Source organism: Cervus canadensis, chromosome 15 (genome assembly GCF_019320065.1).
Source record: "Cervus canadensis isolate Bull #8, Minnesota chromosome 15, ASM1932006v1, whole genome shotgun sequence".
Classification (NCBI taxonomy): domain Eukaryota; kingdom Metazoa; phylum Chordata; class Mammalia; order Artiodactyla; family Cervidae; genus Cervus; species Cervus canadensis.
Window position 1 is genome coordinate 61,064,984 of NC_057400.1, and position 288,358 is coordinate 61,353,341.

The window sequence follows — 288,358 nt, forward strand, 5'->3', positions numbered from 1 at the left end:
CACCACCCTTATGGCAGAAAGTGAAGAGGAACTAAAAAGCCTCTTGATGAAAGTGAAAGAGGAGAGTGAAAAAGTTGGCTTAAAGCTCAACATTCAGAAAACTAAGATCATGGCATCTGGTCCCATCCACTTCATGGCAAATAGATGGGGAAACAGTGGAAACAGTGTCAGACTTCATTTTTGGGGGCTCCAAAATCACTGCAGATGGTGATTGCAGCCATGAAATTAAAAGACATTTACTCCTTGGAAGGAAAGTTATGACCAACCTAAATAGCATATTAAAAAGCAGAGACATTATTTTGCCAACAGTCTGTCTAGTCAAGGCTATGGTTTTTCCAGTGGTCATGTATGGATGTGAGAGTTGGACTGTGAAGAAAGCTGAGCGCCGAAGAATTGATGCTTTTGAACTGCGGTGTTGGTGAAGACTCTTGAGAGTCCCTTGGACTGCAGGGAGATCCAACGAGTCCATCCTAAAGGAGATCAGTCCTGGGTGTTCATTGGAGGGACTGATGCTGAAGCTGAAACTCCAATACTTTGGCCACCTGATGCGAAGAGTTGATTCATTGGAAAGACTCTGATGCTGGGAGGGACTCAGGGCAGGAGGAGAAGGGGACGAGATGTTTGGATGGCATCACCGCCTCGATGGACATGAGTTTGAGTAAACTCCGGGAGTTGGTGACAGACAGGGAGGCCTGGCGTGCTGCGATTCATGAGGTCACAAAGAATCAGACACGATTGAGCGACTGAACTGACTGACTGACTGACATTATAAGCAGAACCACAAACATCACTGTTTTCTTCAGATGGGCCCCAAACTTGAAGAGGAAGGAGGAGGCCTGGGAGGTGATGCTTTGATAGAAATGGCAGGTGGAAAATGAGTTAAATTGGCATTTTTTATAGTATCTGTAAACTTCTCTTGAAAAACTACTTACATTTACCTAACTTATTTTCTGCTTGGTATATGATCATGGGTGACCTTGGCCTGCAATGGCTTGGAGCGGTGCTTGGGTTCCCAGTCAAAGACTGAAGCTGAGTGGTGTTGGTGGGAGCACCAGATCCTAGCCACTAGACCAGTGGTCCATGACAAGGGCTCTGGCCCTTTGGCTTTGCAGAAAAGAATTCCCATAAGATGGAAAGTACTGAAACAAGTAAAGTATTTATTAAGAGGAAAAATAATACAATATGTGTGGATAGACAGGCAGACTCAGAGGGAGAGTCCCCAAGTTGTACCCTCGTGGAAGTCTGAGTTACTTTTATGAGGTATTTCTTCCAAGTTTCCTTTAGACAATCATTTTGATTTGCCTGTTTTATAGTCCATAGTTGCTACATCTCAGGGTCTTCCCATGTATGCGCACACAACTCTTAGTCAACATGGATTTTACTGAAAAGGTTTATGGGTAGAACATCCCTGACATCAACCCCCTTTGGCCTCCAAGGAGCCTTTCTGTGCATGTGTGGTCGGGAAGGTCTCCCGACTTGGAGAATGAGAAATACATGGTCTAGGCAGGGCCCAGCCTCCTCTCTTAATTGTCCTGCTATTCTAGTCTTCTAGTTTCAGTCCACAGGGAATATCTAATCGCTTTATCCTGGAGGGGGTCGGGCATCTACCTCCTACCTCAGTATGTATTTATTTAGTCACTTTTTATATAATAAGAACCTAAGTATGTACATTTGAAATAATTCTTGGTCATGTAGGTGACGTTTCATTTTACCAAATTATAGATCCCTGTTGTTTTCCCTTCTTTTCCCACATCATTCATGGATATTCTTTTTGCAGAAGATTGCATTTCCTCTTCTTGGTATAAAAAATTTTAACTAGAAGTATCTGTCAGACCATAATTGCCAGGGTGGTACACGCCTCAGGGGACTCTGTCACGCAGCACCACATCAGTCACACAGTGGGAGCTGCTTAGTGTTAAAAATATCATTTATGGTGAAAGGTTAGGTGGGGAACTTTGCATGCTTTACATCTGCTACGCGTTTTGTTTGAGAGCTCATTTTTTCTCTGAAGAATGTGGTCAAGCCAACAGCAGGCTAAGATTTTCCCTAAAGTATTTAAGAAGAACCAAAGAAAACCATAAAATTGTAACACTTGATTTATAGTAAGACTATGACTAAGGCAATCAAAAAACTACTTTAAAAGTTCAATCACATTTAGAAAGAGAAAAGTATCCAAATAGACAGTCAGTCCCTTGTTTCTATCTAGCTATTGCTGCCTCCAGGGAAATACAATTTGTAGGTTTTCTTTATGAATGAACTTTTTCTACATTTTAGGATGTAGGTATTCACACATTCCATGTTTTCAACTTCAGTACAAATTTACATTTTCTTTCCTAACTATAGAGAACTAAGATTTGTGTCATTTCATATATAGATCTCAAAATATACAAAGTGTATGTTGCATTTATAAATGGGGCTTTCCTGGTGGCTTGGTGGTAAGGAATCTACCTGCCAATGCAGGAGACGTGGGTTGGGAAGATTCCCTGGAGAAGGAAATGGCAACCCACTCCAGCCTGGGAAATCCCATGGACAGAGGAGCCTGGAGGGGTTCAGTTCGGGGGCCACAAAGAGTTGGACATGACTTAGGGACTAAACAACAACATAACAAATAGTATATATCCCTAAGGCCATGCTACGTGATTGAAATAAATTATTAGGCCAAAAAAATATTTGATAGCTGCCCCTGGAGTGCCCCCCTCCATCCCAGGCAAGGAAGAAGAACAAAGGAAATGAAAAGAGGTGCAGCAAAGACAGGTTAGAAGGATACTAGGGATCCACTTCATGCTGGTGGGGAAACAAAAGATAATTCCTCAGAGAGGAGGAACTGTCCTCCTCCCCAGGACCAAAAACACAGGAAGAACCTGACCCGAAGAGCCACTTTCCTGGTGACCTTGAGTGCAGAAAGCTTCTGGGCTTTTCTTTCTCCTTTGGAAATCTTCAAACCCTCTGATGACCAATCTGGTCACTTCTAGAGTCATACAGCCACTGCAGGAAAGGCCTACAATGGCCCAGCACTCCTGTGACTGGGGATTTAATCCTTATTAGTCCTGTGATCAAAAGTTATAAATAAAGCCATGTTCTCCAATCACCTTTGTCGGTAATCATATCCATCAGTTTCTCTTCTGATGCTCTATTATAAGTTTTGGTTTTTTTTTTTCCTAATTGAAATCCTAATTTGGATTGGTAAGAGAGGGCTTTGTGTACTAAACCCCTTCAAGATTTCCCTGGTGTCTAATTTCATCCCACTAGTTCCTCCATAATAGGGACAGTAATGACACCTCTGGGCAGTGCCTCAGCAGTACATCCCCATGAAGGATACGATCCCAAAAAGATGACTCCATGTCAAAGTCCTACTCTTACTAACAACATTGTTTATTTTTATAAAAATGATTACAAAGAACAAATAGGTCACAGATGATGAGTATAAAGCACTATTTCCCAGAACTTCAACTCTCACCATTCTAATTTTTCTCATGTGTGCCATGACCCCCAGCCAACCTTCCTCTTCTATTGCCTGTGCTTTGCCTATCTATAAACAAAAACGCCCTGGAGATTAAGTACTACAGAAATATAAGATGGAACAGATGGTGTGCTGAGTAACCCTTTCCCTACCCCTGGAAAAAGCCTAGGACTAAAAGTGCTTTTGACATACTGTATGTTTTTATAAGGCCAAAATTGTGTTACACCTTTTTTATGATATGAGGACTATTCAGGAATCCGACCTATATTGTGGCTAAAGCCATAAAATATTATCAGATTCTGGGGTAAGATCCGTGAAAACCGCTGAGCTTCTGTGTAAATCTGCTTGTAATTCAGCATATATCCCACCAGGTTTATCATTTACTGTCACTAAGACTCTCCTGCTTCTTTTATTTGCAACTCCCCACTGATAAAAGTAATGAATTCCAAGCATGATCATATGGGCCTGTGAACTAAGGCTCAACTCAAGACATAATGGTCACAAGATATTAATGCCTGAGGGGTAACAGTTCCTATACATTTTCACTATTGTTAGTTTATAAATTGTTTATAAAAAATGCACATCTGTTGAATCCTTAGCTCCCCCAAATCTTTTTTTTTAGAGAATGTCCACCCATAGATACTTATTTACTAGTTAACAATAGAGTGTAATTCCAAAGGAAATGGTAAGCCGTGCTAAGATATTCCAAAACCCTTTATCATGTGGCCTGATACTTTGGTTTTCTAATCATTAATATTAGACTGTGTTAGGTTAAATGTATCCTTTAAAAAAATTTCAGGTGACCACTACAAAAACAGCACAAGAACATATAACTTACAAACTAATGAAGGAGAAAACACAAGAGAAGCAGAGATGAAAAGGAAACTAAAAACTTCAAAATGTATCTCTGTACTTGAAAGCAGACATGGTCAGAAATTATTTACACTTGCAAATATTCCAGAGGACACATAACTCTTCCACATGGTGACCCTCAAGCGCCACTTTCTTGCCAGACCCAGGGTTCTTCTCTCTCTCCCCTTCTCTTTTTTTTTTTTCCCCTTCTCTCTTTTCTTTGACCAAGTATATGTAAGTAAACACACACAAATATAGGTATGTCTTTCTATTTCTCTTTATGTTCTGTATTTATTTTAGATCAATTTTATGTATACATTTTAAGCCCTTAGATGGAATCTACATGTTAATAAACAAATTTGACTAATTAAGATAAAAAATAATATAATTGAATTTCTATTTGTCTGGCTGTCCGGGGGGGTGGTGTTAGGGCTTTTTAAATCTATTTTTCAATGATAAACCAACTCTCAACTAAATTTATATAGCTTAAATCGTTCCAGTAGCTCCAAAGTATATATTAATTGTTTCACTGACAATGATAATTTAGGGGAGAAGGAAGAAGTGGAAAAAACAGGTCATTGAGACCTACAGAGAAACTATCCAGGGTTGCAATCAGTTGCACTAACAGAGTGTAAGAACCTTCCATGCCAACTTCATCAGCCATTTATCAACACCACCTCTTTCCCTCTTTCTAGTCCTGATGAGATGTCTCTGATTTGACAAGTGAAGCATCATAAATTTAGAAGTAGATTCCGTGACTCATTATTGTGGCCTCTAGAGAAGACGAGACAGTGTCTACTTGTGAATAATGCCATCAACTGTGGCTAAGAGCTGCCTAGAGCCTTTATCTTGGCAGCAAGACAGGAGGCTTGCAATTGGATTAAATATGAACAAAATACAACTCTTTAGAAAGGCATTCCATTCTATTTTTAAAAACAGGATTTTTAACATGTAATTTATACAGCTCTTCAAATCAACAACAAATTTTAAGTCCATTTGGTTTAAAGTAAACTAATTAGAAAAATATTAAAGAGTTAGACTTTCCATTACAGTTTGATTAATATGCCAACCTAAAATTAAAGCCTTTAAAATAACTTATTCACATTAAACATTTTACAGAAACCCATAAAATGTTACATTGACGTGAGAATTCTCCTGGACTGACATTTTGCTTTAAGATGGCATAATGAACTACAAATTTAAGTTACTTTGTGTATTTGATGATATTTGGTAGACCCATATTAGGGAGTCTTTTTCAGACAAACATGAACTATCAAATGACTAAGCTTAAACAAGACACTTTTATTGCTACCATTTAAAGGTTCCTTAGTGTAATGTTTTGAAAATGACCCAGAAATCTCAATTTAAAAAAAAGAAAGAATGAGCTTTTGCTAAAGTCAGTGTGGCTGCACTTACCTAGTCCTAAATGGACAACACAGGAGTTATGGCCCTAAGTGTTAAGAAAGCGAACAAAAAACATTTTAGATGAAATATGCTGAAAGTTCTAGAGCTCACTTATTTCCTTTTGGCTTTGTTGGGTGGCAAAGAAATAATGTGAACACTGAAACTTACGAAATGGTCACAGTGTTTATCTTTTTTTATTAGAACAATTACAGCACTAAAAATACATTCTGAAGTTCAACATGCTCTTCCCAAAATAAGGCTTTCAGAAGAAAATCTGATGTTGTTAATCATGGAATCAAAATGCTTTGACCAGACCGCCTATCCCACCAAATAAATGTCTTATGCCTCTTTCCCACTCAACGGAAAACATCCCTTGTTATGGGAATAAAATTATAAAACTAAGCAAGTTTAGCACTAGATTTTTCTGTAGGCCGGTAACTTTCAGCGTGAGCACAAGGGCAGTTTCAGCCCTGAGACTGACTGCAACAAAAAGAACAACTTGGCTTTATTCAACAGAATATCTGGCCATACTTTCTCCTTTGAGGCACACAGGTGGCTGATTTAAACTGAACCCCTGTTTAAGGTTAGGAGAGTGGATGTGATGGGGCACACGCTCAGACGAGGTTCTTTTCTACCAGAAAATATTGCAACTATAAGATAAATGATGTGAGCACAACACAGGGACCTGCAGAGAAATAAGGGAATTATGCTCCATCCATTGTGTGTCCTCAGCTCGATATCTCCCAAAGTAGATGCTCAATAAAGGTAGGTTGTGAGGGTGAGTACATAAAATAAATAAGTAAAGCAAAGAATATGTGTCATTTTATCTAGTTTAACAACCTTTTTTTCTTCAAAACTGTTTCAATATAAAAAAGAAAGCTTTTTTTTTTTTTTAAATTAAGAACACATTTTCCTACTGAGGTTAAACTTAACACTAGTAGCGAGTGAGGAGATGAAATAAAACAGTCCTTCAACATCACCTTCTGTGCCTCTCATCCTGAACGGAAGGGAGGACCCAGGAGTTCAGTGGTGCTACTCAGCTTCCACATCCACCGTGAGAAGCTTCCCAGAGTCGCAGTGTCCAATTCCCCCCAAATCCCTCTGTAAAGTGGCATAAGAGGTGGGCTGGAACTGAGGCTTACCCTTGGAGGTTTTTGTCAAAATGCTTTTAGTCTGGGGTAGCCAGACCCTGACATTCTCCCATCAGTCAAGCCGTGCTCCCACCACCAACCACCACCACCACCCCAAGACTCCCTTGATCCTGGTCCCTTCATGTCCCTTACACAGACCTTTTCCCACTGCTTCACCCAAGCCAACACACAGCTCTTTCTCAATACATATTCTCTGCTCCAGGAAGGCAGTTGGATAAGGATGACCTTCATGAACTTTTCCCCATCTTGGCAACCAGTGACCATACTTACTTACGACGCTATCACTTAATCAGATTATCCCTTGTTATAGAGGCATGCAATAATTTCTGAAGCCTCAAGGTTGAGGGCCATATAGTAACTCTTCATGTACCCCATTATACTTTGTATTGTGCTGGTCCCATAGTAGATGATTAGTATTCATAACCTAAATAAGAACAGATTTTTTTTTCTACTAGCTTCTCTATTTGAGGCATGCTAATCCAGAGCAAAGCCCCTTTCTGGACCAACCTGTGATAGTAGTACAATCAGAGGTGTTCCTTGTTATGTGAATGTCAGTTAAGAAATTTCTCCACTCAGCAAATTTTCCACTCTCCTGGACAGGAGCACTGCCATGGCAGATCCAGTTCACACGATCAACATCATAGAAGAGTTATATGGTCACGGAAGTGATGAGAGTGGTTAGGAGTGAGGTGATGGTGACAGACTATCTGGACACCCAGGAGAGTCTTGGTGTATTTTCTATTTAAGAGATGATCCTTGAAATCCTCATCTCCTTCATTTCCTAATGTTGGAGGACCTCAGGACTCAGTCCTTGATCCTCGTATTTCCTCCGTATTTACTCCCTTGGCAGTTTCATGCAATCTCACAATGTCTATCTTCCATCTAGAAATTGATGACTCTCAGATTTATGTCTCTTAGCTCAGACTTTGACCCTGAAATGTACTCAACATTTTACTTCGATATCTAGTAAACACCTCAAATTTGGCATGCCCCAAATTGTGCTCTGATGTTTTGCCACTACCATGCCAAAAAAGAAAGGAAAGAATAAAAAGTTTAAAACCTGGCCTAAACTTGCAATCTTTTCAATTTCAGTTAATGATAGCTCCATCCTACCACGGGTTCAGGACAAAATCCTAGGGGTCATTCTACCTTGTGTCTTTACAGTCAAAATAACATACAAAGAACCAGACCACGTCTCATCACCTCAACTGTTAGAACAGTGGAACAAGTCTATTATCACAACAGCCTGGTGACCAGTCCCATTGCTTCCACTCTGTCCCTTCCGGTCTAATCACAACACAGCAGTGAGAGTGACCCTTTATAAATATAAGTTGGATTAAGTTACACTTCCTTCATTTTTACTTAAAGTAAACATCAAAGTCTTTCCAGCAGTCCACAAGACCAGCTGAATCTACTTTCCCCTTTCCTCTCTGACTCCATCTCCTACTGTTTTTTCTCTCCTTCACTCCACTACACCACATACATTCCCTTGCTGGTTCTTGAACATATTGGGAACGGAAATGCTCCTGACTCATGGATTTTGCCCTTGCTGATTCCTTGGTCTGGAGTACTCTTTCTCCAGATGTCTATGTGACTCAGTCCTGCACCTCCTTCAAGCTTTTTCTTACATGTGAACTTCTCAAGGAAGACTTCCCTGATGACCCTATTTAAAAAGGTAAATGCCCAATCCTGTGTCTCTCTTTATCCCCCCTCTTCCACTGCTTTAATCTTCTCCCTAACTCAGCACCTTGTTAATATTCTCTATAATATATGTATTTATATTATTATCTATCTTCTTCCCCTAGCTTAATTAAGCTTAATTAAGCTTCCCTAAGCTTAATGCAGGTAGTGATCTGACCATTTGTTGTAGTGCTTATAATGGGCACGTAGAAGGCACTCAAAAAATATTTGTTGCATGAATTAGTGAATGAGTGACTGTGAAGAAGTCTTTATTGGTTGTTATAGAAAGGAATGGCAACACTGAGAAGTTATTCACTATGGTAACCTCACCAAATATGAAGACTAGCAAGGCACACTGGTTTGAGTAATGGTTCCATCTCATACTAACATAATGACCTTGTGTGAGTCATTCAACTTCTCTAAGCCTGAATATCCTGATCTGTAAAATGGTCATAATAGTTCCTTCTCATCTGACATCAAAAGGCAGTTTTAGGTTAAAATAACATCTACAAAAACATCCAAGTCTCTGTAGGAACAAGTTGGAAAAGGATAAAATGAGGATAAAAGGATAAAATGGAAAGGATAAAATATTTTCCCCTAGAGAGCAGAATTAAATGTGTGTGCAAGCAGGAGGAGGAATTTAGCCACTTACCTTATATCATGATGATACAAAGATGGGACAATAGTGTTTACATTATATTCCCATCATTTTTCAAATAAAATTTTTAATAAGCAAAGTACTTGTTTCTACAGCTCTTTAAGCACTCTTAGCAATGCTTCAGAAGAGAGCCTAGGGGAAGCAGTCGCCTACGTCTGAGTAGTTGGCGTGGGTGTGGGGACAGAATATTTCAGATGCTGTGGCCAGGACACATGAAACCACATGTACTTTTCAGTGATAATATAAAAACAGAGCTCTAGGAAATAAGCCCAAGTCTAAACACCTTCAGAAAAGAATATTCCACAACCTCTCTCAAAGATGCCTGAGTCTGCTTCCACGATTTACATAATCTCGTATCCTGGAATTATCTGCTCATCTCCACAGTCTCTTTACATGCCTGTGCCTGTGATTTTCTTTTTCCAACAGACTCCAGGGACCCAGCCACCATCCCTGACCTGTCTCTTGGACCCAAGCTCAATTTTCCTTACTGCTCCTAGGTATAAGCTGTTCAGTTCATTTCACTTAAAATTGTAAAATGAATTTTTGACAAGGACTGAGAGGAATAACCAAGATAGCCAACATCAGAGGTTACAAAGTTGGCAACTGCTAAGAGTCATGCTCCCAGGTTTATGCTTACCAACTTACTTCAGGAACAGAAGCGTAAGCGCCTAGAATCTTAGCCCTTCATTTTAATTTTTCGGGGGTTGGAGCTTACCAAATTGCCTATTTCCCCGACTCATCAATAGAGGAGGCCACCAATACACTGTGTAACCTTGAGTAAGTGTCTAAACCCTTCTCAGCCTCACTCTCCCTCTTATCAACAGGAATGTTAACAGTATTTGGCTTCATGAGGTTGTTGTGAGGTTTAAATGAGATAATATGTGTAAACAATTAGAACAGTGCCTGGTCTGATCAACGTTAGCTGTTATGATGATTACTAGTTTTGCTTGAGAAAGTATCTCTCCTCATCCTAAAAATGCCCCATGCCTTTGTTAGGTGGGCACATTACCTGTCCAAGTATCTCTCTTTTAATGATACCTGCTCTTCCCAGATATAACATGGACATTTCCCCCACCTATCCCATTCTGAACTCAATACTGGTATTTTCTCATCAAAGGAAATAAGTAATTAATAACTGCCCATTCTTCTCTGTGTAAGAGATAATCTTCATAGAAACGTATGGAACTAACAACGGATTTTTCTGTGTAATAATAGTTCTAGTGCTTGTCAATGAGGTGATTTCTGGCTTTGGATGAGTCACCTCAGCCAGCGGTACCTTCATGACCAAGGAGACCACCTCCACGGTTCCTACAAAGGGTGTGTGGAGGGATTGGCAAGCTAAATTGGAAATTCTCACTCCGAGACTTTCTGCTGTTTGTTTCTCCTGGACTAGAAAGGGTAAATGGGTCTGTGATCTGTGCCTCTTCTAGGTGGAGCCCAGGGATTCCTATTATCCTCCCTGGTTTGGGATTCCAGAAAAGGGAGGTCAGCTCAGCCCTTTCTGTGAGTCTTTCAGCCACAAGTTAGCATGCTGGATGAAGAGAACTGTTTATTTTAAACATGGGAAACACAGATAAAATGATGTCTTTATGAAAAAAGTGAATGCGTTCATTCGACAAATATTCACAAAGTATCTACTCTATTCTAGGCACTGTTCTAGTCCAGGAGTTTACAGTGGTGAACAGATCAGACAGGACAGCTGGATTCTGTGGCCCTTGGAATCCAATGAAGTAATGCCATAATTAGAAAGTGTCCGGCAAAAATACAAACTTTAAGTTACAAAATGAGTAAATCACAGGGCTATAATGTACAACACGGTACTACAGTTAGTGATAATGTATCACATATTTGAAAGTTTCTAGGAGAACGTTTCTCATTACAAGAAAAAGAATCTTGACTATATTTGGTGACAGATGTTAACTACACATTATGGTGATCACTATGCAATATATACAAATATCAAATTGCTATGTTGTACACCTGAAACTCATATCTTGTATGTCAATTACATCTCAAAAAACAAAAGAAAGTAACCAGAAATCTGATCCCCTTCCGTTCCCAGACACTACTCCCACCACAATGAATACTGAGTAAATTCATAGCAGGCCTCAGAATCGCCCCCCACAACATACCTCTTTCTCTTCCTTCTTCCTTGTTTCCTTCCTTTTCTTTCTTCCCTTCTTTCCTTCCTTCCATACTTTCTCCTTGACTTTCCTCCTCACCAGTGCCGTTACTCCATCATACTAAACACCACACTAATAACTCACTCCTCATTCTACATTTTTTTTCCCAGTTCAGTCGCTCAGTCATGTCTGACTCTTTGTGACCCCATGGACTGCAGCATGCCAGGCTTCCCTGTCCATCACCAACTCCCGGAGTTTACTCAAAAACTCATGTCTATTTAGTCGGTGATGCCATTCAACCACCTCATCCTCTGTCCTTCTCCTCCTGCCTTCAATCTTTCCCAGCATCAGGGTCTTTTCCAATGAGTCAGTTCTTCACATCAGGTGGCCAAAGTATTGGAGTTTCAGCTTCAGCATCAGTCCTTCCAATGAATATTCAGGACTGATTTCCTTTAAGATTGACTGGTTTGATCTCATGACAGTCCAAGGGACTCTCAAGAGTCTTCTCCTATACCACAGTTCAAAAGCATCAATTCTTCAGTACTCAACTTTCTTTCTGATCCAATTCTCACATCCCTACATGACTACTGGAAAAACCAGTAGTCAAAGTAGTCAGCTTTGACTAGACGGACGTTTGTTGGCAAAGTAATGTTTCTGTTTTTTAATATGCTGTCTAGGTTGGACATAGCTTTTCATCCAAGGAGCAAATGTCTTTTAATTTCATGGCTAAAGTCACCATCTGCAGTGATTTTGTAGGCCAAGAAAATAAAGTCTGTCACTGTTTCAATTATTTCCCCATCTATTTGCCACGAAGTGATGGGACTGGATGCCATGATCTCAGTTTTTTGAATGCTGAGCTTTAAGCCAGTTTTTCCACTCTCCTCTTTCACCTTCATCAAGAGACTCTTTAGTTCTTCACTTTCTGCCATAAGGGTATTGTCATCTGCGTATCTGAGGTTATTGACATTTATTCTGGAAATCTTGATTCCAGCTTGTGCTTCATCCAGCCCAGCATTTCACATGATGTACTCTGCATATAAATTAAATAAGCAGGGTGACAGCATACAATGTCGACATACTCTTCTCCCAATTTTGAACCAGTCTGTTGTTCCATGTCTAGTTCTAACTATTGCTTCTTGACCTGCATACAGGTTTCTCAGGAGGCAGGTAAAGCAGTGTGGTATTCCCATCTCTTCAAGAATTTTCTACAGTTTGTTGTGATCCACATAGTCAAAGGCTTTAGCATAGTCAACAAAGCAGATGTTTTTCTGGAATTCTCTTGGTTTTTCAGTGATCCAACGGACGTTGGTAATTTGATCTCTGCTTCCTTTGCCTTTGCTAAATCCAGCTTGAACATCTGGAAGTTCTCAGTTCACGTATTGTTGAAGCCTAGGTTGGAGAATTTTGAGCATTACTTTGCTAGCATGTGAGATGAGTGCAACTGTGCGGTAATTTGAACATTCTTTGGCAATATCTCAGGCAATATCATGGATATCTCAGGAAATATCAGGAAAAGCAGAATATGTGTTAAATCCCTGGTTTTTGCAGATGATAAAGATTAATCCTTGAATTCTAAGAATTATGTAAATGTCCTCTTTCAAATAAAATGCTCTAAACTGTATTAGGCCTGAGGCTGGTAGGATACTTACAAGATTTTTAAAAGGCCAGATGCATCCAAAGCCATCCAAAGGAGGCTCAGCTAGACACAAGGATGAAAAGAGTACCACCCTCACCCCACCTCCTCAACACCCCCCCGCCCCGCTGCTGCACATCACATACTCATCCACACAGACCTGCACCACCGGACATGTGCACACACACTGCAGACCTTGCAGACCACTTGCTCCCACGCAGGTCTCTTCAGCTCCTGTACGGCTGGGAATTGAGCTGCAGCAAGGTGTCTGCAGAACGCCCTCTGCAGATGGGCTCAGCTGGTGCAGACTGGTGGGCTCTGCATCATCATCATCACCTCTTCCTCTCCTTCTATGAGAGAACCATTAAATTAAAACCTCCATGCTACCTTAAAAAAAAAATTGCTGGGTCTTCTTAAAAATACTTTTCTTCCTTAGAACTGAATATATTCAATATTGTTCCATCTATTCATATTTTTTTAAACAAAAGGTCTCACATATTTATTGCTGAATCAACCTATTAGTGCAGAAGCATACATTAAAAAAAATATTTTCCCAATAAAATATGTCCAACCATATTGGTAGTGGCAGTTTTTTAGCTTGACAGGGTAAAATGCTAGTGACCTTGATACAGCATAAATGTGAGTCTTGGATGTGCAATTCCTTACAAATGCAGCCTGGTTCTTCATCAGTTTCTCCTCTTGGAGATACACCTGATTGTGTTATGAATTTTCATTTACAGTTTAAGGAGAATGAAATGATTCTGCTTTTGTTTCTTGGCCAGAAATCACCTGAAAGTTTTATAAAAGAGACAGCAAGGAAAAGAGTCAATCACGATGGTGGAGAAAGGAGTCAATCAGTTGTTATTTATTACATCCACTACACGAAAGTTTCTGTGTCAGATCAGAATGTGTCAGACGCAATCTTGCCATCAAAGAGTATACACTCTCGTACAAAGATAGGAAACACACTATTGGGTCAACAAATAAACTGAGAACTTAGTAGGTATAAGAAACAGGGATGAATTTGACCTTGATTTAAGATATATCTGGAGCCTACCTTATTAAATAAACTTATTCTATATGCTTAAAATATATAAGCTATAGGCGAAAAAACTGCCAGCACATTTATCTTAACAGCTAGCTGCAGAATTCTCCTCAGAAAGGAAACTATCTCAGTTTAGGAAGTGTTTTCCAAGCCACCTTGGATGAATGCCAGAGCTAAAGGTCAGCAGCTGCCAAGACAACAAACATAAATGGGGGTGCAGAAGAAAGAGAGAAGATAAAGAAGGGAGAGAGGGGCCAGGCCACACGGCAGCGGGGCAGATAACAACGACCGTGATGATAATACTAAGAGTAGGAGCAGTAGCTGACCACTTCCCGCCAGGCATTGTTCTAAGTGTTTTTCATGGTTTATCTCATTCAGCCCTCACCACAATCCTATGATTTAGGTCTTACTATTTATCATCATTTCACAGAAACCAGAGCCTACTTTTCAAAAATGACCAAGGAACTTTCAAAATCAAGAGTATCCAACATTTCATTTGTAAGTTAAGCTTGTCTATAATATAAATCCCTTTACCAGAAACTTCAGTCAAGCTTTCTACATACAAATAAATATCTTTTGTAATTTTTGTGTATGCATGAAAGTAAAGAAAATCACTGGGTGACAGGATGGAAGTGTCACAAAACATGGACACTTTCACAGGATGGTGAGTCCCTTAACATATCATTTGACAGAAGCAGAAGACTGGAGCCATAAGTAACCATGACCACAAGCTCCTTGGGAATTTATGGAAATTTGTGGGGAAACACTGGATTTTCTGCAGTCAGTGGAATGGTGTTTAACTGTAAAAGGGCAAAGTAACTCCCAGTAACACCTGTGGAGTCAACATACTTAATAAGAGTCCCAAGTGATCGTTTATCTCACCTCCTGAAAAACGTTTTTCTGTATGCCAAAGTCTGGGCTAAATGCCGGAGCTACATTATCTTATCTATTTCAAAGACACTGAGTTTTAAGTCAGTCCCTTAGCAAGGAATTGCTGAATAGTAGGTTTGGATTTGGATGCAGGGCTTTCAGACCCCTGACCCAGTCCATTTAATATCACTAATTCCAGGACAGTATTCTTCTTTCACACCTACAGCTGAAGGATGATGCTGCAGGCAAAATGGTACTAAGGATTCCTTCCATTATACATTTTGTTGTTCAGCTGTTAAGTCGTGTCCGACTCTTTATGACCCCATGGGCTGCAGCATGCCAGGCTTCCCCGTCCTTCACTGTCTCTGAGTTTGCTCAGATTCATGTCCACTGAGTTAGTGATACTATCTATTCATTTATTATATTTATTATACTTTTACCTGTTTGAGAGAAACACACAGGAATGTTCCATTGGAGATAAAGTGAGTTAGTATAAGGAATCACAATTAGAAGCATATTCCCTCTTTCTCCTCCACTGGAAAAGACTATGGAAACCTCGATAACCTAAAATAAAGAATGACATGAAAAGAGCAAGAAAAGATTAAAGTATATAGAAAAGGGGAAATAAAAGAAGGAAGTCAGAGATGAGTATCAAAGAAGACAAACTGAACAGAGGTAAGCACATATGCAAAAATGGCAGGTGGTCACCAGGCGACACCTACCTCCACCCAGACTGTGCCTACCCCTATCATTACATGCTTTCTTCCCATATTGAATTTTTATGTGTTTTGTTGAGATTCTATATCAATCAAATGCACCTTACTCCATTTTACAGTAACTCCTAGAGTAAATCTATCCTTCAGCACACAGCATTTATACCATATATTTTATATAGCAGCCCTTTAGAGATAGTTCCTCTTGGTTTGTGAAGATACTCTTAAATACCAAAGGTTAATATTTGAAAATGCAACAAAATTAGGATTGAGTAAATTCTGATACATTGTAGACTTCACAAAACTTTCAAGCTATTTTTCAAATATTTTGTGTTCAGTACAATGCATTTTCTAACCAGTATAATTTTCTTAACTCAACGGGTATTGTCAGAAATTTAATCTATTTTTTAATTAATTTATACTTACCAATTTGACTTAAAGGATATTTAGATATATAGGAATTTATTTTAGTTTCTTTTTACAGGTCTCTTAAAGGCCTATTTTGTCCTGAAGTTGCCCTGAACTAAATTAGAATCCATTTTGAATCCATTTTGAAACTCTGAACTGAAAAAATGTATTACTATTACAAAATGAACCATGACACTCAACTAAAATAACAGTTCTTTGAATATACAGTTAAATGAAATTCTGGCAATATAGCTAAAATGAAAGAAATATAACTGGGAAGTCAGCTGATCAGGAGTCAATTCATGGTCTTCGCTTGACCTAACCTTAGTTCCTACTTCAGTCAAATGTTGAATGTTTTTCACTAAAATAAGTATAACAACCCTTTCCACTCCCTTGTCTAAGTAGACGACATTGTTAAATGGATGTCTGTGATACTTTGAGCTGTTCAGACAAGAACACCTTGTAAGGGTTTTAGAGCAATGTTCAGTAATGAGGCGTGGAAGCAGGCCCTTTCAAATCCTGCAGGTGGAAGTAGAAACAGGAAGAGACCATTTGAGGAGAATGTTGCTGAATAGCAGAAGCCTTACAATTATGGCTCATAATTCCACTTCTGCATATGGGCCTTAATAAAACAACAGGGGATTGGTAAAAGTATGGCACATGGAATACTATGAAATTGAACCATTAAAAATGATTTAGTAGACTATATAGTAGTGGGAGAAAATGACATGGAAAAATGTTCATGATATGTTAAGTTTTAAAAAGTTATCGAACTTTTAAGTTTTAAAAAGTTATGATACGAAGTAAGCATATATTGATACTGAAATAATTAGATCAAGAGATCAATGGATCAACAGATGTATGGGGTAGACGTAGATATAAATATAGATACAGAAATGCATATAGCTCTAAAACATATACATGTGTGTATGTATATTATATATATAGATATCTTTTTTATCTATATATAGATAAAATATTAATGATAAAAATGTAAAATGATAAACTGTTAATAAACATGGAATTTAGGGTGATTTCACATTTGTGTTTTTTCCTTGTCTGTATTTTTCCTGAATAAATATGGATTTTCTTCAGTAAATATATGTTTCCTTCAATAAACAAGTATTACTTTGTAACATGGAAAAATTATTTAAGTGGAATACACTAGAAGAAAAATCATATATTAACCAATTAACAGACTGTACCATACTTATTCTAAAAGAAAGAAAATTGTGCATATTTTTGTGTTTACACTTTCCAAGCCCAACTTGCATTAACGTAGTCTCATGCCCTTTTGGCTTTGCTGCAGAGTTGATCTCCTGTGCCTTAGGGCCTGGAGACATGGGAACCAAGTCACAGCCACCGTCCCAGGCCTTGGATAGGGAATACTTGCCCTGGTAGCTTTTGATCTCCTAGGGCCTCCCGAGGAATCGGACTTTTCATACAAACTTGCACCTCCCATGAGCTGAAAGATGATAAAAGGGCATTTAGTGGTTGTTTTATGTACTCTAAATTCACCTGGGAAACATCTTTAGATTTTTGAAATGAAGATGACCCTAATTCTACCCTGTACCTTTACATGGCAAGCAAAATGGAGTCAAGCTGTCAACCTAAGTACTGATGACTGGGGAGCACAGGGAAAACTTGTTTTAGCATCCAATTCCTTCTTGTTTTGTCCACCTAAGACTGCCTCCTCAGTTTGGAGGAAAAGTGGTTACCTCCACCAGGAAATAATACTTTAAGAGTCGAGCTTTCCTAGTATAATATCCTCTCTGTAGAATGCTGGCTCTTAAGAAAGCTGTAAAGAAATAAATAGGAAACTGTTATTTTTCAGCTGTAGAAGATTGGGATTCAACCTGATAATGACAGAAGGCCTAGGTGTTATGCACAAAATAATACAGGAATCATTACTGAATTTTTGCATTATCATTTAAGCTACAATATACTCTAGACAACAGCACATAAGAAATGCAGATATCCTAAAAGGGTCAGTGTAAAGGTCTCAGGCAAGGAGTTCTTTATTATTTTTTAATTTTCTTGAATATGATTTGTAGGTTTCCCCCCTATTTTTACGGGGCCCTCCCTAATTTATTCATAATGCATACAGTCATGAGGTAGCATTCCTTCAATACTCAGCAGAAATGCATTTCACTTAAGTCTGAACCCATCAGCTGACAGTCCTGTAGCTTCTGGGCTTTGTAGTCTGTTCTTGGATTCACAAAATGCCTTGCTAGAATTGTACAACACTCAGAGCAAGGATCATGAATGAAAACAGATGCAGATTATTAAAACGTTGAATTTGTGTTTCAACACATTTGATACTGAAATTCTGATTTTCCACTTGCACATCTCATTCCAACTACATCCACCCTTGTTTAGGTCTCAAATCACTGGGGACAGTGATTGCAGCCATGAAATTAAAAGACACTTGCTCCTTGGAAGAAAAACTATGACAAACCTAGACAGCATTTTAATAAGCAGAGACAGCATTTTGCTGACAAAGGTCCATACAGTCAAAGCTATGGTCTTGCCACTAGTCATGTACGGATGTGAGAATTGCACCATAAAGAAGGCTGAATGCCAAAGAATTGATGCTTTCTAACTGTGGTGCTAGAGAAGACTCTTGAGAGTCCCTTGGACTGCAAGGAGATCAAACCAGTCAGTCCTAAAGGAAATCAGTCTTGAACATTCATTGGAAGGACTGATGCTGAAGTTGAGGCTCCAATACTTTGGCTGCCTGATGCAGTGAGCTGACTCATTGGAAAAGACCCTGGGAAAGATTGAGGGCAGGAGGAGAAGGGGGCAATGGAGAATAAGATGATTGGATGGCATCATCCACTCAATGGACATGAATTTGAGCAAACTCCAGGAGATAGTGAAGGACAGGGAAGCCTGATGTGCTGCAGTCCATGTGGTCATAAAGAGTCAGACACGACTTAGCAACTGGACAGCAACAACAACTTGCTTAGGTCATAGGCTGGAGACACAAAGTCAGGTGGGACTGGCACTACAGGCATCCTGAATCTGAACTGCATAGACGACTTGAACAAAAAGAGTTTGGTTCAAACCCACATATATGGTAGCTCCAACACAGGGTTTTCAAATGGATTGGACTCAAAAAAATATAATAGTTTATTTTTTCCTTTCTTTTTTCAAGGTTAGTTTTCCAGGGATAGTAATTAAAAAATAACTATTGAAATTCTTGAATTTCAACTGTTGAAATTCTTTTGAATGAGCTAAAAGAAAGACAAGGCATAGTAATCCTTCAGGTTCATAAATAATAATTCCTTGAAAAAATATATTGAGCCAATAAACCATATTCTTGGCATAGTCCCTAGTTTTTAAGTCACCTAACTTTTTTCTATTCAAACTAAGAAAATGTAGTATGTCTTTTTTGGTATAATTTGCTCATGGGAAATCCCATTACATATAAACTTTCACAAACTCAGTGTTAAATGCCTCTTTTCTCTTCATTTCAATATCTCACAGTTGATTGTGTGTTAACTACAGTGCAGACACAGGCTGCTAATACAAAGAGGTGACAAATATACAAAACAGGTTATCATTCAGCAGAGGCTATTTGGTAATATGTAATTTACAATGTAATTTACTTGCTCCCCCCAACAAAGTTACATGACTATTGCAAACATCATAAACTACACTAAATTCCAGTCATACAAGGGGGATTTATAGGATGTTTCCTGTTTCAGCTGAGATCTTATTATAGCTCCCACAGGTAGTCAAAATGCCAGAGAATTATAACTTCCTTCAGTAATTGCTCAAACTTGAATGTAGTCAATATGGAAGGAAATACGAACAGGCTGTAAGTCTATTGTATCCTCTGGGTGTTTGAGAATCTCTGGTTTGTATTTCTAAATTGATACATAATCATTTTGTTTTTTTTAAAGATTAATTTTAAGTTTTTTCCCTAAGAAATTAAATGAACTAGCTTAATAAATTTTACATGGTATACTGGACTATATCATCAAAGCTAGATTTAGGCCCTGTCCTCAGCAGTCTACATTTGTTTCTTAAAAAATAATAAATAATAATAAGAATCATTTTCCCAAGCACTTCAGTCTAAAGTTACAGCTGTATCTGGTTACTCTTTGGATGGGAAATAGGCTGGTTGCTCTTCTTCTTGGCCTTCAAGTCTTGCTCCTGAATCCTTTCCACACACTCGACTCTTATTTCAAAGAGAAACCCCACTGGGAGGCTGGAAGACCTGACTGAGAGAAAAGGAAGTTATGCTAATTTCCCACCCCAAAGACAGCAGTGAGCATTTCAAACACTTGCAGCTTAGGAGGAAAAAAAGGTTTCATTCTAGATCAATTCAAAGTTAGGTTATCAACTGGAAGTTTTCAGGCTATGCCACCTCCTCTCCCCTCCACCCCGTTCCCTCCCCTCCTCTAGCTTCCCTTCCTCACCAGTTCCTTCCTTGGACCAAGAGACAGAGTTGCTTGCTGGCTGCGGAGCAGAGCCAGGCAGAATGAAGCTGAGGCGCTCAGAGTGGGCATGGGAAGATGCAGAAAAGAGGAACCAGCTGCTGCAGAGAGAAATGGAGGAGTTTTTTTTTCAACCATGGGAAGCTTGACTGTTGGGGCAAAAGGTGCCAGAGCACCGAAGTAAAGGAGTGGGCAGAGTTCGCTTCTGCTGCGCGCTTGCCCTCCCCAGCCTCCCACGGCCTCAGGAGGAGCCAGCGCCTCTGCAGCTGAACCTGGGCCTCAGTGGGGCTGCAGATCCAGCACAGGCTGGAGGGAGCAGTCCTCACACCCCATCAGGAGCCCGAGCCCCATCTGGAGGCTGCTCCCACCGTGCAGGGTGTGGCAGGCATCAGAGCGGACAGTCCCATGGCCGCCAAAATAGATGGCACCTGGGATACAAGTAGCCCACCAGGAATTTTCTGTATTCTTTATTAAGTTTGCTCTCAAAGCACTAAAAAGAAGATAGAGTGAGCCCCACGAAAGTTGGGCCTTGTGTGGACTGAAGACCTAGACGGCTGTGTTCCTGACTACAGCAAGCCAGGGCTTCATGTCTGGAGGGACAAATGGCCCTGAAGTGTTGGGGCCATAACTTGTCTGTGTAGCTCCTGAGACATTCAGGAGTACTTTGCTTCTCAGATGTGAAAGATTCCAGAACAGGGGAGCAGGGAGCTCTGGGAAAGAAAACAGTTTTTTTTAATGTTCATTCATTTGCTGATAGTGAAATAACAGACTCTCAGCTTTGTTAGCTGAGGAGTTTCTAAAGGAGACACCTTTCCAGAAGAAATGGTGCATATTAAATCTTTCAAGAAGAAATAGAGTCCAATGCAAGTATTCATTTAAGAAATATTTTATACGTCATATGGTGTAATCATTCTTAACCTTTTCCCCAGCCTTTTTGAAAATCTGATGAACAATACGAATTAATTCTCTAGGAAAAAGCATACACACATGTAAGTGCAGGGCCTTTGTCACAAACTCCCTGAAGTGATGGCAGAAGAGATATTACCAAAACAGTGATGCAGAAAGCCCCACCCTCCATCCCCCAATAAAGATCAGCAGTTAGCCAGCTCTCTGGGAACAGAAACAGCTCTGGAGAGCTCTGGAGTCCATTCAGCAAGGTAGGAGAGCAAAAATCCAAGAATAACCTCACAAGGGAAAGAAAGGAGCTTCATTTGCCTGCATTGTCCCATTCTTCAAGATAACATTACTCAGGGCCAGAAGAGAACTTCTAGAAAGAAAAGAGGACAACCAGAAACAGTTCCCCTCACCAGGAAAGGAAGACTGGAGAGAGTGAGCAGCCACCTCCCCCAGCCTTCGGGGTACCTTACGAAGGTCCCATTTCAGTTTCACCCCCACCCAGAGACTGACAAAGCTGAGACACACACATACAGTTAGGAACGAGGAAGAAAAGCAGTCATGGTTTAAAGTGACTGTACTGGTGGCCAGCCCAGGCCTCTGGCTACATGAGTGCAAGATGCCAGCCTAGACCCCACAGCTTACATCCTCTTCCTAGAGTGTACTGCATATAGCCACTCCAGCTTTGTATTTGAACACCACTAGCCTGACGCCTGTCACCAGTGTCCACCACAGTGTCCACATCCGATGGGGGACAATACAGCCACTGACGGGCATGCTGACACCCAAGGTCCCCATAACTGCTGGTGGTCTTAGATCAGGCCCTGCCCTCTGCCCCTGGCCTGCACACCGCACCACACTACCTGTAGCTATTCCCTCTAGCTGTGCATCTGCATACTCCTGGCCTGACCTCCAGTGCTGTCCTCCCCTGCAGTGGGGAGACTATGTAGTCACAATAGAGCGTACCAGCAGCCAGGGTCTCCTCCGGCCCTTGCTGCCCATTCTGGCCCCCGCCACTAGATGTGTGTCTGCAGCTGAATCAAGCTTTTCCACAGGCACCTGCAGCAGGCAGGTGTATGCACACTACTGGCTCTAGCCACCATCACCGTCTGGCCTGGTCACTAGCTGCTGGACCTGGAGGCACGACTGAGGACCCCAAGAGCTTGTGCAGCCACTGCAGCCTCCCACAGTGTTCCCAAGGACCACAGAGTTGTTCATGTTGTGGACCTCAGGAGCATGAGCCGAAGAGACATCATGCACCCCTGAACCCACTGCCACCATGTGTCCCCACACTCGGTACCACTAGACCGAGGGACACAGTGCACCCCAACCCACAGGTGAAAGTCTTCCCCTGCTGAGATCAGTCCATGAAGTCTGGAAGAGGTGACTAGTTATTTAAATGTAGAGACATCTATGAAAGGCTACATGGGACCATAAAGAACCAGGGAATCATGACTCCATCAAAGGAACACAGTAGGCCATCAGTAACAAACCCCAAAGTAATGGAGATGCAAGAACTGCCCAATAAACAACTCAAAATAATTGTTCTAAAGATGCTCAGAGAACTATAAGAGAACACAGATATGTAATTCATCAGTATTAGGAAAACGACAGAAAAATAAAATGGGAAGTTCAACAGAAAGATAGAAAACATAAAAATGAACCAAACAGAAATTTTGGAGCTGGAGAATACACTGAGGAAACTGAAGAATCCAATAGACAAATACACAGAAAGGAAATTCCATGAGACGAAGAGATTTCTCAGTACAGCCCTGACAGACCAGGAGAGAATGAAACCGTGTATACGAAGTGCTGAAAGAAGCTGCCAATCAAGAATAACTGACCCAGCAAAACTGCCCTTCAGAAATGACGTTTCTTCGCCACCACACCTACTTTACGAGATATGCTGAAAGGACCTCTTCAAGCTGAAATGAAAGGGTGATAATTAGTAACATGAAACATATGAAAATATGTATATGCCACATTGGTTCAATTACACATATAGTCAAATTCAGAATACTCTAATACTATAACAGTATGTTAACTACTTAACTCTAATAGAAAAGATACTGGAAAAAATATTCTTAAAAAGCTATACTTACAGTAATTTCTTACAGAAATTACAGTAATTTCTTACTGGATATACAATATAAAAAGATGTAAGCTGTGACATCAAAAACATAAAAGGGGGAGTAAAAGAGTTTTTGTAGGTGCTTGAAGCTAAACTGGTGTCTATGTAGACTATTATATGTACAAGATGTTCTATGTCAGCCTCATGGTAGCCACAAAGCAAAAACCTACAGCATATTCATAAAAGATAAAGGGGGGATTTTTCCTGATGGCCTAGTGGTTAGGATACTCAGCTTTCACTGCCATGGCCCAACTTCAATCCCTAGTTGGGGAACTGAGATACTTGAGCCATATGGCATGAGAGGTGCATGACTACCGGTTCAATCTTCTTAGCCATTATGGATCTGTTTAGTTTATTTTTTATAAGTCAGTCTTGATAGGCATTTCTTCTAGGTTAGCCAATTTGTTGGCATATAACTATTCACAGTAATCTCTGGTTTACATGTATAAAGGAATATTATTCAGTCACAAGAAGGAAGAAAGTCCTGCCATTTGTGACAACATGGATGAAGCTTGAGAGCATTATGCTAAGCAAAACACATCAGAAAAAGAAAGACAAATACTGTATGATATCACTTACATGTGGAATTTAAAAAAGCTAAAGGCATAGACACGGAGATTAAAATAGTGATTACCAGGCAATGATGGGGACAGGGCAAAGGGGAGATGTTGATCAAAAGGTACAAACTTCCACTTATAAGATGAATAAATTCTGGGAATCTAATGATTAATTATATTGTATTATGTAGTTGAAAGCTGCTAAGAGAGTAGATCTTAAATGTTCTCACCACAAAAAAGAAATGATAATTATAGGACATGATGGAGATGATAGCTAATATTCCAGTGGTAATCATTTTGCATATATTTGCAACATTTAAGTGTATCAAACCAATACTTCTTACACCTAAAACTTACATCACTATACTCCATAAAGCTGGGGGGAAAAGACTTTATTGAATTAAAAAAACGTATTTCAGGGGAAACCTTCCCTCATGTACTCTTTTATAACTGCCTGGATAAATTTGAGACAGTTATACTTTTTTCAGTTTAAGTTTTCATAATTGTATTAGCAATAATTTATACCCTTTCTGACAACCCACTTGAAGATGACTCTTGCATTATTTATGCATTTTTCACAAGACTTTTCATGTCTTTGAATTCTTATAACTGGAATAGGAAATGCAAACAAATCAGCAAATGTACTCAGCCCTTGAAAGCTTGAGACATCTGAGTAGTTACAGTATCACCTATATCATGAACAATTCCTTTTATTCAAAAAAACTGGTAAAACTCAGAGGGTTGCAATATTCTCAACACAGAATCAACTGGAAAAGAAAATGTAGACCACTTTTAAATATCTTTGATGTTCACAAACCAGAGGGATTTTTTGATATGAGAAAAATACACATTTGCCTTTAAGGCAACATATTGCCTATTATTCATTAATGAATTGACTTCAACAAAGACTATCTTATCTGCTTAAAACTGACCACTATAAACAGCACTAGAGTGCTGTCTTTGCTAATGCCAAAAAAGATGTCCAAATATTGTCAGCTAAAATGCCAGCAAAGATCAAAGAGGATTCACACTAGTTCTCCACATGCCCATGAGATACAAATGCCATCTTTTAGCACATTATAACAATTCTGCTGTATTCTTTTCCAATGACCTGTAAAAAATTATGCATTTTTGTTGTTGTTTAGTTGCTAAGTTGTTTCCGACTTTGTGACGCCATGAACTGCAGCCTGCCAGACTTCCCTGTCCTTCAGTATCTCCCAGAATTTGCTCAACTCATGTCCATTGAGTTGGTGATGCCATCCAACCATCTCATCCTCTGTTGCCCACTTCTGCTCCTGCCCTCAATCTTTCCCAGCATCAGGGTATTTTCCAATGAGTCAGCTCTTTGCATCATATGGCCAAAGTACTGGAGTTTCAGCTTCAGCATCAGTCCTTCGAATGAATATTCAGGACTGATTTCCTTTAGGATTGACTGGTTTGATCTCCGTGCAGTCCAAGGGACTCTCAAGAGTCTTCTCCAACACCACAGTGCAAAAGCATCAATTCTTTAGCATTCAGCATTGTTTATGGTTCAACTCTTACATCCATACATGACTACTAGAAAAACCATAGGTTTGACCATATAGAACTTTGTCAGCAAAGTGTTGTCTCTGCTTTTTAAAATACTATATAGGTTTCACAGCTTTTCTTCCAAAGAGCAAGCATATTTTAATTTTGTGGATGCAGTCATCATACCCAGTGATTTTGGAGCCCAAGGAAATAAAATCAGTCACTGTTTCTACTTTTTACCCCATCTATTTCCCATGAAGTGATAGGACTGGATGCCATGAGCTGAGTTTCTTGAATGTTGAGTTTTAAGCCAGCTTTTTCATGCTCCTCTTTCACCTTCATCAAGAGATTCCTCTTCAGTTGCTCTTCACTTTCTGCCATAAGGGTGGTATCATTTGAGTACTGAGGTTGTTGATATTGCTCCTGGCAATTTTGATTCCAACTTGAGCTTCATCCAGCCTGGCATTTCACATGATGTACTTGGCACAGGAGTTAAATAAGCAAGGTGACAATATATAGCTTTCCATGTTCCTTTCCCAAGTTTGAACCAGCCCATTGTTCCATGTATGATTCTAACTGGTGCTTCTTGACCTGCATACAGATTTCTCAGGAGGCAGGTGAGATGGTCTGGTATTTCCATCTCTTTAAGAATTTTTCACAGATTGTTGTGATCCACAAAGCTTTAGTGTAGTCAATGAAGCAGAAGTAGATGCTTTTTTCTGGAATTCCCTCACTTTCTTCATGATCCAATGAATGATGGCAATTTGATCTCTGGTTCCTCTGCCTTTTCTAAATCCAGCGTGTACATCTAGTAGTTCTCAGTTCACATATGGTTGAAGCCTAGCTTGAAGGATTTTGAGCATTATCTTCCTTGCATGTGAATTGAGCACAATTGTGCAGTACTTTGAACATTCTTTGGCATTGCCCTTCTGTGAGATTGGAAAGAAAACTGACCTTTTCCAGTCCTGTGGCCATTGCTGAGTTTTCCAAATATTGAGTACAGCACTTTAACAGAACCATCTTTTAGGATTTGAAATAGCTCAGCTGGAATTCCATCACCTCCACTAGCTTTGTTTGTAGTAATTCTTTCTAAGGCCCATTTCACTTCACACTCCAGGATGTCAGGCTCTAGGTGAGTGACCACAACATATTGGTTATCTTGGTCATTAAGACCTTTTTTGCGTAGTTCTTCCGTGTATTCTTGCCACCTCTTCTTAACCTTTTCTGCTTCTGTTAGGTCCTTGCAGTTTCTGTCCTATATTGTGCTCATTTTTGCATGAAATGTTCCCTTAGTATCTCAATCTTCTTGAAGAGATCGCTATTCTTTTCCATTCTATTGCTTTCCTCTATTTCTTTGCACTGATCACTTATGAAGGCTTTCTTATCTCTCCTTGCTATTCTCTGGAACTCTGCATTCAGTAGGGTATATCTTTCCCTTTGTCCTTTGCCTTTCTCTTCTCTCCTTTTCTCGGCTATTTAGAAGGTCTCCTCAGACAATCACTCTGCCTTCCTGCTTTCTTTTTCTTGGGGATGGTTTTGGTCACCATCTCCTGTACAATGTTATGAACCTCCATCCATAGTTCTTTAGGCACTCTATCAGATCTAGTCCCTTGAATCTATTCATCACCCCCCACTGTATAGGTTTGATTTAGGTTATACCTGTACCTGAATGACCTAGTGGTTTTCCCTATTTTTTTTTTTTTCAATTTAAGCCTGAATTTGGCAATAAGGAGCTCATGATCTGAGCCACAGTTAGCTTCAGGTCTTGTTTTTGCTGACTGTATAGAGTTTCTCCATCTTCAGCTGCAAAGAATATAACCAACCTGATTTTGGTACTGACCAGCTGGTGATGTCCATGTGCAGAGTTGTTTCTTGTGTTGTTGAGAGAGGATGTTTGTTATGACCAGTGTGTTCTCTTGGCAAAACGGTTAGCCTTTGCCCTGCTTCATTTTATGCTCCAGGCCAAACTTGCCTGTTATTCCAGATATCTCTTGACTTTTACATTCCAATCCTAAAATGTTCACTCTTGCCATCTCCTGTTTAACCATGTCCAGTTTACCTTGATTCATGGACTTAATATTCCAGGTTCCTATGCTATAAATTTCTTTACAACATTGGTCTTTTAATTTCACCACCAGACACATCCACAATTGGGCGTTGTTTCCGCTTTGGCCCAGTCTCTTCCCTCTTTCTGGAGCTATTTCTCTGTTCTTCCCCAGTAGCATATTGGACACCTACCGACCTGAGGGGCTCATCTTTCGGTGTCATATCTCTTTGCCTTTTCTACTGTTCATAGAGTTCTTGAGGCAAGAATACTGGGATGGTTTGTCATTCCCTTCTCCATTTGTCAGAACTCTCCGCTATGATCTGTCCATCTTGGGTGGCCCTGCATGGCATGGCTCATGTATTTGAGGGAGGTACTATTTTTTTGGCATAAGACAGAAGATATGAATTGGGAAAGGTACATTTAGTAAGTTCAGTGATCTATTGTTACAAGTTAATACACTTTTTTCCCATTCTATGGAGTTAGAAATTCTTGGCCAATTAGCCAGAATACCGATGAAACTTGAATGTTACAGTGCAATTTGATAAAATACTTATCACTCCTTAGTCACTTGAATAAATAATATATATGCTAACAGTTACAGTTTTTCACTTTTGTTATGCATGCCTTCCACCAAATTAAAATATGTGCACTAGAACAATATTGTAGCCAGATCTCAAAAAGAAAGGGAGGAAAGAAAAGAAAGAAGGAAGGAATGGAGGAGGGAGGAAGGAAGGGAAGTCCAGCCCAGGTTGAATTCTATTTAAGTGTAATTTATTTTCTTTGCTTATCTCACACTCATTTTCTAATGCATTCGCATATCTATAATCACAGAAGAAGGGAGCCCTCATTAGGAGTATCTCTCCAAGATGAAGCTGTTAGTAGGGCAGGTCACCAGACCAGTTAAACTGTATTTTTAGTTTGGCTTTTATGATTCTACCTCTAGTATTTGGTATATAGTAGGTATTTTTAAAGAATATTGATTGAACCACTGCTAGGATATGACATAATAAATTGTTTCTTTTAATTTTAGAATTATGTGGGATGGAGAAGGAAAATAGAGGGAGATGAAATAATAGTTGCTGAGGTTTGGGACTCTGGAAAAGATATAATTCTCCAGGGAGGAGTAGAATCAAAGCTGGAAATTTGTTTAATTTCCCTACTCAAGCATTACTTTGAACATTTATCAATCTTTGAAAGATTTTTCAGCTAAAACAGAAAATGAGTATATAATTTCTCAGAAACCCACTGTCCCCCATAATCACTGTTGGGGATACTGTGCATTTAAAAAGTGCCACAGGGCTTCCCTGGTGGTCCAGGGGTTAGGAATTCGCCTGCCAATGCAGGGGACATGAGTTTGATCCCCAGTCTGGGAGGATTCCACACGCCACGGGGCAACTAAACCTGTGCACTGCAACTGCTAAGCCTGCGCTCCCACAGCCCAAGTCCCACAAGAGAAGCCACTGCATGAGAAGCCCGCACACCGCAACCAGAGTAGCCCCACTGCCACAACCATAGACCACCTGTGAACAGCGGCCAAGAGCCAATGCAGTCACATAATAAATAACATTAAAATAAAAAGTAAAACGTGCCACAGTGCCTTCTCCTTTTCTGATTTTCTGTAGAACTTAAGCTATTTAGAACTACATGAAGGGCTCTATTAATTTCAAGATTGAATATGTAAGGATACACACTCCTTTGTAATACATTTCTCCCTCAGAAAATACACTGTAAGGAGGAAATGGCTGATGGCTAGACGTTACAGAAAGCTTGTGGTAGAGATGGCCTTTGTTTCTTGTTGGCAGCAAGTAATTATGTTAGAGGACTTCTCTGGTGGCTCAGCTGGTAAAGAATCCACCTGCAATGCTGCAGACAGGGGTTCAATAGCTGAGTTGGGAAGATCCCCTGGAGCAGTGAATGGCTACCCACTCCAGTATTCTGGCCTGGAGAAGTCCATGGATTGTATAGTCCATGGGGTCGCAAAGAGTCAAGTGAACATGTCTACCTGGGTGTTCCCCGCCCCACCCCATAGGAATACAGGTACTTCCTAAGGTGTCCTCCTTCTCACTGCAGAGAGAATTAAACTCATTATGAGGGTTCACCCTGTGTAAACTTTTCATGAACTTTCACCTCAATGGAACAACGAGGTTAATATACGAAGCAAAGCATAGCATAGCCCGAGGGACTCAGCAGCTGTTCTTAAACCACCACAACTATCTTCTCACTGTCACATTCTGCAGAATCAATGTGCAGACTGTTTTTCCAGAAGACAATATATTGAGTTGTGCGGGCTTTCAGATGGAAGTCATGGTATTGCCAGCAACCGTTGGACTTAGGCTTTGATATGACAAGAATAGCAGCACTCACTGGAGAGGTCATCAGCTGCTTCCTCTAAACACTTTCTGGGTGCTGTGACCTCCGGCAGCAGAGGCATTTATTCTTCAAGGGTATTTGGCTGTCTTGGAAGCAAATGAGCCTGGTCGGTCCTCACTGTGTGATCAGGTGCCAAGGGAATTAATTGCCAGTGCAATCTTGAGACTAGATGTGAAGTTATACTGATAGGATAACATTTCAAGGTCTACTAATCCTTGTGCATAGTGACATGAGAAGACCATCAGACCAGCTTGAGTATGGGAGGTATTTCTGAAAAGGGATAAGGTTACAATTAAGTGTCTCAAAGCTCCGGCCTCTTTTATGAAGTACCGACTCTAGCTAGAGGTCACTCACCACACTGAAAGGATCATTTCTCTATTTCAGGACAGTGACCTGAGCAGTCACTCTGTAATTTCTCTGATGGTCCCTCTTCTTTGTCCTTGGTGTGTGCGTGCTAAGTCACTTCAGTCATGTCCGACTCTGTACAGGACTATACTCTACAGGACTATAGCCCACCAGACTCCTCTGTCCATGGGATTCTCCAGGCAAGAATACTGGAGTGGGTTGCCATCCCCTCCTCCGGGGGATCATCTGACCCAGGGATTGAACCCCTGTGTCTTACGTCTCCTGAGTTGGCAGGCAGGTTCTTTACCACAAGCGCCACCTGGATAACTCCTTCGTCCTTGGAATTTTACTTAATTTCTAAATAAAAAGAACATTTTTTTCCCTATAACATGGAACACCTTTTTGATATTCTGCCAGTGCTCCCACTCTTATGCCTATTTATAGGAGAAGCTCAGACTCCTCACCTTCTCCCCCAAATACACTGGACACATGAGTCACCTCATTAGGAGAAAAAACAGAAACCCCTTTTTTGTGTCACCATTGAGCTACCTCTGTTCTGGGTGTGAGAAACCCCCACCTACTGTAACTAATAATGCTGTGCTCCTCCATAAGAATAAAGATTAAAAAAACTACTTGCGCCCATCATAAAGCAAAGAGCATCATTAGCAATGGAGGTCTGTAGTATCTGTCTAGCCATCAGTCTTTTCTACCTGACAGCATATTTTCTGAAGGCTAGGCAGGGTTGGGGGTATAACTAAACTGAAAGATGAAATAAACATGGACCCTGACCTTAAGGCTTTCCCGGAATTGAAGAAGACACAGGCATGTAACAAATACATGGTGATTCAGTAAATAATAAAGTAAGTAAATAATAAAGGTACCTACAAGGTTAAAAAGAGAGGATGATGTGCTCAGGAAAGGGAGGTGATGAATATAAGAGACAGACATAAGAAAAAAACAGGCTTTCAATGAGCAGTTGTTGAAATTGTTCTAGATGTTGCAATGATATTTGAAAATACAAGCTTTACATCTGTTGTGTGAAGTATACAAAAACACAGTATAAAGTATTACAGTATAGAGCAGATTAAGAAAATTTTTTTTCCTGTTTAAGACAATGTAATGACTTTCAAACCGGAGCTGTAATTTAGCCTGACACAAAAACATCTATTCTCATGAACGTAAATTGTGACATTATACTATTCCTAAAAAAGTGATGGACTCTCAGAAGGCAATTTTATAAGAAGCGAAACCAAATAGCCTAATAATATCAGAGAAATAACCACGATTAACTGAATTCCTGTGTGGCAGGCTCCAATCTCATTGATTTATATACATAATCTTGTTTAATTCTCACAACAGCTCTTACAATAGTTACTAACCTCGTTCTACATTTAAGGATACAAAATCAGAAGAGTCGAAGCAATTGATCTATAAGTGAGAGTTAGATTCAAATTTGATTAATTTGACAACATGGTATCATACCTCACACATCAACCCCTAAAATCCTACCAAGAACCAGTGAATGCCCATGATGATTAAGACCATCTGAAGCAGTATCACTCAGCACAAAGAGCACTGTACCAGGAATCACGAAGACAGCATTCTAGCTCCAGGCTTTTTCTGTGCAACTTTGGTATAATTACTTAACCCTTGAGTAGTTTGAAGTAGCTAATTTCTAAGGCTCTGTCTAGGTAAAAAGACTAAAATGCTCCTTTATTATAACCACTGCTACATAATGGATTTTTCACTCAAGTACTATATTAGCTATTATTTTGAAGATAAGGTCATCTTTCATACATGCAGAACCATTTAATGAGTCACGTTTACAGAGTTCCCTACACTAAGTGTAATGCTAGATTAAATGCTGAATATTCCAAGGTAGGATCTCACTTCAATAGTTGGGTTAGCGTCACAAAGTCACTAAAATATAATTTTTCTTAACATAGAAAGTATAAATACTATGTGAGTTTGAGCCTCAAAATGAAAATGAGTATTTTCAAAATTGGTAAATGTGACATACTATCTATTACATATTGGAGAGGCAGGGGAGCAGGAAGACAGACTAGGAAAGAAATTAGGGTTGGGAGAGTTTAAACTATGAAGGATCAGAGAGAAAGTGTAGAGGTAAACTCTGCCATGAAGGACAGAAAGTGGGCATGTATCCTCAAGCTCACTGTTCTTTACACAAAAAAATGTTTTTCACTGTTTTGGGAAAGTGCACAATATAGCAGAAGTAGAGGCAATAACTGATGCCTTTGCACTGTGGTGCTGGAGAAGACTCTGGAGAGTCCCTTGGACAGCAAGGAGATCAAACCAGTTAATCTTAAAGGAAATCAACCCTGAATATTCATTCGAAGCACTGATGCTGAAGCTGGAGCGCCAATACTTTGGCCACCTGATGTGAAGAGCTGACTCATTGGAAAAGACCCTGATGCTGAGAAAGACTGAAGGCAGGAAGAGAAGGGGACGACAAAGGACGAGATGGTTGGATGGCATCACTGATTCAATGGGCATGAGTTTGAGCAAACTCTGGGAGATGATGAAGGACAGGGAAGCCTGGCATGCTGCAGTCCATGGGGTTGCAGAGTCAGACAAGACTGAGCGACAGAACAACAAATAGGCGAGAAATCCAACAGCCACCACTGAAAAATTTTAATTATTAGTACTGTCACCCAAATAATTTTGTGACACCTGGGCCAGGGATTTAAAGCTGTGAGACAGCTTTCCATTTGTTTATGAAAATTCAGAAAATAATCCCTACTAAGTAATTTGGTTTTAGAGATCAAATGAGATAACTAAAGAACATGAAGATGCCTAGCATTGAGTGACACAATGTAAGCACTGAGTAAGGGTTATTCTTCTGCTCCTTGAGCTGCAGTTAAATTAGTGTAGCTTTAAATACTTTTGGATTTTAAAAAGAAAAAAAGCCCACTCATATATGAGAGATAATGCAAAGATGAGAGTACAGCTCTGGGCCAGATTTAAATCCTGGCCCTGCCACTTCCTTGCAGCTTGAGTGCCAGGTTACTCACCTTGCCTGAGCTTCTGTTTCTGGTAAATGAGAATCATCATCATGTAGGGTTACTGTGAGAGCAAAATGAGTGACATAGAGAATTAAATTAGATAAAACTTATATACTGCAGTATCTGGGAAATGGGGATCTCTCAGGAAACATTAGCTCTCAATTACCCTAGCCCAAATTTTCAGTTTGGACAAAGCCCCTATTAACAGTTAAGGTCAAATTTTCTCTTGGCTCCCACCTCAAGTTTTGCCAGCTGGGCCTTGCTTCAGCTGCACACAAGGGCCCTTGTACATTTATGATTGAAGGTAAGAACTAGGAATGAACTAAAGTCCAGCTTCTGCCTCAGAACTTGTACATGATCTGCTCCACCTTCGGCCCTGGCAAGGTTTAACAGTTGAACGCCTATTCCAGTGTGCTTTCTGGCACCCAGAGCTTGCGTAGAATCAATCACTATGTGATTACACAAGGTTATGGTCATACTTAATTAGCATGGCATCTCTATTTATAATTAATCTTTGAATGTTCTCTTTCAAATAAACATTTTAGATGTAACTTGGAGTGAAAATTTCCCCATGTGCTTTACATGTTGAATTCTATCCATCAGTTTAAGCATGAATTTGCCTTTAGAATACAAGTATTTCCTACATGATACTTGCTGTAAAGATCCTCTTTCTGCTGCAGAGAAGATGCTGAAATTGGAGTGAATGTGCATGCAACTAAAAACAATATGTAACTTGAAATTCAGAAGCCATATTTTTATCTTGACAGCCAGTCACATCACTTCATTGCCACATTTCTAGAACCTACATTTACTGATAATTGTTTTCTCAATCAAATGTGTGATGCAATAAATCCATGCAAAAAACACTAGAAAAAATAAACATGGCATCATATTTTAGGTTTGTTTTTGAAAACGTTATCCAATAGTGCAGTTTCAGTCTGTGAGAATAACAAAATTTTATCACCACTCACCCCCAAAACTTTAAATCCAGGAGTTAAAGAGGAACTGCTGTTAACTTACTAATGGAGTTAATGATGTGATAGCAGATTAATCATGAGTTGGTCTCTGCTGGATAGTTGACAGTGACTATTTAATACCTTAAATAAGTAGTTTAACTTGAGGGTGGGGGCAATTGGGCAGTTGACAAAACTGAGAAATTAACGATTCTGAACTACAATTTTTAAATGCAATTGATGTAACAAAATATAATTGTGGAGTAAAAATTAGTCATGTATTTTAGAACTTGTATCCTATGCTGGAACTTTTTAACTTTGGTCTTTGCCAAATATTAATTTCAAGACTCAATCACTGACCTTTTGGTCAATATGTGCACTATGAATGTGACTCAGCCATATACCACAGTTAAGACATGGCAGTCATCAAGGTTGCATGCCCCACACAGTCCCATCTCCAGCTCACTTGCTTTCCAGGTTTGTGAATCTCATGTGAGAGGCTGACCAGAACCTACACCAAGAACTTGTCTATCCATCTTACTTCCGAAAAGAAAGAAGTAGAAAGGTAAGGGTCAAGGTGTGTGCACTTACTCAGAAATGACATATGGCCCTTTATGGCTAGGTTCCTGACTAGATTGCTAATTTATCCTATTTTGTTATTTTCAGGTTAGAATGACAGGGTGAAAACTTTTCTTGGAAATGCAACATTTCAGTTAGGCATGCTTGAAATGTTAACTACAGCAATGGGTACAGAAAGTTCAGCTCATACAAGAAAGAATGCAATTTAATATACTTAAAGCAACTTTCCACTCTGAAAATAACACAAGAGCAGAGTCAATAAATATTTTTCAATAGGACCAAATAACTCGATTAAAACATTTAAGATTTCAAACTGATTCTTTTCCCAAAGGGGGAGAAAGAGGTCATAGTGTACCTTTAGAAAAAAGAGAGCAAGGTGTCTATTTTGAAATTCAGGCCAAGACAATCAAATGAAATGATGGTTCATGCCAAAGTGACTGTAAAAAAGGGATGAAGAACATATATGAGTTACACTACTTTAAGGATTATTCATTCACAATTCTTTACAAATAACACAGCTGAAATATCCCAGAGCCAAGTCATTATAATAGAAAGGTGGACATGATTTCATGCACATTAACTAGTAGATTATGGTTCACTGTCTGATAGAACTTGAGCTTGCTTTAGAAAACCTGATGGTATATAATAGACTTTTATCACTCGTATCAATGACACAGCATCAATAAGTTCAGTTCATTTCCTTCTTCATAACCTACTTGTCTTGATTAGATCTGTAAACTCTTAATATACAATCAAAGAACAAAGCAAGACAGGCAGACCAGAGAAAAGAAAAGCTCTAGCTAGCCAAGTTAGGCTCTGTCAAGCTCTCCTTGTGACAGAAATACTAATTTGTATACTTCTACTTCTCACGTATGCAAAGTTTGTTTTTGCCTTCTGGGGCTTTACCTTCACTGTTCTGTCCATTTCTGGTTTCTTTTCATCCTTTTATAGAGGCCTTCCCAGATGACACTTTCTAAAGCGGTGCCTGCAAGCAACTCTTTCACTCCACTGCTCATCATCCCATATATTTCCCAATCACCGTCAGAAGTTTCCTCCTTTTCTATCCATCATCGTTAAGATGAGAATTTAACTGGAAACTGCAAACTTCTTTATTTTGCTCACTATTATACCCAGGAATCTATATATATTTGCTGGATGAATTAATTAGCAGAAAAGAAGTAAATGATTAGGAAGAGTGCCAATGACTAACTGGAGAATCCAAGATGGAAGTCATGGGAAGCCTGTGTGTCAAGTTCCATGGTTACCTCTTGTAAAGAAAAGGAAGGGAAAATTAAGAGATAAATTGAATAAACTAAAGGAACAGGAGTCTAACAGAAAAGAAGGAACACCTTATTTTAACTCTAACGTACTGTTTTAATGTGAAAAGTGTCGCTCAGTCATATCCAACTTTCTGCAACCTGTGCCTGCCAAGCCCCTCTTTCCAGGTCACAAAGGGTCAGACATGACTGAGCCACCAATTTCACTTTTCACTGTTCTAATAACTGAGGAAACACAAAGACTTCGTAAGGGTATTGCTACTTTAAACTACATTATCTCATCTGGCCAATACTTGGGCTTCCCTGGTAGCTCAGCTGGTAAAGAATCCGCCTGCAGCACAGGAGACCTTGGTTTGATTCCTGGGGCGAGAAGATCCCAAGGAGAGGGGATAGACTACCCACTCCAGTATTCTTGGGCTTCCCTGGTGGTTCAGATGGTAAAGAATCCAACCTGCAATGCAGGAGACCCTGGTTTGATCCCTGGGTTGGGAACACCCCCTAGAGGAGGGCATGGCAATCCACTCCAGTATTCTTGCTTGGAGAATCCCCATGGACAGAGGAGCCTAGTGGGCTACAGTCCATGGGGTCGTAGAGTCAGACATAACTGAGCGACTAAGCACAGCACAGCATCAGCCAGTACTTACTCAGCTGCGTCAGACTCACAACTATCACCATAGCACTGTGCCAGTTACAACCCATAAAGCCAGGTTCTGACTTAATTTTCTGGACTCAATCTTTCCTTAACTCTAAGTTTCCAACTGTCTTTTCTCCTGAATAAATACCAGAGCCCTAGTCCTATGGTGGTGAGCATCCAATATTTTACTATTTGGGGCAGGGGGGCGGTGGTTTAAGAAACTGGCAACACTAGCATGAGAGAACCAACAGTTGATTAAATTATGACTTAAACCAGTACAAAGTTCACTTTAAGAGCCTGGAAGGCAGGGGCAATCTCTTTCATCCTCGACAGTTCAGACATGTGCTCTCAAACTGACTGAACAGAGGACACTCTGTGATCAGAAATCCTGCATTAGCTCTATCTAAAAAATAGGCAGTGACTACAGTACATACAGATAAGATGGATTAATGACAGCTAAGGAGTGATTTCCTTTAATGACACTTAATATACGATTTAATTTCTATTTCCTCTGAATATTTAATAATAAAATGGCCACTTTATCTAGGTTCCAAAGTATTCTGTAAAAAGGGAACTTTCCAACAAATGAAGTCTGTGCTGGAATGAATGATAGAAACACAAATTCAGCAAGCACATTAAAATATAAAGAGCTTTACAAGTTAACTTTACAGGATGTGATTTAATTGGCAATTTTATTGGTAATTTAAAAGGTTAGTATTAATTACACCAATTTAGAGGGAAAGTGATTTTTTTTTAAAGTATGTATACCAGGCTATCAGTACGAAAGGCAAGGAAAGCCTTACAGCTTTGATAGGTAAGATTTTTAAAAAATTAATTAATTGGAGGCTAATCACTTTACAATAGTGTAGTGGTTTTTGCCATACATTGACATGAATCAGCCATTGATTGGTAGATGTTTTTACTTGAGAACATAAAGTTTTCACAATGACGTATCTGAGAAATGAGGTTAAAATTTTTAGATAGTTTCCTACATATAGAGTACCTTTTGGAATTAGCTTAGTGTGTAACTTCCAATACACCTGTTTGACAGTTTAAATTTAGAATTAAGGAATTAGTGTACTGGCATAATTTCAATCTACTCTGTAGTTTATATACTTAAATTGGATATCTTTTCATTTTTTTTAAATTTATTTTTATTTGGCTGTGCCAGGTCTGATCTTCAATCTTCACTGCAACATATGGTAGTTGCATCATGTGGGATCTAGTTCTCCGACCAGGGTTTGCATCCCAGGCCTTCTGCATTGCAGCCTGGAGTCTTAAACCACTGGACCACCAGGGAAGTTCCTTCATTCTTTAACAGGTATATACCCTTTTATACCAATGCTGTTCTTAACTTGGATTTGGAAATAAATGCTTTATACTCCTAAAGTCAATTAAAATTCAGTAATCAAAGTAGCTATATACTAACATGAATTGCTATGAAGTATATTTTAATAGTCATATCACTATACTTAACATTGTTTGGGGGTGTTGTCAATTCTAAATACATGCACAAAAATAACATGCAAATGTGTCCCATTAGCATTTAAAAAAAATCTTTGGACCATTCCACTTGAAAATGAGTAATTCATTAAATAAAAACAACAAATAAACTTAAAAAAGATATTCCACTTTACTAATAAGCAAAGATATGCAAATTAAAACATTTATGTTTCATCTTTTAAAGAGGCAAAGCTGCATAAACAATAGTAAAATTGGTATATATCAACAGTTTACCATAGGAGGAAATTATACTGAAATACACAAGTGTAAGAGTAAAACTGATATAATCTCACTGGAGGGAAATTTAATATGTTTAAAATGTATACACCCTTCCACCAAGCAATTTTACTTGTAAAAAATTATGCTAAGGAGATAAAAGCCCAAGTTCACCAGGATATTATTTATAATACAGGAATACTTCCTTTTATTGCGCTTTCCTTTATTGCACTTTGCAGATACTGCATTTTTTATAAATTGAATGTTGGTAGTAACTCTGCATTATCAGATGATGGCTAGCATTATTTTAACAATGAAACATTTTAAATTAACATATGTGTTTTTTTAGACATACTATTATTTCACAGTTAACACAATGCACTGTAGTGTAAACATAACTTTTATATGCACTGGAAAATAAAAAAATTCATGTGACTTGTTTTATTGTGATATGCACTTTACTATAGGGGCCTGGAGCTGAATCCACAATATCTCCCAGGTATGCCTGTAATGAAAAAGAAATCTGCCTAAATGTTCATCCAAAAGAAACTTTTAAACTAGTTATGGTATACAAAGAGGCATTAAAAAGAATATCAAATATCGAAGACTTTTTCTACTTGAGTGAAATAGATTACAGTTAAGTATATATGTTATGATTACATTACTGTAGAGAAAACAACAGTATGCTGCAGTATAAATTCAGAAGAAAATAAGAAAAGTTAAGACAAACAAGATGTTAAAAATAGTAGTTGTCAATTTACTTTTAACTTTATTTAAAAATTTGTTTGGGGGGAGGGGTAGAAAGGCTCTCTGCAAAGAACAATCCCATAGTACACCAGTCAGTCAGTTTAGGAATATGAGAAAAAAAAAACTGGGGCAAGATAAACTTGACAGGACTATGAAAGAGTGATTTTTTTTCTTCACCTGAAGAGGGGTATATAACGTCTTAACCCTTCCACATACTGGCCCAATGGAAGTATATATACTCAAAATGCCTATTTTACCTTTGAGGATATTACTGCTGACAAGTTATTACCGCTCTAGGATCCTAGTATTTCAGAGCAAACAGCATTTAATCTTACTTTCAACTGCTTACTGTGTATTTAGGTTATTTCAAGTCTAAAACTATTTCATTAAAAAATTCCTTACCATTGGAAATTTTCAACAGATAGTGACAACTATTCCCTGTTTTAAATATAAACTGGAGAAACCATTAACAAAATATTGTCTTGTGGCACTTCAATTTCATTCCAGTATCTGAACTACAAAAAAATTATAACTAAGTTCACAGTAGCTTTCTTTTATCTTAACACAAGTTACCAGTGTATATATAAGAAGCTGTGAACAACAGAAGCTCTATGATATCCAGATACGCAGCTCATGAGAAAAAGTCTTTATAACACTAATCAAAGAGCAAAATATCCACTTAGTTTTGAAATTAAATGAGGTGCTCTGCTTTCCCTGTCAACTGCCAAGCAATAGGCTCTTTATGTCTTTCCCATTCATTGCTGACTGATACAGCAGTTTTCAACATTTTCACTTGTTCTGTGATCACCCCATGTTTTTCCCCTAATCTTTCAAATAAATCTGTCCATTTTCTCACTGATAAAAATTAATAAGCTGATGGCACATCAGTTTCCTTTTAGCTCTTAATTTTTAAAAAATGTTATGCAACTTTATTTTCTGATTTTAATATTTTTTCTAGTGGAATATTTTTCAAAACATTTGAGCAAATCTTATAGTAGGTGACCTAGTATCAATGTGCTACTTAGATATATCTAAAATAAACTAAAGTTTATTTTAAACTAAGTTTAAACAAAAAAACTTCCATTTTACTTAATAAATTTCTGAGGATCCCAAAAAGAAATCATTCAAAATGTGATAGTCTAGTGTTTATTTTGTTATGGCAGGTACACTTGAATTTCAAAAATTTAAAACATATAAAAAGTGGTTAGGGACTAACATTTGTATCAACAGTTGATAAATGTCTAAGATTGTTTATTATACAGCAGGGTGCAATGGTGCTAATGCCAACAGGGCACTGTGGAAATTAGTCTAAAAATTACTATTAGGCTTTATACAGGCAACAACATTTGCTGCTGTTTTAGAATCTGGGGACACAGTCTGCTTCTAATGCTAAGCAGTCCATGAACACTTTTAATGTTATACAGTGTTATAGTAATTAGTTTGGCAAATGTTTCAAAATAAAGTAGAAATGTATTCGTAACATCACAGAAATGCACATCCAGTTTTGTTTTCAATAAGAACCATAGTAGGTACAGGTCAGAACTCTTCCCTATATGAAATAATTTACACACAATGAATGCTATGATATCACTATCTAAAATAATCACTAAATACAGTTCTTTTTCAGAAATAAACAAGCAAAGATTTTTTTTTCATTATCAAATATCAAAAACATAGAGAATGTATGTCTTTCAAACAAATGATATTCTAAAATTATTGGAATAATTTCAGTGAATTCCATAAATGTGCAACCTAAATCAACCAAGTATATTGAAGTACAACCATATTAAGAAACTGATGATCAGAAAATACAACCATATGAAAGAAATTTATAATCCACAAAACTGTTTTTCAGGTCTAACAGTTCCACAGTTTACAGGTAAAACAGAGGCAACAAAAATGCGTGCTTGTCTTCAATAAGTAGGTATTTTATGCAGAGGATGTAACACTTTGCTTGTAGACAGCATGGTATGCATTTCTCAGCAAGACATAAGGAAAACAAGATTCCAAAAGATCCATTGTCAGGAATGGGGATTCCTGCACAATCTGAAAAATTCCAAGAATGTATTAATTCAAGTTATGTATAATGGGAACATTTACTGACAACGAGTAAAGCATAATTTTATACTGCTCTTACTGGGAACACATGCAAATTTTTACTTTTACTTTAAAAGTACTTTACTTTTACTTTAAAATCTGAAATGTAAATGTGCCATAGTGTATGCATCAAAACATTTTAAATCACTACTTCTCAATTAAATCAGTTAATCAACAGGAAATACGAGGCACTTGCATTGCCCTCAACAATATACTATTTATTTAAAATGTGGTCCATATCATCAAGTCTAACTGGGAACACAACACTAAGCTAAAAAGCCAAATCAAACCTCAGACCATCTATGATTAAGTGGAAAGCTGTTAAATTCTATAATTTTCAAAAGAGAAGAAAAATCAATGTAAGCTAAAGTCATCAAAGTCTATCTAAAAAAAAGGATCTGAGCTACAAAGTACGCTGCATCATTATTAGGCTAGACATAGACCTCTGCAGATAAAGGAAATTATTCTAAGTGAGGAAACAATCACTACAGAAACAAGCACAGCTGGCTTCAGGCAGTGAAGAGAAGGAACTGACTAGGCACAGAAGTTACAGGAAATCTTATCAGATGGGTGAGATGGAGTCAAAAAATAGAACATTCAGAATACTGGAAGAGATGAAACTAGGAAGACTAGGAAACATAAAGCCTGGGTGTTTCCCAATAGGGTGAAAAACTATTTATAAAAGAACACTCTACAGGTAATGGTGATTCATTCTGTTGTTTTCTGATATCCTTACCATATGGCAGTCTTTTCAGCAATTATTAGAAAGTGTGTGGCTTGGGTGGAGTGAATATAAGTGGTCAAAAAAGTACATCAGCTCTTATTTCCATTTAATGACTAAAATACCAAGAAAATACTATCAGGAATGACTGGCAACTTCTTGTGATTAACAAATATTACAATAAGACTTACCATATCTAGCAGTAAATAAACAGATTCTCTATTTCGTGTAGTTGTTTTATCTGTCTCCTGGCCAATTTTCAGTAGACTGGAGGATGCAAGCTTAAAAGTATACATATGTTTTAAGTAAATAAGTTTTTTAAAATAAAACTTTCACCAGATATTTGTTTCTTTTCAGTATGCCTCAACTTGCAACACATTTCAATCACAAGGGGAGCTTAGGTTCTATACTTTTAAGCAACAATTTAAGAGCTATTAAGGTATAAGCAGACACAAAGATAATAAATGATACTGTAAAATTGTTAGAATGATTTCCAATAATAATTATTGGAAAAATAAATATTTGGTTAAGGTAATCAAATATTCTTACTGGTCTTTAAAACTGATTTTTTTTTTTAGAACAAGTTAAAAAAAAAACACAACAATTTAAATTCCTTTTTCTCTTCCCAACATCTGTATTAACTGTATTTCTTAATTTCCAAATAAGAAAATTTCACACTGAGTTTGAGTTAATATTACTACAGTGAGATTAAGACATTAAGTCTTAAATGAAGGAAGTAAAATAAAAAGAAAAATTTTAACTCAATACTGTTTTCTTTGAAATAGATGTTATTTTATTCTCCAATTAGTACTACATTTGCTTGAAAAATTAAAAAAAGAATTTTAAAAAGCTAACAGGATTTATAACTTGAAAAGACACAAATATTCTAGTGTTCTTTATATCACAAGTGCGTCTTTTAAGTAAAATGTGAAAAAGGTACGCTGATAAAGGAAAGAAAGAGCTACACTACCACAGAAACTAACCGCAGTACTTCATGGGACTAGAGTTAGCATTACTACCTCCTTTTGGCAGTGACTAGTATTCTTATTTTTGAGTTTGTCTCCATTCAGACTTTCTCCAAATAAATGGAAATAAATAAAATACATCCTTTTAGAGGGAACATTCACCCTTTGTATCAATTTTGCTTTGTTTTTTTTTTCTCTTTCAAACACTAGGTAAAATTCTAGAGCAGTCCAAACATCAGCGCAGGAAAAAATGTCATACTGCAGAGCTCTAGAAACAAGAGAGTGCTAGCCAAAGGGGAAAAACGCTAACCTAACTGCTCCTGGATTTTAATACCGTCTTTACCTGTCTCTTCTTCCAAAAATAAAGAAAGAGAATTTACTTTGTTACACCCCACAGTTGTGATTTTTAGTTTTCTCTGAAAAAATGTCATGAATTTTGCTTGATTATACATACCGCCAAAAATTCTTTAAGCCGATCTTCAATGCTTCCTTTGTGAATTGTAAACAAAGCTGCAGCGATCTGGTTGATGGCTTTGGCCAAGCAATGTATGTTGTTGCAGTGCCCTGAGAAAGTGCATATAGGGTGTGTGGTTTCTGTGCGACGCCAAAATATCAAATCTTTAATAACTTTATAATCTACATAAATAGCGGTGTGATTAAAAACAGAGCTGAGGCATGACCTGCCTTGCCCTCTCTTCACTTTCATGAGAACTAGTGCTTTTAAAAATAGTGTAGACGAGAGCAACAACCATAGCTGTATTAAATAGGCACATTTTCAAAAACCCCTAAAAGAAACCATACATCAGTTTTACACTGTCTTGGAAACTTATTAGCTGCTTAGCCGCTTTACGAACATTTCCCCATTCAATCCTTACAGTAACCCTAAGAGTTGGATAGTCCCCTCACTGTCCCCTGCCACATACACATGCAGGCACCCACAGGCTCACATGTACACACTCCACATGCATATGTGAAACTGGGGCTTGGAAAAACAAAAATTCAGTCTTGTAAGATTACACATCTAGTAAGGAGCAAAACTTAATCCACTTATTGTGTTAAAAAAAAAAAAAGCACAATTACTTGAAAAGTACCTACTATATCAAAACATAACTTTCCAAGTGCCAAAACAATTTTAAACTACTGTTACCTTCTATAGCAGGGCTATACTGAGACATCACGTTACTGGCCAGTGTGGGCAAAGAAACGGCCACAAAGACCATGAGGAGGCAGGCAATTTTATATTCCTCTTCTGGACTTATGTTTTCTAAGGAAGAAAAATTACAAATAACATCAAGGTATTTCTTTCAAGATTAGTTAAGAGTTGATCTAAATCAGAAAAAGCACATTTTAATTTTTATGTATTTTACTGAGTCTCTATAGAGCTGATTACACTTTTGTTACAAGAAATATAGAATGCATAGAAATAATACACAATAGTATCAGCCGTTATCAAGCCGTTAAGCATATTTCAAGGACATCTAAAAAAACAGTAAGGCAAAATGTCCTTTTTCTTTTTTAAATTGTAAGGTTACAGGACTAAAAATATATTTAGAATAACTAGAATCCTAAAATCTTCTACTTGATAACTAATAATAAATTATTTAATAGGAAAATTCAGTATAGAAAATTATCTAACTTACTCTGCCAAATCATCCAAAAACTCTTCAATTTTTTTCTAAAATAGATATACATGTGATCTGATATTTACTATTAAAAGATATAAATGTGTAAACTGGATTTCTAATCTCTTCATTTTAGAAGACAAGAGGAACCAGTCATAAATGAATTAAGTAACACTGTCCTAAGGTTTTAAATATTTATTTTAAAATGATTTATCTAAAATATTTATTGTATCCATATACTAAAATTGTGTGTTATCTAGGTACTTCACTTATCTGGTACCTGTGTTATCTAGGTACTTCACTTATCTGGTACCTGAGAACTTCGAGTCACTCCACTAACTATATATAATTAAGAATTTAAGACAAGAGTCAATATATTTGAAAAATCTAGCTGTTTATGACTATTAATAACAGTCAAAACATGATAACAATCCAAATGTCCATCAACATATGAGTGGATAAAGATATCCATCAATAGATGAAGCCATAAAAAAGAACAAAACAATGCCAACTGCAGCAACATGGATGCAACTAGAAATTATCATACTAAATGAAGTAAGTCAGAAAGAGAAAGACAACCACCATATGATATCATGTGGAATATATACCATATATGTGGAATCTAAAATATGGCATGGGCTTCCTTCGTGGCTAAATGGTAAAGAATCTGCCTGCAATGCAGGAGACCCAGGTTCAATCCCGGGGTCAGGAAGATCCCCTGGAGAAGGAAATGGCAACCCACTCCAGTATTCTTGCTGGAGAATTCCTGACGGGAATTCTCCCGTCAGGAGCCTGACGGGCTACATTTCATGCGGTCTCAAAGAATCAGACATGACTGAGCAACTAACATTTTCATTTTCAAACAACAAGGTCTTACTACAGCACAGGGAATTCTATTCAATATGCTGTGATAAATCACAACTGAAAAGAATACTTATGTGTGTAGCTGAGTCACTCTGCTGTACAGCAGACTGGCACAAATCATCAATCAATTATACACACTTCAATGAAATGTTCTTAAACCTAGCTGATTATAAAAAATGCAGCCCTGGCAAATCAAGCTAGTCGCGATAATTATCCATGTGACTATAATTAACATATTGCATATATGATGAAACAAAACCAATGTCAAATCAAAAAAGAACTAATGAACTCAGTCAAACACCATGTTACATCCCAGGAAGCAGGGGAAGGCATTTTAGTACCAGAAACAGATGAAACATTTTACTTTGTGGAAAAAACTAGAATTCTGAGAAATACATTTTAAAGGGCTGATCTTAAAATATTTCAAATATTTAATATTACATAACAATGCACAGACTTTCTATGCTAAGTAGCTCTAGTCCAATTAAAATAGAACACACTTTCCTATTTTTTATACATTTAAAAAATTTATGTTTTAGGGGTGTGTTTTTTTTTTATTTTTTGGCTATGCCACAGCTTGTGGAATCTTAGTTCCTAACCACTGGACTGTGAGGGAACTCTCAAGACACCTTTTTCTAGATAACAATGTTTCTATCTATTAGATGATTTCCATCAGCAGACAAACACTGTTATTTTCCCATCTGAAAAATATTCTTCTCTTGATTTTACTTGTGCCTCTAGCTACTACAGTTTTATTTCTTTGCTCCCCTTTATACAGTAAACTCTGCAAGAGAGTTGTTTTATACTCATTATCTCTAATTTATTTCTTTTCTCCTATTTTTTCTTCAGCCCTCTTTAATGAGCTTTTTGTCTTTAGGACTCCACTGACATTGCTCTTGTCACACCTATTAATTCTACACAGCTGACCACTCCTTTCCACTCAAAGGGAAGGGATTCTCTCCTGGTTTTCTTCTCCTGCACAGATCCTTCCTTCCTTCCTTCCCAGTTTCTCTCCTGGTAGCTCCTCCTCTTCTCCCTGAACTCTTAGACTTGAGAGTGGCCCAGGACTCAGAGCCTGATCCTCCTCACCTCTGCACACTAAATGGGCTTATTAACCTTATCCAGTCTTAAGACTTAAATATCTAATCTCTATGACGACTGTGCTATAACGTAAGCTCTAGAAGAAAAGGATCTTGGTATTTTCTGCACTGATATACTCCAACTACCAAAAAAATAAAACAAACAAAAAAACCCTCTGATATAAAGCAGGCACTTGAACAGACAAGTATTACATCTATATTTGTGTTACCCTGGTCATTTAATAAGACTACTACATAATTACTAATGTATTTTACCTGATTTTTGTGAGGAAAGAGCTACCACCAAGGCAGGATCAATCTCACAAGGTAATCCAGCAGCTGATGATAATTCATACACATTCATTGCAACCTAAAAAATATAAAAACTAGAGTAAGAAATATACTAACAAATTTCTGAGAAATCTCACTTTAGTAAGAAAAAATACATAATGTTTAAATTCGAGTTGCTTATAAGAACACTAGAGAATTTACAAAACTTGGCTTAAGAAGGAACTATATAGTACAACTAACTGTACTGAAAAGCTGACTTAGTACTGTGTGTGTGTTGCTGACTATAACTTTATACTATCAGGCCAAACAAAGCTTGTGTATTTACAGTGACAAACTCCAACAGAATCATTCTAAACCTACTATTTTTCTTGGAAACATAGGTGTAAGAGCAAGATCAAGCCAAAAGATATGGGGGGAAAAAAGGTGACTCAAAATTAATGACCTTATGTTTATGTCCATACTTTAAAAATTACAGTAGTTTCAGTGCCTAATCATGTTGTATATCTAAATACAGTAAATTCTTTGTTAAAATAGATTTTTAAAGAAGTACTAACTTAAAACCTGATAAGGCAAGTTCTAATGATTAGTGTTTTTTGGTATCACATATGGATTTCAAGGATATTCTGACTGCTCAACATTTCAGTTTAGAAACTACCTAAACAGGATAGCTCTTGATATTACAAGTTTACAATCTAGTATAAATTTAACTGTAAAAACCCAACCATAATACAAGGCTGAATATATTTAATTTTACAATGAACCAAAACAAAAAATTCTCTGATAAAAGGAAGAAAAGGAAGAAACTAAAAGGAAGAGACTAAAGGAAGATACTAAAAGGAAGAAAAGGAAGAAATGATCACTTGGGGATTCAGGAATATTTCTTAGAAGATGGCAACTGAATCAGGCATTTAGATAAACAGGATTTCAAAAGGCAGAAATATAAAATGCCAGGATTTTCAAGAAGAATAATTACAGAGCAAAACAGAAAATGTGAGAATGCACACAGCAAAATTTGGTCCTCAGAGGATCCGAATGAAAAGAGGGGTACAGTAACAAAGTGAGGAGAGCAAGAGAATGATGGAACAAGTGATGAAAACCTCAAAAATAAATTTGAGAAGACAGCTGAACACCAGACAAAAAGTTTAGAAACAACTTTTTAAAGTCAAGGCTTTTCAAACTACACAAAACAGAAAATAATCTTTCTGAAACATGAAAATTTTAAAAATATGGATAAAATAGCTCACTTACTAGATGTGTGTGTGTGCACGCATGCATCCTAACTCCCCTCAGTTGTGTCTGACTCTTTGTGACCCTATGGACCATAGCCCACCAGGCCCCTCTGTCCATGGGCTTCTCCAAGCAAGAAGACTGGAGTGGGTTCTTATGCCCTAGTCCAGGGGATCTTCCCAACCCAGGGACTGAACCTGCGTTTCTTACCTCTCCTGCATTGGTAGGTGGCTTCTTTACCACTAGCGCCACCTGGGGAGCCTGTACTAGATGTGTAACCACTAGTAAATATTTGCTGTGATTCAATCAGTGGCTGTATTTCGCTGCCCATAAATTTTCAAAATGAAACCTATGGATGCTCATAAGGTTACTAACCTTTCTATTTAAAACAGAATATTAATTTAAAAAACTATAACTCATAACTAACATCCTTTTATAAGACTTTTTAACATTAATTTTTAAAAGCTGAATTTAGCTTTATTTAAAACAAAACAACTCTCATTTCATTGGCTTTTTCATTCTGCTTATGACCATGTATAAACAGCTATCAGTTTAAGGAAAAGGTGGCTGACCCGCATCACCAAGCGCGGCCTGGAGAGCATCAGCCTGGGCCTCTGGCATGACGGACAGGGAGAAGGTCAGGTGGGGGCAGCAGCACCCGTCTGTCCCGCCCGCCCAGTTCGCCCTCCCGGCGCGGACGCGGCGGGGGCGATGAGCGGAAGCCGCTGGCTCCCTTCCCGTCTCCCCTTCTTGCGTGCGCGCGCGTGTGTTGGGGGGGGTTGGTGGCGTCCGCCTCCGCCACCCCCGCCCCGCTCCTGGACGTGCTGCCTGCCACCCAGTCCTCCCGGCCGGGTCTGCAGGAGGCGCTGAGCCACCGTGCGCCTGGAGGTGGGGGTGGAGGTGAGCAATCCCTCCAGCCCTGGGCAGCTGAGGAAAATGTCCGCCTTCACTTAAGCTTTCATTTGAATACTGTGATCTGGTTTTTATTTAGAAATAATAAAAAAGCAAACCCAACTACAACGGCCTTTTCACCCTTCTTCCACTTTGTAACTTATCCTAGCCTCGCCTCATCGCTCCTCTTGACAGCACTGTTCCTCAGGCTCATTTCATTCCTATTGTCTGTTTTTTTGTTTTGTTTTTGTTTTTTTTAAGAAACTTGACATCAACTTGTCTTTTTTTCCTTTTCTGCTGAGTATATATATTATATATATATAAATTATACACACACACACACATACATGTCTGGCTACCTTGTTTTAGTTTACTTTTTTCTCTTTAGCCCTGGAGTTCTACAAGAGAGATGTTTTGAAACTGAAACACTTTTGTGCCTGGACTGGAAAGATGCAGATTGGGTTTGTATGTCTTTTTCGTTCTGGCTTCTTCCCAAACCCCATCCATCCGGTGTTTCCCACTTCACATTTCTGGCTCTTATTTTTCTTTTTCTCCTTGTCCCTAAGCATTTGAAGAGCCAACCATGCTCCTAAATCTTGACTTAATTTATAGCACAAATGTGTGGGAGACATGAAAGTTGGACTGTTTTTTTGTCTAAGATGCAGATTGTGTCTTGAAAATGATGATTATATATGCAAAGTCTGCCCTGCCCTCCCTCTCTTCCACATTTCCCCATGAAAAAGTCACAGTGAGGCTTCCTGTAGGGAGCAGAGGAGCTGGAGCTGGGTTAGGAGGCGCGGGGGGCCCTCCTGTGAAGGGGAGGAGACTGAAATTCATGTCTTATGGCTATTCTGTTAATAAAACAGGTGTTGGTTTTAAAAATTCTGTTTCTAAATGGAGAAGTAGATGCCTTTCTTTATTTTGGTGGGGGTTGGGACTTGTGGCCTTAAAAAAAAAAAATCACTTCTGAGTAGGATGTATATTTTTCTGTTGGCATTTTTTGTGTTGTTTTTTTTAGAATCCTTCACAGCAACATGTGAGACCATGGAGTTAAAGAAACCCAGAGACCTTAATTAATTGTACTGTTTGTGAATCTGTATAAATAATAACAAAGATCCTCTTAAAACATCTATATTCTTATAGTAAAAGGTTAAACTGATATTTATATAATAAAAGAGGAAATATGAAGTATGGTTTTTGAAAAAAAAAAAAAAAAAAGAGGTGACTGACTGATATTAACCCATTTTACATTGCTATAGGTGATCAAGGAAGACTGACTTTCATAATGCCTATATAGTATTTTGGTGTTGAGCTTTCAAAGATGTATTTTCAAAGGCAAAAATGTTAACACATTATTCTAAACTTTATAATAGCTTAGAATTTACTAAATTTTACTTCATATATAAGTTAAACATTTCGTTTTAGAAACAGCAAAATACAAATAGAAGTTTTACTACCTTCATATCAGTTTCCCTTGGAATGTGATCCTTGAAATCTTCAATTGAACTGACAAGAAAAGGAATGTGGTAGGACAAGACCTAGGCAGGAAAACAAGTAATTATTTTTTAAAGGCAATCTCTAAATTTATGAAATGTTACCACTCAACTACTTTCAGCTTTCATAAAATTATTTTACTATGTCTATTTTCATATGATTTTCTAATGTAGCCATTAACGGAATGCATTTGATGGTAAACTGAGTATAGTCAAAATGGAAAATGCTTTAATGAAGAAAAAGTTGAAAAAGTAGCACAATATCCAGGCAAATTATATCTCTTGAATTTCATCACCAAAACAAAAAATAGTAACCATGATTTCTATATGCTTTATTTCATATAAAATATGAAAACTGGAATTTTAGTTACATTACTGCCAACTACAAATGGTAAAAGTTACTTTTAGTTTCTGGGAAATTAAAAAGGACTATTTGGCTATAGAATATGTACTTAAAATGGCTTCTTACATCTCTGAGTGCTTCCTGTGCCAATGATCGGAAGGATAAAATTACACCAATTATTGTCATCCTCTTCAAGACACTGTCAACAGCTAAGTTTGAAGGAAGGAGAAAAGAGGAGAGAGTGAATTGGATTCTTCTTAACCTTGGAAAAACTCTTTGTCATAAACCCCCGTGATAAAAGGCACAATTAAAAACAATTTGATTACAACAGATGACTAAAGAGGCAAAAGTATTGAAAGTTGATACTAAAATTAAGGAAATTATAGTTTACTTCCAGTAGAGTACAATGTTCTTTAAAATGGCTTAGATGGTTCATCAGAATCTTGAAACAATCATATAAGTAGCCTCCTGTATAACCTATCACAGCAACGGCAGAGGCAGGAGGAAGGAGAAGACAGACCAGGGGAAGAAGCAGCTGCTGATCAAAGTGGATCCTTAAACTCAAATGGCCCTGGAACTTGGAGATGCTAGATGTTGAGGTCCAGAGAGTCCAGAAACAATGAAGATCATAAGCAATAAGACCAGGTTTATGAAGACTATGGATGGATTTGATCATTTACATTTTGGTTAGAGAACATTATTCTGAAATTTATTACTATTATATTCAAAGTTAAAATTTGGTTAAATAAAACCAAGGGAAATTAGGATTAGAAGGATAAATATCTTCATTTTTAAAAAGCCAACATTTATTGAATTACTCCTAATACACAGGCACTGTACTATGTAATAAGAAAGCAGATACACGTAGAACAATAACCTAGACCTTAAGCAACAATCTAAAGGCACTGTCAAGAAAACTAAGAAAACAGAATCCTATTTATATGAAACATACACACACACACACTTATTTGTATATATATAACAAATTGCTAGACAGATGTATAGAAAAACTGTTAACTGCAGTTATACTTTTGAGCAGTAGGAATGAATTATTGTTTTGACTTTCTACCTCCTGTGTGGTTTGTTTAAATCTTTACCATAAACACCTTTTATTACTACACATGAAAAAGCATAAAATAAGCCAAAATGTGATGAGAATCAAAATAGTAGTGTTAACAAAACAATGTAAGGCACAAATACAAATTCCACAAATACAGATTCCAAGTCCTATTAATCTTTTACCTATAGGACTAAGCAGAGTGCCTAAGACCCAGAAAACTAGAGAATGTTTAATGAAATGATTAGTTAAGAAATGAGACTTCCTAGGAAGTTGTTACTATCTAGAAAAGATGAAAGAGAATAAAAGCAAAGATTTCTCCAAGAATATGTTATCCAATTTATGGACATTAAGGAGGAGTGAGAACAAAGGGGCATGCCAGTCTAAAAAAACAGGACAGGAAACCCAGAAAAAAGAATCCAGAGAATAAGGTGAACGAGCAATCAGAAAATAAATATGTGATACAATCATATACTTCCCAAAGGATGTTACCCAGAATTTAACAAAGTTTGCAAAGACTGTTATCTATAAATTCCCCTTAAATATGCACAATAACAACATATTAAAAGTTCTGAGAAACTTCACAGTAAGAAATCTTGTTTAATTTACAGCTTCAATAAATAAAATGAATTTGTTCAAGTCACATAGAAATTCTGAAAAACTCAAAAGTTAATTGCAGATTGCCTCCCAATTCAGAGCTTTTTTTTGGGGCGGGGGGGAGCGGGCACACTGTGTGATTGTGAGATCTTAGTTCCTCCACCAAGAACTGAACCAGGGCTACAGTGGTGAAAGTACCTAACCACTAGACCACCAGGGAATTCCCCAGAGCTACTTTTATTTATTTATTTATTTCTAAAATTTATTGTCCTGAATGACCTACTCGTGCCATTCATCTGGTTTTCAGAATCAAGGTTTTTGACTCACCTTTGGACTGATGCCTTAAGCTTTTCAGGGCAAAGACCCAAAGCATGGCCACAATCTGCACCACTTGCCCCTGGATTTCCCCAGCACAGGTATCCCACCCATATCTGCATCTCCATACTGGTTCTTGGCCTCTGCAAGCCACTTCTCAAAAGCCTTATTCTTGCATGTTAAGACCCCACCAATGGAACATTTCTGGTGGCCTCTGAAAACGTTGTCAGTTCTAATAAAGGTCTCTGGTTGTACCTGAGAGATGGTAAGTACAATGGGAACTGTCTTTTCCTGAAATGTTGCAGATCAGTTACAGCAAACAGAACGGCGACCGTCAAGGAAAACTGTCACTTTGGGCTCCTTTTTGACCACAGCGGCTATATGGAAGCAGCTGCAGCTTCGATAAGGGCCACCCCAGAGCTACTTTTAATAAATTACATAGCTTTCTCTTTTTAAGGGTATTTAAAGGAATGTGTTAGTTGACTATGAAAATCAAACTGCTACAAAAGTACATCAATTTAGCACAAAGGTAAAAACGAGATTAGAGACAGTATTCTGGAAAACAGTTCAACTCAAACAGTAGCTTTCTCTATCCCCTAAGTAGGTAACTCTTGAGCAGACCTTTTCTTTTTCCAAATCACAAAAAATATTTTGTTTCATTTCAACAGATAGGAGAGTTAAAAGTAATAGTAAACATGCACTGGACACGGCAGTGGGTCAGCTGCCTCTAACTGGATGATATAGTCAGAATGCTGTTTATTAGCATGAAATTCAGGCCAGTAAGGCCAGCTGGGTGGTCAGATGAGTATTTAAAAAAGAAAGAAACATGAAAAATAAAAATAATAAGAATAAAGTAAAGCATACTAGAAAATATAAGTATACAGTATACCAATGAAGAAAAGAGATCGGATAGGGATTTAAATAATAGTACTATTTATTCACACTCCTCTTCTGCATGATGCTACCGAGTCAATCTCTTTCATTTTAAAAATTTCATTTCCTAAAGTTCCCAAGAGTAAACCTGACTTTTTCCCCTTTCAGTGTACAGTTCTAGGAAAAACTTTTAACATGAGTAGATCTACTTATCATCACCATAGTGGCAAAGGTTCATCACCTCTAAAACATCTTTTGCTGCTTTCCCTTTATAGCTACGGCAAACACTGATCTGCTGTAAAAGGCAACCTCAACTGTAGTTCAGTGGGACCTTTTTTGCTTTTATTTACTTTTGGCTGCTCTGGGTTTTCATTATTGTGCATGGGCTTTATATCTAGTTGCGAAGAATGGTAGCAACTCTTTGTTGAGGTGCTTGGGCTTCTCGCTGCCGTGGTCTCTTTCACTGGGAAGCACTTGCTCCGGGCGTGTGGGCTCAGAAGTGCGGCTCACAGGCCCTAGAACCCTGGCTCAGTAGCTGCAGCGTATGGGCTTAGCTGCTCCATGGCGCATGGGACCTTCCTCCCAGACCAGAGATCAAACCCATGTCCCTGCATTGGCAGGCAGACTCTTAAATCACTGGACCACCAGGGAAGTTCCTGTAGTTTAGTTTTATATTAATTTTTATTAAACAAGTTTGTATTTTTAAAAGCAAGATAAGATAGCCTAAAAAAGTGATTCTCTAAGTCATTTTATAGTTTTATAAAATTTGATATAGCTGCAAAACATTTAAAAGAAAAATATCAAAGGGGAAGTACATAAACACTATGCATGTCTTTAATTTACTTCAGGATTATCTTTTATTTGGGAAAATAAACTCTCTGGTTTTCTCAAATATAGAAAGTATTTTATTCAGGATTTCACTAAGTCTTTAAAGTTGGAAAGGCTTTTAAATTGAATCAATAGGAAGTGTGACTTTTAGTTTTTAATTATAACTCTGAGTTCAAGGACAAAAAGCAGATGAAATTAACTCAAGTGGATCTAAAACAGTTGCCTGGATAAACATACTTTAATAAACACACTTTAATAAATACTTGAGATTCACTGTTATTTCACAATATATCTTGCATAAAGAATCAGTATCAAGAAGATATGTAAAAAAAATTTTTAAGTTGGAGGCTCAGGTTTTCATGCAATAATCCTAGGTTAGCAATACAAAGGAACAAGTTACTGATTCACTTCACAAAGAGAGGTGAATCTCAACAATATATACAAAAGAGTATACACTGTTTCTGCAACAGAATAGGCAAACTTCTCATTTCTATAGTGATAGAATGAGGGGTATGAAACTGACTACAAGGAATCATGAGTTTTCTGAGGTGAAGAGACTGCTCCTCCATGGGGTTGCAAAGAGCTGGACATGACTGAGCGACTGAGCTGACTGACTGACAGGCTGCTCCGCATTCTGACTGCGGTAACGGTTATGTGGACGTATGGCGGTGGTGGTTTAGTTGCTAAGTTGTGTGCGACTCTTGCAACCCTGTGGACTGTGGTCTGCCAGGCTCCTCTGTCTATGGGGATTCTCTAGACAAGAATACTGGAGTGGGTCGCCAGCTCCTTCTCCAGGGGATCTTCTCGACCCAGGAATTGAACCCAGGTCTCCTGCATTGCAGGCAGATTATTTACCAACTGAGCTCTAAGGGAAGCCCATGTGGATGTATACATCTGTTAAAAACCATCACACTGTTCAGTAAAATGCATTTTACTTATATAAGCTATACCTCAATAATGCTGATTTTTAGAAAGTTACAGACTCAGAAGTTAAATCTCCTTTGGTCTAAATTAATGTAGGTTAACTTATTTAATGGACTCATGAGTTAACTGATAATGATATCAAATATTTAATACGTGATACTAAGAGTATGGCAAGGAAAAAAATTATGAAACAGATAAGCCATTCACTTAAAAGATCCTTTCACTGCAAAAATATTCTAGTGAAGAATGCTTTTCATAACTTACTACTTGTATTTACATTTGTGCAAAAGCTAATAAAGACTGAGTTTCAGGGTCTTGTTAATTCTTATAAAAAGCATGAGTTACCCACACGATAATCTTTTAAAGAGGGCAGCCATCTGGTCGGGTTTGTCAAAGCTGGTCCGCATTTGTGTTAGCACATCAACATTCTCCACCACAAGTTTCTAAAAAAAAGAAAGATCTTAGGTCAGGCACAGACTTCCTTATGGTTGATGAGATAAGAACATGCTTGGCAATTACAACTGGTAAGTAGAAAAAATAATACAGAAAATCCAGATGCTCTATGCTATGTTTTTGTTATTTTCATTAAAAGAATCTTAAAATTAGTTAGATAAAATTAATGTTTTCCTTCAGCTTGCAAATTCAAGAAGGGAGAAGTTCAGGAAAAAGCAATAAAGATAAGGAGTAGGATAAAGGATTATCTTATGCTTAGACACAGTACAGCACCTACAATAAAAAGCAGAAACTGAAGTGGATATAGAAAGCAATAAATTCCAACCAAAACAAAAAGAACTTGCTAAAGTTAAAGCTGGCTAAAGATAGCCTAGAGCTCATCGCTGGATTATATACATAAAAACAGAGGAAGAAAAACATAGGGGTATGGTACCACTTCATAAAAATTGTAAACAGTAAAGTTTCCCAGCACTAAAGAGAAATGTCAACTATCTACCTCCTCTTCCAAGACCACTGAGAAAAGGGAAGAGAAGAGAGGGAAGGGGGTGAAGGATAGTTAATTAAGAAAAGTACAACTCATTAAAAATTCTTTTCTTAAAAACAGTACTGGAAAAAGTAATTTCATTTAAAAAATATAATTAAAACAAATTTATAATTAACTTTATTCTGGCAGAGATAATGGATATATATATTTGGAAAGCCTGGCTATCTCAATTCAGCAGGTCTGGGTTTGGAAGATGTTGCAAGCATAATGTTAAAATGCCACAGGGACTGTGTTAAAAACCAATGGCTGATGACAAGAGATTTAAGGGAAGCATAAAAAGACTATATGGAAAATCTATAAAAATAATTTTTCCTATACCAGTATGAATTTTATGTTACACTTTGGATTATTTTTGCTTTTACTCACATTGAGATGATCAGTTCCAGTCACAATTATTTGCTAAATTCAACCTCTACAATGTCTAATTAGAGAGACTGCCTGCTCTCTCTGAGGCCAATTCAATACTTGTCTCATCAGTCAATACACACTCAAATATATGCCCAACCTTGATAGTGTTCATGCATCTTGAACATAATATCATGTATCAGTGAATCACAGACAACACTGAGTTTTAAATGCACCATTATTTCATGTGCCATTAAGAAAAAAACTCTAATAATTAAACTGACACTATTTTCTAATCATATAAGACACACATAATTTCAGAAATACTAATATAGGGTAATTTTGTTTCAGAATCAATAAAACAAAATAGTATATATTTAAATAGTAAGATACAGTGATCATTTTTAAGTTCCTCTACTAGGCAACTTACAAACAATCCCATTTACCCTGATCCAAATGAGGGAGGTGACAGCCCACAATTTCACAACTGAGAAAACTAAGGCTCAGAGAGGTTAGGTAACTGGCCCAAAGTTACAGATATTAAACAGTGGAATCTGAATTCAGGTATGTCAAATTTAATATCCATGTTCTTAAACTCTGAAGAAATGGCTGTTGATCTTCAGCGTGCATCAGAATGATCTGGAGGACTTGCTGGGCTCCAACCCCACAGGTCTTAATTTAGGAGGTCTTAGGAAGGACCAAAAATTGTGCATTTTTAATTAAGATTCAAAGCAAGCCTGCCTCTGCTGATATGGATACCATACTTTAAAAACAATCACCCTAAAGTATTTAGCTGCACATTACTCTTGAAAAGCTAATGATGTCTCTTCTTGGAAGTATAGTTTATATAAATTTCTTTTCTCCCTCAATTGCATCCTGAAACAGAGTTTTCTATATATTTAAGGCCATGATGAATGATTATCTCTGACAAATGGCCCCAAAGCTGGAAAACTAATACTAGGAATTATAACTAAATGATCTGGAACAACCTCAGATTAATCAAGTGAAACAAATCAAGACTACTACTAAGAAAAAAAATGTTGGTTTTCTGTTCTAAAGTGTTGAATTCTTGGCATAATTCGTATTTTTTAAATTTCTTACTTCATTTGAAAAAAACACCTTCTAGGACTCTGAAGAACTACAGAAGAAATGATCTGTAAAATGCCAAAACAATTCTTCTAGCAGGACTGGAAGAAGAAATTGACTTGATGGGCACTACTCCAGACACCCCAAGAATTTTAGTAGGAATGCAGACTGGTTGTTTTCTTCTACAGAAAGTAATAAACATGTTTTATCATTAGCACACATGCTTAGTGTTGACTATGTCTCCGACATGATTTATTCACAACCATTAAATATAAAGGGGCTTCCCTGGTGGCTCAGCTGGTAAAGAATCTGCCTGCAATGTGGGAGCCCTGGGTTGCAAAGATCCCCTGGAGAAGGGAACGGCTACCCAGTTTAGTATTCTGGCCTGGAGAATTCCATGGACTGTATAGTCCATGGGATCGCAAAGACTCAAACACGACTGAGTGACTTCCACATTAAATATAAAGAAACTTTTCCTTTTATTTTATTGGCCCACAAACTTATTCTGAAACAAAAAGGTCCTCAGCTAAAACAGAAATTAAAATGGTCAATTAAGGTAACCTTTAAGATAAAAAGAAGATGGAGCCACATAATATTCATGTCAATTTAAATATAAAAAAACAGAAAATTAAAAGCTAAGAAGTTACAGAACTATCTTAAAAATATAATCCCCCAAAACAATGTATTCATTAATTTCAAAATGGATTAAATTGCTATATTGGCACCATTATGCTTTAACGTGCAGAGTGTGAGTTAACAATCTTTTCTGAGTATCAGAGTACTTACTGATATCAGTAAGTAATGCAAATATTCATACTTTGATTCACTATCTGAAATTTCTCCTATAAAAATGTTCAAACAAGTATGTAAACCTCATGAAATGCTGACTAAATGTAGAAAAATCTATATATATGTCTAAACTCTGCTTCTTCCAGAAATCCACTGAAGTGAGGAAAAAAATTTAAAAGGCATAAATCTACAATAACAAAGGAAACAATAGAGGAAACAAGACCTAATGAGACAGGCCAATGAATTTCTAGAAGATGAAAACTGGAGCAAAGAATAAGTAGAGGTGAGAAATTTGAGTAGTTAAGTTCTTTTAAGGGAGATAAAGTACAGAAGGCAAGTTAATGGAAGCCTTGGAACCTAGGCAGGGCTCAGAAATTGTAGGCAGTGGCACAGAAAGGAAGACTTGGGTTTGATAACAAGAGGGTTATTATATGCCTGTCTGGAGCATCTTCCACACCCAACTTCTCAAGTGATGCTGACAAGAGGATGCTACATTCAGGAACATCAGGTAAAGAAGGTAAAGGCAATATAAGCAGAATTCCTTTCCACTCCCACTTTGGGTAGGCTTTGTCTTGGGTTTTGATTATGGAGCTCCTTGCCCCACAAGACCACTAAGACTACAGCTGGATCTTACAAATCTTACTTCTGAATTAGCAAATGTCTTCACATCAAAAGTGGCTTCCAGGGGGACTTCCCTGGTGGTGCAGTGGTTAAGGATCCATGCTTCTACTTCAGGGGGCACAAGTTGGCTCCCTAGTTGGGGAACTAAGATCTAGAAATAAACACCTCACTGTCTTTATAGCTCTTCTTTCTTTATAAGATGTCTGTCTTCTTTCCTTTCTTGCTATCTCTTTATTTAGCTTCATTTTTTTAAAAAAGAGTTGTCCTTAAGGTAAGAACTGATCTAAATAATCTAGCCTACCCATACTGAAAGCAAAAATCTGCGTTATTTCTAATATAATTTTATAAACTCAGTATTCTAAGCAAAGTAATTTTATAGGACATTGAAAATGCAAAATAAAATTAGAATCAGCACTGATAAACAAGTACTAGGAGATTTATCTCAATAAAATACAACAGTGTAAAACAAACTGAACTTGTCTATATGAAACACCATTATATTATGACCATAACATTTCTTATGGAATAAAATATAAGGATACACACTAAAGTAGGCCTCAGTACACTGAGGCTGAGAAAACAAAGTTATGAGTAATACCTCCAGTTCTTAATAATACAAAAGTAGTTAAATTCATAGAAATCTACATTACAACTTGGGATTGTTAAGAATGATCTCTAAGAAAACCACTGTAAAGCACTGTGCGATTTCAGATAACTAAATCCTTAGGACTAGCTCTGTTTTGCAGAAATCTAAATGATAATGGGCACAATGCTAGAAATGTAAAGCTTTCATATTTATCGTTGACCACATTAAGAAGCCTTCTGAAAAATGCTCAACTAAATCATGATTTAGTGCTGAGAAGCACAAAATAAAAATATAAAGCTCCTAAACAGCAAAACATAACCATGTGGTTTTTCTAAAAGTCTTACAACTAATAAAATATGCAAGGTTTTATGAAGGTAAACTGAAACCTCATGTCAAGTAAGGAAAATCACAAATAAGATTACTAAAATCAAAAGTTTTAAAGAAAAAAAGTTTTAGTATTATAAAACATCCTGATTTTGGGGTATATTACATTTAATGAGAAACCCAAGTTAACTCACACTGATATATCTCCAAAGATAATAAATCTAAACTCTTAGCCAAAAAGTTTCTTTTGACTAGCTTTTAAACTCAGGTTTAATACTATTAAATGTCTGAAAAAGAACCCAGCCAAGAAATAACACTCGAGTCAGAAAACCCATAGTATTAAAAAAGAAGTCAACATTATTTATATTACATCAACTTTAAATTTTAATATCTAAGAAAATACAGTCACTCCAAGACATAAAAGAAAAATGTTAAAACATCAACTTTCACCATTTATTTTAAGAATAAGAATATACTTGATAACATTAAGGACATAGCTAAGACAGTTAAGTTAATAAAAGGATTACTAAGAGACTATGAGAAAACTCTGAACTAAAAAAAGATCCAAAAATAATGAATAACAGAGCCATCACAAGCAAGGAAATCGAAACTGTAATCAGAAATCTTCCAGCAAACAAAAGCCCAGGACCAGATGGCTTCACAGCTGAATTCTACCAAAAATTTAGAGAAGAGCTAACACCTATCTTACTCAAACTCTTCCAGAAAATTGCAGAAGAAAGTAAACTTCCAAACTCATTCTATGAGGCCACCATCACCCTAATTCCAAAACCAGACAAAGATGCCACAAAAAAGAAAACTACAGGCCAATATCACTGATGAACATAGATGCAAAAATCCTTAACAAAATTCTAGCAAACAGAATCCAACAACATATTAAAAAAATCATACACCATGACCAAGTGGGCTTTATCCCAGGAATGCAAGGATTCTTTAATATCCACAAATCAATCAATGTAATACACCACATTAACAAATTGAAAGATAAAAACCATATGATTATCTCAATAGATGCAGAGAAAGCCTTTGACAAAATTCAACACTCATTTATGATTAAAACTCTCCAAAAAGCAGGAATAGAAGGAACATACCTCAACATAATAACAGCTATATATGACAAACCCACAGCAAGCATCACCCTCAATGGTGAAAAATTGAAAGCATTTCCCCTGAAATCAGGAACAAGACAAGGGTGCCCACTCTCACCACTACTATTCAACATAGTGTTGGAAGTTTTGGCCACAGCAATCAGAGCAGAAAAAGAAGTAAAAGGAATCCAGATAGGAAAAGAAGAAGTGAAACTCTCACTGTTTGCAGATGACATGATCCTCTACATAGAAAACCCTAAAGACTCTACCAGAAAATTACTAGAGCTAATCAATGAATATAGTAAAGTTGCAGGATATAAAATTAACACACAGAAATCCCTTGCATTCCTATACACTAACAATGAGAAAACAGAAAGAGAAATTAAGGAAACAATACCATTCACCACTGCAACAAAAAGAATAAAATACTTAGGAGTATATCTACCTAAAGAAACAAAAGACCTATACATAGAAAACTATAAAACACTGATGAAAGAAATCAAAGAGGACACAAACAGATGGAGAAACATACCGTGTTCATGGATTGGAAGAATCAATATTGTCAAAATGGCTATTCTACCCAAAGCAATCTATAGATTCAATGCAATCCCTATCAAGTTACCAACGGTATTTTTCACAGAACTAGAACAAATAATTTCACAATTTCTATGGAAGTACAAAAAACCTCGAATAGCCAAAGTAATCTTGAGAAAGAAAAATGGAACTGGAGGAAATCAACCTGCCTGACTTCAGACTCTACTACAAAGCCACAGTCATCAAGACAGTATGGTACTGGCACAAAGACAGAAATATAGATCAATGGAACAGAATAGAAAGCCCAGAGATAAATCCACGAACCTATGGACACCTTATCTTTGACAAAGGAGGCAAGGATATACAATGGAAAAAAGACAACCTCTTTAACAAGTGGTGCTGGGAAAACTGGTCAACCACTTGTTAAAGAATGAAACTAGAACACTTTCTAACACCATACACAAAAATAAACTCAAAATGGATTAAAGATCTAAATGTAAGACCAGAAACTATAAAACTCCTAGAGGAGAACATAGGCAAAACACTCTCTGACATAAATCACAGCAAGATCCTCTATGACCCACCTCCCAGAATATTGGAAATAAAAGCAAAACTAAACAAATGGGACCTAATGAAACTTAAAAGCTTTTGCACAAGAAAGGAAACTATAAGTAAGGTGAAAAGACAGCCCTCAGATTGGGAGAAAATAATAGCAAATGAAGAAACAGACAAAGGATTAATCTCAAAAATATACAAGCAACTCCTGCAGCTCAATTCCAGAAAAATAAATGACCCAATCAAAAAATGGGCCAAAGAACTAAACAGACATTTCTGCAAAGAAGACATACAGATGGCTAACAAACACATGAAAAGATGCTCAACATCACTCAGCATCAGAGAAATGCAAATCAAAACCACAATGAGGTACCATTACACGCCAGTCAGGATGGCTGCTATCCAAAAGTCTCCAAGCAATAAATGCTGGAGAGGGTGTGGAGGAAAGGGAACCCTCTTACACTGTTGGTGGGAATGCAAACTAGTACAGCTACTATGGAAAACAGTGTGGAGATTTCTGAAAAAACTGGGAATAGAACTGCCATGTGACCCTGCAATACCACCTCTGGGCATACACACTGAGGAAACCAGATCTGAAAGAGACACGTGCACCCCAATGTTCATCGCAGCACTGTTTGTAATAGCCAGGACATGGAAGCAACCTAGATGCCCATCAGCAGATGAATGGATAAGGAAGCTGTGGTACATATACACCACGGAATATTACTCAGCCGTTAAAAAGAATTCATTTGAATCAGTTCTAATGAGATGGATGAAACTGGAGCCCATTATACAGAGTGAAGTAAGCCAGAAAGATAAAGAACATTACAGCATACTAACACATATATATGGAATTTAGAAAGATGGTAATGATAACCCTATATGCAAAACAGAAAAAGAGACACAGATGTACAGAACAGACTTTTGGACTCTGTGGGAGAAGGCGAGGGTGGGATGTTTCGAGAGAACAGCATGTATATTATCTATAGTGAAACAGATCACCAGCCCAGGTGGGATGCATGAGACAAGTGCTCAGGCCTGGTGCACTGGGAAGACCCAGAGGAATCAGGTGGAGAGGGAGGTGGGAGGGGGGATAGGGATGGGGAATACATGTAACTCCATGGCTGATTCATGTCAATGTATGACAAAACCCATTGCAATGCTGTGAAGTAATTAGCCTCCACCTAATAAAAATAAATGAAAAAAAAAATGAACAATAACAAGAAAAATTATGAAAATAATAAAGGTCTAAAAAACAATATCATACAAAATATAAGATGTGGAAAACCAAATAAACGAATGGGACCTAATTAAACTTAAAAGCTTTTGCAGAGCAAAGGAAACTATTAATAAACAAGATTAAAACACAACCCTCAAAATGGGAGGAAATGGGAGAAAAAACCCTGCAAATGAAATAAGTGACAAAAGATTAATCTCCAAAATATATAAGCAGCTCATACAGCTCAATATCAGAAATACAAACAGCCCAATCAAAAAATGGGCAGAAGACCTTAACAGACTTTTCTCTAAGGAAGACATACAGATGGCCAATAAACCATCTGTATGTCTGTACGTACTGTGATGAAAAGATGCTTAACATTACTCATTATTAGTGAACACAAATCAAAACTACAATGAGGTATCACCTCACACCAGTCAGAATAGCCACCATCAAAAAATCTACAAATAATAAATGCTGGAGAGGATGTGGAGAAAAGGAAACCCTCCTACACAGTTGGTGGGAATGTTAAACTGATACAGCTATTATGGAGAATGGTATGGAGATTCCTTAAAAAAAAAAAAAAGGAGTAAATCTACTATATGACCCAGCAATCCCACCACTGGGCACATACCCTGAGAAAATCACAATTATAAAAGACACATGTACTCCAATGTTCACTGCAGCACTATTTACACAACAGCCAGGACATAGAAGCAACCTAGATGTCCATCAACAGATGAATAGATAACAAGGCAGTACATATATACAATGGAATATTACTCAGCCATAAGAAAGAATGCATTTGAGTCATATCTAGTGAGCCAGATGAACCTAGCATCTATTATACAGAGTAAAGTCATAAAGAGAAAAATAAATACTGTATATTAATGCACAAATAGGGAATCTAGAAAAGTGATTTTGATGAACCTATTTGCAGGTAAGGAATGGAGACTCAGATGTAGAGAAGGGACTTGTGGATACAGTGAAAGAAGGAGAGAGTAGGATGAATGGAGAAAGTAGCGACATATATACACTATCATGTACTAAACAGATAGCTGGTGAGAAGTTGCTAAGACCACAGGGAGTCCAGCCTGGCGCTTTGTGATGACCTAGAGGATGGGATGGCAGGAGAAGAGGAAGGCTTAAAAGAGGGGGTGTATGTATAATTAAGTCTGATTTGTATCATTGTACTGCAGAAACCAACACAACATTATAAAGCAATTTTCCTTCAAAAAAAAAAAAGTCAATCTGAAAGGCCAACATGCATTTGTTATGGCTTCCCTGGTAGCTCAGCTGGTAAAGAATCTGCCTGGAATGCAGGAGACCCCAGTTTGATTCCTGGGTCAGGAAGATCCCCTGGAGAAGGGATAAGCTACCCACTCCAGTATTCCTGGGCTTTCCTGGTGGCTCAGATGGTCCCCTGCAAAGCGGGGGCCTGGGTTTGATCCTTGGGTCGGGAAGATCCCCTGGAGAAGGGAACAGCTACCCACTCCAGTATTCTTGCCTAGAGAATCCCATGGACAGAGGAGCCTGGTGGGCTACAGTCCATGGGGTCGCAAAGAGTTGGACACCACTGAGTGACTTTCACTTCACTTAACTTCATACATTTGTTAAAACCCACAAGATGCACAAACCAAGAAAGAACCCTATGTAAATTAGGGACTTCAGGTGTTAATAGTATGTCAATGTAGGTTCACTGATTATGATGATATGTACCCACTCTGATAGAGGATGTTGATAATGGGGAAGGTTATGCACATGTGAAGCAGGGCATGTATGGAAAATCTCTGCACCTTCTGTTCAATTTTGCTGTGAAATAGAAATGTTCTAAAAATAAAGTCTATCTTAAAAAAAGGTCCATCTAGTCAAAGCTATGGTTTTTCCAGTAGTCATGTATGGATGTGAGAGTTGGACCATAAAGAAGGCTGAGCACCAAAGAATTGATAATTTCAAACTGTGGTGTTAGAGAAGACTCGAGAGTCCCATGGACTATAAGGAGATCAAACAGTCAATCCTAAAGGAAATCACCCTGAATATACACTGGAAGGACGGGTGCTGAAGCTGAAGCTCCAAACTTTGGCCACCTGATGTGAAGAGTCGACTCATTGGAAAAGACCCTGATGCTGGGAAAGACTGAAGGCAGGAGAAGAAGGGGATGACAGAGGATGAGATGTTGAGATGGCATCACTGACTCAATGGACATGAGTTTGAGTAAACTCTGGGAGATAGTGAAGGACAGTGAAGCCTGGCATGCTGCAGTTCATGGGGTCGCAAAGAGACAGACAAAATTTAGTGACTTAACAACAACCTTGTTTAAAAAAAAAAAAAAAGATGTGGAAGCCATGGTTCAAGTTAGTGTAAGAAAATAAAAGAGGGGAGTGAAGGGGAGGGGGTAGGAGGAAGGAGGAAGAAGGGTTAAAAGAAAAGGAAAAAAAAAGTACCTGATTCCAAGTTGAAAACAGCATGGTATAGCTACATAAAGTGCTGACGCTATGTTAAATTGTATTATATAATAAGTACTGTGTCCAGGGCAAGTAAGTGCACTCTCACTAATCAGATCTCTGCTGCTGCTGCTGCTGCTAAGATCTCTAGCTGATGTTTATTCTCAGGTGTGGGCACTATTCTCTATAAGCAACACCAACAAGAGAATTTGTGACAGAAGAGAGTGAGACTACATATGAATATATTTCACCTAGGGAAGAGAAAGGCAATATATTAAAAATTGCTTTAAATATGTGAAGGGTCATCTTATTACAGGCAGTCTCTACTTCTTGAGGTAACAGTAAGGGCCAATCAAACATTACTATTTAGATATGAAAGTGAAAGTGAAGTCGCTCAGTCATGTCCGACTCTTTGCAACCCCATAGACAGTAGCCTACCAGGCTCCTCCATCCATGGGATTTTCCAGGCAAGAATTCTGCAGTGGGTTGCCATTTCCTTCTCCAGGGATCTTCCCGACCCAGGGATCGAACCCAGGTCTCCCTCATTGTAGGCAGACACTTTACCCCCTGGGCCACCAGGGAAGTTTAGATATAAACATAAGTAAGAAATATACAGTAATTGATGAGACTGCCTCATTTTCAAGAAGATCAACTCATCCACCTAGAAAAATGTATGTTTCTGCATTAGCTAAGGGTAGGTTAGGTGACTGCTAAGATCTCTTTCATGTTCTGAGACAGTGTAGCACAGTACTAGTATAAGCTCTGGAGTCAGGGCAACTGTACATATAGACTCAAATTTACTTAGTTATTATTAAGCATGTCAGCCTGGACAAGTTACTTAATCTTTGTTGGTTTTACTTTTCTAATATGTAAAACAGGGACAATACCAGTTTTAAGGATTTAAAGGAGTTAATAAAATACATTTTAAGAGCTTAGAAAAGTCCTAGAATAAAGTAAAAATTCAGGAAAGCTACCTGTTTTTATTTTTGAACCCAACAAAATTTACCAAGCACCTCTATCTGCTGGACATCAATTTAACACCAAGGTTTTTTTTTTTTTTTTTAACACCAAGGTTTTAAGAGAGTTTATAATTAAGTTTTTATTCTAGTTAAAGTGACATGAGATGCATGACATGAAAGGTCACAAATAACATACAAATAAAGCTGGATAAAAAGAACTGAAAGTAATGGTTGCTATTTTTAAAAGTGTGGTCAAGAAAGGATATTCTGATAACTGAAAAATATATGAATGTTACCAGAAAAAAAGCTAAGACAGTATCTCAGTGAACAGTACTTTGAGATGACACAACAGCAAGTAGGCCAGTGGGATGGAAGAGTAAAAAATGTGAGAGAAAGTGGAAGGCCAGATCCTCCTGGAACCTTACAATACTGTTAAGGACATCAGATGCCTTAAACTCTCACAGATATGTATAGGCTAATTTTTATTATCACATCATAATGCTTAACCTGCCACATTAAATGACAGAGAAGCAATAAAAATACTAACAGTTCTAGAAGTATCTGCTTTATCCAGTCTTCAAACAAACAACAGTTAGCAAAAGCTAAATAACTGGACCATAATTCTTTTAATTATCTCATACTGAAAGGAACACAGGAAAGTAAATTGGGATGACAAATTTGCTACCAGAGAACAGGAGGATAGAAAAGAGATCATGAATTTACAGAGGAATTAGTCTAATAAGTAAGAATTATATTGCTTGTAAAGCAAACAAAGCACCAAAACTAGAATTGCAATGTTTGTGTATTTAAAACTATGTAAAGTATAATATCTGTGCATTTAAAATCCACATTATAAAGTATCTAAAGGCTGATTTCTAACCAAGAATTGCAGATCTTTCTTTTAAAGAAGAAGTGAGAGGTTAATGACATGATGAATACTAAAATATTTACTCAGCTCTTATTGTATGTCAGGGACTATGCTGAGTACCTAAGCAGCTGAAACATATCACCTAAAGTGATTCTCAACCCGAAGTCAAAGCTCTTAAGTGACAGGACCAAAATCCATGATAGCCTGACTTGAAAGATTGAGTTCTTAACCACTGGGTAATACCGCCTCTCCTTTTAGTTACACTGAGATTTGCTCTCTATTCACTCAGCAAAATATTAATCTTGCAGGAATTGACTTCACCTGTCTATTTGCTCGATTTTCAGTAAATCAAATTACCACATTTAGACTTCTCAAGTGCTACACCTGAAATGCATGCTACTTATTAATGTTATATACCATATTCTTAAGTAATCTAAGATGGAAGGTACAAGTAACCACCAAAAAATTTTCACAAAGAAAAAGTCGTATTTTTAAACATGTCTTTCCTATTTTGTTTGTAAATTCAAAAATTTTGGTGGCATAAATTTAAATTCTTTCAAAAACTAGATAGCTGTTATATACAGACTCATTCAGTATAAATCACTTTAGCCCTGAGATCTTTCTACAAGGCTTCTAGAGTTACTCAAAACGTTGCTTCAGCTCTTTCACATCTTTATTAAAATGCTAAGCACATTTTTCATCCAGTTTAAAAGGCACAAGATAATTTAAAAGAATGCCTAAGGAAAAAAAAAAACAAACAGTGGGAGGTGGGAGGGAAGTTCAAGAGGGAGGGGACAAAGGTATACCCATGTCTGATTCATGTTGATGTGTGGCAGAAACCAACACAATATTGTAGAGCAATTATCCTCCAATTAAAAATAAATAAATTTTTAAAAAGAAAAAAAAAATAAACCTAACAAGTTTGTATTGTAATCTGTGGAAAGTAATACATTCAAACCACAAATTTAAACAGATGACTGGCTGGAACTTTGAACATGGTCATTGGAAGAAAAGCATCACAATACAACAGAATGAAGATGACTAAAAGTCAAGAAATTTGAGTTTCAGTCTCCTTTAGCTAGTCAATTCACCTCTCTAGGCTTTCTGCTTTATCATTTGTAAAAGAGAAGCAAATGAAGATGCTACTTGCTAGTAGCAAGTAAGAACTAGCAAGAAAGAACTTGCTAGCTCTGTAATTTTGTATAATTTATAAATTTCATATAAATTCATATAGTTTATATGAATTTATAAATTTCATATAAACTCATATAATTTCATTTCATGACAACTTTATGTCAGGTTGAAATAACACTCTAGGCTTGTTTGTTCACATTTTTGAAATATTTTAAAGCTCAAAATCAATAAAAACTTATTACCTTAAGTTCAGCAACTTGTGATGAAATATGCCACATAAGGCTTTCACTTAGGAACTTCATACCATATGGGCCAAGCAGCTCTGATAATGACCTCATTTCTGAAAGGAAATGGAATTAATTTTATACTTTGACAAAAAAAATTTAAGAAGCAAATTATTAATTGAAAACTCTAAGAAAAAGTCTCTAGAATAAGAAAGAACATAAAGGCCTACATAAGTCTAAAATTAATGTTTGATTATTCACATAATTGAATGAAAATCATCATAATAGAATAAAAAACCAAAAGAATCAAGGTTTCTTCATTCTCTAAAATATGCCAGAGTATTAGTCACCTGATATGTCAGAATATTCCTCTGCATTAAATGTTAATTCATTTTCCGTAGGTAAATTCACAAATGCTTTCATTGCAGGGAAATAAGCTATATGACCATTGCTGACTTGTCTTAACAAAGTTTCCAAATACCTAAGGAGAAGAGTAAATTTGCAACTGGAGAAATTAATTTAAAATTTACTAAGGTATACATTTCTGAATATAATTTTAAAATTGACTAATAACACGAACAAGCATTAATCCATTTTAAAAACTTTTGTAAGTCATTCATTACAAAGAAATTTTTTATCATTCCAAATTTCTAAATATGTTTCTTACCAATTTGTGTACAGACTTGTAATGGTTGGTTCTCCATGACTGTCTAAATGTTGTGTTTGTTGAAGAAGAACATTATTAAATACTCTTGTAATATCAATTTGCACATAGTTTTCTATTGACTGGAGCACAGTCATGTATGCTCTTACACTTGTTAGAAGTTCTGATGGTTTTGCAATTTCCTGTGTGGCTTGATTATACATAGTCATTCCAACAATTGACCTGGAGTGGGGATGGTAGAAAAAATTAAAAAGCTCTAATTTTTGTATTTCTGTAAATAGGCCATTCAATCTACAATTCATGATATTACTACTATCATTATCTTCCAAAGCAACAACTTTAAAAAAAAGAACATACTTAGATATACAGGAATGAAATGGGGATGCAAGTGATTAAAAAAATACTAAGGGCATCAGCAATAAAAATGATTTAAGAATAAAGAGGGTTTTAAAAATTCCTTTAACATGATATGTTGTCTCCAGCAAGTAAATGGACTATTCAAGTCTATAGCTTGAATTCCTTTAGCACTGTTACGCACCAGTAGTTTTTTAGGCCTTATATATATTACCTACAGTCTTCATATTTAATAACCCTACTGTGCCGTTATCACCATCATTTCATAGAGGAAAGAACAAATCTAAGGTACAGAACTCAAGTAAACTGATTAAGGTCACTCTGGAAGTGCATGCATGCGTGCATGCTAAGTCACTTCAGTTGTGTCTGCCTCTTTGCGACCCTATGGACAATGGCCCGCCAGGCTCCTCTGTCCATGGGATTCTCCAGGCAAGAATACTGGAAGTGGGTTGCCATGCTCTCCTCCAGGGGACCTTCCTGACCCCAGGGTTCAAACCTGTGTTTCCTGTGGTTCTTTCATCACAGGTGGATTCTTTACTGCTGAGCTACCAGGGAAACCCAAAAATTCCCTAATCATTAGATTTATAAAGATCTTAGACTTGTATCTGTAAGGATAAATTCATAAAGACAACGAACCCCATCACCAGTAACAGTCCCAGAAGAACAACTCAAGATGAAAACTGCTTGTACTTGTACGAAACTGTCCTTGTACACGGCCACCAAGTCTTTATGATTGTGTGCAAGTAATCAGCAAAAATCAATCAACTAATACTCACAAGCTATCTGTCCTGGCATAAAAATACTTCCCAGGTAAACAAGTAAACAGCCTTGCCTTAAACCTGATCACTAAGTAGATGTTTGATAAAAAGAACATCTGCTTCTCCGTGGATTAACGGACCGGACTGTTTACAGAAGGAAAACAAGGGAGCTGTACACTGAACCCTACCTTCCACACAACACTGCACCAATCCACCAAGTTGTGAGTGACAAGTATCACAAGGCGTAACGTCCTATGGTCTAAATACTGAAGCAGTTTCGGCTTCACTGTCAGGATGCCTTAGAGCAAGAGACTCTTTGCTCAACACCAGACTCTTCGCAACTGATGACTTGACACTCAATTTACTGCAATTTACATATTCTACTTTCTTCTATAGTTGCTGCAGCTCTAAGCTTTATACAGTTTTATTATTACTCACATTTCTTAACACAATGTTACACACAAGGCACAAATATTTGTTAGCGACCACAACCTTTAGCCAAACCTTCTGAAAATCCTTTGGCAAAATTTCTTTCATAAATTGCTCAAAGGCCTTTAAGAAAAATGTATTGAATCAATCAATATTTTCTTTAATAAATAAATGTGTAACTTTAGAAAAAGGCTGAAGCAACATTTACAAAATTTCTGATTTGTTATATATAATATCATTTCAAGAAACATAACTTATAAGACTAATTAGAAATGAGTGCCTCAAGGGTCTAGAATTCTATCGGCATAACAGCATACTTTGGAGTTCACAAGACTTTAGGGTTCATCCAACCCTGAGGTTTTCACACATTTGACTGTGACCCACTATAAGATATGTATCTAATATCACCAACTCAGTACACACAAATATATGCATAACTGAAAAGTTCCATGAAACAATATTTCTACTTACTACGTGCAATGCACTGAGTTTTTCCCCCTATTTCTTCTTCCTTCTTTCCTTTCCTTTCTCTCTTTCCTTTCTTTGAATGTTCACTACAACTTTCTAAACTGATTCCATGATCCTACGGGGCTGCCACCTGCCAGCTGAAGCACACCAATTTGCTCCAATCGTCTCCTTTCTCTTAGACAGCACATTAAAAAGCAGAGACATTACTCTGCCAACAAAGGTCTGCCTAGTCAAAGATATGGTTTTTCCAGTAGTCATGTACGGATGTGAGTGCTGGACCATAAAGAGGCTGAAAGTAAAAGTCGCTCAGTCATGTCCTACTGCACCCCATAGACTATACAGTCCATGGAATTCTCCAGGCCAGAATACTGGAGTTAGTAGCAGTTCCCTTCTTCAGGGGATCTTCCCAACCCAGGGATCGAACCCACATCTCCCACACTGCAGGTGGATTCTTTACCAGCTGAGCCACAAGGGAAGCAAAGAAGGCTGAGCGCCAAAGAATTGATGTTTTTGAACTGCAGTGCTGGAGAAGACTCTTCAGAGTCCTTGGACTGCAAGGAGATCAAAACCAGTCAATTCTAAAGGAAATCAACCCTGAATATCCACTGGAAGGACTGATGCTAGAGCTGAAGCTCAAGAAGCTCTAATACTTTGGCCACCTAATGCGAAGAGCTGACTCATTAGAAGAGACCCTGACGCTTGGAAAGAGTGAAGGCAGGAGGAGAAGGGGACAACAGAGGATGAGATGGTTGGATGACATCACCGTCTCGATGGACGGGAGTTTGAGCTCAGGGAGTTGGTGATGGACAGGGAAGCCTGGTGTGCTACACTCCATGGGGTTGCAAAGAGTTGGACACGACTGAGTGACTGAACTGAACTGTCCTTTTTCTTATAAGGAAGTTAAGGCTCACAGAGATTAACTAGCCTCTCCGGTATTACAGTGAGTTAACAAGTGTGAGGTAAGACTGGGTAATTTAAGTAATTCCCAGTTCACCATTCTTCATACTTCCCAGTTATTTTTCTATACTACAATTTTACTAATTTATATACCATTTCTACTAATGCTTTCCCTCATAAAAGTAAAGACTGCATAGATATGAAGAATAAATATAACAAACTCATTAACTTAATCAACAAACAAAAACGGCTTATATTCTTTCTTACTTAGTAAAGCGGATTTCCAGATGAGAAGTCAAATATTCTCGTGGGGTAAAAGTATGTTCCCAAACCACCATGTTTGGTACATAATTTATAGAGAAACACAACTCGGAAAGTGCAGTGTGCAACTTATCAAGGCTGAAAAAATATTAATAAACAGTAAAGAAAAAATTTAACATTTCATAATAGCAATATGAAATTAATTTCATAAGTATATCAGAATAGTAATGGCAAAATTCAACTCTTCCTCTCTCTTAAACTGACATGTTCAATATATAATATATAACAAGATGCCAAAATAGTGTCAGACATCTAATTTCAAATAAACTGAAAATTACAGATTGCTTATAGTATACCCCCTCCAAATTTTTAGACAGGTTCTTGGCCTTCAATATTCAACATATAAAAACAAATGACATCTATTACATGTACTTTCTTCAAAAATCCAAAGTAAGTACTTTTGGATTAAATAAGCACTAACTGGCTAATCAAGTTCACAAATGTCAAAAAACATTAACAACTGGGAAATGAAGAATTTACAATTACTAGCATTTCCTCAGTACTAATGCCATACAAAAAATGGGAAAAACAACAACAACAACAACTCTTCTACCTATAACAAAAAGATACAGTAATAGCGGATGACTTACTTGGTCACGACCAGCCTGTTTTTCCTCATGCTTTCAACTCCTGGTTTTTCCCTTTCAGGTTCCCCCTTCTTACCAGTCTGTTTTTTTGACTTCTTATTCACTGCTTGACTGATGGTTTTGGCACAATGCTTGGGCAACAACTAAATTTATAAATAAATGAAATCATACATAACAATTACTCTGAAAACACTGACTACTGAAGCAAACCTCAGCTAAACCCAGACTATGCAGCAAATATGCTATCACTAAGAACAGAGGTGATAAGTGAGATGTAGCGTTTACCTAGCCAGCTTGGAGAGCCCACTCAGCTTGGAAAACACAGAAACAGGTAAATCTCGTGTGAAGAGACATTTCATAGAGGTAGTTACAGCAAAGCTACAGTTCAAGGACAAATTAAAAAATACCAGGCAAGTGAGGAATAAGAAAGAATATTTTACTGAAAGGAAAATGGCCTATGAAGACCAAAACTATGATAGAACACAATGTGCTCGAATCTAATTAGAAGGACTCAGCAGTGGAGCATAAAATGCGGGGGAGAGATGTTCGAGCTACCTTGGGAAGGGATTTGAATGCCAAGCTAGAGGTTGGATTTTAAACCATAACCCTAAAGACAGTGGCAATTTCTTAAAGACCTAACAACAGAGCTTCATAATAAGAGGTAATGAGATTTACTGAGAGTTTGAGGATAAAATTAAAAATGGAAAAAAAAAAAAACTAGCTAAGAGATGATTTTCTTGCCTTCAACACTATTTTCCTATCTGTAAGGAAACATTTAAATTATTACCTGGTCACTAAGAGTACACTGTTCTGTGCAAATATCAGTGATGAGATTTCGAGCTTGTTTGGCCATTTCATCAAGGAACATATTACATAAGGAAAGACTGCGATCTCCAATATGATGTCTCTGTTAAAGAAAAATATTAACAAAAACAGTAAAAATTATAACAAAGTAATTTGAATTAACAAATCTAGACAAACCTAGAAAGCATATTAAAAAGCAGAGACATTACTTTGCCGACAAATGTCCATCTAGTCAAAGCTATGGTTTTTTCCAGCAGTCACGTATGGATATGAGAGTTGGACCATAAAAAAAGCTGAGCGCCGAAGAATTGATGCTTTTGAACTGTGGTGTTGGAAAACACTCTTGGGAGTCCAGTCAATCCTAAAGGAAATAAGTCCTGAATATTCATTGGAAGGACTGATGCTGAAGCTCCAATATTTTGGCCACCTGATGCAAAGAACTGACTCATTGGAAAAGACCCTGATGCTGGGCAAGAGTGAAGGCAGGAGGAGAAGGGGACGACAGAGGATGAGATGGTTGGATGGCATCATGGACTCGATGGACATGAGTTTGAGTAGGCTCCAGGAGTTGGTGATGGATAGGGAAGCCTGGCGTGCTGCAGTCCATGGGGTCACAAAGAACTGGACACGACTGAGCGATTGAACTAATTTGAATTAAAAGAGTTTTTAAATAAACATAGAAAATAGGTTCAAGTCTATCCTGTATAAGGAGTGAAGATGGGAGATGTTATGGATCTCTTTTATCTCTTATAAAAACTAACCTACCATATCGTATTTGCACACATTTGACACAAAGTAAGTACTTGGTGACTATACAAGTATGACTGGAAGGAATCTGAAAGGACCACTATTTTCCTTAACATGAAAAATGTTCAAATTCCACAATGTCCTGTATCCGGTTCTTAAATACTAAAATATCAAACATATGATATGAAAGAACAGATTTAGAGTAACATTTGCTGATCTCACTTGATTATATACGTGTGTGTGTGTGTATATATATCTTAGCAAAGAATTTTGTAGTGTATAAACAGAAAACAAGTGTTCAAATATTTAAATAATATCATTAAAAATCGAGTCAGTAAAACAAATTCACAAGTCATTCAATTCTCTAAAATCAAACTCCATATCCCAGAAGAGAAAAAAAGCTGACTATGCATGCATTTTCTGAACTCCATAGGGGAAAAAAGAACATCATCCCTAACTCTTAGGAGGTTATGTATGTACATGTAGACACGCGCGCTGTGCTGTGTTGAGTGCTGTCGTGTCCGGCCCTTTGTGACCCCACGGGCTGCAGCCCGCCAGGCTCCTCTGTCCCTGGGGGTTCTCCAGGCAAGAATATTGGAGTGGGTTGCCATGCTCTCCTCCAGGGAATCTTCCCAATCCAGGGATCGAACCCAGATCTCCTGCACTGCAGGCAGATTCTTTACCTTCTGAGCCACCAGGGAAGCCCATGTAGATACATACACTCATTCAAATCCATCTATTTCTAGCTACAGAATTCTGTATCCTTTAATTTTGGTGAATGCTGTAATAGTTTAACAGGTTTTTCTTGTTAATGGTAATTGGAATGTTCAATATATAATACTGTATAATTTTGCCCTATACAATTTGCAATACTTTACAAAGAGACAGATTTTTACTTTTCTATTTTTATTTTAAAAATTTTTACTGAAGTACAGTTGATTTAAAATGTGTGTTAGTTTCTGGAGACAGATTTTTATAAGTTTTCCTTCCCTGACCTTCCATAATTATATAAAAAAAACATGTAGACATTACAAACATTATTTCTATGCTGAAATAAATGTAAGATAATATAGAAGAATATAAAAATACTTGAACATGTAAAACAACTGTTCTTAGATGTACCATATTACCTTGTAACATATTTGATTTAAATGCCCTTTAAAACTTGAACAGGCAGCAAAACCAAAAGGGATCTACAGACCAGATACAATTAAATAATGGTTCACTTTACTTAAAAAAATTTCAAATTATAGACATTTGGATTTTGTTTAACCAAATTCTGACTCCTGAAAGAAAATACATCCCTTGCCATCCCTTCTTCCTGAAAAAAAGGACTTGAACTAGCATTGCTTCAAATTTACTAAACTAACTTATTTAAAATACAGATCTGACTTCACTACTTCTCTTCAATGGCTCAAAAATGCTGAGACTGGAAAACAAAACAACTAGAGTATAACTCTGGCTCCGTGCTGAGAACAGGTTAATGGAGGAGGCAGAGACCATGTGGGAAACAGTAACAGTCATCCAGGCAGAAGATGCTGGGGCTTGTTCACAGGTGAGAAGAGGCAGGAGTCTGAACACTTAGGTAACAGGAGAGCCAAAAGCAGAAAAGGCTTCAAGTTGGGGTAGATGGGGAAAAATCAATGATTCTATGCTGGACATGTTACACTTCAGATGGCTAAAAATACCTAGGGTGCAGTAGGATATAGAGAAAATCTAACTTGAAGGGAAAGATCTGGGCTGCAGATATAGACTGGGGAGCCATTAGCATAAACAAGATTTTTAAATAATGAGACTGAAAAAGATAAATGGCCTACTATACTGGATGGTATAGCTGCAGCAACTCAATACTTAGGTTCCCATTTGTACTGGCTACCATTATCTAGGAATCCTGCTGACCCAAGATGGTGTGAATTTCAAATCTAATTCAAAAGGTACTATCTTTCTGCAAATTTACTGTAAGTACTCTGGCTTAAAATAAGGGCTGCATCAAAAAGTTATTTTACAGGCCTTTTCTATAATCCTTCTGATCTAAATGAGAAGAAAGGCTAAAACTAAAACTATAAATTAAGACTGCACTGAGAACTATTAACTCTACACACCAGCTTACTGTATTCTCACCCAAAGGTGAATTCCCTCAGTGTTCCAAGAGTGCCCCATGTATATTTCTACCACAACACAGGTCATCAAATCATGGATTTGTCTAGGGTAAAGACTGTGTCTTTGCAGCCTTTCAGTTACAGGTTTAAGAAAACTGGCTGGAATGTAACAGGCTTTAACAAATTAGCCAAATGAAAAACAGAATAGTACCAGTCATGTCCAACTTGGTGACCTCAAGGACTGTAGCCTGCCAGGCTCCTCTGTCCATGGGATTCTCCAGGAAAGAATACTGGAGTGGGTTGCCATTCCCTCCTCCAGGCGATCTTCCCGACCCAGGGATTGAACCCATGTCTTCTGCTTGGCAGGTGAATTCTTTACCACTGAGTCACCTGAGAAGTGTATATATACGTGTATATGCATGCACACAAAATTGTCCAGTTTTGTCCAACTCTTTGCGACCCTATGGACTGTAACCCACCATGCTCTGCTGTCCATGGGATTCTCTAGGCAAGAACATTGGAGTGGGTTGCCATGCCCTTCTCCAGAGGATGTTCCCAATCCAGGGATCAAACGCTCGTCTTTTACATCTCCTACACTGGCAGGTGGGTTCTTTACCACTAGCACCACATTGGAAGCATGTGTGTGTGTGTGTGTGTGTGCGCGTGTGTTTGTGTCTCCTCCCTCATAGCACAATGGGTAAAGAATCTGCCTGCAATGCAGGAGACCTGGGTTTGATCCCCCGGTCAGGAAGATCCCCTGGAGAAGGAAATGGCAACCCACTCCAGTATTCTTGCCTGGAGAATCCCATGGACAGAGGAGCATGGCAGGCTACACAGTCCATGGGGTTACAAGAGTCGGACATGACTTAGCAAATAAACCACCACCATACATATACATATATATATATTTTTTTCTTTCTCCCTTAAAAGACAAAGGAAAAAAGGAAAGGGGGAAAAAAAAAACAACAGGATGCAGATTTGTTGAGGATTTTCAATGCCTGAGAAGTTTCTACCTTCTCCATATGCAATGGAGAACTCTAACGGTATTTTAAGAAAGAAAGATGCACTCTAGTGGCACTGTGTTTGTCTTTAAAGCAAAAATATTGAAGAAAGAAAAATTATTTAGGAGTAGATATGAAAACCTTTGAAAAGCTGAACTACAATAGTGCCAACAGCAATGGAAAGTAAAGGATGGATTCAAGAAATTATATTACACAAATAAAATTAAGAGGACATGATGAGTAATTGATGTGAAGGATGACAGTGAGAAAGAAACCGACATCTTACATCACACATTACATGACAGTACATCCTAGGTATCACGATTAGGAGGAAAAATCTTTCATTCTAAAAAATCCATAGTGCTATTAAAATTGGTGGTGCCATATAATCTCACAGGTATTAATTAATCCTAAAAGCACTCCCTAATAAATTTCCTGTAGGATTACTGGAAAACAACGTGCAACAGAGAGTACCTAACGCTTAAAGGTAACAATGCTACTGCTCTTCTTACGTGTCTTCTCTACAAGTTCTGTAGTTCTAAGTGAAAGGATTCAACACTGAGCTATGTTTTAAAATACTATCTAATTTTAATATATACTTACCATACGCACTAAGTTATTCTTCTTGGACGATTAGAAGAAATACTGAAAGTACACTTTTGACAGATATTTGGTATGTGTAAAACTGCAGAGTACTTTAATTACTCAGTAACTCTGTGTGCCAGTATGCGAGTTCTTACAAACACTGGCAAATCTCAATTTTGCTTACTGTATCTATTAACAAGTCAGTGAAATTCTTCTTTGAAAGGCTTATATTTAGTCAGTAATGTCTCCATTCAGCTTGCAAGTATTTTCAATGAGCGTTTCAGAGGAAAACTAAGCATATAAATATCACTCATTATATATAACTTTACCATAAATATTAATGCCTGACTCACTATTTTAACAAAGGCTAATTCCAAGTGGTTTTATGCCTGGGAAATCCCATGGACAGAGAAGCCTTACGGGCCACAGTCAATGGGGTATCAAAAGAATCAGACACAACTGAGTGACTAAACAAGTGATTTTATGATGTGTTCTTAGAAACATGCATCTGCATTTATCCAATCATTTAAATAAATATTACATCATATGCCTAATCAAGCATTCTTCTGACTGCACAGAGATACATTAGGTGGGCAGGTAGGTTAGGTAATTATGACTTTGTGAGTCTTTATCTGTGTGAACATTTGGTCAGCTATATGCTTGGAGTAGCTTATTCTGCATACTATATTAATCACAATACTACTCTGAAATTACCTCTTCTGGACACAGTTCATGTGTGCAACTCATAAAATGAGTGCAAAGTAGTGGAAATGCAATTGAGTATCTTGACTGAGAGGGTAACTCCAAACATTGTTGAAACATCTTCTCAAAAGCACGACTATAAAAACTATAAGGAAACAAATTAAAAATCAGAATCACAATTTTTATAGTTAAAGTTAGTTTAATTTGATTCAAGTAAATGAAAATTACCAACTGTAGCATTTATTCTTGTAGGAAAAGTTATTTTTCCAAAGAGTTCTCTTTCATACCAGTAATCATTTCAGGGTTATAAAAATATTATTTATATAACATTAACAAATTTTAAAGTAAAAGTTAAAGAGAAAATAAACCATATCTATGGCATTTGAATATATACCATTCAAACCTTACAGCATCAAAAGTCATCAAAGCTAAGACACTATCAATTGTAAGAAACACCATTATTTTATGTACCACTAAAAAAGAAAAATACTGTCAATTAAATAATACACCATCAACTTTAAAACAAACGGAAGTAGTGAACATGTCTTTATTTTGGATGTGACAAAGTAAGAATGTGGTTAAGAGAAAGTATGAATATAAATTAATTAAATGACTGAAATTTGTAAATTTTAAACATTATTCAAAGTACCTTATTTCCAGGAAAGAGAAGAGGAATTTATTTTCTTTTTGAAATTAATTTATTTGGCTGTACTGGTTCTTAGCTGCAGCACGCAGGATCTCTGGTCATCACTGCCGTATGTGGGATCTAGTTCCCTGACCAGGAATAGAACCTGGGTCCCCTGCATTTGGAGTATGCAGTCCTAGCCAATGGACCACCAAAGAGTACCCAGAAGAGGAATTTCTAATTGCTGTATCCTTCTTTTACAATATATAGCTCAAAAATAGCTAAACATAAAACGTTACATTTTCTTTTCAAGGTAGCCTCTGGGTCAGACAATAGGACAGGGTTCCAAATCTTTAAACTCTTATAAACTCGTTACATAATAACTGTATTTCCTCAGTTCCTTTAAGAGATCCCTTATGTCTTCCCTGCTGAGTAATTTGGATTTCTTCTGCAAAACTGCTAATTAAAGCCCCACTACAAACTGCAAAAATCAGGGTAGACTGGTTCTCTCCCCAAAACAAAATTAATCACAAGCTTTTCATAATGATCTCTACTCAATACAGAGAAACTACTATCATGATCCACACTGAGGCTATTTCAGCATTTTAGAATTGAAGGAACCTACCAGGCTATTCTCATCAGCTTCCCTAAAGGAAAAAAAGATCAAGAAGATCTTTTGATCAAGTGATCAAAAAGATCACTTACTCATTTAAATATTTATTAAGTACTTGCTCTGTTAAGACACTAAGGAAACATAAACTTGGCCTCCTTCAAGAACCACATAATGTGGGGAGCGAAGGGGGAGCTGCAAACTACTGAGAGTAACAGAAGAGCTTCAAACAGAAGCAAAGCCGAGGGGAGCACAGTGAGAGAACGTCATCACATTACCATAATGTTACTAGCTAACTTAATACCACAGAGTGAAACCAGGTGCTACTGAATTTCCAACATTTGCTCTATTTGACCCCAATCCAAATTTTTTTTTCCTTTAATGACACAATCTGAAGTGACTGTTCTTCACTTCTTCAAAGAAAGTGTAAAAAAACAAATTCACATCAGTAAGAGGTGCTCTTATAGAGAATTAAAAACAGACATAAAATCCCAACATAGTAAACTTCACTACTGGCAGGTTGTTCTCTATTCCCTTTTATTCTTAGAATCTCTAATTAAAACTGTCTTGTGTAACACAAGACAGTTACTTTACATTACTAATGTAAAGTAATCAAGAAACATATCTTTGGATAATAAAAATTTCAAATTCTAATTTAAAGAAAATTACAACATACCAAAATATGGAGAGATCTGATGTTTCCACCAACATTTCCACCAAGGAATCTACCATTTTTGTGTGAAAAATTATTGTATTCATCATCTTTCCAAGTTCTCTGTGATCTGAAAGGCTAAGTGAAGCCTTAGAGACACTAGTATATGCCTGAAAAAGTAAAGAAAGAAACAAAAGTAGTTTAGGCGATGACTTCCGGTATAGACCAAGTCTATAGAAAAAAAAGAAAAAATACGCACTATTGAAAAATACTTAAAGTTTATTAAGAACATCATCTTTTAAAAATTGTCTCCAGTGACTCAAACTTAAAATTCCTATCAAGAATTTAAGTAAACTGAAACACTATCCAGAAAACAGAATCTAATACATAGGTCATTCAGCTTGAACTCCTAAAGTAAGTGAAGCTACATATCAAAGATATAAAACAATGAATTGTCACATGGTGTCTGTACCAAAAGAAGTTTTCAACTTAGTTCAAGAGAAAACACATATTCAAAACAGTAAGATGAAACTTAAGTACTGCACATGTTGACTCAGGATTTTTGATTATACTGAATCACTAAAAACTGGAGAGCATAACACACTATACTAATTCATGAATTCTAGAGAAGCATTCTGAAGGTGGTAAAATTAGTGTTAAGTTGATAAAAAAAGGTGACAGGTCTTAACCAAAACCATCAGGACAGGTTGTGAGGGAAAGAAATTCCACTAAAGAGGTACCAACTCACTGAAAGCAAAACCTGCCCTTGGGTGGTGGACATTTCACAAGCAAGGAGAACAACAGGAGGGATGCCTACAGAATAAACACCATATATCATGCTGAAGAATTTAAACTTTTTGATACATCATCGAAGATTCTGTGTGATGGATAATTACTGCTTAGAAAGATTGTTCTATGCTTAGGTGGAAACACAGAGGAGTGGAACGGGAACAGGAGGCAGAGATTCTTAGGAGGCAGTAGTGGTAACAATCCAGACAGGATTATGAGATGGTCTAGGGTGGTAAGGTTTAAAAGTGTTTAATCAGGGAATGACTAGATGTGGTAGGCAACAGAAGAACTGTGGTTGATGGCTACGGTCCTGGCTTTTGGGAGACATTCCTTCATGAATTTCACGTGTGCGTACACAACTTGCTGGCTATGCCAAGAAAGCACAGCCCAGACCACTCACTATCTCAGCCATTTCTCCAGGCCTCACAGCTACCAAACTTGAGAAATAATGTGTCCCTCCAGAACAGAGAGCAAACATGCTTACTGTTGATGCTAAAACAGAGGGTTCCTCAAGCTCAGTCCTCCTTAGCTTAAGACACGCTCAATGCATACACAGCATCCATCCGGGTCTCTCTGCACTACCCCCAAAAGACACGAAAGCAAGGGAAAAACAATGTATATATCTGGATGCTCATGGCACTTCCTGTGCAGTGAATTAAGTTCTCTGTCTCTAATCTAGGAGCCCCATGTCCTCTCCTAGTATCCATGAAACAGTAAGAGACTAAATAATTATTGCCTTTTAAGTAAGAGAAAGATCAAATTTCAGTCTCTCCAGTGGGAAAAGGTCACTACATAGATGAAGTTACCATTCACTAAGGTAGGCACATCACAAAGCAGAGTTCTATAATTTGGTGCTTGTGTCTTCTACCAGAAAAAGGGAGAGAATGTAGAATATGATGGCAATACACTAGTGGCAAGATGTATTCTGGACATTCATCACAAACTAAGTCTAACTGAAGTATAATTTACCTTTCATCAGTTTTAAAGTACAAAGAGAAACCAGTAGTGGTCATGAGTTCAATAAAGACTTCCACTAACTGAGAATAATTTTTAAAATTCTGAATTAAAGTATCACTGTGAAAATAAAATTCAGATGAAATGGACAGTGACAAAATGAGACAATTTAATTTAAAACTCTTGACAACAGTGGAGGAAGAAACATACTTCATTAAAAAAAAAAAAAAGTGGCTTAAATAAAAGTCTAAAACATGAACTACCCAAGTAAATTAGAAGGCAGAAGAGAATGAGTGACTGAAGATGCTTAAGGGACTAATGGAACAAACAGCAGAATGAGATCCTAATTTAGGAAAAGAAAAAATGGCAGAGAATACATGTAGAGAGGGAGAACTCTTCTTTTAAGACTACGAAGACCCCAGTGAAGGTAGCAAAGCATACTATCACATTCCCCTAAAGGCGTATTCTTCTAGCCCTGCCCTACTCAAGAAGTGATATATACAGAGCTCTACATCTCTCTCTGACCATATACTTACACCTAGTAACTCTTATCCTTCTACCAGATCACTGATCAAATTCAGATCATTCATATCTTTTGTGAAGATATTTTTCTTCCTATAGTAATATCTTACATTAAGAAGGCTCTTTTCTTGCCCTTTCCTGTGTAAGCGATTCTCCTACTCCAACTTGACCCATCATTCAGTGTGTGGATAACAAGCTGTTTTCTCTATAAAGCCATTACTAGTAATTCCACTTGAAAAAAACTTTCTCCTTCCTAAGAAAACTATAATTAATTGATAAACACAGTCTGTCAGTGTACTGATAATCATACTGTCATTTTAACTTAAGCTTTTAAACTATTTAAATTTTCCTATCTTTTATGCCTTGTCTCCAAAGCCAGATGTATAAAATATCCAAATGAGGATTGTACTCAACTGTATAAGTTGTCAGTATTTTATCTCCCACATCCTGTAGCCTAGTCTGTGATCTTGAAAGCCTCACAGTTGACTTGCTCTTAGTCATCTATGCAAACATCCTAGGTTCTGGACATTGCCTTCTACGTTGCATTTTTGTCCTCTTGTCCTAGGTAAGGCTTAGTTTTATGTCCCATTACTTTCATCCTGGGTGTGTTTTGACCTATTATCACTATAAAATAAGAGTCTAATACACCACAGAAAGGAGCTGAAGTGACTGTCCTAATCATGGTTAAGAGCAATGTTACGGGTTGAACTGTCTCTCCCAAAAGATATGTTGAAAGTACAATCCTTAATACTTCAGAATATAACTTTATTTGGAAATAGGGTCTTTATAGACATAAGTTAAAATTAGATCACTAAAATGGACTCTAATCCAGTATGACCAGTGTCTTTATAAAGAGAAGAAGTTTGGACAAAGAGATAAACAAAGAAGGAAGATGATGTGAAGAGAGATAGCGATGTCATTAGTGTTCTAAGGGAAAATAAAACATTCTCACACAGGGATATATCAATTCTATACCCCTAATGCTCACTCTAAAGCTTCATACATTGCTGTATGACTGCAATAGACAAAGGTAAAATTCTCAAGTGAGTTTTTCAAATGAGTAAGTTGAATAATTCTGGAAGTATTCAAATAGGGGTTAATTTGAAAGGCATCTAAATCTGTAAAATTCTCTGAATATAAATGTTGGCTTAGGAAAACTCCCATAAACTGAGAGTAAGAGATTGAAAACAGTTCAAACTTTGTGACGATGACTTTCAAATTTTTTAACGTGTATATATCCTTTGGCACAGTAATTCTATTTTCAGTCATTTAATAAGCATGACTTACACACTGTTTCATAAGGTTTTTTAGCACAAGAAAATGTTAACTTCTAAACTTTATTTTTAACTGGAAGAAAATAACGTATAATATATACTATTAAATATTTGGAGGTGGTAGTATCTCAAGTATTCTTCCCTGATCTCCCACTAATCAGTTCTGCGATTTCAGGGAAGTTACTTAAAACATTACTAATCATCAACTCACATCTGTCCCAATGGCTATTATAAAAAAGGTAATATATAAAGAGAGTTCGTGAGGATGTGGAGAAAAGGAAATCTTGTTTATCAATGGTGGGAATGGAAATGGGTGCAGCCACTATGGAAAACAGTACAGAGGTTCCTCAAAAACTATAAACAGAACTACCATATGCTCCAGCAATTCCACATCTGGTATTTATCTGAAGAAAATGAAAACACTAATGCAAAAAGATATCTCTATCCCTTTGTTCACTGCAGCATTATTTACAATAGTTACAACATGGAAATAACCCAAGTGTCTACTGATGGATGAATGGACAAAAATATTGTGGGACACACACACACACTGGGAATATTATTACACACACACACACACACACACACACACACACACCCCGGGAATATTATTCAGCCATGAAAAGAGAAAGGAAATCCTGCTATTTGTGACAATATAGATGGGCCTTGAAGGTACTGTGCTAAATGAAAGAAGTCAGAGAAAGGCAAATATCATATGATCTCTCACTTATATGTGGTATATAAAATGACAAAAACAAACCAAAATGAACAAAAGAAAAAACCAAACTCACAGATACAGACAACAGATTGGTGTTGCCTAGAGGCAGAGAGGGAGTCAGGGGTAGGTGAAATGGGTACAGTAGTCATAAGATACAAACTTCCGGTTACAAAATAAACAAACATGTATCCTGAAGAGCAAAGTCAAGTGGGCCTTAGGAAGCATTACTATGAATAAAGCTAGTGGACTTGATGGAATTCCAGCTGAGCTATTTCAAATCCTAAAAGATGATGCTGTTAAAGTGCTATACTCAACATGCCAGCAAATTTGGAAAACTCAGCAAAGGCCACTGAACTGAAAAAGGTCAGTTTTCATTTCAATCCCAAAGAAAGGCAATTCCAAAGACTGTTCAAACTACTGCACAATTGTACTCATCTCACACACTAGCAAAGTCATGCTCAAAATCCTCCAAGCTAGGCTTCAACAGTACTTGAATCGATGCACAAATTGGATTTAGAAAAGGTGGAGGAGCCAGAGATCAAAGTGCCAACATCTGTTAGATCACAGAAAAAGCGAGAGAATTCCAGAAAAACATCTACTTCTGCTTTATTGACTATGCCAAAGCCTTTGACTGTGTGGATCACAACAAACTGTGGAAAATTCTTCAAGATATGGGAATACCAGACCACCTGACCTGCCTCCTGAGAAACCTGTATGTAGGTCAAGAAGCAACAGAACCAGACATGGAACAACAGATTGGTTTCAAACTGGGAAAGGAGTAAGTCAAGGCTATACATTGTCACCCTGCTTATTTAGCTTATATGCAGAGTACATCATGTGAAATGCTAGGCTGGATGAAGCACAAGCTAGAATCAAGATTGTGGAGAGAAATATCAATAACCTCAGATATGCATATGACACCACCCTTATGGCAAAAAGCGAAGATGAGCTAAACAGCTTCTTCGTGAACGTGAATGAGCAGAGTGAAAAAGCTGGCTTAAAACTCAACATTCAATAAACTAAGATCATGGCATCTGGTCCCATCACTTCATGGCAAATAGATAGGGAAAAAAATGGAAGCAGTGAGAGACTTTATTAGCTTGGGCTCTAAAATCACTGCGGATGGTGACTGAAGCCATGAAATTAAAAGATGCTTCCTTCTTGGAAGAAAAGCTAGACAGCCTATTGAAAAGAAGAGACATTACTTTGTTGACAAAAATCCATCTAGTCAAAGCTATGGTTTTTCCAGTAGTCATGTACAGATGTGATGAGTTGGACCATAAAGAAGGCTGAGCACTGAAGAATTGATGCTTTCAATTTGTGCTATTGGAGAAGGTTCTTGAGAGTCCCTTGGACTGCAAGGAGATCAAACCCAGTCAATGCTAAAGGAAATCAACCCTGCATATTCATTCGAAGGACTTATGCTGAAATTTCAGTACTCTGGCCACCAGATGCAAAGAGCTGACACACTGGAAAAGATCCTGATTCTGGGAAAGACTGAAGGCGGGAGGAAAGGGGACGACAGGATGAGATGGTTGGATGGCATCACCGATTCAATGGAGGTGAGTTTGAGCAAGCTCTAGGAGATGGTGAAGGACAGGGAAGCCCAGCTTGCTGCAACAGCAAAGTGTTGGACACAACTGAGCAACTGAACAACATGGGCTTCCCTGTTACTCAGACGGTAAAGACACTACCTGCACTGTAGGAGACTGGGGTTCAATTCTTGGGTCGGGAAAACCCCTCGGAAAAGACAATGGCTATCCATTCCAATATTCTTGCCTGGAAAATCCCATGGACAGAGGAGCTAGTCAGACTGCAGTCCATGGGGCTGCAAAGAGTTGGGCATGACTGAGTGACTAACACTTTCACTGTCTTTCATGCAATATATAGGATGGTGACTATAATTAATAAAACTGTATTAATATCTGAAAGTTGCTAAGCAAGTAAATCTTAAAAATTCTCATCACAAGAAAAAATAAATTTGTAACTACATATGGTGATGAATATTTACTAGATTTATTGTTGATCATTTCAAAATACACATATACACTGAAATCACTGCTGCATACCTGAATCTAATATAATGTGAAGTTCAGTTCAGTTCAGTCGCTCAGTCGTGTCCAACTCTTTGCGACCCCATGAATCGCAGCATGCCAGGCCTCCCTGTCCATCACCAACTCCCGGAGTTTACTCAAACTCATGTCCATCGAGTCGGTGATGCCATCCACCCATTTCATCCTCTGTCGTCCCCTTCTCCTCCTGACCCCAATCCCTCCCAGCATCAGGGCTTTTCCAATGAGTCAACTCTTCACATGAGGTGGCCATGTTGCATGTCAATTATATCTCCATTAAAAAAAGTTTTTTCCATGAGGTAAAGACTATGTTAGTTATAACAATACAAAAGAAGTTTTTTCAATAGGTATACAAGGAATATTTTTTCATATTAAGTTATGCTCTCATGTTAACTAAGGTATTCAATAACAAACAGAATGACAATGAAAAGTAATGTTATTCTTACCTGTAATCGAAACCAATCTAATCTCATTCCTCTGAAATCAAATACTTCCCCATCTTCAACTACAGGAACAGAAAAAAGATTACAAAGCAAATCAATATTTTCCAATAACCTATAATCACATTTTAAAATTTAAGGGCTAGGACAACTCCACTTCTGGACATATATACAAAAGAATAAACCCATGTTCTTGTGTACACCAATGTTTATAGCAGCATTATTCACAACAGCCAAAAGGTAGAAGTAACCAAAAAGTTCATCAACAGTGGATAAACAAAATGATATATACACACAATGGCATATATTCAGCCTTAAAAGGGGAGCAAATATTGTAACATGGATGTCATGTCATGGATGACATGTTGAGGGAATGCTAAGTGAAATAAGGCAGTGATAGAAAGACAAATACTATAGAGTTCACTTATGTGAAGTATCTAGAATAGTTTAACTCATAGAAACTAAGTAGAATAGTGGTTCCAGGGTCTGGGTAGAAAGGAAAATGGGGAGTTGTTACATTATAGCTACAGTTTCAATTTCACAGGATGAAAAGTTCTGAATATTTATTGCACAACTATGTCAATATACTTAACTCTACTGAACTGCACACTTAAAAATGGTAATGTGGCAAATTCTATCTTACCACAATTTTAAAACGATAGCTAAGAGTGAAATAATTCTCATCTCCTACAAAGGTGATGACGAGGCAGCTCTGCTAAGAGAAGTGTAAAGTACAGACTTCTCTCTAAACACTGTGACTCTCAGTTTGCTTAGGTATCAACTCAAAGTACCTAAAATAGAGCATGAGGAATCCTGTGAACAGAAACTTTGGAAAGCATGCTGGCATTCCACAAAGTAACTTTGTTTTAACCAAATATCATCAGGCAAGTTTACAGCAGATTCATTACATAAGTATGTTTAACTATCAATTTATAAGTTTATCAAGTTATCAGTTTATCAATATTAAGATTGATAAAACTAAAATTTATTACTCAGAAATTTTCAAGGTTTCTGATACTTTTTATTTGAAGAATATAATACTAAAATATCAATCTACTGGAATGGAGGAGTATTCAACTAATACGCAGTCTATTATATGACATCAACTTTTGAGATTGATAGATCTGAACTTAAGTTCCTATTCTAGAACTTAGTATCTGTTAAAAAGTGTGGGCAAACCATGTTGAATAACTGAAAGGTTAACCCTTAAGCCTCAAGTTTCCAAATGTGTTAAATAAAAGTAATTAACAGCTTTTTAACATTGATGAAGACTGAATAAGATAATATATATAAAGTGCTTGCCCAAATTAATCATTTCATTAATGGTATCCATTACTGTCATAGGTAATGCCTGGACCATAATATAAAGTTTGTTATGATATAGGGTACTCATTTTTCTTTTTTATAATTACAAAATACCTTTTTGCCTCAAAAATACCATTGTGCCTCCAGCTGAATATGAAGAAATGTCAAGCTAAACTTCTTATAATTTTTATAAATATCACCACACATCCATCTTTGAAACCTTTGCTTCAGAGCAAACAAAAAAGAACAGATTAAATATGCTCCAAAGTAAGATAAGTAACACTGTAAAAACTAACTGTTAAGTCCTCTCCTCAATAACAGAATTTGAAAACCTAATGGCAAGAAAATACATTTCAATTTAAAAGACTTATTACCTTGTTTTACACTTAGAGAAGTCATAGTGTTAACAAAAGAGGACATGATGATCGATTCATCTTCAGGGCAAACAGAAAGATTCTGGGGGAAAAAAAAAGTGATAAAAATAATGATAAAAACATCTAGTTGGGAAAAAATTCACAGGTCCATCAACTAGTAGGTGAATAAACTGATATATCCATAGCTGGAATATTTTTAAGCAATAAATAAAAATGGAATGTTTATACACACAGTAACATGGATGAACTCAAAAGCATGCTAACTGAAAGAAATGACAAACAAAAAGTTATATGATGATGGTTTCATTCACATGAAGAAAATTTTTTTCAAGGCAAAAGTGACAACAAAGCAGACAGGGGTTGCTGAGGCTCTAGAGGGAGCCGACCACAGAGGGGGACGAGGGAGCTTTTAGATGCTGGGAGTGCTCTCTATCTTGGCTGGTGGTGCTTACATGAGTGTACACAGCTGTCCAAATTAAACAGCACACTAAAAACAAGTGACTTTCATCATGTATAAATTTTACCTCAACAAAATTAGCACCCAAAAATCCCTGTGAAAATGGCTTAAAAAGTGAACATTTAATAAACTGTATCTGAAGTAGATGCTAAATGATAAACCTTTTAAAAAAGCATATGCTTATTAGCTCACAAAAACCGTAATTTTCGAAACATTAAGACCTGTACAACCATGTAAATATACACAGAATTCTATACTGTACAATTAAAAATAGTTAGAATGATAACTTTAATGTTACATACATTTTACCACAATTTTAAAACTTCAATTTAAAAGTTACCATTTTAACCAATATTACAATGAATGATTGTAACAAGTTATCTTAGTTCTAAATTTAAACACCAGCAAATGGTTAAAAAACTATGCATGTAAATACTTTACTTGTGGGTGTAAGAAGCTCAGACATTTAACACATTTAAATAGTGTTATTTGTACTCATGAACTGTGTGATACTGATTGAGTTACATAAGGGCTCTTTTCTTCACTATACCTACCCTCAGAGCTGTTAATATACTATTGATAAACGTCAATTATTAATATTAGTATCAGTATTGCTGCTGCTACTATTACTGTATCAGAAAAATAAGAAATTAATTTTCTCATTATTGCTAAAATAAGACACAAAAAGACATGGAATGGCTTAAAAATTTTAATACTTTAACATAATCTGTAAAGTGTATTAATAAATATCCAGTTAGTCATAGCAAACTTCAAAATGCCACAAAGCAAGGAGTCTGATTTACTTTTTAGACTGTGATAGCACAGTAGCCTTTGGTTTATCAGGTATGTAATAACTATTAAAAAAAAAAACTGTATTGCTGTCCACCTGAAACTACCACATGTTAACTGGCTACACTACGATATCAAATAAAAAGTTTAAAAAAAATAACTACAACAAAGCAATAACACTTTGCCTTGGATAAAAGCAGCTTTTTTATTCCCTCTTAGACTTTCTAGAAAGGAAGCGTATGAGCTCCATCTAGTGGATAAAAGAAGAAATAAACTAGGGTAGTAAACTGTAAGCTGTTTATAACTCAGGGTAAACAATTACATGAACAGCTTTTTTCTTATTTGCATTTTTAGATAGGTTTGAAAGAAAATGAGGATTTCAAAGTGTGGTTATTTCTGTGGAAAACCAATAGTTTTAGATTCACTTCAGTTCAGTCACTCAGTCGTGTCTGACTCCCATGGACTACAGCACGCCAAACCTCTCTGTCCATTACCAACTCCAGTTTACTCAAACTCATGTCCACTGAGTCGGTGATGCCATCCAACCATCTCATCCTCTGTCATCCCCTTCTCCTCCTACCTTCAATCTTTCCCAGCATCAGGGTCTTTTGCAATGAGTCAGTTCTCCACATCAGGTGGCCAAAGTATTGGAGATTCAGCTTCAGCATCAGTCCTTCCAATGAATATTCAGGACTGATGAGATGTGCTTTAAGATGGACTGGTTGGATCTCCTTTGCTGTCCAAGGGCCTCTCAAGACTCTCTTGTTCTTTTGCTCTCTCTGCCTCTTCATGTGACCCCCAGTAATTTCTCATACACAGTAAGCCGGGGTGATTTTGCTAAATACTATATCTGATTTATGACTAACCTCCTCTTTTGCAAGATCTTCTATAATTTGGTTACTGTACACCTCCACCCACCAAGATAAAGAATTATTCCCTGCACCTGTTCACTTTAAGCTTTATACACGATTAAGCATAACGCCCATCACACTGGAATACAACTAAATGTTTTCTTTGCTCTAGATAATGAGCCCCTTGACAAAATATGACCATGACTTATTTACATTTGTAACTTCACCATGAGACAAAAGATTACTTTTGTAAATGTTTACTGAGCAAACAAAACAATTATTGGAAAGGAGGGAAATAAGAAACAAACGGGAGAATGGTATCAGAGTTTTTTACCTGCACAAGCTCATTGAGGACAACAGCATCAAAGCCAGAAAGGTACTGCACGTAATATCTCTGCATTACAGGTCCATATTTCCTTACATGTGCTCTAAGCTCTTCCATATAAAATATTAATTCAGCAATGTGCCTTTTTTTATTCAAGGAAAAACATTTCAAAAATTAAATTCACTTACTATCAAGGAAAATATGAAATGCCTTTGATATTGCTACATCAAGTTTTTTCCTTAGAAAAAGCATTGTTAAATATTTAATGTCAACTACTTTTTTATATTATCTCATATACAGAAAGAAACCATGGAAAGCAAAAAAAGCAAAGAATAAAAAATTGATAAAGGAAAACACAAAATAAAAATAAAATTAGGACATCTCATAAATACATCATTAAAAAGTCATAAATAAGGTTAGAGTATTAGGAAAAAGTAAGATTTTTCTGTATGCTATTATTTCTCTGATTCATTTATCTAACTTCTGTTGAGGGACTGTGGACTAAAATAAGAGAAATATATTACAAATGACACAGCTGTAACTCCGTTAGGATTATTATTCAAATTTCTGTGTAATAAATAATTCTGAAACATGAATCCTGTAAGAAATACTATAGCACAAAAACATGCCTCTGCAACCCCCTGGAGCACTGGCGGGAAAACACTTAAGCCTTAGTTCAAAGCTAAAGTTGGCTGTGCGTCCTAATTCACATCACCTAAGAATATATTCTAAATATTCCCTGCATATGACAAATATGAAAAGCCTTAAAGTTTTTCAAAATAATTTTACTTTAGTCCCCAAATTCCATAGCCCATAAATCAAATACACAGAAAATATATTTTTTTAATGTTGCTAACTTACTTATCTATAAAGTCATCTGCACTCTTCTTTGGCATGTTATCTGCATGACGAAGTAGCCAGATAATCTCATCACGGGCAAAGGATAATGCCATAAAAACAAAAAGTGCCTGATAGATATTAAAAAATAACAGTTTACTCTCATGCAAAAATTAAAAACAAACCTATCCAAAATCTTTCTCAAAGTGAAAAGTCCCAGGCAAAACTGGTACTATAAACTCTTAAAGACAGAAGTAAGAGAACAGGGAACTTCAAAGCACATATCAAAAAAGCATGCACATAAGTAAGATGTGAGGGAAAATGCAAGAAGGTCTGATTTACAAGAACCAAGTTAGCAAATCCACTCTCAGCTAAATATAAAATCTCTTACATAGTTCCTGACTCAAATTTTAGTAAAATTTCAGAGAGAAGAAAAAAAAATTTTTTAATTTTAATGTGGCATGTTTGAATCAAGAATTAAATCAATTTTTACCTTAGGACCTAGCAAGCCAGGCTGATCAGAGAGGACAGTAGCCAATTCTTTCAGTGCAGACCTTAAAAACTTGCGTCTTTCTCTGTGCATTGACCCACTACAGGAAAAGACAACCACCATTAGAGTTTATGTTTCTACTAAACTTATTACTGGCAATTAATTAACATCACTTCAGAGTCAACTTCCAAAGTTTTCTTAGGAAACAGAAACCCTTAAAAATATCATCTACGTGTTTGTCATTAAATGACTCTTCAATCTCATCTTTATCCTTGCCTCTTGTGCTGTTTGGTAACTTTTTTCACTTCTTTCTACCTATCAAGATGCTACTCAAACTTCAAGACCAACTCTTCAAAAAGTATTTCCCAATATAGAGATGTCTAATCCTAAAGAATTTCTGATAGTTAAGTACCATATAGCCTAGTACTCTATAAAATGGACTGTGAAATCCTTAAAAGTAAGCACTTTTTAATTGTATACATTTTTGTCACTCCCATGTAGAATCAATAAATATAACTTAATAAATATCTGATTATCTATATCCTCATTTATTAAGTATATTGCTATTAAATATATCATTATTTAGCCACTAGGTCATGTCGGACTCCTTTTGCAACCCTATGGACTTAAAACTGACTAAATCAAAGCTATATTCATTAAGGTACTGGGATGAAATCTATTTGGTGCTACTGTTCGAAAACAGAAAGATGAGGAACGGATAATCATAAATATTCATGTACTCGGTATTTTAGAAATAAAATACAAATTAGAAAAAATTTACTCTCACATATTAACAAAAAATCAAAGAATATTCTAAATACTCCAACTCCTCATACTGTTCAAAATATAAATCATTCCAAAAAAGTTTTAAACTTTAGATAGTTGCAAAAAAATACCACTCTACAAACAGATGGGGAAAAAAATGGAAACAGTGACACACTTTATTTTCTTGGGCTCCAAAATCACTGCAGTTGGTGAATGAAGCCATGAAATTAAAAGACACTTGCTCCTCCGAAGAAAAGCTAAGACCAACCTAGACAGCATATTATAAAAGCACAGACATCACTTCGCCAACAAATGTCTGTATAGTCAAACCTATGGTTTTTTCAGTAGTCACGTGCAGATATGAGAGTTGGACCATAAAGAAGGCAAAGCGCCAAAGAATCGATGCTTTCAAACTGTGGTGCTGGAGAAGACTCTTGAGAACCCCTTGGACTACACGGAGATCGAACCAGTCCATCCTAAAGGAAATCAACCCTGAATATTCATTGGAAGGACTGATGCTGAAGCTCCTATAGTACTTTGGCCACTTGATCTAAGAGCCAACTCACTAGAAAAGACCCTGATGTTGGCAAAAATTGAGGGCAGGAGCAGAAGGGGGTGACAGAGGATGAGATGGTTGGAAGGCATCATCGACTCAATGGACATGGGTCTGAGCAAACTCCAGGAGCTAGTGAAGCACAGGGAAGCTTGCCTGTGCTGCAGTCCATGGGGTCACAAAGAGTTGGACACGACTGAGAGACTGAACACCACATCTATTATATGCCAAAATCCTAAGGAGAAGATACATGCAACACGAGAAATGTAACTCTGACACCACAGATTAATTTTGAAGACACACTAAAATCCAACCTTTACCTATGTGACCTTAGGTTCTACCTCTCTTGAGCTCCAGACTCTCATCAAGGAACAGGGGTGATGACACCTGACTCAACATCTATCTTCCATGATATCTAACATACAGTACTTTTACAATGTTAGTGTAATTCTAACTGCCGGGAGCCAGCACACGAGATCCCACCCATGACAAGGTCATGAGAAGACCTGACAAGCAAGGCAGATCAGGACTTCAGGGATTTCGAAAAGCTGCCCCGGCGCTCACCTTAAAGATGATCTCTGTCTTTCTGATGCTTGCTATATTAGACTACTTCCTAATTTCTGTGACACGGGTAGAAGGCCTTCCTCGATCTCTTTCCAAACAGAATCAACTTAGAACTTTAATCATATGTCCCCCGGACGGTGGTATCCTGTAAGATTATCCAGGATGAAAGGAGTGTTTCAATTTAGACCCCTTTGCTGGCATTCTAGCCTGCTTGGCAAATGCGTACTAATGCACATGACTGCTCACAACACCTTAATCATAAACAGCATAAAGAACCTGATCACACAAAGGCCCTAATAGGCACAGAGCCCTTCGGGGGGTGGGGAAGCCCTATTAGAGAACACAAAAATATTATTCTAAAAGTGGTTATAGTTAAAGATTTAGAAAAGTAAGTGTTTAGAATTGTTAATTTTAACCAGGAATGCTAAACAGGGGCTGCCTCACCGGAGCTGCAGAGTCTTTGTGTGGTAAACCTTTTAGATAAATTTAACTGATAATTTCTGCAAAAGGACTGACCTTTGTGTTCAACAAAGAATAGATTACAGAAAACAACTTTGCATTCACCTAGGTCAAAAAATGTCAATAGGTCCGGCCCCAAGGCCAGAAGATAATGTGCAAGACTCTCACAAAGAAGTATGCAGAAAACACCCCGGTTTCATGAAGGACGAGCTGATGTAATATTAAACTATCTTCCCCTTAAAAATGTACTAACTTAGAATATAAAAGCTATGGTAAAAAATAAAGATTTGCCAGACTCTGCTGCACACCCCCTGTCTGGTCTCTCTCTCGCCAACGCCGTTCATCCTGAGGGTACCCCTGGATCCTGCTGAGGCCGGACCCCGGCATCTAACAACAGGCTCTCTGCTTACTGACAATAATAAACTCATCTGGTGTAGTGTCTAAAAACAAAGTGGGTAAATGTTTTGATTATTTTACTATACAGGGTTGCTACAAGGAGTATTACCATCAAGAGAAGATATAAACACTATGTCTGGCACATGTTAATGAATGATAAGAATTACTAATGCTCACTACTTATAACTCTTTTATATAATGCAGGGAAAAAAGACTTTTATAAAAGATAGCTGTGACACCATATATCTGCCAAGGGTTTAACATATGAATAAGCAGGCCTGGAATGGAATTCTAACACACTCCAAAGCATGTTATTTGTACTAGAGACTGGTTTTATAATAATATAAGCACTTTATTTAGAGTGAAAAATAAAATGCATGAGAAAATAATATACTATAGTTAGCAATAAATAAAGATGATTTAAATTCCTAATATCTATGTTATAGCCTAAGCCTAAATTCTAAAACTTCTTGTAGTTTTATATTTTCACCTATGACTGCGGTGTTATCTTTCCTCTGTCTTGTAGATATACTGATGGATCAGATAGTGTTATCTCTACTGTACCTAGACTTACTACAGATATTCTATACAAGTACACCATATAACAATTTAATGAATTACCAAATTATTTCATGAGAAAATTGAAAAGTTGTTCAAACATTTTAAATACACTAGTATCTAATTTAAGTTATCTATATTTTCTAATAAAATATATTTACTAATAATTGGGAAAGTTACGGGATTAACATACTTTGAAAAGTAAATACCATTGGGGGAAATGCACATGAAGTAGTACAAAAATCATCATAACTTGCCAAGTATTGGTACCAGAGCATAGGAGCAATAGAGAAATGAATGACACCAAAATAAATTCTTCTGTATAGTATTCCTTAAGAGCACTTAACACTTAAAAAATATTAAAAATCTGTCCATACTAATACCGAGATGACTACAGAGTTATAAACATGTTTCTCATTGATTGGAAGTCCCCTACTTCTACTGCCACATCTTACACACCATTAATCTGCACTCACTTCAACAAAACAATGCTTTAAGAAAGGAATTCTCGATTAAAAGTTTCACAGATAAGTTAGAACCACTTACGCATGTGACACAGCTGCCTCTTTGCATTCTCTTATGTCATTAATACGCTTATTATAGCTATGAGCCAAAAAAAAAAAAAATAGAAGTATGTTAATCTTAATTTGGTCAATAGCAGTAAAAACAAGTTAGTCAAATACTAGCCAATTAAAAATATCTTATTATCAACAAGAAAAACTGGCTCTCAAACTGGAAATACATGGAAGAAGTCTACCCACATCATTTTGAGCACCTTAAGTACCCCATCAGCTCTTCCTAAAACAATAATCTCGTATTACATTAAAATTCAGTAATAAAATTAAATTTACAAAGCAGACTTTTATTTTCTTAAATCTCCAATAGGGACACTAAATTATACTTCTAAAATAATTAACAGTGATTTCCAAAAACTGCAAGTCCTGACAAAGCTATTACTTTTGGCTTTTTATGCTACCTCATAAACATAAAAAAATTTCTCAAGGCACATATACTAGGAACAGAAATTCTGTGGTGGAAAAACGAGCAGGAAAGCATTTGATTACTTTAACTTATTTTAAGGGATAGACCTATGGGTGATTTTTACTCACCATTGTTTTAAGAAAGCACATTTTTTTTAAATTAAAAAACATTTAAAATAGAAGACACTGAATACCAGCATCAGACAGTCTAAAGGTGCCATCTATAAAATAAACTCTAATAAGGATATGCTAATTTCCTGGCTACTAAATACATAAAAACTCAAAATTCCTAAAATGTTAAAGAAAAATTATCTTTCTAACCACTTATACCAAGAACTTCAATTTCTAAATTAAGTATGCTAAGATTTGTGTATTCTTCAAGCAAATGTCATAATTCTGTAACCACTGACCTGTATAAATGATGAGTTTTCATACTTATGGTCTGACTTGTTAATTACTATAATTCACTTTTTAAGTTGGATCAATCACTCATGATTTAGTAAAAAAACTTAAATACAGAAATTCTTAAATGGTAAATTTAACACAGAAAAAGCATAACAAAGGAATTTCAAGAGGTCCAGTGGTGAGTACTCGGTACTTTCACTGTGGTGGATCTTGGTTCAATCCCTGGTCTAGGAACTAAGATCCCACAAGTCATGTGGAGTGGCCAGAAAAAAAAAAGGCACAATGAAAAGACAATTGGTTTCATGAAGCCATTAAATTTATCTGTACCATATTTACCTTACGCTCACTCAATATACAGAAACTCTCTGGTTCTAAGTGTTTACATATATTTAAATATAATTCCCCAGAGAGGATGTCAATATGCTAAGGCATAAGTTTCAGGATTTTTGATCTGAATCACTTTGAAAATGACAAAGCTCACAACAACATAAGATATTTCCAGGTACTCCACCATCTAAAATAAAAAGTGAACTAAGAGTTGAAAAATACAGAGGGTGCTGTTTCTCACACTATGGCTGAGAGACTACCTGCATGAGAAGGCCAGAATCACTTATGGTGACAGAAATGAAGAGAGAGACCACCTGTGAAGGCTAGAGGAATGGACGAGGGGTAGCAGTACTGACCAGAAAGGCACAAGAGAATTTTCTGGGGATAATGGAAACACTCTGTATCTTGATCTAAGTGGTCACCAGGGGTGTACACAAAATTGTTGAGTTGTTCACTTAACATTTATGCATTTTTCTGTCTGTAAATTTACCTCAATAAACTACTTGGGAGAGGCGGTGGGAGAGAAGGGCAGATTTCTTTACCTCTCCAAGATATAGATACAGGGGATTTAGGAGGTTAGGGGTGATGCCCAGGAACCTGGATTTTAATTCACATCCCAGGGTACTTCATATGCACACTACAATCTGAGATGGTATACTGGCTTAAACTGTCAGTACTAGACATATCTTTACATTTTAATAACTAATAGATTTTTAAAATCTGAATTTCATTTAGGACATTACTGAATCGGATATGAAATAAATATAGCTCAAGTTCACATCCATGAACCTGACAAATCCAACCCAATTATTCAATATTTTTAGCTCCAATAGACCCCAAGAAATTTTAGATACTCCTAATTTCAAAAGATTTTATAAAGGCTACCAAGTGTGAGTTGAATTTGTTTTTATATACTGGCTACAGAACCGAAAGTGGAAAAAAAAGCAAGCATTAAAAATTCCAAGGGACCAAATTTAAGAATTATTTGTGTTACAAGGAATGAGTATAAATGAGTCACTTGGAATACTTCCTCAATATAAGGAAACATGATTTCCTTTTTGCAGTGGTCTGACTTCTGCAATGGCTATAAATAATTAATGAAGTAGTTTTTGACTGATTCATATATTTTTAAATGCACTGTATTCTAAAATACATTTCTAAAAACTTCATAACTCCTAAAATGTACATTGTGCTTTCACAGTAATATTTGTCTAAAACCATATAATGATACCCAAAAGAGGTATCTTCTTTCTCCCAGAATACAAATTTTGAAACAGCAGGAACACTAGATATTTCAGTCGGTGAAGTAACCTGTAAAAAATATCAGGATCATTGTTAAAAACAACTTGGTGTGACTGATAAGCTGGTACAGATCGTATCTTCTTGCATAATGTGAGCCTTCTCTATCTCAGAACTTCAACAGATACTCCACTCACTACTTTTCTCCAAAAAAGACAAAATAATTGAAAATGACATACCCTCGAATGTTTACAAATAAGTCTTCTGCAGCTTTATGAATGTGGAAAACTTCATCCCGAAAGAGAGAGAGGCAAGAGCTACTTTGAAGAGCTAGTTTCCAAAGGTTCAGTGCTGTTGCATCAGTATTTAGGATCCCATGGCACAAAATGAAGCCAACTTGACACAAAAGAAAAAGAAATAGAAAATGAAAGTTTTCCTAAGTTAGGTTATTTGAGTTGCAGGGTAGCTTTTTAAAAATAAAGAAACATAAACACAATCACTTAAACTGAGGCTTTTAAGTGACAAGTAATACATATACATACAAGATGGCAACAATATTTCTCTTTTTCAAAAACAATTTTCTGTACTTTGCAAAACCAGTGCTTTGAACTTACACTGATGGAAAAAAACGTCACTTCTGGGTTGTGAAGGAACTGACTTTAACAAACGAGTAAAAGATATTTTAAACCAGAGATCAGAAGCTACCAATTTACATATATACAATTATCTTACAGTTGTTACAGTAACTGAAAAAGAAAGCTACTTTTAAGTCATTACAGGAAATGAAATAGCATGTCACAGTTTCATAGCAAATTATAGTCTGTACTAATTTAGTTCTTTCACATATATTATCTCATAAGATTATCGTATAGAGTGGAAAGACCAGTGGTATCCTTCTTCTACAACTGAAGAAATAAGGGTCAATGACTTGCCTAAAGTCACACTAATAAAGTATTAGAACCAGACTTTTCCTCAAGTAGTTACCCTTAAAGGCTAATATTCTTTCAATATGTTACACAGTTCTCTATTCTATAAATTCAAGTATCTTACCTTTTGTCATTTAATTTAGAAATTCTTCAAAAATGTGTAATCCTGTATGTTTACTGAGGTCTTCCCTGACCCTCTATTCTAGGCCATAAAACCTCATCTTTCATTCCTAGAAAGTGAAAGTCGCTCAGTCCTGTCCAACTCTTTGCGACCCCATGGACTGTCCATGGAATTCTCCAGGCCAGAATACCGGGAGTGGGTAGCCTTTCCTTTCTCCAGGGGATCTTCCCAACCCAGGGAGCAAACCCAGGTCTCCTGCATTGCAGGTGGATTCTTTACCAGCTGAGCCACAAGAGAAGCCCAAGAACACTGGAGTGAGTAGCCTATCCCTTCTCCAGGGTATCTTCCTGACCCAGGAATTGAACTGGGGTCTCCTGCATTGCAGGCAGATTCTTTACCAACTGAGCTATGAGGGAAGCCATAAAACCTCATCTTTCATTCCTAGAACATGTACTCAATGCATATTATAAACTAGGTATCATGCTGGGCCAGTTAAAAACCAATTCTATTTTCTGTGAGATCTCCCTCTGATTTTCAACAGTCATTTCAATCTTTAAACTCCTCAATCACTAACATTTAACTTGCCTTGTATCTTTTATTCTTAATTAAACATTCCTTTTAAACGGCCACTACAGAGGCAAACTAACTCTTTAGGTAGGCAAATATTGTAGAATCATACATACAGATGTACATTTATTAATAACTTCCTTAAAAATTCCTGAAATACATTAAAATGTTTTTTACACATTTAGGGTCCCTAAATGCAAGTCTAATTATCTGATCTGGTACATAACCAAAGAAACAAAACACCTTTATGGAAATTTTTACAATCCCTAAGAGAAGTTTTGTGAAAATTTTTGCCTCATGCAATGATATTTGATACTCTAATCCCTTTACTAAAATGAGATTTCACTTAGTGTCTTGTACCTCAATGTACACTTAGACTCATAACACTGCTGTTGATAATAAAAGTTTCTCTGAGAATATTACCAGTATCATTATGGGTCACTGTAAACTTTACTTATGTAAGACATAGGTTATATTATAAAGTATATCCATTTACTATCAGGTCAATAAAAGGTAAATTAATTTAAAATAGCCCAAGATTAGGAAGACAGTCTATTAACTAAATCACACATTAACCTCCTTTCCCCACTAGGTTCTCAGCAAAAAGACAGGAAAAAAAATTTTTTTTTCAGTCATGAAAATGTAGGAAAATAAGATAGAAAATCAATACTAAACAAGAAAGCTGGAGAAAATCTTTGTACTATCAATTTAAAAAGAGATCTTTCATGAGGAGTCATCTGGGTATAGTCAATAGAATAAGAACAAATCCTGAAAAGAGTACCAGGATAAGTTGCTGTATAAATTACTGTGTTAGTCACTCAGTCTTGTCTGACTCTTTACGATCCCATGGACTCCAGCCCGCCAGATCCTCTGTCCATGGAATTCTCCAGGCAAGAATACTGGAGTGAGTAGCCATTCCCTTCTTCAGGGCATCTTCCTGATCCAGGAATCGAACCCGGGTTTCCTGCATTGCAGGCAGATTCTTACTGTCTGAGCCACCAGGTAAGCCCCAAGTTACTGTGAAATCACATTCAAAAGAGCTGGATCCTCAACATTCCAGACCCTCAACAACCCTCGCTTCAGTCATGTTCAACTCTGCGACTCTGAGGACTGTAGCCCGTCAGGCTCCTCTGTCCAAGGGATTCTCCAGGCAAGAATACTGGAGTGGGTTGCCATGCTCTCCTTCAGGGGATTTTCCCAATCCAGGGATTAAACCCCAGTCTCTTATGTCTCCGGCATTAGCAGACAAGTTCTTTACCACCAGCACCACCTGGGAAGCCCCAACAACCCTTGGCCCCAGGCTAGAATCTAGACCAGTGATTCTTAAACTTCAGCTTCCTATCAGAATCACTGGGAAGGCTTATTAAATCACAGGTTGCTGGGATCCATTCAGAGTTTTTCATCAGAAGTCCTAGGGTGAAAATCAATATATGCATATCTAATAAGTTCCAAGATGATACTGCTACTCTTTCAACTAATCTACAGTAAAGCTCTAAAGAAAATAGACTATCTTTTTTTTTTTTTTTTATTAGTTGGAGGCTAATTACTTCACAACATTTCAGTGGGTTTTGTCATACATTGATATGAATCAGCCATAGATTTACACTTATTCCCCATCCCGATCCCCCCTCCCATCTCCCTCTCCACCCCGATTCCTCTGGGTCTTCCCAGTGCACAGGCCCGAGCACTTGTCTCATGCATCCCACTGGGCTGGTGATCTGTTTCACCATAGATAGTATACATGCTGTTCTTTTGAAACATCCCACCCTCACATTCTCCCACAGAGTTCAAAAGTCTGTTCTGTATTTCTGTGTCTCTTTTTCTGTTTTGCATATAGGGTTATCGTTACCATCTTTCTAAATTCCATATATATGTGTTAGTATGCTGTAATGTTCTTTATCTTTCTGGCTTACTTCACTCTGTATAATGGGCTCCAGCTTCATCCATCTCATTAGGACTGGTTCAAATGAATTCTTTTTAACGGCTGAGTAAAATTCCATGGTGTATATGTACCACAGCTTCCTTATCCATTCATCTGCTGATGGGCATCTAGGTTGCTTCCATGTCCTGGCTATTACAAACAGTGCTGCGATGAACATTGGGGTGCACGTGTCTCTTTCAGATCTGGTTTCCTCAGTGTGTATGCCCAGAAGTGGGATTGCTGGGTCATATGGCAGTTCTATTTCCAGTTTTTTAAGAAATCTCCACACTGTTTTCCATAGTGGCTGTACTAGTTTGCATTCCCACCAACAGTGTAAGAGGGTTCCCTTTTCTCCACACCCTCTCCAGCATTTATTGCTTGTAGACTTTTGGATAGCAGCCATCCTGACTGGCGTGTAATGGTACCTCATTGTGGTTTTGATTTGCATTTCTCTGATAATGAGTGATGTTGAGCATCTTTTCATGTGTTTGTTAGCCATCTGTATGTCTTCTTTGGAGAAATGTCTGTTTAGTTCTCTGGCCCATTTTTTGATTGGGTCATTTATTTTTCTGGAATTGAGCTGCAGGAGTTGCTTGTATATTTTTGAGATTAATCCTTTGTCTGTTGCTTCGTTTGCTATTATTTTCTCCCAATCTGAAGGCTGTCTTTTCACCTTGCTTATAGTTTCCTTTGTTGTGCAAAAGCTTTTAAGTTTCATTAGATCCCATTTGTTTAGTTTTGCTTTTATTTCCAATATTCTGGGAGGTGGGTCATAGAGGATCTTGTGTGATTTATGTCGGAGAGTGTTTTGCCTATGTTCTCCTCTAGGAGTTTTATAGTTTCTGGTCTTACATTTAGATCTTTAATCCATTTTGAGTTTATTTTTGTGTATGGTGTTAGAAAGTGTTCTAGTTTCATTCTTTTACAAGTGGTTGACCAGTTTTCCCAGCACCACTTGTTAAAGAGGTTGTCTTTTTTCCATTGTATATCTTTGCCTCCTTTGTCAAAGATAAGGTGTCCATAGGTTCGTGGATTTATCTCTGGGCTTTCTATTCTGTTCCATTGATCTATATTTCTGTCTTTGTGCCAGTACCACACTGTCTTGATGACTGTGGCTTTGTAGTAGAGTCTGAAGTCAGGCAGGTTGATTCCTCCAGTTCCATTCTTCTTTTTCAAGATTACTTTGGCTATTCGAGGTTTTTTGTATTTCCATACAAATTGTGAAATTCTTTGGTCTAGTTCTGTGAAAAATACCGTTGGTAGCTTGATAGGGATTGCATTGAATCTATAGATTGCTTTGGGTAGAATAGCCATTTTGACAATATTGATTCTTCCAATCCATGAACACGGTATGTTTCTCCATCTGTTTGTGTCCTCTTTGATTTCTTTCATCAGTGTTTTATAGTTTTCTATGTATAGGTCTTTTGTTTCTTTGGGTAGATATACTCCTAAGTACTTTATTCTTTTTGTTGCAATGGTGAATGGTATTGTTTCCTTAATTTCTCTTTCTGTTTTTTCATTGTTAGTATATAGGAATGCAAGGGATTTCTGTGTGTTAATTTTATATCCTGCAACTTTACTATATTCGTTGATTAGCTCTAGTAATTTTCTGGTAGAGTCTTTAGGGTTTTCTATGTAGAGGATCATGTCATCTGCAAACAGTGAGAGTTTCACTTCTTCTTTTCCTATCTGGATTCCTTTTACTTCTTTTTCTGCTCTGATTGCTGTGGCCAAAACTTCCAACACTATGTTGAATAGTAGTGGTGAGAGTGGGCACCCTTGTCTTGTTCCTGATTTCAGGGGAAATGCTTTCAATTTTTCACCATTGAGGGTAATGCTTGCTGTGGGTTTGTCATATATGGCTTTTATTATGTTGAGGTATGTTCCTTCTATTCCTGCTTTCTGGAGAGTTTTAATCATAAATGGGTGTTGAATTTTGTCAAAGGCTTTCTCTGCATCTATTGAGATAATCATATGGTTTTTATCTTTCAATTTGTTAATGTGGTGTATTACATTGATTGATTTGCGGATATTAAAGAATCCTTGCATTCCTGGGATAAAGCCCACTTGGTCATGGTGTATGATTTTTTTAATATGTTGTTGGATTCTGTTTGCTAGAATTTTGTTAAGGATTTTTGCATCTATGTTCATCAGTGATATTGGCCTGTAGTTTTCTTTTTTTGTGGCATCTTTGTCTGGTTTTGGAATTAGGGTGATGGTGGCCTCATAGAATGAGTTTGGAAGTTTACCTTCTTCTGCAATTTTCTGGAAGAGTTTGAGTAAGATAGGTGTTAGCTCTTCTCTAAATTTTTGGTAGAATTCAGCTGTGAAGCCATCTGGTCCTGGGCTTTTGTTTGCTGGAAGATTTTTGATTACAGTTTCGATTTCCTTGCCTGTGATGGGTCTGTTAAGATCTTCTATTTCTTCCTGGTTCAGTTTTGGAAAGTTATACTTTTCTAAGAATTTGTCCATTTCATCCAAGTTGTCCATTTTATTGGCATAGAGCTGCTGGTAGTAGTCTCTTATGATCCTTTGTATTTCAGTGTTGTCTGTTGTGATCTCTCCATTTTCATTTCTAATTTTGTTAATTTGGTTCTTCTCTCTTTGTTTCTTAATGAGTCTTGCTAATGGTTTGTCAATTTTGTTTATTTTTTCAAAAAACCAGCTTTTAGCTTTGTTGATTTTTGCTATGGTCTCTTTAGTTTCTATTGCATTTATTTCTGCCTTAATTTTTAAAATTTCTTTCCTTCTGCTAACCCTGGGGTTCTTCATTTCTTCCTTCTCTAATTGCTTTAGGTGTAGAGTTAGGTTATTTATTTGGCTTTTTTCTTGTTTCTTGATGTAAGCCTGTAATGCTATGAACCTTCCCCTTAGCACTGCTTTTACAGTGTCCCATAGGTTTTGGGTTGTTGTGTTTTCATTTTCATTCATTTCTATACATATTTTGATTTCTTTTTTGATTTCTTCTATGATTTGTTGGTTATTCAGAAGCGTGTTATTTAGCCTCCAGGTGTTTGAATTTTTAACAATTTTTTTCCTGTAATTGAGATCTAATCTTACTGCACTGTGGTCAGAAAAGATGACTGGAATGATTTCAATTTTTTTGAATTTTCCAAGACTAGATTTATGGCCCAGGATGTGATCTATTCTGGAGAAGGTTCCGTGTGCACTTGAGAAAAAGGTGAAGTTGATTGTTTTGGGGTGAAATGTCCTATAGATATCAATTAGGTCTAGCTGGTCCATTGTGTCATTTAAGGTTTGTGTTTCCTTGTTAATTTTCTGTTTAGTTGATCTATCCATAGTTGTGAGTGGGGTATTAAAGTCTCCCACTATTATTGTGTTACTATTAATTTCCTCTTTCATACTCGTTAGCGTTTGCCTTACATATTGCGGTGCTCCTATGTTGGGTGCATATATATTTATAATTGTTATATCTTCTTCTTGGATTGATCCTTTGATCATTATGTAGTGTCCTTCTTTGTCTCTTTTCACATCCTTTATTTTGAAGTCTTTTTATCTGATATGAGTATTGCGACTCCTGCTTTCTTTTGGTCTCCATTTGCATGAAATATTTTTTTCCAGCCCTTCACTTTTAGTCTGTATGTGTCTCTTGTTTTGAGGTGGGTCTCTTGTAGACAGCATATATAGGGGGTCTTGTTTTTGTATCCATTCAGCCAATCTTTGTCTTTTGGTTGGGGCATTCAACCCATTTACATTTAAGGTAATTATTGATAGGTGTGGTCCCGTTGCCATTTACTTTGTTGTTTTTGGGTTCACGTTTATACAACCTTTCTGCATTTCCTGTCTAGAGAAGATCCTTTAGCATTTGTTGAAGAGCTGGTTTGGTGGTGCTGAATTCTCTCAGCTTTTGCTTATCTGTAAAGCTTTTGAGTTCTCCTTCATATCTGAATGAGATCCTTGCTGGTACAGTAATCTAGGTTGTAGGTTATTTCTTTCATTACTTTCAGGACGTCTGCCATTCCTTCTGGCCTGAGGGTTTCTATTGATAGGTCAGCTGTTATCCTTATGGGAATCCCTTTGTGTGTTATTTGTTGTTTTTCCCTTGCTGCTTTTAATATTTGTTCTTTGTGTTTGATCTTTGTTAGTTTGATTAATATGTGTCTTGGGGTGTTTCGCCTTGGGTTTATCCTGTTTGGGACTCTCTGGGTTTCTTGGACTTGAGTGGCTATTTCCTTCCCCATTTTAGGGAAGTTTTCAGCTATTATCTCCTCGAGTATTTTCTCATGGCCTTTCTTTTTGTCTTCTTCTTCTGGGACTCCTATGATTCGAATGTTGGGGCGTTTCACATTGTCCCAGAGGTCCCTGAGGTTGTCCTCATTTCTTTTGATCCTTTTTTCTTTTTTCCTCTCTGCTTCATTTATTTCCACCATTTTATCTTCTACCTCACTTATCCTATCTTCTGCCTCCGTTATTCTACTCTTGGTTCCCTCCAAAGTGTTTTTGATCTCATTCATTGCATTGTTCATTTTTAATTGACTCTTTTTTATTTCTTCTAGGTCTTTATTAAACAATTCTTGTATCTTTTCAATCTTTGTCTCCAGGCTGTTTATCTGTAACTCCATTTTGTTTTCAAGATTTTGGATCATTTTTATTATCATTATTCTAAATTCTTTTTCAGGTAGATTCCCTATCTCCTCCTCTTTTTTTTTTTTTTGTGGGCATTTTTCATGTTCCTTTACCTGTTGGGTATTTCTTTGCCTTTTCATCTTGTTTAGATTGCTGTGTCTGGAGTGGACTTTCTGTATTCTGGAGGTCTGTGGTTTCTTTTTATTGTGGAGGATTTACCCAGTGGGTGGGGTTAGACGATTGGCTTGTCAAGGTTTCCCGGTTAGGGAAGCTTGCGTCAGTGCACTGGTGCGTGGAACTTGATTTCTTCTTTTTGGAGAGCAATGGAGTGCCCAGTAATGAGTTTTGAGATGGGTCTATGTGTTAGGTGTCACCTTGGGCAGCCTGTATGTTGACATTCGGGGCTATGTTCCTGTGTTGCTGGAGAATTTGCGTGGTATGTCTTGCTCTAAAACTTATTGGCTCTTGGGTGGTGGTTGGTTTCAGTGTAGGTATGGAGGCTTTTGGACGGTCACTTATTGCTTAAAGTTCCATGTAGTCAGGAGTTTTCTGGTGTTCTCAGGTTTTGGGCTTAAGTTTCCTGCCTCTGGATTTCAGTTTTATTCTTCCTGTAGCCTCAGGGCTTCTCCAACTATACAGCACTGATAATAAAACTTCTAGGTTAATGGCGAAAAGATTCTCCCCTGTTAGGGACACCCAGAGAGGTTCACAGAGTTACATGAACAGGAGAAAAGGGAGGAGGGAGATAGAGATGAGCAGGAGGAGCAAAAGGGGGACTCAAGAGGAGAGAGACAGATCTACGCAGCTGTCTGTTCCCAGAGTGTTCTCCGTATCTCAGACACCTACAAGGATTCACAGAATTGGATTGGGAAGAGAAGGGGAAAGGAGGAAATAGAGGTGTTCTGAGGTAGAAAACAGAGAGTCAAGATTGGGAGAGAATAATCTTCGGTTTAAAGATAGGGCTTCTTTTTTTTTTTTTGTAAGGTTATAGTGTAGTGAAAATGAAAATGAAGAGTAGTAGAGGAGTACTAGAGGACTTTAAAAGAAATAAGAGAAAAAGAAAAATAGAAAATAAAAGAGAAAACGGAAAGAAAAAAAAGAAGAAAAAAGAAAAAAAAAAAAAAAAAAAAAAAAAAAAAAAAAAAAAAAAAAAAAGAAAGAAAGAAGAAAAAAAAAAAATTTTTTCTTTCCCCTAATTAAAAAAATCGTAAAAATCTATGTAAATGAAAGCTAAGGAGTAATGGGGGAGTAATAGGGAATTTTAAAGGAAAATAAAAGAGAAAAAATAAAAAAGAAAAAAAAAATTTTTTTTTTTTTCCTTAGAAGAAAAAAGTAAAAATATATCTAGGAGTTTCTCTGGAGCTGCTGCGGTCAGTGTGGGTTCGGCTCAGTTTCAGATAGCTCCTCGTTCCAACTTACACTTCTCGATATCTACAGGGCCCTTCCGGTGAAGTCGGTGTTTTCTACAGGGATTTTAATCTGTTGCACCAGTCCCTTCTGAAGCGGTTCCCTTTGTTTATTTGGCTTCTGTTTGCCGGTCTCTTCAGAGCCTCATTTCCGCCCTGACACAGGCGGGCGGAAGTGGACTGTTATTCAGGTAGCTAGTTCCGTTGCGCTGCTGGGAGGGGCTGACGCTGCGGGGCGGGGCTGACGCTGCGGGGCGGGGCTGGCCCTGCGGGGGCGGGCTGGCGCTGCCGGGAGGGGCTGACGCTGCTTTCTCCGTCTGCGCTGCTCAGGCTCCCGGCTGTTGTATATGGAGCGCGCCCCGCGCTGCGCTAGGTTCCAGCCCTCGGGTGTTACACAAAAGCGCGGAAGGAAAAGCTGCGCCTGCTCTCTGTGCCTTCCCCGTCAGAGCGGTCCAGGCAGTGAGGGGCTTGATGGGCGCACTATCCCCAGGTGTGGCACACTCACTCCCTTCCGCGGACCCAGTCTCAGTTTCCGCTGGCGCCAGTCGGGTGCGCGCGCCTTCCGCCCTCTGCGTCCCCAGCCCCATTCCCCGCCCGCGCCGGTCGGGTGCCTGCGCCCTGTGTCTCGCCGCGACCTTCCCCTCCCCCCTGCCTCCTGCCTCCGGCGGGGCTGGGCGGGTCCGCAGCCTGCGACCTCTTCTTGGGACTTTCTCCGTCCCTTTGTCTGCGAACGGCCGGCAGTGTGTTCCGGCCGGTCAACTCTCTCCCCCTTGGTCTCCCACAGTTCAAGTTGGCACCTCACAGAAGCTCCCTCCGATTGTCCTCAGGGCACTCAGGCCCGGACCCTAGCCCAAGCAAGGCCGCCTAAGACTCCCTTCCCGGGACGGGTCTCCGTCCTTAGCTCTTTTGTCTCACTTTTTATCTTTTATATTTTGTCCTACCTCCTTTCGAAGACAATGGTCTGCTTTTCTGGGCGCCTGATGACCTCAGCTAGCGATCAGAAGTTGTTTTGTGAGGTTTGCTCTGCATTCAGTTATTCTTTTGATGAATTTGTAGGAGAGAAAGGGGTCTCCCCGTCCTACTCCTCCGCCATCTTGGCTCCTCGAAAATAGACTATCTTTTATAGAAAGTTCTAGCGCAGGAATTGGTGTCAAAAAGAGAAAAATTAAAAAAAAAAAAGCGGGGGGAGAGAAGTGCAAAGTTTGATGTAACTCTATTAACTCTACTCAAGGTTCAAATAAATGAAAGCAGCAAAACTGAGTTAACTTTCCTGACTTTTGGCAATTGTGGCTATCCCAAATTAGTTTGCCCTTTCCATGCCCAGGCATCCTCCATTAGGGTATTCTGCCTTCTGACTTAACCTCACTGCTCATTACACAAAGCCTTGCATTCATTACTCCCATTTAAGGTAAGGACTGGGCTTCCCTGGTGGCTCAGATGGTAGAGAATCTGCCTGCAATGCAGGAGACCTGGATTCAATCCCGGGTTGGGAAGATCCCTTGGAGAGGAAATGGCTACCCGCTCCAGTATTCTTGCCTGGAGAATTCCATAGACAGAAGAGCCTGATGGGCTACAGTCCATGGGGTTGCAAAGAGTCAGACAAGACTAAGCAACTGACATTTTGAACACTTTCAAGGCAGAGACTGGATAGAAATAGTTCTATTTAACATTAGATGTCACTCAGGCCACCTAACTACTAATCACACTGGTTCTTCATCCATAGATCCATAAACATAAAAAAATCAAGAATCACCATGCTTTTGAGCAAAATCAATACTCCAAAAGCTGTCTTTTTAAATCAACAAAAGCATAAAAACCTTAACAATCATTATAGAAGAAAATATAAGGATCACAAACCTGATCAATGTAAAAATTATAATAAAAATGGCTAAGGACAGGCAATGTGTGTTCAATTCTTTCTCCTTCATACTAATAACTGCATTCCTCAAACCACCAGTGCATAATGAGATTAAGCAGAGAACTGAGAGTATTTAGAAACTTTCATTTAGAAAACTTTTCCCTGATAGCAACTTAGGGGTAGAAACCTAGTAACAATCAAATTGTTAGATTAAATATTTAATTGTTAGATTAATACTTAAATATTGAATCTAATAATTAAAATGTAGGCTTTTATTTCATCTTCGCTTATTACTTTATTTCTGATAATTCCACTAACTTAGTTTCAATGTATTTTATAAAAAAGTACCAATCCAAAAATCACTAAAAGAGAAAAATTGGTCATTCACCAGTTTTAGAAACAGTATAATAAAAAGTCATCAAATAATACCTAAATGTTAATAAATTAAGAAACAGCTATAAGAACTAAAAAGCACAAACTGCTCAAAATTACTCCCCTCTGCCAGTGGACCTGGGGGTAGTAGAAAAAATTATAGCAATTTTCATTTATACTGTATGTGTGTGTCTATTTCTCTTGTAGTTTGTGAACTTTGTAGGAGTGCAAACAAGTAATTTTATTTCCCATGCAAACATATAAGATGTCTATTATATGTACCAAAATAAATTAAAAACAAAAACAACTGAATAAATGCAGCATCAAGAAAATCATTAAAAATAAAATAAAAATTTACTTTTGATGGCCTTGTTGAGAGGCAATATAATGTAGACCATGAGCCTTGATGGTCCTTTGTCTTTGTCACTTACTTGCTGTGTGGACTAAACTTTAATTCCTCATCTATAAACTAGACCAACCTACTATAACCAGATCAATATAAGGACTGGATGATGCACACAGAAGGATTAGCACAGTGCTTACTATTAAAGCAATCCATGTTACGGTTATTTCTCTCTGAAACTTAAAACTGAGGAGTAATCATAAGACTAACCAATTTTACTTACAGATAATCCATTTTTCCATGGCATCCAACGAGAGATATTCACAAGGCATCTTAAAAAAGAAAATATAAATTTGTGATTTAAGGAAAAAATTCTGCACTGAGTCACTCCTCTTTCTCCTGCTTCTAAGAAGTTTGACTACTTAATTCTTGGTTCAAATACCACCACAACATAGTTGAAACACTGGATGCAAGTTTTATAACCTATATTTATACCCGTGGGCCATAAAAGACAATGAAAGCTGTGCCTCTTTCACATTCACACACCCTGAAACTTCTCTTTAAAAGACACGGTTGCTAAATTGTTTTCAATTTAGTAAATAACTACTTCCAAATTTCCCAAGTTTATTGCAGAACTTGCAGTATTTCAAAGGATAAAATTTTATTAAAAAAAAAATTATGTATCTGGATGCTATTTCACCCAAGTCAGTAATTATGTGTGTTTATTCTCCATATGCATAACATCTATGTTTATATATACAGAAAAAAGACTGAAAAGAAATACAGAATACAATAGTGGTTTTCTCCAGTAAGTCTGGAAGACTTGGGGTGATTTTTTTCTTCTTCTAATTTTCTGAATCTTCCAAATTTTCTACCATAAGAAAGCAAAGCAAATTTTTAAGCCTTAAAAGAACTCATACTACTAGTTGTACTCAGCATCAGCATTTAGAAATTTAAAAAATGTGAATGGGAAAAAAAAAAAGTAAAAGTGAAAAATGTGAATAGTACAACGTAAATAATGAGCATTTTACAATAAACTTCACTGACAGGCTAATACTAATTAGACGAAAAAGTGCAACAGCACTGCTTAATTGATTTTTTTTTGTAAATCAATTTTACTCTTTTCATTCAAAAAAGAAAGTACAGAACCATACAGTGTCGGATTGTGCGGGATTAAGCATTGTGCTGGGGGCACTGATGAGACTCAACAACTGGGCATTTCTCCACTGGTCAGCTGAAAGGTTCCTTCGAGGATACACCATCTGAAGGGAAATGAGTGCGTCTGAAAGAGACTAATTAAAACAGAAAAAAAGAAAGTTGAAGAATGAGGGTTTTTTTTACTTTCCATTTAATTTCCAGCTGTAAGTGCTGTGTGTTTCTAACTGTACCATCATAAAACAAAAGCCTAATTACAAGTATGCTCCATATGACACTTGAGGTGGGTCCCAGTTATGCTTTAGATTTTTTTTATTTTTAATCTCATGAAAGTTACATAGATTCTGCATTCCTCAGCTAAAGCTTAGCTCAGGAAATCATGTTCCTTTCTTAAAGGTGAAAATGTATGGCAATCATGTGATCTTTATTTTAAAAAGGGTACAGAGTCTAGCATCATCCTTCTGTGTATCACTTTCTACTCTAATAGTGCTCACTGAAAGAAAAAGTAGTACTTAAGGTTATATGACTAAGTGTTAACAGAGTTCAACATGTTTCATATTTCTTCAAAGAATGCCTTCTAAAAATGATCCACTGTACTTTATCTTAATAAATTATTTCTATTTGCCATTTAGTCTATTAATGATAAAGTTATCATCAAGGTATTTTTCATCTCATTTGTTTCTTGCTTGCTTCTCTTTTGCTATTCACTCCTGCTTCCTAAAAATTCTGTACAGAGTGGGCCTTTAATCTGGCTATGCATAAATTGCCAGGAGAGTTTGTTCAGAAAAAGAAAATCCAGGGCTCTGCCTGAGCCAGAACCTCTGGGAGTAAAACCTAGGAATTGTTTTCATCACTGCACTAAGTGATTTTGAATATTTTTTTACATTAATTTGAACAAATCCTACTAAATACATGATGGTCTTTCTATTGGGCTTCCCTGGTAGCTCAGTTCGTAAAGAATCTGCCTGCAATGCAGGAGACCTGGATTCAATTCCTGGGTTGGGAAGATCCTCTGGAGAAGGGATAGGCTACTCACTCCAGTATTCTGGCCTGGAGAATTCCATGGACCGAGGAGTCTGGCAGGCTACAGTCCATGGGGTCACAAAGAGTCAGACACAACTGAGCGACTTTCTATTAACATCAAAGCTTTGAGATATCATAGAGTAACAGAAAAATCAAGATTAGGAAAAAACTGGTCTAATCCAAATAGACAATTCTCCTCAAGTAATTATTAACAGTCTAGTATGTGCTAATGGCTATGGAGAACTTAAATGTAAGAGGTGAAAGTGAAAGTGTTAGTTGCTCAGTTGTGCCTGACGCTTTGTGATCCTGTGGACTGTAGCCCACCAGGCTCCTCGGTCCATGGAATTCTCTCAGCAAGAATACTGGAGGGGGTATCCACTCCCTTCTCCAAGAGATCTTCTAGATCCAGGGATCAAACCTGGGTCTTCTGCATTGCATGCAAATTCTTTACCATCTGAGCCACCAGGGAAGTCCTAAATAAAGATATAATAGCCTTTAAAATAAATGTTTATCATTTAACTGGGAAAAGAGCCAAATCTGAAGTGGCTAACTAAAAGCAAAGCCATATCTGATTGGCAAAAAGTTAGAAACAGATCCAGAGAAAAAACAAGAGATGAGCAGCTGAGGAAAAAGCACTAATAAAATCAAAGAGACAGGTGATGATCTGCTTAGCACTGAGAAACCCTGACACTTCCATCTACAATGCTGACTTTTACTTCAAAATTGGTATCATCTACTAGACTCTTTCAATAGACTGTTTCAAGCTAATGGTACAACTAACTCTAAGACATTAAACCTACATAAATTTGTGGGTATAATACAGCTATGCAGAGAAGTTAAACTGGAAATGCATCTTTAGAATTTTCATGGGAGTAAGAAAATGAAGGACAATTCTTATTGCTAACTGCATGTCAAAAAAATAAAGCACAGATTCATATAAAACACTGTATTATTAAAAACCTAATTCCCATCATTCAAAGGGAACAATGGACCAAGATTCTAATCCTAGACCTTGTTTTGCCACAACTGCTGCCAAATGGCTTACTTCATCATATCACTTCCAGTCCTCAATTTCCTTATCTTTACGAGGATACCAATAAACTTCCTTGACATGCTAAGGAACTAGCCCTCCCTCAGAGAAGCCATAATGGCAAGACTCTAAACCCAAATTATTTCATTAAGAACTATTTTTTAATATATCATAAAGGACAGACGTTTAAAATTATCACAAACTCCTGCAACTTTTTCTCATTACAAGGTTATATTCTAATAACATAATTAAGATTTATCAAATACTATGTGTGGAAACACCTTTCACAAAATAACTCATTTAATACTCATAATAGCCAAATAGAGTAGGATTACTATTACTGCATTTTTACAGATAAGAAAACTGAGATACAGTGAAGCTGGTTGAGTAACCTGCCCGATAATACACAGTAACTGTCAGAGTTGGGATTAGAACAAAGCAGTCTGATATGAATCTAGTAGACATTCTCAAATACTAAACTTCACTAACTCTATTTCCTATAGAGAACCTAAAAACTACAATATATCAATATATTCCAGAGTTTCTATTCATGATTCTGGATATAATTAATCATTTCTCTGGTTCACAATTAGATAAAACCATACATAACTATAAATCATATCTCATTAAGATTTTCTTTCTTAGAAGCAGTTTATCACTCTATCCACCCTCAAGCCCTCATATGCCTATTGAAACACCCCTAAAAACCAGCTCTTACCTTGCTATGGGGCACAAATTCTTCCATCATTTTCTTTAAAGGGTTTTCATAATCCACAATCATCTGACCAAGGCGTGGGTATTCTCGGTCACTTAGAACAGACACATAAACATCACTGAATTGTAAGCCATCAAACTAAGAATTTCACACACATTTCTTTAATGCAGGTATACCTTGCTCCGTGGGTCATCTCATGAGCATAGTTGTATAATCCAATGATTGCCTTCCTTTCTTCAATTCGAGACAGCAGTATCATTAGCGTTGTATATGTTATGATCAAATCTAAGTAGTTCTTTGTTAAATCAAAGTTTACAGTCTAAGGAAAAAAAACATTAAGTTCAACTTTTTATTTCACAAACTTTTAAGCACACACAAAAGCATCTTCATGGCAGCTACTGTAAGCTAATAATTTTCTGTAGTTATTTATTATATCCCCATTTCTGAAATTCTAACTAATCCCTTTCACCAAAAACATGTCTGAAATTTGGGAGTTACAGATAATAGTTTTGTGTTTGTAACACAATTTTACAGATGAAAAAGAGTTTGTGATCACCCTATTCAAACTGCTAACAATTTAAAAGAATAGCCAAAACCACAATAATAATAAGCATGGAAGCAATTCTCACTAAGCAAGAAAAAAGGAGTATTAAATTAATGAATAGGTTCACCATTAAGTCAGCGGAGATGTTTTTCACTGATTTCTTATATCTAGAAACTGTCTTATTAAGAAAGATTTTATCAAGTACGCCTTTTATAGAGAAAAAATTATTTGTGTAACCTTTTAAAATTGAGCCTATTAAGATAAAATACTAAAATTAATAACTATTTCCCAATATGTACAAGATTTATATTCAATGACAATCAAATAAGTAAAAACAGAGATACAGTATAACTCTTTACCTTAAAAAATAAAGTCAAATTCAGTGCTGAAATTTTATATACTAATCATATAAATTCTCTCTAAAGAAAAGCATTTGATCCCCTTAGTTCTACTACTAGAAACAGAGAGAAGAATTAGAAATTTTTCTGAAAATTATACGTACAATGTCAAAGAAGACTTGGCAAACATCAATAGTATTCAGCAATTCACAAACATGGTCCTGAAAATAAAAGTTTATTTTAATCTTTTACTTATATGACTACTACTAAATTCAGAAAACACATACTTTATTACCCACAAGTGATAGAACAATTTATACAATTAACAAATATCAATTTATCTGTGAAATGTTAAACTGTATGTATTAAAATACATACCTTAAATTCCATAACATCTACAAATGTGAAGTAATATAACGCCAGATTTTTCAGAATCTCTGATTTTTCTTTCTGCAGTTGTGCAAGCTGTTGCTGTGAAAACAAAATTAGAATGCACTGTTTACCATGAACAAAATTATTAGGTTTAATACAAACTATCTTCTTTTATGATTGCTATATGAAAACACAAGCTTTTAGAACAATATTTCTAGATGATTAAGGCTCTTTTAAAAAACCAAAATACTTGAAACAGCAACTTCTAACAGTGACCAGCAACTGACAGTGTGAGGCTATAAAACGAATCAAAGCAGATTAGTACCAAACTGCACTACTATTAAGGAAAACTGGAAAGTGTTAGGAAAAAAATAACTATCAAAGAACTCTTTAAAAAGAAAATTAAAAGCAACTCATGAGCATGATCACATTACTAAAAGTGGGAGAAAAGAAGGTGAAAAACATTGTAACTTACACTACAAAAAACAATATGCTTTATAAATTTGGAACTTACCAAAAAGAACATCCAGGCAAAGCCACGTTACGCATGCAAAATAAAATGTAGATACAAACATAAAATACAGTAACGGTTCCCTGACCAGATCCACAAAACACAATACATTAAAGAAAAGCAAAAATCACAACAACAAAAAAGAAATGAGAAAGAAGCAAAACTAGAGTTAAGATGCATAAACATATGAAGAGGGAAATGTGAATATAAAAGACAAACATTATTTCAATCAACTGTATTATTAAATTTACAGAAGTCCTAAGTTTTCTTTTAAAACTATTAATATAATTTCTGACAGAACCCAGCCATATCAGAAATGTAGGCAGTAAACCACAAGTCTGCCAAACTTCAACAAAACCATCTAGAACTATCTGATATTCTGAATGTAGCCTACAGAAAAGAAATGCCCACATCATTTAGAAACTTGTTACAAGAGCAGGATCTCAGGCTCACCCCAAATCAGAAACTGCCATTTAACAACATACCTAGGTGATCTGCATGCATGTTAAATGTAATTTACCTAGGACATGAGAAAACTAGAAAATATGAGAAAATGGTTCAAAATATCAAACTTGCTATCAAAGGCCATCCAGTTTTAAGACCCTCCTGCAGTTCATACTGACACCTAAAACAGGAGAGTTGGGGGAAGAGGTGCCTCTTACACATTATGCTAAGTCAGAAAATTCTTAACAGTAAGCATAACATCAGAGGATTAAAAACATACCTATTAAAAGAATTTACAGTAGCAAGCACAGCATTCTGGTAGACCCAACTACTATATAGTACCCTAAATACTGCAGTCCCTGAGGACATTTTTTAAAAAGTATAAACAATACTTCATTATACTCTACTTCCCCTTAAAACCAGGCAAACTGAGGTATATACTTACAGTGATGTGTGTAGCTGTTCTAGCTTTATCTGCATTACTAGTTGACTTTATTTTGAGCAATATATCTGTTTCAAAACAATTCTATATTTATACGCACACTTCTAATCATTACCACTCACAACATCAGGCAGATACTTATTTTAAAATGATTCTATTCCCTCAGATGATACTACCTTTACCTTGTTCAACAACATTTAACATTTATAATTGATATCTTAATCCTTTCCCCTGCTTTTCAGTACTTTAAATTTTAATTTTGAAATGTAACAGGTGAAAGTAAACTAATAATAGGATAAAAAGCAAAAATATAACTTGGTTGCTACTGGGTTTATATTTATAGTGCCTCCTTTCAATTTCAGTGTCTAGTTTGAACAAAAAAATAACAGATCACCATCTTATTATGGGCCCTAATGACCTTTTATACAAATTCTCATTTTGCATATTAAGAAGCTAATGCCCACAGAACTCAAAAGAGTCTTCCCCAAAGTTATACACCCAGTTAACATGAATGGGCCAGGATTAAAATTTCATATCCATACTCCCAATAAAGTGTTCTTCTTACCATTTCACATGGAGGTGGGGGGAATTTCACCCCCACCCCCATCTTCCTTTTTAACAGTAAAATCTCATCATGGTCTCAATTTCTCATTCCAATTTATTTCCCCCAAATTGTATATAACTAGCCTCTACTGTATATTGTCACCCTGCTTATTTAACTTACATGCAGAGTACATCATGCAAAATGCCATGCTGGATGAATCACAAGCTGGAATCAAGATGATGGGGGAAATACCAACAACCTCAGATATGCAGATGATACTTACTCTAATAGCAGAAAGAGAAGAACTAAAGAGCCTCTTGATGAGGGAGAAAGAGGAGAGTGAAAAAGCTGGCTTAAAGTTCAACATTCAGAAAATGAAGATCATGGCATCCGGTCCCATCACTTCATGGCAAATATAAGGGGAAAAAGTAGAAACAGTGACAGAATTTCTCTTCTTGGGCTCCAAAATCACTGCAAATGGTGACTGCAGCCATGAAATTAAAAGACGCTTGCTTCTCGGAAGGAAAGCTATGACAAACTTAGGCAGAGTATTAAAAAGCAAAGACATCATGTTGCTGACAAAGGTCCGTATAGTCAAAGCTATGGTCCAGGCCAATGTCTGTACGGACATGAGAGGTGGACCGTTAACAAAGGCTGAGTGCAGAAGAATTGATGCTTTTGAATTGTGGTGCTGGAGAAGACTCTTGAGAGTCCTTGGACTGGACCAAGGACTGGTTTGCAAGGAGATCAAACCAGTCAATCCTAAAGGAAATCAGCCCTGAATATTCATCGGAAGGTCTGACATTGAAGCTGAAACTCCAATACTTTGGCCATCTGATGCGATGAGCCAACTCATTGGAAAAGACCCTGATGCTGGGAAAGATTGAGGGAAGGAGGAGAAGGGGGCAACAGAGGATGAGATGGCTAGATGGCATCACTGATTCAATGGACATGAGTCTGAGCAAACTCTGAGAGATTTTGAAGGACAAGGAAGCCTGGCATGCTGCAGTCGATGGGGTCGCAAAGAGTTGGATATGACTTAGCGACTGAACAACATCAACAAAGCCTCTACACTGGTTAAAACAAACTTACTGAACTAATTATATATGAATTTAAAATAGTTATTCAAGTTTTTAAGGCTCTACATACTTTGTCTAAATATACCTTCCAATCTAAATTTCCCCTACATCCATTCACAGACTATACTAAGTAGCTAAAACAAACTATCCACTATTTTATATAAACGTCTCACATTTTCTCTACTGTTTCCTCTATGGATATGTCCAAATTTCACTACTTACACATGTCCAAATCTCACTACTCCTAAACTACTCAATTTAAATGTTAACCCCATTTTCAAGAAACCACCCCTGACTGAACTGCTTCCCTCAGTGCACCTCCCTCTTCTAAATGTGCACAGTCTCTAATAATTATCCCTTTCTACCTTGCATCACAGTCCTCCCACACTGCGAGGCAGTGGACCAAACGCCACGATCCGTATCATGCAGCTCTGCACAAAAATATCTAATATAAACATCTATCAAGTGAGTGATTAGGACAAACTGAAAAGACCTTTATTTGCTGCATAACTCAGGGAACTCAAAGCAGGCCTCTGTATCAACTGAGAAGGGTGGGATGGAGAGGGAGGCAGAAGTGAGGTTCAAGAGAGAGGGGACATATGTATACCCATGGCTGACTTGTGCTGCTGTTTGGCAGAGACCAACACAATTCTGTAAAGCAATTATCCTTCAATTAAAAAAATAAATTTAAAATTAAAAAGAAAAAGACCTTTACATGTCAGTGTCAGATAACATTTTAGTAAGTTAACCCTAGCCAGCCCACCTCTTATTGTGGAATCCTGGCTAAATAACTTACCTTCTCGCTATCTAATATCTTCAAGATTAAAATGGGAGCTGATGTGGGCAGTTTAGCCAAGACAATGTACAGGGCAGCCAGAAGCTGTGCATTAATTATTAAGTGAGTAACAGAAGACACACACAGACCACTTCTTCAAAATGAGCAAAAAATAAAGCTATTTAAAATAATCTCAACACTACTCACAGACCCTAGTAAGAGCTGATATTAACTGAGCATGCTGTCTCTCCCAGGTAGTGTTCCAAAAACTGTGCAAGTATTTCACATGATCCGCTCAACATCTCCATAAAAAGTTACAATTATGTTCGCTATTTAACGAAAATAAATAAATAAATTCCATAAAGTTCTGCGTGAAAGTTCAACTGTAACAACAAAAATAAAAGTGTCTACAACTCTTGGGCTTCAACTGCAAAAATATTCCATTTTCGTTTTTAAAGTGAAGGAGAACAGACACTACCAAAAGGTGTTTAACTTTTAGGTTCAACATCCAGAACAAGTCCTCTACCTCCCATCTCATCATTTCATAGTAAATAAAAAGTAGGAAATGGTTTAAGAATATAATCAGTAATAGACCATTAGATGTTACAGAACAGAACACTAGAAAAGTATAATTTTGAGAAGGTAAGATTCTATTTGCTAACACTTTAAAAGCATATCATGGATACATGGGTTAAATATATTAGCAAAATATCTGTACAGTGCTTTCATTAAAGTTTCTAACTGTGGACCATTATTCTTAAAATTCAAAGTAGAAACAAAATAAAAGGATAAGCCATGCAGATCACAAAATAAGATCATATCTCTTCAGTGAAAAATACTGGTAATTAATCTCTGTACAATGAAAAAGCATTTTCCACACAAAATATAAGTATCTTAAAAACTGACTGACAGACTTCCCTGGTGGTGCAGAATCTACCAGCCAATGCAAGTAGATCCCTGGTCTGCAAAGATTCCACATGCCACAGACCAACAAAAGCCCACGTGCCTAGAGCCTGTGCTCTGCAACGAGAGAAGCCCTGAAATAAGAAGCCTGTGCCCCGCAACGAAGACCCAGTGCAACCATAAATAAATAATTTTTTTTTAACTGATTGAAATTTAGTATTTACTAGCTTTCATTCTTTCAGAGAAAAGATACTAGCAAATTACGATAAGGAACCAATGACAAAGAGAGCTAACTCACAGACTTTCAATATATAGGAAAGTGACAGAAGTCCTTTATTCACCTATGTCAATTATTCTTTCATCATCAAAACTGCTTATGCATAGTTAAGTAACTTTTCTTGACCTAAAATATATTAGTATTTTGTTCCTCTTAAAAAAACAACCAAGTACAGAAGTTTGGTTTAGGGATGGCTTTGTTCAATTTCTTAGTAGAAATTCTAAACCAGGTTTTTAAAAATAAGAGTGCAGAGAGACTATTTGCTTAAAAGACAATTCCTCTTCTAAGGCATTGTCCTGCAACCACTCTGTAAGCAGAGCAGCCTCCTAACTGGTCTCTGCATTCTGCTCTTGCCTCTTCAGTCTTCTCCACATGGCAGAAGGAGAGTGGACAATTCAAGGTAACACACTACCCTGAAGAGATGATTCCAGTGAAGGAGAAGGGGGTGACAGAGGATGAGATGTTTGGATGGCATCACCGACTCAATGGACATTAGTCTGAGCAACGAATGGGGTCCATGGGATCGCAAAGAGCTGGACATGACATAGCAGCTGATCAACAGCAATACAAGGCATTAACAATGGGTAAAGAGTATAATGTGAACTCATTATATTATTTTCATTCAAGTCTAATATTATTTCAAAATAAAGGGCTTTAAAAAAATTCTAATAGTTTTTCATTACACTTAAAATACAAAGTCCTTGTCAATGTCTCAATAAAATCTAAAGAGGACCCCTGCCTGTCTCCACAGCTTCATCTCCCCTCATACTCCTCCGCCTTCATTCCGTAGCTGTCATACTGGTCTGCATGCTGTTGCTCATCAAATAGATTCACCCAGACTGGCCCCACCCCACAGCCTTTGCACTTGCTCTTTACCATGTCTGGAATGCTCTTCATCACTTGTTCCCATAGCTCAATCTTTCACTTCAGAGAAGCCATTGTTGAGCACTTATCTAAGATGATCTTCTCACCCATGTTACTCTCTTAATTCCTTATCCTGCTTTCTATTTCTTCCTACTACTTATCTCCAAATAAAAGTACCTATTTATTCACTTTAGTTGTTTGTTCTCTCACATTCTCAACTTGAATTGAAATTCCACAGAGGCAAGGTTTGTTTTATTTCATGCTGTTATCTCCAAGGTCTAGAATACTAGAACATAGCAGATATCTTTTAAATAAATAAATGATCAAGTTTCTCAACAGAAAAGTCATGAAATCAATTTTTACACTGTACTGCTAATTATAAATGCATGCAATATCAGGTATCAATTCACGTCTCAAATGAGTTCATGTATTCTAATACAGAGTGGTGATTTAATCCCCTGAATAAATCTGTTGGGTAAAATACTTCATTATGTCCTTACAGGATAAAAAATGAGAAACATCTAAAGAGAATTACACACTCATATCAAATATAAACAAATCTCCTGAGAGTACATGAAAATCCAAATTAACACCAAGATCAGTCATTTCTTAAAAAGGTTTGTGGGACCTTATCAAACCTTCCTTTTATCATATACAAATAATTCTACTGGCATACACTATTTCAGAAATGCATTTTTCTGAGCAAAAGGTAGTAAGTAAATTCTAGGGAAAGTTTTCCTAACACCTAGTAAAAATGCATGATTGAGTGTTTAATATTTGTTCCTAAACTTAACCTTCATAACTGCTTTTCAAGGTTCATTTTTTAAATTATGGTAAAACACAGCAAAAAGTATATCACTAAGCTCATATTTTATAAGTGTGCAGTTCACACTTACAAATACATTTGCATTATTGTGCATCCATCACCCTGATCTATCTGCAGAATTTTTGTCATCTTCCCAATCAAGGCACATTCTTATCATTTTCCAGATATAGAAACAGGCTAGGAAAGGGTAATATGTTAATATAGATAATCAAATTTCAAAGTTCAACATACCTCTTCAATACACTTCAAAATTCAAGTTGCCATACAATGACAAAAGGAGTATAGGAATAAGTAAAGCTAATGCTATTTTCTTCCCAGAAAATACTTCTATTTAATTGTAGTTTCATCAATCTCACAGACTGAACTTCTAAGAACTCTAATTCAACCTGTTCATTTTATACAGTAAAGCAACGTTTTTCAAGTTTATATTGGCATCTGTTCAATTATGAAAAGCAGAGTTTTGTTTTTTAAAGAACAGAAAGACCAAAAAAATTAAAGGTTGTATCCATGCCTCTTTGCAATAGAACTTTACAGTTCCTCTCATCATGAATCTATTTTTCCACCCCTACCGTCTCAGGGAGCCTTGAGACTTGCTTCGACAAATGGAAAACAAGGAAAGTGATACTCTTATAACATACACAGCCTTACAGCTTCGTATTTTGTTCTTTTTTAGAACACTGTCCTGAAGTGTCATGTATGAGGAAGCTTGAGATATTGTATCCCACAGAAAGAGAGGTTCAACATGCTGCTATCCCAACAGGCCCCATGCCTCAGCCACCCACCAGGTGAATGCAGCTGTGACCTAAGACTGGTGAGACCTGCAAAGGAACTGCCTGACCAACCTCAGAATAAGAAATAAGTTGTTGTTGTTTTAAGTCTATTAAGATTTCAGGTGTTCTGTTATATAGCACTAGGTAGTAGAAACAAGATTAATATCAAGTTTAATAAAAGAAATTAAAATAGTTTTTATTTTTACTACCAGAGCACGATAACTTGCACCAGGAAAAATCTTGGAAATCTAAGATTTCTGGTCACAAGTTGGTTGAACTAACTCAAACTGATGAAACTAATTTTAAGTATTAGAAAAGCACTAATTATATACCCCAGTATAGTGTGGTCAGTCAGGTCTAACATCTTTATAAAAGATATCACACTGTGTAAATGACAGTACAATTCACCTCATATCAGTTCAGTTCAGTCGCTCAGTCATGCCCGACTCTTTGCGACCCCATGAACCACAGCACGCCAGGACTCCCTGTCTATCACCAACTCCCAGGGTTTACCCAAACTCATGTCCACTGAGTCGGTGATGCCATCCAACCATCTCATTGTCTGTTGTCCCCTTCTCCTCCTGCCTTCAACCTTTCGCAACATCCGGGTCTTTTCAAATGAGTCAGCTCTTTGCATCAGGTGGCCAAAATACTGGAGTTTCAGCTTCAACATCAGTCCTTCCAATGAACACCCAGGAACAATTTCCCTTAGGATGGACTGGTTCGATCTCCTTGTAGTCCAAGGGACTCTCAAGAGTCTTCTCCAACACCACAGTTCAAAAGCATCAATTCTTCGGCGCTCAGCTTTCTTTGTAGTCCAACTCTCATACCCATACATGACCACTGGAAAAACCACAGCCATGACTAGATGGACATTTGTTGACAAAGTAATGTCTCTGCTTTTTAATATGCTGTCTAGGTTGGTCATAACCTTCCTTCCAAGGAGAAAGCGTCTTTTAATTTCATGGCTGCAGTCACCATCTCCAGTGATTCTGGAGCCAAAAAAAATAAAGTCAGCCACTGTTTCCCCACCTATTTGCCATGAAGTGATGGGACCGGATGCCATGATCTTAGTTTTCTGAATGTTGAGCTTTAAGCCAACTTTTTCACTCTCCTCTTTCACTTTCATCAAGAGGCTCTTTAGTTCTCCTTCACTTTCTGCCATAAGGGTGATGTTATCTGCATATCTGAGGTTACTGATATTTCTCCCGAAAATCTTGATTCTAGCTTGTGCTTCCTCCAGCCCAGCATTTCTCATGATGTACTCTGCATATAAGTTAAATAAGCAGGGTGACAATATACAGCCTTGATGTACTCCTTTTCCTATTTGGAACCAGTCTGTTGTTCCATGTCCAGTTCTGACTGTTGCTTCCTGACCTGCATACAGGTTTCTCAAGAGGCAGGTCAGGTGGTCTGGTTTTCCCATCTCTTTCAGAATTTTCCATGTTTATTGTAATCCACACAGTCAAAGGCTTTGGCATAGTCAATAAAGCAGAAGTAGATGTTTTTCTGGAACTCTCTTGCTTTTTCGATAATCCAGCGGATGTTGGCAATTTGATCTCTGGTTCTTCTGCCTTTTCTAAAACCAGCTTGAACATCTGGAAGTTCACGGTTCATGTACTGCTGAAGCCTGGCTTGGAGAATTTTGAGTATTACTCTACTAGCATGTGAGATGAGTGCAATTGTGCGGTAGTTTGAGTATTCTTTGGCATTGCCTTTCTTAGGGATTGGAATAAAAACTGACCTTTTCCAGTCCTGTGGCCACTGCTGAGTTTTCCAAATTTGCTGACATATTGAGTGAGTGCAGCACTTTCATAGCATCATCTTTTAGGATTTGAAATAGCTCAACTGGAACTCCATCACCTCCACTAGCTTTGTTCGTAGTGATACTTCTTAAGGCCCACTTGACTTCACATTCCAGGATGTCTGGCTCTAGGTGAGTGATCACAACATCATGATTATCTGGGTCGTGAAGATCTTTTTTGTATAGTTCTTCTGTATATTCTTGCCACCTCTTCTTAATTCTTCTGCTTCTGTTAGGTCCATACCATTTCTGTCCTCTATTGGGCCCATCTTTGCATGAAATGTTCCCTTGGTATCTCTAATTTTCTTGAAGAGATCTCTAGTCTTTCCTATCTAAAGGCACCATTTTCCATTATGAATGAAAATGTAAATGAAGCTAATCCCTTTACACTCAATTTTAATAATATTCTTTAAAAGTCTTTCAAATATGTGATTAGCTTGTTTTCATAACCTGGGTATAGAAAAATAAGTTAGGCTTTTCTTACTCATTAGACGTCATAACTGTAACTGATAATTATACTGAACTATTTATGTCAAGATGGCCTCATGTTCTATTGACATGTGCAAGGTAACATGAAAATATTAAGGAGTCCTTGACAGCCATACTTTTTACTTTTTAAAGTTTTTATTTCTTTTCCTATCAATTATCATTTGCTCCTGATGAAAGTACCTTTTAACATCAATGCTTTCAAAAATATATTTTTTACAATTTTACCTAAGTAAACTCAACAAGCTTGGGCATAGGGAGAACCAAAAAGCTTATTTCTGAATAAATTTCACTTTTTATAAACTACTATTTCTGGTTACTCAAAATAACTCATTTTTTTTTTTACAGGTTTACTGAGGTATAATTTACATATCATAAATTCATCCATCAATAACTGAAAATTAAATAATTGTAGTAAATTCATAAGAGTTGTACAACCACCAACCCTACCCAGTTTTAGAACATTTACATTATCCCAAAAAGTTCTCTTGTGCCCATTTACAGTTAATACCATTCTCGCCTCCAGTCCTAATACTGATCTGCTTTCTGCCTCAATAAATTTGCTTCTTCCAGACATACCCTATAAAATGAAATCATATATAAACTTTTTACAACCAGCTTCTTTCATTTAGCCTAATGTTTCTGCAGTTCATCCATGCTATAACATGTGTTGGTAGCCTGTTCCTTTTAATTGCTAAATAGTGCTACATTAAATGCATATACCAGTTTAGTTTGTTCATCAATTGATGGGCATTTGAATTACTTTCATTTTTAAGCTATTTTGAACAATGAATGCTGCTATAAACATAGCCATGTGTGGACATGTAAAGTACTTTCATTTTTCTTGAGCAGATTCCTAGAAGTGGTATTGCTTCCTGCTGAGTTCTCAAGTGCCAGTCAGAGAGGCATGTCATAAGAAAAGTAACCTATAGATAAGAGTCAAGTTATTGTAATTATATACTATGTATTTATTCAACTAATACCCCAACCTGATGTTATACTGTCAGACACTGTTGGAGGAGCTGGGGATAAACTATGAATAAAATGCTGACCCTGGTCCTAAATGAACATACAATCTAGTGAGGAATATTTATGTAGGTATACAGGTAACTCTCCCTTTTTTAAAGGTATATACAGTTTTTATTTTTTTTTTAATTTTTTTTAAGGTATATACAGTTTTTTTTTTTTAAGGTATATACAGTTTTTAAATCTGGTTTTACAGATATATACAGTTTTAAAATCTGGTTACACCACAACTAACTTACAGGTGCAAGGTTCAAAGCTGGTGAAAATTTGTGGTGATTAATTCCCACTTTCCCTTCAAGACAGAGACCCTCGTCAACTTGTAATAACATAAAAAAAGTTTAAAAGAAAAAACAACCCATACACAAAATGCTATGAGAAAGACTATAAGAAAGGTCAGAGCTTCAAAGGGTAGTAAAGATGATGAGCAAGACAGAGAAAATTAAAGGAGGGCCTTACACTCAAGGATTATTTTTGTTACTTGATTACATGACACAGAGGGGAGGCTATATTAAGACTGCCTCAATCAGAAGGTCTGTAAAGAGGAATAAAGTTGATGCTTAAGCTGTCTTGGATTCTTTCTGGCCTTTTTGGACATCTGATGTTCTTGGGAGATTTGGAGTTAAGGTGAAGTGGTGTCAATGGGAGAATAATTCTCACTTGATACTTGATCTTTTAATACCCACTTTCTAATACCACCCTAATATACACTTAATACCCTGAAAGTGAAAGTCATTCAGTTGTGTCTGACTCTTTGTGACCCCAAGGAATTCTCTAGGCCAGAATACTGGAGTGGATAGCCTTTCCCTTCTCCAGGGGATCTTCCCAACCCAGGGGTTGAACCCAGGTCTCCCATACTGCAGGCAGATAGATGCTTTACCAGCTGAGCCACAAGGGAAGCCCAGGCAGGGTAGGGTACTTAGTACCCTACCTTCATCAATTCTTTGAACTCAGAGGGAGCTCCTATCCACACACTCTACTACTTTTTCTTAAAAACATACCATCTCCTACTCAGTCTCCCCTTTTAGCCATCTTAAGATCAAATGGCCTATCATTATATTACTCCCTTGTAACTCTCTGCCTCTGTCATACTTGCCAGGTAAAACCCACAATAGGAGAAAGCCTATACCTATGCTCTGACTCCATCTCAACCTGAATTCACTATCACCAACCATAAATGAGTTGCAACATTATGCCATTTTCACCATCAATTCCCTCTCCCAACTCTCCTCAGTGATTATGCGACTCCTCCTCTCTCCCAATAATGCTTCTTCAACTTGATTCTCAGCTTAATGCTTGCCTAAGCCCGAGACTTATATATATAATAGCTGGCTACTCAACACCTCCATTCAGACTTCTAGTAGGTCTCTCAAACTTAACATATCTAATGTTGAGCTACGGAGTACTATCTCTTCTATAATTGAACCCTAAGTAATCTTATTTCTTCAACCCAGTAAATCTTGACATTTCCTAATCCAAAAACTTTAGGGTCTTAAATTTCTCACTGTTTTATATACCCCATACCCAATGCATCAGCAAACAGTATAGGCTCTGTCTTCAAAACATCCAGAATCTGAACATTTCCCACCTTTACCACCCTAGGCCATGCCACACTCGGCTCTTTCAGTGACTACAAGTTGCCTAATCAGCTTCTCTGTTTCTACCTCTGTTTTTTCTGCAGACTATTTCTCAATCCAGCAACCACAGTGACCATAGGTATATCACTTCATTCTTCTATTACTCTTCGACAATAACATCTCAACTCAAGAGTAACTAACCAAAGTCCTCACTCTGTTCGAGAAGGCCCTTTATGATCTGCCTGTCCCTTCAACCATCGTCCTTATCGCCTATCACTGTCTCCCAGCTCCTTCCCCAGGGTGGACTGTGGCCTACTCCTGTTCCCTGAACAAGCCAGGTAGGCTCCCACCTGAGGTTCTTGTGCTGCTGCTCCCTAAACACAGAAGGCTCCTCCCCCAGCTCACCTCACATCCTCCTAACTTTAAATCTCCACCCCGCTGTCTCCTCATTAAGGCCATTCCCAGGTCAAGTGATGCTCCTATTCTAATCTATCTCTGTCCAGCAGAGTATAACCTTTAAGACCAGTGATGTGATATATTTGCTGCTGGATTCCCTCTCCCAGAACAGGACTCAGCTAATAGAAGGCACCCAGTAAATGTTTTAAATAAACAAATGAATGAATAGGACTATGGGAACACATACAAGCGGTAGGTAACCTAATTGGAAAGGGTTAGAAAAAGCTTCTCCCAAATGGTGACATTTAAGGATAGACCTGAAAGACAAGTAGAAATTAGCCTAGTCAAAGAATATGGAAGAGAAAGATCTTTCTAGATAATAAAAATAACAAAATGCTAGAGGCAAGAGAAAGAATGGCCATTTGTGTCATCAAAGTGTACAATACCTCTCCCCAAATAAAATACTGCTTTAAAAATATTTCCCCAATGAGGACAATGAGAGCTAACACAGTATACTATCCTATATATTCCTGGGCAAAGAACATTAGGGTATGTATTTAAAACAGTATTAGTCAAGATGAGTGCTAAGAATGAGGAAAGTAAAACAAATATTTTGCAAAATCTATTATTTATTCCCTTACAGTTCCTTTTGCTATCTTTGATTTTAAAGCTTGGCAAATAATTTTTGATTTGACAAAAGGTAAAACTGGACTGGCCATGAAAAACAATAATCAGATACCACGTCAAAGGTACTCAAAGGATACCAGGTAAAAAGTGGCTAAAAGCCCCCTCAAAGAAATGACTCAAGAAAACAAAAACTAAAGATCAACAATACCACTGGGTTTGGTAACATACTTTGGTGTTATGAAGGAAATCATAATCATCATTGCAGTCAAAGGGATTAGCTAACAACATCTGGAAGATGGCTAAAAAACTGGCAAGATATAACTTTAGGAAATCTTAAGAAAATGAATAAATAATAGCAAACGGCAGAAATGCATCTTGTTGGGGACTATGTTATGAAACCCCAAAACAAGGCTCACTGGCCATTTTATTTGCCGAAAAAATGACAGCATCCTTATTACTGTAGTTTAGTATAATTAGAACATACAAGGCATACGATTCACAAAATAAGGTGATTTTAAAAGAGATGTGTTATGGGATCACAAGAACCACCCTTGGGAATATGACAAAAGCTGAAAAATACATTGACACATCAACTCTGTATACAATTTCAGGGGATTCCCAAACATTATGAAATTCAGTGTGAAAGTTCAGTCAGGCAGTTCAGTTTTTCAGTCGTGTCCAACTCTTTGCGACCCCATGGACTGCAGCACACCAGGCTTCCCTGTCCATCACCAACTCCCCAGAGCTTGCTCAAACTCATATCCATCGAGTCGGTAATGCCATCCAACCATCTCATCCTCTGTTGTCCCCTTCTCCTCCCGCCTTCAATCTTTCCCAGATTCAGGGTCTTTTTCAAGAGTCAGTTCTTCATATCAGGTGGCCAAAGTATTTGGAATTTCAGCTTCAGCATCAGTCCTTCCAGTAAATATTCAGGACTGATTGCCTTTAGGACTGACTGGTTGGATCTCATTGCAGTCCAAGGGACTCTCAAGAGTATTCTCCAACACCACAGTTCAAAAGCATTAATTCTTTGGTGCTCAGCCAAGACTTTCTTTATAGTTCAACTCTCACATCCATACATGACTACTGGAAAAACCATAGCTTTGACTAGACGTATCTTTGTTGGCAAAGTAATGTCTCTGCATTTTAATATGCTGTCTAGGTTGGTCATAGCTTTTCTTTCAAAGAGCAAGCATCTTTTAATTTCATGGCAGCAGTCACCATCTGCAGTGATTCTGGAGCCCCCCAAAAATAAAGTCTCTCACTGTTTTCATTGTTTCCCCATCTATTTGCCATGAAGTGATGGGACCAGATGCCATGATCTTCGTTTTTTGAATGTTGAGCTTTAAGCCAGCTTTTTCACTCTCCTCCTTCACTTTCATCAAGAGGCTCTTTAATTCTTCTTCACTTTCTGCTATACGGGTAATATCATCTTCGTATCTGAGGTTATTGATATTTCTCTCCACAATCCTGATTCCAGCTTGTGCTTCTTCCAGCCCAGCGTTTCTCATGATGTACTCCGCATGTAAGTTAAATAAGCAGGGTGACAATACACAGCACCTTGATGTACTCCTTTCCCAATTTGGAAACAGTCTGTTGTTCCATGTCTGGTTCTAAATGTTGCTTCTTGACCTGCATACAGATTTCTCAGGAGGCAGGTAAGGTGGTCTGGTATTCCCATCTCTTTCAGAATTTTCCAGTTTGTTGTGATCTACACAGTCAAAGGCTTTGTGAGAACCAATACATTTGGGATAATAAAGAGAAATATATCCTGGGATGAAAGCTATGCAGCAGGCTTAAGAAAATTGTCCAGAGGAAAGTTAGAAGACATAGGGTTACAGGAGAGTGGGCTCCAGAAAAATAGGAAAGCTTATAGAAAGGTGGTATGAATTTTAGACTGGATACATTTTAATATTCTATAAGGAAAACTAATTTAAGAAAGTCATAATATTTATCTATGGAACAAATTTAACTGTGAAATAGTTCTGGGAGACAGAATCCATTTCATTTTGATAATAAATATATATATAAATACATGTAATATAAACATATTATATTATTTGGACTTCTAAGAAAGTCCAAAGTGTGATAATGGAGTGAAGCAAAACAAATCAAACATTCAGGTTTTGCCAATTATTTTAACTTTTAGAATCAGCATATAATTTAATCTCAGAACACTATATGATTACAGGACCAAAGGAAAACGTTAACAATTCTGACAACATCGAAGTAAATGACCAAGGTTAAGGTTATAAATATAGAGAACTACACTACTTAAAGTTTAAAAAGGAAGTAACCAAGGAAACAAAAATATTAACAACAAAAAGAACATCAAACATCAGGAAGAGGGGAGAGGATAGAGGAGGGGAGGAAACAATGAGCTAAATCATCATATATTGTAGCAAAGAATTAACAGATGCTGTCTAAAGTTGGCAAATAAATATATAAAAGAATAAGCATATTTCTTATAGTTCTGGAGGTAGCCTCCAGATATACTAAAAATACAGGTTCCCCCTGAGAAATATGAGCAGGATAGGAAAGAGTGGGATAGGATTACATACACTCACATTTCATCCTAAATTCTTCTAGACTATTTAATTATGATATATTCATGTTAGCATGGTAAAAATTAAAAGTAAAAAAAAAAAAATTAAGCCAGTTTAGGTAGGTCTTTAGTGCTGATGCAATTCCCTGCCAGCACTTGACCTATTTCAAATACTTTTTAAATATATCAAAGCAAGGCTTACTTGTTTTTTTTGAGGGGTTTACTCTTTTATTAATTTTCTTTCTTATTTAAGCTAGAAATAAAGACTATTACATGTGGAAGAGATATTAATTGAATGTTGATGACACTTTAAAAAAATATATAGACACAAGTTAGTTCTCATTGTATTAAAATTTCTTGAATTTTAGTCAAAATAAAGTATTTCTTTTAAGTTTCCATGAGGATACACACATACTTTATTACAAAAGTATACATCATCAAAACTGTTACATTACTTTTACTGTAAGATGATTCCTTCTACAATCAAAGTATTATTTGCTAGCCTACTACATCCAAGTCAACAGAGATTGAAAGATGGGTGCATGGAAAAGAGGAGTGAGGTTCCACAAAGAAAGAGATTACTTTTGTTTTGCTTCCCCTAGTGGAGGCTGGAGAAAAGGAAGGAGGGGAATAACAGGAGAGACTGGGAAGCATGAACGGCCTTGATGGGATCATTATAGCACTTCACTTGTCAGAGCAGGACTCACAGATCTGAAAGGATACATTCAGAAGACATTAAAGACAGTATTAAAAGTGACAAACCCTCAATGACCAGTTTAACATTTTGTAAAAGTTAGATGGGGTTTCTGAAAGTTCTAGGTTTAGGTAACCAAGCGAACTGTAATGATTCAAAACAAAGAATACAGAAGAGAAACAGAATGGAGGATAACCATGGGTTTAACACCGGACACAAGGTGTGATGTTCAGCTTGTGGAGCTGTCCAAAGGGTAACTACAGACAGTATATTACTAGATAGTATAGTAGCTAGCATATTACTTAGTTGATAATATATTGTTTAGATGAAGCCATGGAAGTAAAATGTTTTCTTACATATATATATTGCAGGAAGTGGAAAAAAAAAAAGGTCATCTAGAAATATCCACATGAAAAGAGCTGCTAGGAAAAAGAAGTCAGTGAAGCAGACCTAAAAGTTAGAGAAGTAATATAAATAAAAGCTTCCATTTTTCAAAAGCAATGTGTTACACAAGTCTGCTGAGTGGTAAAACCAAAACTCAAATTTTGGTTTGTTGTTCATCCTTTTAACCAATATAGTACCATTATGATGGAAGCCATGACAAGACAAGCAATGCCCATTTTAGAGACTAACTAGGAATAAGCAAGTTTCCTTACCCTTTCCTTCTAACTCCTGACTAAACCACAGTGCATGTGTCAAGAGCCTCCCCATACCCATCCTCAATACCACCACCCCACCCCCAAAACACATTTATGCTTTTAAGAAGCTGGGCTTCACTAAAAAGTACAATTATTTTTATAGCTAATAACAAAGTGTTTTAAAGTGTTGATAAATTTGGATCTTGACATAGTTATAGACAATACTTGAATAAATGAAAGCTAGCTAAGTTAAAGCGTATCAATTAGGTTCATTTACTCATCACTATTTATGTCTCTCATGAGCCAAGCACTAGGGATAAAATGGTGTCTAAAAACAGACTTTAACGCTGTGCCTCTGAACAAACTGTGATGAAATTATGACACTTCTAGAGTTGCTTTATTTTGTCTTGTCTTGAGTGACCTTTTAAGTGACCTTGAGTGACCTACTTAATTAAAAATGTTTACTACATATAATAGCATCTTGTAATACTGTGCTCCAAGAAAGAGGAAATAAACAATAAGTATAACACAAAATATTCCTTTAAGTTTGAAAGTTTAACTTCAAATTATTTCAATAATGGCCTATGCCTAAGTACAGAATCCCTGTATTATTATACCACCCCACTCACTAACAATGTCTTCATTCTTAGGGAGTTAAGACCTAACTGAACATACATAAGACAGTAATTTATATCATTTTCTCCTTAATTTGGGAATCAAACCCAAAGTTTTGTACTAAATGTACAATAAATAAGAAAATTCCTTAATGATACTTTTGTGCCAGATATTTTTACGGTTTTAAAAAACACAAACTAGCTTTTAGATGTAAATACAGCATAGGAAGAAAGGGGGGAATTAAGTTTTTAGAAGTTTAGGAAAAAAAAGTTTTAATATACACCTGAACATTAGCTTTCAGAATTTCTTGGGCAAAACAACTTTTACCTATTGATAAAAAAAGGAATTTCTAGTCTTTTCCTCATCCAGGGAAATAACAGATTTCCCTCTATATGTTCATAAGATATCTATGAGAAACAAATCATAAATTGATTTGACAGTTACACTTTCAAAATAATGGAAGATATGGTACAAACAAATAACCTCTCAGCTCAGAAATGTTTTCCTTATCTAAATTAAATAAGGAAATCTATAAAGCCTATTAAAACATATAGCCAGGGGCTTCCCTGGTGGTCTAGTGGTTATGAATCTGCCTGCCAATGCAGAGCACGTGGGTTTGCTCCCTGGTCCGGGAAGATTCCACATGCCAGGGAGCAACTAAGCCCATGCATCACAACGACTGAGTCCGCGTGCCCCAGAGCCCATGCTCCCCAGCAAAAGGAATCACCGGAGTGAGGCCTGCCTGCTGCAACTAGAGAGTAGCCTCTGCTTGCAGCAACTACAGAAAGCTCACTCACAGTAACCAAGACCAGGCTCAGCCAAAAATAAATAAATAAATCTTAATTTAAAAAAATACACACACACACACATATATTATTCAGTCGTAAGTCGTGTCCGACTCTTTGTGTGACCCCATGGACCCTCCAGGCTCCTCTGTCCATGGGGTTCTCCAGGCAAGAATACTGGAGTGGGTTGCCATTTCCTTCTCCACACGTATATATTATATATATATGTATGTAATATATGTATTATATATATAGCCTGGCATATATTAGACACTCAATTAAGTAGCTGCTATAATAAAACTGGCTTTTATTCACTTGAATTTTATTTAATCAACTGCTTTGAAGCATATACGGCATTTAATTCAACACCATGATCCAGGAAAAAAAATCACATTCCTTGGTATGGACTCTCCCTAAGTGCAAAATTGGGGGTGGGGGGGTGGAATTTGTAAATTTACAACTAGTCACAACTACACAAGACAGCAAAAGTGACTCAACGGGGTTCACCATCATCACCACTGAAGCCATGTTAGAAACCAATCCTATTAGTTGGCACTGCCCTCCTTCACTGTATACAAGATATCTATGTGCTCCCAGTTTCTACTGGATTTAAAAGTATGGGAGCTGGCACAAGAGCAGATACCTGAGAAACAATAAAAAAAATTAACAACTTTTCACTGCAAAATAAGATTGGCTTTTTTGTAAGGACCATTTTAGAAACTTGAAAGCAAAAATTGTGCTCAATTTTCCACTAAAACAATCTTTTTTGTGACTGCCTTTTCTGAAATTGGGGACAAGTCGTGCTTGTGTAACATGCATGAAAACAGAAATACTGCTGATCAGTAATTCTCCTTGATCCCTGAGCTAATACAAGCTTGCTCTACAGCACATCTCTACAATGGCCCAAAGACCAAGAATAAGAAGAGAAAAACGGCAACTGTGACGTCAATACCATTTCTTCAGTGTATTTACCCAGAAATCTGTAAGCTCCAGTCATCCCAGACACTACTGTCATTCCCTGTCCTTATACTTCTTATACAGCACATCTCTAGAATTAAAAAGTCACAAGATGAAATCCCTCATTTCTCACTTCCTAACGCAAACTCGCTAGGAACTTCTCATGAGGATTTAAGCAGGCCCAAATCAAAACTAAGATCACAAAACTACACAAACAGTACACACAGAACTTTAGTATGTAAAAAAACAACAGAATGGCATTACACAGAATAGTTGCAAAGGCCATATGACAAAATTCAGACTTTGCAAACAATATAACCAGAGAACCTTCCACAAGTAGGGATAACATTTAACAATGGTGTATAATTGATTTTATAAGTTAAACATAGAATTATCACATGACCCAGCAATTCTACTCCTAGGTATATATTTCCAAGAGAAATAAAAAACATATGTCCATATAACTTTTACACAAACATTCATAGTAGTATTATTAGTAATAGCCAAAAAGCAGAAACAACTCAAACATCCATCAATTGATGAAAAGATAAATAAAAGGTGATATATCCACACAATGGAATATTTTTTGGCAATAAAAAGAAAAGAAGTGCTGATATATGCTATAACCTGGATAAACCTTGACAACGTCACACTAAGTGAAAGCAGCCAGTCAAAAAAGACACATTATTTATTTTATCTATATAAAGTCTACAGGACAGGCAAGCATACAGAAGGAGATTCATGTCTGCCTGGAGTTGGGATGGTGGGGATACTGGCAGGAGAAACTGCTAATGGGTCTTGGGTTTCTTGTGGGGATGACGAAGATGATCTAAAATTGATTGTGGCACTGGGATGCACAACTCTGTGGATGAACTAAAAACCACTGAACTGTACACTTTAAACAGGTGAACTGTATGCTATGTGAATCGTATTTGAATAGTTATTTTAAAAATCAATTTTGTGTTACAAAGATGAAAAATAAACTATTAAAAAACAAACAACAATAACAAAAACCTAGCATTATTGTAAACAGCATGCCCAGCAAATCAAGAACAAAGTATCAATTTATTCAACAAAAAATTTTGCTGATATGAAATAGTGAATGTATGTTTAATCAGATCTTGCTAATTTTCTAACAAAAGGTCTCGTATCAAGGATCTATGCTTATTCTCATACAGAAATTTACACACACATATAAATTAAACTGAAAAGATTCTGTGAAGAGCTCATATCACAGAATTTATGAGCCATGAGAAAGAGAAGCATAAAATTAAATGTAAAACAGATTTCATTATAAAATCTCTTTTAGAGTGAATATATAATCTCTCAGATGAGTTAGCAAACTAATATCAACAATTGAAGAAAGAGTTTTCCACACAGTAATAGTGTTCAAGACATTTTCAATTACCCATATGTAATCAGGAACTAACTATGATATCTTAATATACTAATGATAAAACAAAATCTTCTCTGAAACAAAAGAAAGATTTCTATTAACCTATATTCACAAAAAACAGAAAACTTTTAAAATAAGAAAACTTTAAAAAATTATTTAAAAAGCACTTCAGACTTATTTTGTTAGTTCTAACTGGCATTTTTCCTTCACATTAAAATATTTTTAAGTGAAAGTTGAATAACAGGCTAAATACAAATCTTCAATGAACATCCACATGATTTGAGGACACCAAAAGATGACAAAATATCTTTTAAGCAGAGCTTCTTAAAAGTAGGGAGATTACATATAAGAGGAAATTTCTAGACTAAATTTGCACATTAAGAAAAAGAGAAAAGAATTCTAAGGCCACCAGAGAAAAAAAGAAAAAAGAGAAAACATGCAGAAAGAGTCCAAGTCAACAAAATTTAAATGAAAAGACCACAGTAATGTGAAAAATAACCCTAATTTCCTAAAATTAGTTATTCATAGCACTTATTATAAAGAATTACCAAAAGATATGCGAAGGAATTTGGAAGACTCCAAATGTGACCATCTTTCAATATAATACTATGAAAAATTTTACCATTTGAGAAAATGTAATATGGAATAATAAAGATCCTAACACCATCAGCTTGTTATCTCACTTAATATAACAAGTATTTCTCAATTATAAAAAGAAACACACATTTTAAAGTTAAACACAGCTAATTATTAAAAACAATACAAGCTCTATGAAGACATTTTCTAACTTCAAGACAAAGTTAAACCTATGACTATAACAAAAAACTCCCTAACTAGTCATGCAAATACTAATATTTGAAAATATATACATATCTACTACCTTACTCTTTGCTGCAACTTGAAAAGGAGTAAGTATACATAAGAAATTAAGATCCTATTTTTCTATAATAAAATGGCAATGTAGCTCAATCATTTTTTTCACCAATTTCTGAGATAAGAATATCATCTCTAAAAACCTTTAATGTATATAGTTTATGTATTCAAAATACAAAGAATTAGATAAATAAGAGCTACTTCAAGTACTGACCATTACTTATACTACAGATGGCTAAAATCAAGTAATACAAAAATTTAAATCACTTACATTGTTGTTGCGAGTTTCTACAGCAGGGAATTTTCTGACTATGAATTTCACAGCAGATTCCAGGTTTTTGTCAATAAGGTAGGATGGTTTTGCCTTGGGGTCTCCACAAGCCTATAAAACAACAGTAATAAAAAAAAGTGAAATGCATCCTTTTCGAAAACCAAGAAATAATAGCAAATCTGTAATCATAAATTAGAGAGATACTTGTTTTTGGTGAGCAGGTGATAAAATGAATAGGCAAAGTGCAGGGATTGTCACAGCTGAAATATGCAATGGGAGACAGTACAGAGATGTTCTTCTACTGAAAAAAAATGCATGGAAAGTTTCAAAGCAGTTAGCGCAGAACAGCAGTGAAGGAAAAAGCTCAAACCTAAAAAAAAAAAGAAAAGAAAAAGAAAAAAAATTCTTGGTTTGAGGTAGGATTGTATTCATCTGAAGCTAATAAAGTATTACAAAATTAAATATTCAATAAGAGTACTGGAAATGTTTCTATGTGTTATATAATAAAAGCTTATGTTTAAATGTCTTTTCCAAAATGTTCTCCTCATTCAATCTAGACATTTTTAATACAAGAGCCCTAGTTCAAAAGAACTGGAAGGTGCTAAAACTGGCCTCATAGCACTAACTTGTGTTGCCGAAAATCTGAGTTACAACATTGTTTTCCATCATACCAGCAGCACTTCAAACAATGAAATCTACATCTATTCTATATCTCATAAGCACAGAACAAATGGAAATGTTTACATTTTGACCACATCAGCAGTACAGCATTCTCTGTATTAAACTGTAAAGCATTGTACAAATGTAAGGTATTATTATTAGAAAGAACTTTTTATCTGAACTATTAGCAATAGAGAATAATCTTCAATACTGTTCATTCTGTGACATTATTAACTGCTTCCTACTGAATTACTAAAATGGTAACATTTCTACTTAACTTCTTTTCATTGTATTTTAAAGAGGGTATGTCCTTTGAAAAGTTATCTATTATGTATGAGGAAATACAATACTGTAATTTAGTGTTTTTTCACTGTTTACTATAGCTATGTTGTGGATTGCAGAAAGAGAAATTATGAAACATGAAAACTGATCTGAAAGCGGGCAAGCGGGCAGAGGGAAGGTGAAAAGCTTTGCAAACCTTCCAAACTTGTCCTTGCTGGGGAAGCATTGTAATAAAAAGAGAGAAAATTACTTGTAAACAATGACTGTCAAACTATGACATACGTTTCAGTAGAGAACTTATGCACTGCAGACTATGAATAACAAAACAAGATGAAAACTATATGGTGCTACAATTTTAAAGGTATTCTAAGTAGCAACTTTTAGTATACAATAAATTTATAGTTTATATTATTCATATATATTTAAATACTACTGTGAGGTGTACAACCATGTCAGTTTCTTGGTGCTCTTTCTAAATAACTTAAAAATAATACTAGAAGGAGAAATAAAGACTACATGCAACTATAAAAACAGGAGCAAAACCATCAGTGAAATTTTACATACCTTAAAAAGAAACGGTAGCCAAGAATAAAAATAAGTTGTTATTGGATGACTTTTGCACTTTACCTCAAATTGCAACTGTTTTTCAAGTATCAACTAACTCCTTACCAAGCCAAAGTATAAAAATCAATGCAAAAATTCCTATATTTTCCAAAAGGAAATAGGAATGCAGTAAGAATTATCTTAATTCTCAAACATAATTAGATAAAACAGAATTAACTATAAGAAATTTAGAACCTCATAATCTTTAACCAGACTGACACAAAGCTATTGTATAAATTCCATTTCAATATCATAAATACTAACATATCTGACTTTTCCTCAGAGTAGACTGCCACTAGCTTAAAATACTATTTCTCATAAATTAATCTTCCAATTAACCCACTTCCCCAAGAATATTATATACAGGAATAACTGAAAGCCACGTAACTAAGAATTGTACCAATGGAAATAGCTACATATTAGCAATTCCTTGTATCAACGATAAAATGAAAACCAAGTTTCAAGAACATGCCTGAGGTAGTACAGAATACTAAAGTGATTCCAAATTCTTTTTAAATATTATGTATCATCTTTCATACTGTAATTATTTTAAAATTCAGTTATCCGTTCTAACAATATAAGTGAAAAAACTAATAAAATATAATAGACTACCATACCCATTCCCAGTGATCACAAATTTTACTGTGTAAGAATTTAATCCAGTAACTACAGATATATCTGTATATAAACAGCTCTTTCTTACTGCACAGAAAACAAAAAGAATGGAATTTCATTTCAGTGGAAAAATAAGTGGTTATATAGTATTTCCTTGGAATTAATTTACCTTTTCCCACACTACTCAGTGAGCCACATTTAAACAAACTACACTGGGAGACAGCATGCCGTAAAGATTAAGAACACAGACCCTGGAATAGAAGACTGACTGACTAAATTTCAATCTTCATCACTTAACTGTCCATGGGACGATCCATACTTGAATATATTACGACACATCTCCTAATCTCAATTTTTTCATGTGTAAATAGGGAAATTAGTATACCTAATAGCTATAATTATAATTACCGAAGTAAAAGTCTCATGTGAATAGCAACCACTGAATAGTCTTTATCATAGTAAACAGAATTAAAAATAATGACTAACATTCTTTCCTCCAGTGATTTATTCTTTATTTACCCCAAGTCTAAACATAACCAAATTTGCTTTACTCATAGAAAACGAGTAGCCTAGCAGTTAAGAACATGAGTTATAAGATAGGCTGTCCATGTTCAAATCCTGGCTCCTAGCTATAACCATAAACAAGTGATTTTCTGTGCCTCAGTTTCTTCATCTGTTAAATAAATCACAACTGCAATCTACCCTAAAAAGATTTTGCCCATTAGACTAGTATCTGTGTGTGCTTGTGGGTGTGTGTGTACATATGAGCAGAATTTTTAACAGTATCTGGCATACTACATTCACTCAAAAATGCCAATAAAAAAACACAAGACTCACAGACACTATACAAGAGTACTAGGCACCATTTTATTTTTTTCTGAAACCAACCTACTTGAGATACCAATAGACACACTTGCAAATACTCAGGCCAAAAAAACAAAAAAAAAGTGCAAGAAAAAACCCAAAACTTGACTAAAAGCTAGTATTTAGGTAAATACATCTTGGCAAAAAGCCATTCTTAATAATTAACTGAAAAATAATGTCCTACCATACTGAAAGAATACAACAATATTCCAACTAACCAGATGTCTCAGTTTATAGAGATTAATCTTCTCCACTCTAACTCAAAATTTTCATTTTAATGATACCAACAACAAAGAAATCATAAGATAATAACCTATATTTTAAAAACACAGCCTGCAGTTGGTACACTAAAACTCTTACTTCGTCCTACTACAGTAACATTACAAAAAACTCATCTTTCACTCTTGAAAGTATTACTCTTTGAAATAACATATTTAAGAAGATGATAGGGAATTCCTTGGCGATCCAGTGGTTACAATTCTGAGCTTTTACTGCCGAGGACCCAGGTTCAATCCCTGGTTGGGGAACTAAGATCCCATAAGCCACGAGTTACAGCCAAAAAAGAAGAAAGAAAGAAAGAAAAAAAACTGAATATACTACTATACTTAGTTATCAGTATATTTTAAACTAATATATTCCAGAAAGGCTTGCCACAAAAACTGAATCAAAAGGTTTGTTCAATTCAATTAAACTTGAGTACATCTAACCTGTCCATCACCCACCCACCAAAAAAAAGAAAAGGGGAGTAAAGGACAAAATTTTGTCTAAACCCCTGAATCTTATAGCTCTACAAAAGGGAAAAAAAATTTTTTTTTTGCATAATTGGTTAAGGGGTTGCCCAAATGGCTCAAAGGTAAAGAATCCGCCTCCCAATGTAGGAGACCCCGGTTCAGTCCTTGGGTTGGAAAAATCCCCCAAAGGAGGAAACAGGAACCCACCCCAGGATTCTTGCCTGGGAAATCCCATGGAACAGAGGAGCCCGGAGAGCTATAGTCCATGGGGTAACAAAAGAGTTGGACACACTTAGCAACTAAAACAACAATAATTGGCTAAAAGGGCTATTTCATCAAGCAAAAAGGAAACTACACCTGTAATTTTAGAATTGTTTTAAAAAGCACCACTCTAAAACCTTCTTTTATCTTGATTCAGCATGATTTCATAATGCATAAAATACCAGAATTTAAAATTCCAGAAGATCTAAAGCAAATTTAAATATTTATACACTTAAATTTCCAGTTTTCAGAACTGAAACTTTATTTCCCGTGAATATTCTAATTATCTTTAAATTTAACAAAGCTAAGACTAATCTGGCAGATAAAATTATACTAGTGTTAAAGGAAGTACTTAAATGTAATAATTAATAACTGTCTCTAAGTGGATCACAGCCCATACAGCCTTAGTACTTTAACCCATAAATTAAGGATACTATTATTACCTACTTAATAAGATAGGTTGTTCAGATTTTTAGAAGACAAAGTACACAAAAAGTGCTTATTCCAGGTGCCTGGCACACAAATTCTTATAAGTTTTAATAATCTTCTATTTTTTTAAAATAGAACTTTTCAAAACAGATGGATATCTATAATGAGTCCCCAATTATCAAAAAAGATCATGCATTTAACCAAATTAATGTCAGTGTTGTCAATTCGGTACTTCCTAGTTCATTTTTTCACAAAACACAAATATAATTTCATTATCCAAAATAAAGGACAAAGATATTTCAGAAAACCACATTTTATTCAGGCCACAAAATAAACATCTTTGATTAAAAACCTCAAAATCAGACTTAAAATAGTTTTAAAGTATGACTTTTAAACAAATCTTCCTGCCAAATCTACCACTGAAATCCCTTCCAAGGTCTTTCCTCGGGTTGTCACAACACAGATTACGTACCACAGCTTAACTTTGCATGGTTAACGTTACATATTTTTCCAAGAACTTCCTTACCACAATGTTTAAAAAATAAAAATTAAAAATATAGAAACAGTCCTCTATGCATAAGAGATTAAGCAACAATCAAGAGAAAACAAGACAATAACAATAAAAGAATCAGAAGTAAAAGGAACATTTACTAGGCACCTGTTGCATGCAAAACACCTTGGTTTAGAAATTACCTAAACCTTTACTCAACAGAGAGAAAAGGAGCGTCAGAAATTAAGTGACTCGCTCAGGGCTTAATGATTACTAACTTTGAGTACTCAAGTATTTCAAAACACTAAAAACAAAATAAACAAACCAAAAAAACACTAAAAACACTTACTGAAAAATATATACTCCAAAAAAATTTGTAAAAATTGTTCCATTCTTTCAATACCTCAGCTCTCAAAATTTTTATTGACGTAATCATTATTAAAGGAAAAAAATTTGATTACTTCAATCAGTTTTATTTTTTAATTTCCAGTCTAACTTAAAATACATTCTTTTGCCAAAATATTATAGAACAAAATAATTTCTTTTAATACAGTAACTTAATTGGAAAAAACATGAACAAAATCCCAGGGGTCAGAGTGAGACTGCTATTTGTGAGAGTATAGGAAAGAAATCAGCCTCACCTGAATCATATTAGCAAAGAGAAAAATACAAAATGTGATCAAGATGAAAGATGAATTTAATTTTACTCCATAAACAAGAACTAATAAACCTGTTTTAAGGCAGATTTTGCAAAACTGAAGGTATAAGGGGACTAAAATTCTTCCTTGAGTCTTCAACAAATTGATATTAATGCCTAGAGGAAAAAATGGACATCACTTAAGACCATGGACTGTAAAAAGAACTTGCCTATAACTCTTTTATTTTCTAATTTTAAAAATAATGAGTTTCAGTGTGCAACTTTCCAGTATTAAAAAAATCTTAAAAAAAAAAAAAAAAACAACTATCAAGACCAAAACAAGCCTCAAATTCTAATAATATTGGTTAAATTTTCCTTTTTCTTTTCCATGCATATCACCTACATTTTGGCCAATCAATATGCTTGCAACTTCCCCCTTGAGATTGAGTAGGTGGAAAAAAAAAAGGGGGGGGCAGGAAAAGAAAAAAGTAACCCACTTCTATAGTTTGGATTAAAAAACTTGATAGGAAAGTAAACTGAAATTACTGGAAATGCTTTAAAATTAACATAATTTTATAAATCATCTCTTATAGAGTCAATAATAGCCGATTTAAAGGTATATAAAGATTATGATTGTTTCCTAAGGATGAGTTCTCGGAAAATCATAAACTTAAGAAATATTTCGACTCATTATATATTTCAAAATCCTTTATTAAAAATGCTAAGAAATCAAAGTTTCTAATTACCATTCAGTACTCAAAAAAGATGTCTACGTTACTGTTTTCAAACATTTCTCAGCTTCTCCTATACAGAAACATTTCAGTTTATATCCAACAAAGAGTAAGGGTTGTATGTGGTCACACTGTTACTATTCTAAAGAAGTTGCTCTTTAAAGGACTGCTGGGAAACATACTTCTGAAAAACAAATACTTATTTTGTATTAGCAGTAAGTAGGTATCAAACTACAATACCAGGCAGTAAAAAGGAATAGTTAAGAAATGTTCCTAAAGGTGGTATTGAGCTGGATTTATTAGGAAAAAGTGAACACTTAGTAATTGCCCACTATGTTTCAAGTTCCAGAAATACCCAACATTTATTCATGTCTTACTCTTGTGCCAGGCAATATACTAGCACTTTGTGAATTAACCCATTTAATTCTCAACGTTATAATGCTAATTAAAGAGTGTTCCATATGTGGGAAAACAGGAATATCTAAGATTGCAAGAATTAGAGTCAATAAGACTAACAAGGCTTAGAAAACCAAAAAATGTAACTTGAAGTGTAGGAGAAGCTGAGAGCAAATAAGCACCCTGTAGATGGTTTTGCTAGTACAGAGTCTATGTGCAGCCGAGCATTCCAGAAAGTCAGTTATCCCTCAAAATCAAAATCAAATCACTGCAATTATCAGAAAAAGGAATCAGAAATATTAAGAAGTTAATTTTACTTATTTCAGTGGTTCTTCAGACTAACTTCAGGGGCTTTTGCTTATTCAGTAGATTTGGGTCATGATCCAGATGTACTTTTAAAAACCTTTTAAAATAATTATGTTACGTATTTCTGACTAAGAACCAAGGGGCTCCTCAATTTATAAATAAAGGAACTCTAACTCAGAAAGCTTAAACAACTTGTCCAAAGTTAAAAAAAAAAAGTATCAAAGTATTATCTACAATCTAGCCCTCTCAACACACAGAATGCTACAAGTATGGGGAAAAAAACCAGAAGTTTAGAGTCTGTATGACAAGAAGGATTAATACAGGATTTTAAAATTTTATATATTTTATATCTTTATATATTCACTGAACAAAAGTTTGGAATCTTCAATGATTGGCTATTCCCTGTCATTGCCTAGCTGAAGTTTCTATTCATACTTCAAAACCAAGCACAAAAATCACTATCTCTTCTTCCCATCTCCCCCAGACAGGAATCTTTAACTCTGTTCTCAAGACCCCCCACAACATCACTTAATCACTGCATCTTAGTTAATTATCTACACATCTGTCTCACCCACTACAATATGAATTTCTTGGCACTGGAGACTGTATCTTCATTTGTTTTCCCAGTGTCCAGGAAGCCATTCAACAAATGAATGAATGAAAAGCAAACTCCCAATATTTGCTACTAACTTAAAGAACAGCTCATAAAATGACTTCCAAAGTTTTATTAAAAATAGTTTTATTACTATCAAGTATCTAAAATAATCAAGTATACAATAAGAAGATATTTTCCAATACTCAAGATATTCTTCAAAAACTTTAACCCACTATATATTTCAAAATTATTAAAAATGTTAATGATTCAAACAAAAGTTACTGTCATTCAATTCTCAAGATGTCTAAGCCACTTTCTGCCATTCAACTCTCCTTACAAACTTGCAATTTAAGAGCTTATTAAGTTTAACTTATTGTAGTAAAACATTTCAGTACAATAGTATTTAAAGAAATGATTTAGAAGATTCTCTGTCATATTAAGTGAGTCAAAATTAATAATTATAATACTGCAAATTCCTAATAGGATCAAAATTAAGAAGATTTTACATTTACTAAAACTGACAACATTAAAACCAGTCAACAAAAAAACACATCTTGGGAACAGAAAAGAATAGTACTAATTTTGGAAAGTTCAAGACAGAAAGAAACACACTTATTGGCTGCACTTCCTTAATGGCATTTATCTCATGCAGGGTTTTTCAATGGAAAAAAAAAAGTTGCCATTTGACTTTAAAAATCAAAATGTAAAATATATATTTGAAATCTCAAGAGACAAAGTATCTTCAATGATGAAATGACTGTATATATCCTTAAAATTAAGGAAGATAAATGCTATTTCACTGTTTGAGTTTACACCTTCCTTCCTGTTTTATATGTACTCTTCCCTGAATTGAAGCAAAATTTTCTGTTTTCAGTTTTCATAGTATTATTCATATGGTTAGTCTTTTCAGTTTGTGCTTTCAATATGTCATGGACTAACTTTAGAAACAATCACAAAGAAAAAAATGCATATAAAAAGTAAATATAAAATATTTATAAGTTCCCCAAAAATGTCAATAAATTGAATTCTAAATTTCCTAATTCTAACTATTTCTCATTTCAATATACTACAAAGCTAACCAGAAGTCTTTATAATCACTGGTGTACTGTTAATTATGACCTCAATGCCTTTTCATAACAAACCCATACAAAGTTCATATAAAAGTAGTTTACAGTAAATAAGAAAATTATTTCTATAATTGCCTATTTCTTTTAGGTTAAGATTATTGTGTGTTCAAAATTATATCTTCCAGAAAAATTTCACTAATGATTATAATGTAATGACAAAAATAAATTAAGAGCCCAGGCTTAGCGGTTATGAAAGAAAGGAGTCAATCCAAACTTTTATTTTTCAGAGTACGACTTGGACAAGTTAATCAAATTCAATCGCTTTATCTAGAGAATAAATCACAGATCTAGAGAATAAATCACAGATCTGTGGACAACTAAAAGAAAAAAAAATTTTAATTTAGGATATAGTAGGGATTCAATAAATAGCTAGCATTACTTTTACTTTTATTACATGTTCTTTTTGCTAAACAAAGACGTAAAAGAAGCCTGGCATGCTGCAGTTCACGGAGTTGCAGTCAGACATGACTTAGTGAATGAACAACAAGAAAGAGATACAACTATTTTTAACATATAAAATGTACATCTACTGAACATGATCTGAAATTATTGTTGGAATTTACTTAACACTAACACTGCAAGTAAACTATCAAACAAGAATACAAATTAAAATTTTTAATCACCCTTGCCAGTAAAGACAAGAATTTTCAATACTGATACTTTCTCATCTGAGCCTCCTCATTTTCAACATATTGGATGTAGCTAACTAAGTAGGTCCATCCCTTTAATTTTCTTAAAATATAAATATACAAGCAACAGATTAAGAATCCTAATTTCATTTATATGTAAACTGTACCATGCTGCTTCTTCAACTTATTTTTGGAAATAATCTATTTTAGTTATAATATAATAAAATGTCAGCATTTGTACAAAAAATTGTATAAGTATACACAGCTTATTTTTTAAAAGTGGGAGATGAACAGGCAGAGAATTTCTGAAGTCACATTTGAGTTTTTGACAATAACAAGTATTCCTTCTGTAATCATTTAAAAAATTTATTGTTATTTAACAATTTCACAAAGGAAACCAAAGGTGGACAATTTACCACTGCCACTTAAAAATAATAAAAATAACCCTCTTTCCTAAGTATTTTTCGGTGATCTTTATCTCCTCAGCCTACCATCCAGTGTAATAAGAAACAGAATTATCAAATCCTCATTTTCACAAGCGGCTTCCTTGAAAAGTAAAGTTACAAACAGATGTAGTAGGATTTGTTTACATAAATATATATATGTTTTATATATATACATATATGTAACTTAAATACAGATTGATGAAGAGACAATGCTTTCTAAACATGTTTAAGGATTTTGATAATGAAAATCTCCCTGGGGAGAAAAATCTTATAGGTACTAACAGTACTTCTACAACTTGCCAGAATTCAATCTTTGGAACATGCTTTCTGCTCCTGATTAACCCACACAGAAAATAAGGCCCTTAAATGAAGAGAAATGGAACACTGAAAGGGAAGACTAAAGCTGATTCCTTTACCCTGACTGCATACTTCACATACTTTTTTTTTTTACCTCCATTAGATAAGCAGATATCAGGTAAAGACTTTCAATTTTACACTGCTATTAACTTCTTTACTCATAAAATAAAATTATCCAAAATCATGGGCAAAAGCCTGTAATAAAAATACTCCATTAAAAAGAAGTTTGCAATAGATGGATAGGTATTTTCGCCTTTCTGTCCTTTAGAATTGAAGCAGTAATTTAACAAGATGAAAAATATTACAAGTATTAACTGAGACCTTTTTGGTACAGAATTATCAAGTTCATGTTGGTGATGGCATAGGAAAAAATAGAAAAAGTAAGAAGGAATAAACACACACACACACACAAAATTAAGCTCAGCTAAAAAATGTTTCCTTTTGGAATTTTGGTATATGTGTTTGCTAAACAGCAGCAAAATTTCAGAAAAAAACAAATGTTACTCCTAAAAGTTACTGAGAGTGTTAAACAAACACCATCTTACATTCATAGAAGTTTTAAACTATTTTCACATTTTATAATCTTTTATCTTCACAATCCTATGAAGTAGACAGATCATGTTACTACCATCCCTATATTAAGAAAAACTAAACAGAGCTCAGTTAAACTGTTAAAAATGGGCCTTAACTTCTACTTCCTAAAGATAACATAATCAGAGTTGGAACAGACTTGAGTGTTCCTTTCACAGTTAATTTTCCCCCATTTCACAGATGAGAAACAATGAAGCTCAGGAAAGTCAAGACACCCACCCAGTGTTACAAAACTCTCAGTGACATATTGAAGACTGGATGGCAGGTCTCCTAACTTCCGGCTGGATACTCTCCTTTCACCACACTGCCCTGCCATGTCACAATGAGTGATATAAAAGCAGGCTGAAAACGTTAAAAGTCACTATAGAAGTGGGTAGTAGTATTCACTCCAGAAAAGGGAAGACATCTTTAATTTTTAAAAAATTAAGACATTATGAAATAAATAAATTTAAATGTTAAACTACCTACCACCTTCACCTTTTCTCCCTAAAATCCTCCTTCACATCTTCTTAGATCCCTGATTTGATCACAAATTCTTAAAATTTTCATAACCTGTACATATTTGTTCGTTGTTGTTTAATCACTCAGTGGTGTCCGACTCTTTTGTGACCCCATGGACAAGGCTCCTTTGTTGGTGAGATTTCCCAGCCAAGAATACTGGAGTGGGTTGCCATTTCCTTCTCCAGCCTGCACATATTAAGATATCAAAAATTACTCAACTGATAAAATTTTACTTCAAATAGCAAAATATTTTTCAGGAGGCATGTTATATTCCTCTAAGTATTAAAGCCTATTATTCTTGGTTATAGTAACTTATTTTATTGATACTTAGGTCACTGAAGTATTTTTCACTGTATATGCTCACTAAAATATTGCCACTGCAGACTTTTAGTTGAAACAGTAATCAGATCTGATAGACAATCTAATGCAAACATGAATTAATGAAAATGTGGTAACTGACTGGCAGACATGTGTTATGTGGTAGAAGGGGTTTTTTGTTTTTTTTTTGAGGACTGTAAGAGATTGAGATTGAAAAGATTACGTGGGTTTATACTGCCATAAAAATGTAGACAGCACGAATCTTATAAACACATGGTAAACAGATTTAATCACTTTTTTAGGCAAGATTTTTGAACAAATGTTTCAATCCCAGCCAGCCAGGAAGATATGCCAGCCTTTATACACAACTCTATACAAGCTGAAAGACTCCAAAATCCATCTGATGTATCTGTATATAAAATAACACAAGGAGGGCAGATCAAAAGCTATTATTACTAAAACTAGAGCAAGATTACACACACACACATGCTCATATATATGTTGCATATACATACATACATACATAATATGCATAATGTATTCATCCTTTTCAACAAGCCCTAACTGAAAGCTTCGTTGAGCAGGTAAGACCCCAAGTACTAGTAATTCAAAAATGGTAACAGTCCCCACCGAGCGGGAACTCACAGTCACTCAGACAAGGTAGAAGTATTTCTCAAGAAATTATAAATGTGTTAAGTGCTGAAATATAACATTTCAACAATTCAAAATATTAGACACTTGGATATAATGATCAACTCACTTTAAATTGTACTAGTTCAGTAATGCAAGAGCCTAAAGCCTCTCAAAACAGGAAGTGAAAAAACGTGCTTTTGAGAAAAGGCAGTGAACTGAAGCATTTGAATGCTTAGAATTTAATCTAATCTTAGATCATTTATGAAGATGAAATCTGTAAAATCTGACTATTTTCATGCCATAAAAATGTGTAACGAATGCTTTAAAAAGAGGAATTTTGCCTAAATACCCGAATCACTTTTGATGTTACTTTCACTTCCTCTCTTGGAAACCATCATAACCATTTCCTTTAACCACAATACCACACGTCTAGTAACTTCTAGCGATGTTTGTCTTGCTTGTTTTTTTGCACAAAGCTCATATAGGAACGAATTTCCAAGTTAAGGAGCATAATCTCACAAAAAAGTTCAGGTCAATGAACCTATAAGTAATACTATCTAAAATTATTACAAACTTATATAAACTTATAACCAAGTCTCTTCTCGGTAAATGCAGAGGGCTTCATTGGAATGACCCTGAGCTCCTGTCACACAAAATTGAAGTGTGAAGAGGCATTTTACCAGAGTGCACTAGGTTTAAAGTCAACCAATCCTTATATTCAGGGAAGCCAATGGAACACAGCCATCGCTACACAAAATTTATCATTATTAAACCAGGACAGTCTTCTCCTCTAGAATTTCAGTGTCTACATCAAATTGCTGAAATAGGTCAGTTTTATATTGAACTCCATCATACGAATTTTTTTTAAGTATTCTTTTCTTCAGGAGACCTAATTTACAAGGGCTACAACTCTACTGCTACGATTAAACTAAAAGGAAATATTCAGAATGCATTAAAAAGCCAACAAAAATAATTATGAAGCTATAACATCAAATACACACTGGAAACTGTCAGGATCCAGCTTGCATCAAAAAATCTTAAGTTTTCTCTTTATTAAATTACTAAAAACCTACTAACTTTGCCTTAAAAGGAATAGAATTTCGGTCTTTCTTTTCTAAAATAATGTAATATTTGCTCTATCCTTCCATCTATTTTTCTTAACTCCAACTCAGCCTTTCATTCCTTAATATTTCGAAAGCCATGTAAATACTTTCAATGGGTCTATTAGCTAGAGCTACTCAAATAATCAGACTACACCATAAAATCAGCATAAGAGCAACACAATCACAGCTTTTATTTTGTATAGACACCGAACGTAAAGAAATTTAAGCAACAATGTTTCGGTATTATCGACATGGTTGGAAAAACTAAGATGAGGAGGAGTAGAGAGAGACAAGAAGGTTGTTATTCCTGTCCTACTGACTCACAACCCAGAAGTATTTCAGGAGAAAACTGGTTCCACCCTCACTCCCACCTCCTTTCCACCTTCAAAATGAAATAATTCCAAATCGTCAACACACTCTTCAATGGCTTTTATTTGGCGATCCAGAATAAAATGGCCAAGTGGAGGAGATGTAGGGTTCATCCAGATGAGCCATTCCCTTCTCACGCTCCCACTTACATACCAAAAGAACTGAGAAAAAAAAAAAAACTGCTTCCATCTCCGCCAGATTTCTACCATTCGATCTCAGTTACGGAACACCCAAGTTTTCCTAGCCCCCATCTAGGATCTCATCCATCCTCCTCCCTTTCGCGCAGACCCAGTCCCGGGGACCAGGGCGCCGAGGAGGGGGCGGCGGCGGCGCCCCTCACCCCGCGCCGGGCCGGCCAGTTCCCATTGCTGGGAGCGGGCAAATGGCTCCTCTCCGTCCCTGGCCGGCCCGCGAGCCGGCGGGAGAGACGCCAAGGCTCCGCATTAGGCCGCGGCGCATCCTGGCGACCCTGGGCGGGCCTGCAGCCGCGAGGCCGCGCTTTCCGCCCCGGGCGCCGCCCGCCGCCCCCAGGGCCCAGGCCTCCCCGGCCCTCCCTCCCGCCTCCGCCAGCCCGCCGCCCCCGCCGAGGCCTCGCCGGCCCGTGCGCACCTTCTTGATGTTGTAGAGGCGCGTGAGCATGCCGACGCCCCGGTCGTTGAGGATGGTGAGCTTCTCCGCCAGCTTCTGCTGGCTAGGCTGCAGCACGGAGCGCGACATGGTGGTGGTGATGGTGGCGGCGGTGGCGATGGCAGTGGTGGGGCCGGCGCTGCCGGCCTCGCGCCCAGTCAGCGGCCCGCGGCCTCCGCAGCTACCTCGGTCGGGCCTCCTCCCCTCCCGCCCGTGACCTCCGCCTCAGGGGCGCGCGCCCATGGCCCTCGCGCCCCAATCCCGTGCGGGCGGACAGAGCGAGCCGCGGCGGACGCCTCGTCGTCCCTTTCCCCGCAGCAGCCCGCGCCCCGACAGCCTCCTGCCTTCGGTCCGCCGCCCTTCCGTCCCCACCCCGGGCGCTCTCCGCCCCAGCCCCCACCGCCGAGCCGCCTTCCCCGGCTCCTCCACTAGGTGTGGCGGAGGCGGCGGCGTCTCAGGCGGCTGAGAACGAGGCCGCTTCCCCGCAGCCCCGGACGAGCGCTCGGTCACCTGATCTGCCGCGCCGGCGCCCTCGCCAGGCCGGACGGGGAACTGCGCCTGGGGGGCGGGGGGCTCGGCCCGCCTCGCCCGGCCTCGCTGCAGCCGCCGCTCGGGACGCGGCTCCGGCTCCACACCCGACCCAACCCGGCCTGGCCCGCCCACTGTCCGGGGAGCCTCAGCCCGACCTGCTGAGGTTACGCTTTTCTGGCCGCCACACAGCCCCCCCGTTTCAAGTTTCCAAAAGTTGCCTTTCCACCGCCGCCCAGCAGAAGCCGCGGGCAGGGGGCGGGGGCAGGGCGGGCTTTTTTCTGGCGAGTTTCGCCGAGAGTGGGCTGGTGGCTCCATGCGCTTTTCCCTCCCACTGCTTGACAGACGCTCCGGCTGAACACAGCAGATGTGCTCTGCGAGGCGGCCTGCGCCTCTGCCTTCCTCCCCTTTCCAGCCTGTCTCCCCCGCTTCAAGGCAGTTCAGGAGACAGAGGGTCGGAAGCGAGGGCGACTCGAGTTCCTCAGATAATCAAAATCTGACATTTGTCGACGGGATTACCCTTCCAGAGAAGACGTCAACAGAAGAGGTCTTGGCCTGAGGGAAGCAGAAATAAATGTTTCTTCAAGTGAATGAAGGAACTTTCCTATTTTTTTTTTTTTTCTTGGCCTCCACCCCAAATCCCACGCCTTCTTGGCAACATTCTGCTTTTCCATGTTTTTTTTTTTTTTTCCTGATCGAATTCCTCCAAGTCAGACCCGAAGGCTGCCCCCTGATCAAATATGTTAGACAGGATTCCAAAAGTGAGCAAACTCAAGGACTTATGTCATTGACTTGGGTGAGGAACTCCAGCAAAGAGGAGTCAAGCTGTTTTGATGGATTTTTTTCGCCTTAATTTCGTTTGATGTATTAATTTTTAAGTAAGTGACAAAATATCCTGCCACCTTCAGTAAACGACACTATAAAAGTAAGTGTCATTGGATTGATCAAAACACTTTATGGGAAGGAAATTGTGAGGAATATATTCTGAAACATTTTAAGCTAGTATATGTAGAGTTCCTTCAGAAATTTTCGTTTTAATATTACAAGATAAAGGCAACAGATTGAACTTGATTTAAGGAGCTTTGAAGAGTCCTATATTCACCGAAAAATCCTACCTGCCATTATGCTTGGAATCCTGTACACAAAATTAACTTGAATGAGTTTTTTAAATAGAAACACCTCAGAGAGATCACCTGTTGAGCTAGGTAGGGAGCGGGGTGGGGAGTATAGATGTGCTTTTTTCAGGGACCAAAGGCAAATTTAACCAGACAGAGTCCTACAAAGAAAGATTATATCATTTTCTAGTTTTTCAAAAGTGCTGTATAGAGAGAACAATAAAGTGGTGCCGCATTAAAATTTGAACACAGCTGTCATTTAGAAAAGCCACTCTCATGATTCCATATGAACTTGAACACTTGAAGCTGCCTATAACTCAGAAGTACCAGATAGAGGGAGAGCTCAGTAGATTCTAGTCTCATTATTGAATTTTTATTATAACTAACTTTTAGACATACTGGTCCTAGATTGAATAGAATATTTATATCAGGTGTAAGTGAAGTATTCATAATTCTTGCATTTCTCTACATTTTGCATCAAGAATTTTGTTCCTGCGCCAACCCTTTTGAAGTTTGCCCATATGTGTAGTGTAAAGTGGGCTTCTCCAGTGGCTCAGCAGTGAAGAATCCGCCTGCAATGCAAGAAACTTGGGTTTGATGCCTGGGTGAGGAATATCCTTCCTGGAGGAGGACCCCGCAACCCACTCCAGTATTCTTGCCTGGAGAAACCCATGGACAGAGGAGCCTGGCAGGCTACAGTCCATAGAGTCGAAAAGAGTCAGACACCACAGAAGTGACTGAGGTCACACATAATATAAAGTTTATTGTAAGTGCTAAGGTAATAATCATGTATTTTCCTATGCACATATGATTTTATGGCAAGTATAATTAGTGCATGTCCTTTTCTATTTCCTCTCAGTATTTCAGTCTTTGAAAATATGTCATACTATGTGAATCAGCCTATAAAGTTATTATAAGAATTGCCCATCTTGTAGATTTTTTCTTCCTACTGTTTTCTGGAAAAGCAAAAAATTTTAAAAATGATCAGGAAACTTAGAAAAAATTAAGTAAGTTTTAAAAAGCTTGATTGGAGATTTTATTTCCCTCATCAAATAAAGCATAGTCTTCACAGTTCCTTTGGTACTAAAGATCTTCAAATTGTTTCACTTCAGTTAAGAGATTTCTGCTGTTTGTCCCTAGAACATAAGGCTTCAGAGAGATTTAGAAAGTAGATGATAGCTTTTTATTTGCAGTAATCATAGAAATTTAGCTAGCATAGACCAATAGGCCTTAAAAAGTGTGAATTTTTCTGTATGTAAAGTATATCTCAATAAATCTGACTAGAAGTTACAGAATAGTGTTTTGAAAAATTATTTTTTGTTGAAAGAAGTATAAAAGTACCCACTGTAAGGAAAGTAAACATTTGAAAACCCAAAATGGAAAATATATAAATTGAAAGAGGAATAAATTTGGCTTTATAGAAGAATTCATAATAGAATTATATTTTGTGACCCACAAATATATTTTACAATGATTCAGTTATAAAATCCTACTTATAAAATTTCAGAAACAAATCACGGGTATGACATATAACTTTTTATATATGTGTTGTGAAATATTCGATCATTCATAGTGACAATTCTGGATGGATTTAAATGTAAATGTTTGTACAGTAAATACTTAAAATGTGCAAAATACTGTTATTCTAAGAGGAGATATGAAGCTGTATAAGGTGTAGATTTTAATCTCCCTAGCTCACATTCTGGGCTTCCCTGGTAGCTCAGCTGGTAAAGAATCCGCCTGCAATGTGGGAGACCTCGGTTTGGTCCCTGGAGAAGGGAATGGCTACCCTCTCCAGTATTCTGGCCTGGAGAATTCCGTGGACTACAGTCCATGGGGTCGCAAAGAGTCAGACACAACTGAGTAACTTTTACTTTCACTTGGGCTTCCCTAGTGGCTCAGCTGGTAAAGAATCTGCCTGCAGTTCAGCAGACCCAGTTTGATCCCCCAGTCAGGAAGATCTCCTGGAGAAGGAAATGGTAACCCACTCTAGTATTCTTGCCTGGAGAATTCCATGGCCAAAGGAGCGGGACAGGCTGCAGCCCATGGAATCACAAGGAGTCAGACACAACTGTGCAACTAACTCTTTTTTTCAGCTCACATACTGGGTGAGCATAGAACTGTACATACACAAGGAAGTCTAATATAAAGCAGCCTGAGATACAGGGCTACGAGAGAAGTCTAGAGAGAAGAGTCCCAAATTGAAGTTCCTGAAGTTCCTAAGCATGTGTGTATGCGTTGCTCACATGACTTAGTTGCTCAGTCATGTCCAGCTCTTTGCGATGGACTATAGCCCACCAGGCTCCTCTATCCATGGAATTCTCTAGGCAGGAATACTGGAGTGGGTTGCCATTTCCTTCTTTAGAGGATTTTCCCAATGTAGAGATCGATCCCAGGTTTCCTGCACTGCAGGCGGATTCTTCACTGTCTGACCCACCAGTGAAGCCCAAAGTTCCTAAGGATTGTTCTAAAACTTAGGTTTGTTCAACTTTAATAAGTGCAAAATAATTTTTTTTTAAGTGCAGGAAAATAATAGGAATGCTCATCACATACATGAAAGAACAAAGAAAGTTGAAGGTAGAACAGAAAACATGTATGCCTGTGATTGCTAAAGCAGAAGAAAAAAAATGGGAAAAATAAAGGTAGCTTTTGAGGACTTGAGGATAATAAAGACAATTTCAAATAGTTGTTGACTTTATTAATTAGCCTTCAATGTCTCCTTCTTCCTTAGAATAAAGTCTACATCTCTCAGTCTCGCTTGCAGGCTAGTTCTTGCCACTAGGACATAAGCTTTCAAGAACTTTAAGAGACTGCTGTGTTCTCTTTTTGGCAGTCTTCCCCTCTTATTTCATTCTCCCACATGAAACAAGGACCCAGAAACCACTATCTCAATCCATGAAGATAATGGCCACTCACTGAAGATGACAGAACATAGAAATGGAAGATGTAAGTGGGCTTCTTAGAGCAGAACTATCACACCAAACCTTCCCGTTCTATATCTGGATTTTGTATGAAACGAAGTTTTATTTAAGCTTCTTTTAACTGGGATTTTTTAAAAAATTATTCTCAACCAAACCTAATCCTAAATAATATTTTTTGTGGTCAACATTATAGTATCATTACTAAGAATAAAATAAGGACTAGTAATCCAATTTAATATTTATGTGTTTTTCACACTATGTGTCAGGTGCTTTGAGTTACATTTTCTCATCTGCCTCTCTCATTTAACGTGCTTAGTCGCTCAGTTGTGTCTGACTCTTTGCGACCCCATGGACTGTAGCCCTCCAGACTCTTCTGTCCATGGGGATTCTCCCGGTATTCTTTAAATATTTTCAGAGGATAATATTCCTTAGAAATATTATCATCCTCATTTTACAGGTGAGGAAACTAAAATGCAGATAGTTTTTTTTTTTTTAATTACAGAAGGACATACCCACAGAAAGTGATAAAGCTGGTATTAGATTCTGTCAGTCTGACTCCAGAGTTCATACATATTCTTAACCACTGTGCTATAACTGACAAATTGGATGGCAGAAATTTGTCATGCATCTGATGAATAGATTCTGTAGTTTCTGGAGAGTTCCTTAACTCTGCCCAAACCTTCCTCAACAGTCCCTTCATTAAATTTTCTTCAATTAACTGCTAGACTCAGCCATATTTTTCCCACACTAATATATCAGTTTTTTAGGTGTTTTTTTCCCCATTATTTATTTATTTTTTTATTAGTTGGAGGCTAATTACTTTACAAAGGTGTTTTTTTTTTTAGCTTTTGCCTCCTCCAGAAGCTAGAATGGTAATTTTTTTCTGTGATACTTTTTCCTAATCATGAAGTATATTTCAGTTTGCCTTTTTTTTTTAATCACCCAGCCTTCTGTTGCTTCCCTATTTAGAGCAAAAAGAGAGACAAATTGACAAAGATCTTCTTCCAAGGTTCTTAGTGTAAAGCTCTTCGATTAGGATATCTACTGTCAAAATTAATGTTCCCCTAATTCTTAAAGACAAATGCAACATTTTTCCTCACATACAAACCAGGTAGCTATGTATGACTGGAAATGTCTGACCAAATTTCTCTGAGAAGCCTAGAAATAAAGCAGTAGACATATAGTGTGTGTTTTTTTTTTTTTTTTGCCTATTCCCCATCCCTTCCTTTTGTGAAAACTGCTACCTTTGAACAAAACTGAGTGCAGAAAGTGAAAAATGGGTCAGGCTGTGGGGAAAGATTAGGCATATGTAAACAAGAAACGAATGGAGTTTTGCAAGGAAATTTTACTTTTTTACACTGTTCTAAAGATTGCATATAGTTGGACCACACCGTAGAGAGAAGAACCAACTTTGGGTGAAGAGCTTTGAAAAGGACAGTAGAAGATTTCACTGTAGTTTAACTGTGGTCACAAAAAGGATAGACAGTAAGATACATGCTAAATCAATACTTCAAGTTGTGTTCTCCTACAAAGACCGTAAGGTATGAAAATTACACAACTAAAAATGATTAAGAAAGTGAACAGGGAAAGAGGCAGCAACAGTATCCCAGTATTGATAGTAAGTGAATAAGGAGTTAGGACTTAGCCAGAGATTGCAACTTGGTATTGCAAAGGAGTAACCAAGAGAGGTCTAGATGAAACAGGATGTCTCCAGTAGTCAGCAGAAGACATGCCAAAAATAGAACTGGTCTGAAAAGTTCAAAAAGAAAACAATGAAAAATTAATTACAGCCTTGATCTTGACAATTCACATCCAATTAAATTCATCTTGCAGCCTGCGAGATCTTGATAATGCACTTTGCACATGTTTGTTTGCTTCTGCTCTGCAAACTAAATTTCCTTTTAAAATCACTCAAATAACTTCAGGTTCTTTCTGTGGAAAAACTCTAATGTAATGAATAATTTCTGTTTAGGATTGGTTTTAATTCTTCTTGGTTCTTTTTGCAGTGCAAAGGACTCGTGAGTTTTTGTTTTTGCTTTAGAAATGTATTGTGCTTGTGAAGTTGCTCAGTCATGTCCAACTTTTTGTGACCCCATGGACTATAACATACTACCAGGCTCCTCTGTCCATGGAATTCTCGAGGCAAGAATACTGGAGTAGGTTGCTGTTTCCTTCTCCAGGGGATCTTCCCAACCCAGGGATCGAACCCGGGTCACCCGCATTGCAGGCCGACGCTTTACTGTCTGAGCTACGAGGGAAGCTTAGACATACTTAGATAGTAGATGACGTAACAGTGTATACACACATTTATTGGTCGATCTTTGGGGTTTGGTCTTAAGTATTTTAAAATATTAGAATGCTACATGTAAAATTGGCAAAAAAAACAATGGTAAAACAAAGCTTGAGTTAAACTATAGGTTAAGCCTACGATGATACCCAACTTCCAGGTTATATTTTTACATTTAGTCTACCCTAAAGATGAACAGTTTACAAAAATTGGGAAGAATATCGAACACACTGAACTGGACCTCCAAGAAGTCTAGACTAGAAGTACAAACTTAGGATCATCAAAATATCGATGATATTTGGAATCATGACAATAGATGAGATCATTTTTTGGAGAGAGTATTTTTAAAAGGAAATTAGGGCCTAGTCCAAAGCCCTGAAGAACTCTGACTTTAGGAATCAAATACAGTTAAGTGGAGTCAGCAAAGAAGACTGAACAGGAGTGTGAAGGCAACCAGAGACTAGGGCAGTAGCCGGAGGGGTCCAGGGAGGGTTCTTTGTTTATTTTCAGTGGATGTTGTCTTTACAGATTATCCTGTAAAGAGGGAGAGATTTATAACTAGGAAATGGCAACCCACTCCAGTACTCTTGCCTGGAGAATCCCATGGACAGAAGAGCCTGGAGGACTGCAGTCCATGGGGTCGCAAAGAGTCTGACACGACTGAGCGACTTCACTTTCACTTTACCGACAGAAAGGATAATCAAAGGTACAGAAGCCTTGACAGAACAGGAAGAAAGGAAATGAAGGGGAAGCAGATGATAAACAGACAAGCTAATTTTGACTGGGAGTTCCAGGAAAAGCCAAGATAATGATACTAGATAACGTTTATTGAGTACTAGCATTGTGTCATGTTCTGCTTCAGTGTCTTACACGTATTAATGTGCTTCATCTTCATAACAAACTCTGAAATAGGGACACTTTATTATTCCTATTAAACAGATGAAGAAGTTGCTCCTAAGGCCACCACTGGTAAGGGGCAAAGCTCAGGCTATTAACCACTTAATGAGAATACTGATGTAGGTCAGCAGAATTGGTTTGGGAAAGATAGGAAAGTTTTCTCATATCTTCTATCTTCTCAATAATTAGAAGCAGTTCATCAGCGTAAAGGAGAGGTCATGTGTCACAAATATTGAATGTTTAGCAGAAAAAAAGCCTAGGTTCTGGGATCAGACTGACAGAGCTGTAATCCTGGTTTTGCCACTGACAGTGGATCTTCGACATGTGACTAAAGCACTCTGAACCTCAATCTTTCACCTTAAATGAGGATTATTGTACTTACCTCACTAGATTGTTTGAGGAATGTATGGAATGATTTTTAGGACTGTACCTTGTGTAATTCAGTGATATGAATGTTTCTTGTTACTACTACTATGGTGATTATTATTATTGTCCCCGCCTGCCCAGTTGTGTGATTTCTACATTGGTACGTGGCCCAAAAGGGAGGAAGAGCTGTAGATTTTTCTGTTTTTAGGTGAGTGCTATGGAGAGAAAAAGTGGCAACGGAACTGAGAGTAGTGGTTAGAGAATAATATAGCTAACCGTGTTTTAAGACTCAATCAAAAAATTTTTAAAACTTGTCTAATTGTATTAGCGTTGCTTTGTTTGACAAATTCCTATTTCAAAGTAATAATTTCTGAAAAAGACAGTTCCTCTATTTCATGTTAGACACACAGCATAATAATTAGGCTTCTGAGTGTTGATTATGTGCAAATGTTAGGAACAGTAAATTTTTTCTTATAAAATATACATTATGCTAAATATTATAAACTCATTATAAGATGATTTTCCCCTACTAAAACATCACGAAAGTCTAAATGTTTACAATAAGTCAAGTGTTCACTGACGCTTAAATTCAACTTTCTATACCCACGTAAATTCAAATCCAGTGTTACTTAACCACCATCATACAAACTAAGCTGCTACCGTTTCCTTGCTTTAAAACTATGAACATTCATTGTCCTACCAGGATTATTTGTATGGTACATTTTTCCCGTTTCTTCCATTATTTCTAATTACTTCAATTGATTACTCTTTTCCCAACAAAACTTTAGAATCAGAATTTATTTAAAATTTCCACACTTTTTGTATTTCTCCCATTCCCAGTGGTCTTTATTTATGCTACACTTGAAATAACATGATGAACAATTAACTTTCAGTTTGTGAAAAGAGGAAAGCCATGTTTCACAGCTAGCATCAAATTTTTTTTACTTATTTCACATCATAGATTCTACATTTACAATATTAGGAGAATGTTAAAACAAACTTTAGCATATGCATATGTATGTGTAAATACTTTCTTGTGTAAGATTTTAATTATAGAATAGTTTGACCTTTGTAAGTTGAAAATATTTATAAATAGCTATACATAGAAAATATTTATGTTATCTAATATATTAGCTTAAAAATGGTAGTCATTCTGTTATCTAATATTTTAGTTAAAACTGCAACCTCTAGATTACAAACTATAGTACTTCCAAACACCAGAAGGGGACATTGGTAGTCAACCAGTTCTGGAAATAACAAAGTTAGTCTAGCTCACTCTCTTGTTTTAAGATAGGGTGTGACAGACTTAAAGCTCATGACTTGAATCAGAAGAATGAAATGAAGCTAACAACTCGTCTTTACTCATTTCCCCCAAGGAGTTGAAGCAGAACAAAAACAAAGCTGTAATCATTTTTTCCTTACATTTTGGTCTTTATAGGCCAAATTAATTCTTGCTTCTTTTTTTTTTTTAAATTCTTGCTTCTAATTAATGTTCCTAATTAGCTTTGGATCATGGATGCTATATAAATCTGATAAAACTAGGCATCCTGTCCATAAAAATATACAAAATTTTAGTGCAATTTTAAAGAGCTCACAGTCTCACTAACGCCTATATAAGGCCCACAGACCAAAGATTCAGAACTATTCTGGACTGTAACAAGTCCATACAAAAAGCTACAGGAGGAGCAGTTGTATACCCAGAGTAATCATGTGTTATATGTCCAGGTTTAACCTGACATAAATATTGAAAAACAAATGTTCAGACCAGCATTCAGAGTGTAAAAAGTGTCTCTTTCCTGATCAGTTCAATGCATAACAACTGACTCTATAGTAATCTTTCCACAGGAGTGAAAGTGTAGACTTTGTAATCAACATCCTTATCAGGACTAAATATCCCACTGTAGCTGGATTACTCACGTTCCTTTATCTGCCTCCTTCTGGTGCCAGACTTTGGCACCTCCAACAGAAAGTAGGATGAAGAACTGAACACATGAAACTCAAATGATTTTATTTTATTTTCAGTTGAATACCTTGACTAAATAGCTTGGTGCAAAGGAAACTGCTGTTTAGCTCTAAGTTTTTGCCCTTTCTCTTACTGTTATATGTAATATAGCATTGGCTGCCTCCTTAATGAAATATATAAATATCTTAAAGAGATTCTGTGGCTTCTGCACATTACATAAGCCGTAGTCAGTCTGCCTCAGAATGAATGCAGAAAAATTGTAAATTTAGTCTCAGAGGCATGCTGCTAAAGCAGACCCAGCCAACTTTCAGCCTTCAAAGCTGGTTTGTATAAAGCAGCACATTTGGAAATCTGTCGCTGGTACACTCTATTCATACTGGATTAATAAGAAGTAAAATTTAACATGACTAAGAAAAGGACACAGAATATAAGAAAGGATCACAGAAACGGAGAAAGCAATAAATTCCAACAAAATCCAGTATTAATTTTCAAATACCTAGATATTTATATGTTTTTGAATGCTGACAATATACTCTTACTAATGAAATGTCCCCTCTCTTGATCTCAAAGCCCAGTGGCAAATTCTCTCTTTGCAGTGTACAATATGCCCATGTTCCACACTGCTATTGCTTTTTCAGGTAGGCAAAAAGTAAATATATAGTAAATACCACCACCATCATTTAACATTAAATGTTTGACACAAAATAATTGACTTGACTACAATTATCGGAGTTAAGTGAGCTGCCTCAAATTCTTTGTGGAATAAGATCATTTCAAAAAAAATAATAAAAAACTAGGATTAAGGGATTTTTTCTTGTCTCCATGGGAGACAGGTTAGTTTAATCTATGTGAAAGTTTTTTTTTTTTCATATCTTTTATTTAAAGTTGTGTCCCTACCTTTATTGGAAGATTTTTTAAAATTTTAACTTTATATAGCAAATTGTTTCAAACATAAAAAGAATAAAGAGTAAAAGGCCTCCTATATATTCATTATCCAGCTTTGACACTTAACATTTTCCCAAATTTGACTGTAAAGGGTTTTAATGTATCTATAATTGAAACTAGAATTATTTTATTTACATAATAAATAATATGTAATCAGATTATAAATAATATAAACCATAAAAAATTGGAAACTCTTGAAAGAGATCATTTTGAATTATTTTTAGAAGACAACTATTTATTGTTCTTTCAGAAAGGAATTGGGCTTATAGACAGAATTCTTAATGGGAGTTAAGTTTATTTTCATGGTGCTTGATTGTAATTTTTAGAAACATTTTTAAAAGAGGAGACTGTAAGAATAAGTATCAAAGTAACATGCTTAGCAATAGCCAAACCAAGTGGTCAAACTTATTAAGCTCAGTTAAATACATATCGCTCTATCAAACTGAAGCTGAGCTAATAGCATGTGATACACCGTTGCATGAGTCGGGCTTCCTAAATCCATTTCTTTGAAAAGCAAATGAAGAGTGCAGCCAGTGCATTCATTGTACTGAGTCACTGGGTTGAAAAAGAGAAAGATAAACCACCGACCGAACAATCACATTTTTTTCTTCTAGGTGATTCACAATTCTTTGAAGACTGGCACTCATCCAGTGCTCATTTCATGTATTTTGATCTCGGGCAACTTTGACCATGGGAATTTGATTATGTAAAAAACTCTCTAACTGATGTATCATCGTCATCGTTCAGTGACCAAATGGTGTCCAACTCTTTGTGACACCATAGACTGCAGCGTGCCAGGCTTCCCTGAGATCCTCAGACTTCCCTCACCACCTCCCAGAGTTTGCCCAAGTTTATTTCCACTGAATCGGTGATGCCATCCAACCATCTTATCCTCTGTCACCCTTTTCTTCTTCTGCCTTCAATCTTTCCCAGCCTCAGGGTCTTTTCCAATGAGTCGGCTTTTTGCATCAAGTGGCCAAACTACTGGAAATCCAGCTTCGGCATCAGTCCTTCCAATGAGTATTCAGGGTTGATTTCCTTTAAGATTAATTGGCTTATAATAAAGCGAGTGAAAGTCGCTCAGTCATGTCTGACTCTTTGCGATGCCCTGGACTACACAGTCCATGGAATTCTTCAGGCCAGGATACTGGAGTGGGTAGCCTTTCCCTTCTCCGGGGGATCTTCCCAACCCAGGGATTGAACCCAGGTCTCCCATATTGCAGGCAGATTCTTTACCAGCTGAGCCACAAGAGAAGCCCAAGAATACTGGAGTGGGTAGCCTATCCCTTCTCCAGAAGATCATCCTGACCCAGGAATTGAACCGGGGTGTCCTGCATTGCAGGCAGATTCTTTACCAACTGAGCTAACTGGCTTATAGGTGTAAACAAAAACAATTTTATTTTATTTTTTTACAAAAACAATTTTAAAAAGTCAGATAATTTTCAGAATCATAGTGCTATGTTTATTAAAACTTTTTTTAGCTAGTTTTAAATATTTGCCAGTTATTTGCACTAGTTACAAGAAAAATTACAAAATCATTTTGATTAATTCAGTCTAGGAAACGTTTCTTCTTTTTCTGTTTCCAAAGAATCATAGAAGAGCATTTTTGCTGGCAGTACTGGCTATAACTTTGGGGATATTAACTTATTATATTGATAAGCTTGATAAATATACTCTTCATTTAATTTTTGTTTATTAAATTTTAGGTTAAGCCTAAGATCTATTGTAAGAAAAACTGCTGTAATAAAATAGAGAAATATTAATCTTTATAATTTTATATTGTTTGTGATATCAAGTGCCTTTTTCTCTCTATAACATACAAAATCCAAGCTGTATTTTCCCCATGAATTTAGAATGTGGGGGAAAAAAGAAGTCTTTAAAATTTAGAGCAGCAAGACTTCATACTTTGGAAAACAAGAAAAAATAAGTTTAAACTGCTCTTGTAGTAAAAAGCACACTTTCATGCAGTGCTGTAACCCTTTTGAAGATTAATTTCGACATATGTATAAAGAACATTCAAAATATCCATGCCTTCTAAATATGAACACACATTCATGTATTCTTTTTTCTATATCAAGGATCATTATCTGATTTTTTTAAATATAATAAAGACTTCTTGGTATATCCCTTTATTTATTTTTTCATTGAAGGAAAATTGCTTTACAATGTTGTGTTGGTTTCTGCCATACAACAATGCAAATCAGCTATAATTATACATATATCCCCTCCCTTCCCTCCCCCCATCCCACCCCTCTAGGTCATCACAGAGCACCAAGTTGGATTCTCTGTGTTATATAGCAACCACTCGCTGGCTATCTATTTTACACATGATGACGGAGGAGCCTGATGGGCTGCAGTCTCTAGGGTGGTCAAGAGTCAGACATGACTGAGCATACATGCATAGTGTATATATTAATATGTTGATGCTACTTTCCCCATTCGACCCACTCACTCTCCCCTGCCCTAGTGTGTCCACAAGTCCATTCTGTACATCTGCGTCTCCATTTCATCCCTGCAAATACGTTCATCAATACCATTTTTCGTGATTCCATATGCATGCTTTAATATACAATATTTGTTTCTCTTTCTGTATAACAGGCTCTAGGTTCATCCACCTCACTAGAATTGACTCAAATTGATTCCTTTTTATGGCTAACATTCCCTTGTATGTATGTAACACATCTTCATTACGCATTCATCTGTTGATGGGCATCCAGGTTGCTTCCATGTCCTGGCTATTGTACATACTGCTGCAGTGAACATTGGGGTACATGGGGCTTTCAGAATTGTGTTTTTTCTCAGGGTGTATATATAAATAACATATATATAACAGAAGCAGAAGATATTAACATATTATATATATATATAACAGAAGCAGAAGCTATCAAGAAGAGGTGGCAAGAATACACAGAAGAACTGTACAAAAAAGATCTTCACGACCCAATTAATTATGATGGTGTGATCACTCACACTCACCTAGAGCTGGACATCCTGGAATGTGAAGTCAGGTGGGCCTTAGGAAGCACCACTACAAACAAAGCTGGTGGAGGTGATGGAATTCCAGTTGAGCTATTTGAAATCCTAAAAGATGATGCTGTGAAAGTGCTGCACTCAATATGTCAGCAAATTTGGAAAACTCAGCAGTGGACACAGGACTGGAAAGGGTCAGTTTTCATTCCAATCCCAAAGAAAGGCAATGCCAAAGAATGCTCAAACTACCACACAATTGCACTCATCCCACACGCTAGCAAAGTAATGCTCAAAATTCTCCAAGCCAGGCTTCAGCAATATGAGAACTGTGAACTTCCAGATGTTCAAGCTGGTTTTAGAAAAGACAGAAGAACCAGAGATCAAATTGCCAACATTTGCTGGATCATGAAAAAAAAAAGAGAGTTCCAGAAAAACATCTACTTCTGCTTTATTGACTATGCCAAAGAATTTGACTGTGTGGATCACAATAAACTGTGGAAAATTCTGAAAGAGATGGCATACCAGACCACCTGACCTGCCTCTTGAGACACCTATATGCAGGTCAGGAAGCAACAGTTGGAACTGGCCATGGAACAACAGACTGGTTCCAAACAGGAAAAGGAGTATATCAAGGCTGTATATTGTCACCCTGCTTATTTAACTTATATGCAGAGTACATCATGAGAAACACTGGGCTGGAAGAAGCACAAGCTAGAATCAAGATTGCCGGGAGAAATATCAGTAACCTCAGACATGCAGATGACACCATCCTTATACAGAAAGTGAAGAAGAACTAAAGAGCCTCTTGATGAAAGTGAAAGAGGAGAGTGAAAAAGTTGGCTTAAAGCTCAACATTCAGAAAACTAAGATCATGGCATCCAGTCCCATCACTTCATGGCAAATAGATGGGGAGACAGTGGAAACAGTGGCTGACTTTATTTTTCTGGGCTCCAAAATCACTGGGGATGGTGATTGCAGCCATGAAATTAAAAGACACTTGCTCCTTGGAAGGAAAGTCATTACCAACCTAGACAGCATGTTAAAAAGCAGAGACGTAAAAATAATAATAATAATAATAAAAATAAAAAGCAGAGACGTTACTTTGCCAACAAAGGGCTAACTAGTTAAGGCTATGGTTTTTCCAGTGGTCATGTATGGATGTGAGAGTTGGACTATAATGAAAGCTGAGCACCAAAAATTGATGCTTTTGAACTGTGGTGTTGGAGAAGACTCTTAAGAGTCCCCTTGGACTGCAAGGAGATCCAACCAGTCCATCCTAAAGAAATCAGTCCTGGGTGTTCATTGGAAGGTCTGACGTTGAAGCTGAAACTCCAATACTTTGGCCACCCAATGCAAAGAGCTGACTCATTTGAAAAGACCCTGATGCTGGGAAAGATTGAGGGCAGGAGGGGAAGGGGTCAACAGAGGATGAATGGCTGGATGGCATCACCGACTCAATGGACATGGGTTTGGATAGGCTCCAAGAGTTGGTGTTGGACAGAGAGGCCTGGCGTTGCTGTGGTTCATGGGGTTGCAAAGAGTTGGACACAACTGAGCAACTGAAATGAACTGTACTGATGGTTTTGAACTGTGGTGTTGGAGAAGTTCTTGAGAATCCCTTGGACTGCAAGGAAATCCAACCATTCAGTCCTAAAGGAAATCAGTCCTAATACTCATTGGAATGACTGATGCTTAAGCTGAAACTCCAATACTCTGGCCATGTGATGTGAAGAACTGACTCGTTTGAAAAGACCCTTATGCTGGGCAGGATTGAAGGCAGGAGGGGAAGGGAACGATAGTTGGATGGCATCACTGACTTGATGGACACGAGTTTGAGCAAACACCAGGAGTTGGTCATGGATAGGAAAGCCTGGCATGCTGCAGTCCATAGGGTCATAAAGAGTGGGACATGACTGAGCAACTGAACTGAACTGAACACCTTAAGTACCAAGAGCTTATGGTGTTACTCATATCTCATCAAGCTGTTGATCTACTTGTTTTCATTATAGGGCGTACTTTGCCTACAAAGGCCTACTTTGTAGCTCTCAAAAGCTAATAGAAGACTAAGAACTTTTGTCAAAAGCCCCAGCTAGCAAGACATACATAGGAGATTTTAGTTAAGACCTATATATCCATGTTTTCTTTCATTGATATGGAATTGCTTAGAGTTTTCTTGATGTAGATGTTCTGTAACTCTTGTGACTATTTCCTACTATGAGAATTTAAGTTGTAGCTAATCTATTTTATAATAAATAGTATCGTTGTGCACAATATTGTTTTTAATTTAGGATTTTTTTCCTTAGGGAATACATCTTAGGGAGCAGAATATATGAGCGTGAGGAATAAATCTATCATAGGACACAGCAATCCCACTACTGGGCATATACCCTGCTCAGTTCTGTTCAGTTCAGTCACTCAGTCCTGTCCAACTCTTTGCGACCCATGAACCACAGTACACCAGGCCTCCCTGTCCATCAGCAACTCCCGGAGTGCACCCAAACCCATGTGTCAGTGATGCCATCCAGCCATTCATCCTCTGTTGACCCCTTCCCCTCCTGCCCTCAATCTTTCCCAGCATCAGGGTCTTTTCAAATGAGTCAGCTCTTTGCATTGGGTGGCCAAAGTATTGGAGTTTCAGCTTCAACGTCAGACCTTCCAATGAACACCCAGGACTGATTTCTTTAGGATGGACTGGTTGGATCTCCTTGCAGTCCAAGGGGACTCTTAAGAGTCTTCTCCAACACCACAGTTCAAAAGCATCAATTTTTGGTGCTCAGCTTTCATTATAGTCCAACTCTCACATCCATACATGACTACTGGAAAAACCATAGTCTTGACAAGACGGACCTTTGTCAGCAAAGTAACGTCTCTGCTTTTTAATATGCTGTCTAGGTTTGCCATAGCTTTTCTTCCAAGGAGCAAGCATCTTTAAATTTCATGGCTGCAGTCACCATCTGCAGTGATTTTGGAGCCCCCAAAAATAAAGTCAGCCACTGTTTCCTTTGTTTCCCCATCTATTTGCCATGATGTGATGGGCCCAGACGCCATGATCTTGGTTTTCTGAATGTTGAGTTTTAAACCAGCGTTTTCACTCTCTTCTTTCACTTTCATCAAGAGGCTTTTTAGTTCCTCTTCACTTTCTGCCATAAGGGTGGTATCATGTGTGTGTCTGAGGTTATTGAGATTTCTCCTGGCAATCTTGATTCCAGCTTGTGCTTCATCCAGCCCGATATTTCACATGATGTACTCTGCATATAAGTAATTATATATAACACTCAAGGTATTAGAGTGATATGTTTCCTCAGCTCAGATTCTATAGCAGAAGAGAGAAAGTGAGGGAAATACTAAACTATCTTTCAAGCCCCTTGAAAGGTCATAACCCAAGATTAAGTTTTTCAGCCAAATAGACCTTCAAATAGTGAAACCTGGAACTTTAGTGGTCTGACAAGGGGTCAGGACAAGGCAAGCACAGCAGTTTCCAGACCCATAATGGCTGACATGGACAATGGCTGATAGAGCTGGACTTTTAAGGCATAAAATCTACTAACCTGTGGGGACCAAAGTGAACTTTGCCCTCAGGAGTCTTTGTATCTCCTGTGGTACCCACAAAGCCCAATGCCAAAGCTATTCCTTTCATAGACTGAAAAGGCCATTGTGAAAACCATCCCCTTTGTATGCATTCCATGTGTTGATCTACCCTTTTAAAATCTCCGTCATCTTTTAGTTTAGCCAAAAAATGTAGTGACAGTGACTGCAAAGAGCTGCTTTTAAAATGTACTTACATCAAAAGGTAAATACAAACTCGTAGTCCCTCTTTTTCCTTTGCTAGCATGGATAAGGTCAGCAGGCAGCTTCATACTGAGGGTAAGACAGAAAAGGACATACTATCTTTAGAGTGAAAATGGTGATAATCTTGGTGGTCTGGCCAGGGTGTGCTATAGGGACATATCTTCCCAGATAAGAGAAAGAGGAAGTTTCCCTTCACTAAAGAGAGTCAACATTCAAGAGGGCTGTGGGAGAAGATGTGGGACTCCAAAGGCAGGAAATAATTTAAAAGGCACTTATTCATAGAACTACACTTAAAGTAAGAATTGCTCTCAAAGGAAATGTATGGTGTCATAATTCTGCCTAAAGCTGTCTGGATAACAGTTTAGGAAACCTGCTTCCTCTCTCTTCCTCTAAATCTTGGAGAACAGAGAATTTAATGTCACTGGAGGTCGTGATGGGAGGGGAGGTAGTAGAGATACCAAAACCCCTGGAGCCAGCTTTCCATTTCCCTGGAACTAAAGGTAGCGTCAGCTGCTACTTTTTACTATTCTTTCCATTAACACAGGCTCTGGCCCAACCCATGTGAGAATCATAGACTCTCCCCATCCCTTGAAAGACTCTGAAACTCCAGCAGAGGAAGTGTGGAAGAGTAAGTATAAAAGGAGCATCTGTAAAGCTACAGAAATTATTTCCCCAAAAGTAAGAACCCCTTTAAATCTGTCCCCATTTTAGAAAATTAATATATTCTAATGCTAATAAAAAGTAGCCAACTTTATAGAAAAAAAAAACTGAAGTTTTTGAGTTTTGTAGGAATGGCAAGGCAGTCATTGTGTTAGTTTAAAAAAATTCTCCTTTGTCTAATCAGTAAGGGGAAAAGATGGCCTGATTAGGTTTCAACTGTTTTCATTTCTTGGGCTCATGTTCTCATAATGGTTCAAATTGAGTTGAAAAATCAGAAAATCATAACATTTTAGAGCTAAATAGGCCTGGGAGATCATTCATTCCTTTTCATTTTATGGCAGAGAAATTTCAGAAAGGATAAATGGTTCAAATGTAGGAAGCCAAAAAGTAGTGAGAGAAGCAGTAAGTATATATAATCCATAAAATGAAAATCAGACCAGATGAAATCTGGAGTTTATTATAGAAATCATCATTACACTTTTAACCATATTTTCTCTGCTGTTTTGGGTATATGTTTGTTGTCTCTCATTCTGTTGGTTAGGAATGGAACAAAGTTTTTCAAAATTATTTCTGGCTGCTACAATGGAAATCTACAAAAATGGGTAATAGACTATTTTGGGACCATTGTTCAGAAGTGCATTTAACTTAGACATGGTTACCATGGAGATGAGCACATGGTGTATGACTCTATAGCTTTCCAGTTGCAGTGTTTTATGCTACTAAGCCATAAATAGCCAATATACACACATAGATGCACACGAGCCCATGCACACATGCACACTGAATTTAATTGTTCCTCTTTTTCTTTAACATAATATTAGATTGGTGCAAATGTATTTTTGCAATTTCAGATCGTGAATTTTAAATCATTATAATCAGGCTCAAACACATCTTTATTAATCAAAATAGGAACTATTACAGTCAACACATTTTTGCCAGTGAGAAATAAGTTTGTTTTTTCCTGTAGTATAAAAATCTGTGCTTCATTCTATGCACTCTTGGAAAGCATTTTCTGCCTCCTGCTGGTAGTGGAGGCATTTTCCCTGGAAAAAGTTATTGAGATGCTTGAAAAAGTGATATCAGTTGATGAGAGGTCGGGTGAATATGGCAGATAAGAAGAAACTTCATAGCCCCCTTTGTTCAACTTTTGAAGCATTGGCTGTGCCACATGTGGTCAGGCATTGTCATGGAGAAGAATTGGGCCCTTTCTGTTGACCAATGCCAGCTGCAGGTGTTGCAGATTTTGGTGCATCTTATCGATTTGCTGAGCATACTTCTCAGATGTAATGGTTTCGCCAGGATTCAGAAAACTGTAGTGGATCAGAGGGGCAGCAGACCACAAAACAGTGACCATGACCTTTTTCTGGTGCGAGTTTGGCTTGGGAAGTGCTTTGGAGCTTCTTCTTGGTCCAATAACTTGGTAATCACTGGTTGTCACATAAAATCCACTTTTCGTCACATGTCACAATCCGATCAAGAAATGGTTCATTGTTGTTGTGTAAAATAAGCAAAGGTGACGCTTCAAAATGATGACTTTTTTTTATTTGCCATCAGTTCATGAGGCACCCACTTATCAAGCTTTTTCACCTTTCCAATTTGCTTCAAATGCCGAATAACCATAGAATGGTCGACATTGAGTTCTTTGGCAACTTCTTGTGTATTTGTAAGAGGATCAGCTTTTATGACCCTCTCATTTGGTCATTGTTAACTTCCAAAGGCCAGCCACTGTGCTCCTCATCTTCAAGACTCTTGTCTCCTGCGCAAAACTTCTTGAACCACCACTGCACTGTATGTTCCTAGCAGTTCCTGGACCAGATGCATTGTTGATATTGCCAGTTGTCTCCACTGCTTTATGACCCATTTTGAACTCTAATAAAAAAAAATCACTCGAATTTGCTATTTGTATAACATCATTTCCATAGTCTAAAATACATACATAAAAAGTTTAAAATATAACCCAGTGCTCTATTATAAACAGAATGGCACAAAAGTTGCATAAAAGTGGGAGAGATACTCATACAAAATAAACAGCAAATAGCAAAAAAAATATAAAGTGACCATACTCATTAAAATGACATATAACGTAACCACATTTATTTAAGAATGTGTTCCAATATCACTCAGCAAAGTTCAGCAATGCAAAACAGCAGTTATTTTTGCACCAACCTGATGAGTTTGAGTAAACTCTGGGTGTTGGTGATGGACAGGGAGGCCTGGTGTGCTGCGATTCATGGGGTCGCAAAGAGTTGGACACGACTGAGCGACTGAACTGAACCGAACTGAATAATAAAAATCCATACAGGGAACTTGACTGGTGGTCCAGTGGTTAGGACCCAATGTTTCCAGTGCAGGCGGTTCGAGTTTGATACCTGATCAGGGAACTAGAATCACATGTGTGCGGCCAAGAAAAAAAATTCCATGCACTGTTGATCTCTAGTGATGGAAGAATTTGCAAATTCTATATGTATTAAAAAAGGAATATTGTCCAATTATATAAAAATTACTTTTAAAAAACATTGTAAGGTAGCCTAAACCAAGCTTAAAGACTAATAACATACTTAACAAGTAAATAGTGAGGATATACTTCTTAGAAGTCACTACTCTTTAAAGCGGAAATATAAAAATGAGAATATTAAAAAAGATAGAGTGTATTACAAAAGATTCTTGTTACTTTCCCAAAGTTTTCAATAATGTTAGGCAATTGCCTAGTGTTTCTCTGTCTTCCTCTATCTTGTGAGCTATGTCATTTTTTTTCTTTTATTTCCTTTCCTTTACCTTTTCTTCAGGAAATTTTTTTTTTTTGAGATGCTTAAATTGCTCAGAGATTGACCACTTTCAGAGGATTACAAAGGAATAAATTTTGATTAACATTTCTTTTAATTATTTTATTTTTAATCTTTTTATAGTGGACATTTTCAAAACCCCTACACCATGTATCCATCAACCAACTTTGATATTTAAACCATATGATTAACTTTATTACCCAGCTTCCCGCATTATTTTACTTTATGATTCTGTTCAGTCGCTCAGTCGTGTCTGACTCTTTGCCACCCCATGGACTGCAGCACACCTGGCTTCCTTGTCCATCACCAACTCCCGAAATTCACTCAAACTCACATCCACTGAGTCAGTGATGCTGTCCAACCATCTCATCCTCTGTCATCCCCTTCTCCTTCTGCCTTCAATCTTTCCCAGCATCAGGGTCTTTTCAAATGATTCAGCTCTTTGCATCAGGTGGCCAAAGTATTGGAATTTCAGCTTCAACATCAGTCTTTCCAACAAACAGTCAGGACTGATCTCCTTTAGGAAGGACTAGTTGGATCTCCTTGCTGTCCAAGGGACTCTCAAGGGTCTTCTCCAACATCACAGTTCAAAAAGCATCAATTCTTTGGGGCTCAGCTTTCTTTATAGTCCAACTCTCACATCCATACATGACTACTGGAAAAACCATAGCCTTGACGAGACAGACCTTTCTTGGCAAAGTACTGTCTCTGCTTTTTAATATGCTGTCTAGGTTTGGTGGAGCCTGGTGGGCTGCCGTCTATGGGGTCACACAGACTCAGACATGACTTAAGTGACTTAGGACCAGCAGCAGCTATGTTTGTCATAACTTCTTCCAAGGAGCAAGTGTCTTTTTTAATTTCGTGGCTGCATTTACCATCTGCAGTGATTTTGGAGCTCAAAAAAATAAAGTATCTCACTTTTTCCACTGTTTCTCATTCTATTTGCCATGAAGTGATGGGCCCAGATGCTATGATCTTAGTTTTCTGAATGTTGAGCTTTAAGCCAACTTTTTCACTCTCCTCTTTCACTTTCATCAAGAGGATCTTTAGTTCTTTACTTCCTGCCATAAGGGTGGTGTCATCTGCATATTTGAGGTTACTGATATTTCTCCTGGAAATCTTGATTCCAGCTTGTGCTTCATCCAGTCCAGCATTTCTCATGATGTACTCTGGGATGTAAGTTAAATAAGCAGGGTGACAATATACAGCCTTGATGTACTCCTTTTCCTAATTGGAAGCAGTCTGTTGTTTCATGTCCAGTTCTAACTGTTGCTTCTTGACCTGCATACAGATTTCTTGGGAGGCAAGTCAGGTGGTCTGGTACTCCCATCTCTTTAAGAATTCTGCCCCCCTTCCCCCCAAAAAAGAATTTTCCACAGTTTGCTGTGATCCACAGAGTCAAAGGCTTTGGCATAATCTATAAAGCAGAAGTATATGTTTTTCTGGAACTCTCTCACTATTTTGATGATCCAGTGGATGTTGGCAATTTGATCTCTGGTTCCTCTGTCTTTTCTAAATCCAGCTTGAATATCTGGAAGTTCACAGTTCGTGTACTGATTAAGCCTGGCTTGGAGAATTTTGAGCATTACTTTGCTAGCTTGTGAGATGAGTGCAATTGTGCCATAGTTTGAGCATTCTTTGGCATTGCTGAGTTTTCCAAATTTGCTGGCATATATTGAGTGCAACACTTTCACAGCATCATCTTTTAGGATTTGAAATAGCTCAACTGGAATTCCATCACCTCCACTACTTTCGTTTGTAGTGATGCTTCCTAAGGCCCACTTGACTTCACATTCCAGGATGTCTGGCTTTGGTGAGTGATCACACCATCGTGATTATCTGGGTCAAGAAGATCTTTTTTGTATAGTTCTGTGTAGTCTTGCCACCTCTTCTTAATATCTTTTGCCTCTGTTAGGTCCATACCATTTCTGTCCTTTATTGTGCCCATCTTTGCATGAAAATTTCCCTTGGTAGCTCTAATTTTCTTGAAGAGATCTCTAGTCTTTCCCAGTCTATTGTTTTCCTCTATTTCTTTGCATTGATTTTTTGCATTGCTCACTGGGCCATGCTCAGTAAATCTTTAATCCCATTTTCTGTTGATGGGCTGGGCTGTTAATGAAGATAATGGTGACCTCCTTAAAAAGGCCCCATGCATGTACTGCTACACTCAGTGTCCCCAACACTTCAGCAGGCCACCACCGACCCATGACACTCACAGGCAAGTCTGGGTCAGTCTCTTGTGGGGTCACTGCTCCTTTCTCCTGGGTCCTGGTCTGCACAAAGTTATGACCAACCTAGACAGCATATTAAAAAGCAGAGATATTACTTTGCCAACAGAGGTCTGTCTAGTCAAAGCTATGGTTTTTCCAGTAGTCATATATGGATGTGAGAGTTGGACTATAAGGAAAGCTGGGCACTGAAGAATTGATGCTTTTGAAATGTGGTGTTGGAGAAGACTCTAGAGAGTCCCTTAGACTGCAAGGAGATCCAGCCAATCCATCCTAAAGGAAATCAGTCCTGAATATTCATTGGAAGGATTGATGCTGAAGAAACTGCAATACTTTGGCCACCTGTTGTGAAGAACTGACTCATTGGAAAAGACCCTGATGCTGGGAAAGGTTGAAGGCAGGAGGAGAAGGGGATGACAGAGGACGAGATGGTTGGGTGGCATCACTGACTCAATGGACATGAGTTTGAGCAAGCTCCAGGAGTTGCTGATGGACAGGGAAGCCTGGCATGCTGTAGTCCATGGGGTCGCAAAGAGCTGGACATGACTGAGCGACTGAACTGAACTGAGTACTTATTTAATAATGTATTTATATGAAATTCTGGTATTTAAAAATCTAAATTATTTACACCTTGGTCTTTTAAAGCAAAAAGTATTAAGACTTAACTATCGCAGAATGAGATACCTATCCAAGATCAGAAAAAAATATTCTTTCACTCTATGCAGTCTCGTCCCAAAGCAGTATAGTTTTGAATACCCACTGTTTACAAAAAATGAATACTTTCTACTATTTGCAGGCTGTGGTGATTTTAGTTTCTACTATTCATCATCATAGAATATCTCTAAGGATTTGTTGTTCAGCCGCTCAGTCATGTCCGAATCTTTTCCGCCCCATGGACTGCATAGTGCCAGGCTTCCCTGTCCTGCAGCATCTCCTGGAGCTTGCTCAAATTCATGTCCATTCAGTCGGTGATTCCATCCAACCATTTCACCCTCTGTCCTCCCTTTCTCCTCCTGCCTTCAATCTTTCCCATCATCAGGGTCTTTTCTAATGAGTCAGTTCTTCACATCAGGTGGCCATAGTATTGGAGTTTCAGCTTCAGTGTCAGTCCTTCCAATGAATATTCAGAATTGATTTCCTATGAGATTGACTGGTTGATCTCCTTGCAGTTCAAGGGGACTCTCAAGAGTGTTCTCCAACACCACAATTCAAAAGCATCAATTCTTTGGTGCTCATCCTTCTTTATGGTCCAACTCTCACATCCATACACAACTACTAGAAAAACCATAGCTTTGACTATATGGACCTTTTTTGGCAAAGTAATGTCTCTGCTTTTTAATATGCTGTCAAAGTCTGTCTTAGCTTTTCTTCCAAGGAGCAAGCATCTTTTAATCATACCTGCAGTCACCATCTGCAGTAATTTTGGAACCGAAGAATATAAAGTATGTCACTGTTTCCATTGTTTCCCCATCTGTTTGCCATGAAGTGATAAGGAGTAGTGGTGGTTTCCAGTTCCACAGTTGCCATCTTAGATCCATCTATCTCTACAGATGTTTCCAGAGAAATACATATTCTTTAGGAGCATTTCTAGGGGGAAAAAGTTACTTGAAACCCCTGACTCAATTGAGAGAGGATTGAAGATAAAAATATAAGACATGTCATTTTGCTTTGGACCAATTAGTCATCCCTTCCCCTATGGCTCAGCGGCACAGGATCCGCCTAGAACGCAGGAGATGCAGGAGACATGGGTTCGATCCCTGGGTCAGGAAGATCCCCTGGAAGAGGAAATTGCAACCCACTCCAGTATTCTTGCCTGAAGAATCCCATGGTCAGAGGAGCCTGTTAGGCTATCGTCCACGGGATCTAAAAAGTGTTGGACATGACTGAGCACGTACACAATTAGCTATCCAGCTAAATGCTGACACTGAGATACATTTTGAGGGTGAATTTCCATTGCTTTCTAATACATCCATCTGAAAGGGAAAGTCACTCAGTCGTGTCCAACTCCTTGTGACCCCAAGAACTATACAGGCCATGGAATTCTCCAGGCAAGAATACTGGAGTGGGTAGACTTTTCCTTCTCCAGAGGATCTTCCCAACCCAGGGATTGAACCTGCAGGGATGATCCCTTGGAGAAGAAATTCTCAACACCCTCCAGGATTCTTGCCTGGGATATCCCATGGACAGGGGAGCCTGGCGGGCTACAGGCCATAGGGTCGATAAGAGTGGGACACAACTGAAGTGACTTAGCATGCATGCATGCATGCATTTTTGTAATTAATGTAATTAAAGATGTTTAAAGGAGAATAAATTCTTCGCAGAAAGTGAAGAGGTCAACATTTCTTGAGGTTCCACTATGGAATGGAATTTTCTGTCATTGCCAACCTAGCAATTTTCTAAATGCAATCTCTGTCTGCCTCCACCTCCAGTCTATTAAATTCCTTTAATCTAATTTGACAGTTGTCCCCACCACTTTATTGAAGCTCTTCTATATAAAATCATTACTTGATTTCATTTTATCATGTCAAGTTTTCTCTTCTTGGTTCTCTGTGTCCTAGCTTCTCTGTAATTTTTTATATCATTGAACAACATTTCTTTAAAAACTGTGTTTAACCTTTGATAATATGGCTCAGGTTTTCTACAGGCCTCTATAACTTATCTGCTTCCTTTTCATGTTTCATTTGCTTTTTAGGTCCCCAAGATTTGTCCCCCAGAATTTTGTCCTTGGCTGGGCTTTCTTTATACTGACTCCTTTAATAAATTCATTTCTTGTCTTTCAACCATCACTTCTACATGAATGATCTCATCACAACGCAAATATTCTAGCTTTACTCACTCATTTGTCTACGAAATATTCATTAAATTCTTACATTATGGAAGGCACTAAGTAAATAAATTATGATCCTCAACACTCTATAAAAATACAATTCACAAATCTCACAAGACTAGCTAGAAACTGTCAGGTCATCTTTGATGAGCCTCTTACTTCAATTCCTATATTTATTCTTTCAGTAACTTTCATTTATTTTTAAAAAGTACCGTTTGAGTTATCCTTTTTTTGTATGTACTTCAACATAATCCATGTTACACATCCCTAATGGGTTTTTATCTTCTTAATTGGTCATTTGACAATTTTCTTCAGCCTATATAGTAATGTCTTATCATATCACTCTTACTCTTCATAAACACTACAAGCCCCAAAATTTCCAGCTGGTTTGTGAGGCTTCCATAACCTAAAACTACCATACTGTGTAAATTTTATTCCTAAGAAGTCCCCTTCTTAAACAGCTAAAAAGTTCCCCCTGAAACATGTATCCTTATCACTTCTATGTTTTTGCTAATACTAGTTCTCTTATTCTGTGATTTCATTTTTCTCTGCTGATGTTTTTTCCCTCCAAAATGGAATTGTAAGCTCTTAGAAATCAAGACCTATTTTTAGTTGTTGTTGAATTTTATCTATTCTGAAATACACATGCTTTCATATTATTAACTTCTCTGAAATAAAGATACATCTTAATTAACATCAACAATGTCATAAATCTTGTAAAAATGTGTGGCAGTATTTCTTTCCTGGTGGTACATGAAATAATGGTGTGTCTTATAATCAGTGGTATCTTAAATTTAATGAAATACCATTTTGGGGTGACCTCACGGTCCTTGGTGAAATATTAAGCTCATTGTAGATACTCCATAAATGGTTGTTGGTTAGTTTATTTCCTGGTTGTAAAGTTCTGAACCATAGAAGTGGCTGCACTAAAGATAATTTACATGTCCAGCTTGTTAGTAATTTCAAAAATAACAACAAAAAAAATTTTTTTTGGAGTGAAGGTAGGTAGAACATATAAAAAAGAATGAGAAACTGTGTGGCACCTACTTAAAAAAAAATGGATATCACAAAAGATTGAACTTTAAATTTCTGAATTATACCCTAAGCCCTTTTGTTTCAGGCTTTGAAAAAAAAAACCTCACTTTGTTTTGGGCTACATGAGATCTTTAAATATTACCACAGACATGCAAATAATTAATATCTGAAAGAAAATATAGAAAATTCCTGCTTCAGTTTCGTTGCCTCTTTTGTTTTATTACTATAACCATGCATATATAAGCAAACAATGTTTTATAATCAAAAACTTCAATAACAAATTCATGTGAGATATTGTATTCATAAAGAAAATTTGCATTCAAACCTGTTTTAATTGAACTGATTAAAAAAAAAAGTCTTTACAAAGATTGCAGAGACTTCCCTGGTGGTAGAGTGGATAAGAATCCACTTGCCAATGCAGGTTAGATCCCTGGTCCCGGAAGATTTCACATGCCTGCTGCTGCTGCTGCTAAGTCGCCTCAGTTGTGTCCAACTCTGTGTGACCCCATAGACGGCAGCTCACCAGGCTCCACCGTCCCTGGGATTCTCCAGGCAAGAACACTGAAGTGGGTTGCCATTTCCTTCTCCAACGCGTGAAAGTGAAGTCGCTGTCATTTGTCCGACTCTTAGCGACCCCATGTACTGAAGCCTACCAGGCTCCTCCGTCCATGGGGTTTTCTGGGCAAGTGTACTGGAGTGGGGTGCCATTGCCTTCTCCCTTCACATGCCTAGGAGCAACTAAACCCATGCACTGCAACTCTGATACCCATGAGCCACAACTATTGAGCCTATGTGCTGCAACTATGGAAGCTTGTGCCCTTAGAGCCTTTTCTTTGCAACAAGAGAAGCCATTGCAATGAAAAGTCTGCACACCATAACTAGAGAGTAGCCCCCACTCTCCACAACTAAAGAAAGTCCACTTGCAGCAATGAAGACCCAGCAAAGCCAGAAATAAATAAATAATTTAAAAAAGATTGCAAAGTGAGCAGTGTTATAAGATGAATCTGATTTTTTTCTGTATTCATTTCAGGCTGTCTCTGTTCTCAGTGAAACGCAGAACTAAGACTATTAACTCAAGCCAAAAATTGTATGCCAACTGGACTTTCGATTATTTATAAATATTTTTACCCACATAAATCATATCTGAGTTAATGAAAAGTAGATATTTCCATAGCAATTTTATTATGAAATATGTCACAAGGTGTATATGTAGTGGGATGAAGGCCTATTGGGATCCAATAGACCTGAGATTGAGTACAAGAGCCATTTCTTACTAGCTGTTTGCATTTCAATTATAGTTGTCCCTTGATCAATGTGTGGTTAGGGGCACTAAGCCACGAACCACTAAGAATCTGAGTGTAACTTTACAGTCAGCCCTCCATATTCATAAGTTCCATATCTGGGAATTCAGCCAACCTAGAATTGTGTAGTACTGTGGTCCAGTAATCATTAACAAAGATCTGCATATAACGGAGCTCATGTAGTTCAACTCTGTATTGTTTAGCAGTCAACTGTGCTTTATCCACAAGTGAGATTCTAGTGATGTCCAGAGATAATACTAGAAAAATGCATAGCATTTGGCATACACATTTTAATTCTGTTAGGAGAGAAATTATATGGTGGACATGGCAACAAATTCCAGAATATATTCAATTCACACTTTCCCCCTTTCCCCATACCCCTTAATTCTTATAAGAACATGCTCCCTCTTCCAGAACAATCCTTCATCAAACCTTTATCAAACAATCCTTTTCAAATCTCAGCATAAGCAATGCCTCTCCTGTGGGTGGAACGCTGTCCTCTTCCTCTTGCCTAGGTTTTCTAACCTTTTGCCTCTTCTTTCTCTCCTGCCAGAACTCCAACTCCTCTGCCCACAGGCTAGCTTAATGAAAAGGAATCTTTCCCTTAAAGGACTTTTTAGATAACCATATAATACAGTAGAACAAGCATTAGATACTACGTTAAGGGACCAGGGACCATGAGTAGTGACATTGGGCAAATAAGTTTACTTCTTGGGCTACTTTTCTGTAAAATGAACAGCTGAGTGGCACAGTGTCTAAGTATCCAGTGATACTAACATGTGAGTATTACAGTATTATCAGCAGGGACTGCAGCTAACAGCGTGTAGTTGACAGTTCTACTCATCTGTTACAGAATGATGTGGTACAAAGAATATGGGTTTCTGAGTAAGATGGAACTGTGTTCAACCATTCTTGTTAGTAACAAACAAACCCAAACTGTGCCCAAAGGCTAGTCTCTACCTTGCACATTAAATGTCCTTCTCTGTAAAAATGTGGTCTATACAAGTGCTCGGGCCTGGTGCACTGGGAAGACCCAGAGGGATCGGGTAGAGAGGGAGGTGGGAGGGGGGATCAGGATGGGGAATACATGTAAATCCATGGCTGATTCATGTCAATGTATGACAAAACCCACTACAATATTGTAAAGTAATTAGCCTCCAACTAATAAAAATAAATGAAAAAAAAATGGCCAAAAAAAAAAAAAAAATGTGGTCTATATTACTTCCCTCACAGAGCTGTCAGGAAGCAATGTTTGTATAGTGCTGGGAAATGGCATGTGTTCTCATTGAGGAGGCCTTTAATCTAGTGTAAGAGCTTGGTCTGCATGTCCCTCAACACTGTCAGCAGCATGTGACACAGCTGATCACACTGTCCTCCTTGAAACGCTTTATTTGTACTCTCAAAACTGTCTCTCTTTCCTTTCCTCCTGCCTCCAAGATCTCTCCATCTTAGTCTCCTTTGCTGACTCCTTCTCATCTTCCTGAATGAGGGCACAAGTCTGGCTTCTCTATCAACCTTCATAACTAGATCATCTCGTTCAGTGCTATTGTTTTAATGGCGTCTTAAAGCTGATTACTCCAAAATTTCCATCTCCAGCAGAGATCTCTTCTATGAAGTCCAGATTCACATGTGCGGCTTTCCGCTTGACATTTCCATTTGGTAGATTAATGGGCACATTAAACTTAACATGTCCCATGTTAAGATGAAAATTTAGCTTTTCATCGCCACACCATTCCTTTCTTGGTAAATGGCAGATCTACTTTTCAGTTGCTTAGGCCAAAAAACTTTAAAATTATCCTAATCTTTCCCACATCAGTCTACTAATAAAGTCTCTTGGCTCAGCTCTCATATATATGTAGCATCGGACTGTGTCTTCCCTCCCCATCTACAGCCATTCTAGCCCTAGTAACTGTTGTCTTCCATCTGAGTCATTGTAATAGCCTCCTAACAAATCTCCCTGCTTCCATGTTGCCTCTACTCCTCCTCACAGCCACCAGAAAGATCACCCTTTTACAGCATAAGCTAGCATGTCACTTATCACAGACTGGATCCCTGGAAGCAGATTTCGGTAGCGTTTAGCATGCAGGCCTTTTTAAAGGAGTGCTTTTGGGATCAACATTTGTAGAAGGGAGTGGAAGGATCAGGCTGCAGCAGAAGTCAAGAGGTTATGCAGGCCCAGTGATAGTCTTGGCCAACCACATGTTGGTCTTTCAAGCTGGAATGGCTCTTCAAGGTTGTCTCAAGTTGGGCTAAGATAGCCAGGTCTTTATGTTCCCTCATCAGTCAGTCTTGGTTGTGGTCTGTTCCATGAAGGCTACAAGCTCAGGCAAGGCAGCCCTCTGTAGCTGAGGCAGTCCTGAAGGGGTCATTACCACTCAGCCAGTAGCACATCTAGACAGCAGGCGCTTACTGAAGAGGGATTTGGGTAGTACAACACAGGTTCCGCCACTCTGTTCTCTCTTGTGGCTCTCCATCTCATTCAGAATCAGATCCAGTGTCTCTGCCATTTCTTTCTGCCCTCCTCTCCTCCTTCAGTGCTTCTCTTCAATCCCTCTCTAAAGCCACACTTGCCACCTGGCAATTCCTTAAACCTCCCCAACTCCTACCTCTCAGCAGCACACTCCTGTCTTTGCTGTTGTTCCTTCTACCTGCGGAGCTCTTCAGTTAGGTATCTACAGGGCTAGCTCCTGCACTTCATTCAAGTATCGACTCAAATGTCACTTTATCAGAGGAGAATTCTTTCACCAACCTGTAGCAAATAGCACACTGCCCTTTCCCTCTGTTACCTTATTTCACTTAGTTTCTCTTTTTAGCTCTTATTTCATGACCTAACATAGTTACAATTTATTCATTGATTATCTGTCCATCTGCTCCCTCCATTTGGAAATGAGTTCCATAAAAGAGGGGACTTTGTTTTTATTTATTGCTTATATCCCCAGGGACTACAACAGTGCCTGGCACATTGTAACTGCTCAATAAATATTTGTTAACACAGTTACTTAAGGGGCAGTGCAGTATTCCATAGTAAACAAGAACTAAGGCTTTGGACTGAAACAAACCTAAATCTTACTTGTGGGTCTAAACTTATGATCTGTGAAATGTAGGATATGTTATTTGCAATCTCTGCATTTGAGTTCCCTCAGCTGTAAAATGTAGGTAATTATAATACAATGATCTCATAATAAATTTGGGTGAACATTAACAAATTGAAAGATAAAAACCATATGATTATCTCAATAGATGCAGAGAAAGCCTTTGACAAAATTCAACACCCATTTATGATTAAAACTCTCCAGAAAGCAGGAATAGAAGGAACATACCTCAACATAATAACAGCTATATATGACAAACCCACAGCAAGCATTACCCTAAATGGTGAAAAATTGAAAGCATTTCCCCTGAAATCAGGAACAAGACAAGGGTGCCCACTCTCACCACTACTATTGAACATAGTGTTGGAAGTTTTGGCCACAGCAATCAAAGCAGAAAAAGAAGTAAAAGGAATCCAGATAGGAAAAGAAGAAGTGAAACTCTCACTGTTTGCAGATGACATCATCCTCTACATAGAAAACCCTAAAGACTCTACCAGAAAATTACTAGAGCTAATCAATGAATATAGTAAAGTTGCAGGATATAAAATTAACACACAGAAATCCCTTGCATTCCTATATACTAACAATGAAAAAACAGAAAGAGAAATTAAGGAAACAATACCATTCACCATTGCAACAAAAAGAATAAAATACTTAGGAGTATATCTACCTAAAGAAACAAAAGACCTATACATAGAAAACTATAAAACACTGATGAAAGAAATCAAAGAGGACACAAACAGATGGAGAAACATACCGTGTTCATGGATTGGAAGAATCAATATTGTCAAAATGGCTATTCTACCCAAAGCAATCTATAGATTCAATGCAATCCCTATCAAGCTACCAACGGTATTTTTCACAGAACTAGACCAAAGAATTTCACAATTTGTATGGAAATACAAAAAACCTCGAATAGCCAAAGTAATCTTGAGAAAGAAGAATGGAACTGGAGGAATCAACCTGCCTGACTTCAGACTCTACTACAAAGCCACAGTCATCAAGACAGTATGGTACTGGCACAAAGACAGAAATATAGATCAATGGAACAGAATAGAAAGCCCAGAGATAAATCCACGAACCTATGGACACCTTATCTTTGACAAAGGAGGCAAGGATATACAATGGAAAAAAGACAACCTCTTTAACAAGTGGTGCTGGGAAAACTGGTCAACCACTTGTAAAAGAATGAAACTAGAACACTTTCTAACACCATACACAAAAATAAACTCAAAATGGATTAAAGATCTAAATGTAAGACCAGAAACTATAAAACTCCTAGAGGAGAACATAGGCAAAACACTCTCCGACATAAATCACAGCAAGATCCTCTATGACCCACCTCCCAGAATATTGGAAATAAAAGCAAAACTAAACAAATGGGACCTAATGAAACTTAAAAGCTTTTGCACTACAAAGGAAACTATAAGTAAGGTGAAAAGACAGCCCTCAGATTGGGAGAAAATAATAGCAAATGAAGAAACAGACAAAGGATTAATCTCAAAAATATACAAGCAACTCCTGAAGCTCAATTCCAGAAAAATAAATGACCCAATCAAAAAATGGGCCAAAGAACTAAACAGACATTTCTCCAAAGAAGACATACAGATGGCTAACAAACACATGAAAAGATGCTCAACATCACTCATTATCAGAGAAATGCAAATCAAAACCACAATGAGGTACCATTACACGCCAGTCAGGATGGCTGCTATCCAAAAGTCTACAAGCAATACATGCTGAAGAGGGTGTGGAGAAAAGGGAACCCTCTTACACTGTTGGTGGGAATGCAAACTAGTACAGCCGCTATGGAGAACAGTGTGGAGATTTCTTAAAAAACTGGAAATAGAACTGCCATATGACCCAGCAATCCCACTTCTGGGCATACACACTGAGGAAACCAGATCTGAAAGAGACACGTGCACCCCAATGTTCATCGCAGCACTGTTTATAATAGCCAGGACATGGAAGCAACCTAGATGCCCATCAGCAGATGAATGGATAAGGAAGCTGTGGTACATATACACCATGGAATATTACTCAGCCGTTAGAAAGAATTCATTTGAATCAGTCCTAATGAGATGGATGAAACTGGAGCCCCTTATACAGAGTGAAGTAAGCCAGAAAGATAAAGAACATTACAGCATACTAATACATATATATGGAATTTAGAAAGATGGTAACGATAACCCTATATGCAAAACAGAAAAAGAGACACAGAAATACGGAACAGACTTTTGAACTCTGTGGGAGAATGTGAGGGTGGGATATTTCAAAAGAACAGCATGTATACTATCTATGGTGAAACAGATCACCAGCCCAGGTGGGATGCATAAGACAAGTGCTCGGGCCTGGTGCACTGGGAAGACCCAGAGGAATCGGGTGGAGAGGGAGGGGGGAGGGGGGATCGGGATGGGGAATACGTGTAAATCTATGGCTGATTCATATCAATGTATGACAAAACCCACTGCAATGTTGTGAAGTAATCAGCCTCCAACTAATAAAAAATAAATAAATAAATAAATAAATAAATTTGGGGTGAGGCAAATGGGATAATGTGTCTAAAGCACCTGACATATAACACTTAGAATTTAAAAACTGCTTATAAGCACAGGACCTAGTATCTAGTGTGCTCAATAGTTGTTTTTTTAATCACTTCATGATAAATACACGGAATAATATGTGGTCAGACTAGTTTTTGATGAAGACATACTTGTTTAAGTGATGCAAAAAAGTTATTGAGTTTTTCATTTTAGAGTGCCGGGTAGCTAGCTTGGGCTAATAGCTCACTCTTGATAATAGGGAGAAATTTGGTTTAAATCAATCTCAACAACAACAAAAATTTCAATATGTGGTGTTGTGAATAAGTGTTCTTTAAGAGCAACTTTGTCACTTTATACATGAATTTATATGCTATGTGTAAGTCTATTCAAAGTTGCATTGTCTTTTAGGTGAGCTAAGAAAAGTTTCTATTTAAAGGAATTGGGATTTCTTGAGAAAAACAAATCATTCTTTTGTAATACATTCTATATTATTAGAATATAATATATTCTAATTATATATATAATATATAGAATTCTAGTTCTACATTTAATTCAATTATTAGAATATTCTATATTATTAGAATAATGATTCTAATTAAAGAATCATTCTATAATTGATGTTTAGTAAACGTGGATGTTTGCATCACCAATTTCTGAAACTATGTATGAAAAGACTGTTGCAATGCTTCTTATAAAGAGTGTATATTTATTGCATGAAGTCTTTTTCAGCAGGTTTACTGATAATGAAAATGCAGGCGAGAAATCGGGGGGGGGGGGGAATATATTAAGCTCTTGTTTATCTTGTTTATATACAATTAGAAAATTAAAAAGAAAATTACTTTTGCAAATTTTATTTAAATTGTTACTAGCCTACATAACAGTGTTGTTTTATTTTTTTGAATCGAGTAAATGTTCCTCTTGGCAGTAACAGCAGAAAGAAAAGGTGTGAACACAGAAAGCGAAGTCTAACTTTTAACCTCTGCTGTAGCCACCCCCACCCCCCCCCCCCCCCCCCCCCCCCCCCCGCCCATTAGCCTAAAAGCAGGCGAGCAGGCGCGGTAGCCTAACTAGAGCAGGAGGGATACCCAGGTCACCAACCACAAAGGCCACCGATAGAATATGTCCGGAAAACCACTGTTTTTAAGGTGCGAGGAAATACCAGCTCGGCAATTATCTCTTATATTTTACCAATCGGCGTGAATAAAAAAGATAGCTTTAAGCAGCAACAATAGGAAAGACCTCTGCCGGGATAGCGTTCTTTCCCGCTAACAGGAAGGAGAAACAGCATCCAATCGGCGTCCCTTTCTCAACGGCCAATCAAACTTCTGCTTACATTGCGGCGCTGGGAAAAACGGAGCCGGGCTGTCTCGTTCCCCGGCGAGTGTCAGCTAGAGTTACCTGCCGGCCCGTGTGCCCATGAGGTTGTTTTTGTTACCTGAACACTAAGGGACGCTCAGTTCGGTCCCTCACTGTGCTGGCTGGATTTGCGTGTATTTGTTCCTAGCCACTGCTCAGGTAATGCACTCCCTTAACCAGGAAATTAAGGCATTCTCCCGGAATAATCTCAGGAAGCAGTGCACCAGGGTGACTACACTAACTGGAAAGAAAATTATAGAAACATGGAAAGATGCCAGAATTCATGTTGTGGAAGAAATAGAGCCAAGCGGCGGGGGAGGTTGTGGTTATGTGCAGGACCTTAGCTTGGACCTGAAAGTTGGTGTTATTAAGCCATGGTTGCTCCTGGGTGAGTATATTTGATTTGCCGCTGAATCGTTGAGTTCTTTTAACCATATTACTTCTCATTTTTCTCCCTAGTATATAGTAGTCTGTGCTATCAGCTAAAAGCTCCAGAAAATTGAAATGTTTCCTTTTCTGGGTATGGAACTTCACTAGCTGCCTAGGACTGTTTCTGCCACACTATGAACCTAAGAGGCATAGATTCTAGTAGCACGTAGCACCTGGTATTTGAATTTTAGAAAAGCGTTTTTCCTGTTTTTCTAACTTGTCTGGAGGACAACACATTGGTGGTGTATTTATTGGATTATGAAACGATATAGCCATAAAAGATTATCAAATTAAAAATAATGCTTTTATTAAGCAAAACTACTAGTGATGAGGGTTAAAGTTGTAGAAAAGTTAATGCTTGAAAAGACAAGTGCTTGTTTGCCTGCCCTGGGGTTTGCCTGCAACTATATGGAGTGTATGCCTCCTGTGGCCACATCTGTTCTTGGTGTCTGTTTTTGGACTGTTAAGAAGGTAGATTGTTATTTTATAGCTATGAGTCTGATGGTTTATGATTTCTTGTATTATGATAAATACAGATTCCCTGCACAATGCGTAATTCACAAATAGCAAATGAAGCACAGATATGAATGTGCAAACTTGTTAACTTGGCACAAATGTGATGCAGTGTTCTTAAAAAATAGTCAACAGTGTTTTAAGTAGGTTTGAATAATTTTTCATTTATGAATAGAGAAATTAAGACTTGGAAAAATCAATGATTTTTCAATATTTATACAGCCAAGCCCCTCTTGTGTTAAAAGAACACTGAATTGGGAGTCAGAAATAACCAGTGAGATGGCTGTGTGATGTGCACACTCCTTTTAAAAGCTTTGTGAAACAGATCATCAGCTCCATTTTCCAGATTGGAATTGAACTTAACAATTGGTTAAATAACTTGCGCAGCTCAAGTCTGATAACACTCCTGCTCTCCATCATTAGCATATACTGCCTCAAAGTCCAGGCTTTGAGCCTCACTCTTCCTACTCTACTTATAGTAGATGAGCTAGTGCAAGTCATTAATTCTTTCTGGTCCTCCAAGAAACCATCTGTAAAACTGAAGTAAGGATATCTGCTTATCTTATAGGGTTGTCGGAAAGTTGTTGCAAAAGTTTTTTGAAACATATCAGTTGTAGTATACATTTGAGTTATTTATTGTAGTATGTATTGTGTGCATTGTTACATGACCTGTCTTTAAATTCACCAAATAAATATGTCCAGTTAGTTTCTGCAGCCCAGTGAAAAATTTCGTGGTCATTTAGTTAGTCTGAAAACTTCACCCAGGATTTGCACACCATTTCTAGGGAAGGAAATATATCCAGGCACATTTTTTGTTATTTGGCTCCTATTGTAGTAACAATGGTTTAAAATAATTATGGTAGAATTTAAAAATATCATTCACTCTTTCAGAGTCTTCATGAACTTTGCTTATTTTTTAAATCTAGACTTATCCAAAGTGGGCTGATCAAGGTAGTCTTCTAAGACTGGCATTGGAACCTTACCAGGATCTTGAATGAGTGGTGGGAGGGACTTCTGAAACTAGTCCTTACATAGTCTCCTCTTTGGATCAGGACATGAGATATTTTCATCAGGTACAACCTCCTTTCTTGGGAGAAGGAGATGGTTACAAGAGAGGGAGATGGTTACAAATAACTTATTCCCCAGGGACCTATGGATGGTTACATTTAAAGTTTTTCCAGGTGAATGATACAGGGGTTGTTTCTAGGTTGCTTCAAAAAGCTTCCTTATCTCTTCAAAGCAACACAGCTTTCACCTAGTACTACATGAAATTAAATATTACTTTGGGTGGTGGAGAAGGAAGGTGGAAAGCTATACAAATATGCTGCATCTTTTTCAGTTTGCCCATAAATTCACCCAAGCTCCTGCATTTCAAAAATCTTACATAGGCCCTTGAAATACCTAACAGGTTCATAAAAGATCATAGTTAGTGTTTTTGTCCTTGGTGTTGCAAATTATATTTTTACAACAAATCTCATTAGGACTTTTCTTAAATCCAACTTGATTTGTAAAAGTGGAAAATTCCATTTATCTTGGGGGTTTTTAAAAGGTACACTTACTTCTTGTTATGTCCATCTTGTTACAAAGTCCCAATCGGTGACATTTTGAGATCTTCAATTCTAGGTGAAAATTTGGGAATCTTTTATAAGGTTATAAGGGTTCCCTGGTGCTCAGATGGTAAAGAATCTACCTGCCCTGAGAGAGACCTGGTTTGATCCCAGTTCGGGAAGATCCCCTGGAGAAGGAAATAGCAATCCACTCCAGTTTTCTTGGCTGCAGTCCTTGGGGTTGCAAAGAGTCGGACACAACTAAGCGACTAACACATAAGGTTATAGAGGATTTGATATCTAGGAAATGAAGTATTTTTAGAAGGCAGATAATACATTAAATTTGTAAAGCTCTTTATTTTGTAAAATTCCTTCATGAATATTATTTTACCTTACCATTATAGAAATTTATGCTCCTATTTCTATCCATTTATGAACATTCACTCCTACAAATTTCCCCAAAACATTTCTCTTTAGAATATTATTTATCTCCCTTTTCAGTAATGTAATAATATCTTTTTGGTTTGTTTCATTAATAATTTTTTTGGTCTATTTCTGTGATGATAAAAATAGAGATTTGTAAATTAAGACATTCTACATCAGAATTTATGCAATATTTGGTATTTTCATTAAAAACAGAAACAGAATTCTAGAGATCTTACATAGCCTATTTTTTATGATACATATGATTTCAAAACACTGAACGTGTTAGAAGTCCCAACTCCAATAGCATGTAATATGCTCTCTAAATCAGTTACTTCATCTGTAATATTCCCATAATAATTTTTGGCCAGGGTCATGAATATTATTGGGTTATGTCAATGTAAAATATAACTGTACATTATTATTATTAAACTTATTTCTTTAGTTGTAGTCCTATTCATCAACTTCTTTTTCTGTTATTTAAAATTACTGTACAGTTAAAATTGATTTGCTGTTCAGTTCTATTAAATTTAACACAATCATAGATTCATGTTGCCACTGTTAAAATCATAAAATTCTTAAAATTGATATTTGTTTTAAAATGTTAATTAAGGTAGTTTATAAAAGGATACATTCTACTTTTTCAAAACAAAGGTTTAAATAACACATTGTTATAATGATTTAGAGTATTTTAATAATAAGTATTTTTCCAACAAAAGCTTAATAGAAGACTGCGATGCAAAGCAACCATTTAAAATTGGAGAAAAGCTAATGTTTATATCTAGAATTTAGAGAGAAGTAACATGAACTGAATACTACCAAGTATTAGATGACACACATAGGACAATTACATAAAGTCCATTTGTACTGACTAAAATTATCCAGCCACACTATTAACTTCCTCCTTGTGTTTGAAGAGTCAGTTGCTTTGGTCTCAAGAACACTAAATTTGAATCAATATATTCATAGCTTGGAAATCATTTTCAAAATGTAGCAACCAACTCTGAAAAATGACTAACTCATTCTCTTTGGGGTGTATATGTATTTAATGGAAATAATGAAAATATCCAGCTTCGAGAAATACAATAATGACAGTTGAGGGTAGGAAAAAAAAGAGTTTCATTCATGCATGTTTCTTTCTTTTCTTGTCTTTTTTCTATTGTAAGAAATAGAGTGGAATTATTATTTAAAAGATAGCATGCATATAAAACCACCAAATTTCAGTTAACTTACTTGAACCCATTTCTCCTCCTGAAGATGAATAGGACTTCCTACAGAAAACTGAGAATTTTTATTTTTAAATTATGAGGTATTTCAAATGTGTAAAAAATTACAGACTATAGCAATTACATATCTACCATTAACAAATGTTAATATTTTGATAGGCTAAGTTCTAAGTAGAATAAAGTTGAATGTAGATTCAGTAAGGAGCCTGTGAGCTTTGTATTACCAAGAGAATATTGGCCAACCAGCATATTGCTGACCTTCTAGCTACCTAAAATCACATGGTAGAAGCTGGCAGATTTCCCAGACAGTTAAGGTGAAAAAAATGTTTTCTACAGTAATGGAACCTAATTCAGGAAAGTAAAATACTTGAAATCTTTAAATAATAAATGCTCTATTTTTTCAGTTGTGTAGCTCACTTTATATTAACTAGTTATTCTCCTGTATAAACTTGCTTATTAACTAGAGTCATTTTTCAGATGTAGGAGATCTGGAAAGCCAACTTTCACAGGGAGAAACTAAAAAGGGTACAGCCCTAGTTGTGCATGGAACGTGGGTGGAACTCTGTAGACCAACAGTGTTTGCTCTAAGCTACTGAGTGTTCCCAGACGAGCTGGCACTAAATCATTTTCTGGGTGTCTTTTTAATATTCTTTTCTTCAGATACAAAAGAAATAGATACTTACTGTAAAAAGTACACGTGAGCATGAAGAAAAAAGTCACCTATAATCTTACTGTAACATTTTGTTCTATGTACTTCCTGCCCATTTTTAAGCATATACATCGTTCTTGTTTTTACAAAAATGATTGATGTTTTGTAACCTGCTTTTATCACCTAATATATTGAAAATATATTTCCATGCAATAAATATTCTTCTGCATTTCTCATTTCAAAGGGCCGTATATATTTTCATGGGATATTCATCAAAAATATTCATCCTGTAAATACTTCTGGACTCTGAAATCCCACTTCTAGGGATTTTTCCTAAAAGTTGTGGATATTGCAAAGATTAGCTATTAGGATGTTCTTCACAGGATTGTTGGTAATACAAAATAAACCCCACAAAAACAAGACAAACAAAAATCCACCCAAACCCAATGCCCCATCCATGGCCCTAGGCCCATGGCTTCTAGGAAAAATTCCTAGAAGTGGGATTTCAGAGTCCAAACGTATTTACAGGATGAATATTTTTTGATGAATATTTCTGAATTATCTTTCAAAGAGTTGGATTCAGGTCCTCCCAAGATGTATTTCTTGAAATAAATGAATAACTAACAAAATTGTTACAAAATTCAGATTAAAAGTCAGGATAATTATTTTTCTGTTCAAGGTGATGTGATTTATTTCTTATAGGGTCACAAGATGCTGCTCATGATCTGGATACATTGAAAAGACTCAAGGTAAAAAGAAATGCTTCAGGAGTGTTCCAGGTTATTTACTGCAGCACTGTTTATAATAGCAAATTATTGGAAGCAACCCACATTTCCATCAGTAGGGAATTGGTTAAATGAACAATGACAGAATGCTATATAGTTTTTAAAAAAACACACACAAGTCTTTAAATACTGATATGAAAGGCCATTTTTAAATGGGGCCAAAAATCCCCACAGTGTTGCCTTTGTGTAAGAGAGTAAATGTTTGATATAAATATCTATCTTATAAGATATAAATATCTTTTAAAGATATCCTAAAAGAATATATGAGAAATGGATAAAGGTAGTTACCATATAGGTGGGCGATAATGGAGTGGAGAAGGACAGGTTGAAGATTTTTTAAATAATGTTTTGATTTTTGAACGACTTCAAAAAATAAAATTTTGATATTGCCTAAATGTGAGGTTTAAGTGAGTTAACCTGTGTGCTTAGCACATACTAAGTACTAAATGAGGGGCTGTTCATATTATCCTTATTTTAAAGGGCATCCCAAGGTCAACCATTGAAAGGACCTCTGAAACTGCATTTTGGAAGTATGCTTGAATTACTAGAAAGGTTTTAGGTTAGGTCCCCACTACTACCATTTTGGGTTTCCCTGGTGGCTCAGATGGCAAAGAATCTGCTGCACTGCAGGAGACCTGGGTTTGATCCCTGGGTTGGAAGATCCTGTGGTGGAGGGCATGGCAACCCACTCCAGTATTCTTGCCTGTCGAATTCTAGCAGTGGAGTCTGGCAGCCTACCGTCCTTGGGGTGGCAAAGACTGGGACATGAGTGAGTGACTAACACTTCCAGCACTACCACCATGACCTGTGACTGAGTACAGTTCTTTTCAAGCAGGATCATTGAATCAATACACATATAAACTGCATTTCCAAGCAGCTAAACTACCTAGACATTGGATAGTTTAATAGCCCACAATATTTGTAAAGCACTTTTACCTTTCAGCAGGTTTCTCCAAGATTCTCATTTTGTCATCGTCATAATCCTGTGATAGATACAGATATATTCTGTAAGTGGTCAGACCTCATTTTTGGTCTTTGGGGGATGTAGAATATAGTTCTAAAGACAGGGCAAACACATCAGTATTATTCAACATTGGAATATCTATTATGTAATTAAATGGAAATTCATCCAGCTCTGGCCAGAGGTACTCTTGGGGTGGGAGGGTAACTTGACATAGCCTGAGAGGCCATCACCAGGGAAGGCAGAAGGACATTTCAGACAGTATCTTCTAAAAATGTTCTTCCCTTCTGTCTGGTATTCTCCCATCTACCCCTCTTGAGTAGATTAGAGGCTTTTTTCTGTTGTTTTCCTCCACGAGGCAGTTGGGTTTGTAAATAGCTTATGGCTCTCTCTTCATGAGGTCTAGTTCCCTGAATATCTTAATCAATACTCTTGTGGCTGTGGACCACAGAAACCTGAGCAAGGAAAGAGAATGCACACGATGATCTCAGGGCTGGCGGACGAGGGCGGGGGCAGCGCTTTGGAACCTGGGAGGAGAGTGGCTGTGCCAGAGAACAGAAGGGCATCCACTGGCACACGGCCCCTCTCTGCACATCTGCTCTTCTTCTCATTTGGAAGCAGGGATCTTTCAGCTTCTCAGAACACTTAATACAAAATGAGTGTCTTAAAGCTCTTGAGTGTGTGGATTATTCTAACTGTCTCATACACCTCTTTCTAAATTTCTTAAATCAGTCTAGCTTAAGTCAGGTGTCCACCAGAAGCCAATTAGCTGTGTTGGGGGAAGGAGCGAGGCGCTGCCAGAGCCACACCTGTGAGGCTGGTGGGGGCAGGAAAGGCAGAATCCGATCCATTTAGCCTTTGGATTCTCTTAACGAACTTCCCGCATGGCTTCTTCCTTTTGCTTGGTGGACTCCAGGAAAGGAGGTTGAACGCGTAGATGGAGGAGGAGGTTGCTCACATGTGCCATTTGAAAGCAAATCTTTCACGACCATCCCCCCTTTCAACCAGACTAATTCATCAGAATTTCTGGGTTTGAGACCCTGTGGCGTTGGTGCTTTTGAAACCCTCCCTGGGTGAGCAGTCACCTTGAAACCAAACCCAGCGCCCTGTGGTGTGACTTGCCGTCCAAGTTCAGAAGCAGCAAGAGAATCCAGAACTCAGAGTGTACCTATTGAACTTTTAAAAAGCTCACTGGGGAAAAAAAAATAAAATAAAAAGCTCACTGGGTAGTTCTAGTGTGTGGCCACACTTGAGAATGACTGTACTTACAAAGAATACAAAAGGAAAGTAGGGAAATAAGTATTGAAAGGGAAGTTATTGCTACTAATGCACGTCCCTTACTTTAATTTTTTTGTGGACATTAATTGATTTATTCAACAGATATTTTAAGTACTTTCTGTGTGAAGTTTCCTGCTCACGCACAGTGCTTACTTATAGAAGTGAGTGGGCTAAATATGGTCTCTACCCTGGTGGAGTTTCCAGAACAACGTGGGAGACAAACTTGGTGATAAGCGCTATTGTAGGGCACATAGAGGGTACTATAGGAGTATACGGGCTTCCCTGGAGGCTCAGTGTTAAAGAACCTGCCTGCCAAGCAGATGTGGGTTTGATCCCTGGGTTGGGAAGATCCCCTAGAGAAGGAAATGGCAACCCACTCCAGTATTCTTGTCTGGGACATCCCATGAACAGAGGAGCCTGGTGGGCTACAGTCCATGGGGGTCACAAAAGAGTCGACATGACATGGCGACTAAATAACAGTAACAACCAATGTGAGTGTGTAGAACCAGCACTTCTGGTGAGGGATGAGGCAGGCAGAGAAGGCTCCCTGAAGGAAGTGTTACTCAAGTGTGCATGTGTTCAGTCGTGTCTCACTTTTGTGTGAGTCCTTAGATTGTTGCCCAGCAGACTCCTTTGTCCATGGAATTTTCCAAGCAGAAATACTGGAGTGGGTTGCCATTTCCTCCTCCAGGGGATCCTCCCGACCCAGGGATCGAACCTCTGTCTCTGGCATTTCCTTCATTGCAGGCAGTTTCTTTACCACTGAGCCACCGGGGAAGCCCAAGTGAGTCATGCTTAAATTATGTATTATTGTTACAGATCTCAACATCTCAGTTTAATTAACCTAATTAATTAACCTAAGTAACCTAATTAGGTTTAATTTTACTTAAACCTAATTTTTTAGGTTTAATTAACCTAAGTCATGTGAATTTTTAAAAAAATTACCTTTTTTTTCTCTTTAAGGTGACTCATATTCTCAATGTTGCATATGGAGTTGAAAATGCTTTCCTCAATGACTTTATATATAAGAATATTTCTATACTGGATCTGCCTGAGACCGATATCCTATCTTATTTTCCAGAATGTTTTGAATTTATAGAACAGGCAAAAATGAAGGTAAGTTCGGTGTTGATTCACAGTTCCTCAAGAACAGAAATTTTAAAATATTGGTCCATCATCCACTTCTTTCTGTAATGAATAAGAAAGAACTGTTAAGGAAATTTCCCCTTCAACAGTATTTCGTTAATTCCTATAATTGTTCAGTCCTCCAGTTGCTCGTCTTCCCATGAGGTCCTTACTTTGAACTTTATTTTCTTGCATTTACTCACTGTTACTGCTCTGACTGCGTTGGGCCATGACTGTGGCATCGGGCTCACCTTGCAGCCCGTGGGCGTCCTTGTCGTCGGGGCAGTCGGGCTCCAGAGTTCATGGGCTCTGCAGTTGTGTGCAGACTCCAGAGCGCGCATGCTCTGTGTTTTGAGGCACTCAGACTCTCTAGTTGAGGAGCACAGGCTCAGTAGTTGTGGCATTTGGGCTCAATGGCCCCATAGCATGTGGGATCTGTGTTGTAACCAGGGATCGAACCCACATCCCCTGCACTGAAAGGCAGATTCTTAACCACTGGACCACCAGGGAAGTCCCTATTTTTTAACTTTAATTTCTCATCTTCCTATGCCTTCCTAAGAAATGTTAGGATTTAAAATTTTCTGCTCAACTGGGTTGGCCAAAAAGTTTGTTTGGGTTTTTCTGTAACATCTTATAGAAAAATCCGAATGACCTTTTTGGCCAACCCAATGCTAAGGTTCCTTTTGATCGTCTCTAACCATCTACCCTCTGACCACTTTGCGAGGTAATCAGGTGAACTATGGAACAGAGACTGCTCTGGTCCTTAGTGTATTTATGAAGATAAATATTACTAAGATTGTTTGAAAATGCTGATCAAAAGCTGTCCATTGGTTCTCTTGACTTTAGAAGACCCACAGAAAATACAATACTTTAATCTTGGTACTAGATCCAAGGGAACACTCTGACAGGCAGGGCTTCTAGGTTGGCTTTACCAATTATTATGCCTTGAAATTATATCATTTTTAGTCAATATATAACTCTTATAAAATTTATGTGAGATAAATAGATGGGAATGTAGAAGCACTTATAGAGAAAAGTTAACTGTCATGGAGCACTTGGCAATAAACGATAGTTAACATTATAGCTTAATTAAATTCTAGTGATTTTCTTTCTACCTTATCTCCTTGCCTCTCTCCTTCCTTTCATTTAGTAATATTTATTGAGTGCCTTATATGCCCAACACTGTTCTAGATACCTTCCTCTAGATTGCTGGAAAAATATTAAACTATTTAACCTTATTTAATATTAGATATTTGGATAGAAAAAAAGGAAGAGGTTTTCTAATTCAAAGCCTGATATTGGCCACTCTTTTAGCTTGTGAAAAATTATATAGATTCTAGACTGTCACATGCCAGTGTACCAGCTAATAGTGTTAGAAATAAAAGTGATAATGTTTCTGTGTTAGCTGCTTTTCTAAGGAGATATATAATATGCCTTAGATGGTAGTGGAAAAATGTAAACATTATTCATATTTATATTCATATTAGACGTATTAGACATGTCATATTAGACATTAAACATATACATGTTTCAAGTAAAAAGTGAAAGGGATAAGAGTTAATTAAAGTGGTCCTTAGTTTGGGTTTCTCAGAAAACAGAACCTGAGGCAAGGATTTAGAGCTGATGCTTCATTTGAGAGGTGCAGTCCCTAGGCAGTGAGAGTTAGAAGAAAGGGAAGTGATTCTGAAAAGGATGAGGAGCAATGTAAGATGATGTTTTTACCCTGCTGAGCGACAGCTTCACAATGAGCTGATAGCGAAATAGCTGATTCCTTGGCAAGGTGGTACCCAAGACACCCCCAGGCAGGGAATCCAAAGACACTGCACCTCAGTACAGATTTTGGGAGATAGAGAAGAGAGAGAATTTACCTGCCTGGCTCTCTTCAGCTCCTGTGTCCCACTGGTCAGAGTTTACACATGGAGAGGTAACTAACCCCACAGTCCAGGTTACAGCACCCCACTTTTTAGCAGCCACCTTGAAGCCCTGTGGTGTGACTTGCCGTCTCAAGTTCAGAAGCAGCAAGAGAATCCAGAACTCAGGGTGTACCGGCCCATGCAGAGACTGACATGGGGGATGAGCCAGGCGTTCTTAGGCAAGCAGAACTCAATAGGCCTGTGGGTAACAGCCACAGAGGACGCAGCCGAGGTGGAACCATCTGAGGGTCCATGTGATGATGGCATCAAGAGAATCTGAGGAGATGCCTGAAGTGTTTCTTCTGTAAGATACATTTGAATTCTGTACTATGTTCTAATTTCTCAAGCCTTATGTGTTTTACTGGAACCTTAGCCTCAGCCATTATTTCCTTACCCTGGAAACTCCTTATTGTTTAGATAATGCACATTTAACTTTAGCAATAGAATTCTTGAATTTTCTTCATTCTGTTTTTTGTTTTTTTTCCCTAGAAGAAATCTCTTCATGATTTTGCCTGTTGTATATTCAGGTATTATTAAATGTGATTACTCGGTGAATTGCCTATTTCAAAACTACCTTTCTAGGCCCTAGTTTGTTGTTTTCGTCTTTTCACATATACCTGCCAAATAGAATGTCTTTCATTTCCCCATGTCTTTCCTCATTTTCCTCTGTAGTTATAAAACCCTGTTTGTTTGGTTTCTCTGTCCTTCTTGTATCTCCACCTAATATGTTATCTGCCAGGCTTATGCCCAAAGGGACAGAAATACACGTGACATGCTAGTAGTGAGATAACTTCCATAGGTTCAAGAGTTCTTTTACTTGAGTATTTACTTGATCCCCTTTTTTATGTGCAAAAGATTTTGTTTGTTAGTATGAAATGTGTATTTGATATTCCACATTTACTTTATTAATTATAAGATGTGATTTTTAAAACATGTAAGTAGTTTATAACACTGGAAAAATATAGATAAGTAAAAATTAAGATCACCCATTTTCACCAATACATATAACCACTTGTAGTATTTTAATGTATTTTTCGATATATCAAAAGACTCATTTTTTAAAAAAGATCTGAACTTGATCTGTCAAAAAATCTGAGTTACTTATTCTGAGAAGATAGAAGGGATGTATCTTTAGGATACATGTATCTAGAGGATGCTGCCTTTAAGGAGCTGGCCATCTAATTGAAAAGCTATTAATAACAACATGAGAACAAAGCAGGCTACATAAAACAGAAATACTGTAATTCCTGTCTGCCCATAGCAAATGGTGATATGATTTTTTAAGAGAATGTTTTCTCAAAGTGCATAGCAAAATTTTTTTGCTTAGCAGGCATTTATGGAATACCTACTATGTGCCAAAAATTGCACTAAGTACTAGGCATAAAAAGATGTCTTGCATATTCCTCCTGCCCTCCTCTCATGCAGAGAGACAGGCTTCTTAGAAGCCGTGGTTAGCTGGACCAAGGAGAGGAAAAAGCCTTTTAAGCATAGGACAACAGCAAATGCAAAAGAAAAATTGCTTTATAAATTATTTAATTGTAATTCCTTTGAATTCTTGAAAGGGGATATGAAGCTAGTAGTTTCTTTGGAAATACTTTCAAGGGCAGTATGATACCCAAGGAATAAGAGGTAAATAAATTCAAAGGCTGTAGAAACTAACAGAAAAGTATCTGTTACATAAAGAAGGTAAGAGAGAAGAAAACACTAACATTATTAAATAATAGCTAAAACTGATTACACTGTAAGACTAAAAATAAAGCTAGTTTCATTTTCAAAAGCATATGTGTAGATCATAAGATAGTGATAACTGATATATAGTCAGGAAACATTGAAAATTACACTGGAGGGTATCTCTTTTTAATGTTATGAGCCCAGGTTTCTTTGGAAAATCTAATTTGTTTCACGTTAAGAGAAGTTCATTAATATAAGTGGGACTTCCCTGGTGATCCAGCGGCTCAGACTCTGAGCTCCCACTGCAGGGGTCCTTGGTTTGATCCCTGGTCAGGGAACTGGAGCCCACGTGCCACAAGAAATGATTAAAGATACTGCCAGCTGCAAATAAGACATGGTCCAGCCAAATAAATAAATAAATATTATTTTTAAAAAAGAAGTTCCTTAGCAGTGTCCATTGGTTACTGTAATATGATTTTAAAATGTCTTAAGTCTTATTAAAAAGAGCCATTGTACGAAGTGAGAAAAGTTCTGTATATGCAGAGTGAATATTTTTGTTTTGGTTTTCTTATGCAGAAACAATTAATATCTGGAAATGACTCTGAAATATGTAAATATAAACAATTGAAATTGTCTTTTTGGTATGAGAATTTTTAAAATATTAACTAATCTTGTGAATCATCTTTCTTTCTTGAAGTGAGATACACTTGCTACACTTGTTATAATAGACCAAGGAAAGGAATTTTGCAACGGATTTATGCATCTAAGAACTACCTTGTAAAATAATCTAATAAACCATGAACATAGCATTGCTAATGTATGCTTTGGGCAGAGTTTTCAGTTTTAAGGTTTTTTCTCCCCTTTCCTGTCCCCATGTTGTTTGTACAAAAAGAAAAATCAAGAAATGAAGTAACTACAATGTCTGGTTCTGTAGGGTATGCTCACCATTCACTACATTTCATCAAGATCATTAACTTTTAACAGGCCTGAGATAAGCCAACCTGTATCAGTGCTGATCCATCAGATATATCACATACATTATTAATACAATATTACCCCCATCAGCATCGGTCCTGCACTGTGTTCCTTTTCGCTTGTAAAGTATCGTTTGCAAGTTACCTGAAACGTTTTGCATTTATTGACCTCATGCTGGTGTCTAATTACCTTTTCCGCTTCATGTTGTCATGAGCTATTTGAGTTGACATTTTACTACTTCATAAGTTTAGCTGTTTTTTTAGGTTATTTCCCTCCAGAATAAAATAGATCCAAAAGAAGAACATTTTTTTCCTTACTGATCATTTTATAGATAGATTTCTAAGCCAGTGGTACTAGTTTCTTTATATACTAGGTACATGTACCTAGTATATAAGCTTTCTGTGTAGTTTATGATTGTGGTTTTATTTATATTTCCACATATATTTCCTCTGATTTTTCTCTTATTTATAGGCCTGTGGCTACTGAGTTACTAGGCTTTTATGTTTACTTTACTAGATTACTTCAGGGTAATAAAAGATAATTTCAGAATTCCAAATATATCATCAAAGCATTTCAAACCTGGGAAGTGGGAAAAGGTGTTGATTAATTGATTGATTTTTTTTTCCATTCATTCCCTACAGTGCATTGGTGTCTGATGATTGAATAAATTGAGTCAAATAAATTGATGAAGTGAATATTTTTATCTTATAGTTTTTAAATAGTATAAGATTTCAGTACAACTTTTCTTAAATAAATAATGAAGATTTTTGTTTGGTTTTATTATAGGATGGAGTGGTTCTTGTTCATTGTAATGCAGGAGTTTCCAGGGCTGCTTCAATTGTAATAGGCTTCCTAATGAATTCTGAAGAAATCTCATTTACCAGTGCTTTTTCTTTGGTGAAAAATGCAAGGCCTTCCATATGTCCCAATGCTGGCTTTCTGGAGCAGCTTCGTACATATCAAGGGGGCAAAGAAAGCAATAAATGTGACAAACCACAGGAATTAGAGGAAGCAACAGTTCCTGAGTTACATTCTAGCCGATGAAGGACAACTGTAATTTCTGAGTTGGTCTCTAGAGCCACCTTCCCTCTTTTGGAGAGTAAACTAGTGGAAACCTCCTTTTCTCATGCTTTTTTTTTTCAAGTGGAAATAGAGGTCAACTGATCGTCCTAAACTAGGGTATAAATAAATTTTTAAATTATATCATGTTTTCTTTAGTATTATAATGTGGGATTAAATGCTTATTTGATTTGCTAAGGGAAAATAACAATGTATTACCAATAATTGATTTCTGTAGAAAGCAAAGCTTTACACATTTCAAGTCTGTATTAAAGCATGAAAGATTAAATTAGTTGATTAAAACTTCTGGTAGTTTTCTATGCCAGCAACTATTTCCATGAAAGAAAAAACATGAAGTACTGTGAAGAAGGCAAATTTCTTTGTAAAGAATTTAAGGTTAAAAAACAATACCTTAAACCTCCCCAAAAAGGTAACCAAAATTTGAAGGTTTATACATTATTCACAAAATTTTTATGTTCTTTTATGAAAATGCACCCACTTTTCATTTTGCTTTTTAAATTATATTCCGTGTTTATTTTTAAACATTTTGTATAACTCTTCCATTATTGTGAGCGTATGGTTCTTTAATTAGGTGCTAGTCTCTTCCACTGTGTACTTTTTATTCTGGGTTCCTAGCATTCTGTTTTTGGATTCCATGTCATAATTTTCTGATCTCCTTGAATCTGTAGTAAAGTGTTTCAAACTGAAGAATCATTTTTAAAATGTGATCTGTTTTCTAGTTCGGTATTCTACTAGGGAACATATTTTTAAGGAAAGAACACTTATGGTTTTGTAAGAAATTTTGAATACATTTTTAGAAAGCCCAAAATCATTTACAATTTTATTTCTGGCCAGAGGCTTTGAATGGTTTCTTTTTTTTTATTACGTCTCCATGTTGGCAAGGCTAAACTCTGTTCGTTATGAATTTGCTTAAAGGTATGCTTTAAATTATTCAGAATAAAATGCACTTAAAATTAATTATAATAATTAAGATAGAATTTAAGAGCTTTCAAGTAGACCTGCATGACTTGGAAAATAGCATTGCCCTGTAGATTTTAATAAGAAAATCTTGAGCTCGTCTTAGATACACATTATAGAGAGCAAGCATTTTCCTATACATAAGTTGGAAAATGCACATTGAGCACATCTGTGCATTTGAAAAAGCAGGCTTGCTTATGCTGACAGGAGCAAAAAGTAGAAGCGATAAATGCAAATTATGTTTTAAGATTGCTTGTAGCCTGACAAGATGTCATCATGTGCAAAGCTATGAACTTTCCATCTGTTAAGAAGCAGCATAAGTATAATCAACCTACAGTAAGCTGTCTGAAGCCTAACAAGGCAGACAGAATCCTCTTAAATATGAGACTGGTGTATAATATTGTCTTTATAGTTAATATTGCTGAGGATTTGCTGGGTAAACCTTGTCTGGTCACGTGTAAGTATTTATTTAAATACATTTTCCTTTGTTATTGTTATTTAGTTTTCAGCCATTAAATGTTGTGAACATGAAGCCTTAAATAGAACTTATTCCTTATGGATAGTTTATTTTTGTCTGTAGTTATATGTTGTTGCCGGTAGTGATATGGTTACAGTGCAAACATGTATATTCTGGCACATCTACAGAAGGGCATTGAGCATCAATTTTGTTTTCTCTTAAATGGCACTAGTTTGCTGTATCCAAAATAAATCAGTGAAGGGAATTCAGTCTTTTAAATGAGGGGTATTATGTAAGGCAATGATAGGTTATACATGTAACATGTTTATTTGGCTTCCCATGAGTATGTCACTCTGTCATACCTAGTTATTTACAAAAAGGAGCTTTATTACTATGATTCTCTATTTCACATATTATAGAAAAAGTGAAAGTGTTAGTTGCTCAGTCGTGTCCGACTCTTTGTGACCACATGGACTGTAGCCCACTAGGCCCCTCTGCCAATGGAATTCTCCAGGCAAGAATACTGGGGTGGGTAGCCGTTTCCAGGGGATCTTCCCAACACAGGGATCAGACTTGGGTCTGCTGCACTGCAGGCAGATTCTTTACCATCTGAGCCACCAGGGAAGCCCTCACATATTGTGAACAGATCTCAAATATACATCTGTTTTGAGGGAGTGACAAAACTATTTCAAGGCCTTTGTGCCTCTATTTTAAAACAGATTTCCCTATTTTAGAAAGTCTCCTTCAAAGGTAAATTCTCCAAAGATTTTGGAATGTAGCAAGTATAAATCATAGTATTGTCCTTTTACCTTACACAGTAAACTGGGTGAGTTAACACCTTTACAAGCAAACCCACAATACATTAAAAAAAACCACAAAAAACAGAAATGTAGCACAATGAATTATTTGATTTTTCCAGCTGACCCTAAGTAGTTGATTTTTCTGCCCAAAGCCTCCTGAACATATTTAGTTACCTGTAGTTGTTTAGCAATTTAAAGCAGAAGATTTTAAGGTTTTATATTCATATGTTACATGCAATGGTATTTACAATGAACACATTTTTGGTTTGTCTTCATTGACATACTTAAAACAGTTTAAACTTTTCTACTTCAATTGAAACTTTGGCTTACTGTTTTGTATCCATACTTATAATGTGCCCTTTATTGTTTCTGGGTATTGATATACTTTAATAAAAATAATAAATTTACTATTTCTTCCATTAGTATCTTTACTTCTTTGAGGTTATTTGTTTTTTTTTTTTTTTTTCATTTATTTTTATTAGTTGGAGGCTAATTACTTCACAACATTGCAGTGGGTTTTGTCATACATTGACATGAATCAGCCAGGTTATTTATTTTAAAAGACTTATTTGTCATCACATTCTGGATTTAAAAAATCTCGTTGGCAAAACACTGAGTTATATGTTTTAGAATATAAATTAGTTTAAAGGTCTGTGGAAATTTGATGCTCCAGCCACCTCAAGAAGTGAATAGCTAAAATCAGTTCTTGTAATTGGCATTTCTGTGGATAAATTGGCAGTGAAAATTCAATTGCATATCCTAGTACTTTAAGTCAAGAGATGATGCTAAATTACTCTCAGATTAAGCTGAGATTTGCATTCTTAGTAAAACCTTCTCTGACCACCTTATTTCAAGCTGCTTCCATCCTTAACACTTATATCTGCCTTTCCCTGTTTTATTTACTGCATATCCCTAATTGTCACCAAAATTGTATATATTTTTATTTATTTTGTTGCTTTTCCCATCAAAACTTGGGTTCCCCGTGAGGGCAGAGATTTTTACTCTGTTGTTTATCTGTACCATTGTGTACCCCATAACAGGCACTCAGACATTTCTTGTTAGAGAGAAGAGAGGGAGGGGGGAAGGAAGGAAAAGAACTGATGCATGTTGTTGTGCCAGCTTCACAGTGCCCCCTGCAGGTCATCAGGCATGCTCTGGCCGGTGAGCTTCAAGTTATATCTGCAGCCCTGTCAGTGCATGAGGGCGACAGCGGGGAACGTGAGTAACAGGTCTGAAACAGGACCGCATGGCACCCTACACAACAGAAAGCATGAGTGTCCTTTTTAATTTCTGAACAATTTACTTTCTCCCTTTTGGCCATGCCCACAGCTTACAGGATCTTAGCTCCCTGATCAGGGATTGAACCCGCGCCCCCTGCAGTAGAAGACTGGAGTCCTGACCACTGGACCACCAGGAAATTCCCTCAATAATTTTCTACCAAAGTTATTTAGAAATTAAAAATTTGATCAAACATCCAGCAAGAGTATCCAGGATATGGTATTTTGCTTTCACGCAAGATATGAAAGAAAAATGGCTTATGTGCCAATTATCCATTTACTGTCTCAGCTCCAAATCCACTCATAATTGTGTCTATAAAAAGGAAGATGGGCAATTTACATACCTTTCTCTTGACAGCGGCTGTGACGTTGAGCTTTGTCAGTAGAAGGTGCTGTGTGTGGGAGAGCCCTTTCAGGAGGAAGGGTCATTTCTACTGGGCTTGGTGTGCTTTCAAGACAAGCTGCTGCAGTTCAGATAGACTCCAACAGTGCTCACAGCTTCTCCACCACCTAGTTAGTCCTGGGAGCCAGGCTTCTTCAGCACCCCGCGGCAGCAGCTTTCCCGGGGAATTCCCTGGGATGGTTTTATAGCAGGGCTTCCCTTGTGGCCCAGCTGGTAAAGAATGCGCCTGCAATGTGGGAGACCTGGGTTTGATCCCTGGATTGGGAAGATCCCCTGGAGAAGGGAAAGGCTACCCACTCTAGTATTCTGGCCTGGAGAGCTCCATGGACTATGTAGTCCATGGGGTTGCAAAGGGTCTGAGTGACGTGAAATAACCTCCCTGTTGACAGCTTTGCCTGGCATCCTAGAGGGTGCATTTCCAGAAAGTTCTTCCATATCTCTGCCGTTCTGTGAGCCATGGCTTCACTCTGCAACAAGATCCAGGTTTCAACCCTGGGAGACTTTTTCCTTAAACACTTCCCCAGTGGTGGTGACTGTTATTTATATCCGCTCTTCCTGTGCTATTGTTTAGAGCACTTTCCTTCTTCCTTTCTAACCAACCCCTCATTACTCCAATCCTATTATAGTTAATAAACTTTTATATTAAACTTTACCACTTTTATTGTGTGGTTTATCTCCAGATGGACCTAGGCTGTCTAGCCTACAATTTACAGTAAATTATTTTAATAATTATCCTTGTGGAGTGTTTCTGGTAGCAGGTCAAGCTATGTTACAACCATGCAACTTATGATAATAAAGGTTCAAATAGTAATTAATGTTGTAGGACTATTTTTTGAGAGAATAATTCTATGAATATTAACAGTGTTCTGTTTAAGGGTATAAACACAATGACCTGATTTTGCTAATGCTTCTTGTCTACAGAGTGGTGAATTCTTCAAAGTTAAAAAAACATGAAAGCACATATAGTGTACTTTGCTATTGCTCTTATGTTTTCACCCACTCCTCCTATTTGTATATCATACCAGGAGGAGAGGAAATTGCTTTCAGTGCTTGAACTGAATTCTCACTGCCCTCTTTGCATAGTCCAGTTGTGCTACTAAATTTGTGAATCCACTTACTAATAGTTGTAATTACTGATAATGCAACTTTGTGAACTCGGGGTAAATGAAGACAGCTAACGTCTCATTACTAGTGGTGTGTGTGTGATGTTTATACACACACACATATGTATATTTATTTTTTGTAATAGCAAATGCTTTTATAAGTGCTCACAAACAAAAAGTTCCCTACATTTTCTCTGGAATTGGCATACAGCTTACTATGTATAAGTTATAGCTTTACTATGTGTAAGTTAGAGCATTCTCCCTTTCCTCTTAAAAAAAAAAAAATCTGGTATAATAATTGCCTATCCTCAATTTTATGACACTGTCACAGCATGTCTTAAATATAACTGATCTTGCTTTGGGAATATCACTAGCAGATTTTCCTAGTATTTTTCAATATAAAAAATGATTTTTTTTTTTTTTCACATTCAGGGACTCCCCTGCATGTCAAATACTGTGCTAGGTGCTAGGGATATAATGATTAGCAAAACAGTCAAAAATCCTTGCCCCCATGGAGCTTGCATTCAAAGTAACACCACTGTATAATAACCAGATACATCTACATTGATCATTCAGCCTTCTCCTGGTTAGATTTTCCTCTGTTTTGACATTTCTGAACCATGGAGGTGTTTCTTTACTAAGGAGAGGTGGGCAAATGACCAAGGGCAGAATTTTCTAAGGATCTCCCAACACAACCACTCCTGGTTCTGCTGAAGTAAATAGTAGCCTTAAGAAGAAACACAAAAAGTCCTCCTCACCAACATCTACCTACAATTAGTTAATAATAATTACCAAAGTTTAAAGAGAGCAATTTCCTAGTAATCACCAGAAAAATTTGTCTACAGATATCAATTATATATTCTATTACAGAAAAGAGCCCTAAAATATTTTAAAAACTTCCTTTCCCGATGTGCAGTTTGATCAAGCTACAGACACATACACACATATTCCTTTGTAGGCAATGAATGTGTTTTATAACTGACTTTCAAAACACCTATAATCTTTTAAAATATTAATCAAGCTGATAATTACAGAAATAAGAGTTGATACTCTTTTTCTGTTCTGTCAAGGTATGGAGTCCTTGACTGACCGTGTCTGTATGGGTAAACTGTTAATTAACCATCCTCACAAGAAAGTCGAAAGAATTAGCAATTTAATGTTTATAAACTTTTTTTGTTTCTTTGGAAGATATTGCAATTATTATTACAATAGGATTAAGTTGCAGATACTAAAGAAGTTGCAGTAATAGCACCTAGCTTAATAGTAAGTATTCAATTTAAATAAAAAATTGAAGTAGATTTCCAAATGATGAGTAGCCTAGAAATAAAATTTTCTCACTATATGGTCCATATCCTTAGGATAGATTAAGCACTTACTTGTACCTCGAGAAGATTTTCTTTTTCAGTAAGTACTAATATTTTCTACAATTCTCATTAATTCCAGACAAAAGAAAAGCATTTGTTAAAACTTTGTTTAAGAAGTACATTTTCTTTTCAGTAGAGTTAAGAAATTGGGAAATCAATAGAATTCAATTCTGTGGTCTTTTCCTATTCGGCGAGAATGAACAGCTGTGGACCTTATTCACAAGTGATACAACAAGCTAACCAAATGCCGCGGTGGCTCCTTGACATTTCACATTCCTGGTGCTGTTGAGGCTTAACCGCACTCAGATCAGTTAACAGTTGGTCTTCCCTTGCAAAACTGTGGTCAAACGAGCCTGGAGCAAACTGAGAGGCAAGATATTCCCTTTTATTACCTGTTAACCTGATATCATCTCCCCTAATCAATGGCTCTACATTTGAATTGTATGAAAATATGTTTTCTAAAACTGTAAAGTGCTATACTACTAGAATTATTGTTTTGTTGTTTTGAATTAGGAAAATTTTTTTAGTCATCCTGGACATTCTTCAGACGCCGCTGTGCTTTTTCTGTAAAATATTTGTTGGCAGTACAGGATATGTTGATCCTCCTCTATAACATAGCCTTCCCTTATTCTGTAGCAAAGAGAATACTAGCCCTCTCCTAGTCCATAGTTCAGGGCGTGTCAGTGTTAACATGTGTATCTACAAAATTATAGAAAGGAAAAACAGATTAGTGTTTTCCAGGGGTTAAGAAGGTGGTTGCAGCCTAGGGAAGTAGGTGTGGTTATAAAAAGGCAACAGGAAAGATCCTGGTAAAGATGTAAATGTATCAACATTGAGTATCCTGGTTGTGACATTGTACTATAGTTTGGCAAGATGTTACCACTGGGGGAAACCAGGTGAAGGGTACAGAGCATCTTTCTACATTATTTTTTACTTCCTGTGAACCCACAAACATCTCACTATAACAAAGTTTAATAAAACCGTTAACAAAAACCTCCAAGTACCGACTTCATGAAGCTTACAACTTAGCTGGGGGGAATAGATAATTTTAGAATTATAGAAGTATATATTTCAAATCATAATTTGTCAGGTTATAAGAGAACGCTCTCCTGAGTGATGTTTGAGATGAGTGCTGTTTGAGATAAGTGCTGAAAGATAAGTAGGGTGTTGAGGATCTTCCAGAACTGAGAGAAGAAGGCGTGTAAAGACCCAGGGGTGAGAAACAGCATGACACATTGAAATGATGGGAAGAAGAATTTTGGTCTTTTAGAGCAGTAGGATGGAAAGATTTTGAGCAGGAGAGCAACTTGCTCAGAATGTTATTTTTAAAAGCTCACTTCAGCTGTGCTGTGGAGTGTGGATTAGGGAGGGTAAGACTAACCAGGAAGCTAAATCAGATGGTCAAGCTGGGATTTGGTGAAGGCAGTAAAAATGCAAAGAAGTGGATGCACTTGAAAGGTATTTAGGAGGTATTATTCACAGGATTGGATTGGTGTTGAAAGGATTGGTGTTTAAAGACCATGTCAAGATTTCATTCTTTAGCAACTAGATAGTTGGTGGGGCCACTCTCTGAGATAAATAATTAAATTTTACAGAAAATATAGTAAGTTTGGCTTTTTATATTTGATTTTGAAGTGCCTTTGAGATATTGAAGTGTAGATGTCTTTTAGGCAAGTGTATATGTAATTTTGGATGTCAGAGAATGATTTGGGTTGGTGATATGAATTGAGAGTCATTAGGACAATTGATGTGAATACTATTATACAGAGAAAGAGTTTAGAGTAAGACCAGACCATAAGATTAAGCCTTGGGAACATTTCTGGGGTAGATAGGGAAGGATAAGCTAAGAAAAGAGACTTAGCCACATGGTCAGAGAGGTAGGAGAGAAAGCAAGAGAGTCAAAGAAATTAGGGAGAATTTCAAAGAACGTTTACTGTGAACTAATGCTGCTAAGAGTTACATGAGATATAAAATGACAATATCTTGAATTTAGCCTTATGTAGGTCTTTGGTGATGTTGGCAAGAATTGTTTGGTGAATTAATGGGGGAAGAAGCCAAATAAGCTTATTAAAAGCTATGTAGTAGGCTGAGTGACATACAAGAGCATTAGGATAAATTTCAGTTATTGAATGTATATTATATATTGAATATTGAATTGAATATTATATATCACTGAATGAATAAGTCAATACATTTGTAGCTACTATAATTTCTACTATTCAGATTAAAAAATTAAGTCCTAGAGCTGTTAATGTCATATAACTATTAAGTATTTTTATTAAGTCAATATTTCACCTCTCCTCAACAAACCGCCACTTCTCTAAATGAAGACATTATCAAGTAGGAAAAGAGTAACTTTTTCACTGATTTTTCACTCTCATTTGTTCACACAAACTGGGCGAGAATGTATGATCTTTGAACACCCTAGTACTGTGCTTGCGCTTAGTCGCTCAGTTGTGTCCAGCTCTTTGCAACCCCATGGACTATAGCCCACCAGGCTTCTCTGTCCATGGGGATTCTCCAGGCCAGAATACTGGAGTGGGTAGCTTTTCCCTTCTCCAGTGGATCTTCCCAACCCAGGAATGAACTGGGGTCTCCTGCATTGCAGGCAAATTCTTTACTATCTGAGCTACCAGGGAAGCCCAAGAATACTGGAGTGGGTAGCCTATTCCTTCTCATTATTGCTTTAAAAAAAGAATTTAACTTGGAAAAATGTCAAAATACAAAAATTTAGAGAATACTATAATCAATTAGCCATCAACAATGATCAACTCATGGCTTTTCTTGTTTAAAGGATATGCTCAACTATCCTCTTCTTCCACTGCTTCTGCCCTCACTTATTACAGAGGATTATTTCAAGGAAGATCCCAGACAAAGCTTTTTCTAAAGTAAATCCTATTTTTTTCAGTATTGTCCATTTTTCCTGCTAAAACTTCCATGGGGCTTTCAAGTATCTGATTAAACCTATCTAATAGTTCAAATATAAAAGCAGGAAATGAAATCTTATTTATAATATGTTTATATTTATAAAAAATAATTGATAACACCTGAAAGTTATGTTTTTTAGAACAGTTTTACATTCATAGCAAAACTGAACAATAGATTTGGAGATGTCCCTCCACCTTCTGCCCTCACACATGTTTAGCCTTCTCTTTTATCAACATCTCCCAACAGAGTGGTACATTTGTTGTAAGTGGTGAAACTACATTGAAACATCATTATCACCCCCCCAGATCCATAGTTTACATTACTTTGGATTCACGTTTGGTGTTCTACATTCTTTGGGTTTGACAAATTTATAATAACATGTATCCACTATGATAATATCATACAAAATAGTCTCATTGCACTAAAAATCCTGTATTCTGCTTATTCGCCACTCTCTCCTATAGTTATATGTATGTTTTGATGTTATCTTTTTACTTCCAACAGGTGGTTAGTGAGTGAGTGAGTGAGTGAAAGTCTCTTAGTGGTGTCCAACTCTTTATGACCGCATGGACTATACAATCCATGGAATTCTCCAGGCCAGAATACTGGAGTGGGTAGCTTTTCCCTTCTCCAGGGGATCTTCCCGACCCAGGGATCGAACCTAGGTTTCCCACATTGCAGGTGGATTCTTTACTAGCTGAGCCAAGAGGGAAGTCCCAACAGGTGTTAAGAACCATCTAATCGGTTAAAAGACAAGTGAGTCAGCTACACTGATATATCTTTTGATGTTTGGCTACCCTCCTTCTGCCAGTTGTTTACTATAATGAAATCAGAAAAACACTGGTAAGTTCCCAAATATAATATTGATTTTAATTTTTAAAGATGTAGCTTTGGCCATTACTGTTTATAGTGATCAGACATTGCAAATAACAACTAATTGATTTGCAATTTTTCTGGACAAAATCCCTACATCTTAAACACCACAAAGCTCTTTTGGAGATCACTTGTCCCTGGGCCCTATGAAATCATGGTCTCTCCATATGCTTTATGTGACATCACAATCTACGCCATGGCCTGCCCATGCTACACCAGCTGCCAAAAGCTCAGATGATGGGAACATGAGTGCGACAATGTTGCCTCTCTTGGCTGTCTTTTCAAAGGTGACAAACTCTATTCTTTCCCTAAATTCTTACCAAAGGTGGATATCATTTTTCTTTGGGTCAGTTAAAAAATTCTTTGTTTTTATTTTTAAAATAGACTAGGAGTGGGATTTAATAATTTAGATTTATATACAAACATTGCATATTAATAGACATTTATAAATAGGTCAATGAGTATTCAGTGTCTATGATAGACACACAGTAGTTTGGCTGCAATATATTGAAAATTAATACATTTTGAGACTTCATGTCTCAAATACATTTCTGACTTTTTAAAATTTTGTGTTTAGAAGAAAGTTGAAATGTATATTAGCCAGAAACTAATCTTCAGATTAGACTCTCTGTAGCCCTAGGGATTTCACCCAAGTGCTTCAGGGGTCATTTCAAGGTGATAATTGATAGCTGAGGGGGCAAGAATCCTGAGTTAGTGGGGCTTGCTCTTTTCCTGTCTTTTTTTCCCCCTCAACCAGAGTGGCTCTGTTGTATGTATTAAGTATCTGCACAATACCTTGTTAAATGAAAGAGTATTCCATATTAGTCTGAAAACCAATGATCTACTGATCATTGATCAAAAATAACACTGATGGAATCATATGTCACTGGAAGGCAGCATTCAGAGAACCACAAACCCAGAATAGAAATGAGGAACAGGTGTTCCACTTTGACATTTTATTTACCATGTTCAGAAAAGAAAGTAGGAAAGCAAGTATTTCAATTAAGATAATAATATCCATGTGCAGAAGACTGTGATGAACATGCAATATTTCTAAAGGTTATAGTTTAACAAGAAACATAAAAAGTAAAATTGTGCTATACAATGTTACTCATTCAAGATAACCCATTTTATTTAATTTTATACAAATTTCATTTTACCAAAAAAGGATAAGCAGAACTACAAATAGATCTTCAATTTATAATATGTATAATAAGCACTTCTAATAGAATTAATGTGTAAAATTATTATTTTAAACATTTTAAAACATGAAAATTGCATCAAATAAGTTATATCAGATAATTACACTTATTCATTGTTTACATAGAGTTTGTTATTAAAATTTGTTCATTCATTTACTTTTTCAACGTAGTTTTCTTGGAAAGTGATAGAAAAGCAGAATAGAAAATATTACGATCCTGTCCTCAAGAAAATTCATCTAGTAGGGCTGAAAAGAAAACTTAAAAAAAAAACAAGTATCTTCTAGCAAAGGAGTTGCAGAAATGATGGGTTGTGCATTTTGAGATGAAATGATTATTGAAGGCTGGCAGGACTGAAGCACGTTTCATGGTGGAAGAGAGCTGGCCACTTGCAATAACAGGAATTTGTAAATTGGGGTGGAAAGCAAAGAGATGCTAAACAGGGGTACTGCTGTGAGCAAGGAGTATAATGTGAAGATCTTTCACAAAATGTTGAAACACTTGCAAAGGGGAATAATGGTAGAATTGATTGGAGCAGAAAGCTAGGGTGAGAGCGTGAAGAGACTGTTTTGAAACTGAGGTTCTCAACCACCCCTGGTAAAGGCAGGGTGACAATATATATTCCTTTTAGGGTGCCTGCTGAATCAGCAAAAGAGATGCTCCTGCTGACCTGTCTCAGTTTGTTTGGGCTATTTGCTCCCCTGGTGGCCCAATGGTAAAGAATCTGCCTGCGGTGCAGGAAGCATGGGTTTGATCCTTGGGCTGGGAAGTTCCCCTAGAGAGGGGAATGGCTACCCACTCCAGTATTCTTGTCTGAAAACTTCCAAGGACAGAGGAGCCTGGCAGGCTACAGTCCATGGGGCTGTGAAGAGTCAGACATGACTGAAGTGACTGACCACACACACAACAGCATATCATAGACTCGGGGGGCGTGTTAACAACAGAAGTTTATTTCTTCAAAGTTCTGGAGGCTGGGAAGTCCAAGATCAAGATATGGCAGATTTGGTGTCAAGTGAGAGCCTGCTTCCTGGCTTACAGACAGCATCTTGTTGCTCTACGCTCACATGACCAAAGGGATTGGGGAGCTCTCTGGATGGTTTCCTATGTAAGAGCACTGATCTCATTCATGAGGACTTAACTCTCATGACCTAACCACTTCCCAAAGTTCCCAACTCCCAAATACCATCATACTGGGTGTTAGGATTTCCAACAAATGAACTATGGGGACACAAATATTCAATCTATAGCAACTTCCACCCACAAAGGATTCTGATTTTCCTCTTCTTTTGTTGCCTGGGTGAGAATGTATACAGTGTAATGGGAGACACTAGTGGTTGGCATGTGCTGCACATGTGAAGCTTTTGAAGTTGGAGAAAATGAGGCTACTGTAGGGAGTAGGAAGTCAGTGCGAGTTTTGGACAGCTGACTCGTGTGTCCAAGGAAGGGAGCATTGGATAGTGGTGTTTGGTGGCAGAGAATGAAGGCATGGCGTTAAGAGTTGACTGCAATTGTCTAGGCATTGAGGAGAGAGAAAGAATAGGACTTGGTATCAGAGTGTTTGATGGAAGGGAAAATGGAAGCCAGAAAAAGCGAAATGGACCAGGCACTGGACTAAGCGTATTGTTATTGTTAAGTCACTAAGTCGTGTTCGAATTTTTTGCACTCCCATGGACTGTAGCCTGCCAGGCTCCTCTGTCCAGGGGATTTCCCAGGCAAGAATACTGAAGTGGGTTGCCATTTCCTTCTCCAGGAGATCTTCCTGACCCACGGATTAAACTCACCTCTCTCATGTCTCTTGTCTTGGCAGGCAGAGTCTTTACCATTGAGCCAACAGGGAAGCTTGTACTAAGCATTCAGTTCAGTTCACTAAGCATAACCACCTTTCAAAGTAGGTGTTGTTTCTATTTTACAATCTAAACAGATTTAATACAAATTGAAGTAATACAGGGTTTAAGTGTATGAGTTGAACTTTGAATAAATGTCTATCGTTTTAGAGTCTACTCTGACATACTGTGATTTTGAATCTCTAAGAGGTCAATAGAAAAAGGGACAACTGGAATGGGGCTGGTTTTAGGGGTAACATGAGTTTATTCTTGAGGCTTGATGTGCTCATCAAGCATCTGGGAAAGTATCAGTTGGCTTTAGAGAGAGCCGGGGCTTACAATATTGGAATTTTTTTTTTTTTGGCATAGACATGACAATTCACGAGGACTCCCAGAAAGAACATAAAGAATTTAAGAAGAGAGAGGACAAAGTCTTGACTATTAATAATATGTCCAGGTTAGAATAAAGTAGGATCAGGTATAGAAAAACCAGAAAAAGAAAGTTATGGGATAAAATAGGAAGTGTAGCCTCACCAAAAACATGGAAAACATGGTCTAGACGAAAAGATGGTCAAAGCTGTTGACTACTGCAGATATCAAGAAGACAGGCTTAATCTGGCCACAAGGAGAAAAATAGATGGGGATCAGTAATTTCATAAGATTTATATAGTAGCCAGTATGTAATGAATTGAACAATAAGATGGTGAAGTTAGGGAAATAGATCATCTATGAAAATCTGTAGGCTCTTACTTTGAGATCTTGAGAAAAGGAGAGAAAATGTGAGAGAAATTCGTGCATGGTAGTTAGGAAAAAGAACAAGATATAGCAAAGTTTCTGTGAGAGGAACAACTAGGCATCTTTATAACTTGGTAAGGAAAGAGACAATTTTAAAGGGTAGAAGAATGAAAAGCAACTGAAAGAAAATGGCTTTCTTAAAGGAGAGAGAGTGTGTTAATTCGAAGAATACTAAAAATAGTAAATAATGCCTATAATCAACTACTAAAAGTTATATAAGGTAAAATAAGGGCCTTTCTTAAGCCCCCTGATTTACAAACCCCTCTCCCATTCTGCCTTCCCTGTTAATAGTTTGGAAGGAATGTTTTCTAGATTTTTCCTTTATTTGAATAAGCATCTCTGTCTCCCTGTCTCTTTGCATCTGTTCTCAAATCTATACTTTTTGTTAAGTTAAAATGAAATGATGCTATATAATGTTTTCAAATTGCTTCTTTCACACCAATCATGGAGATTTTTCTAGATCAATACATACAGTCACATATCCCATCCATTTAATTCTTTTTAACAGGTGCATGATGTTCTTGTATTTGGCTAGATCATAATTTATATTGAAATCCCTTCATTGATGAACTTTTCTTGGTACCTTGTTTCTAGAAAGGGAATCGCTGGGTGTGGGGGACTGAATGGAGCCTCCAAAGATATTCACATTTTAATCTCTGGAATCTATGAATGTTACTTTATAGACATGATTGTTAAGTTAATCATCACAACTGATTACCACCATGGGAAGATTATCCTGGATTGTCTGAGTAGGCCCTAAATGTGATTACAAAGTCCTTATAAAATGGACTCTGCGGGGGGGTGGATTTTACTATACAAGAAAAAGACCATGTGGCGACAGAAGCAGAGAGAAACAGTGTCAGAGATAGAAGATGCTGGCTTTGAAGCAGGAAGACAGGGCCAAAAGCTAAGTACATAATATATGGTTAGCCTTCAGAAGTTAGAAAAGCAAGGAAACAGATTCTCCCTTGGAGCCTCTTGAAGAAACCAGTTTTGTTGACACTTTGGTTTTAGTCCTATAACAAACATTTTGGATGTCTGGCCACTAGAGCTATAAAATATAAATTTGTGTTGGTTTAAGCCCCGAAGTTTGTAGTAATTCAGTATGACTGCATCTGAACATGATTACATCTGCAAAGACTGTATTTCCAAATAAGGTCACATTCATATGTACTGGAGGTTAGGATCTTAACATTTATCTTGGGGGAGAGAGTTCAACCCATACATAACATCTGTTAAGAAAAAGTCACTTCATCTGTAAGTGGTTTTAAGCTTTGATTTCTGGAAACTTGTCATTTAATGCTGGAATTGTTATTACCTCACCCAGATTAGAAAAATCCTGGCTGGATTTGGGATTTCAGGAAAACCCCAGAGGAAATAGGGAGGATGGTGAGTATTTGGAGGATAGTGAGTTTGGTATAGATCAGAGAGCATCTCAGAATACACACATGTAGCACATCACTTTAATAAAACAAAGTGAGCAAAACTAAACAACATATTTTTTCCTTTTATTTTTTAATTTTTATTTTACACTACAGTTGATTAACAATGTTGTGTTAATTTCAGATGTACAGCCAAGTGATTCAGTTATACAGGTACATATATGAACTCTTTTTCAAATTCTTTTCCCATTTCGGTTATTACAGTGTTGAGCAGAAGTCCCTGTGTTATACGGTAGGTCCTTGTTGGTTATCTGTTGTAGTCCTAAATTCCCAATTTATCCGTCCTCCCTATCCTCTCCCCTTGTTAATCATAAGTTCTTTCTCTATTTTTGTTTTGTAAATGAGTTCATTTGTATCATTTTTTTGATTCTGCATATAAGCGATATTAATTTGTCTTTCTTGGTCTGATTTACTTCACTCACTATGATAATCTCCAGGTCCATTCATGTTGCTGCAAATGGCTAGACAACTTATTTTCACACACACATACTGATAAATACAATGTGTATGTGTGTGCGCGCGCTCTTCAAATAATATCTAAAGAAAAGCAGCACAGTAGGGAAAGGCAGACAGCAGGGATGGCATAGGGAGGAACACACACGATTCTGCAATGTGGTGAGTTCACGGGTATCATTAGCCTTCATTATTTAATCTTTTGTTTATATTAATATATAATAAAACAGCAAGTATAAGTTATGCTTTAAGTAAAATGGGCTTCCCTGATAGCTCAGCTGGTAAAGAATCAGCCTGCAATGCAGGAGACCCCGGTTCGGTTCCTGGGCTGGGAAATTCCGCTGGAGACGGGAAAGGCTACCCACTCCAGTATTCTGGCCTGGAGAATTTGTATAGTCCATGGGGTCGCAAAGAGTAGGACACGACTGAGCGATTTTCACTTTCACTTAAGTAAAACTGTGCCTATATAACCTAAAATTTAAAAAAAAAAAAGGCATAGAGATTGTAGAAAATATGCTTTGAGAATGGTTTCAGGCAGCTAGGCCCAGAAATTGACACTGGAAAGCGGCATCATCTGTTTCTCAAAGGCAACTTTTCCAGGCGGTACTTGAGAAAGAGCGTTGGGTAAACTCTCGCTAACTACTAAAGCGTTACTGTAACTTGTATTCCTATACGACTAAAGCCAACAAATCAGGAGGCTCACAGGTGAGCAATGAACTCCCGAAATCACAACTTCCACGTTGTTTCATCACTTTACCAGAGAAATTCTTCCCGCACAAGTAGTCTGAGCGGACCGTTGCCCTAAGCCAAAATGACAGCGCCGGCGCCACAACAGGTACAGCGCATGTCCGGAAGTTGCGCAATCCCATAAGGTAGCGCGCCCACACCCGTGGGGAGAGTTTCCGCCATTTTTGAAAATCAGGAAGGTCCGGGGGTGAGTGCCGCTGCTGCTGTGATGGCAGCCTTTGCCGTGGAACCCCAGGCGCCCACGTTGGGTGAGTAAAAAACTGCTTTTCCTCCGCTAGCACTGCGATGCACACTGTAAGCTTGGAAGCGGGTACGCTGAGAGACAGTAATCGTAGGGTCTCGTCTGCAAATTTCAAGCCGCAGAGAGCTAGCCCTTTGGCACGCCCCCAGGTTCCAAGTCCACCGCTTTCTCTAGGCGTCGCCACCCTGTAGCTACTAAGGGGACTCCGGGACGCTGCGGGCTCCGAGGAAGTCGAAGAAACGGTGGTCTTGTGGTGACTAAGCCGCTTTGTATCCTCCCCGCAAGCCAGAGCCAGACCTGTCCATACCTGAGACTCACTCCGCCGGCGCCGCGGACGCTGTGCTGGGTTCCCGGATCCTGTGAAGCGTTGGTGGGAAGGTCCTCACCTGTGAACACGTGGGTGGGCGGTTCCCTGGAGTGTGGTCACCTTTCACCGCTGTTCGGTCTCCTAGGCTTCTCGTTACTGCTTGATTCCAACTCCTCCCGGGATTCGCAAAAGGAATGTGTTTTGAATGAAAACTTGAGTTGTTCGCTATTTAATTAACCAGGTGATGGCAACCATTGAGATATTCCCTTAATAGGAAGCCATGAGTTCGCTTCATTTTCTTTATCTTGGGAAAATGACTCTATTGTAGAGGATCTTTTTTCTCTACATTACATTCCTCTACATTTACGGTACCCACTCCAGTACTCTTGCCTGGAAAATCCCATGGATGGAGGAGCCTGGTAGGCTGCAGTCCATGGGGTTGCGAAGAGTCGGACACGACTGAGCGACTGAGCGACTTCACTTTCAGTTTTCACATCCATGCATTGAAGCAAGAAATGGCAACCCACTCCAGTGTTCTTGCCTGGAGAATCCCAGGGACGGGGGAGCCTGGTGGGCTGCCGTCTATGGGGTCGCACAGAGTCGAGACACGACTGAAGAGACTTAGCAGCAGCAGCAGAATGATTTTAAAAAATCATTTCCGTTTTATAATGGGGGCATTGCTGATATATGTTGTTGAAAAAAATATTGCATGTCAATCTTGGATGTCGATTATTTTATGTGTGTGTGTCGGTTGAGTTGTGGGTTTTGTGAGAACCGTGGAATAGCTTAAAACAGAACCCCCCCCCCAAAAAAAAACATAAAATAAACCATCTATTATCATAGAGACGTATTTGAAAATTCGATGATAACTTTCTGACTTTGGAAAGGAAAGCAAGCACGGTATGTCTGTGTAGAATGAGTTTTATTAGAATTGAAGGCTATATGATGTTGGCCATGTTTTGTACAAAATCAGTTTCTTTTGACAATAGAGTAACTGGAACTGTTTTACTATTAGTTATAAAAATCTAAATGTGTAATATTAGGGGAGATACTCAGCTAATGGCTAGGTATTTATGTCTTGTATTATTTTAGAGGTCAGAAAACTTTTCATTTCCAGTATGAAAGTGTTCTGCTTAACAAAAGCATTGTCGAGTATATATTTTTTGGGGTTACAATTATGAATAAACCCCTGGTCGAAATCTGACATTAGCTGATATTGTTTAAATCCTTATTCCAGACGAGCTATAAACATTTTCCCAGCACCTTAGTTCAGTTCAGTCACTCAGTCATGTCAGACTCTTTGCGACCCCATGGACTGCAGCATGTCAGGCCTCCCTGTCCATCACCAACTCCTGGAGTTTACTCAAACTCATGTCCATTGAGTCCGTGATACCGTCCAACCATCTCATCCTCTGTCGTCCCCTTCTCCTGCCCTCAATCTTTCCCGGCATCAGGGTCTTTTCAAATGAGTCAATTCCTTGGCATCAGGTGACCAAAGTATTGGAGTTTCAGCTTCAGCATCAGTCCTTCCAATGAATATTCAGAACTGATTTCCTTTAGGATTGACTGGTTGGACCTCCTTGCTGTCCATGGGACTCTGAAGAGTCTTCTCCAACATCACAGTTCAAAAGCATCAATTCTTCAGCGCTCAGTTTTCTTTATGGTCCTACTCTCACATCCATACATGACTACTGGAAAAACCATAGCCTTAACTAGATGGCCCTTTGTAGGCAAAGTAATGTCTCTGCCTTTTAATATGCTGTCTAGGTTGGTCATAACTTTTCTTCCAAGGAGCAAATGTCTTTTAATTTCATGGCTGCAGTCACCATCTGCAGTGATTTTGGACCCCCCCAAAAATAAAGTCTGTCACTGTTTCCACTGTCTCTCCATCTATTTGCCGTGAAGTGATGGGGCCAGATGCCATGATCTTAGTTTTCTGAATGCTGAGCTTTAAGCCAACTTTTTCACTCTCCTCTTTGACTTTCATCAAGAGGCTGTTTAGTTGTTCTTCACTTTCTACCATAAGCGTGGTGTCATCTACATATCTGAGGTTATTGATATCTCTCCCAGCAATCTTGACTCCAGCTTGTGCTTCATCCAGCCCAGCATTTTGCATGATGTACTCTGCATATAAGTTAATCAGAGTGATAATATACAGCCTTGACATACTCCTTTCCCGATTTGGTACAGCCTTGTTTTTCCATGTCCAGGTCTAACTGTTTCCTGACCTGCATACAGATTTCTCAGGAGGCAGGTCAGGTGGTCTGGTAGTCCCGTCTCTAAGAATTTTCCACAGTTGTGATTCACACAAAGACTTTGGCGTAGTCAATAAAGCAGAAGTAGATGTTTTTCTGGAACTCTCTTGCTTTTTCGATAATCCAACGGATGTTGGCAATTTGATCTCTGGTTCCTCTGCCTTTTCTAAATCCAGCTTGAACATTTGGAAGTTCACGGTTCATGTACTGTTGAAGCCTGGCTTGGAGACTTGAGCATTACTTTGCTAGCGTGTGAGATGAGTGCAGTTGTGCGGTAGTTGAGCGTTCCTAGCACGTAATGGAACACTAAAACTAATGGTTACTTCAACAAACAATGCTAACTGAGTAAGACACACCACTTAACATTTTAGGAGTAGAGACTCGGAAATGGAAATTTAAGGCTTGAGGATCCACCAGTGTAACTCTCTAAGGAACATTAGTCTGAGGGCCTGGTGGTTAGTGACAGTTTTGGTAAGAGTCCTTTGGCCCTCCTCACTCTGGTTATTTCTCTTGTATCACAATATGTATTTAGATGAGCCACAATTTTTTTGACTTAATTTTTACTATACTTGGTGTTATTGTTGTTTAGTAGCTAAGTCATGCCTGATTCTTTTTTGACCCCATGGAAGGTTCTTCTATCCATGGGATTTCCCAGGCAAGAATCCTGGAGTGGGTCGCCATTTCCTGTGTCTCCTGCATTGGCAGGCAATTCTTTACCACTTTGCCACCTAGGAAGCCCATATATGTTTTTTTTTTTTTTCTTTTGGGGCTGGGAGATGGTACCTAAAACTTTGTACTTTGTGTTTATAAATATATGTTCATAATATACTTTTGTTTAGACTTTTGATTTGATTTTAGTATTATGTTCTTTGGAAATATGTAGTAGTACTGTGGTAACATGGTAACTAGCACTCTGAAGTAATTACAATGTAATGTAGCTTCTTCACACCTGTTTCAGTATTTGCTTGCTTTTCCTTTTTCATGTGCTTGCATTGTTACTATCAAGGTCTGCTATAATGGGAAATAAGAGGAGGAGTAAATACTGACAGCATTTGGATAGCACTAAACACAATTTTGAGGCTGTTAAAAGTTCAGTTCAGTTCAGTCGCTCAGTCGTGTCTGACTCTTTGCGACCCCATGAATTGCAGCACTCCAGGCCTCCCTGTCAATCACCAACCGGTGTAGTTAATAAAGGCCATATAAAGTATCAAGTGTTTGAACTTTCTGAGTGCCATAAATCACAAACCAGGCTTGTTAGATAATTGAAAAATTAAATTTTCATAAGCAGAAATTGCAAATTCTACATGTACACAGTAGTGAGTTTTGGCTATTGTAAGGTACTATTAGAATAATAATAACTAACACTTGTGAGTACTGATTGTATATTAGGCACTTGAGTTAAGTGCTTTATTAGCTATCTTTCTAATCAAAGCTGAGTGCTGTGATTATGTCCATCTTTCTGAAAGACTTGAAACCGGGTCTCTTGACTCCAGAGCTCATGTTTTCCTTACTGTGCTATTTTGTTTTGAAATTAGGAGAAGTTATAGCTTCCTTTTTTGGGCTCCAAAATCACTGCAGATGGTGATTGCAGCCATGAAATTAAAAGACACTTACTCCTTCGAAGGAAAGTTATGACCAACCTAGATAGCATATTAAAAAGCAGAGACATTACTTTGCCAACAAAGGTCCCTCTGGTCAAGGCTGTGGTTTTTCCAGTGGTCATGTATGGATGTGAGAGTTGGACTGTGAGGAAAGCTGAGTGCTGAAAAATTGATGCTTTTGAACTGTGGTGTTGGAGAAGACTCTTGAGAGTCCCTTGGACTCCAAGGAGATCCAACCAGTCCGTCCTAAGGGAGATCAGTTCTGGGTGTTCATTGGAAGGACTGATGCTGAAGCTGAAACCCCAGTACTTTGGCCACCTCATGCGAAGAGTTGACTCACTGGAAAAGACCCTGATGCTGGGAGGGATTGGGGGCAGGAGGAGAAGGGGATGACAGAGGATGAGATGCCTGGATGGCATCACTGACTCTATGGACATGAGTTTGAGTAAACTCCGGGAGTTGGTGATGGACAGGGAGGCCTGGCATGCTGCGATTCATGGGGTCGCAAAGAGTCGGACACGAGTGAGCGACTGAACTGAACTGAATAGCTTCCTTATTTTCATAGTTGGAATAATAATATTATCTATCCTATAAATTGTGAAAAATAGTTTTGAATGGATCATCATGAAGTATCAGTTCTCCTCTTAATTGGTTTTCTGTTAGGGAGACTTAGTAATTATTCCTAACTTTAAAATGAATGGTTTTAAAAAATTACCCAAAGCATATTTCTTAGTTGGTATGCTGTCATCACTGTTATTTCATATGTGCTTTAATGTGTGCATAATTACACTTTTACTACAGAAATGACACGGTTTTTGTGTATGGGGAAAGAAAAATGGGACATGCAGCTAAACCTGTTGTGTCTAATTTGTTTGGACTTTATGTTGCTAGTTCATCCTGTCCTTGTTTTTGGTTGTTACATAGTAGAAACTGCCAAAAATGGAAAGAAGTTGTTCTGTATGTATTAGGGATTTTTTTTTTTTTTTTAGTCAATAAGCTAAAATTTAAAAATAATTGTTGGTTCTTAAATCTATGAAATAATGTAAACAGCTGTCAAATATTATTTTGTTCCAAATATTTTCATATTTTTCTGGAAAAATTTTATGGTTTTTAAAATAATTTAACTGTGGTTCTGTAATATTTAACAATTTTATTAAATTCTCAAAATTGTGTATACTGGTCCTTGTATCTTTTTGTTACCTGTTATTACATTGAAGTCCTTTCTCTGTATTTTATTTTCTGATTCATTTAGGATCTGAACCAATGATGCTGGGTTCACCCACGTCTCCAAAGCCAGGGGTTAATGCCCAGTTCTTACCTGGATTTTTAATGGGGGATTTGCCAGCTCCAGTGACTCCACAGCCTCGATCGATTAGTGGCCCTTCTATAGGAGTAATGGAAATGAGATCACCTTTACTTGCAGGTAGGTAAATGCTTGGGCTTCCCTGGTGGCTCAGCTATGAAGAAACTCCCTGCCAATGTAGGAGATGCGGGTTGGATCTCTGGGTTGTGAAGATCCCCTGGAGAAGGAAGTGGCAACCCACTCCAGTATTCTTGCCTCGGAAATCCCATGGACAGAGGAGTCTGGCAGCCTACAGTCCATGGGGTCTCAAAAGAGTTGGGACATGACTTAGTAACTTGACAACAACAAAGGTAAATTGCTTAGTGTAGTTTTAAGTACTATCAGTACATGTACTAGAATTTTAAAAAGAGTAGTGATGCAGCTTTCACCTTCATCAACTAAAATTATTGAAACAGGTGTAAGCAATGTAATTTACTTTAATTCTTTTTTTTTTTCCAATTTACTTTAATTCTAACAATCACTCCCTAAAAATATGCATACTGCATTTTTCAATCTAGCATTGATTGTAACACTCACCATTAAGCACCACTAGGAGAGAAAAACACTAAATATGATACACCATTTGCCATTTTTTGTAAATTATTCCTATTTCAGAGATGTTAAGTGTGTTTGGGTGGGGAGAGGGGAATATGGTCATTCAACTTCAGCAGGCTTCAGTTTAAAAAATTCGTCTTAATATAATAACAGCAAATATTCAGTCAAAAGAAGTATAATTTGTAAATTTGTAGATATGAATTTGACTTCTAGTCTTAATGAGTTAAGATTCTCACTCACTGTGTTTAGTGAAAGGACTTACTTCACAAACTATGTCTTGTAGTTGCCAGCACAAAATATTGTTACATAAATGAAACATCTAATACAGACTCTTAGCAAACAAATATTTTAAAAGATAATTTGGAAGTTTTGATCACGAGTATTGAGAGCTACAGAAATGGTTGAATTCCAAATGTGAGCTAATAAGTGGTTTAATAGATGTTTAAATGGAAATTCTTCTTTCTTTAATTGTCCTAAGGTATTATTGGGCATCCCAATTGGCGCTAGTGGTAAAGAACCCACCTGCCAATGCAGGAGATGTAAGAGACTTGGGTTTGATCCCTGGGTCGGGAAGATCCCCTGGAGGAGGGCATGGCAACCCACTCCAGTATTCTTGCCTGGAGAATCCCATGGACAGAGGGGCCTGGTGGGCTACAGTCCATGGGGTGGCGACGAGTTGGACACGACTCAAGAACTTAGCATGCATGCCTGTGAGGTGTTATTTGTGTTAAAGTGGTTTATAATTTTTTTTTAAAAAGTTTTATCAGGGAGAATTATCAAAGTTATAACTGAAGCGATTCAGTTAGAAACATTGTCTCGGACAGATTATTTATTTTTACATATTTCAAGTGTATTATTTTATTGTTGTAGCTACCATATATTAAGTATTTATGAGCCAGGGAGTATCCTAAGCATTTCATATGTGATCCTATTCTTTTATCACTCTTAAAGAGTAGCTCGTCACGCCTCTCTCTTAGAGGAGTGAACTGAGGCTAAGTGCAGTGTAGAACTTGCTGGAGCTCGCCGGTCAGTGACCACAGGCGGTTAAAGGCTGGGCCGGGCTTGTAGCCTGTGCGCCAATGTGAATGGCTTTCGCTGTGCTGTCTTGACTCAGACATGAGTCTTACAGAAGGTGTGGGCTGCTCTACTAGTTGGCATTGATGATTCTCTGACTTAAGAAGGCCTCTTTGTATCCCCCAAAGTTGGTCCTTTTCCTGTATGTTTATTATGTACTTTAATAAATTTTTACTGTGAGAAACATGGGAATTTGACTGTCAAATTCCACATTAAAATATTATATTTTTTCAAGTATATACATACTGGAGCTGTTTAAAATTCTATTTCTAATGAGAAATAGGATTAAATTTGGTATTGAATTGTTAAGCATTTTGTAGAGAAAACAAAACTTGTATGCATTCACTAAAAATTAAATTTCTGTACGGTCCTTGTTCTGGAAGCTTTGTTCTGGAAGGGTACTCTATGGATCACCAACATTGGCATCACTGGCAACTTGTTAGAAATTCATAATCTCAGGCTCCATTCCCCACGGTCTGAGACAGAACCCGAATTTTAACAAGATGCCCAAGTGACTCTGTGTATTAAGGTTTGAGAAACATTGGGAGACAGGAGTTTAAGCCATTACTTTAAAAATATTAAAGGATCTTACCAGCTAGGTGGGAGATTTCTTTGTTTTCTCACCTGACTGTGTCTTTTGTACATTGTTAGGTGGATCACCACCGCAGCCTGTTGTACCAGCTCATAAAGATAAAAGTGGAGCTCCGCCAGTTAGAAGTATTTATGATGACATTTCCAGCCCAGGACTTGGATCAACACCTTTAACTTCAAGAAGACAGGTGATATACATATCCACATTTATGACCATATGTACTCATTTCATGTTTTCATGTGGTTATACAGTGAGGGTCAGTAATTTGAAATGTTTCCCTGAAGTCTATTTTAGTATAACTCTGTTGCATAGAAATAAGCATTAGGGACAGTTACCATAGAGTCTACTTAAATTGTGCTTATTATGAAATGTGCTTAAAAATGTAATAGAATTCAGGTAATTTCCTTGTGTAGGTAATTCAGTGATTTTTAAAGAGGTACTTATTGTAGAGAAAGCTGAGGTCCATACCCTCAGCCTCTTTAATAAACATGTAGAAATGATTATTGTTTAAGTCAGTGATTGTTTAAAAGTTCAATATACATAATTTTGTGACAGAACAAATGAAGATCCAGGGTTTTATCCAGATCTGAGGTACCTTGTGACAATTTGAGATGATTATTTTTAGGGATGGTTTTATTAGTATAAGACCAGTGCCCTTTTAGAGCTGTTTACTGTTTACTTATTTTACTAAAAATGCTTCCTTCTGCGTGTTTATGAGTGATGGCTTAGTACGTTCCTGGTGTAGGTGTTCTGCTGGTGACGCTAAATCTTGGCTGGTGTGGATGTAGGTGTCTTGCTAGTGTTACTTTCGGTTATGGATTGCAAGGTAGAGATTCTCTGTTCTCGTGGGACTGATAGCACAAAAAAGTGTCCAATACTTATGAAGTGCCTGTAGTGTACATGCCCTGATCTCATGTATTATTTCATTTAACCCTCACAGTGATTGGGATGAATGAATCTCTTAGGAGCTTTATCTTATCACTGAGGAAACTAGGACACCAAAAGCCCAAGGCAGCTAGTCTAGTTGAGCCAGATTTTAAACCCAGGGAATATTGACTCTAGAGCCAGTGTTTATAAGAACAGTGTTGTGCTAATACTACCATGATTAGTCTTGATTGTCAGTTGAAAGGTAGTATGGATTTTTCTTTTAAGTGGCAAGTTTAGGGGCTTTTATAGTCAAAAGTTTTCTCTACTATTACTGTTATGCTTAGTAGGATACAGAAACGAAAGTGTTTCAGCTAAACTGCTAAGTTCGTTGTATAAAGATACTTCTGCTGTTTGATTTGGAGGAATATTAAAGGCCTTTCTTTAAATCAAATATAGTATATTTATTGGCAAGTTTAAGAAAAGTAGAAAAATCTTTTGGAAAATTTTGATAGACCTGGCCTTCTGGGCCTATTTGTCAAGCAAAGCAAAATCAATTCATTGTGTCAAACAGAATCCTTCTCTTACCAACACTTGTGCACCTGCCCTCCCGTCTGGTTTAGTAGCTACTAGCACAGTGTGGCTGTCGACACTTCAAATGTGGCTAGTCCTATAGTTAACTGAGATGTTGTTTTGTGGAAAGTTTTAAATCCTTCATTTTAGGTTAGAAGGATTGGTTAACAAAAGAAGCCCTTCATTACACACACAATAAACAGTTTCGATACTTAATAATGGCTTATTTGATTAATTTCAATATACTGCCACTAAGAGAAAAGAAATAGAAACAATAGAGAAAAGTAACTGCATACACATCACTAAATTGGGCCGAAACCTACATCCAGACTTGAATAGTGCTGGGAAGTCCAGAGTAACAGCAGTCTGGAGTCCCTCTTAGGGAAGAGAGTCCTGGGCAGTGTGTCCACTCCACGGGTAAGGATTTGGGGACTCCTGCTTACAGTTCCAAGCTGCAAAATAATACCATCATCAGTTTGTGTGCAAAAATGCAGCTCCGGTTTTTAAGTTTTACATTGCTGTTTCTTTTACCTTGTGAGTCATAAGACTTCTTAGACCTTGGAAGGCTGGCCAGGCCTCCTCCAGGGGCTCAAAAATTACAAAAACCACTCCCTTTCTTATCTAAAGTGCCACTTGATTTGCTGGTAACAGTTGGTGTGTTTGCTGGCAAGCACATAATTTGGCATGGTCAGAAATTAGTCAGAGGCCTGCTCTTCTGCTTCTGAAGTCTGAACAAGACTCCCTCCATTTTATTTATAATTTCCCTAACAGATATACATGCCTACTCTAAAACAATTACTTGTGTGGCTTGTGTTATGTTTGGACAGTATTGTGATAAACTTAACTAAGTCCAGAATATCCTGTTGTATTTTTCTAAAGGTTGATAGGTAAATCTGATGTTTAATTTGGTATGAGGACCTCTGGCTTATAAGTTTATGCCACCTTTCATTACTCCTCTGATAATACCTGAAAAGAAAGGGAGTTTATAGTTAACTGCTATGTTCAAATGTTTAAAAATCTTGCGAGCCATAATTTGTAGAGAAAGCTTTTGACTTCAGAGTTGCTAAGAATATTATTAAAGTCCAAATTAGTTTTACCCCCTGAGACTTTGGTCAGCCTCTCTCTACTCATAAGTTCTCATTAAGAATTGAACAGTGAATTTGTATCCCCCTTTAATAATCTCTTGACATTTGATCTGGTTGCTGGGTAATAACCAGATTTTAGATTTTCTTAGTTTAATCAGAATCTGTTAAAAAAAAATTTCTCTCTGTTTACTTCTAGAGAAAGAGTCTTTCTCATTCTTGGTTAGCTATTATTGTTTTCTGTTTTGTTTATAGAAAGATTTTTTTAACTACTTGAGTAATTAGCCTCCAACTAATAAAAATAATTGGGGGAAAAAAAAGATTTTTTAACTACGTGAATCTTTTTCTCAGATTTAAAGGAACTAGTTTTTGTTACTTTTTACTGGTAGAGGCAGAGATATGCTGTTGTTTACTGTGTAGACTGATTTGAATCTATACTATTTCATGGTTTGTAAATGTCAATATAGAAATAAAATTTTGCCAACTTTGTTTTTCAGTGTGAACTTTGATGATTTGAAGAATCACCATTATATCTCTTGTTTCAAATACTGTAGTTTAGGTACTAAAAACAAATAGCAGTGTTAATATAAACAGTGTCTTTTTACCTAGTGTAGCTTTTCTTATTTTAAACATTATAATATGCTAACGAGTCTGCCTTTTTAGATTAGTAGTATTCAACTTAAAAAAAAAACAAAACAAAACAAGCAAGCTTAGAAAGTACTCTTCAATTGTGAGCTAATAAAGGGTATTTCCAGTACCTGGTAGACATTCAGTTGTCTGTTGAATGGAGTTCTTCAACATATATTGTGGTTATTTTATGGTTAGAACTTTGCACTTGACCTGAATGTTTTCGCGTAGGCAAACATTTCAGTAATGCAGAGTCCTCTCGTTGGAGTTGTAACAACTACTCCCGGAACAGGTAAGCAATGCCTTTCAATGCCAGTGACAGTTTTTTACTCTTTGAATGAAGATAGTAAGACCTTTGTTGGTAATTGCCAAAATTTTGTCTTTTATTTTTCAAACTTGGAGACTTTCTCGAATGTCAGTAACTTTGTTTAGGAAGGAAATATTTGTATATTGGTTCTTTTCTGAACTTACAGATAAGGTTATGATATTCTACTGAAAAGCGTTAAGAATTTAAAAAATTATATATTTGTGTCTCCTGAATTGTTACAACTATAATTAAAAAAAAAAGTTGCAATTGAGAAGAAGAGGAATGCAGAGACTGAATAATAAAGATATTTTGAGGGATATTAATGCATAGCTGTAAATCTGAATGTCATTGACTACAAACAGCCATTGATTATATCTCGTTTTTCTTTAAGATTAATGGTATTTCTGTCACTGTTAGCATCATCATAAGCATAGCTTTTCCAACATATTTATGTTATCTATAATCTATCAAATGTTCATTCAGCAAATACTTGGCATAACCATGTACCAGGCCCTGGGAAACTGAAAAAAAAAGATAATCTTTGCCTTTATGGAGCTTACATTTACTTCCGAAATTTACATTTATAAGTAAAGTAAATAGTTTGTTAGAAGGTAATATATTTTGTGGAGGAAAATTAAGCAGCAAAGGGAAGTAGGAAATAAGGGCTTATATAACTAAGGTAAGTGTATTAGTTTTCTTTTGCTGCCATAACATCTTACCATAAACTTAAAAGTGATTTGAACAATTCAGTGTGTTATTTTTACAGTTCTGGAGGTGAGAAATCTGAAATGGGTCTCAATGGGCTAAAATCAAGGCATTAGTAGCCCATGTTAATTTATGGAGGCTCTGGGGAAGAATCCGTTTTCTGCCTTTTGCATCTTCTAGAGGCTGCCCGCATTTCTTTCTGGTCCTTTTCCTCCATCTTTAAAGCCAGCAGCATTGTATCTTTCTGATCATTCTGCTTCATGTCAAGTCTTGCTCTTTCTCTTTTAAGGACCGTGGTGAATGCTTCCAGCCCTTCTGGATAGTCAGAATAATCTTATTTTAATGTAATCTGATTAGTAATATTAACATCTGCAGTCTTAATTTTCCTTTATCATGTAATGTAAGATTCCTAGGTTTTAGGGTTAAGGACACGGACATCTGGGGTGGGAAGGTGTTTATTCTGCTTACTACAGGTAGTTATGGAAAACTAACATTCGCTCAAAAATGTTGAGGGAAGGTTTTCTAAACAGAGGAAGAAGCAAGTACAGAGGCACTGAGGTGGGATTGTGTCTGGAGTGTTTGAAGAAGTTGGACTAATGTGTAAAGAAGTTAGTGTGAAATGGAGTGAGGGAGGGGGTGAATAATAGGAGATGAGGCCAGAGAGGGAATGGGGGTTATTGTATTAATAGCACTTGGTCTTTACCCAGAAAAGGTAGAAAAAAATAGGATGAGACTGCCCCTGTGATGTGAATAGACTTTGGAGTAAGGGGCAGGGTGGAAGCAAGGAGATCAGATAGTTGGCTACTACCTTAACCCAGGTGAGAGATGATGGTTGCTTAGACATAGAATAGGACAGGAAAGGAGGAAAAGAGAAGCGACAGCAAAAGCAGATGAAATGAGAGAAGCAATAGCAAGACAGTAGATTTAAATGAATCGAATGGACAATTACATAAACAAACTGTGCTGAACACTCCTGTTTAAAGGCAAAATGGGTGACAAAAATAATACCCGATGACAAACAGATCTTTTTATCCTCCAGATCTTGATTTCTTCAAGCAGTGTGTGAGCCATCACTGGCAATGTTCTTTAAAGTATAGATTTCTACTACTGGTTTGTTCAATGCTATTTCTATCATGTTCCTCAAATTTCTTCCAGCCTCTACCCACTGCCCTATTCTAACAGTATGCCCACACTTTCAGGTGTTACAGCAGCATTCTACTTGGTACCAAAATCAGTATTTTTAAAAAATTTTTGCTGTAACAAATTATCACAAACTTAATGGCCTAAAACAACACACATTTATTATCTCATAGTTTCTGTGGTCAGATGTCTTGGGCAGAGCTTGGTTCTTTATAGCTCAGGTGTTAGCAGGGCTCTGTTCTTCTCTGGAAACTCTGCATGAATCTGCATCCAGGTCATTGGCCAAATTCAGTTGTATTCAGTTGTAGGACTGAGGTCTCTGTTTCTTTACTGGCTGTTGCCATAGGTTGTTTTCAGTGTCTACAGGCTGCCCTCATTGTTTGGCTTCTGGTTTTCTTTCTGTCTTCAAAAGCAGCAGTGGCAGATCAAGTCTTTTCCTGTGCTTTGAGTCTCTCTGACTTATCTGTTCTCATAGTTCTGATTTGACTTTTCTGCCATCTGCTGCTGTTAAGGGATCATTTGATTCCTTGGCTCACTGCAGTAGTCCCGGGTAGTTCTTTATTTTAAGATCAACTGATAAGTAACCTAATTCTATCTGTAAAATCCCTTCACAGCAATACTTGGATTAGAGTTTGGTTGAATTACCAATCAATGAAACCCAGGGACAGAAACTTTGGGGTGATGTCTTTAGATTTCTGTCTACCACATATCATGGTGAAAAATCTAGGATGTCACTTCTGTTTCAGTTACTTACTTGAGGTGAAATTTTCTAGGGGAATTAGTTCAGGTTTTAGCCATCTTAATCTGATCAAACAAATAGGTAGGTGACATGCTCTGTTGTGTGATAATACCTTGCTGCTTGACTGTTTGCTATAATAGTGACTGGGTGAGTCAGTCAGTGACTCCAGAGACATTGGAAATGCAAAAGCATGTAATTTAAGTAATGTGTTATATGTTTTAAAGCATTTCTTAGTTGTCTAAAAAGCATACATTATAATATTCTTACTGCTGTCAAGTAGAAGAGTACAGGGTTAAAGCTAATTAAACTTCCTTTTGTTAATCTATTTTTTCTAATACTGTAACTTCTATGAAGTTCTTGCAACTTTCATATACGTGAAAATATAAAAACTGTGATAGGAAAATATCCCTGTCATAAAGTTGGCCACTGGGAGTCACTGCTGCTGCTCCTTTGAGTTTAAGAATTTATGTATAGAAAGTCTTAATGGGACATAAGTGAAAAAGAATACTTTTGAAAACATGTTGTTGACATGAGGACTATGATGCATGGTCGATGCTAAACAGGAAATTGAAAAAAAGAGTTGAGAAAATTGAAGGAGAATGTGTAGACTTTTAATTTTTTAAAGTCTTACATTTAATGTTAAATAAACGAAAACTTCTATAATATGTAAATTTTAACTTTCGGAGGTTGACAGCTTTTATAAAGAGACATCACAGGACTTAATGGTATGAATTGCTGTTTTATGCTGAGGTCTTTGTATCCATGAGCTTGAGCAAGCTCCGGGAGTTGGTGATGGACAGGGACGCTTTGGCGTGCTGCAGTCCAAGAGGTGGCAAAGAGTCAGATACGACTGAGCAACTGAACTGAACTGAACTTGTATCCAATAAGGAGATTTTGATTAGTTTTTAATTCTGTAACTGAGGTTAAAAATCTCTCTTAAAATCTTATTTCTGGTGCAGGAAAATGTTGGTCATATAACAAAGTAGGTAGTCAAGATTAAAGAATTTCAGAAACTTTTTAACCATTATTGCCTCTGGTAAAGAATACTGAATGTTTGCCCTATCTTTCCCCATCCTCACTGATCAGTTTTCTTCTGCTGCTATTTAAGTACTCCTCTATTTTTCATCCTATTTTTAATTAGGTTTTTTTTTTTTTTTCTTGAGAAGTTCTTTCATTTACTTGTCACCTCTCGCAAATGGTATAGCAATTACATGTACTGAGCTAGAATCCTTATTTGTGTTAGCATATTGTTAACAGGTTAAGTATGATGTTTAGGTTATAGCCATTTCTGGCTGCTTTTGTTGATGCCAGGAACTCATAATTCTAATAGTGTTCTCAGAAGAGCAGATAAAGGACTGATTTTTCTGTGAGCAACTTTTCCCTGACACTTCTTTTTCTGATCTGGGTTAGCTGTTCCTTGTATGTGCGCCTATGGAACTCTCTCTGCTAGGCTTTTATGTTTCTCCATTACTGGGTTATGATCTTTAGGACAGAGATTCCTTCCATATATCTTCATTGTTTACCTGTCACAGAGCTGGGTATAAAGGGATGTCAGTAAATGTTGCTTGACTGAGTGGATTGATGGATGTGAGTTGTAGTGAGTTGAATGGTGGCCCCCAAAATGACTTGTTCACGTTGTAATTCTTGGAATCCTGAGTACTGCTTTTTGTGGCCAAAGCATATTAAGCTAAGGATCTTGAGAGGCGTGTCTCTCAAGGAGAGTGGACAGTTAAGGAGAGAGGAAAAGAGGGCAAGATAATCGTGGTAATTACCTGGATGCAAGTGTGCCCTAAATCCAATCACAAGTGTTCCTAGAGGCACAGAGAAATTTGGCACAGACAGGAGAGAGATACAGAGGAGAAGGTGATATGAAGTGAGGGAAACATTGAAGTGTTGTAGCCATAGATCAATGAACACTAAAAGTCACCAGGGTCTCTGGAAGCTACAGGAGCCAGCAAGCAAGGAATTCTTTGATTGCTGGCCTTCAGCAGGTGTTAGACTCTGCTGAAAACTTGTTCTTAGCCTTCTGGTTTCCAGAACTGTGGGAGAATAAATTTCTGCTGTTTTAAGCCACTCAGTTTGTAGTAGTTTGTTAGAGCAGACAGAGGAAACTCCTATATGTATATAGTGTTTTGAGGCAATGACATCCCAACACCAAATGATGATTGGAATATTTGTGTTCAACTTGGGGTGGCATAGTGTTTCTTTAATATATTGAGTAAACATTAGCCTTAATCTAGATTATATTAGTTTCTTATGGCTGCTGACACAGATTATCACAGATTACAGTGGTTTCAAACAACTCATTTATTATTTTAAAATTCTGGAAGTCAGAAGTCTGGAATGGGTCTCAGTGGGCTAAAATCAGAGTGTTATTAGGACTCCGTTCTTTTGTGGAGGTTCTAGAGGAGAATCTTGTTTTCTTCTCCTCTTTTCCAGCTTTTAGAACTGCCCATATTTCTTGGGTCATGCATTCTTACCAGCTTCAAAGCCTGCCATGGTTAGTTGAGCCTTTATTTAACATCATTTGTTTCCCCTCACCATTTAAGGACCTTTGTGATTCTGTTGGGTTCACTCTATTGTCCAGCATAATCTTCTTGTGTAAGATGAGATGATGAGCAATCTTAATTCCATAGCATCCTTAATTTCTCTTTACCATGTAATGTAACATATTCACAACTCCTGGATATTAGGACATAGACATCTTTGGGGGACCATTTTTCTGCCTGTGGCATTAACTTTTTAAAATTAATCACCAAAATTTATTTAGTTTCATGCCAAACTAGCCATAGTACCATTGATTGGTCTCTAATTTTAGTGGGATAATATGTTATGTTTTAGTCAAAGTAATAATTCCAAATTGTTTAAAAATAACACATAGTACTTAAATGCAATACCATAATGAAATGCTGCAGTCTTTAGCTTTATTCCTCCAGAACTAGCCAGTCCAGACCTTAGAGCTATTCCTTTTGGAATTTAGCTTCCCTTACCTGAATGAGTTGCTGTATTAGCTTTCTGTTGTCACTATGACATATTACCACAAGTTCAGTGATTTAAAACAGCTTGGATTTATTTTCTTATAGTTCTAGAAGTCAGAAGTCCAAAATCAGTTTCATTGAGCTACAGTCAAGGTGTTGGTAAGACTGGTTACCTTCTGGAGGCCCTAGAGAGGATCCATTCCCTTGCTCTTTGGTTTTGTGTTTTCCAGATTCTAGTGGTTACCTGTATTCTTTGGTTTGTGGTCCCTTCTTTCAACTTAAAAGTGTACTGTATCACTCCAATCTCTTTCCATCATCCCATCACATCTCTTGTGAGGACAGTAGTGGATTTATTGGGGGTCCACCTGAATAATCCTCTATAGTCTTCCCATCTCAGGATCCTTAATCATAAATGCATAATCTCTTTTGCTGTGTAAAGTAACATTCACAGGTTTTGGGGATTAGGATGTAGCCATCTTGGAGGGCCATTTCTTAGTCGGCTGTATGTAATTATATTGCTAATTCTTGATTTTCATTTTTAAAATTGCTGTATCTTAAGGTAATTGAAGAAAATTATCTTATGTCCCCTGCATTATCTGAATAGAATTGAAATATATCAAACTTTATTCCTTTGTCAGTGTTTTATATTACTATGATTATGTAAGTGCTGTTTAGTGTTTCATCGAGTAGTATATTATAATTTATTCTTCCTGTAAAATTTTAATTTTTCTTTAGTTAATAATTGTTTCTTGTTTCCATTTGCCTAATTTTCTATGTGCCATTTGCTTCCTTTAAGCAAATGTTCTGCTGCTATGTCTTTTTAAAAATGCTCACAGTTTCATTTTTGTTTGTTTTGTTTTAAACTGAGAACCTCTCATTCTCAGCCTCTCTCCTGGCTGTTCCTGTATCAGCACGATGTACAGCTCTTAGCTCAGGGTTTGCCTTAGCGAGTTTCTAGAGTTGATCTAGTTTTCCTAGTTAACATGTTTTCTTAGTTTATTTTCTCATTTTGGTGAAGGTCATATTTGAGTACCTTTCTAGGAAAACTTACATGGGAAATAAAATTTAAGACCTTGAGTTTGAAATGCCTTTTATCTTCCTTATAGTGGGTTGTTTGTTTGGCCACGTATAGAGTTCTAGATTGGAATTTTGGGGGCATCATTCCTTTGTCTTCTGGCTTCCAATGTTCTGCAGATGTCATACGCAGTGATGGTTCCTAAGGTGCTGTAGGGGCTTGGTTTCAAAAAATTTAAGATCTCTGTAGGGTTAGTGTTTTCATTTCCACAAATCTGCCTTGCTCTGGGACTTTGTTTTTCTGGGGAATTGATGGATCCTTTAAATCAAGACACTTACCCTGGGTTTTGTCAAGCTTCCTTGTATTTGATAATAGCTTTCCCACTGTTTTCTGTGTTCTCTATCTCTCTGGAATTTATTCTGTTTGTGAGTGCTGCAGAGATTTCTAAATTTCTACTTTTTCTGTGTTAGAGTGTCTTTTATATCTGTATTCTACTTTCTGAAAGATGTCCATAATATCAATTTCCAGTGCATTTAATAATTTATTTTGATATTTTAATATTCAATGATCTTTTTTGCTGCTGTTTTCTTAAAGTATTTAAAATGTAGCATCCTGTCTTGTTTCATGGTTAAAATAACTTACCATTGAACTTCAAGTTGGACTTTTATTCCTGTTTATACCGTCTGTTTCCTTCTAGATCTTTTTTTTCCCCTCTCTCTCTGTCTCTCTTTTTTTAATCTCTTATGCCTTTTCTTAGTGAAGGCATATGTATTGAATGAAGCACTAAATAGCTACTTGGAGTCTGTGTGTGTGTGTGTGTGTATATGTGTGTGTGTGTGTGTGTGTGTGTTGACAATGGTAGGAAAGGGGAAATTAGTGGAGAGAGGTTATTCTGTCTCTCTTTGGGCTTTGCTGTAGGAGCATTAGACAGTTAGACAAATTTTTGTTGGAAAAATCTCTGATTTCAGCATATATAGGTCCTTTCTCTTAAATTTCCCAAAGAAAAGTTCTTTAATATTCAGTATTAATGTCTAAGCTGCTGTTCTGAATGTAGAACGGGAGAAGTCTTCTTTTCAGTATGCAGATTTTCACTCTTACATAGTTATTCTCCTCTGTGACTGGGACCCGCTGAGTCCTGAGCTATTGACGTTTCTTTTCCAAGGGGACACCTTGGTTTTTCGGGGGTTGGGTAGCTGCACAGGATGGGGAGGGGCTTGCCTTTCCATTCCTTATCATATCCTCTCTCAAACTGGTTTTCCTTGATTTCAACCAGGGGTCTGTCTCACACCTTCTTTGGTCTCCAAAACCTTGGACTTTCCAGAATGATTGTCATTAGTCACCTGACAAGGGCTGGAGATGAACACTGGTGTTCAGTTCATTGTACTATTTTGGATACTGTTACATTCATCCGGGTATGATGCGTTTGTCAAACTGCAAGTCTGAGCATACAGTCCCTGCAAGACTGCTCTATCTTCAGGTGCCGACTGTAAGTTTAAGAGTCCCCAGGGCCACTTTCATTTCAGACTTGCTGGCTGCAAATTCAGGCTTTCCCAAGCCCACTCTAAGGTCTGATAATTCACCGGACAGATTGAGGATCCACTGAAAGTGCAATGCTTACAGTTAGTTTTATTGTAGAAAAGATACAGATTAGAACCTTCTAAGGAAAGAGATACGTGGGCTGAAGTCCGGGACTGTTCCAAACAAGAACTGTGACATGTTATCCTCCCAGCATCGACAGATGGCACAGTGCTCAGAGTACTGGCGAGTAGGGAAGCTCAGGGAGCCTCCATGCCTTGAGGTCTCATTGGAGTTTCATTACATAAAAATGATTGCATCATTGGTCAAGTGGCCAGACTCGGTCTCTATCCCTTCTTCTGCCCAGAGGTGACCTTTTTTAATAACATGAATGGTCTTTATGGGTGGTCATTATGTCATGACCTACTTCACTAGGTGTTACCTTGTTAGGTTCACTTGAGGTTGAGGGGCCTGCCACAAATAACAAAAACACTCTCCTGGCTGGGGAAATTCCTAGGGTGTAGGAGTTATCTCCCAGGAACCTGAAAAGGCCAAACATCTCTTTGGACTGAGACCAAATTCTTTTTTATAGGTTGTTTCATGATAAGAAGGTAACAGCACTGCCAGGAACCTCTTTTTCTCCCAAGTTTCATATGCCATGTATCTCTTTAAAATTTCCCACTCCTTCTGTCTCTTATTTTCATTTAGGTTAGTGGTCTATTTTGAAATAATTGAATCTGGTCTTTAATTGAAGACATTTTCATAAAAGGTAATAAGTTCTTTTCCCCTCCACTTCCAGTCTGATCTTAAGACTGTTTGAGTAATGGTTTACCAAGGGAGACACAATTTGATGCGGTTTGATAGGCACACTTTTTCATTTTACAAAGCATTGCTTGCAGGTACCAGAAGTCTGATTGAAAGGAAGTAAAATTACTGGACTAATGAAACATTAACAAGGTGGGGGGGCAATTATGCTAAAGTTATGTAAATAGTTTTAGATTAGTATAAGTCATTATGTTTTTCAGAGTAGTTGATGGGGCAAAAATTAGATTGCTTATTTATTTGAGACTTAATTTTGATTTGTTTTATTTTTAAAGGTCATAATGGTTGTCTTATTTTGATCCTTCATTTAATTTCTTCCTTGAAGATTATTACATGAAATAGCAAAGCTAAATTGTACCTTCTTAATGGTAATACAGGACATAAAATTTTTGAATTGGCTTTAGATTTTATACTAAAATGCCTTTTTACCATCTCTTTTATTGTGTTAAAGGCATGTCTTTGTAGTAAGAACTAAACTTACTTAAGGTTATCTTTTGTGTGCTTCTCTGTATTTCCTAGCAGGAAAGTTGGTAAGTTGATTAGCTCACTTATTAAAGTAGGGTGTTTCATTTTAAATCAGGCTTATTTTAGAAATATTTTATACCTATTAAATGCCTCTGTGATGATGAAGAAAAGAATAATTGCTAGGGAAAAGAAAAGTGGCCAAATGTATTCTAGCATCCTGTGCAGTTTAACATTCTTTAAGTTATTTACTTTGTATTGTCTCTCTTAAGCATGAATTTAATTTTAAAATTAGGTGCATCTATAGACTGACCGTGTAACATGCTAGAATTCCATGTCCTTCTTGGACACCCTTTTGTTTTCTCTGGAGTTTATAACTGTTCCATACCTTCTTGTGCTCGATTACTGTTGTAAAAATATTTAAAGATTTGTTTGTCAAGATTCTGGTTGCTAAATCGTTTTTAGCCCGATTTCTTGACGACCCAACATAAAAAAATCAGTTTTGAGCATCTTCTCTTACTTTCTAGTAGGGGCTAGGATAGTGTTCTGAATTAAATAGATTTCTTAATTAGCCTAACAGATCTGAGGTGATCTGAAATTATTTATTTATTTTCTTAAGGAAAGGCTATATTAATGCGTTAGATTAGATTAATTCTGATTTCTAAACTTGAGTCCAGATGATGTAAGGGAATTCAAGTTGTGTGGCATAAAGAATTAAGAACTTTGAAATTTGTAAATGATCATATTTTTCCTCTTTAGTTAGAATCACATTGTTACATTGCAGTTTTTACTTTATTGATGCCTTTGACTTTTAATTCTGTTGAGGCTGTAGTTTTGGTTTGATACTGCTTGGAGGCAAGAGAATGGAGATCATTCTTGGAAGTCTTTTATTTTAGATTTGACTCTGAATATATTTGTGCTGTTGATGCAAAATAATAATTGTACCAAGTGCGTCATTCATAGTATTGAAGTTCTATCTTGTTAAAATAGTTAACTTGTGTGAGTTCTTATCTGTCTCATGTTCCATTTGATTCTTGAAGTAACGTATAAGTCTACTGTTGCAGGTTAACTTATGGATATAATAGAGGGAAACTAACATTACAGAGTTACTGAGCTGTGATTGACAGTCAGGTTTAAATTGTGTACTGTGTGCTGATTTGCTACACTGATATATCACAAAATGATCCTGGTGTTAGCTGACACCTTTCATCATATTACTGAATTACCGTTTCTTTTCTTTTTTTTTTTTGTGGTGAGAAAACTACTCTTTTAGCAGCTTTTAGGTATGTAATCTGGTATTATTAGTGATAATCAGCATGCTGTACTTAAATCCCCGGAGCTTATTCAACTATACCCTTTGACCAGAACAACTCCCCGTGTCCCCTGTCCCCAAGTCCCTGGTAACCACTGCTGTGAGTTCTGCTTTTTTACACTCCACATATAAATGAGGTGATACAGTATTGGTCTGACTTCTTTCACTTACCATCTTGAATGTCATGCGCTCAAGGTCCATCCATATTGTCACAAATGGCAGGACTTCGTTCGTTTAAATGGCTGAATGACATTTCGTTGGACTCACGTAGCACATCTTCTTTATCCATCTATTTACTGTATCCATATCTTGGCTGTTGTGAATAGTGCTGCAGTGAACATATGAGTGTAGATATCTGAGATCCTGTTTTTATTTTCTTGGGCTATATGCTCAAGAGGGATTGCTGGATCATATGTAGCTCTATTTTTAATTTTTTTGAGTACCCTCTATACTGTTTTTCATAGCGTGTGTACTAACTTACATTCCCACCAGCAGTGTATAAGGATTCCCTTTTCTCCAAATCCTTACCAACCCTTATCTCTTGGTTTTTTTTAAATGATAGCCATTGATGAATAGCCATGAGATATCTCATTCTGGTTTTGACTTGCATTTTCCTAATGATTAGTGATATTGAGCACCTTTCTTTGTGCCTGTGGACGTCTTTGGGAAAATGTCGATTGAGTTCCTGTTTCCATTTTTTTTTTTTTTTACATTGGATTGGTTTTGTTTTGTTTGTTTTTTGCTGTTCAGTTGTATGAGTTCCTTATGTATTTTGGATATTAACTCCTATCTGCATATGTATTCCTTATCACTCTTCTCTGCATTATGATTTTTTTTCTTACAGGATTTTGTTTTCTAACATACTAGGTATTTGCTTGTCTCTCTTCCATGAGAATTTAAGCTCTGTTAGAGATTTTTTTTCTCCCTTTGGTCTCACTTGGTCACTTTTTGTATTTTTGATACCTGGAATGATCCTTAGTGTACATTTAAAGACTCTGTTTCTCAGAAATATGTAGTCTCAGTAGGACAGAGCTTCTGAGATAAAATGACCATGTAAAGTATTTAGCTTGACATGTTGGACATGAAGTACTCATTAATTGTAGTTGTTGAAGGATAAGAAAAGAAAAAATAGAATCAGACATTTCAGATAGAAATAACCTGAATAAGAGAAAACTGCATTCACATCTTAGGGACTAGGGTAGTACTGTTGAGGGGCACACTGGAAAAATAAGGTTGGAAGTATATTGATGCTTTTGAACTGTGGTGTTGGAGAAGACTCTTGAGAGTCCCTTGGACTGCACGGAGATCCAACCAGTCCATCCTAAAGGAGACCATTCCTGGGTGTTCATTGGAAGGACTGATGTTGAAGTTGAAACTCCAATCCTTTGGCCACCTGATGTGAAGAGCTGACTCATTTGAAAAGACCCTGATCCTGGGAAAGATTGAGGGCAGGAGGAGAATGGGACGACAGAGGATGAGATGGTTGGATGGCATCACCGACTCAATGGACATGGGTTTGGGTGGACTCCGGGAGTTGGTGATGGACAGGGTGCCCTGGCGTGCTGCGGTTCATGGGGTCGCAAAGAGTTGGACACGACTGAGCAACTGAACTGAACTGATATTGTGGAGACCAAGGCAGTTGGATTTTGTAGTGTCTAATGAGAAGTAATTGACTATTTTTAAGGCAGAGGTGCCATAATGAAAGTGGTGGGTTTGGAAGGTGAGTCCAACAGAAGTCCTTGAGGTTGACTGGAGATCCTTCTGGTGTAGGTTTAACTGGAAATTAATAAAATATTTAGAAATTTGTAATAAAAATAAATTTGCAAAGTCATAAGTTACACTCAAATTTTAATGGTTTCCTCTCAAATTGTATAGTAGTATATAATTATGATTTGGTTACAGTGTATATTTTGAATTATTTATGGAATTGCCAACTTTTAATATACTTTTCTATTTAAAACTAAAGCTTTCATTTAAAATAAACCAAGATGTTTCTATTGGTAACTAACTTACTAAATATACTAATATAGGGCAAAGTATGTTTAGTCCAGCAAACATTGGTCAACCCCGAAAGACAACATTATCTCCTGCCCAGTTGGATCCTTTTTATACTCAAGGAGATTCTCTGACATCTGAAGATCACCTTGATGACACTTGGGTGACTGTGTTCGGGTAAGGTTTCTAGATAATTTACCTTTAAAGCAACAATGTTTTCTAATGAATATTATCAAATATATTTTAAAAAACTAAAATAGTTGCATAGCAGACACTCATTTATCCACCTAGATTCACCTAAATTCATCTTTCTTGTTATTCTTGGTACATTTCAGGGTACATTGCAGACATCAGTATATATCACCTTGACATTTCTTCTTCTCTTCTCTTGACATTTCTTTCTCTTCTCCGGGGGATCTTCCCAACCCAGGGATCGAACCCAAGCCTCCTGCATTGCAGGCAGATTCTTTACCAGCTGAGCCACAAGGGAAGCCCTTGACATTTCAGCATGTATATTACTTTTTGATTTTTAATAGTTTTTCCATCATTTTTCTGTTTGCCTTTTCTTATTTTCTTTTCAGCATATTTGCTGAATATTGGAAGAGGGTTGCCCCACTAGACTTAGGAAGCCCCTTCCTTTGTTGGGACTGTGTCTATGCTTATATTGGACTTTACCAGTTTTGAACTAACAAGTTGAATTGTATTTGTATATATATGCATACTATGCCACAGGATTGGTACCTACTAGCTGTGGAATATCGAACATTAATAGAAACTGCATGGCAGTCCTAGATGCATTTGACAGTGTGATGTCATGCTGTTGCTGGACCTCTCTGTACTTAGTTTTGGGGTGAAAAATACAAGAACACGTGAGCTTGAAGGAGAGAGCAATGCACGGGCGGGTGTTAGTGTACTGTATTTGGCTTATTTAAGCTCAGAGGGGTGTGTAAGATCGCAGTGAAGTTTTCCTTCTTACCTTTTCCCCAGCAGCTACAGTTCCTCTCCTCGTAAGGTAGTTACTGCCACCTGCTTTTTGTGTCACCTTCCAGAGAGAGTCGTTGGTGCTGATTGTGTTTAGGTAAAAGGCAGGGTGCTTGCTTTTCCTTGCTCTCCAGAAAGCCCACCCTCAGCCCTGTGTCCACAGCCATTGGGCTGACTGCTGCTGCTTTTTTTTTTTTTGGTGTTTGTGTTTAAATTTTTGTATTCTCTCATGAAGTGCTTGTTGGTATGTTTTTGAATGTATCTGTCCACTCAAGTGTGTTTTTCAAGTTGAGTAGTAATGGTATCATTTTTAAGCTTCCTCAGTACTTGGATAAATTAATTGAAGTATTATACTTCGGTTAGTCCTTCATTGTTAAGACTTATCCTTTCCCACCCATATATTTTCTGTTGGTTTTATATTTTAGTAACCCTGCTTATGAGTTTAATTGCAAGAACGGAAACATATTCTTCTAAGGGATAAAATATCATCTTTTGATTATTTATAGGGAAGTACAGCTAAAAAGTACAGTTATAATACATTATATATGTTCTTCCTTTGATGATTTGACTTCTTCCTTCGGACTTAGGGTCATCATGAAATAACATTTATTTTTTTAGGGTAATGATTTTTTAAAAAATTTTAATTGTAGGACAGTTTCTTAACAGTGTTATGTTTGTTTCTGCCGTACAACAAGGTGAATCAGCCATAAGTATACATATATCCCCTCCCTCTTGAGTAGGGTGATTCTTTGACAGGATATATTGGACTGTCTCTCCTCAGAGTGGTCCTAGACTCTTACGTTTTATTTCTCAAGTGCCTCCCTCAAGTGCAAACATTATTTCTCTCTCTGGTTTTGGTATTTTTTAGTACTGCTTTGCAGTCACCCCGACTTTTTTGTTGTTTTCTTTGGAGTTAGAAACCTTATATCGAAACTTACATAACATAAAATAAATTTCCAATCTTGAATGCAGTATTTTAGTCACATAGATTTTAATATGTGGAGTTTCCTATTTATTTTTGTGACTCACATTTTTTTCCTTTAAATTTCTAATTCAAGCTCCAGATAACTGAAGTTATTGGTTAAGGAAACTCCAGATTTTCAAGTTGAAAATAGCTTTATTATTTGAACTATCAAACTTATATCTCATTGTGATAGTCAAGACATTTAGTGCTTTATGAAGAAGAAAGTACAAATCACTTAGAATTTTCCATACAGAAATAAGGCCATTTAAAGTTTTGGTAGCCATCTTTTTAATTGATTGTTTACCATTGATTCTGGTTCTGAGTTTTTGTTTCAGGAACACATTTTTGTATTTTCAGATGGTGCTCAGTATATATTGATATGACTCTCTATAATGTAAAGTTCATTGCTCTTTAATAACCGTAGTAGTATATCTCAGTGTTTCTCCACCCCCCTCACAAGCATGTATGCACATACACATACCCACGTAAAATAAGTTATATGCAGAACTGTGACTTGAATTTTAGAAATTTCAGGGAGGGAATTTGGAGATGGAAAAAAGTGGCTGAGTCAGAACTAATTTTAACATAATTTGCTTTTGGGTGATGGGCAAATGAATAGATTTAACTAATAATAGAGGAAAGCAGAATGATCAAGGGTCTCTTATTAATGTACTAGACAACTGGGGAGTGTTTATCTTGAAATGCTTGTAAGTTAATTTGCATTCATCATTATTGAAGTTGATTGGGCAAGTTTTTTTTCCCCAGGTTTCCTCAGGCATCTGCTTCCTATATATTATTGCAATTTGCACAATATGGGAATATCTTAAAACATGTGGTAAGTCTTAATTCTTTTCAGTTCAAGATTTAAGCTGAGGAAAGATAATCTGTGAATTTGCTGCTGAATGTCTTAAAAGTTTTTCTTTCTTCTTTAAAATTTTCAAAGAATATATCTGTTGGAGTCTGACAGGCTGGAAGTTGCATAGTGTTTGATAAAAAGAGAGAAGATAAGTAAGTGAGAGTTTCAGGCTTCCCCCCTTTTAAAAATAGTTAACAGTCTCTTAAAAAAGATTGTGAAAGTTTTCCAGTTTGAGCTTGTTTCATTGGGGTAAATGAAAACAAAAAGGATATTTCTTACTTAGAGTTCTTAGAGTTTCTTTAGTTTTGCAGAGAGTTTTTTTTTTCTTTAAATTACCTTGCACAATAAATTATAAATAACAAATCTTTTTTTTATTGCTAGAGATTGACTTGTTTAACTCCTACAAAAAAATCAGATCGATGAATACAGTTTAAAAAAATTTCATAGCAAGTGTGGATAAGACCTTTTTGTAAGAAACAATTATCTTTTGAAAATTACTTTGCTTTTAGAGAATATTTGCCACATATTCTTTATATAAGAGATTTAAGAATTAGAGATACTGAAATTGTTTAAATAGAATTTTTGTTGAATTCTAGTATACAGCTTTTACAGGGCATCAGATAAAAACTAGAAGCAGATTTATTTTGTATGTTTCTATTTTCTAATAGAAAATTTGAATTTTATATACTTTATATTTTAATTTAAGAAAAAACTTCATTTTTTGCAGATGTCTAACACAGGAAATTGGATGCATATTCGTTATCAATCTAAACTGCAGGCCCGGAAAGCCTTAAGCAAAGATGGAAGAATTTTTGGAGAATCTATCATGATTGGTGTAAAACCATGTATAGATAAAGTAAGTTATTGCTGATGTAAGGAAAACAGCTTAATTTATATGAAGAACACAGAACTAAGTACTAACATTGGTGGCGTGTCACTTTGCTTCACTGTGCTGCTGTTGCTTAGTTTTTAAAAATGTGATGGATGATGTTATAGCACTCTTTTATGATAAGTCAAAGATATTTAGTCACAATACTCTAGATATAATATATCCTAACCCCTTCACTCTACAGGTAAAGAGGTCAAGAGGTCTTAGGTAACTTACCCAGGGTTGTTAAGGTGAGGCCTACATTCTAGGTCTTTTAACTTTTAACCCATTCCCTTTTTTGCACAAAGCAACATCAGATTCTTTAAGTACTTTAAAGGAGTGGTGCTATTTCAGAATGAAATATTCCATATGAATGGTAACTGAGGGTTTCTTTAGAAAGACTGAAGCTTTTTTTTAAAATGTAGTATCAAATAGATTTATTTATATATATTTTTTAAAACTTCCTAAAAAATGTATTTATTTATTTGGCTGTGCCAAATCTTAGTTGCAGTATGTGGGATCTAGTTCCCTGACCAGAGATTGAACCTGCATCTTATGCATTGGCAGTGCAGAGTGTAGCCACTGAACCACCAGGGAAGTTCCTGACTTTTCGTTTTATGTTGAAATATAGTTGATTAACAATATTGTGATAGTTTCAGGTATACTGCAGAGTGATTCAGTTATACAGACACATGTGTTTGTTCTTTTTCAAATTCTTTCCACATTTAAATTGTTACATAATACTGAAGAGAGTTCCCTATGTTATGTAGTAGGTCCGTCTGTGTTGATTGTCTATTTTAAAGATATCAGTGTGTTCATGTCCCTGTAACTATCCCTTCTGCCTGTCCTTATCCCGGCAACCATAAGTTGATTCTTTTAAGTCTGTGAGCATCTTTCTGTTATCTAGGTTCATTTGTGTCTTTTAAAATTTCATTTATAGGTGGATACCATATGATACCATATGATATTTATCTTTCTCTGTGTGACTGACTTAGTATGACAATCTCAAGGGCTGTCTGTGTTGCTGCAAATGGCATTATTTCATCATTTTTAATGATGTGTATATGATGTGTATATGTGCCACATCTCTGTCCATTCCTCTGTTGATGGACGTTTAGGTTGCGTCCATGTCTTGGCTGTTGTAAGGTGAAGCTTTTTTATTAGTCATTTCTGTTTTAAAATATTTAAATAATACTATATGTTTATATGGGGCTTCCCTGATAGCTCAGATAGTAAAGAATCTGCAGTGCAAGAGATCTGGGTTCGATCTCTGGGTCAGGAAGATCCCCCTGGAGAAGGGAAAGGCTACCCACTCTTGTATTCTTGCCTAGAGAATTCCACGGACAGAGGAGCCTGGCGGGCTACAGTCCATGGGGTTGCACTGAGTTGGACGCGACTGAGTGACTCACATATACACACACAGACATGTATCTTTATACTTTTAAATAAGCTGAGTACACTTTAAACTTTTCTTTGTGGCTTGTAAAATCATGATCATTCTTTAATATATGTGAACTTTCACCTACCAGGCACTCTGCTTGGTACTTATATATATATATTAGTGCATGAATTAGACATGGCTCCTGTTATCATAATCTTAGATTGCTGAGTAGTTGTGTAATTATTACATTGTGCTGTAACAGATCATCATAGAGGCTAGAGGAAAATTTGGGGTTACTGGGTATAAAATAGCATGGACTTACTACCCACCTCAGCTTCCCCCAAAATTCTCTTGTCTTTCTTACTGATTTTCCATTGTGTTTGTTAGGAGAGTCTTACTCTTGAGAGTTGATAGTAGATATTTGAGGTCATTCAAGTGAGATTTCTGTTTGAGCATTAGGTCTCATATGCTAGCTAAGAAGCAGGTATTGTTTTATCAGGTCTAAAATTAGTGAAAGGTGAATTAGATCAAATAAAGTATGCTTCTTTTAATGATGTTTTCTTTGGACGTAATAGTGGATAAGATGTTTTATGTTAATAAACGGAAGTTCTTTATTTCTCCAGAGCGTCATGGAAAACAGTGACAGGTGTGCTTTATCATCTCCATCTCTTGCCTTCACACCACCGATCAAAACCTTAGGTACACCAACCCAGCCTGGAAGCACTCCTCGGATTTCTACCATGAGACCTCTTGCTACAGCATACAAAGCTTCTACTAGTGACTATCAGGTATTTTAAGGACTGGATGAAAGAACATACTTTAAAGGCTGCAGTGCATAGTGTGTGTGTTTAACTTTTTCATTGGGTTGATTTATATGCCATTAAATGCCATTAAATATTTCCTATTGAAATTGATTACCTCGATGAAACCAATACACTTTGTGTTTTTAAATTTTCTATTTTACAAATTACAGTTTTGGCCAGTGGAAATTTATCTTGAATTTTCAAAAAAAATCATTGTCATTTTAAAAAACATTTTGAGAGTTGTTATTTTAGTTTTTTCTAAGTTATGTTTGCATATATAAAAAGTTTCTTGTGGGCATCTCTGGCGTGAGAGAATGCTAAAACTATATTAGTTGATAACTAAATCTGATGGTATCACAAATGAAGAACCTTAGATTGGAAGCAATTTTGGTGATCAAAAGAAAATGTTGCCCAGCTCCCATTTCAAAACTTACCATTTCAAAAAAGCTTAAAGGAAAAGTTCATTATGTTTATTGAAGAATACTAGAAATATTATGACTCTCACTCAGTATATAATTGTCCTTGCTTAATTAGCCGGGAGTTCTAAACTTGCCCAGCTACAGACACAAGTCCTAAGGCAGCAAATAAGACACTTTAGTAGAGCAGTTGGACTTCCCCTTGAAATTTGGGGATCATTCTAGAACTGGCTTAATTTTTCCTTTTAGTTGTTTTTTTTCTTTTAATCATCATTGTAAAGTCCTCATCTCCTGTAGCTTTAGTGTTTGTCATTTTACTAATTGGGCAGTAGATGCACTTTGCTTTGCCGAAGGAGTATAAATTCTGCCATTCTTAAAAGCATATAGGTCTTCTAACTAAGCCTGTGTTTTAATCTTTAAATATACAATTTAGGGCTACAAATCCATTTTAGTGTTTGGTACTTTAAAATTAGCTGTTAACTCTAGAATGGACTCTGACACTAAAACCATAACCATACAATTTTATGTATGTGTGTTTTTTTGATAGGTGATTTCTGACAGACAAACACCAAAAAAAGATGAAAGTCTTGTATCCAAAGCGATGGAATACATGTTCGGCTGGTAGTGTAGGAAGAGCTGAGACGTCAAGTACAGAGGAGAAGACTGCCACACTAAAGCAGAGTTAGCAGGGTGCTGCTGGGATTCTTCGGTTAGTTATATAACCACTCTTGACAGTGTCGTATAGCTGTCTCATACTTCCTTTGGAAGCTTTTTTCTTTAAGAATATAGCATACTTGTAGCTCGCACTTTAAAAGATGCTTGAGATACATTTTAAAGAAACAAATCCCTGTAAAGAAGATTTTGGGCTTCCTGTGATAGTGCATGATTAACTGCAAAAACTCATTGATTACTGTAAATTATATAATTGAGTTTGTAGTGAGGCTTTGTAGTCTTCATAAGTTGGTGAGGTGAATTTCATGAAGGGTAACTACAGCTGCTTCTAACAAGACACAAAGATTATAATTAACAATTTGAATTAGGGTCTTTTTAATTTAGATAGTATTTAATATTTTAATTATCCTTGTTTATATTTGTCCTGGATGATCATCTTTCAGTCTTGTAAAGCCAATGCAATATTTTAAAAAACCGAAGTTTCTTGATAATAAACTTGTCAATTATATGTATTGAGCAGTTTTTGAAAGTGATTTCTTAATTAGTACAAAAAGTTTGAAGTCTGCAGAAATAGAGAAACTATGTCATGAACCTTCATCTGCCTATAATCCAGCTTTCATAACCATGTAACCATTACTATTTTGCCATGCTAGTTTAATCTCTCATTCTTTCGTTTAAAGTATATCTGAGATGTGATTTTAAATACTTGAGGTTATATCAAAGAAAGAATATTTCCATATGTAATTACAATGGCAGTATCTCACCTGAAAGAAGAAGAATTTCTTAAGTTCTAATATCTAGTCCTGTAAAAACGTTTTCCAGTTGTTTCCAAAATTTGTTTCAATTTTACAGTTGGTTGGTTTGAGTCACTATTGAGACCACATCTACACAGTGTGTTTGGTTTTGTCTTTGGAGTGTCTTGAAGTTTAAATTAAAGTTTCCCTGCTCTTCTCCACTGTTCAGTACACCTTGACTTGTTGAAAGTACCATGTGAGTTGCCTCTGTAGTGTCCCATGGACAGAATTTGATCAGTAGTTTTTTTGTTTTACTTATTCTGTCATTTGTCCCGTATCCTAGATGTTATATCTAGAGAAGGTTAATTAGATTCTGATCTCATTTGTTTGAGCAAGAATACTTCATGGTAGTATGGGAGACTTTATGTTAAACCAGGGGACATTTAGTTCTGGTTGTCCCACTTTTAATAATCCTGAGGTTGGTCATTTGGCAAAAGCCAGACACTATCATTGGAAAGGTCCCCATTAACTTTTTATATAACATTTTTAAAGTTTGCATGAATCAGTTATTTCATTAAGGTTTGTAAAATGATGCTTTTCTTTTATTCCCGTTGCATTTATTAGCTGTAATTCTTTTCATATAGAAGAACTTAGGGCCATCCACTAGGGCTGTTTGGTTATCATGGAATACATTCATGCCAGGATGCCAGGATAAATATTTAATTTGTTTCCTTTATCAATTTTTAGAGTAATTTTTGGTGCCCTGGCAACCTCCACTGCTGTTCTGAGTTTGAAAAACAAATTTTTTTTTTATCCTTTTGTATCATATGTATTTACGGCTTTAAGTTTTTTTTTTAAAATTCACTGTTTCAATTGCTTGCAGACATTGTCTTACTCAAATTACCCTCCTTGGCCAGTGAAAACCTCCTCAAGCTGGCACTTGTGTGGAAAGGAAGTTTTAATTGACATAATATTTCACCACAGAACATGTCTCTAGGTAGTCTGCATCTTTCTTTTATATAAAGAATAACTAAAATAACACATAGTGTGGAAGGTTTTGATACCCTTTTTAAATTGCAGTAAACTACTGTGAAGACTTGTTTAATTCTCTGAGATGAAGTGATGCTAAAGAGTGTACTGGGATGGATGAAAATCTATTTATCATTACATTTATAAAGTACTTTTTATCTGAAACTTTAAAAATCTTTTCCAACTTTTAAAATAGGATTGTATTTTATATCCTGTTTCATTATATACAGAACTCAGTTATTCAAGGTAGAACTGGATACTTCTCCCATTAAAACTGTTGGATTTGTATTTGAGTTGCAGTTTTGTAAAAGGGCTATGGATTTTTGTTTTGAGAGGGCATTTTATTTTCTTAGACCTCTGTGGAGCATGAAGTTTGCTTTCTAACTAAAAATATTTGTTTGCTGTGTTTGAGTTTGTTCTTTTTACCCAGTATTGTCTCTGACCTATCTTCGTATATATCGTATCATTTATTTAAAGAGAACCAGGAAATAGATGACATATTTGAGTATGTGTGTGTGCAGAATTGTTGGATGTTTTCACAGATGAACTGTGGTTTTATTGTTGTTTAGTTGCTAAGTTGTGTCCAACTTCTTGTGACCCCATTGACTGCAGCACGCCAGTCTTTCCTCTCCCTCACTGTATCCCAGAGTTTGCCTGAGTTCATGTCCATTGAATCAGTGATGCTCTCCAACCATCTCATCTTCTTTTGCCTTCAGTCTTTTCCAGCATCAGGGTCTTTTCCAGTGAGTTGCCTGTTCGAATCAGGTGGCCAAAGTGTTGGAACTTCAGCCTCAGGCCTTCCAATTAGTATTCCGGGTTGATTTCCTTTAGGATTGACTGGTTTGATCCAGTTGCTGTCCAAGTGACTCTCCAGAGTCTTCACCCACACCACAATTCGAAAGCATCAATTCTTCGGTGGTCAGCCTTCTTCATGGTCCAACTCTCACATCTGTACGTGACTGCTGGAAAAATCATAGCTTTGACTGTACTGACCTTTGTCAATAGAGTGGTGTCTTTGCTTTTTAATACGCTGTCTAGATTTGTCATAGTCTTCCTTCCAAGAAGCAAGCGTCTTCTAATTTCATGACTGCAGTCACCATCCACAGTGATTTTGGAGCCCTAGAAGAGAAAGCTGTCACTGCTTCCACTTTTTCCCCATCTGTTTGCCATGAAGTGAAGGAACCAGATGCCATGACTTTAGTTTTTTGAATGTTGAGTTTTAAGCCAGTTTTTGCACTCTCTTTCACCCTCATCAAGAGGCTCTTTAATTCTTCTTCACTTTGCCATTAGAGTGGTATCATTTGCATATCTGAGGTTATTGATATTTCTCCCAGCAGTCTTGATTCCAGCTTGTAACTCATCCATCCCAGCATTTCGAGTGACGTACTCTGCATATAAGTTAAATAAACAGGGTGACAGTATACAACCTTGTCATACTCCTCTCCCAGTTTTGAACCAGTCAGTTGTTGCATGTAAGGTTCTCACTTTGCTACTTGACCTGCATACAGGTTTCTCTGGAGACAGGTAAGATGGTCTGGTATTCCCATCTCTTTAAGAATTTTACACAGTTTGTTGTGATCCACACAGTCAAAGGCTTTCGTATAGACAATAAAGCAGATGTTTTTCTGGAACCCTTGCTTTCTCTGTGATCCAGCAAATGTTGAAAATTTGATCTCTGGCTCCTCTGGCCTTTTTCTAAACCCAGCTTGTACACCTGGACATTCTTGATTCAAGTACTGTTGAAGCCTAGCTTGAAGGATTTTGAGCATAACCTTACCATGGGAAGTGAGTGCAGTTGTCTGGTAGTTTGAACATTCTTTAGCCCTGCCCTTTTTTGGAATTGGAATGAAAACTGACCTTTTCCAACCCTGTGATCACTGCTGTGTTTTCCAAATTTGCTCACATATTTAGTGCAGCACTTTAATAGCATCATCTTTTAGTGTTTTAAATAACTCAGCTGGAATTTCATCACCTCCACTAGCTTTACTGGTAGTGATGCTTCCTAAGGTCCACTTGACTTCACACTCCAGGATGTCTGGCTCTAGGTGAGTGAGCACACCATCATGGTTATCTGGGTCATCAAGACCTTGTTTGTACAGTTCTTCTGTGTGAGAACTCTCCACTATGATCTGTCTGTCTTGGCTGACTGCATGACATGGCTCATAGCTTCATTGAGTTACACAAATCCCCCCTTTGCCACAACAAGGCAGTGATCCATAAAGGGAATGGTTTTATTACTATTTTTTGACAATAAGAGTGAAGAAATGTAGAAATGTGTTTAGGAGCTTAAGTTCTGCAAAGAAACCAATCTTAGTTAAAAAGATAGTAATCTGTAGCTTCAAAGTTTGTAGTTAAATCCCCTCATTCCTTTCTGAAATGTTTTTGCCTTTTTCCCCAAAATGTTAATTAGGTTTCATAAAGTGTTGTAAAACTAAGGAGCACTTCCCCTTCCATCTCTCCTGTTGCTACCTGATCTTAACTCTTTTAATGTTCTCATCATTCATTTGTCAAATGTTTACTGAGTGTTTGTCTTATTCATTGTGCTAGTTGCTGGAGATTGAGGCTTGGGACTTTGATCTTTTCCCCTGAGATTAAAGATGATTAATTTATTTAGTGTTCCCTCCACTTCCTTGCCATTTTCACTCTTGTTTACCCAAAGTTTGGGCTTCGCAGGTGGTGCAGTGGTAAAGAATCCTTTTGCCAGTGCAGGAGCAAGAGACGCGGTTTCATCACTGGACCAGAAGATCCCCTGGAGTAGGAAATGGCAACCCACTCCAGTATTCTTGCCTGGAAAATTCCATGGACAGAGGAGACTTGCGGGCTGCAGTCCATAGAGTTGCAAAGAGTCAGACGCTGAGCACGCACACACGTACCCAGAATTTACCTTGTTTACCATTCTTTAGTCTCACTACCTGTATCGGTTCTCCAGCCCTCCTCATCTTTCCCCACACTATGAAGAAAGAATAATAGAAAAAATAGAATACTAGAAAAAGACAAACAGACTGTTGTGTTGCATTGTGATTTTTAAATCAAAGTTTAAGTTTGATGTACAGCTTTATTATCTTCTAACTTGCACATAAAGGAAAGGTTATGGCCATTGACAAATCTTGGGCTAGATGACTTTGTGTTTTGATTTTTTTTTTCCTTTTCAGTTTCGTGTTTTCTAGCTCACCTGTGTCTCTGATGTAACTTAAATGGCAAATGCTCCACATACTTCTTTCCTTCTATTCATAGTTTAGACACTTGCATGTTGTGACACTAGGGAGAAGGTGAGTCTCCGTTTCTCCAATTTCCTGTGAGTTGGTTGGCAATGGCTCTGTGATTTAGGGCATGAAGACACTTCTGTGATTTACACAGTTAACCTTAAATGTAAGTACTCTTTTAAACCTCAAGTACTTTCCAGACAGTTTTTAAAAATCTCAATATGTAGGAATAGACTAAGAGTAAAATACACTAGTACATTGTAGGTTCAGTCAGACTTGAAAAGGGTTGAGATTTCTATGTGAAGTAGAAATCTGATTGAAGTTAAAGTTCTTAGTAAGCTTGTAAGACTTCTGGATTTAATGAAGCAAAAGTGTAGGTATTGTGACTCAGAGATTCAGCTTTGGAAGTTCACCTCACGTTAGTAAATAAATTGAACCAAAATTATTTTAGCTTAAAATTTTTAACTAGGTTGTTAAAAGGTAATGTAATGATGTAATTTTTAAATAGCTTTCCAAAATGGCTATCTGACTATCTTGGTCTAATACTCATTTTCTTGACTCAGTGTTCTTATGTTAATTTCAATAAACATGCTGATAACCTATACAGTTCAAATTACTATAATACTAGCTGGTTAATTAAAAGGTAGTGTTTAAAGTTACTGGAATTTGCTTTTTATAATGACTAAAAGCATAGATTTTGGAGTGAGACTATTTATAACTCCTGTCTGATAACTATATAACCTTGGATAAGTTAACATTTTTTGTGCCTCAGCCTCATCATGTATAAAATGATGATAGTATATTCGTCATTGGGTTGTTAAGATTAAGTGTGATTTACACGTAAATCACTTAGTATAGCATCTGGCATGCACTGCTGCTAAGTCACTTCAGTCGTGCCCGACTCTGTGTGACCCCATAGACGGCAGCCCACCAGGCTCCCCCATCCCTGGGATTGCCCAGGCAAGAACACTGGAGTGGGGTGCCATTGCCTTCTCCACTGGCATGCACTATGTATCCATTAAACATTAACTATTAATAGTTAATATGCTTGCTAATTAGTCTCATTAAAAAAAATGAGTATGTGATGGATTAAAGATGGCTGCAAATTTTTGACATTCCTCCCTATTGAGCCACAGGATCGATTTCTCCTTCCTGTGTATCTGTGTGTGTATGTGTTTAACTGATATAATTGGTATGCCAGGCCCAGAACTAGCCTATTAGAAGGTCAGCAGCTTCTACCTTGGTCTCTTGAACTCCTGATCTCCCAGGTGGGAAGACCCATCATCCTGTGGGAGAGAGATGGAAAGGGCCTTAAACTGCATGGAATGGGAGAGGGACTTAGCTCTCAACAAAGCCTTCTGAGACTGCGTGGAATGGGCCAGGGACTTAGCTCTCAGCAAAGCCTCCTGTTGACAAGGCACCAAGTATGTCAGTGAGGCTGTCACAGACTCAGCATAGCCTAGCTGCCAGCTCGGCATCACCAGGAGCCCATTCATATCATGGAACAGGAGAATTACCCAGCCAAGACTTGTATGAGTTACTGATTCACAAGATCGTGAGATATAAGAGGAAATGGTGGTTGTTTCAAGCTACTAAGCTTAAGGGAGGTAGGTTATGGAGCAGTTGAAACAGAAGGTAAGAACACGTTACACATGTCTTGCCTAAAATCATATAGATATATAGTGATAGCAATTGGACAGAAACCCAGATTCTGTAGAGCTCAGTGTTGTGGAATTATGGTATATTTTCTTTAAAACTTAAGATTATTTTAATTTTAAGTCATTTAATTAAGATGCATTGGAGTTGAGAAGTGTTTTAACGAATGTCCTGGGTTCCAATTGTGGCTGTAAAAGTAGCTATTATGTAATAGAATATTTAAAAAGAAAGTGTTAAAAACTATACATGAGTTACTTTTGGTCTTATAAAGTTTCTTAAGAATTTACAATATATAAAGCATCAACTCAACATAAATCACTGCACACATTTAATTGTGAATATATAAACATCATTAAAGTTTGATAAATTCTTCATTTAAATGTTCTACATTCTCTTTGTGCCAGCACTTATTATCTAGGGATAGGCTTCCCTTGTGGCTCAGCTGGTAAAGAATCCGCCTGCAGTACAGAAGACCTGGGTTCGATCCCTGGGTTGGGAAGATCCCCTGGAGAAGGGAAAGGCTACCCACTCTGGTATTCTGTCCTGGAGAATTCCATGGACTCTATGTAGTCCATGGGGTCGCAAAGAGTCAGACACGACTGAGCAACTTTCATTCATTCATTCATTAAGGCAGAGGGAAATTTGGTAGGCACAAAGGCATCTCTGGCCCAGAGGACACGTGGGTGGTTTAGCTCCAAGTTTCTGCAGTCTGTGAGAACTCTCAGGTCAGTGTATGCTGGAGTAGAGACTGACACTGGGAGGAGACTCAAAACCTTTTTCTGAGATGTGTCAGTGAAACAGGTGTCTTTGCAGCCTTTGGGTCATATCTTAAATGATCAGGTTATTGATTATAATCAGTAAAGAATCTTTTATAAATTTAAGCCATCTGTCTCTTAGTGGCTGTTTCTTGTAAGTAGCTAAGTCTTGCAGAAGTAGTTTTTGAAGTGTAATTTCAAGTGGAATTTAACTGGTTAGACTTTATTGCTGAAAACAGCCATTCCTGTTCCTGTTACTTCAGAAAAGTGTTTTAACTCAAACTGCAGATGTGCCTCCCTCTTGTGGTGACTTGTCTGAAGTGTCCAAAGTGAAAAAGTTTCAGAGTAAACCTGAGATAAAAAGGCAGTGCTGTATTCAGGCTTTCGGAACTGATGACAACTTCTTTTTTACATCTTTGTTTCTTTTTGCCTTTTTTTGTTTGTTTTTTTGTGTACTTGTTAGTTTTACTGTACATCTTTTATCATAAAAGATCAAAAGTATTTTTTAAAGGGAATGAACAGTTATAAATAAGTCATTTTTTCCCAAAATTTTCTTTTGAGCCAGAATAAAAGAAATATTGATCTTAATGAATTAAAATATGAAAACACTGAGTAATGTCGTTGGTTTAAAAAGGATAAATTGGTAAGGATCAAGGAGATAATTCAGTATTTCAGGCAACTCTATGGCAGTTCGCATGACCTACAAAAAGAACATAGAACATACACATATAATTCCATCCATCCGTCAGTATTTGGAAAGCTTCTTTAAACTACCAATTCAAGTAATAACTTATTGAGCTCCCAGTGTCTACTCCAAGGCTTCCCCGGTGGCACAGGAGTTGCAGGTTTTATCCCTGGATGGGGAAGATCTCCTGGAGTAGGAAATGGCAACCCATTCCAGCATTCTTGCCTGGGAAAGCCTATGGACAGAGGAACTTGGTGGGCTACAGTCCAGGGGTCGCAAAAAGAGCTGGACACATCTCAGCAACTAAACAACGTGTTTAGTCAGCAGTAGCCTTGGGTTACATCAGAGGGATAAAGATGCTCTTGTGGAACTAATACTCCAGCAGAAAGAGACAGCAGGAAATAATCATAGTAAATAAGTTACAGAGTCAGTCGTGTCTGACTCTGCGACCCCATGGAGTGCAGCACGCCAGGCTTCTCTGTCCATCACCAACACCCAGAGTTTATTCAAACTCCTGTCCATCAAGTCAGTGATGCCATCCAACCATCTCATCCTTGGTCGTCCCCTTCTCCTGCCTTCAGTCTTTCCCAGCATCAGGCTCTTTTCCAAGGAGTCAGTTCTTTGCATCATGTGGCCAAAGTATTGGAGTTTCAGCTTCAGCATCAATCTTACCAATGAATATTCAGGACTGATTTCCTTTAGGATGGACTGGTTGGATCTTCTTGCAGTCCAAGGGGACTCTCAAGAGTCTTCTCCAACACCACAGTTCAAAAGCATCAATTCTTTGGAGCTCAACTTTCTTTATAGTCCAACTCTCATGTCCATACATGACTACTGGAAAAACCATAGCTTTGACTAGACGTTCATTTGTTGGTAAAGTAATGTCTCTGCTTTTTACTATGCTGTCTAGGTTGGTCATAACTTTTCTTCCAAGGAGCAAGTGTCTTTTTTAATTTCATGGCTGCAGTCACCATCTGCAGTGATTTTGGAGCCCCCAGAAAGATAGTCTGTCACTGTTTCCATTGTTTCCCCATCTATCTGCCTTGAAGTGATGGGACCGGATGCCATGATCTTAGTTTTCTTAATGTTGAGTCTTAAGCTAACATTTTCACTCTCCTCTTTCACTTTCATCAAGAGGCTCTTTAGTTCCTCTTGACTTTCTGCCATAAGGGTGGTGTCATCTGCATATCAGAGGTTATTGATATTTCTCCTGGCAGTCTTGATTCCACCTTGTGCTTCATCCAGCCCAGCCTTTCTCATAATGTACTCTCGATATAAGTTAAATAATCAGGATGGCAATATACAACCTTCATGTACTCCTAAAGGATAATAGGTGTTATATGGGGTAAAAAAAACCAAACACTGGCACTCATGGTAGACCTCATTAAGAAGGTGAGATTTGAGCAAAGACTTGACAAGGATGAGATTTTCAGATGAATCTGGGGAAGAGCTTCAGCCAGAGGAAACAAAAAGGACAAAGGCAGGAGTTGTGTGTTCAAGGAAGCTAGGGTTGGATGAGCAGGGGGAAGACTAGTAGGAAGAGCGATCAGAGGTAGTGGAGACTCAGATCAAATAGCATCTTATGGAACTTGATAAGGGCTTCCCCTTTTACCCTTTGTGGTAGACACTATAGTGCTCCCCAAAGACATGGTCCCCAGGGTCTTGGGAGTATGCTACTTACATGGCAAGGGAACTGTGCAGATGTGATGAAGGATATGGACCTTGACAGTAGGTAAACATGAAAAGATACTGGACATCACTAATCAAAAGCAAATCAAAACCACAGTGAGATACCACCTCCCACTTGTTAGAATGGCTATTATGAAGAAGACAAAAAGTGTCAAGCATTGGCAAGGGTGTGGATTAAAGGAAATCCTTGTGCATCCTTGGGAGGCTTGGAAATGGGTGCAGCCATCATGGAAAACGGTATGGAGTTCCCCCCAAATTAAACACAGAACTGCCATGTGATCCAGCAGTCCTACTTATGGTTATTTATTTGAAGACAAAAAAAACCACTAACCTGAAATATATGCACCTCTATTTATTGCAGCATTATTTATAATAGCCATGATGCAGAAACATCCTAAGTGTCCACTGACATGAATGGGTCAAGAAATGATGGGGATATATATATGTGTGTATATATATATAAAATGGAATATTATTCAGCCATGTAGCTCAGCTGGTAAAGAATCTGCCTGCAACGCAGCAGGCCTGGGTTTCATCCCTGGGTTGGGAAGATCTCCTGGAGAAGGGAAAGGCTACCCACTCCAGTATTCTGGCCTGGAGAATTCCATGGACTGTATAGTCCGTGGGGTTGCAAAGAGTCGGACACGACTGAGTGACTTTCTTTTCATGAAAAGTGAAATCTTGCCATTTGTGGCACCACGGATAGAACTTGAGGGCAGTATGCTAAATGAAAGAAGTTGGATGGGGAAGACAAGTAATGTATAATCTCACTTACATGTGGAATGTTAAACAAAACAACCAAGCTCACAGTCTGAGAGAACAGGTTGGTGGCTGCCAGAGGTGGGGTGTGGGAGGACAAAATGAGTGAGAGGAGTCACAAGATATTGTATGAACTTCCAGTTATAAGTGATGGAGTGTAATGCACAGCATGGAGTTAATAATACTGTATTACATATATGAAAGTTGCTGAGAGTAGATCTTAAATATTACCTCAAGAAAAATGATTTTAACCATGTGTAGTGATGGATGTTACCTCGGCTTATTATTGTGATCCTTTGCTGTTACATACAGATATCAAATCATTGTTATACACATGAAACTAATAAAATGTTATATGTCATTCTTCAATTAAAAAAATATGTAATTGAAGTATAGTTGATTTACAATGTGTTTATAATGTGTTAGTTCCAGGTGTACAACAAAGCGATTCAGATATATATAGAGAGAGACATTGATATATTCTTTTTCAGATTCTTGTAGGTTATTACAAAATACTGAGTATAGTTCCCTGTGCTGGACAGTAGGTCCTTGTTGGTTATCTGTTTTGTATATATAGTAGTGTGTCTGTGTCTTGGTTGTTCAGTTGGTCCGACTCAGTGCAACCCCATGGATTACAGGCTGCCAGGCTCCTCTGTCCATGAAATTCCCCAGGCAAGAAGTGTGAGTTGCCGTTCCCTTCGTCAGGGGATCCCAAACTCCTAATATATCCCTCCCTCCCCTTTTCCCCTTTAATCATCAGTTCAGTTGCTCAGTCATGTTTGACTCCTTGCGACCCCATGGAATGCAGTATGCCAGGCTTCCCTGTCGATCACCAACTCCCAGAGCTTGCTCAAACTCATGTCCATCGAGTTGGTGATGCCATCCAACTATCTCATCCCCTTTATATCTTATATCTCAATTAAAAAGTAAGCAAGCAAACGAACAAAAGGGTATGGACCTTGAGTTGGGAAGAGTATATTGGTTACTCAGGTGGGCCCAATTTAATCAATCAGCCCTTAGACCACTCAGAGGATCCCCTCCTCCTCCCAAGTCAGAAATAGAGCTTCTGAGAAGAGTTTTCAGCTGATAGCAAGCAATTGGAGACAGTCCTACAACTGCTGAATTCTGGAATCAGCCAGAATGGGTAAGAAAACATTCTCTCCTGAAACCTTGGAAAAGGAACACATCTCTGCTAACTTCTGGATTTTGGCCTTCTGAGACTCAGACTGGTTTAAGCTCTTGGACTTCTGACCTGTTGGAATCATGAGGTAATAAATTTACACTGTTTTAAGCTGCTAAATTTGTGATAATTTGATTTGGCAGTAACAAAAAACACACACTGAGTGACAGCAATTGAATACTTTCTAGTAGAGGAGTATCATGATAGGACTTGTGTCCTTTTTACTAATTATGCAAATTTCTGTGCTCTCTTGACAATACAAGTGGTTTTTTACAATTAATCTCTCACTAAAGTTAATCACTTTCTGACTTTGGTAGTTGAAAACTGAGTAATTTATACCCTGAATAGCAGATACTGTTTTTGACGGTTTGAAAAGCCTTTTTACATTTTCTTAATTTCCGCTTTAATATATATTTCTTTTCCAAGAAGTCCAGATTAATATGATTTGGAACAATTTAAATAATTTAAAGTTACTTCATTCTCTTTGGGAAAAATAACACTATCTGTAGCAAAGTCAGGCTTGAATTGTCTCTGAAGCTGGTCTTTACCGCTTCCTTTTTAGCCCCTTTTTTGCAGTTTTTTCTTCCCATAAGGTGAGTCCTTAATAAAACTGAAGTTACTAAAGAGTAAAAAAGGAATAAAAAGCTATTAAGATTGTCTTTAAACTGCTGTCTCAATATTTCTTGAAATTTGGATGTATTTTCCATAGCATTCCACTTTGGCTGTCTCAAGCAGAAGGAGCATATGTGTTTTTTGAGTCAATTCTCAGTAAGTAACTCTTCTAAGTTTGTGTAGAATAATAGTACTAAAGCCTAATTCATCTGAGGCATCACATTTCAGCTCGGGACCACAGAGCTTCTCTATCAGCTATGGATAAGAATTTGAGGTTCTAAGGAAAACCTCTAGGCCAACATGCAGAAAGGCCCAAAATGGGACTCAGCAGTTACTCACAGAATGTTCTCACAAAGAGATTTCCTCAAAGTCATCTGTATTCAGTATATTAATAGTATACATATTGATGGAAGCTAGTCCTCTATTGTGCTTTTGTGTTTCAAAATAATTGAACAGCTCTGCACTAGGAGGACACTAGCTTTAAAAAACCATGTTGAAGTGGTAGAGCTATAATGAGTAAACATTCTTAGGGACAAACTCCCATCTCTTTGGAGAAAGAACTTAATCCTCTTTCTTTGTGGTAAAGTGCTGGGCACAATGGGTATTACTGCTTCCACAGCTTTATAAAATAAAATATATGAAGTTACTTTACCAAGTTTCATTTATGCATTGTAAATTGAACCAAATATTAGGCAATTGGTTCTCGTAAGGGTCAATAAAGCCTGGTCACACTGAATCTTTAGCATAATACAATTTCTCCTGAAAGCCAGTTTCTGCTCCTACTGAAACCCTAACTCCAATGTAACCTTGTCAGATTTAAGTTAAAACGTTTGAAATATTAATGATCAGTATTATGACTCATTTAGGAGAGAGGAGTTAGTACTTTGCATTACTGAAAACCAAGGAGACTGAGGGCTTTAATGTAAAATTTAATGTAAACTTATTCAGAATGAGTTAAGAAGCTGCATTCTGAGATTTTTGGGGGAACCAAACTCTTGTCAGACCTAGAATATTGCACTTCTGCAAATTAAGACTTTAGGTTCCCCTTCTAATTCAGTCCTAAGAACACTGATCAATTACCCATGCCAAAGGTAAATATTTATTTCAAGTTATTCTGATTAATGCTTTGACTTTACTACCCTTTATGGTAACCACATCAACCTGTTTTTGACAATTTAAGTATTGTGACTTGGTCACTGTCACTCTGCTACTATCCCTATTGAATTCAAGGAGCCCAGTTCAATGGCAGCAGTTCCTCTGTCTTTTATGGCCTGCAAAGAACAGTCACCTCAGAGCTTTGAAGATGCTGGGGTACCCCTCATGAATGTTTATTTCATGGTCTTGGTGAAAGGAGTGTCCTTTGGACTCTTCAGGAGACACAGCGTTGGGGGGTAGCTGAGCAAGTCTACATGATGAATTCTTCCAGCATCCAATTTATCTAAGCCTTTGGTATCTTCCTCTTCCAGATTTTCCAGAGTATTATCTGGGGACCCTTTGGGGTTGCTGAGAGCCTTGTTTAGCTCAAAAAACTTTTTTCATAATAATAAGACATTATTTTGCCTTTTCCATTCTTACGTGAGTACTCCTAAGTAGAGTTTTTCAGAGGCTAAATAATATGTGATGATAATATCTCTATGATGGCTAATGGAATATGTGGTTGTGTATTCTTGTGTTCTAAATTTGGTGACAGGGGAGTTCTCGGTGTTTTCTAAGAGTGTAAAGAGGTCCTGAGACTAAAAAGTGTGAGAACCAGTGTACTATAATCTTTCAAGGAAGTTCTCATTTCAACTTCGTTTAGAGTGAGCTACCTTTGATTTAATAGAAGATTTTTCTCAGTTGTATTTTTAATTGTACTGATTTCTGCCCTAATATTTAGTTTTTTATTCCTTTTGTTTAGTCCCCCCCACCCCCCCAGCTGGTTTCTTAAGATAGACCCTAAGTCGTTGGTTTCAGATATTTCTTCTTTTCTAATTTAGGCACTTAATGTCATACATTTTTCTTTAAGTATTGCTTTAATGGTATTCTTTCTATGCATTTAAAAGTGTTGGATTTTAATTTTCATGTGGTTCAAAATATTTAAAAATTTCTCTCAAGATTTCTTCTTTGACTTATTTATTTAGAACTGTGTTGTTTATTTACCATATATTTCAGGATTTTCCAAACTCCTTCCTATTGATTTCTAGATAGTTCTGTTATGATTTGAAAATGCAATTTTATGATTTCTATTCTTAAGATTAGATCTTATTTGTTTTATGGCCTTGAAGATGACCTGTCTTCTTGTATGTTTCATATACATTGGAAATAATTGGGAATAGACCATATATTAGAATGTTTCAGAATAATACAGAAAAAACGGCGTATGCAGTGGTAGATCACAAAACCCATTTATTCACCTTATATCCCCTTTGGAATGTGACTTTGCAGTTTGTTGCATCACAGAGTGAGGTCCATTTCTCCACTCTTTGAATCTGGGGTGGTTTAGTGAGTTGCTTTGACTAATGGGATCAATGGAACTGATAGTGTAAAAGTCCTAAGTCTAGGCCAGCCCTTTCACTCTTCTTTCTCTCTCTTGCAATAATCCTGCCATCACCATAAAAGCAAGCCTAGGTTAGCCTAGTGGAGCATGAGACAGTAGGTAGGACAAAGTTGAGACCTCCCAGGTATTTTGAATCCACTCAAGTTTGGCCCAGATCAGCAGAGCTGCCTGGCTAACCCTAGCTGATGACAGAGATCTGAGTGAAGAGGGCTAAGACCTGACTGCCCAGCTGACTGACAGGAGAAACAGTAATGGTTGTTGTTTAAGATTCTAAGTTTGGGGGATAGTTTATTAAAATGCATGTGATAATTGATAACTGACACATGGCCCAGGTCTAAACTTAGTTACTCAAAGCATGTTTACATGGAAACATGTAAAAAAAGAGTTACAGACACAGGTAATTAAATTCAAAGTACAGTATTACAACTTTTGTGGTGACAGAAGTTCATAGTTCTTCACAAAGGCACATCTCTCCCTCTTTCTACCTTTGATTACCTGCATCCATTAAAAAAAAAAAAATCCTTTTCAGTAATGCTTTTAGACAAAAACAAATGAAAGACTGTTTAGTCTTAATGATTCAGTGTGCACTCTGGGGATAGAGTCTTCCACCCATGATCTATATGATCTTGAGAGATGATACTAGTGCCTACCACATGGAGCTGTTGAAAGGGTGAAATGAATTAATGTTTATAAAGTGCTTAGAAGAGTGCACGGCAAGTAGTAAATAGAGTTGACCCTTGAACACGAAGGACTTATAATGTGTTGGTCCACTTATACTCAAATTTTCTTCCACTAAATGCATACCAGAGCAGAATGCCATCTGAGGTTGGTTAAATCTGTGGATGCGGAACTGTGTCTATTGAGGGTTCACTGAAAAGTTATACCTCGTCTACTGCGTGGAGGGTTGGTGCCCTTAACCCTGAGGGTCAACTGTATTATAAAAGTAAATGTTAAGCAAGTTATTCTTAGTTTCATTAAGTGCAGACATCCTATTACTGGGAAATTACAAAGCTTATGCACTTAAATTACTTCATAAAGAAGTCAGTCTTCAAGAGTAATTTTATTAGTAAGTTTGATATATCTAATATGCTTGAAATATTTTATTCTATTACCAATCACAGCACTCAAAATGCTACTGAGACTTACTTGCTGGTTATGCAGAGCAGGCAGTAGAAAAGTAATAGCATTTACAGGTCAGTTCACAGAGCAAATGTATGTTCTGTTAAATTCTAAAGAAGCCTTTCTTGAGTGATTTTACACTATAAAAGTTTGAGGTTAGCAATTCTGTGACTATGAAAAAAAAAAAAGCCCTTGAACTCCTTGCAGCTTTAAAAACATTCTTAAAATTTAACCTTTTTTTTTTTTTGCTGGACATAATGCTAATTATATTACCATTCAACTGTAAGGTCCTTTTCTTCCTGCTAAAAATAGTAATATTTGAGGCTCCTAAAGTAGTTATTTACATTTATATTAGCTTGATAGATGCTGCTTTAATTTTTTTATTTTTTTGAAATCACAGTTTGTGTTAAAGAGATTTTTCTAAAGTGTGGAAAAATATTTTTATAGGGATTACACTGTCAAAGGTCAGAAGGAAATATAGTATAGCTATGTTCTGTAGATATATGTCTATACTTGTACTTTGGTCCTTTCCAAAAAGCATTTGAAGTAACTTCTAAAAATATAATGGTACAGGATGAAAATTATTTAAAGGGAACACCAATTGAAGAATGTAAAAGGAAATTGTTTTTTCCCTTCATGCATTCCTTTCTTTTTCTTTGCTTCTCTGTTTAAGAATATTTTTGCATGGAGTAGAAAATCAGATGTTATAGAAAAGTTGATATTGCCAAATTTATATTAAGGAGACTATATATTCTAAGAAGTTGCTGACCCATTTGGAGGTTGAAGCAAAGCAGAACTTTCAAGACTAGAAAGTCATCAATAGATATGATATAATGTCATATCATATATTAATATATATCTATCTGATATACAGTTAACTCCAATTCATTGATTACTCTTTGGGATGAAATAGAATTAGAGCAAAAGGCTTGAGGAATTTTGTGGTCTCCTTAATGTAGATTGTATAGAACTCATCTGTATAGTGTACATATTTCTAGTTACAACACTGATGATGTTTTCCAGATGTAAAATCTCCTTAGGGCAGTGCTGGACAGAAACTAATTAACTCCATATGCTGAGAAACTGAAGCAAAAAAAGGGTATTTATTTAATTAGACTTGAGTCACAAAAAGCTTTTAATTTTTATCTTTCAATAAAGACTATATAAATGATTTCACAGTAAATATTTTATAAAATTTTTAAATGAATGTTTAAATGGTCTCACGCCTAAGAAATCAAAAGCAAATAAATTTGTAGGAAAAAGAATGTTGTAACGGTTGTTTCCTAATCTGTTTAATGCGATTAGTTCTTGAAGAAGTGAAAGTCCATCTAGGAAGGATTTTGGAATTCTAGACAGAAAGCACCTGAAGTTGGAGAAAATAAGCACAGGAAAACATATGCAGGTAGACTCTAGTGATAGTCAGCTACCACATAGTATCACAGTGTACCACAGAGTATCACAGATTGAGGGACTTCTGGTCTGGCTCCTGATTTGTAAGGATGGAAGTAGTAGTATAGACTGATGAGGTACAGAGGGCTCAGAGCATCTGAGATAGTCCGTAAGACACAGCCTAAGAGGGGGAACAGAAACTTTATAACCAGTTGGGATGTATGATTAATAAACGTTAACTTGGAAGGTTGAGGAGAATTTTGTTTGGCAGTATTCTTGGGGACTGAACTCTTAAGAAATGCAGTCATCATGGAGTACAAATCCATAGTCCTAAGAGGTTGGTGAGAAGGATCAGAATTTGAAAATATACAGACACTGGAAAGAAAGTTTAATAATAGCCATGTATGTGGCACTTTAGGAGGAGAGAGAAATGTTAAGAAGAATTTTAGGCAACATGGTGTGTGATGTACTATGTAAAACTTACCTGGTACTGCCCCTTTCAGGAAAACCATGGTAAATACATAATTTCTCGAGGCTCACGCAATACTTGGTTTTTTTTTTTTGTTTGTTTGTTTCTTGGTTGATACGCATGGCTTCATGGAAGCTCCATTATGCTTTATGTGTCTATATCCTTTTACCTAGGGTTATCCAGAATATTTCCTTTTAAAGGAATTGTTCTTTCCTCTAAAAACTCAACATGCACATCAAAAATTCTCTAGGAAATGAAAAATTTTTATCCAAAATTTGGAGATAAGAATACAATATTAACTCATTTTTTTTTTTTAAAAAGAGAATAGATCATTGTCTCTTATAGATACCTACTGCCTAACACTCAATATCTAACTTCTTTTTATGGGCATACTGTTTGTTACTGAAATAAAACACACTTTATACAAACCAGATTCTTCTTGTAGTTTTCTAGGTAACTGATGTCATCACCTTCTCTGTTTTAAAAAAGTGGGATCTATTTCCTCACCCTGTATTTACCAGTGTAGTGAAATATGTTCAGTAATGTTCTCATATCCCTCACCATCCATGGTTGTAGATTGAGTAGTAGTGGAGAAGAAGTTCCTGGGGTCTAGTAGAGAGGCATATTGTAGACTATTAGTCATGGTATATGACAAAGCTTTCGGAAGCCAACTGAAATATAACAAGTGGCAAGCAAAATCTTCATCGTTATTTGCTTATTGCAGTAAGAAGCATCTTTCTTACTTACTTAATTTTCAAGGCTACCTAAAATCCTGCCAAAGTAAGGATCAGTGGTAGTCATTGGCCTGAAAATCCAGCTCAGCCCTACAGCTCCCTTTCTGTAACATGTTTTATTATGCCTCCCTTACAGGGGTTTGGCTTCCCTGCTGGCTCAGACAGTCAAGAACCTGCCAACAATGCAGGAGACATGGGTTCAGTCCCTGGGTCGGGAAGATTGCCTGGAGAAGGAAATGGCAACCCACTCCAGTATTCTTTCCTGGGGAATTCTGTGGACAGAGGAACCTGGAGGGCCACAGTTCATGGGGTCACAAAGAATAGGACATGACTGAACGACTAACACTTTACTTTTACTTTACAAAATAAACATAATGCCCTAATTGTAAAAATGGGATAGAAGCCAACAAAAAATATATATTAATATATAAAGAACATGTATTTCAGTATGTAAATCCATGAGCACAAGTACACGGGAAGCATGATGATGTCATGAGGGGCTTGCACATGCACAGAAGCATGCTGCATGCAATAACTAAGGATGCAGATTGTAATGTACTGATAAATTGAGAAAGCATGACTGATGATAGTATGATTTTCCAAAATGATAAGCAATTCTTGGTTAAGTGCTAGATAAAAATACTACATGTTTTGCTTCATTTTCTTAGTGCCTGCTGTGTGATCTTTGATGAAAGGATGCAAAAAATACTTTGTATTTACATATAAAAATGGAATTAGTTTCTAGGCCCAAGTAATTATTAACAGGTTTTTACCTACAAGAATCTTGTGTGTTTTTTGTCATAATTTGTGCAGTCCTGGTCCTCATATTGTGGTGTATCTGGCATGTCTAAATGCCACCAGTGTCCCTCCCAATTATTTTGACAACCAAAAACATTCCAGTCAGTCAGTTAGCTAACTGACATATTCACTAACCACCTAGTAACTACTAAAAAATAGTCCTGTCTCAGTTGAAAATGTTGTTGGTAGGAAGAGTATAAATACAACAATTACTTGTATATCTGTCTCCTGCAAACAGTAGACTCCTCTTGGTGGTTTTAACAGTTAATTTTCTCTTCTTGATTTTTTCATAGGCTAGGTCTTTAAATATTGCATCCTCCATGCATAGCTAATTTCTGAAAACTTCTAATAAAACTCCATCCCCTGGAAGTGTTTGTGAAAAAGTTTATTTATTTATGGGGGTACTGGGTCTTCGTTGCTGTACGTGGCTTTCTCTAGTTGTGGTGAGTGAGGGTTAGTCTTCATTGCAATGCATGAGCTTCCCATTGAGCTGGCTTCTCTTGTTGCAGAACGTGGATTCTAAGGTGCGTGGGCGCAGTAGTTGTGCACAGCCCCAGCTATCCTATGGCATGTGGAATCCTCCCAGACCAGGGATCGAACTAGTGTCTCAGGGATCGAATTAGTCCAGGTGGACTTTCAACCACTGGACCACCAGGGAAGTTTAAACTGAAAAGGTTTCATAGATAACTAGTCATAAAATAAAACTCGAGTGTGATGGGCAGAAAAATGGCCCCCCAAAATGTCCATGTCCTAACCCCCAGAATCTATGATTATGCTACCTTAGCTGGCAAAAGGGACCTTGCAGATGTGATAGAATTAGGGATTTCAATTATTCTGGATTATCTGGTTGGTCCCAATGTGATTGCAAAGTCAGTAATAAGTGAAAGGGGGAGGCAGGAATGTGAAGAGTCAGAGATTGAAGATGCGGTTCAGCTGGCATTGAAGATGGAAGGAGGGGCCCTGAACCGAGTAATGCAAGGTGGTCTCTAGCAGCTGGAATAGGCAAACAAACTAACTCTCCCCCGGAAATTTCAGAATAAACACAGTCCTGCTGACACCTTGGTTTTAGCCCCGTAAGACCCATTTTCTACTTCTGACTTCTGGAATTGTAAGATAGTAATTTTGTGTTAAGTCACATACTCACTGATTCCACCTTAACCCCCAAGTCAGACAGCTGCATCCATACCCATAGCTGTTTCAGTTGCTGAGTAGTTCACTTCAGTTGGACTTTCACTGTTGGCATTCAGCACTAGTGCTAAACTGAATAGGCAAGTCAAATAGAATGGTATTGTGTTTTTCTTTTCTGAAGCAGGTGTACCTAAGAATGAGAAATATGGGCTGCTCTTGTCCCTCGTTTCTAGGTATAGCTATTAGGAAATATTCAAGCATAGTTTGAACAAAGTGACAGTTTTCTTCATAGGCAGACTCTATTAATAGCATTCAAATTAGCTTCAGTAGTTTAGGGACTGTTTTATTTAACTGTATCCTCAGTCCCTCACAGAGTACATAGCATTGAGTAGATTTTGAATGAATGAATGGGTGTTACTTATAGCTTGTCAGAGAATTACTTACCTTCTAGTACCTCAGCACATCATAAACTTATTTCTCTGAAAATTATTTAATGCTCTCTAGGGTTTAGAGAGAATAAATATAACACCAATCAATTTGGACAATATGTTTCGTTTATAGTCCTTAATTTGCTGGTAGGTCTCCTTATTTGATTTTTCTTTTCCTTTGATCCTCTGCTTTTCTCCATTTTTCCTTTTCTGCTTGAGAAAATGACCCATTTTTGGGCTGCAAACATTTCCTCTTAGTGGTTGATTTGAAGCATGAGTATTAATAGAGAAATTCCACTAATGAGATATAACATGAAAAAACTACAATAAAATATAAAATCTGGGGTTGTTATAGCCACAATATTAAGTTTCTCCTGCTATACAATTTAAAACTTGTTTGTTCATTATAAAAATTTATATTTCTACCTTGCCACTCAATACCATTTACCTAACCTTCAATGTAGTTGTAGTTTAGCTCAGAAAAGTCCATGTTGCCCCATCACAAAAACACATTTAGTGCAAATGAATTGATTCCTTCCTTCATATAGCAACTCTGTATGATTAATGAATTAGTCTATTAAACTTTGAATTGAAGAGGAACAATCAATGGAGTAAATATTTTTGAATCATTAGGTACAACATTAACTCTCAAGCAAGCCTCTTTGGTGAAGCTATATTTTCATATAATGTTTTCAGTGTGTTATTTGATAAGAAGAGACGTTCTCAGTAAGGTCGTGGTACATAACTATTAATAAGCATTGAAGTCCTAACAACATCGGCTGTCAAACCTGTGTGTATCAATGTGAATTAAGGAGGTTTTCTTCTCCTAAGAGGAAAATAGATTGTCATAGGTTAAACAGTGATCAGCAAAACAAAGGCAATGTCAGCTTGATAGAAAGCCTTCAGTTTAGAGGAGTGACCTTTAAAAGGGAATGCATAAGTAATCTCACCATAATCACTTGGTGCAATATTTTGGGTTCACAGTTTATGTTGCAGTAAAGCATATCTATTGATTTGATTTTTAAAATTTTTTCCCTTTGGGAAATCACCTCAGATTTTTAAATTAAAGCAAAAGACTGTAATGACAACAAAATATGAATAACTAAAACAATCACAGAATGAAATACTGGTTTGAAAAAGTCACCCTTTAAAGACATCGTGGAAAGTCAAAGTATTTTCAACTCGGCTCCAACTTACACAGAGCAAGTAGAAAATAGTTGTTGGTGTGGAGTTACTGACCCAATATATTTTAGTTTAGTTGTTTGGCTGTGTTGTGCAGTATGCAGGCTGTTAGTTTCTTGACCAGAGAGGGACCCTGCGCCCCCTGCACTGGCCGCATGGAGTCTGAGCCACTGGGCCACCACGGCGTTTTTATCCTTAGTAATCCCTAGTTCCAGTTGATCCATGGCTTCTGTTACTTAGAATTGTGCAAAGAGGACTGACATAACATTTTATTTCATACAATAGCAAAAATTACCCTTCTTCCATTCAGACTGAGCATTAGATTTAGTACCCCAAAGGAAAGGAGAAGGTTAAAAGTGGAAGCCTGTTTGTTCTCGTTCCAGAACATGTGGAAAAGACCTATATCTGACTTCTTTTTTCCAGCCTGATAAGTTTGTAAGAAAGCAAAAGAAAAAAAAGAAAGTAGCTTTTGTTCATTCTTAAAACAAGCGTGTAATGCTTTTGTAGTAAAATATTTAAGTGAATATACAGATAACTAAATAAATAGGCAGAAACTTGCTTTTCTGGTCAAGTGAAACATTTACAGGGACGTGAAAGTTACCCAAGTTTTGGTTTGCTAACGTGGCAACCAATTTGATATTTATTTTAACATGCTGTTTCTCAAATAACTTCAGCTTAAAATATCCAGTATGTCAAGGTGCCATATTTGGGGGTAGCATATCCTGAGCCCTGTCAGAGACATTTCAACTCTGGAGGCTTTCTATCCCATTTAACCAGTTAGGAGACCACACTTCTTATCCCAGCTAGCTAGCTGGTTGAATTAACAAGTCAGTCCCTCTGGATCTTGTTTGCTTATCCATGAAAACACAGAAGTAAATTACATGATCTATACAAGACTCCTACCTTAAAAACAATTTATGAAATTAAAATATGCATCTTTAAAATTAACTTCTAGTTCAGAGAGTGTTTCTGTTTTCTTGTCAGTTAACTTTTTAAAAAAAATATAGTGTTCTTTAGAATGAGACTACTGGATATTAAAATTCCAATTGTATTTTTAAGGAGGGACTATATACCTTACCGAAATACATATATATACATATTTTTTGGCCTCAGGTTGTTAGCATGTTGAGTTTGAATTTTCTATTATGCTTTTGAACACTCCTCAATTCTACATATACCATTTGTATTTCAATAAAATTAAACTAAATGTATGTCACTTTGCATGTAGGAATGAACAAGCAAATGAACAGTATATAGCCACATATTTCAGTAGATTAAACTGAACTGAAATTATCCTTCATGCTGGCACTATAATAGGCTATTGATCGCAGATTGCATTTTTCTGTTTCTCTATAATTGAATTTTGTTCCCAAATGAACGAGTATGTTCATTTTCAGGTTGCATTTAGTGAAATAAAAAACTGCATCTGGGATCAGTTTTATCATGTGCTCAATGGAAGACTAAGCCTTTCATTGAATTAAGTATGGAACACTGTGACTATTAAAAAAAGTACACCACCTTCTTGGAAGAAATTTTTTTCCAAAAAAGCTAACATTTAAATCTTCATTGCTTTAAAAAATTCTGCATAACTATACCCTTACATCAGACTATTTGCGAAAATATAGAACTTTCTCCTATGAGTGAAAACTGATATGATGCAATTACATAAATTAACCCATTTATAGGAACTAAAATTTAAACTAAAGAAAATAAGACAGAATTTAAAAATAAAAGGATCTTCAAGTAGAGAATAGTTGTCTGCCAAAACTAGAGGTGATTTTCTGTCTTAGGCTAGACCTTCCTTTGGAAATTTTTAATAGTAATGAGTTGGAAATTTTAGGAAGCTAAGAGAGAGATCATTCTGTTGTTTTTGAGATTGCACCCAAGTACTGCATTTTGAACTCTTGTTGACTATGAGGGCTACTCCATTTCTTCTAAGAGATTCTTGCCCACAGTAGTAGATATAATGGTCATCTGAATTAAATTCACCCATTCCAGTCCATTTTAGTTCACTGATTTCTAGAATGTTGATGTTCGCTCTTGCCATCTCCTGTTTGAACACTTCCGATTTACCTTGATTCATGGCACATCCCAGGTTCCTATGCATCAGACTTGACTTCCATCAGCAGTCACATCCACAACTGGGCATTGTTTTCACTCTGACTCTGTCTCTTCATTCTTTCTGGAGTTATTTCTCCCCTCTTCTCCAGTAGCATATTGACACCTACCGGCCTGGGGAGTTCATCTTTCAGTGTCCTATCTTTTTGCCTTTTCATACTGTTCATGGGGTTCTCAAGGCAAGAATACTGAAGTGGTTTGCCATTCCCTTCTCCAGTGGACCACGTTTTGTCAGAACTCTCCACCATGACCTCTCCGTCTTGGGTGGCCCTATATGGCATGGCTCATAGTTTCATTGAGTTAGACAAGGCTGTGGTCCATGTGATCAGTTTGATTAGTTTTCTGTGATTGTTGTCTTCATTCTCTCTGCCCTCTGAGGGAAAAGGATAAGAGGCTTATGGAAGCTTCCTGATGGGAGAGACTGACTGTGGGGAAAACTGGGTCTTGTTCTGATGGGTGGGGGCCATGCTCAGTCAATCTTTAATACATGTTCAATAAATCTTTTAATCTGTGTGGATCACAACAAACTGGAAAATTCTGCAAGAGATGGGAATACCAGACCACCTTAACTGCCTCCTGAGAAATTTGTATGCAGGTCAAGAAGCAACAGTTAGAACTGGACATGGAACAGTGGACTGGTTCCAAATTGGGAAAGGAGTACAGAAGCCTGTATATTGTCACCCTGCTTTTTTAACTTATATGCAGAGTACATCATGAGAAATGCTGGGCTGGATGAAGCACACGCTGGAATCAAGATTGCCAGGAGAAATATCAGTAACCTCAGATATGCAGATGACACCACCCTTGTGGCAGAAAGTAAAGAGGAACTGAAGAGCCTCTTGATGAAAGTGAAAGAGGAGAGTGAAAAAGCTGGCTTAAAACTCAACATTCAAAAAACTAAGATCATGGCATCCTGTCTCATCACTTCATGGCAAATAGATGGGGAAACAATGGAAATAGTGACAGAGTCTATTTTCTTGTGCTCCAAAATCACTGCAGTTGGTGACTGCAGCCATGAAATTAAAAGACGCTTACCTTTAGAAGAAAAGCTATGACCAACCTGGACAGCATAATAAAAAGCAGAGACATTACTTTGCTGACAAAGTTCCGAATAGTCAAAGCTGTGGTTTTTCCAGGGGCCATGTATGGATGTGAGATGTTGAATCATAAAGAAAGCTGAGTGCTGAAGAATTGATACTTTTGAACTGTGGTGTTGGAGAAGACTCTTGAGAGACCCTTGGACTGCAAGGAGATCCAACCAGTCCATCCTAATGGAAATCAGTCCTGAATATTCATTGGAAGGACTGATGCTAAAGCTGAAACTCCAATACTTTGGCCATCTGATGCAAAGAACTGACTCATTGGAAAAGACCCTGATGCTGGGAAAGATTGAAGGTGGGAGGAGAAGGGAGCAACAGAGGATGAGATGGTTGGATGGCATCACACACTTGATGGACAGGAGTTTGAGTAAGCTCTGGGAGTTGGTGATGGAGAGGGAAGCCTGCCATGCTGCAGTCCATGGGGTCGCAAAGAATCAGACATGACTGAGCGACTGAACTGAACTGAAGGGATATCATTTAAAGACGTTTGGGTGTTCTTTATTCTTTATCACTTGAGGTGCTTCCAGTAATATTCAGAGACTGGCCACACCACTTTCAGTCTTCTACCTTAAAGTGACAGTCTTCAACTGTCCAGCATGTCTTGGGTCTCAAAGCTTTTCATTTGTTCTTTGGTGATTGTGTGCAGATAATAGAGGGTCTTATTTTCATCCCATGGCCTTTTAGCGGACACAAGGTTACTGTTGAAACAAAGTGGGAATGTTTCTGACCCTTTCTGAACTTTCTCTTGGTGGGAAAGGGGAGAGATGGGCCAATGGGGAAATTCAGTGACAGAGCATTCTCTCAGGACCCACTGTTCAGGCCTCTGGGAAAACTTCCCTACTTCTCTTGCCCAAAGTCCTGGAAGCAAAATGCTGGGAAGATTGTGTCTTGTGGTGGTGTTCACATTATAAAGAACACAGCTTCAAGGCATGGAGAGAATGTGAACAGAAGAAACACTTAAGAGAAGAAAAATGAATGGATTTAGCATATCCTTCTAGCAGAGAGCTTGAATGCAGTAGTGCCATTTTCTTGTTTCACTTTGTGTTCCAGCATGTGGGTTTGGAAGTACTCATAAGTTAGCATTCTCAGTGGTTGCATACAGTGGCTGAGGAATATTTTGCAGTGGTAAACAATTTGTTTTATTCTTAAATTTGTATGCTTCTTTGTTTAGATACAACATGTATTAAGTTATTACCACATTGACAACTAGATGGCTAGTGAAGGCTAACATTGGGAATGGTTTTTTTTGCTCTAAAGTATTTAATAATATTAATAAATGTTTTTAAAGTTAAATCTATTGACGTTAAATCGTTTCTATTAAAATTAACCCACTAGTGTGGGCTTCCCTCATAGCTCAGTTGGTAAAGAATCCACCTGCAATGCAGGATGCCTTTTAATTTTAAGAAATAGTTTTGCATATTTTAAGATGAAAATAAACTATAAGATATATGAGGAATAATTTAATTTTTTAACATTTACTTTAACTTGTTGCAGTCCTTTAATGGACGGGAACCTAGTGGTCCGGAGTCAATGATAAGAAAGTGAAAGAGAGAAAGAAGCTGATACTCCCTGGTTTAAGCAGAGAACCAATAAAACCCTAGAACAGGGCTTGCACCGCTCACGAAGGCACAGGGCGCCCTCTTGAGGGGTTCTTGAAAACCCGGGCAGGAGAATGAGCTCTGCGGGTTTCTAAGCTCCAGAGAGTTAGCCGGAGGGGGTTGGGGGGAGAAGAGAGAGAGAGACACGGGGACCCCAGCTCTGATGGAGCAAAGGTGCTTTAATGATCTTTCTGCGAGTATATATAGGCCGTTGTACAGGGAATTTCTTCCGACAATGATAAAGATCAGAAAACCAAGCGTACAGCAACCGTTACCAAGGGAACAAGCGATTAACAATGGTCATAGGGTTAGGAGACGGTCCATATCTCAAGAAAGAGGATCGAGACTAAGCAGTTTTGCCGTAAGGAGAATGTTTACTGAAGGAGATTCATGCATGTGTCTCATCCTATGACCTCAGTCCTGGGAGCAGCGTGCCGTTCCACTCGTTCCTGTTGCCAGGGACTGATGAGGAACAGAGGATTTATGAGAAACAGCACGTAGGAATCCTCCTGTTAAACGTTCTCTGACATTAACTCACATTTTTATACAAATATATCCACATTTGAGGGGCTTCCCTGATAGCTCAGTTGGTAAAGAATCTGCTTGCAATGCAGGAGACCCCGGTTCAATTCCTGGGTTGGGAAGATCCACTGGAGAAGGGATAGACTACCCACTCCAGTATTCTTGGGCTCCTCCTGTGACTCAGCTGGTAAAGAATCTGCCTGCAGTGCAGAAGACCTGGGTTTGCTCCCTGGGTTGGGAAGATCCCCTGGAGAAGGGAAAGGCTACCCACTCGAATATTCTGGCCTGGAGAATTCCATGGACTGTATAGTCCATGGGGTCACAAAGAGTCAGACATGACTGAGTGACTTTCACTCACTCACTCATCCACAATTGAATCCTTTGAAAACAATTATATTTACTTTTTAATTCTTTAAATCACTGGGGATCAATCAGTACATCAAGAGGGTGATAAAAATAGAAAAAAGTGGAATTTTATTTTTTAAGCACTTCACTTGAAAGTGAAGCTCAGGAAAGAGTGGGGGGAAGGAAGAGAAAATTTACAAAGAGACAGGAAAGTAAAAGTGAAGTCGCTTAGTCGTGTCCGACTCTGCGACTCCATGGACTGTTGCCTACCAGGCTCCTCAGGCGACAGTCCATGGCGTTTTCAGGCAAGAGTACTGGAGTGGGTTGCCATTCCTTCTCCAGGGGATCTTCCCGACCTAGGGGTTGAACCTGGGTGTCCCACATTGCAGGCAGACGCTTTACCATCTGAGCCACAGGGAAGCCCAGGTTGCTTAAAATTTTAAAAGCTAGAAATGGAAAGTTTCCTTTGAGCGTGACCTATGTAAAAATCATGAATAAGACTATAAATTTTTATTTAATGATAATTATTGGTCAAAGCAAGGCAAATGAGAAAGAAAATTATCCCCATCAAACCCACAGTTTGAATAGGTTGTATGCAATCCCTGAAACTTGGTATTCTTTATTACATAAAGGTGGTTTTAACTACTGGTTAAAATGACGAGTATATGTTAGCTTCCAGTTGTGCTCATGCCCTGGTTCCTCATGTGAAGGATGGATCTTTCTATCCCTTCTGTTCTCTCTAAGCTCACTCCTCTCAGGCTTTTGTCCTCACAGCTTCTCTGAAACTACATCAGACAAGGTTACTAATGTCTGGCACCTTCTCCATTCCACAGTCAATTCTCAGTCCTCATCTTACTTGATTTCATTGTTGCTGTTCAGTTGCTCAGGTCATGTCCAACTTTTTGCGACCCCATGGACCGCAGCACGCCAGGCTTCCCTGTCCTTTACTATCTCCCGGAGTTTGCTCAAACTCATGGCCGTTGAGTTGGTGATGCCACCCAACCACCTCATCCTCTGTCGCCACCTTCTCTTCCTGCCTTCAGTCTTTCTCAGCATCAGGGTCTTTTCCAGTGAGTCAGCTCTTGGCACCCAGTGGTCAAAGTATTGTAGCTTCAGTTTCAACATCAGTCCTTCCAGTTTACTTGATTTAACAGCAGCTAATACAGCAGAGCAGTCACTCTTCTCCCCTTGATACACGTTTCTATTTTCCGCTAGGACAGCATACTTTCTTATTTTCATTTTATCTTAATCGGTTACTCCTCAATCCCTTTTTCTCTCTGTCTCCTTAATGCTGAAGTGCCCAGTGCTCAATCTTAGGCCATCTCCTCTGTGTCCACTCTCGTTCCTTAGGTGAGCTCGTCTATTCTCATGCTTTGAAACATCATTTTTGCTGACAACTTTCAAATTTATATCTCCTCTCCAGCTTTTCTCCTGAACTTCATATTCAAATATTCAACAGCTTAATGGACATCTCTCCTCAAGATGTTTGATATATCATGCTTAAAATGTGTAAACTGAACTGCTCATGCTAGCCGCCAAAGTTGTTCCCTCTGCAGTTCTGTATGTTAATGAATGATAACTCGATCCTTCTGGTTGCGACTTGTAGTCACCTTTTGACTTCCCTCATTCTCTTACAGTCCTCATTTTATTCATCTTTTAGTAAATCCTGCTAACTTTATTTTCGAAATATATCAAGAATCCCACCGAATCCTTTTATTACCATTGCTCTGCCTTGTTCTACCCCACTATCATCTTTCACTGCATTGGTCTCCTAACCAGTCTCCTGTTTCTACCCTTTATTCTTTCGTGTGTGTGTGTGTGTGTGTGTGTGTGTGTGTGTGTGTGTGTGTGTGTGTGTGTGTGTGTGTGTGTGTGTGTGTGTGTGTGTGTGTGTGTGTGTGTGTATGTGTGTGGCGGTGGTGTGGGGAGGGTGGTGCTCAGTCATGTGTACTGTTTGCGACCCCACGGACTGTAGACTCCAGGCTCCTCTGTCTATGTAATTTTCCAGGCAAGAACACTGGACCGGATAGCTATTTCCTTCTCCAGGGGTTCCTCACGATCCAGGGATCAAACCTACGTCTCTGGCATCTCCTGCGTTGGTAGATGGATTCGTTACCACTGTGCCACCTGGGAAGCCTCTTTCTTAGTCTTATTTTTAAGTGCTTTCTTCACTACCAGGCAGCCACTTAATTTAAAGCACTTAATCCTGAGACTTGTATAACCAATTTGAACTTTCTGAAGGATATATGCAAGCTTCATGAACATGGCCTCCATCATTCATTCATTTGACAAATATATCTTTCTTGAGTTTATATTAAGTGACAGGCGTTTTGCTTGGTCCTGGGAATACAAGCATAAATAAAACATAGCTGCAGTCTAAAGAAAATTACAGTTGAATAGAAAGAAAAAGACAGAAAACATCTCTCTTCACTATGAGAGATGGCATAGGGTGGGTAATTAGTTTGGATTTAGACATGTTAAATTAAAGGTGCTTTTGGGATATTCAAGTAGAGATAAATGGGTCTGGAGTTTATGAGAGAGGTTTTGTGTTATTGTCACATAGGAAGTGAATAAGGTCACTCAGGAATAATGTGGAAAAAGGATATTGAGTCTAATTTTGTAAAACATTTATAATGGGAGGGAGAGAATATAATTATAGGGAATGTTTCTTTTCCTTTTGAACATAGGGTAGTATTGTGCTTCTCAGGTGACTGTGAAATTATTGCTTTGGTCACTGGAGCGTGAGCAGAAATGATGTGTATCACTTCTGGGGAGGAGCTGTAAGAGGCAATACAGGAGTCAGCTGGTTCCTTTTTCCTTGTCCTGATGATTATGAAATGTGTTGAGCTGAAGCCTCTGTCACCCTGATTCCCTGAGTGATTATCAGTATCAAAGTCCCTTAAGAGTGGTCCCAGACTTGCAGCGTAATTGAGGGAGACACTTTTGTTGGGTTGCACCAGTGTTTTGTTCCTTAGAACTCATAACCTTTTCTATCCTAATGATTCAGAGAGAGCCTTAAGAAAAAGAGATTTTCAAGGCGATTCAAGAAGAAAAATGAGGAAGAAGTTTCAAGAAGATAAAGACATCAAATGCTTCATTGCAAGATAGAGATTGAAAAGTGTTCATTTGATTTGGCATTTAGGAGGTCATTTGCAATTTTAGTAAGTTATGCAATGTGATAAAAACAGTGCCTTTCAAATGACAACCAAAGGGAAAAAAATCCAGATCTGGACTGGAGAAAGAGCAAGGCTCTTACTATTGCCATTTCCTTGCCTCTCATTTACTTTGCAAACATCAGTAATTGCTTATGAGTCTACCAGTTTCTCCTTACCGTTTCCCTGTCTTTGTTGGGGCCCTTTAGATTCTGTGATAACTTCCTCCATTCTTTCTTAGTAGAACTTCTTACAAGGGAAGCATATAATTTTAATTCGTACTTTTTCACCTCTTCAGCCTATTGCAAATTGACTTTTGACCTCATTGATTTAGTGAAATGGCTCATGGCAAGGAAATTTTTCATAAAAATCATATATAATTAGCTTTTAAACTTTCTGCATAAATCTCTTTAATTTTATATTATGACACAGTACACAATTATTTGCTGAGTAGTTCACTTCCTCTTAGCCGAAGAGAAAATTGAAACTGTCAGTCAAACTGTATGGAATAAGAAATAACATTTTTATTAGCAGTAAACAGAAACTTGTACAATAAAAGTATTTTTGTGTCACTTGAAATATTACCTTCAGTTGCAAGTTTTGAAAGTATTCAAGGTATTTTCTGTTCTTATTTATTTTAGTTGGGATTTTGATTGCAGGCAGCTTGCTTTAATTTTTTTTTCCTCCTGCCTTACAGTCATGATACTTGAGCACACATATAATGAGAAGCCTTATTCAATTTGAGACTTCTCTCTAGTAATGCAATAACATTACAAAGATTTTCTTCATTTAATCCTCAATCAACTTTTTTGAAGGGTTTTTTATTTTCCCCCTATTTACAGATGAAGAAATGAAAACTCAAACAGGAAGATAAATTACCATATTTACATTGCCACAGCTTATGAGTGTGTGTTTGCTCAAGTCTGGGTTTTCTGGTTCTGAGTTTAGAGCTGTTTTTACTATCCTCAGCTGCTTAGATGCAGTAGGAGTACATAATTAACAACATAGATACAGTAACACTTCAAAGGAAAGTAATTTTTTAAATGGACAGTTTTGTTCAAAGATTGCAAGACCATACATTTCTGCTAATTTAAGTTATTTTGTCAAGATCTTATATGTTGAATGAGTTTAGATATTAGATGAGTTTAGGTTGGCGGTAATGAACTATTCTGCACTTTAGTAGATATTCCTTTGTATCATTCTTCTCTAAACAGACATGGTTACACTATCTTTAACATAGAAATGGGTCTTTTGATACTCTTTTTTGTTTGTTTTTGTTTGATACTCTTCAGCAATGAGAAGAGGTTAAAGAAGTTTGTGTAGGACTAGTAGGAAGAGTAATTGGATATGATTGTTTTCTTAAATATAGCCACCAGACTGTTGATTTAAGTTTTGGTTTGTCTTAAAATATTCATGACAAAGTTTTGTCAGCATCTTTGGCTCATTTATCAGTGTCTATGAATCTTCAAAACAATACTCTGTAAGGCGGATATGTATATGATTAATATCTAGGCTGTCTAGATAATTTTAAAAATTAAAGGAATAGATCTGTGAACACTAGATTAAAAAACCTGGCTTTGCTTTTCTCACTTCAAATTTATATAAATAAAAGCCTCAAAGGCAGCCTCCTTGAGAATATGCCCACTCTACTGGAAACACTCAAGACAATAAGATTAACATTTATCGCTGACTCAGCAAGAAAAGAAATTCAGGGAATTTGGTTCTAGAAGGGAAGCAGAACAAACAAACAGGATGAGCAATCGTTTGCTGGAAGAAATAGAATTGTTTAGTTTCAGGCATATTTAAATTGAGAATGACAGAGGTTTACTTCCAGGGGCTACGAGCATGATCAAAAACCTGGAGCTAGAAGCATGTTATGTGGAAAACAGTGAGGCAGCTGCCTGTCTGCAGGAGGTCGACAGGGACAGGAAGGCCAGGCTGTAGGGAATGCTGTCGGTGTTAGAATGCATGCTGAATGCAGAGAAGAACTGTTTCTGTTCAAGACATTTCTTTCTTTCTCTGTTTTATTTAGATGTAATTGACATATAGCACTAGTGATATTATAATATCATTGATATATCAGTATATGTATTGATACATTGATATTTATATGTGCATTGTTGTATAAAACAAAATGTTTGCCACAATAAGCTTAGGTAACATCCATCACCTCACATAGTTACACAGTTTTTTATCTTGTGATGAGAACTGTTGAGATCTATTCTCTTAGCATCTGTCAAAAAAAGGTTCAATATTGTTAATTATAGTCATCATGTTGTATATTACACCTGTTGGGCCTGATTTTGAGTTTTGGAATTTGGAAGGAAGTAACCAGACTCAAGAAGCTTAGCTTTTACTGTTTTTACAAAGTTTTGGTTTCATAGACTAGTGAAGTTACTAAAAGAATTCTTTTTTTTTTTTTTCTAAAAGAATTCTTGAGGACTAGCGTATAGTTGTCGAATATTTATTTATCTATGGAAGGATGTTTAAAAAAATCACCATATTTTATCTTCACTATTTCAGAAAAGAATTGAATTTTAACCTCAAATTATAGGTAGGAAGGGCAAGAGTGTCCTTCCAGAGTAAAGGACAGAACATTAAAAATGAATAATCTTGGTGTTATTAAAGACTTACTGCGTTGTCCTTATTTTCTCATTTCCTCTTTCACCAGTGAAACTGTCATACACTTGCATGTCTCCTTAGATTGATGGCTGAGATTTACTGAGCTAGGAGAATATCGTAATTATTCAGGCATAAGATGATGAGAACTGGGAAAGGAGTAGAAAGAACAAGTGAAGGAAAGGAAGATGACAATGAGAGAATGACTGTATTCGTGACAGACGGATGTAGAAGAAAAAGGAAGAGAGTGAAAGACGCCTACCAAACTGTACTGTGCCCTTATAATTTTTAATAGTCACATGGCACGTAACATTGCCCCAATTCATCTCATAAGAGATCTTTTGGAATGGCATGTCAACCGATTGATGTCTTGCTGTTGTCTTCATCAAGACCAGAAATGCAATTTGCTTGACATATGAAGATCACGTTTTTATTGGTGATTGATGAGTTAAAATATTTCTCCATCTACAGGCAAACTGATCTTGAGTAAGATTTTAAAGGAGGAAAGAAAGTTTATTTTATTTATTTTTTTTGGAAGTTTATTTTAAAGGAGGTTAGAAAGCTACCTCGATGAACCACCATCAGATAGTCATATCAAGATTCCACAGATTTTTTTAAAAAACAGTTACCAGGATTCTTAACATTTAATACTGATGTTTTGTTCTTGAGTCTTGAGACTGACCATTTAGCCATTGCCAGGTTTTAGTGATGTAGAGTTTCTGATTCTTTTTCTTTCTCAGTAGGATGATGCTGTGATATAAGAGGAGGTATAAGAGTTGTTATATTTGTAGAAAAAGAGCAAATATGCTTTGTGACTTTGGAAATTTATTTATTTAATATTTCAAAGTTACTCACAAGAGGATACCTTGTTTAGGAAAGAAGGTTTTTTTTTTTTTTTCTTTAGAGGAGGAAATGTGTTCAGAAATAGTTAATGGTAACTGTGTTATTTACTGGATGTTGATCTACAGCATTAATTTAAGAGGTACTTTATCTATGATTGTAGACTTCTTTTAAACGTCAAAATCTGGAAAGGCTAAACTGGCTCACTCCACTGCTAGGTAATAGCTAGTATTGTCTTTGATGTAGGGCATTTAAAATGAAATTTTGAGGTACATTGTAAAAAATCACCAGTTCACTTACTATACAATATCTTGGAATGTGAATATCTGAAAGAAAAAATTTCAATAAATGGAGTTACTTGCTGGAATTCACAACACAATAACAAGAAAAGTTTTGCAGCTTTGATTATAAAAGAAATGAGTTATTTAATTTTACCCTTAGGTGCTGGTACACAGTTTCAGCACCCAGTAAGAAGTCTGCATTTATTTAAATAACTTAAAACAATTATTAAAAGAAAGTTGCTAGAAATAAATGGCATTTATATAAGAAGGAGACGAAGTTCAAACTGCTACTGCTTTAAAATTTAAAAGAAGAAATTCAAGTTCAGAACAGGATGTAGGATTTAGTAACAATTAGCAGCAGAGCAATTTCAGTCCCTTAGTTCCTTTGTGATAGCTATGTTCATCATTTAATCATTTTACAAAGAAAGGAATAGAAATGTTACTTTTGATTCTTATCAGCACTTGTGACTGAAAACTTTATTATATGTTGTAAATACTTATGGCCCCAAATAGCTATTTGATTTACAGTTTAAGTATTGAAATATAATGAAATAGTTTCTACTGTGTTTGTAATCACTGCAAGAGCAGTATGAATCATCTTTCAAATAAAAATACTTCCTTTTTTGACCTTTCCCAAAGATGTTTCAAAGTACAAAATGCCACTTTTTTTGGTCTGATGTCCCCAGACCTTTATTCATCATCTTGAAGGTGATTATTTTCTTAGTTGATCCTAGCCTTGCCAAAGAGTTCTATCTAGAGATTTAGATATATTATTAACTTAGAAAATAAATTTCAAACTACTCATGCTGTTTTACCTAGAATTATTACATTATTAAGGGTAAATATCTTATTAAACTCAATAGGGAGTCAGAAAGTGAATAAACAAGATTTATTTCTAAAGGAGGTACCTGAGTGTATATAAAATAACTAACCAAAAAATTAAAGTTAATAAAATGGGGCAGCTAAACCATATAAGTCAACAAAATTTATATTGAAAAGAGCTTGTAAATATTAACTTCAATTTTCCTAGATTGCAATATGGAATTGCTATTATTTGAAGTCAAAACAAAACATGTGAGATATCTGATTTTATTAAATTTATTTCAACAGAGTTTGTGTGTGTCCTGAACCAGCTACACTTTTTGAGACACCATTCCAAATGCTCATGTTTACTAGCCCTTTAATCCTCACAGCACCACCTTGATTTGGGAGCTCTGGCTATACCCGTCTTCTAGATGAGCGAAGTAAAATGTAGAGCTCCAGATGAACAAACACCGCTTGGCAACTGTGTGGTCTTGGGTTGGAGTCATGTCACCTATTGAGAGTATCTCATGATTTCTTCTCATCCCTTGTACTCCTTCTGTCACCAAGTACTATAATTTTATTATTTCTTCAGATTTGTTCTATCTTCACCTTTCTGGGGCTCTTGCTATCTACACCTGAATAACCATCATATTATGGTCTAATAGTTTAGTAAATCTCAGGCATCATTCTGAGGACTTGAGAGGATTTGTGATAAAATTTTAGTACCCATCCTCTTTGCCTATTAACCTAGTTCTGGGTTTCAAAAAATGGTTTGTTTGATTCTTTGTGACCCCATGGACTGTAGCCCACCAGGCTCCTCTGTCCATGGAATTCTCCAGGCAAGAATACTGAAGTGGGTTGCTATTTCCTTCTCCAGGGATCTTCCCAACCCAGAGATCAAGCCTGGGTCTCCTGCACTGCAGGCAGATTCCTGACCATCTGAGTCACCGGGAAGCCCTCTTACACAAAAGCTATTGTTTATACACTGTTGTAGGAGCCACTGCTTATAGTCATTTTTGAAAATTATTAGAGTATAGTTGTTTTACAATGCTGCATTAGTTTCTGCTGTATAAAAAAATGAAATACCTTTATGTATGGGTAATTTTGTGTGTTTTGTCACTTTAATTCACAGGCCCCAGATACTGGACCTAAGAGGGTGGAGGGAAATTTTTTTTCTTCCCTGCAATCATGTTAGATGAGCTCTAGCTGCATGAACAAGCAGAATTATGGCTCTTGCTTCTTTGATAAAGAGATGAGGGCTGGCCAGCTCTGGCGTCTTGCTTGAAACCATTCATTTGAGATGTCAGTTTGCATTGCATTGAATTTCTGTGCTATGCTACACGGACTCTTTTGCTAGGACTTTCCAGCCTTTCACTGTTTGCTTCTCTCCTTTGCC

The 288,358-nt window shown here is 37.2% G+C and overlaps 3 protein-coding genes and 1 non-coding gene across 7 annotated transcripts; 2 read left to right on the forward strand and 2 right to left on the reverse strand.

The window, feature by feature from the left end:
- Positions 1-38,375: 38,375 nt before the first annotated feature.
- On the reverse strand, positions 38,376-154,665 carry NCKAP1 (NCK associated protein 1). 3 transcript variants are annotated; one of them, XM_043487468.1, is made up of 32 exons: positions 153,635-154,149; positions 140,490-140,507; positions 139,352-139,462; positions 117,236-117,328; positions 117,022-117,078; positions 116,152-116,294; positions 115,979-116,069; positions 113,207-113,344; positions 112,336-112,384; positions 100,191-100,347; positions 97,547-97,603; positions 93,709-93,805; positions 93,240-93,346; positions 92,388-92,520; positions 89,957-90,038; positions 88,284-88,342; positions 81,533-81,678; positions 79,634-79,766; positions 74,471-74,590; positions 73,687-73,826; positions 73,043-73,174; positions 69,873-70,091; positions 69,556-69,686; positions 69,224-69,321; positions 55,764-55,857; positions 50,947-51,029; positions 50,442-50,522; positions 46,852-46,945; positions 44,158-44,274; positions 43,465-43,574; positions 42,237-42,326; positions 38,376-41,273 (listed from the first exon to the last, which is right to left on the reverse strand). In XM_043487468.1, exons 1-32 carry the CDS (start codon positions 153,740-153,742, stop codon positions 41,157-41,159), a joined length of 3,405 nt encoding a protein of 1,134 aa, XP_043343403.1. In that variant the 5' UTR covers positions 153,743-154,149; the 3' UTR covers positions 38,376-41,156. The 3 variants fall into 3 exon arrangements, with proteins under 3 accessions (XP_043343403.1, XP_043343405.1, XP_043343404.1); XM_043487470.1 differs by lacking the exons at positions 140,490-140,507; positions 153,635-154,149 and adding an exon at positions 154,163-154,665; XM_043487469.1 differs by lacking the exon at positions 140,490-140,507 and having other exon boundaries at positions 153,635-154,148.
- On the reverse strand, positions 53,069-53,203 carry LOC122454078. The gene has a single exon (XR_006273297.1). It is a non-coding gene; the product is annotated as a small nucleolar RNA SNORA16B/SNORA16A family (small nucleolar RNA).
- Positions 154,666-189,216: 34,551 nt separating the features above from the next.
- DUSP19 (dual specificity phosphatase 19) lies at positions 189,217-206,469 on the forward strand. Of its 2 annotated transcripts, XM_043488063.1 has the most exons (4): positions 189,218-189,646; positions 194,748-194,794; positions 198,033-198,185; positions 203,540-206,469. In XM_043488063.1, exons 1-4 carry the CDS (start codon positions 189,421-189,423, stop codon positions 203,795-203,797), a joined length of 684 nt encoding a protein of 227 aa, XP_043343998.1. In that variant the 5' UTR covers positions 189,218-189,420; the 3' UTR covers positions 203,798-206,469. The 2 variants fall into 2 exon arrangements, with proteins under 2 accessions (XP_043343999.1, XP_043343998.1); XM_043488064.1 differs by lacking the exon at positions 198,033-198,185 and having other exon boundaries at positions 189,217-189,646.
- A 14,101-nt stretch (positions 206,470-220,570) lies between these two features.
- On the forward strand, positions 220,571-252,010 carry NUP35 (nucleoporin 35). Its single transcript, XM_043487931.1, has 9 exons — positions 220,571-220,702; positions 226,111-226,281; positions 228,481-228,608; positions 231,799-231,859; positions 244,593-244,734; positions 247,268-247,337; positions 248,086-248,214; positions 250,231-250,395; positions 251,374-252,010. The coding sequence occupies exons 1-9, from the start codon at positions 220,663-220,665 to the stop codon at positions 251,449-251,451; spliced, it is 984 nt and encodes a 327-aa protein (XP_043343866.1). The 5' UTR covers positions 220,571-220,662; the 3' UTR covers positions 251,452-252,010.
- Positions 252,011-288,358: the final 36,348 nt, after the last annotated feature.

Excerpts from the sequence above, each read along its gene's own strand:
- DUSP19 (XM_043488063.1), top strand. The coding sequence starts at position 189,421 with ATGCACTCCCTTAACCAGGAAATTAAGGCATTCTCCCGGAATAATCTC. Across the intron at positions 189,647-194,747 it reads TAAGCCATGGTTGCTCCTGG|GGTCACAAGATGCTGCTCAT; the intron begins GTGAGTATATTT and ends TATTTCTTATAG. Across the intron at positions 198,186-203,539 it reads TAGAACAGGCAAAAATGAAG|GATGGAGTGGTTCTTGTTCA; the intron begins GTAAGTTCGGTG and ends GTTTTATTATAG.
- NCKAP1 (XM_043487470.1), bottom strand. The coding sequence starts at position 154,498 with ATGGAGCCACCAGCCCACTCTCGGCGAAACTCGCCAGAAAAAAGCCCG. Across the intron at positions 117,329-139,351 it reads TAGAAACTCGCAACAACAAT|CAACAGCTTGCACAACTGCA; the intron begins GTAAGTGATTTA and ends TTGTTTTCACAG. Across the intron at positions 70,092-73,042 it reads CTGGAAATCCGCTTTACTAA|GTCAATTGTTGGAATGACTA; the intron begins GTAAGAAAGAAT and ends TCCCCACTCCAG.
- NUP35 (XM_043487931.1), top strand. The coding sequence starts at position 220,663 with ATGGCAGCCTTTGCCGTGGAACCCCAGGCGCCCACGTTGG. Across the intron at positions 244,735-247,267 it reads ACTTGGGTGACTGTGTTCGG|GTTTCCTCAGGCATCTGCTT; the intron begins GTAAGGTTTCTA and ends TTTTTTCCCCAG. Across the intron at positions 248,215-250,230 it reads TAAAACCATGTATAGATAAA|AGCGTCATGGAAAACAGTGA; the intron begins GTAAGTTATTGC and ends TTATTTCTCCAG.